The following is a 288358-nucleotide window of genomic DNA, read 5'->3' on the forward strand; positions in this document are numbered from 1 at the left end:
GGATTGTATGGTTGGGGAGGGTATAGGATTGTGTATATGGGATTGTATGGTTGGGGAGGGTATAGGATTGTGTATATGGGATTGTATGGTTGGGGAGGGTATAGGATTGTGTATAGGGGATTGTATGGTTGGGGTGGGTATAGGATTGTGTATATGGGATTGTATGGTTGGGGTGGGTATAGGATTGTGTATATGGGATTGTATGGTTGGGGTGGGTATAGGATTGTGTATATGGGATTGTATGGTTGGGGAGGGTATAGGATTGTGTATATGGGATTGTATGGTTGGGGAGGGTATAGGATTGTGTATATGGGATTGTATGGTTGGGGAGGGTATAGGATTGTGTATATGGGATTGTATGGTTGGGGTGGGTATAGGATTGTGTATATGGGATTGTATGGTTGGGGAGGGTATAGGATTGTGTATATGGGATTGTATGGTTGGGGGAGGGTATAGGATTGTGTATATGGGATTGTATGGTTGGGGAGGGTATAGGATTGTGTATATGGGATTGTATGGTTGGGGTGGGTATAGGATTGTGTATATGGGATTGTATGGTTGGGGTGGGTATAGGATTGTGTATATGGGATTGTATGGTTGGGGTGGGTATAGGATTGTGTATATGGGATTGTATGGTTGGGGTGGGTATAGGATTGTGTATATGGGATTGTATGGTTGGGGAGGGTATAGGATTGTGTATATGGGATTGTATGGTTGGGGTGGGTATAGGATTGTGTATATGGGATTGTATGGTTGGGGAGGGTATAGGATTGTGTATATGGGATTGTATGGTTGGGGTGGGTATAGGAGTGTGTATATGGGATTGTATGGTTGGGGAGGGTATAGGATTGTGTATATGGGATTGTATGGTTGAGGAGGGTATAGGATTGTGTATATGGGATTGTATGGTTGGGGAGGGTATAGGATTGTGTATATGGGATTGTATGATTGGGGTGGGTATAGGATTGTGTATATGGGATTGTATGGTTGGGGTGGGTATAGGATTGTGTATATGGGATTGTATGGTTGGGGTGGGTATAGGATTGTGTATATGGGATTGTATGGTGGGGGAGGGTATAGGATTGTGTATATGGGATTGTATGGTTGGGGTGGGTATAGGATTGTGTATATGGGATTGTATGGTTGGGGAGGGTATAGGATTGTGTATATGGGATTGTATGGTGGGGGAGGGTATAGGATTGTGTATATGGGATTGTATGGTTGGGGAGGGTATAGGATTGTGTATATGGGATTGTATGGTTGGGATGGGTATAGGATTGTGTATATGGGATTGTATGGTGGGGGAGGGTATAGGATTGTGTATAGGGGATTGTATGGTTGGGGAGGGTATAGGATTGTGTATATGGGATTGTATGGTTGGGGAGGGTATAGGATTGTGTATATGGGATTGTATGGTTGGGGAGGGTATAGGATTGTGTATAGGGGATTGTATGGTTGGGGTGGGTATAGGATTGTGTATATGGGATTGTATGGTTGGGGTGTGTATATGGGAGTGTATGGTTGGGGTGGGTATAGGATTGTGTATATGGGATTGTATGGTTGGGGAGGGTATAGGATTGTGTATATGGGATTGTATGGTTGGGGTGGGTATAGGATTGTGTATATGGGATTGTATGGTTGGGGAGGGTATAGGATTGTGTATATGGGATTGTATGGTGGGGGAGGGTATAGGATTGTGTATAGGGGATTGTATGGTTGGGGAGGGTATAGGATTGTGTATATGGGATTGTATGGTTGGGGAGGGTATAGGATTGTGTATAGGGGATTGTATGGTTGGGGTGGGTATAGGATTGTGTATATGGGAGTGTATGGTTGGGGTGGGTATAGGATTGTGTATATGGGATTGTATGGTTGGGGAGGGTATAGGATTGTGTATATGGGATTGTATGGTTGGGGAGGGTATAGGATTGTGTATATGGGATTGTATGGTTGGGGAGGGTATAGGATTGTGTATATGGGATTGTATGGTTGGGGAGGGTATAGGATTGTGTATATGGGATTGTATGGTTGGGGAGGGTATAGGGTTGTGTATATGGGATTGTATGGTTGGGGGGGTATAGGATTGTGTATATGGGATTGTATGGTTGGGGCGTGTAAAGGATTGTGTATATGGGATTGTATTCTTGGGGTGGGTATATAATTGTGTATAGGGGAGTGTATGGTTGGTAAGGGTATAGGATTGTGTATATGGGATTGTATGGTTGGGGAGGGTATAGGATTGTGTATATGGGATTGTATGGTTGGGGAGGGTATAGGGTTGTGTATATGGGATTGTATGGTTGGGGAGGGTATAGGATTGTGTATATGGGATTGTATGGTTGGGGAGGGTATAGGGTTGTGTATATGGGATTGTATGGTTGGGGAGGGTATAGGATTGTGTATATGGGATTGTATGGTTGGGGAGGGTATAGGATTGTGTATATGGGATTGTATGGTTGGGGAGGGTATAGGATTGTGTTTATGGGATTGTATGGTTGGGGTGGGTATAGGATTGTGTATATGGGATTGTATGGTTGGGGTGGGTATAGGATTGTGTATATGGGATTGTATGGTTGGGGTGGGTATAGGATTGTGTATATGGGATTGTATGGTTGGGGGGGTATAGGATTGTGTATATGGGATTGTATGGTTGGGGAGGGTATAGGATTGTGTATATGGGATTGTATGGTTGGGGAGGGTATAGGATTGTGTATATGGGATTGTATGGTTGGGATGGGTATAGGATTGTGTATATGGGATTGTATGGTTTGGGTGGGTATAGGATTGTGTATATGGGATTGTATGGTTGGGATGGGTATAGGATTGTGTATATGGGATTGTATGGTTGGGGTGGGTATAGGATTGTGTATATGGGATTGTATGGTTGGGGAGGGTATAGGATTGTGTATATGGGATTGTATGGTTGGGGTGGGTATAGGATTGTGTATATGGGATTGTATGGTTGGGGAGGGTATAGGATTGTGTATATGGGATTGTATGGTTGGGGAGGGTATAGGATTGTGTATATGGGATTGTATGGTTGGGGAGGGTATAGGATTGTGTATATGGGATTGTATGGTTGGGGTGGGTATAGGATTGTGTATATGGGATTGTATGGTTGGGGTGGGTATAGGATTGTGTATATGGGATTGTATGGTTGGGGTGGGTATAGGATTGTGTATATGGGATTGTATGGTTGGGGTGGGTATAGGATTGTGTATATGGGATTGTATGGTTGGGGAGGGTATAGGATTGTGTATATGGGATTGTATGGTTGGGGAGGGTATAGGATTGTGTATATGGGATTGTATGGTTGGGGAGGGTATAGGATTGTGTATAGGGGATTGTATGGTTGGGGAGGGTATAGGATTGTGTATATGGGATTGTATGGTTGGTAAGGGTATAGGATTGTGTATATGGGATTGTATGGTTGGGGAGGGTATAGGATTGTGTATATGGGATTGTATGGTTGGGGAGGGTATAGGATTGTGTTTATGGGATTGTATGGTTGGGGTGGGTATAGGATTGTGTATATGGGATTGTATGGTTGGGGTGGGTATAGGATTGTGTATATGGGATTGTATGGTTGGGGTGGGTATAGGATTGTGTATATGGGATTGTATGGTTGGGGGGGTATAGGATTGTGTATATGGGATTGTATGGTTGGGGAGGGTATAGGATTGTGTATATGGGATTGTATGGTTGGGGAGGGTATAGGATTGTGTATATGGGATTGTATGGTTGGGATGGGTATAGGATTGTGTATATGGGATTGTATGGTTTGGGTGGGTATAGGATTGTGTATATGGGATTGTATGGTTGGGATGGGTATAGGATTGTGTATATGGGATTGTATGGTTGGGGTGGGTATAGGATTGTGTATATGGGATTGTATGGTTGGGGAGGGTATAGGATTGTGTATATGGGATTGTATGGTTGGGGTGGGTATAGGATTGTGTATATGGGATTGTATGGTTGGGGAGGGTATAGGATTGTGTATATGGGATTGTATGGTTGGGGAGGGTATAGGATTGTGTATATGGGATTGTATGGTTGGGGTGGGTATAGGATTGTGTATATGGGATTGTATGGTTGGGGTGGGTATAGGATTGTGTATATGGGATTGTATGGTTGGGGTGGGTATAGGATTGTGTATATGGGATTGTATGGTTGGGGGGGGTATAGGATTGTGTATATGGGATTGTATGGTTGGGATGGGTATAGGATTGTGTATATGGGATTGTATGGTTTGGGTGGGTATAGGATTGTGTATATGGGATTGTATGGTTGGGATGGGTATAGGATTGTGTATATGGGATTGTATGGTTGGGGAGGGTATAGGATTGTGTATATGGGATTGTATGGTTGGGGTGGGTATAGGATTGTGTATATGGGATTGTATGGTTGGGGTGGGTATAGGATTGTGTATATGGGATTGTATGGTTGGGGTGGGTATAGGATGGTGTAGATGGGATTGTATGGTTGGGGAGGGTATAGGATTGTGTATATGGGATTGTATGGTTGGGGTGGGTATAGGATTGTGTATATGGGATTGTATGGTTGGGGTGGGTATAGGAGTGTGTATATGGGATTGTATGGTTGGGGTGGGTATAGGATTGTGTATATGGGATTGTATGGTTGGGGAGGGTATAGGATTGTGTATATGGGATTGTATGGTTGGGGAGGGTATAGGATTGTGTATATGGGATTGTATGGTTGGGGTGGGTATAGGATTGTGTATATGGGATTGTATGGTTGGGGTGGGTATAGGATTGTGTATATGGGATTGTATGGTTGGGGTGGGTATAGGATTGTGTATATGGGATTGTATGGTTGGGGAGGGTATAGGATTGTGTATATGGGATTGTATGGTTGGGGTGGGTATAGGATTGTGTATATGGGATTGTATGGTTGGGGTGGGTATAGGATTGTGTATATGGGATTGTATGGTTGGGGTGGGTATAGGATTGTGTATATGGGATTGTATGGTTGGGGTGGGTATAGGATTGTGTATATGGGATTGTATGGTTGGGGTGGGTATAGGATTGTGTATATGGGATTGTATGGTTGGGGAGGGTATAGGATTGTGTATATGGGATTGTATGGTTGGGGAGGGTATAGGATTGTGTATATGGGATTGTATGGTTGGGGTGGGTATAGGATTGTGTATATGGGATTGTATGGTTGGGGAGGGTATAGGATTGTGTATATGGGATTGTATGGTTGGGGAGGGTATAGGATGGTGTAGATGGGATTGTATGGTTGGGGAGGGTATAGGATTGTGTAGATGGGATTGTATGGTTGGGGTGGGTATAGGATTGTGTAGATGGGATTGTATGGTTGGGGTGGGTATAGGATTGTGTATATGGGATTGTATGGTTGGGGTGGGTATAGGATTGTGTAGATGGGATTGTATGGTTGGGGTGGGTATAGGATTGTGTATATGGGATTGTATGGTTGGGGAGGGTATAGGATGGTGTAGATGGGATTGTATGGTTGGGGAGGGTATAGGATTGTGTATATGGGATTGTATGGTTGGGGTGGGTATAGGATTGTGTATATGGGATTGTATGGTTGGGGTGGGTATAGGATTGTGTAGATGGGATTTTGGTATGGTTGGGTTTTCTTTACTGTTTTTTTTTTTTTTGTTTTTTATTGGTTGAGCCAGGTGTCTTTTTTTAAACCTGACTAATTAAGTAACTATGAACTATGTTAGCAGTAGAGATGGAGGTCTTGGTGGGAGGAGGAGCAGAGAGATAAAGGCTGGGGGTGGGGATAGTTATAGCTGGAGGTGTCCGGGAGAAGGAGGGGCAGATGGATGAAGATTACAAATGGAGGTCTTGGTGGGAGGCAGAAAAAAAAGATAGACTGGGGGTGAAGATTGTTGGAGATGGATGGGGGGTAAATGAATAAAGAGTTGGGTAAGGTTAGTTGAAGATGGAGGTCTTGGGGGAGGAAGGACAGATAAAGGTTGTGGGGAGGGGATAGCCAGGGATGTGAGTGTTAATGGGAGGGGATAGTCAGGGATGTGAGTGTTCAGGGGAGGGGATAGTCAGGGATGGGAGTGTTCAGGGGAGGGGATAGTCGGGGATGGGAGTGTTCAGGGGAGGGGATAGTCAGGGATGGGAGTGTTCAGGGGAGGGGATAGTCATGTATGTGAGTGTTCAGGGGAGGGGATAGTCAGGGATGTGAGTGTTCAGGGGAGGGGATAGTCAGGGATGTGAGTGTTCAGGGGAGGGGATAGTCAGGGATGTGAGTGTTCAGGGGAGGGGATAGTCAGGGATGTGAGTGTTCAGGGGAGGGCATAGTCAGGGATGTGAGTGTTCAGGGGATGGGAGTGTTCAGGGGAGGGGATAGTCAGGGATGGGAGTGTTCAGGGGATGTGAGTGTTCAGGGGAGGGGATAGTCAGGGATGTGAGTGTTCAGGAGAGGGGATAGTCAGGGATGGGAGTGTTCAGGGGAGGGGATAGTCAGGGATGGGAGTGTTCAGGGGAGGGGATAGTCAGGGATGGGAGTGTTCAGGGGAGGGGATAGTCAGGGATGTGAGTGTTCAGGGGAGGGGATAGTCAGGGATGTGAGTGTTCAGGGGAGGGGATAGTCAGGGATGTGAGTGTTCAGGGGAGGGGATAGTCAGGGATGGGATAGTCAGGGATGTGAGTGTTCAGGGGAGGGGATAGTCAGGGATGTGAGATTTCAGGGGAGGGGATAGTCAGGGATGTGAGTGTTCAGGGGATGGGAGTGTTCAGGGGAGGGGATAGTCAGGGATGGGAGTGTTCAGGGGAGGGGATAGTCAGGGATGGGAGTGTTCAGGGGAGGGGATAGTCAGGGATGGGAGTGTTCAGGGGAGAGGATAGTCAGGGATGGGAGTGTTCAGGGGAGGGGATAGTCAGGGATGGGAGTGTTCAGGGAAGGGGTTACTTCTACTGATTTCTGTCTTGTTTGGTTCTCCAGGTCACATTTCAAGAGAGAATTGTTACAACAACAATATGAGCTGCAAGAAGGGTCTTTGGCTGAACAGCGACATCAGCAGGAAAGGGAGGTGCATGACTCCCTCATGGCCTGGAATCTGGAGGAAAACAAGAAGGCTCTCATCAGAAGGTGAGTGCAGTCAGGAGACCAGTACTCATTTCAGGAAGTGTGGTCAGGTGTCTGGATCACTTTTCAGCAGGGGTGTGGTCTGGAGATCGGATCACTTTTCATCAGGGGTGTGGTCAGGATACCGGATCACTTTTCAGGAGGGATGTGGTCAGGATACCGGATCACATTTCAGGAGGGTTGTGGTCAAGAGCCCGGATCATTTTTCAGGAGGGGTGTGGTCAGGAGACTAGAGATGGGAAGGACTGGGGGTAAAAACTGAAAAAATTGGGGGGGGGGGTGTGGAATATGTTCTTTTACAATGATAAATAGTCTATGACAGGGATTATCAAACTATGGCCCTGCAGTTGTTCAGGAACTACAATTCCCATCATGCCTAGTCATGTATGTGAATGTCAGAGTTTTACAATGCCTTGTGGGATGTGTGGTTCCGCAACAGCTGGAGGGCCGTAGTTCGGGAATCCCCGATCTATGACCTGATATTCACACTATATAACATGAAGACCTTAATGGAGGTTTTCTGAGACTTTATATAAAGTCTTAAATTATTACAAGTTATCTCAGCTGAAGACATCCTGGAATACAATTCAAGTAACACCGTACTTCTCAATGCAGTTCTCAAACAAGAGTAATATGTATTTCTACCACTAGGGGGCAGTGCAGGGGAAAGGCTCCAGTTGTGGGCTCCATCTTGTTGGGTGATTGCTGGGATGTGGCAGATGATGGTTTCTGTCCTCTCTGGCCTTCATTGTCAGGTAAGAGGGTGAATTATGTCTGACAAATGAGTTTCTTTATCACCTGCAAATGATTCCTAGGAATGTTCTCTCCCGTCACAGCACAAGGTTCTGTGGTATCACGGATATTTTTGGGGTTTTATTCAATATGAGATCACACTGATACTTGTGAGAACATTTAATTAATGACAGATAATAGAAAATATAACTAAAATACTTCACCAAAGATGCTGTTTCGGCACGGAGTCACATCTGCTTTCGCTGCGCGGCCAGAGAATCAGAATTGGATGCATAACTGGGACAAAATGACGTCCTTAGGAAGATCGCACATTCCTGAAAGGAGATTGACCGAACCCATCCTGGCATGCCAGAGGGGCCCTAAAGCATGAGAAAACCCATCCCGGCATGCCAGAGGGGCCCTAAAGCATGAGAAAACCCATCCCGGCATGCCAGAGGGGCCCTAAAGGATGACAGAACCCATCCTGGCATGCCAGAGGGGCCCTAAAGGATGACAGAACCCATCCTGGCATGCCAGAGGGGTCCTAAAGACATGAATTATACCTTATGGAATGAAATGATGAGGAATGAAGTAGGAGGAGCTTCTCCCTCCCTCCAGCGTTCTCCTTCCGCACTTTCTGCTTCTGGATGAAGTTTATTTCCTGAATAATCTTCACTCAGAATTCTTTTCTCTAAACCTTTCCATTATAACACAATAATAAAACACATTGATTTCTTTCTCATGGCTTCCAAGTTTTTCATCCTGACATGAGACCAGATCTCTTTTCAGGAGGAGTGCGGTGAGGAGAATGGAGCCCCACCCCCCGGGCGATCCCTCCTCGGTTAGTCCTTCTCAGTATCTAGCCTTCCTGTAATGCTAGTTATGTGATTGGTCATTTCTCTCCCCTCCATGTCTCCTGCAGGTTGGAACGTCTGAAGCTGGAGGAGAAGGCTTCACAACTACAGAGAGAGGAAATAAACCGACTCCACCAGGAGGAGGCGCAGCTGAGCATCCAGGAGAGGGAGGAGGAGGTGGAGAGGCTGCAGGTAACTTCCTGATCCCACCTCTAACTCCACCCACTTCCTTACCTCATGCAGAACATTGATCCCACCTCTCTAACTCCACCTACTTCTCATACAGAACATTGATGCCACCTCTGTAACTCCACCTACTTCTCATACAGAACATTGATCCCACCTCTCTAACTCCACCTACTTCTCATATAGAACATTGATCCCACCTCTCTAACTCCACCCACTTCTCATACAGAACATTGATCCCACCTCTGTAACTCCACCTACTTCTCATACAGAACATTGATCCCACCTCTGTAACTCCACCCACTTCTCATACAGAACATTGATCCCACCTCTGTAACTCCACCCACTTCTTACTTCTACAGAACATTGATCCCACCTCTCTAACTCCACCCACTTCTCATACAGAACATTGATCCCACCTCTGTAACTCCACCTACTTCTCATACAGAACATTGATCCCACCTCTCTAACTCCACCTACTTCTCATACAGAACATTGATCCCACCTCTGTAACTCCACCCACTTCTCATACAGAACATTGATCCCACCTCTGTAACTCCACCCACTTCTTACTTCTACAGAACATTGATCCCACCTCTGTAACTCCACCCACTTCTCATACAGAACATTGATCCCACCTCTGTAACTCCACCCACTTCTCATACAGAACATTGATCCCACCTATGTAACTCCACCCACTTCCTTCTTATAGCTCATGCTCAATGCTCTCACCTCCACCAGATATATATATTATGGCTCAAAGACAAAAAAACAAGCACCATAGCGCTCCCTGTCCATCCACTGACTGGGCCCTGTAGCGCTCCTTGTCCACAGACTGGGCCCCGTAGCGCTCCCAGTCCACAGACGGGGCCCCATAGCGCTCCCTGTCCACAGACGGGGCCCCGTAGCGCTCGCTGTCCACAGACTGGGGCCCCGTAGCGCTCGCTGTCCACAGACTGGGGCCCCGTAGCGCTCGCTGTCCACAGACTGGGGCCCCGTAGCGCTCGCTGTCCACAGACTGGGGCCCCGTAGCGCTCGCTGTCCACAGACTGGGGCCCCGTAGCGCTCGCTGTCCACAGACTGGGGCCCCGTAGCGCTCGCTGTCCACAGACTGGGGCCCCGTAGCGCTCGCTGTCCACAGACTGGGGCCCCGTAGCGCTCGCTGTCCACAGACTGGGGCCCCGTAGCGCTCGCTGTCCACAGACTGGGGCCCCGTAGCGTTCGCTGTCCACAGACTGGGGCCCCGTAGCGCTCGCTGTCCACAGACTGGGGCCCCGTAGCGCTCCCTGTCCACAGACTGGGGCCCCGTAGCGCTCGCTGTCCACAGACGGGGCCCCGTAGCGCTCTCTGTGTGCACATACAATATTAGAACAAGTGATTATAGGCACTGACATGTGATATCCCATCAGTACTTCCACATACAACACCGCCCTCCACATATCCTTATATAATGCTCAGCCAATCCAATGTGTGATAATGACATCACTAGACCCGCCCCATCTGATATCACTAGACCCGCCCCATCTGATATCACTAGACCCGCCCCATCTGACATCACTAGACCCGCCCCATCTGACATCACTAGACCCGCCCCATCTGACATCACTAGGGCCACCCCATCTGACATCACTAGACCCGCCCCATCTGACATCACTAGGGCCACCCCATCTGACATCACTAGGGCCACCCAAAAGCTTCCATCATATAAACAGTCTAGTCTTACATTTTGGGGCAAATATATTCTCTGTTTCAGAGAATCAGACCCAGAAGTCCTGGAACACTTCCTAAGAGCCATGAGTGTCTGGAGGGATTCCCTGGAAGATTCCAGAAGGCAGTTTTCCTGGTTGGTTTTAGGCTCGGATCACATATATGTGATTTGGATGAGTTTTGGAGCCGCATCTGATTCGCATGACTTGTGAACCAAACCGGCTTTCTATGGAGCAAGTTCACATATGTGCGGGCCGCCAGCAGTCCTGTATGTTTTTCAGTCCGGTTCAGGTGCGATTTCGAGTAAAAAATTTGCATCGGACTGCTTTTAAAAAATTGCCATTAGGCCACGGCCGTCCCATATGTGAACCGCGCCTTTGTGTTGGTTGGTGGAACTTCTCTGGAAAGTACAGTAGATTGAGAGGTTGTCCTTTGAGGGGGAATGCTTGCCTGGACTATCCTAGGATGGCTCCATCCAGAAGGTGCCTGCGGGGGAAAGCTCGCCCTCACCCCCTAAAGAAGCATTCCAGAGGCTACAAGCTGCAATTTTGGGTTTATACATTGAAGGGGGGGAGGGGATCTGCAGGAATGAGGCGTTTCCTTTGGGGCCCTGGAAAGATTGCTCTCCTAAAGGGTCATCACACCTGAGCTTGCAGAGGAGAGGTCTCAGCTTCTATTCCAACCTGTTCACCGTTCTCAGGCCAAACCGAGACATCCTGCTAACAAGTTCCTGAAAATCCAAACATTCAGGATGGACTCCACCCAGTTGCCTCACTTCATCAGGCAGCTTCCTGGCATCGGTGGATATGAAGGACACCGCTCTACACATTCTGACCTCACCAACAGATTCTGCGATTCACAGTAAAAGGTCACCATTATCAATTTGTAGGGCTGCTCTTCTGACTATTTACCAAGGATTTAGTCTTTAGTTAGTTCAGGGTTGTTAAGGACTGGGGTATCCCCAGGATCTGGTTGAGTATCTGGACAACTAACTTCTTAAGGAGCAGTGGACTCAGAAGCTGACCTCAAATATCCAACAGATAGTAACGGTCCTAGAGAGGCTCAGCTGGGTACAGAACCTTCAGAAGTCGGCCTTGGTTCCAACTTCATGCCTGCAGTACTTGGGCTCAGTCCTGGGTACAGCTCAGGGAAAAGGACTACTGCTGGAGAAATGCTTTTCTCTTCAGGCTCAGATGGAGTCCCTGAGGTTGCTGTAAAGTCCCTGGATCTGGACATGCATTCAGGTCCTGGGAAAGATGGTGGCCGCCTTCCATGTGGTCCTCTATGCCCATCACTCCAGAGCTTTGCAGCTCAACATCCTGCTGATATGGGAAAAGGTTGGGAGTTCTTGGCTTTGCCTGTGCATCTTATATGGGAGAATGCCGGGAATCCTTGGATCTTCATCCGACTCCCAGGGACCAGAGCAGCTCTGCAATGCTGGAGACAGAACGCCTCTTTCTGATAAATTGGAAGGTTGTAATGACTGATGCCAGCCTGTTAGGAGGGGGAGGTGTTTTGGAGAACCACCCAGTTTAGGGAACGTGGTTGTCAAAGGAACAGAAGTTGCTGATCGACATCCTGGAACTTCGGGTGATGCAACCAGTTCTCCTACACTGGTCTGTCTGTCATAGAGACCAGAAGGAAGGAACGAAAAAAAAACAATGGTGTGCTGACCCTACGGTAAGATCTGATGATGTCTCTTCCCCTTTGGATTTCTGGTTTAAACTCCCGCAGAGCAGGGCCGGATTAAGAGCATCATGGGCTTGGTGCTGAGGATTTTGAAGGGCCTTAAGGGCCGTGCCTTGGCATGCACCCAGAGGAGGAAGGGTGCAGCCATGCATGCCTAATTCAACATGGGATGCTGTCTCTGAAGCCCATAAACACATCCATGCATCGGCAACTGTCCCTCCTTGTCCGGCCTTCGTGCTGTGTGGGGAGGTTCTGAGGGTGCTGCCTGGGGAAGCGAGCATAGAAGCCAGACTTCTGTATTTACAAGTGACAGAAGAGCGGTAACAGTGAATATGGCCAACCCGGGGCCTATATTAAGGTAGGGGCCTGGAGCTGCAGCTCCAATAGCCCCTATGTTAATCTGGCCCTGCCGCAGAGGACATTTAGAGAACACCTCTACTCCGCATTCAACCTAGACTGAGGGTGGGAGAAAGAGGAAGAAAAATGCAGGAGGAGGAGGAGAAACGACATGAACACCTTAAATTTACTGACCTACAATGTAAGAGGAATAAACACGCCAACTAAAAGACATGAGGTACCAGAAGAACTTAGACCAAACTCTGCTAGCATTATATTTTACAAGAGACATCGCACAGGATACAAATGTGAAACTTTATTCAAAATATTATCCAGTCTGGCATTATGGAGACTCCCCATCTAAGAGAGCAAAGGGGGTCGCAATTGGCATGACGAAGGACGTGAGGTTCTCCTTGGAGGAAAGGTTGGTTGACCCAAAAGGACGATGTATTTTTCTGAAGGGACAACTAGAGGAAATGCACTGCACACTGACAAATGTATACCGCCCAAATAAAAATCCCAGAGGATGTTTAAAAAAAAAATACTAATGAAGCTGATGAATTAAAAAAGGTAATTTGATTCTGGCAGGTGACTTTAACTTCTGCATGGATCCAACCTTGGTCAGCACATCGAGTGCACAGTCATCGACTCAGGAGGATGAGGAAAAAGTTTTTCCACTCACAGCTGGTAGACGCATGGAGATTTCCAACATCCTAGGGAGAGGGATTATTCCTTCCACTGCCCTGTGCCCATGATGTACCCAGGATTGGACTATATTGTGATAGAACATAGGTTGATGGAAGAAGTCCTTATTACATCAATAGGAACCATATCTGACCACGCCCCCAATAACCACGAAAATAAAACTTTCAGGACCTCAGAGTGATATAAATACTTAGTAAAAAAGAGCCAAAATAGTGGGACTTTAAATGAGGCATTTTCGATTGAAAAAGGGGGATTTTATTCACAAATCAAAGGAAACATATGTTGACACCATTGAAAATCAATCATATGGATAAAACAAATACAAAAAGACAACATATAGTAAGGTATAAAATTCATATTGAAAAAATAAATATATATTTCAATATAAAATATTGGTTATCAATTCGTAGTCTGTTGGAAATTGAAATAAAACATCTGAGTGATATGTAGGCTTGACGCGTTTCTTGGACCTCCGTCCATTCATCAGGAGCTTTTGGATACAAATAATGTATCTACAAAGAGAAGGGATTTACAAAGTACATTGAAACATTGTTGCATCAGAACATCAAAGGTATGTAAAAAAATATACATTTTCGGAATAGAAAATACCTTGACTGTCTCAAAAGATAACTTGTCAGAGAACAAACCAAAACTGGGAGGGAAAAATTGAGGCACCACGGGCATGGTCTCCCCCCGGGGCTGAGGCACAGATGCTGACCCAGAATAGAGGGGATGATAACAGCCATGGTCAGAACAAGAAGCGGATCTCCAAAATAACAATCCCACAGGTGAGAATAAGGCACATTTGAACCAGAAGGGATCTAAAAATAAATATACATAAGGGGTATTGAATATGGGTCAATCAGAGACTCTGTATATATACATATATACTATATATCCAGGGATGGAGGCAATTGGTTAATACCATGTGTGGCAGACCAGAATTTTGTTTTAATATAAATACTTGGAGGATTAATGAAGAAGTCTGGAAAAAGATAGCAAGAAACATAGAAACATAGAATGTGTCGGCAGATAAGAACCATTTGGCCCATCTAGTCTGCCCAATATATCTGAATCCTATGAATAGTCCCTGGCCCTATCTTATATGAAGGATAGCCTTATGCCTATCCCATGCATGCTTAAACTCCTTCACTGTATTTGCAGCTACCACTTCTGCAGGAAGGTTATTCCATGCATCCACTACTCTCTCAGTAAAGTAATACTTCCTCATATTACTTTTAAACCTTTGCCCCTCTAATTTAAAACTGTGTCCTCTTGTGGTAGTTTTTCTTCTTTTAAATATGCTCTCCTCCTTTACCGAGTTGATTCCCTTTATGTATTTAAAAGTTTCTATCATATCCCCTCTGTCTCTTCTTTCTTCCAAGCTATACATGTTAAGGTCCTTTAACCTTTCCTGGTAAGTTTTTTCCTGCAATCCATGTACTAGTTTAGTAGCTCTTCTCTGAACTCTCTCTAGAGTATCTATATCCTTCTGGAGATATGGCCTCCAGTACTGCGCACAATACTCCAAGTGAGGTCTCACCAGTGTTCTGTACAGCGGCATAAGCACTTCTCTCTTTCTACTGCTTATACCTCTCCCTATACATCCAAGCATTCTGCTGGCATTTCGTGCTGCTCTATTACATTGTCTTCCCACCTTTAAGTCTTCTGAAATAATTACTCCTAAATCCCTTTCCTCAGATACTGAGGTCAGGACTGTGTCAAATATTCTATATTCTGCCCTTGGGTTTTTACCCCCCAGGTGCATTATCTTGCACTTATCCACATTAAATTTCAGTTGCCAGAGTTCTGACCATTCTTCTAGTTTTCCTAAATCCTTTTCCATTTGGCGTTTCCCTCCAGGAACATCAACCCTGTTACATATCTTTGTGTCATCAGCAAAAAGACAAACCTTACCATCGAGGCCTTTTGCAATATCACTTATGAAGATATTAAACAAAATTGGTCCCAGTACAGATCCCTGAGGTACCCCACTGGTAACATGACCTTGTTCTGAATGTTCTCCATTGACTACAACCCTCTGTTGTCTGTCACTCAGCCACTGCCTAATCCACTCAACAATATGGGAGTCCATGCTCAATGACTGCAGTTTATTGATAAGTCTTCTATGTGGGACAGTGTCAAAAGCCTTACTAAAATCTAGATATGCAATGTCTACTGCACCTCCACCGTCTATTATTTTAGTCACCCAGTCAAAAAAGTCTATAAGATTTGTTTGACATGATCTCCCTGAAGTAAACCCATGTTCTTTTTCATCTTGCAATCCATGGGATTTAAGATGTTCCACAATCCTATCCTTTAATAGGGTTTCCATTAATTTGCCTACTATTGATGTCAGACTCACTGTTCTATAGTTGCTCGATTCCTCCCTACTACCTTTCTTGTGAATGGGCACGACATTTGCCAATTTCCAATCTTCCGGGACGACTCCTGTTACTAATGATTGGTTAAATAAATCTGTTAATGGTTTTGCCAGCTCACCACTAAGCTCTTTTAATAATTTTGGGTGTATCTCATCAGGACCCTGTGACTTATTTGTCTTCACTTTAGACAGCAATCTTAGAACGTCTTCCTCTGTAAAGACACATGCATCAAACGATTCATTAGTCATCCTTTCAAGTGGAGGTCCTTTTCCTTCAATACAAAACTCCAGATATTTCCCTCCGAACAAAACCCCGGATATTTCCCTCTGAACAAAACCCCGGATATTTCCCTCTGAACAAAACCCCGGATATTTCCCTCTGAACAAAACCCCGGATATTTCCCTCCGAACAAAACCCCGGATATTTCCCTCCGAACAAAACCCTTGTACAAGTACTACTCTCAATAGGCTCTAGGAAAGGACGATCAATAGAAATAGACTAATAACCGATATACGTGAGCTAGAACAAAAACATAAAAGAGCATGGAGGCCGAGACACAACAAACTCTGCTATCAAAAAAAAGATAAATTAAAAGAACTAATGGAAGAAGATACCAGACGCACCTTTTTACCAAACTGCAAAGGGGGTAATCCCAAAAAAATGGCTAGATCCAGAAAATCCCACTCTTGGAGAGTGCTTCAAAAGAATCGAATACATATACAACATGGAGTACTTAGGCAGCAGAGACGAAGAACAGACAGAGAGCTTCTCAAATAAATGGAGAAAATGGGCAGACTTCAAAAGGACTAAGAAATACATAGAAGTATGGGTAGATTAGGGGTGCGACAGAGGAGGTAGATAATGGAGAAGTAGGAGAAGACACACAATAAATATGGGGAGGGGGGTGAGGGAGGGATCACAGGCTGGGGGGAGGGGGGGAGAGGGGGAAAATGTGTTACTGTAACCGTTGAAATATAGTCTTGTAAGTTGCAATGTGTTAAAAATTAATAAAATTTATATATAAAAAAAAAAAAAACCACGATACAAATGTTATAAATGGAGTTGCAGTTCAGTGAGTAAAATAAGTTTCTCTTACGTCCTCCGACAGTCGCCGCCCACTTCATATTCATCACCAATGGGGTTATGTCCTTTATTCCGTAGGAGTAGCTAGGCAATAGAATATGTTAGTACAAAGACTTTTAACATATCCCACCCCCAGGGGGTGGTCCCCTCAGTACATAACCCTCCACTTCCTGTATCCAACTCAGTTTCATTTGTCTAGCTGTCAGGAGTAGCTGGAAGTTTCTGTGCTGGGGCACCTTGTCTCAGCTCTCTTTCCTTTCTTTGGATTTTATTTGAGTTTTTTCTCTCTTTCTTGTTAGCTGTTATTTTACCAGCGTTAGTTAGTTCTTCTGATGAAGAGGATCATGCGGGCTGCGTCTCGGGCTGACCCCCCTGGTAGCAGGCTGTGGGTCAGTGGTTTCTCAGCCCGCCATCGAGCGTTTAGTCAGGTATCGCTCCTGAGTTATCTGAACGACCCATCCCTGTTCCGTGCAGGGATGCTAGGTGAGGTGGCTACCTCACTGGACGCTGTGCGGTTTCTCAACCCACCTTCTGATGCGTCCTGGATGCGACTCTCCCTGCCTCATGTGCAGCGGTTTGTTCGCCTGTGCGGGTCCCCCACGCCATGTGAGAGGTAAGTGCATTTATGTGGGGACCTGTCAGTCTGGGACTGTGTACCTTGCCCTGTGTTCACACTATTACGTTTTCCCTATCTCTCACATTGCAAGCTGTGGGCTGCAGGAGGGGGGGGCTAGCTGCACTCTGTGTCAGTTTTCTGTTTGTGTGAACGGCTGTGTGCTGTGGGGCTTGAGTTTCTCATGCTTGGGGCACATTACAGCGCCGCTGCGGCGGTTTACCATGTTCCTTTTTTGGGCAGATGGTGTGTTTTACTTCTCCCTCATGGGGTGTGGGAGCGGCGGTTTCTGCGCCAAACGGCGCCATTTTGACTGCGATCGCTCCGGCCGCATGTTTTACATGCATGGCGGCCATTTTCTTGTAGCCTGAGCGCCCGGTATGCCAGCATTTCCTTTCCTTCAGGAGCACCGCAGGCAGCAGCAGCAGCACCGATCTCTCCAGGTTCATTTCTTTTTATTCCCTGTATCCTGCCTTGGTATACTTGTCCCTGTGGGGGTCCCTTGTGTGGGATGCTTAGTGTGAGTGGGCTACGATCGCAGCGCTCTCTTAAAGGGGCGGTCACCCATTATTTTTGCTGCTACAAGGGCATGGATTTTCAGGAATACTAGTTTCCTGCCAATTTAGGGGGAAGCCAGGGGACTGCGGGATTTGGCTGCGATTGTGGCTAGCCTTGCGACTCAGGTGCAAATGCTGGTGGTTGCTCAATCCTCTAAAAGGCCCAGAGTTTTCAATTTCCTCTGTTTCAAGAGGGTGATGGTACTGGGGCTGCTGGGGCAGAGATCTCCTTATCGGGGTCTCGTTCCTCCCGGGACCTTATAGGGTCAGTAATGGAGGCTGAGGTAGAGGGGGTTGATAATTCTCCCCCTGGCTCGTCTGAAGAGCTTGCGCTCATGGATGAATTGGTTGCTTCTATCAAGCAAACTCTGCGTTTGGAGGAGGAAACATGTCCTCCAGCTGCCTTGGCGGCTTATGGGACGCAGAAAAGGCGCATATCATCGCAGATGTTTCCATGCACTGATGATTTTCAGCGCGCTGTGAAAGAACGATGGCGTAATATACGCAAACCTTTTGCTGTACCAAGTAGGTTTAAGCTGCGCTATCCTTTTACGCCCGCTACTGATGTGCGTTGGTGTGTCCCACCTCCGGTGGACCAGGCGTTAGCAGTTTTGAACAAGTCCACTGCGATTCCTGCTGCAGACACCCCGGTGTTCCGGAATGCCACGGACAAGAGGATGGAGTCCTTTGCCCGTCGTACCTATTCTATTATGGGTTCTATGTTGAAAGCTTTATTGCTTCACTTATGGCGGCCCTGGCGGTCGCGAACTGGACGCAGGTGCTTAGGCGTGTCCTGGTGGCTGATTCTGCCCCCCAGGCGACTTTGGATATGGTGGATCAAATCCACCAGGGTGTCATGTATTTGTGTGATGCGGACCTGGATATGGTTCCGTTGGCTGCACGTGTACACAGTGTGGCGGTGTTATCTCGCCGCCTGGTTTGGTTGAAGTGTTGGTCTGTGGATCAATCTTCACGTAAGACCTTGGCCAATCTGCCGTTTGATGGTTCTCGCCTTTTTGGCGAATCCCTGGATGCCCTAATTAAAGGGGTCATGGGGGGTAAGAGCACGCTCTTACCTCAATCCCACTAGACTAAGACGGCTCCTGGAAAACAGAATGCTTTCTTTCGGCCCCCTCAGGGGTCCTTTCGTGCCTTTCGGTCACATTTTGGGACAAGCCGTCCAAGGGTCAAGGCTCCCGCAAGAAGCCGTGGGCAGGTGAGCAAAAGTCCGGCCAATCCGGTTCTGCGGCCCACAACAGTGCGGCCTGAAGGGGCGCCCTCACCCACTTCACAGAAAATCGTTCGATCTGGCCACTAGATCGAGTTTCTCTCTCGGCCGGAGAGCAGATTTTTTCCCTCAAGTCTTCTGTTATCCCCGGAGCGTTTGCGGGACCTGCATCTAGCGGTGCAGGACCTGAGGGCTCAGGGAGTGGTGGTCCCGGTGTCTCATCGGGACAGATTTTGGGGGTTCTGTTCCAATCTGCTCACCGTGCCCAGGAAGGAGGGCGAGGTGCGTCCGATTCTGGACTTGAAGGCGCTGAACCGTCTTGTTCGGGTGCGCAAGTTCCGCATGGAATCCCTGCGGTCGGTGGTGGCTGCCCTGGTTCCGGGGGAGTTCATGGCTTCCATCGACTTGCAAGATGCGTATCTTCACATCCCGATTTTCGAGGGTCACCAGAGGTACCTTCGATTCGCCGTAGCGGAAGATCATTACCGATTTGTGGCGTTGCCTTTCGGTCTCGCCTCGGCTCCAAGGGTGTTCACCAAAGTGCTGGCACCGGTTCTGGCTTTGTTGAGGGCCCAGGGCATTTCGGTTCTGGGGTATCTGGACGATATTCTGGTTCGGTCTGCGACCAGCCAGAGTCTGGAGAAGGATCTGTCCGTCACGTTGCAGACTCTGCAGGAGTTTGGTTGGACGATCAATTTTCCAAAGTCGACATTGTGCCCATCGGTTCGGATTTCTTACCTGGGTATGATTCTGGACTCTGTCCAGGCGTAGGTCTTCCTGCCGGAAGAAAAACTCGCAGCTCTTCAGGAGGCAGTCAGGTCCCTCAGGGACGTTCCATCTTCGTCCATTCGGACGTGCATGCGGTATCTGGGATTGATGGTCTCGGCTTTCGAGGCGATTTCCCTTCGCCCAGTTTCACACACGGGATCTCCAAGCGGAGATATTGTCCAAGTGGGACGGGCGTCCGCAGTCTCTGGATCTCCAGATGTCATTGAGTTCTCAGACCAGAAGGGATCTTCTGTGGTGGCTTCTATCCCCCTCAGTATCGGGGGGCAAGTCTTTTCGTCCCCTTTCGTGGACGGTGATCACCACGGACGCCAGCCTGTCGGGCTGGGGTGGTGTTCTGGGCGTTCTGTCCACCCAGGGTGTTTGGTCGTCGGAGGAATCCTCCCTTCCGATCAACGTTCTGGAACTGCGAGCGATACTCCTCTGTCTTCGTCGTTGGACGGACAATCTTCACGGCTACCCGGTTCGGGTGCAGACGGACAATGCCACGGCGGTGGCTTACATCAATCACCAAGGGGGCACCAGGAGTGCCCGGGCGGCTCGAGAAGTGGCCGCGATTCTGTCTTGGGCCGAGACGCATGTCCCGGCAATATCGGCAGGTCACATTCCGGGGGTGAAATTTTGGCAGGCGGATTATCTGAGCCGTCGAACCCTGGACCAGGGAGAATGGTCCCTTCACCCGGCTGTCTTCCAGATGTTGTGCGCGAGGTGGGGTCTTCCGGAGGTGGACCTGTTCGCGTCTCGTCTGAACTACAAAGTACCACGGTTCGTGGCAAGGACGTGCGATCCTCGGGCAGACGCGTTGGACGCGTTGTTTGCCCCGTGGCATCAGTACCAACTGATGTATGCGTTCCCGCCGATTCAATTGCTGTCCAGGTTCCTTCGCGGAACCGACCACGGTGATTCTTGTGGCACCGGACTGGCCTCGCCGGTCCTGGGACGCAGACCTCGTAAATCTGGCAATCGACGCCCCGTGGCGTCTGCCTCTTCGAGAAGATCTTCTGTCGCAAGGACCGATCTTCCATCCTGCTTTACAGTCGCTGGCCTTGACGGCCTGGCTGTTAAAACCGAGGTCCTGAAGAACAGGGGTCTTTCCCCTGAGTTCATTCACACCTTAATAAATGCGAGGAAGTCTTCCTCGGGGAAGGTTTATTACCGTACTTGGAAGGCGTATTTTGCCTGGTGCGAATCCAGGGGTTTCTCTCCTGACACTTATTCGGTGTCTAGGGTGTTGCCCTTCCTTCAGACGGGTGTTGACCAGCGTCTGGCGCTGGCCACGATCAAGGGTCAGGTGTCTGCTTTGGCCGTTCTTTTTCGACGGCCTGTGGCATCTGATTCTTTGGTTAGCACTTTTGTGCGGGGGGTACGTCATCTGATCCCTCCTAGGAGGGACCCTCTTACCCCTTGGGACTTGAATCTAGTTCTATCAGTATTGCAGCGTGCTCCTTTTGAAAGGTTCAGGGAGATCTCGCTGTCTTTGTTATCCAAGAAGGTCGCCTTTTTGGTGGCTATCACCTCGACTCGTCGAGTGTCGGGGCTGGCAGCCTTGTCCTGCAAGTCTCCGTGTCTGGTTGTGCATTTGGACAAGGTGGTCTTGCGACCTAACCCTTCTTTTCTTCCAAAAAGGGTTTCGGACTTTCATCTCAATGTGGACATTGTCAAACCTTCGCTTTGCGCGAAGCCGAAGCATCCGACGGAGGTGTTGCTTCACTCCTTGGATGTTGTCCGGGCGATTAGAGTCTATTTCACATCGACTGAGTCTTCTCGCAAGTCGGATGCCTTGTTTGTCCTTCCGGGAGGTCCTCGGAAGGGCATGGCGGCGTCGGCTTCTACAATCGCCAAATGGATCAGACGGACCATTGATCAGGCCTATGCTTTGAGGGGGAAAGTTCCCCCTGTACCTGTGAAGGCGCACTCTACCAGATCTCTGAGTACGTCTTGGGCCTGTCGTCATGGGGCCTCTGTGGCCCAGGTGTGTGAGGCGGCGACTTGGTCGACCGTACACACTTTCACGATATTCTACAGAGTAGATGTTCAGGCATCGGCTGATGCTTCCTTTGGCCGCAAGGTTCTTAGTGCGGCAGTTTCCTAGAGCCCTTGTTACGAGTTCTTTGGCTTTTTGGGATTTTTGTTTTTTCCCTGGGTTTTCTTGCTCCTGTTGAGCGAGTATTTTGTTCTTATGCCCAACTGGTTTCCTTCCTTTGGTAAGGTTCCTTTCTCTGATGAGGAGACGGCGTTGCCTTGGGCGCGGCTGTGTTCTTCCCACCCCTCATGTTTACACTGCTTTGGGACATCCCCATTGGTGATGAATATGAAGTAGGCGGCGACTGTCGGAGGACGTAAGAGAAAACGGAATTTTTGTAAAATCTTACCTGTAAAATTCCTTTCTCTGAGTCCTCCGACAGTCGCCGCCCCCGCCCCTCTTTTGGGGTTTTGATGTACTCTCTACTGCTATTCCACTGAAACTGAGTTGGATACAGGAAGTGGAGGGTTATGTACTGAGGGGACCACCCCCTGGGGGTGGGATATGTTAAAAGTCTTTGTACTAACATATTCTATTGCCTAGCTACTCCTACGGAATAAAGGACATAACCCCATTGGTGATGAATATGAAGTGGGCGGCGACTGTCGGAGGACTCAGAGAAAGGAATTTTACAGGTAAGATTTTACAAAAATTCCGTTATTTGATCCCCAACCAACCAACAGTTCTGCCCCCCACAGACTGGATACAGTAGGTGCTCATGTGGTCACAGATTAGTCCTGTCAATGTAAGAAGGTTCTCCTAACGACAACTCGTTATGTGTATAGAGGACACCCGTCCACAGAATCTCTTTCCTCCAATCACAGCTCACCATCATGGGAAGACCAAAGAGCTGTCAGAGGAGGTCAGGGATTGGAGACCGGCACAAGGCTGGAATGGCTACAAGACCATCAGCAAGAAGGTTGGTGAGGAGACAAATGTTCGAGCGATTATTAGCAAATGGAAGAAATACAAAATAACCATCAATGGTCCTCAGTCTGGAGCTCCATGGAAGATTTCTCCTCATGGGGTGAGGATGGTCATGAGAAAAGTGAGGGATCTGCCCAGAACTACATGGGAGGAGCTTGTGAATCATCTCAGGGCAGTTGGGACCGCAGTCACTAAACAAACCATTGTACCCCACCATAGATTGAAATCCTGCAGTGCCTGCAAGGTCCCCCTCCTCAGGAAGGCACATATACAGCCCACCTGAAGTTTGTCAATGAACATCTAAATGATTCAGAGAAGGATTGGGAGAAATGCTGTGATCAGATGAGACCAAAATTTAACTCTTTGGCATTAACTCAACTCATTGTGTTTGAAGGAAGAAAAATGCTGACTATGACACCATCCCCACAGTCACCATCCGGGAGTGTCCATGGTTCCTGGGCTATTCTGTATATAGGCCCCTTCCACCAGGGGTGTCCGTGGTTCCTGGGTTATTCTGGGTCCAGGTCCATTCCGCTCAAAGTGTCTGTGGTTCCTGGGTTATTCTGGGTCCAGGTCCATTCCGCTCGTAGTGTCTGTGGTTCCTGGGTTATTCTGGGTCCAGGTCCATTCCGCTCGTAGTGTCTGTGGTTCCTGGGTTTTCTGGGTCCAGGTCCATTCCGCTCGTAGTGTCTGTGGTTCCTGGGTTTTCTGGGTCCAGGTCCATTCCGCTCGTAGTGTCTGTGGTTCCTGGGTTATTCTGGGTCCAGGTCCATTCCGCTCGTAGTTTCTGTGGTTTCTGGGTCCAGGTCCATTCCGCTCGTAGTGTCTGTGGTTCCTGTGTTTTCTGGGTCCAGGTCCATTCCGCTCGTAGTGTCTCTGGTTTCTGGGTCCAGGCCCATTCCACTTGTAGTGTCTGTGGTTTCTGGGTCCAGGTCCATTCCGCTCGTAGTGTCTGTGGTTCCTGGGTTATTCTGGGTCCAGGTCCATTCCGCTCGTAGTGTCTCTGGTTCCTGGGTTATTCTGGGTCCAGGCCCATTCCACCGTAGTGTCTGTGGTTTCTGGGTCCAGGCCCATTCCGCTCGTAGTGTCTGTGGTTCCTGGGTTATTCTGGGTCCAGGCCCATTCTGCTCGTAGTGTCTGTGGTTTCTGGGTCCAGGCCCATTCCGCTCGTAGTGTCTGTGGTTCCTGGGTTATTCTGGGTCCAGGTCCATTCCGCTCGTAGTGTCTGTGGTTTCTGGGTCCAGGCCCATTCCGCTTGTAGTGTTTGTGGTTCCTGGGTTATTCTGGGTCCAGGTCCATTCCGCTCGTAGTGTCTGTGGTTTCTGGGTCCAGGCCCATTCCACTTGTAGTGTCTGTGGTTCCTGGGTTATTCTGGGTCCAGGTCCATTCCGCTCGTAGTGTCTGTGGTTCCTGGGTTTTCTGGGTCCAGGTCCATTCCGCTCGTAGTGTCTGTGGTTCCTGGGTTTTCTGGGTCCAGGTCCATTCCGCTCGTAGTGTCTGTGGTTCCTGGGTTTTCTGGGTCCAGGTCCATTCCGCTCGTAGTGTCTGTGGTTCCTGGGTTTTCTGGGTCCAGGCCCATTCCGCTCGTAGTGTCTGTGGTTCCTGGGTTTTCTGGGTCCAGGTCCATTCCGCTCGTAGTGTCTGTGGTTCCTGGGTTTTCTGGGTCCAGGTCCATTCCGCTCGTAGTGTCTGTGGTTCCTGTGTTTTCTGGGTCCAGGTCCATTCCGCTCGTAGTGTCTGTGGTTCCTGTGTTTTCTGGGTCCAGGTCCATTCCGCTCGTAGTGTCTGTGGTTTCTGGGTCCAGGCCCATTCCACTTGTAGTGTCTGTGGTTCCTGGGTTATTCTGGGTCCAGGTCCATTCCGCTCGTAGTTTCTGTGGTTTCTGGGTCCAGGTCCATTCCGCTCGTAGTGTCTGTGGTTCCTGGGTTATTCTGGGTCCAGGTCCATTCTGCTCGTAGTGTCTGTGGTTTCTGGGTCCAGGCCCATTCCGCTTGTAGTGTCTGTGGTTCCTGGGTTATTCTGGGTCCAGGTCCATTCCGCTCGTAGTGTCTGTGGTTCCTGGGTTATTCTGGATCCAGGCCCATTCCGCTCGTAGTGTCTGTGGTTTCTGGGTCCAGGCCCATTCCGCTCATAGTGTCTGTGGTTCCTGGGTTATTCTGGGTCCAGGTCCATTCCGCTTGTAGTGTCTGTGGTTCCTGGGTTATTCTGGATCCAGGCCCATTCCGCTCGTAGTGTCTGTGGTTCCTGGGTTATTCTGGATCCAGGCCCATTCCGCTCGTAGTGTCTGTGGTTCCTGGGTTATTCTGGATCCAGGTCCATTCCACTCGTAGTGTCTGTGGTACCTGAGTCATTCTGGGTCCAGGCCCATTCTGCTCGTACTGTCTGTGGTACCTGAGTCATTCTGGATCCAGGCCCATTCCACTCGTAGTGTCTGTGGTTCCTGGGTTATTCTGGATCCAGGTCCATTCCGCTCGTACTGTCTGTGGTACCTGAGTCATTCTGGATCCAGGCCCATTCCACTCGTAGTGTCTGCGGTTCCTGGGTTTTCTGGGTCCAGGTCCATTCCGCTCGTAGTGTCTGTGGTTCCTGGGTTTTCTGGGTCCAGGTCCATTCCGCTCGTAGTGTCTGTGGTTCCTGGGTTTTCTGGGTCCAGGTCCATTCCGCTCGTAGTGTCTGTGGTTCCTGGGTTTTCTGGGTCCAGGCCCATTCCGCTCGTAGTGTCTGTGGTTCCTGGGTTTTCTGGGTCCAGGTCCATTCCGCTCGTAGTGTCTGTGGTTCCTGGGTTTTCTGGGTCCAGGTCCATTCCGCTCGTAGTGTCTGTGGTTCCTGTGTTATTCTGGATCCAGGCCCATTCCGCTCGTAGTGTCTGTGGTTCCTGGGTTATTCTGGATCCAGGTTCATTCCACTCGTAGTGTCTGTGGTACCTGAGTCATTCTGGGTCCAGGCCCATTCTGCTCGTACTGTCTGTGGTACCTGAGTCATTCTGGATCCAGGCCCATTCCACTCGTAGTGTCTGTGGTTCCTGGGTTATTCTGGGTCCAGGTCCATTCCGCTCGTAGTTTCTGTGGTTTCTGGGTCCAGGTCCATTCCGCTCGTAGTGTCTGTGGTTCCTGGGTTTTCTGGGTCCAGGTCCATTCCGCTCGTAGTGTCTGTGGTTCCTGGGTTTTCTGGGTCCAGGTCCATTCCGCTCGTAGTGTCTGTGGTTCCTGGGTTTTCTGGGTCCAGGCCCATTCCGCTCGTAGTGTCTGTGGTTCCTGGGTTTTCTGGGTCCAGGTCCATTCCGCTCGTAGTGTCTGTGGTTCCTGGGTTTTCTGGGTCCAGGTCCATTCCGCTCGTAGTGTCTGTGGTTCCTGTGTTTTCTGGGTCCAGGTCCATTCCGCTCGTAGTGTCTGTGGTTCCTGTGTTTTCTGGGTCCAGGTCCATTCCGCTCGTAGTGTCTGTGGTTTCTGGGTCCAGGCCCATTCCACTTGTAGTGTCTGTGGTTCCTGGTTTATTCTGGGTCCAGGTCCATTCCGCTCGTAGTTTCTGTGGTTTCTGGGTCCAGGTCCATTCCGCTCGTAGTGTCTGTGGTTCCTGGGTTATTCTGGGTCCAGGTCCATTCTGCTCGTAGTGTCTGTGGTTTCTGGGTCCAGGCCCATTCCGCTTGTAGTGTCTGTGGTTCCTGGGTTATTCTGGGTCCAGGTCCATTCCGCTCGTAGTGTCTGTGGTTCCTGGGTTATTCTGGATCCAGGCCCATTCCGCTCGTAGTGTCTGTGGTTTCTGGGTCCAGGCCCATTCCGCTCGTAGTGTCTGTGGTTCCTGGGTCATTCTGGGTCCAGGTCCATTCCGCTCGTAGTGTCTGTGGTTCCTGGGTTATTCTGGATCCAGGTCCATTCCGCTCGTAGTGTCTGTGGTTCCTGGGTTATTCTGGGTCCAGGTCCATTCCGCTTGTAGTGTCTGTGGTTCCTGGGTTATTCTGGATCCAGGCCCATTCCGCTCGTAGTGTCTGTGGTTCCTGGGTTATTCTGGATCCAGGTCCATTCCACTCGTAGTGTCTGTGGTACCTGAGTCATTCTGGGTCCAGGCCCATTCTGCTCGTACTGTCTGTGGTACCTGAGTCATTCTGGATCCAGGCCCATTCCACTCGTAGTGTCTGTGGTTCCTGGGTTATTCTGGATCCAGGTCCATTCCGCTCGTACTGTCTGTGGTACCTGAGTCATTCTGGATCCAGGCCCATTCCACTCGTAGTGTCTGCGGTTCCTGGGTTTTCTGGGTCCAGGTCCATTCCGCTCGTAGTGTCTGTGGTTCCTGGGTTTTCTGGGTCCAGGTCCATTCCGCTCGTAGTGTCTGTGGTTCCTGGGTTTTCTGGGTCCAGGTCCATTCCGCTCGTAGTGTCTGTGGTTCCTGGGTTTTCTGGGTCCAGGCCCATTCCGCTCGTAGTGTCTGTGGTTCCTGGGTTTTCTGGGTCCAGGTCCATTCCGCTCGTAGTGTCTGTGGTTCCTGGGTTTTCTGGGTCCAGGTCCATTCCGCTCGTAGTGTCTGTGGTTCCTGTGTTATTCTGGATCCAGGCCCATTCCGCTCGTAGTGTCTGTGGTTCCTGGGTTATTCTGGATCCAGGTTCATTCCACTCGTAGTGTCTGTGGTACCTGAGTCATTCTGGGTCCAGGCCCATTCTGCTCGTACTGTCTGTGGTACCTGAGTCATTCTGGATCCAGGCCCATTCCACTCGTAGTGTCTGTGGTTCCTGGGTTATTCTGGGTCCAGGTCCATTCCGCTCGTAGTTTCTGTGGTTTCTGGGTCCAGGTCCATTCCGCTCGTAGTGTCTGTGGTTCCTGGGTTATTCTGGGTCCAGGTCCATTCCGCTCATAGTTTCTGTGGTTTCTGGGTCCAGGTCCATTCCGCTCGTAGTGTCTGTGGTTCCTGTGTTTTCTGGGTCCAGGTCCATTCCGCTCGTAGTGTCTCTGGTTTCTGGGTCCAGGCCCATTCCACTTGTAGTGTCTGTGGTTTCTGGGTCCAGGTCCATTCCGCTCGTAGTGTCTGTGGTTCCTGGGTTATTCTGGGTCCAGGTCCATTCCGCTCGTAGTGTCCGTGGTTCCTGGGTTATTCTGGGTCCAGGTCCATTCCGCTCGTAGTGTCTGTGGTTCCTGGGTTTTCTGGGTCCAGGTCCATTCCGCTCGTAGTGTCTGTGGTTCCTGGGTTTTCTGGGTCCAGGTCCATTCCGCTCGTAGTGTCTGTGGTTCCTGGGTTATTCTGGGTCCAGGTCCATTCCGCTCGTAGTTTCTGTGGTTTCTGGGTCCAGGTCCATTCCGCTCGTAGTGTCTGTGGTTCCTGTGTTTTCTGGGTCCAGGTCCATTCCGCTCGTAGTGTCTGTGGTTCCTGTGTTTTCTGGGTCCAGGTCCATTCCGCTCGTAGTGTCTGTGGTTTCTGGGTCCAGGTCCATTCCGCTCGTAGTGTCTGTGGTTCCTGGGTTATTCTGGATCCAGGTCCATTCCGCTCGTAGTGTCTCTGGTTCCTGGGTTATTCTGGGTCCAGGCCCATTCCACTCGTAGTGTCTGTGGTTTCTGGGTCCAGGCCCATTCTGCTCGTAGTGTCTGTGGTTCCTGGGTTATTCTGGGTCCAGGCCCATTCTGCTCGTAGTGTCTGTGGTTTCTGGGTCCAGGCCCATTCCGCTCGTAGTGTCTGTGGTTCCTGGGTTATTCTGGGTCCAGGTCCATTCCGCTCGTAGTGTCTGTGGTTTCTGGGTCCAGGCCCATTCCGCTTGTAGTGTTTGTGGTTCCTGGGTTATTCTGGGTCCAGGTCCATTCCGCTCGTAGTGTCTGTGGTTTCTGGGTCCAGGCCCATTCCACTTGTAGTGTCTGTGGTTCCTGGGTTATTCTGGGTCCAGGTCCATTCCGCTCGTAGTGTCTGTGGTTCCTGGGTTTTCTGGGTCCAGGTCCATTCCGCTCGTAGTGTCTGTGGTTCCTGGGTTTTCTGGGTCCAGGTCCATTCCGCTCGTAGTGTCTGTGGTTCCTGGGTTTTCTGGGTCCAGGTCCATTCCGCTCGTAGTGTCTGTGGTTCCTGGGTTATTCTGGGTCCAGGTCCATTCCGCTCGTAGTGTCTGTGGTTCCTGGGTTATTCTGGGTCCAGGTCCATTCCGCTCGTAGTGTCCGTGGTTCCTGGGTTATTCTGGGTCCAGGTCCATTCCGCTCGTAGTGTCTGTGGTTCCTGGGTTTTCTGGGTCCAGGTCCATTCCGCTCGTAGTGTCTGTGGTTCCTGGGTTTTCTGGGTCCAGGTCCATTCCGCTCGTAGTGTCTGTGGTTCCTGGGTTATTCTGGGTCCAGGTCCATTCCGCTCGTAGTTTCTGTGGTTTCTGGGTCCAGGTCCATTCCGCTCGTAGTGTCTGTGGTTCCTGTGTTTTCTGGGTCCAGGTCCATTCCGCTCGTAGTGTCTCTGGTTTCTGGGTCCAGGCCCATTCCACTTGTAGTGTCTGTGGTTTCTGGGTCCAGGTCCATTCCGCTCGTAGTGTCTGTGGTTCCTGGGTTATTCTGGGTCCAGGTCCATTCCGCTCGTAGTGTCTGTGGTTCCTGGGTTATTCTGGGTCCAGGTCCATTCCGCTCGTAGTGTCCGTGGTTCCTGGGTTATTCTGGGTCCAGGTCCATTCCGCTCGTAGTGTCTGTGGTTCCTGGGTTTTCTGGGTCCAGGTCCATTCCGCTCGTAGTGTCTGTGGTTCCTGGGTTTTCTGGGTCCAGGTCCATTCCGCTCGTAGTGTCTGTGGTTCCTGGGTTATTCTGGGTCCAGGTCCATTCCGCTCGTAGTTTCTGTGGTTTCTGGGTCCAGGTCCATTCCGCTCGTAGTGTCTGTGGTTCCTGTGTTTTCTGGGTCCAGGTCCATTCCGCTCGTAGTGTCTCTGGTTTCTGGGTCCAGGCCCATTCCACTTGTAGTGTCTGTGGTTTCTGGGTCCAGGTCCATTCCGCTCGTAGTGTCTGTGGTTCCTGGGTTATTCTGGGTCCAGGTCCATTCCGCTCGTAGTGTCTCTGGTTCCTGGGTTATTCTGGGTCCAGGCCCATTCCACTCGTAGTGTCTGTGGTTTCTGGGTCCAGGACCATTCCGCTCGTAGTGTCTGTGGTTCCTGGGTTATTCTGGGTCCAGGCCCATTCTGCTCGTAGTGTCTGTGGTTTCTGGGTCCAGGCCCATTCCGCTCGTAGTGTCTGTGGTTCCTGGGTTATTCTGGGTCCAGGTCCATTCCGCTCGTAGTGTCTGTGGTTTCTGGGTCCAGGCCCATTCCGCTTGTAGTGTTTGTGGTTCCTGGGTTATTCTGGGTCCAGGTCCATTCCGCTCGTAGTGTCTGTGGTTTCTGGGTCCAGGCCCATTCCACTTGTAGTGTCTGTGGTTCCTGGGTTATTCTGGGTCCAGGTCCATTCCGCTCGTAGTGTCTGTGGTTCCTGGGTTATTCTGGGTCCAGGTCCATTCCGCTCGTAGTGTCTGTGGTTCCTGGGTTTTCTGGGTCCAGGTCCATTCCGCTCGTAGTGTCTGTGGTTCCTGGGTTTTCTGGGTCCAGGTCCATTCCGCTCGTAGTGTCTGTGGTTCCTGGGTTTTCTGGGTCCAGGTCCATTCCGCTCGTAGTGTCTGTGGTTCCTGGGTTTTCTGGGTCCAGGCCCATTCCGCTCGTAGTGTCTGTGGTTCCTGGGTTTTCTGGGTCCAGGTCCATTCCGCTCGTAGTGTCTGTGGTTCCTGGGTTTTCTGGGTCCAGGCCCATTCCGCTCGTAGTGTCTGTGGTTCCTGGGTTTTCTGGGTCCAGGTCCATTCCGCTCGTAGTTTCTGTGGTTTCTGGGTCCAGGTCCATTCCGCTCGTAGTGTCTGTGGTTTCTGGGTCCAGGCCCATTCCACTTGTAGTGTCTGTGGTTCCTGGGTTATTCTGGGTCCAGGTCCATTCCGCTCGTAGTGTCTGTGGTTCCTGGGTTATTCTGGGTCCAGGTCCATTCCGCTCGTAGTGTCTGTGGTTCCTGGGTTTTCTGGGTCCAGGTCCATTCCGCTCGTAGTGTCTGTGGTTCCTGGGTTTTCTGGGTCCAGGTCCATTCCGCTCGTAGTTTCTGTGGTTTCTGGGTCCAGGTCCATTCCGCTCGTAGTGTCTGTGGTTCCTGTGTTTTCTGGGTCCAGGTCCATTCCGCTCGTAGTGTCTCTGGTTTCTGGGTCCAGGCCCATTCCACTTGTAGTGTCTGTGGTTTCTGGGTCCAGGTCCATTCCGCTCGTAGTGTCTGTGGTTCCTGGGTTATTCTGGGTCCAGGTCCATTCCGCTCGTAGTGTCTCTGGTTCCTGGGTTATTCTGGGTCCAGGCCCATTCCACTCGTAGTGTCTGTGGTTTCTGGGTCCAGGACCATTCCGCTCGTAGTGTCTGTGGTTCCTGGGTTATTCTGGGTCCAGGCCCATTCTGCTCGTAGTGTCTGTGGTTTCTGGGTCCAGGCCCATTCCGCTCGTAGTGTCTGTGGTTCCTGGGTTATTCTGGGTCCAGGTCCATTCCGCTCGTAGTGTCTGTGGTTTCTGGGTCCAGGCCCATTCCGCTTGTAGTGTTTGTGGTTCCTGGGTTATTCTGGGTCCAGGTCCATTCCGCTCGTAGTGTCTGTGGTTTCTGGGTCCAGGCCCATTCCACTCGTAGTGTCTGTGGTTCCTGGGTTATTCTGGGTCCAGGTCCATTCCGCTCGTAGTGTCTGTGGTTCCTGGGTTATTCTGGGTCCAGGTCCATTCCGCTCGTAGTGTCTGTGGTTCCTGGGTTTTCTGGGTCCAGGTCCATTCCGCTCGTAGTGTCTGTGGTTCCTGGGTTTTCTGGGTCCAGGTCCATTCCGCTCGTAGTGTCTGTGGTTCCTGGGTTTTCTGGGTCCAGGTCCATTCCGCTCGTAGTGTCTGTGGTTCCTGGGTTTTCTGGGTCCAGGTCCATTCCGCTCGTAGTGTCTGTGGTTCCTGGGTTTTCTGGGTCCAGGTCCATTCCGCTCGTAGTGTCTGTGGTTCCTGGGTTTTCTGGGTCCAGGCCCATTCCGCTCGTAGTGTCTGTGGTTCCTGGGTTTTCTGGGTCCAGGTCCATTCCGCTCGTAGTTTCTGTGGTTTCTGGGTCCAGGTCCATTCCGCTCGTAGTGTCTGTGGTTCCTGGGTTATTCTGGGTCCAGGTCCATTCTGCTCGTAGTGTCTGTGGTTTCTGGGTCCAGGCCCATTCCGCTTGTAGTGTCTGTGGTTCCTGGGTTATTCTGGGTCCAGGTCCATTCCGCTCGTAGTGTCTGTGGTTCCTGGGTTATTCTGGATCCAGGCCCATTCCGCTCGTAGTGTCTGTGGTTTCTGGGTCCAGGCCCATTCCGCTCGTAGTGTCTGTGGTTCCTGGGTTATTCTGGGTCCAGGTCCATTCCGCTTGTAGTGTCTGTGGTTCCTGGGTTATTCTGGATCCAGGCCCATTCCGCTCGTAGTGTCTGTGGTTCCTGGGTTATTCTGGATCCAGGCCCATTCCGCTCGTAGTGTCTGTGGTTCCTGGGTTATTCTGGATCCAGGTCCATTCCACTCGTACTGTCTGTGGTACCTGAGTCATTCTGGATCCAGGCCCATTCCACTCGTAGTGTCTGTGGTTCCTGGGTTATTCTGGATCCAGGTCCATTCCGCTCATACTGTCTGTGGTACCTGAGTCATTCTGGATCCAGGCCCATTCCACTCGTAGTGTCTGCGGTTCCTGGGTTTTCTGGGTCCAGGTCCATTCCGCTCGTAGTGTCTGTGGTTCCTGGGTTTTCTGGGTCCAGGTCCATTCCGCTCGTAGTGTCTGTGGTTCCTGGGTTTTCTGGGTCCAGGTCCATTCCGCTCGTAGTGTCTGTGGTTCCTGGGTTATTCTGGATCCAGGCCCATTCCGCTCGTAGTGTCTGTGGTTCCTGGGTTATTCTGGATCCAGGTCCATTCCACTCGTAGTGTCTGTGGTACCTGAGTCATTCTGGGTCCAGGCCCATTCTGCTCGTACTGTCTGTGGTACCTGAGTCATTCTGGATCCAGGCCCATTCCACTCGTAGTGTCTGTGGTTCCTGGGTTATTCTGGATCCAGGTCCATTCCGCTCGTACTGTCTGTGGTACCTGAGTCATTCTGGATCCAGGCCCATTCCACTCGTAGTGTCTGCGGTTCCTGGGTTTTCTGGGTCCAGGTCCATTCCGCTCGTAGTGTCTGTGGTTCCTGGGTTTTCTGGGTCCAGGTCCATTCCGCTCGTAGTGTCTGTGGTTCCTGGGTTTTCTGGGTCCAGGTCCATTCCGCTCGTAGTGTCTGTGGTTCCTGGGTTTTCTGGGTCCAGGCCCATTCCGCTCGTAGTGTCTGTGGTTCCTGGGTTTTCTGGGTCCAGGTCCATTCCGCTCGTAGTGTCTGTGGTTCCTGGGTTTTCTGGGTCCAGGTCCATTCCGCTCGTAGTGTCTGTGGTTCCTGTGTTATTCTGGATCCAGGCCCATTCCGCTCGTAGTGTCTGTGGTTCCTGGGTTATTCTGGATCCAGGTTCATTCCACTCGTAGTGTCTGTGGTACCTGAGTCATTCTGGGTCCAGGCCCATTCTGCTCGTACTGTCTGTGGTACCTGAGTCATTCTGGATCCAGGCCCATTCCACTCGTAGTGTCTGTGGTTCCTGGGTTATTCTGGGTCCAGGTCCATTCCGCTCGTAGTTTCTGTGGTTTCTGGGTCCAGGTCCATTCCGCTCGTAGTGTCTGTGGTTCCTGGGTTTTCTGGGTCCAGGTCCATTCCGCTCGTAGTGTCTGTGGTTCCTGGGTTTTCTGGGTCCAGGTCCATTCCGCTCGTAGTGTCTGTGGTTCCTGGGTTTTCTGGGTCCAGGCCCATTCCGCTCGTAGTGTCTGTGGTTCCTGGGTTTTCTGGGTCCAGGTCCATTCCGCTCGTAGTGTCTGTGGTTCCTGGGTTTTCTGGGTCCAGGTCCATTCCGCTCGTAGTGTCTGTGGTTCCTGTGTTTTCTGGGTCCAGGTCCATTCCGCTCGTAGTGTCTGTGGTTCCTGTGTTTTCTGGGTCCAGGTCCATTCCGCTCGTAGTGTCTGTGGTTTCTGGGTCCAGGCCCATTCCACTTGTAGTGTCTGTGGTTCCTGGTTTATTCTGGGTCCAGGTCCATTCCGCTCGTAGTTTCTGTGGTTTCTGGGTCCAGGTCCATTCCGCTCGTAGTGTCTGTGGTTCCTGGGTTATTCTGGGTCCAGGTCCATTCTGCTCGTAGTGTCTGTGGTTTCTGGGTCCAGGCCCATTCCGCTTGTAGTGTCTGTGGTTCCTGGGTTATTCTGGGTCCAGGTCCATTCCGCTCGTAGTGTCTGTGGTTCCTGGGTTATTCTGGATCCAGGCCCATTCCGCTCGTAGTGTCTGTGGTTTCTGGGTCCAGGCCCATTCCGCTCGTAGTGTCTGTGGTTCCTGGGTCATTCTGGGTCCAGGTCCATTCCGCTCGTAGTGTCTGTGGTTCCTGGGTTATTCTGGATCCAGGTCCATTCCGCTCGTAGTGTCTGTGGTTCCTGGGTTATTCTGGGTCCAGGTCCATTCCGCTTGTAGTGTCTGTGGTTCCTGGGTTATTCTGGATCCAGGCCCATTCCGCTCGTAGTGTCTGTGGTTCCTGGGTTATTCTGGATCCAGGTCCATTCCACTCGTAGTGTCTGTGGTACCTGAGTCATTCTGGGTCCAGGCCCATTCTGCTCGTACTGTCTGTGGTACCTGAGTCATTCTGGATCCAGGCCCATTCCACTCGTAGTGTCTGTGGTTCCTGGGTTATTCTGGATCAAGGTCCATTCCGCTCGTACTGTCTGTGGTACCTGAGTCATTCTGGATCCAGGCCCATTCCACTCGTAGTGTCTGCGGTTCCTGGGTTTTCTGGGTCCAGGTCCATTCCGCTCGTAGTGTCTGTGGTTCCTGGGTTTTCTGGGTCCAGGTCCATTCCGCTCGTAGTGTCTGTGGTTCCTGGGTTTTCTGGGTCCAGGTCCATTCCGCTCGTAGTGTCTGTGGTTCCTGGGTTTTCTGGGTCCAGGCCCATTCCGCTCGTAGTGTCTGTGGTTCCTGGGTTTTCTGGGTCCAGGTCCATTCCGCTCGTAGTGTCTGTGGTTCCTGGGTTTTCTGGGTCCAGGTCCATTCCGCTCGTAGTGTCTGTGGTTCCTGTGTTATTCTGGATCCAGGCCCATTCCGCTCGTAGTGTCTGTGGTTCCTGGGTTATTCTGGATCCAGGTTCATTCCACTCGTAGTGTCTGTGGTACCTGAGTCATTCTGGGTCCAGGCCCATTCTGCTCGTACTGTCTGTGGTACCTGAGTCATTCTGGATCCAGGCCCATTCCACTCGTAGTGTCTGTGGTTCCTGGGTTATTCTGGGTCCAGGTCCATTCCGCTCGTAGTTTCTGTGGTTTCTGGGTCCAGGTCCATTCCGCTCGTAGTGTCTGTGGTTCCTGGGTTATTCTGGGTCCAGGTCCATTCCGCTCATAGTTTCTGTGGTTTCTGGGTCCAGGTCCATTCCGCTCGTAGTGTCTGTGGTTCCTGTGTTTTCTGGGTCCAGGTCCATTCCGCTCGTAGTGTCTCTGGTTTCTGGGTCCAGGCCCATTCCACTTGTAGTGTCTGTGGTTTCTGGGTCCAGGTCCATTCCGCTCGTAGTGTCTGTGGTTCCTGGGTTATTCTGGGTCCAGGTCCATTCCGCTCGTAGTGTCCGTGGTTCCTGGGTTATTCTGGGTCCAGGTCCATTCCGCTCGTAGTGTCTGTGGTTCCTGGGTTTTCTGGGTCCAGGTCCATTCCGCTCGTAGTGTCTGTGGTTCCTGGGTTTTCTGGGTCCAGGTCCATTCCGCTCGTAGTGTCTGTGGTTCCTGGGTTATTCTGGGTCCAGGTCCATTCCGCTCGTAGTTTCTGTGGTTTCTGGGTCCAGGTCCATTCCGCTCGTAGTGTCTGTGGTTCCTGTGTTTTCTGGGTCCAGGTCCATTCCGCTCGTAGTGTCTGTGGTTCCTGTGTTTTCTGGGTCCAGGTCCATTCCGCTCGTAGTGTCTGTGGTTTCTGGGTCCAGGTCCATTCCGCTCGTAGTGTCTGTGGTTCCTGGGTTATTCTGGGTCCAGGTCCATTCCGCTCGTAGTGTCTCTGGTTCCTGGGTTATTCTGGGTCCAGGCCCATTCCACTCGTAGTGTCTGTGGTTTCTGGGTCCAGGCCCATTCCGCTCGTAGTGTCTGTGGTTCCTGGGTTATTCTGGGTCCAGGCCCATTCTGCTCGTAGTGTCTGTGGTTTCTGGGTCCAGGCCCATTCCGCTCGTAGTGTCTGTGGTTCCTGGGTTATTCTGGGTCCAGGTCCATTCCGCTCGTAGTGTCTGTGGTTTCTGGGTCCAGGCCCATTCCGCTTGTAGTGTTTGTGGTTCCTGGGTTATTCTGGGTCCAGGTCCATTCCGCTCGTAGTGTCTGTGGTTTCTGGGTCCAGGCCCATTCCACTTGTAGTGTCTGTGGTTCCTGGGTTATTCTGGGTCCAGGTCCATTCCGCTCGTAGTGTCTGTGGTTCCTGGGTTTTCTGGGTCCAGGTCCATTCCGCTCGTAGTGTCTGTGGTTCCTGGGTTTTCTGGGTCCAGGTCCATTCCGCTCGTAGTGTCTGTGGTTCCTGGGTTTTCTGGGTCCAGGTCCATTCCGCTCGTAGTGTCTGTGGTTCCTGGGTTATTCTGGGTCCAGGTCCATTCCGCTCGTAGTGTCTGTGGTTCCTGGGTTATTCTGGGTCCAGGTCCATTCCGCTCGTAGTGTCCGTGGTTCCTGGGTTATTCTGGGTCCAGGTCCATTCCGCTCGTAGTGTCTGTGGTTCCTGGGTTTTCTGGGTCCAGGTCCATTCCGCTCGTAGTGTCTGTGGTTCCTGGGTTTTCTGGGTCCAGGTCCATTCCGCTCGTAGTGTCTGTGGTTCCTGGGTTATTCTGGGTCCAGGTCCATTCCGCTCGTAGTTTCTGTGGTTTCTGGGTCCAGGTCCATTCCGCTCGTAGTGTCTGTGGTTCCTGTGTTTTCTGGGTCCAGGTCCATTCCGCTCGTAGTGTCTCTGGTTTCTGGGTCCAGGCCCATTCCACTTGTAGTGTCTGTGGTTTCTGGGTCCAGGTCCATTCCGCTCGTAGTGTCTGTGGTTCCTGGGTTATTCTGGGTCCAGGTCCATTCCGCTCGTAGTGTCTGTGGTTCCTGGGTTATTCTGGGTCCAGGTCCATTCCGCTCGTAGTGTCCGTGGTTCCTGGGTTATTCTGGGTCCAGGTCCATTCCGCTCGTAGTGTCTGTGGTTCCTGGGTTTTCTGGGTCCAGGTCCATTCCGCTCGTAGTGTCTGTGGTTCCTGGGTTTTCTGGGTCCAGGTCCATTCCGCTCGTAGTGTCTGTGGTTCCTGGGTTATTCTGGGTCCAGGTCCATTCCGCTCGTAGTTTCTGTGGTTTCTGGGTCCAGGTCCATTCCGCTCGTAGTGTCTGTGGTTCCTGTGTTTTCTGGGTCCAGGTCCATTCCGCTCGTAGTGTCTCTGGTTTCTGGGTCCAGGCCCATTCCACTTGTAGTGTCTGTGGTTTCTGGGTCCAGGTCCATTCCGCTCGTAGTGTCTGTGGTTCCTGGGTTATTCTGGGTCCAGGTCCATTCCGCTCGTAGTGTCTCTGGTTCCTGGGTTATTCTGGGTCCAGGCCCATTCCACTCGTAGTGTCTGTGGTTTCTGGGTCCAGGACCATTCCGCTCGTAGTGTCTGTGGTTCCTGGGTTATTCTGGGTCCAGGCCCATTCTGCTCGTAGTGTCTGTGGTTTCTGGGTCCAGGCCCATTCCGCTCGTAGTGTCTGTGGTTCCTGGGTTATTCTGGGTCCAGGTCCATTCCGCTCGTAGTGTCTGTGGTTTCTGGGTCCAGGCCCATTCCGCTTGTAGTGTTTGTGGTTCCTGGGTTATTCTGGGTCCAGGTCCATTCCGCTCGTAGTGTCTGTGGTTTCTGGGTCCAGGCCCATTCCACTTGTAGTGTCTGTGGTTCCTGGGTTATTCTGGGTCCAGGTCCATTCCGCTCGTAGTGTCTGTGGTTCCTGGGTTATTCTGGGTCCAGGTCCATTCCGCTCGTAGTGTCTGTGGTTCCTGGGTTTTCTGGGTCCAGGTCCATTCCGCTCGTAGTGTCTGTGGTTCCTGGGTTTTCTGGGTCCAGGTCCATTCCGCTCGTAGTGTCTGTGGTTCCTGGGTTTTCTGGGTCCAGGTCCATTCCGCTCGTAGTGTCTGTGGTTCCTGGGTTTTCTGGGTCCAGGCCCATTCCGCTCGTAGTGTCTGTGGTTCCTGGGTTTTCTGGGTCCAGGTCCATTCCGCTCGTAGTGTCTGTGGTTCCTGGGTTTTCTGGGTCCAGGCCCATTCCGCTCGTAGTGTCTGTGGTTCCTGGGTTTTCTGGGTCCAGGTCCATTCCGCTCGTAGTTTCTGTGGTTTCTGGGTCCAGGTCCATTCCGCTCGTAGTGTCTGTGGTTTCTGGGTCCAGGCCCATTCCACTTGTAGTGTCTGTGGTTCCTGGGTTATTCTGGGTCCAGGTCCATTCCGCTCGTAGTGTCTGTGGTTCCTGGGTTATTCTGGGTCCAGGTCCATTCCGCTCGTAGTGTCTGTGGTTCCTGGGTTTTCTGGGTCCAGGTCCATTCCGCTCGTAGTGTCTGTGGTTCCTGGGTTTTCTGGGTCCAGGTCCATTCCGCTCGTAGTTTCTGTGGTTTCTGGGTCCAGGTCCATTCCGCTCGTAGTGTCTGTGGTTCCTGTGTTTTCTGGGTCCAGGTCCATTCCGCTCGTAGTGTCTCTGGTTTCTGGGTCCAGGCCCATTCCACTTGTAGTGTCTGTGGTTTCTGGGTCCAGGTCCATTCCGCTCGTAGTGTCTGTGGTTCCTGGGTTATTCTGGGTCCAGGTCCATTCCGCTCGTAGTGTCTCTGGTTCCTGGGTTATTCTGGGTCCAGGCCCATTCCACTCGTAGTGTCTGTGGTTTCTGGGTCCAGGACCATTCCGCTCGTAGTGTCTGTGGTTCCTGGGTTATTCTGGGTCCAGGCCCATTCTGCTCGTAGTGTCTGTGGTTTCTGGGTCCAGGCCCATTCCGCTCGTAGTGTCTGTGGTTCCTGGGTTATTCTGGGTCCAGGTCCATTCCGCTCGTAGTGTCTGTGGTTTCTGGGTCCAGGCCCATTCCGCTTGTAGTGTTTGTGGTTCCTGGGTTATTCTGGGTCCAGGTCCATTCCGCTCGTAGTGTCTGTGGTTTCTGGGTCCAGGCCCATTCCACTCGTAGTGTCTGTGGTTCCTGGGTTATTCTGGGTCCAGGTCCATTCCGCTCGTAGTGTCTGTGGTTCCTGGGTTATTCTGGGTCCAGGTCCATTCCGCTCGTAGTGTCTGTGGTTCCTGGGTTTTCTGGGTCCAGGTCCATTCCGCTCGTAGTGTCTGTGGTTCCTGGGTTTTCTGGGTCCAGGTCCATTCCGCTCGTAGTGTCTGTGGTTCCTGGGTTTTCTGGGTCCAGGTCCATTCCGCTCGTAGTGTCTGTGGTTCCTGGGTTTTCTGGGTCCAGGTCCATTCCGCTCGTAGTGTCTGTGGTTCCTGGGTTTTCTGGGTCCAGGCCCATTCCGCTCGTAGTGTCTGTGGTTCCTGGGTTTTCTGGGTCCAGGTCCATTCCGCTCGTAGTTTCTGTGGTTTCTGGGTCCAGGTCCATTCCGCTCGTAGTGTCTGTGGTTCCTGGGTTATTCTGGGTCCAGGTCCATTCTGCTCGTAGTGTCTGTGGTTTCTGGGTCCAGGCCCATTCCGCTTGTAGTGTCTGTGGTTCCTGGGTTATTCTGGGTCCAGGTCCATTCCGCTCGTAGTGTCTGTGGTTCCTGGGTTATTCTGGATCCAGGCCCATTCCGCTCGTAGTGTCTGTGGTTTCTGGGTCCAGGCCCATTCCGCTCGTAGTGTCTGTGGTTCCTGGGTTATTCTGGGTCCAGGTCCATTCCGCTTGTAGTGTCTGTGGTTCCTGGGTTATTCTGGATCCAGGCCCATTCCGCTCGTAGTGTCTGTGGTTCCTGGGTTATTCTGGATCCAGGCCCATTCCGCTCGTAGTGTCTGTGGTTCCTGGGTTATTCTGGATCCAGGTCCATTCCACTCGTACTGTCTGTGGTACCTGAGTCATTCTGGATCCAGGCCCATTCCACTCGTAGTGTCTGTGGTTCCTGGGTTATTCTGGATCCAGGTCCATTCCGCTCATACTGTCTGTGGTACCTGAGTCATTCTGGATCCAGGCCCATTCCACTCGTAGTGTCTGCGGTTCCTGGGTTTTCTGGGTCCAGGTCCATTCCGCTCGTAGTGTCTGTGGTTCCTGGGTTTTCTGGGTCCAGGTCCATTCCGCTCGTAGTGTCTGTGGTTCCTGGGTTTTCTGGGTCCAGGTCCATTCCGCTCGTAGTGTCTGTGGTTCCTGGGTTTTCTGGGTCCAGGCCCATTCCGCTCGTAGTGTCTGTGGTTCCTGGGTTTTCTGGGTCCAGGTCCATTCCGCTCGTAGTGTCTGTGGTTCCTGGGTTTTCTGGGTCCAGGTCCATTCCGCTCGTAGTGTCTGTGGTTCCTGTGTTATTCTGGATCCAGGCCCATTCCGCTCGTAGTGTCTGTGGTTCCTGGGTTATTCTGGATCCAGGTTCATTCCACTCGTAGTGTCTGTGGTACCTGAGTCATTCTGGGTCCAGGCCCATTCCACTCGTAGTGTCTGTGGTTCCTGGGTTATTCTGGGTCCAGGTCCATTCCGCTCGTAGTTTCTGTGGTTTCTGGGTCCAGGTCCATTCCGCTCGTAGTGTCTGTGGTTCCTGTGTTTTCTGGGTCCAGGTCCATTCCGCTCGTAGTGTCTGTGGTTCCTGTGTTTTCTGGGTCCAGGTCCATTCCGCTCGTAGTGTCTGTGGTTTCTGGGTCCAGGTCCATTCCGCTCGTAGTGTCTGTGGTTCCTGGGTTATTCTGGGTCCAGGTCCATTCCGCTCGTAGTGTCTCTGGTTCCTGGGTTATTCTGGGTCCAGGCCCATTCCACTCGTAGTGTCTGTGGTTTCTGGGTCCAGGCCCATTCCGCTCGTAGTGTCTGTGGTTCCTGGGTTATTCTGGGTCCAGGCCCATTCTGCTCGTAGTGTCTGTGGTTTCTGGGTCCAGGCCCATTCCGCTCGTAGTGTCTGTGGTTCCTGGGTTATTCTGGGTCCAGGTCCATTCCGCTCGTAGTGTCTGTGGTTTCTGGGTCCAGGCCCATTCCGCTTGTAGTGTTTGTGGTTCCTGGGTTATTCTGGGTCTAGGTCCATTCCGCTCGTAGTGTCTGTGGTTTCTGGGTCCAGGCCCATTCCACTTGTAGTGTCTGTGGTTCCTGGGTTATTCTGGGTCCAGGTCCATTCCGCTCGTAGTGTCTGTGGTTCCTGGGTTTTCTGGGTCCAGGTCCATTCCGCTCGTAGTGTCTGTGGTTCCTGGGTTTTCTGGGTCCAGGTCCATTCCGCTCGTAGTGTCTGTGGTTCCTGGGTTTTCTGGGTCCAGGTCCATTCCGCTCGTAGTGTCTGTGGTTCCTGGGTTTTCTGGGTCCAGGCCCATTCCGCTCGTAGTGTCTGTGGTTCCTGGGTTTTCTGGGTCCAGGTCCATTCCGCTCGTAGTGTCTGTGGTTCCTGTGTTTTCTGGGTCCAGGTCCATTCCGCTCGTAGTGTCTGTGGTTTCTGGGTCCAGGCCCATTCCACTTGTAGTGTCTGTGGTTCCTGGGTTATTCTGGGTCCAGGTCCATTCCGCTCGTAGTTTCTGTGGTTTCTGGGTCCAGGTCCATTCCGCTCGTAGTGTCTGTGGTTCCTGGGTTATTCTGGGTCCAGGTCCATTCTGCTCGTAGTGTCTGTGGTTTCTGGGTCCAGGCCCATTCCGCTTGTAGTGTCTGTGGTTCCTGGGTTATTCTGGGTCCAGGTCCATTCCGCTCGTAGTGTCTGTGGTTCCTGGGTTATTCTGGATCCAGGCCCATTCCGCTCGTAGTGTCTGTGGTTTCTGGGTCCAGGCCCATTCCGCTCGTAGTGTCTGTGGTTCCTGGGTCATTCTGGGTCCAGGTCCATTCCGCTCGTAGTGTCTGTGGTTCCTGGGTTATTCTGGATCCAGGTCCATTCCGCTCGTAGTGTCTGTGGTTCCTGGGTTATTCTGGGTCCAGGTCCATTCCGCTTGTAGTGTCTGTGGTTCCTGGGTTATTCTGGATCCAGGCCCATTCCGCTCGTAGTGTCTGTGGTTCCTGGGTTATTCTGGATCCAGGCCCATTCCGCTCGTAGTGTCTGTGGTTCCTGGGTTATTCTGGATCCAGGTCCATTCCACTCGTAGTGTCTGTGGTTCCTGGGTTATTCTGGATCCAGGTCCATTCCGCTCGTACTGTCTGTGGTACCTGAGTCATTCTGGATCCAGGCCCATTCCACTCGTAGTGTCTGTGGTTCCTGGGTCATTCTGGATCCAGGCCCATTCCGCTCGTAGTGTCTGTGGTTCCTGGGTCATTCTGGATCCAGGCCCATTCCGCTCGTAGTGTCTGTGGTTCCTGGGTTATTCTGGATCCAGGCCCATTCCGCTCGTAGTGTCTGTGGTTCCTGGGTTATTCTGGGTCCAGGCCCATTCCGCTCGTAGTGTCTGTGGTTCCTGGGTTATTCTGGATCCAGGCCCATTCCACTCGTAGTGTCTGTGGTTCCTGGGTCATTCTGGATCCAGGTCCATTCCGCTCGTAGTGTCTGTGGTTCCTGGGTCATTCTGGATCCAGGCCCATTCCGCTCGTAGTGTCTGTGGTTCCTGGGTTATTCTGGATCCAGGCCCATTCCGCTCGTAGTGTCTGTGGTTCCTGGGTTTTCTGGGTCCAGGCCCATTCCGCTCGTAGTGTCTGTGGTTCCTGTGTTTTCTGGGTCCAGGTCCATTCCGCTCGTAGTGTCTGTGGTTTCTGGGTCCAGGCCCATTCCACTTGTAGTGTCTGTGGTTCCTGGGTTATTCTGGGTCCAGGTCCATTCCGCTCGTAGTTTCTGTGGTTTCTGGGTCCAGGCCCATTCCGCTCGTAGTGTCTGTGGTTCCTGGGTTATTCTGGGTCCAGGTCCATTCTGCTCGTAGTGTCTGTGGTTTCTGGGTCCAGGCCCATTCCGCTTGTAGTGTCTGTGGTTCCTGGGTTATTCTGGGTCCAGGTCCATTCCGCTCGTAGTGTCTGTGGTTCCTGGGTTATTCTGGATCCAGGCCCATTCCGCTCGTAGTGTCTGTGGTTCCTGGGTTATTCTGGGTCCAGGTCCATTCCGCTCGTAGTGTCTGTGGTTCCTGGGTTATTCTGGATCCAGGCCCATTCCGCTCGTAGTGTCTGTGGTTTCTGGGTCCAGGTCCATTCCGCTCGTAGTGTCTGTGGTTCCTGGGTCATTCTGGATCCAGGCCCATTCCGCTCGTAGTGTCTGTGGTTCCTGGGTTATTCTGGATCCAGGCCCATTCCGCTCGTAGTGTCTGTGGCTTCTGGGTCCAGGCCCATTCCACTCGTAGTGTCTGTGGTTCCTGGGTTATTCTGGGTCCAGGCCCATTCCGCTCGTAGTGTCTGTGGTTCCTGGGTTATTCTGGGTCCAGGCCCATTCCGCTCGTAGTGTCTGTGGTTCCTGGGTCATTCTGGATCCAGGTCCATTCCGCTCGTAGTGTCTGTGGTTTCTGGGTCATTCTGGATCCAGGCCCATTCCGCTCGTAGTGTCTGTGGTTTCTGGGTCATTCTGGATCAGGCTTCTGCTCCCAGGACTGCTCTTCACACCTCTAGCAAGGTAAATGTACTCACCTCAGTGGACACTAGTTTTTAGTGGAACGTTTTGCAAGCAATTTTGTAGTGGGTCCCCCACTTCTGTTTTGGGGTGCTGGGCGTGTTGTGGAGTTGCCCACCCCTGGGGTGCTTTTGGACATTCTAAATAATTATGAATATGAAGCCCTCGGTGTCCTTTATTGTAAAGTTCTGAAATTTAGGATTTTAGGTAAACCTGTAAAAATCTTTTCTTGGAGTTCCATTACATTACAGAGACCCCCCCCCCCCCAATTTAAACACGCCTACCTCCTCAGTGCCCCCCTCTCCAATCACACGCCAACCTCCTCAGTGCCCCCCTCTCCAATCACACGCCAACCTCTTCAGTGCCCCCCCTCCAATCACACACGCCAACCTCCTCAGTGCCCCCCTCTCCAATCACACACGCCAACCTCCTCAGTGCCCCCCCTCCAATCACACACGCCAACCTCTTCAGTGCCCCCCTCTCCAATCACACACGCCTACCTCCTCAGTGCCCCCCTCTCCAATCACACGCCAACCTCTTCAGTGCCCCCCCCCCAATTTAAACACGCCTACCTCCTCAGTGCCCCCCTCTCCAATCACACGCCAACCTCCTCAGTGCCCCCCTCTCCAATCACACGCCAACCTCTTCAGTGCCCCCCCTCCAATCACACACGCCAACCTCCTCAGTGCCCCCCTCTCCAATCACACACGCCAACCTCCTCAGTGCCCCCCCTCCAATCACACACGCCAACCTCTTCAGTGCCCCCCTCTCCAATCACACACGCCTACCTCCTCAGTGCCCCCCTCTCCAATCACACGCCAACCTCTTCAGTGCCCCCCCTCCAATCACACACGCCAACCTCTTCAGTGCCCCCCTCTCCAATCACACACGCCAACCTCCTCAGTGCCCCCCTCTCCAATCACACACGCCAACCTCCTCAGTGCCCCCCCCTCCAATCACACACGCCTACCTCCTCAGTGCCCTCCTCCTCCAATCACACACGCCTACCTCTTCAGTGCCCCCCTCTCCAATCACACACGCCTACCTCCTCAGTGCCCCCCTCTCCAATCACACACGCCTACCTCTTCAGTGCCCCCCTCTCCAATCACACACGCCAACCTCCTCAGTGCCCCCCTCTCCAATCACACACGCCAACCTCCTCAGTGCCCCCCCTCCAATCACACACGCCTACCTCTTCAGTGCCCCCCCTCCAATCACACACGCCAACCTCCTCAGTGCCCCCCTCTCCAATCACACACGCCTACCTCTTCAGTGCCCCCCTCTCCAATCACACACGCCAACCTCCTCAGTGCCCCCCTCTCCAATCACACACACCTACCTCCTCAGTGCTCCCCTCTCCAATCACACACGCCAACCTCCTCAGTGCCCCCCCTCCAATCACACACGCCTACATCTTCAGTGCCCCCCCCCCCTCCAATCACATACGCCTACCTCCTCAGTGCCCCCCTCTCCAATCACACACGCCAACCTCCTCAGTGCCCCCCTCTCCAATCACACACGCCTACCTCCTCAGTGCCCCCCTCTCCAATCACACACGCCAACCTCCTCAGTGCCCCCCTCTCCAATCACACACGCCAACCTCCTCAGTGCTCCCCTCTCCAATCACACACGCCAACCTCCTCAGTGCCCCCCCTCCAATCACACACGCCTACATCTTCAGTGCCCCCCCCCCCTCCAATCACATACGCCTACCTCCTCGGTGCCCCCCCTCCAATCACACACGCCAACCTCCTCAGTGCCCCCCTCTCCAATCACACACGCCAACCTCCTCAGTGCCCCCCCTCCAATCACACACGCCAACCTCCTCAGTGCCCCCCCTCCAATCACACACGCCTACCTCCTCAGTGCCCCCCTCTCCAATCACACGCCAACCTCTTCAGTGCCCCCCCTCCAATCACACACGCCAACCTCTTCAGTGCCCCCCTCTCCAATCACACACGCCAACCTCCTCAGTGCTCCCCTCTCCAATCACACACGCCAACCTCCTCAGTGCCCCCCCTCCAATCACACACGCCTACCTCCTCAGTGCCCCCCTCTCCAATCACACGCCAACCTCTTCAGTGCCCCCCCTCCAATCACACACGCCAACCTCCTCAGTGCTCCCCTCTCCAATCACACACGCCAACCTCCTCAGTGCCCCCCTCTCCAATCACACACGCCAACCTCTTCAGTGCCCCCCTCTCCAATCACACACGCCAACCTCTTCAGTGCCCCCCCTCCAATCACACATGCCTACATCTTCAGTGCCCCCCCCCCTCCAATCACACACGCCTACCTCCTCAGTGCCCCCCTCTCCAATCACACACGCCAACCTCTTCAGTGCCCCCCCTCCAATCACACACGCCAACCTCTTCAGTGCCCCCCCCCTCCAATCACACACGCCAACCTCCTCAGTGCCCCCCTCTCCAATCACACACGCCTACCTCTTCAGTGCCCCCTCCAATCACACACGCCAACCTCCTCAGTGCCCCCCTCTCCAATCACACACGCCAACCTCCTCAGTGCCCCCCCTCCAATCACACACGCCAACCTCCTCAGTGCCCCCCCTCCAATCACACACGCCTACCTCCTCAGTGCCCCCCCTCCAATCACACATGCCTACCTCCTCAGTGCCCCCCTCTCCAATCACACACACCTACCTCCTCAGTGCCCCCCCTCCAATCACACACGCCAACCTCCTCAGTGCTCCCCTCTCCAATCACACACGCCTACCTCCTCAGTGCCCCCCCTCCAATCACACACGCCTACCTCCTCAGTGCCCCCCTCTCCAATCACACGCCAACCTCTTCAGTGCCCCCCCTCCAATCACACACGCCAACCTCTTCAGTGCCCCCCTCTCCAATCACACACGCCAACCTCCTCAGTGCTCCCCTCTCCAATCACACACGCCAACCTCCTCAGTGCCCCCCCTCCAATCACACACGCCAACCTCTTCAGTGCCCCCCCCTCCAATCACACACGCCAACCTCCTCAGTGCTCCCCTCTCCAATCACACACGCCAACCTCCTCAGTGCCCCCCCTCCAATCACACACGCCTACCTCCTCAGTGCCCCCCTCTCCAATCACACGCCAACCTCTTCAGTGCCCCCCCTCCAATCACACACGCCAACCTCTTCAGTGCCCCCCTCTCCAATCACACACGCCAACCTCCTCAGTGCTCCCCTCTCCAATCACACACACCTACCTCCTCAGTGCCCCCCCTCCAATCACACACGCCAACCTCCTCAGTGCTCCCCTCTCCAATCACACACGCCAACCTCTTCAGTGCCCCCCCTCCAATCACACATGCCTACATCTTCAGTGCCCCCCCCCCCTCCAATCACACACGCCTACCTCCTCAGTGCCCCCCTCTCCAATCACACACGCCAACCTCCTCAGTGCCCCCCCTCCAATCACACACGCCTACCTCCTCAGTGCCCCCCCCCCTCCAATCACACACGCCAACCTCTTCAGTGCCCCCCCCTCTCCAATCACACACGCCAACCTCTTCAGTGCCCCCCCTCCAATTACACACGCCAACCTCTTCAGTGCCCCCCCCCTCCAATCACACACGCCAACCTCTTCAGTGCCCCCTCCAATCACACACACCTACCTCTTCAGTGCCCCCTCCAATCACACACGCCAACCTCTTCAGTGCCCCCCCTTCAATCACACACGCCTACCTCCTCAGTGCCCCCCTCTCCAATCACACACGCCAACCTCCTCAGTGCCCCCCTCTCCAATCACACACGCCAACCTCCTCAGTGCCCCCCCTCCAATCACACACGCCAACCTCCTCAGTGCCCCCCCTCCAATCACACACGCCTACCTCTTCAGTGCCCCCCCTCCAATCACACACGCCAACCTCTTCAGTGCCCCCCTCTCCAATCACACACGCCAACCTCCTCAGTGCTCCCCTCTCCAATCACACACACCTACCTCCTCAGTGCCCCCCCTCCAATCACACACGCCAACCTCTTCAGTGCCCCCCCCTCCAATCACACACGCCAACCTCTTCAGTGCCCCCCCCTCCAATCACACACGCCAACCTCCTCAGTGCCCCCCCTCCAATCACACACGCCAACCTCCTCAGTGCCCCCCTCCAATCACACACGCCTACCTCCTCAGTGCCCCCCCTCCAATCACACACGCCTACCTCCTCAGTGCCCCCCTCTCCAATCACACACGCCAACCTCCTCAGTGCTCCCCTCTCCAATCACACACGCCAACCTCTTCAGTGCCCCCCCTCCAATCACACACGCCAACCTCCTCAGTGCCCCCCTCTCCAATCACACACGCCAACCTCTTCAGTGCCCCCCCTCCAATCACACATGCCTACATCTTCAGTGCCCCCCCCCTCCAATCACACACGCCTACCTCCTCAGTGCCCCCCTCTCCAATCACACACGCCAACCTCCTCAGTGCCCCCCTCTCCAATCACACACGCCAACCTCCTCAGTGCCCCCCCTCCAATCACACACGCCTACCTCCTCAGTGCCCCCCTCTCCAATCACACGCCAACCTCTTCAGTGCCCCCCCTCCAATCACACACGCCAACCTCTTCAGTGCCCCCTCCAATCACACACACCTACCTCTTCAGTGCCCCCTCCAATCACACACGCCAACCTCTTCAGTGCCCCCCCTCCAATCACACACGCCTACCTCCTCAGTGCCCCCCTCTCCAATCACACACGCCAACCTCCTCAGTGCCCCCCTCTCCAATCACACACGCCAACCTCTTCAGTGCCCCCCCTCCAATCACACACGCCTACCTCCTCAGTGCCCCCCTCTCCAATCACACACGCCAACCTCCTCAGTGCTCCCCTCTCCAATCACACACGCCAACCTCCTCAGTGCTCCCCCTCCAATCACACACGCCAACCTCCTCAGTGCCCCCCTCTCCAATCACACACGCCAACCTCTTCAGTGCCCCCCCTCCAATCACACACGCCAACCTCTTCAGTGCCCCCTCCAATCACACACGCCAACCTCTTCAGTGCCCCCCCTCCAATCACACACACCTACCTCCTCAGTGCCCCCCTCTCCAATCACACACGCCAACCTCTTCAGTGCCCCCTCCAATCACACACCCCAACCTCTTCAGTGCCCCCCCTCCAATCACACACACCTACCTCCTCAGTGCCCCCCTCTCCAATCACACACGCCTACCTCCTCAGTGCCCCCCTCTCCAATCACACACGCCAACCTCTTCAGTGCCCCCTCCAATCACACACGCCAACTTCTTCAGTGCCCCCTCCAATCACACACGCCAACCTCTTCAGTGCCCCCCCCTCCAATCACACACGCCAACCTCCTCAGTGCTCCCCTCTCCAATCACACACCCCAACCTCTTCAGTGCCCCCCCTCCAATCACACACACCTACCTCCTCAGTGCCCCCCTCTCCAATCACACACGCCTACCTCCTCAGTGCCCCCCTCTCCAATCACACACGCCAACCTCTTCAGTGCCCCCTCCAATCACACACGCCAACTTCTTCAGTGCCCCCTCCAATCACACACGCCAACCTCTTCAGTGCCCCCCCCTCCAATCACACACGCCAACCTCCTCAGTGCTCCCCTCTCCAATCACACACACCTACCTCCTCAGTGCCCTCCTCCTCCAATCACACACGCCAACCTCTTCAGTGCCCCCTCCAATCACACACGCCAACCTCTTCAGTGCCCCCTCCAATCACACACGCCTACCTCTTCAGTGCCCTCCTCCTCCAATCACACACGCCTACCTCCTCAGTGCCCCCCTCTCCAATCACACACGCCAACCTCCTCAGTGCCCCCCTCTCCAATCACACACGCCAACCTCCTCAGTGCCCCCCTCTCCAATCACACACGCCAACCTCTTCAGTGCCCCCCTCTCCAATCACACGCCAACCTCTTCAGTGCCCCCCCTCTCCAATCACACACGCCAACCTCTTCAGTGCCCCCTCCAATCACACACGCCAACCTCTTCAGTGCCCCCCCTCCAATCACACACACCTACCTCCTCAGTGCCCCCCTCTCCAATCACACACGCCTACCTCCTCAGTGCCCCCCCTCCAATCACACACGCCAACCTCTTCAGTGCCCCCTCCAATCACACACGCCAACTTCTTCAGTGCCCCCTCCAATCACACACGCCAACCTCTTCAGTGCCCCCTCCAATCACACATGCCAACCTCTTCAGTGCCCCCCCTCCAATCACACACGCCAACCTCTTCAGTGCCCCCCCTCCAATCAGACATGCCAACCTCTTCAGTGCCCCCCCTCCAATCACACACGCCTACCTCCTCAGTGCCCCCCTCTCCAATCACACACGCCAACCTCTTCAGTGCCCCCTCCAATCACACACGCCAACTTCTTCAGTGCCCCCTCCAATCACACACGCCAACCTCTTCAGTGCCCCCCTCCAATCAGACATGCCAACCTCTTCAGTGCCCCCCCTCCAATCACACACACCTACCTCCTCAGTGCCCCCCTCTCCAATCACACACGCCTACCTCCTCAGTGGCCCCCTCTCCAATCACACACGCCAACCTCCTCAGTGCCCCCCCCCCTCCAATCACACACGCCAACCTCTTCAGTGCCCCCCCTCCAATCACACACGCCAACCTCCTCAGTGCCCCCCTCTCCAATCACACACGCCAAACTCTTCAGTGCCCCCCAATCACACACCTACCTGCTCAGCGCCCCCCCCCCCTCAGAGTCCCCCTCACCCCCATAAACTCCTCTCTGCTCTTTTCTACCACAGGAACTTTCCAAGACTTTCATCACCCTGGAGAATATGGAGGAGAGGATTGAAGCCGCTATGGATAACCCCAAATCCTACAACTTCTGTGTGGACCGCGAAGGAGAATTCTGCCTCCGAGTTCAGCCAGCCAATCCTGATGTCATCGTTCCCATCATCGTGATGTCATCGTTCCGGTCATCGTCATGTCATCATGTTGTCATCGTCCGGTCATTGTGATGTCATCGTTCCCATCATCGTGATGTCATCGTTCCGGCCATCGTGATGTCACCGTTCCGGTCATCATCATGTCATCATGTTGTCATTGTTCCGGCCATTGTGATGTCATTGTTCCGGTCATTGTGATGTCATTTCTCAGTTCAGCCAAATTATGATTCAAATAAATGATAGAAAATCTTTTCTAAGTCTCCATCCAGTAATGTGTCTGCAGTGTGCGCCCCAGAGAGCGAATTGTACCCCAAAGGTGACCCCTCCCCCTCTTCCTCTGTACACCAGTGGTGACTCCCCCCCCCCCCCACTACCTCTGTATAATGTAATCTCCTGTATACAGACTGGGGGGGAGGGGCACAGCCTGCCCCTCCTCCCAGCTCTTCCCCTCCTCTGTTGCTGTCACTACTCCTGTAGTCAGTTCCCACCTGATAATTTCAAGCAGGGAGGGGGAATATTGTGTCGGGCACAATGGGGGAGGGATAGCAGACATTTGTGCTTGGAAGAAACGGTTTTGTGCTAAATGGGGGGGGGTGATTGTGTTGGGAGGAATCATGGTGGGCGGGGTTATTGTGCTAACCTGAGGGATAGGGCGGTTGGACTAGATGACTTTGTCCCAGCTAGATTGTGCTAGGAGGGGGTGGTTGTACTAGACTGGGGGGGGGGATATTGTGCTAGGAGGGGGTGGATGTACTAGACTGGGGGGGGGGGATATTGTGCTAGGAGGGGGTGGTTGTACTAGACTGGGGGGGGGGATATTGTGCTAGGAGGGGTGGTTGTACTAGACTGGGGGGGGGGGGGATATTGTGCTAGGAGGGGGTGGTTGTACTAGACTGGGGGGGGGGATATTGTGCTAGGAGGGGGTGGTTGTACTAGACTGGGGGGGGGGGGGGGGATATTGTGCTAGGAGGGGGAAATGGGGGATTTTTTGCTAGGAGAGGGGTGATGGGGTAAACTGCTGGAATTGGGGGGTTTTGTGCTAGGAGGGGGAATGGGGAAGAATTGTGCTTGGGGGGGGGGGTTGTTGTGCTAAACTGGGGATTGGGGGGGGGATTGAATTGTACTAGATTACCTTGTCCCAGCTAGATAGTGCTAGGAGGGGGTTGTTGTACTAGACTAGGGGATGGGGAGGGGAAATTGTGGTACTGGTGTAGTGATATTGGTGATCCAGGCAGGCAGGAGGACTTCAGTACCGGGTGTGATGAGATTTGGATATAGGAGTTCTGGGGGTATGGGTGTAGAGGTACTGGTAGTATTGGTGTAGGAGTTCTGGGGGTATTGGTGTAGGAGTTCTGGTGGTATTGGTGTAGGAGTTCTGGTGGTATTGGTGTAGGGGTTCTGATGGTATTGGTGTAGGGGTTCTGATGGTATTGGTGTAGGAGTTCTGGTGGTATTGGTGTAGGGGTTCTGGTGGTATTGGTGTAGGAGTTCTGGTGGTATTGGTGTAGGGGTTCTGATGGTATTGGTGTAGGGGTTCTGGTGGTATTGGTGTAGGAGTTCTGGTGGTATTGGTGTAGGGGTTCTGATGGTATTGGTGTAGGAGTTCTGGTGGTATTGGTGTAGGAGTTCTGGTGGTATTGGTGTAGGGGTTCTGGTGGTATTGGTGTAGGAGTTCTGGTGGTATTGGTGTAGGGGTTCTGATGGTATTGGTGTAGGGGTTCTGATGGTATTGGTGTAGGAGTTCTGGTGGTATTGGTGTAGGGGTTCTGGTGGTATTGGTGTAGGAGTTCTGGTGGTATTGGTGTAGGGGTTCTGGTGGTATTGGTGTAGGGGTTCTGGGGGTATTGGTGTTGGGGTTCTGGTGGTATTGGTGTAGGGGTTCTGGTGGTATTGGTGTAGGGGTTCTGGGGGTATTGGTGTAGGGGTTCTGGTGGTATTGGTGTAGGGGTTCTGGGGGTATTGGTGTTGGGGTTCTGGTGGTATTGGTGTAGGGGTTCTGGTAGTATTTGTGTAGGAGTTCTGGTGGTATTGGTGTACGAGTTCTGATGGTATTGGTGTAGGGGGTTCTGATGGTATTGGTGTAGGGGTTCTGTTGGTATTGGTGTAGGGGTACTGGTGGTATTGGTGTAGGGGTTCTGGTGGTATTGGTGTAGGGGTTCTGGTGGTATTGGTGTAGGGGTACTGGTGGTATTGGTGTAGGGGTTCTGGTGGTATTGGTGTAGGGGTTCTGGTGGTATTGGTGTAGGGGTTCTGGTAGTATTTGTGTAGGAGTTCTGGTGGTATTGGTGTACGAGTTCTGATGGTATTGGTGTAGGGGGTTCTGATGGTATTGGTGTAGGGGTTCTGATGGTATTGGTGTAGGGGTTCTGGTAGTATTTGTGTAGGAGTTCTGGTGGTATTGGTGTACGAGTTCTGATGGTATTGGTGTAGGGGGTTCTGATGGTATTGGTGTAGGGGTTCTGGTAGTATTTGTGTAAGAGTTATGGTGGTATTGGTGTAGGGGTTCTGATGGTATTGGTGTAGGGGTACTGGTGGTATTGGTGTAGGAGTTCTGGTGATATTGGTTTAGAAGTTCTGGTGGTATTGGTGTAGGAGTTCTGGGGGTATGGGTGTAGGGGTTCTGGTGGTCTGGGTGTAGGGGTTCTGGCATAAAGGTACTGGTGTTAGACCATTGGTGATCCAGTCAGATGTTGATGTGACGAGTCCAGGCGGGGAGAAGAACTTCAGTTCTCGGTGTAATTGATATTGGTGTAGGGGTTCTGGTGGTATTGGTGAAGGGGTTCTGGGGGTATTGGTGTAGGGGTTCTGGTGGTATTGGTGTAGGGGTTCTGGGGGTATTGGTGTAGGAGTTCTGGTGGTATTGGTGTAGGAGTTATGGGGGTATTGGTGTAGGGGTTCTGGTGGTATTGGTGTAGGAGTTCTGGTGGTATTGGTGTAGGAGTTATGGGGGTATTGGTGTAGGGGTTCTGGTGGTATTGGTGTAGGAGTTCTGGTGGTATTGGTGTAGGAGTTATGGGGGTATTTGTGTAGGGGTTCTGGTGGTATTGGTGTAGGGGATCTGGTGGTATTGGTGTAGGAGTTCTGGTGGTATTGGTGTAGGAGTTCTGGTAGTATTTGTGTAGGGGTTCTGGTGGTATTGGTGTAGGAGTTCTGGTGGTATTGGTGTAGGAGTTCTGGTGGTATTGGTGTAGGGGTTCTGGTGGTATTGGTGTAGGGGATCTGGTGGTATTGGTGTAGGAGTTCTGGTGGTATTGGTGTAGGAGTTCTGGTGGTATTGGTGTAGGAGTTCTGGTAGTATTTGTGTAGGGGTTCTGGTGGTATTGGTGTAGGGGTTCTGGTGGTATTGGTGTAGGAGTTCTGGTGGTATTGGTGTAGGAGTTCTGGTAGTATTTGTGTAGGGGTTCTGGTGGTATTGGTGTAGGAGTTCTGGTGGTATTGGTGTAGGAGTTCTGGTGGTATTGGTGTAGGGGTTCTGGTGGTATTGGTGTAGGAGTTCTGGTGGTATTGGTGTAGGAGTTCTGGTAGTATTTGTGTAGGGGTTCTGGTGGTATTGGTGTAGGAGTTCTGGTGGTATTGGTGTAGGAGTTCTGGTGGTATTGGTGTAGGAGTTCTGGTGGTATTGGTGTAGGAGTTCTGGTAGTATTTGTGTAGGGGTTCTGGTGGTATTGGTGTAGGAGTTCTGGTGGTATTGGTGTAGGAGTTCTGGTGGTATTGGTGTAGGGGTTCTGGTGGTATTGGTGTAGGAGTTCTGGTGGTATTGGTGTAGGAGTTCTGGTAGTATTTGTGTAGGGGTTCTGGTGGTATTGGTGTAGGGGTTCTGGTGGTATTGGTGTAGGGGTTCTGGTGGTATTGGTGTAGGGGTTCTGGTGGTATTGGTGTAGGGGTTCTGGTGGTATTGGTGTAGTAGTTCTGGTGGTATTGGTGTAGGAGTTCTGGTGGTATTGGTGAAGAGGTTCTGGGGGTATTGGTGTAGGAGTTATGGTGGTATTGGTGTAGGGGTATTGGTGTAGGAGTTCTGGTGGTATTGGTGTAGGAGTTCTGGTGATATTGGTGTAGGGGTTCTGGTGGTATTGGTGTAGGGGTTCTGGGGGTATTGGTGTAGGAGTTCTGGGGGTAGGGGTTCTGGTGGTATTGGTGTAGGAGTTCTGGTGGTATTGGTGTAGGGGTTCTGGGGGTATTGGTGAAGGGGTTCTGGGGGTATTGGTGTAGGGGTTCTGGTGGTATTGGTATAGGGTGCTGGTATTACTGGTGTAAGGTATTGGTGATCCAGTCAGATGTTGATGTGACGAGTCCAGGCGGGGAGAAGAACTTCAGTTCTTGGTGTAATTGATATTGGTGTAGGGGTTCTGGTGGTATTGGTGTAGGGGGCTCTTGTGGTATTGGTGTAGGAGTTCTGGTGGTATTAGTGAAGGGGTTCTGGTGGTATTGGTGTAGGAGTTATGGGGGTATTGGTGTAGGGGGCTCTGGGGGTATTGGTGTAGGAGTTCTGGTGGTATTGGTGTAGGAGTTCTGGTGGTATTGGGGTAGGGGTTCTGGGTGTAGGGGTTCTGGGGGTATGGGTGTAGGGGTTCTGGTGGTCTGGGTGTAGGGGTTCTGGCATAAAGGTACTGGTGTTAGACCATTGGTGATCCAGTCAGATGTTGATGTGACGAGTCCAGGCGGGGAGAAGAACTTCAGTTCTCGGTGTAATTGATATTGGTGTAGGGGTTCTGGTGGTATTGGTGTAGGGGTTCTGGTGGTATTGGTGTAGGGGTTATGGTGGTATTGGTGTAGGAGTTCTGGTGGTATTGGTGTAGGGGGTTCTGGTGGTATTGGGGTAGGGGTTCTGGTGGTATTGGTGTAGGAGTTCTGGTGGTATTGGTGTAGGGGGCTCTGGTGGTATTGGTGTAGGGGTTCTGGTGGTATTGGTGTAGGAGTTCTGGTGGTATTGGTGTAGGAGTTCTGGTGGTATTGGTGTAGGGGGCTCTGGTGATATTGGTGTAGGAGTTCTGGTGGTATTGGTGTAGGGGGCTCTGGTGGTATTGGTGTAGGAGTTCTGGTGGTATTGGTGTAGGGGTTCTGGTGGTATTGGTGTAGGGGGTTCTGGTAGTATTGGTCTAGGGGTTCTGGGGGTATTGGTGTAGGGGTTCTGGGGGTATTGGTGTAGGAGGTCTGGTGGTATTGGTGTAGGAGTTCTGGTGGTATTGGTGAAGGGGTTCTGGTGGTATTGGTGTAGGGGCTCTGGTGGTATTGGTGTAGGGGCTCTGGTGGTATTGGTGTAGGGGGCTCTGGTGGTATTGGTGTAGGAGTTCTGGTGGTATTGGTGTAGTAGTTCTGGTGGTATTGGTGTAGGAGTTCTGGTGGTATTGGTGTAGGGGCTCTGGTGGTATTGGTGTAGGGGGCTCTGGTGGTATTGGTGTAGGAGTTCTGGTGGTATTGGTGTAGTAGTTCTGGTGGTATTGGTGTAGGGGGCTCTGGTGGTATTGGTGTAGGAGTTCTGGTGGTATTGGTGTAGGGGTTCTGGTGGTATTGGTGTAGGGGGTTCTGGTAGTATTGGTCTAGGGGTTCTGGGGGTATTGGTGTAGGGGTTCTGGGGGTATTGGTGTAGGAGTTATGGTGGTATTTGTGTAGGGGTTCTGGTGGTATTGGTGTAGGAGTTCTGGTAGTATTGGTGTAGGGGTTCTGGTGGTATTGGTGTAGGGGTTCTGGTGGTATTGGTGTAGGGGTTCTGGTGGTATTGGTGTAGGGGTTCTGGTGGTATTGGTGTAGTAGTTCTGGTGGTATTGGTGTAGGAGTTCTGGTGGTATTGGTGTAGGAGTTATGGTGGTATTTGTGTAGGGGTTCTGGTGGTATTGGTGTAGGAGTTATGGGGGTATTGGTGAAGAGGTTCTGGTGGTATTGGTGAAGGGGTTCTGGTGGTATTGGTGTAGGAGTTATGGGGGTATTGGTGTAGGGGGCTCTGGGGGTATTGGTGTAGGGGGCTCTGGTGGTATTGGTGTAGGAGTTATGGTGGTATTGGTGTAGGGGGTTCTGGTGGTATTGGTGTAGGAGTTCTGGTGGTATTGGTGAAGAGGTTCTGGTGGTATTGGTGAAGGGGTTCTGGTGGTATTGGTGTAGGAGTTATGGGGGTATTGGTGTAGGGGGCTCTGGGGGTATTGGTGTAGGGGGCTCTGGTGGTATTGGTGTAGGAGTTCTGGTGGTATTGGTGAAGAGGTTCTGGGGGTATTGGTGTAGGAGTTATGGTGGTATTTGTGTAGGGGTTCTGGTGGTATTGGTGTAGGGGATCTGGTGGTATTGGTGTAGGGGTTCTGGTGGTATTGGTGTAGGAGTTCTGGGGGTATTGGTGTAGGAGTTATGGTGGTATTTGTGTAGGGGTTCTGGTGGTATTGGTGTAGGGGTTCTGGTGGTATTGGTGTAGGAGTTCTGGTGGTATTGGTGTAGGAGTTCTGGTGGTATTGGTGTAGGAGTTCTGGTGGTATTGGTGTAGGAGTTCTGGTGGTATTGGTGTAGGGGTTCTGGTGGTATTGGTGTAGGGGTTCTGATGGTATTGGTGTAGGAGTTCTGGTGGTATTGGTGTAGGGGTTCTGGTGGTATTGGTGTAGGGGGTTCTGGTGGTATTGGTGTAGGGGTTCTGGTGGTATTGGTGTAGGAGTTCTGGTGGTATTGGTGTAGGGGTTCTGGTGGTATTGGTGTAGGGGTTCTGGTGGTATTGGTGTAGGGGTTATGGTGGTATTGGTGTAGGAGTTCTGGTGGTATTGGTGTAGGGGGTTCTGGTGGTATTGGGGTAGGGGTTCTGGTGGTATTGGTGTAGGGGGCTCTGGTGATATTGGTGTAGGGGTTCTGGTGGTATTGGTGTAGGGGTTATGGTGGTATTGGTGTAGGAGTTCTGGTGGTATTGGTGTAGGGGGTTCTGGTGGTATTGGGGTAGGGGTTCTGGGGGTATTGGTGTAGGGGGCTCTGGTGGTATTGGTGTAGGAGTTCTGGTGGTATTGGTGTAGGGGTTCTGGTGGTATTGGTGTAGGGGGTTCTGGTAGTATTGGTCTAGGGGTTCTGGGGGTATTGGTGTAGGGGTTCTGGGGGTATTGGTGTAGGAGGTCTGGGGGTATTGGTGTAGGAGGTCTGGTGGTATTGGTGTAGGAGGTCTGGTGGTATTGGTGTAGGAGTTCTGGTGGTATTGGTGAAGGGGTTCTGGTGGTATTGGTGTAGGGGCTCTGGTGGTATTGGTGTAGGGGGCTCTGGTGGTATTGGTGTAGGAGTTCTGGTGGTATTGGTGTAGGAGTTCTGGTGGTATTGGTGTAGGGGTTCTGGTGGTATTGGTGTAGGGGGTTCTGGTAGTATTGGTCTAGGGGTTCTGGGGGTATTGGTGTAGGGGTTCTGGGGGTATTGGTGTAGGAGTTATGGTGGTATTTGTGTAGGGGTTCTGGTGGTATTGGTGTAGGAGTTCTGGTAGTATTGGTGTAGGGGTTCTGGTGGTATTGGTGTAGGGGTGCTGGTGGTATTGGTGTAGGGGTTCTGGTGGTATTGGTGTAGGGGTTCTGGTGGTATTGGTGTAGTAGTTCTGGTGGTATTGGTGTAGGAGTTCTGGTGGTATTGGTGTAGGAGTTATGGTGGTATTTGTGTAGGGGTTCTGGTGGTATTGGTGTAGGAGTTATGGGGGTATTGGTGAAGAGGTTCTGGTGGTATTGGTGAAGGGGTTCTGGTGGTATTGGTGTAGGAGTTATGGGGGTATTGGTGTAGGGGGCTCTGGGGGTATTGGTGTAGGGGGCTCTGGTGGTATTGGTGTAGGAGTTATGGTGGTATTGGTGTAGGGGGTTCTGGTGGTATTGGTGTAGGAGTTCTGGTGGTATTGGTGAAGAGGTTCTGGTGGTATTGGTGAAGGGGTTCTGGTGGTATTGGTGTAGGAGTTATGGGGGTATTGGTGTAGGGGGCTCTGGGGGTATTGGTGTAGGGGGCTCTGGTGGTATTGGTGTAGGAGTTCTGGTGGTATTGGTGAAGAGGTTCTGGGGGTATTGGTGTAGGAGTTATGGTGGTATTTGTGTAGGGGTTCTGGTGGTATTGGTGTAGGGGATCTGGTGGTATTGGTGTAGGAGTTCTGGTGGTATTGGTGTAGGAGTTCTGGTGGTATTGGTGTAGGAGTTCTGGTGGTATTGGTGTAGGAGTTCTGGTGGTATTGGTGGAGGGGTTCTGGTGGTATTGGTGTAGGAGTTCTGGTGGTATTGGTGTAGGGGTTCTGGTGGTATTGGTGTAGGGGTTCTGGTGGTATTGGTGTAGGGGTTATGGTGGTATTGGTGTAGGAGTTCTGGTGGTATTGGTGTAGGGGGTTCTGGTGGTATTGGGGTAGGGGTTCTGGTGGTATTGGTGTAGGAGTTCTGGTGGTATTGGTGTAGGGGGCTCTGGTGGTATTGGTGTAGGGGTTCTGGTGGTATTGGTGTAGGAGTTCTGGTGGTATTGGTGTAGGAGTTCTGGTGGTATTGGTGTAGGGGGCTCTGGTGATATTGGTGTAGGAGTTCTGGTGGTATTGGTGTAGGGGTTCTGGTGGTATTGGTGTAGGGGGTTCTGGTAGTATTGGTCTAGGGGTTCTGGGGGTATTGGTGTAGGGGTTCTGGGGGTATTGGTGTAGGAGGTCTGGGGGTATTGGTGTAGGAGGTCTGGTGGTATTGGTGTAGGGGCTCTGGTGGTATTGGTGTAGGGGGCTCTGGTGGTATTGGTGTAGGAGTTCTGGTGGTATTGGTGAAGAGGTTCTGGGGGTATTGGTGTAGGAGTTATGGTGGTATTTGTGTAGGGGTTCTGGTGGTATTGGTGTAGGAGTTCTGGTAGTATTGGTGTAGGGGTTCTGGTGGTATTGGTGTAGGGGTTCTGGTGGTATTGGTGTAGGAGTTATGGGGGTATTGGTGTAGGAGTTATGGTGGTATTGGTGTAGAGGTACTGGTAGTATTGGTGTAGGGGGTTCTGGTGGTATTGGTGTAGGAGTTCTGGTGGTATTGGTGAAGAGGTTCTGGTGGTATTGGTGAAGGGGTTCTGGTGGTATTGGTGTAGGAGTTATGGGGGTATTGGTGTAGGGGGCTCTGGGGGTATTGGTGTAGGGGGCTCTGGTGGTATTGGTGTAGGAGTTCTGGTGGTATTGGTGTAGGAGTTCTGGTGGTATTGGGGTAGGGGTTCTGGGTGTAGGGGTTCTGGTGGTATGGGTGTAGGGGTTCTGGTGGTCTGGGTGTAGGGGTTCTGGCATAAAGGTACTGGTGTTAGAAAATTGGTGATCCAGTCAGATGTTGATGTGACGAGTCCAGGCGGGGAGAAGAACTTCAGTTCTCGGTGTAATTGATATTGGTGTAGGGGTTCTGGGGGTATTGGTGTAGGAGTTCTGGTGGTATTGGTGTAGGAGTTATGGGGGTATTGGTGTAGGAGTTATGGGGGTATTGGTGTAGGGGTTCTGGTGGTATTGGTGTAGGGGTTCTGGTGGTATTGGTGTAGGAGTTCTGGTGGTATTGGTGTAGGAGTTATGGTGGTATTGGTGTAGGGGTTCTGGTGGTATTGGTGTAGGGGGCTCTGGTGGTATTGGTGTAGGAGTTCTGGTGGTATTGGTGTAGGGGGTTCTGGTGGTATTGGTGTAGGAGTTCTGGTGGTATTGGTGAAGGGGTTCTGGTGGTATTGGTGTAGGAGTTATGGGGGTATTGGTGTAGGGGGCTCTGGGGGTATTGGTGTAGGGGGCTCTGGTGGTATTGGTGTAGGAGTTCTGGTGGTATTGGGGTAGGAGTTCTGGTGGTATTGGTGTAGGAGTTATGGTGGTATTGGTGTAGGGGTTCTGGTGGTATTGGTGTAGGGGGCTCTGGTGGTATTGGTGTAGGAGTTCTGGTGGTATTGGTGTAGGGGGCTCTGGTGGTATTGGTGTAGGGGTTCTGGTGGTATTGGTGTAGGAGTTCTGGTGGTATTGGTGTAGGAGTTCTGGTGGTATTGGTGTAGGGGGCTCTGGTGATATTGGTGTAGGAGTTCTGGTGGTATTGGTGTAGGGGGTTCTGGGGGTATTGGTGTAGGGGTTCTGGTGGTATTGGTGTAGGGGCTCTGGTGGTATTGGTGTAGGAGTTCTGGTGGTATTGGTGTAGGGGTTCTGGTGGTATTGGTGTAGGGGGTTCTGGTAGTATTGGTCTAGGGGTTCTGAGGGTATTGGTGTAGGGGTTCTGGGGGTATTGGTGTAGGAGGTCTGGGGGTATTGGTGTAGGAGGTCTGGTGGTATTGGTGTAGGAGTTCTGGGGGTATTGGTGTAGGGGTTCTGGTGGTATTGGTGTAGGAGTTCTGGTGGTATTGGTGTAGGAGTTCTGGTGGTATTTGTGTAGGGGTTCTGGGTGTAGGGGCTCTGGTGGTATTGGTGTAGGAGTTATGGTGGTATTTGTGTAGGGGTTCTGGTGGTATTGGTGTAGGGGGCTCTGGTGGTATTGGTGTAGGAGTTATGGTGGTATTTGTGTAGGGGTTCTGGTGGTATTGGTGTAGGAGTTCTGGTAGTATTGGTGTAGGGGTTCTGGTGGTATTGGTGTAGGGGTTCTGGTGGTATTGGTGTAGGGGTTCTGGTGGTATTGGTGTAGGGGTTCTGGTGGTATTGGTGTAGGGGTTCTGGTGGTATTGGTGTAGTAGTTCTGGTGGTATTGGTGTAGGAGTTATGGTGGTATTTGTGTAGGGGTTCTGGTGGTATTGGTGTAGGGGTTCTGGTGGTATTGGTGTAGGAGTTATGGGGGTATTGGTGTAGGAGTTATGGGGGTATTGGTGTAGGGGGTTCTGGTGGTATTGGTGTAGGAGTTCTGGTGGTATTGGTGTAGGAGTTCTGGTGGTATTGGTGTAGGGGTTCTGGTGGTATTGGTGTAGGGGTTCTGGGGGTATTGGTGTAGGAGTTCTGGGGTTATGGGTGTAGGGGTTCTGGTGGTATTGGTGTAGGAGTTCTGGGGGTATGGGTGTAGGGGTTCTGGTGGTATTGGTGAAGGGGTTCTGGTGGTATTGGTGTAGGAGTTCTGGTGGTATTGGTGTAGGAGTTCTGGTGGTATTGGTGTAGGGGTTCTGGTGGTATTGGTGTAGGGGTTCTGGGGGTATTGGTGTAGGGGTTCTGGTGGTATTGGTATAGGGTGCTGGTATTACTGGTGTAAGGTATTGGTGATCCAGTCAGATGTTGATGTGTCGAGTCCAGGCGGGGAGAAGAACTTCAGTTCTCGGTGTAATTGATATTGGTGTAGGGGTTCTGGTGGTATTGGTGTAGGGGGTTCTGGTGGTATTGGTGAAGGGGTTCTGGTGGTATTGGTGTAGCGGGTTCTGGTGGTATTGGTGTAGGGGTTCTGGTGGTATTGGTGAAGGGGTTCTGGTGGTATTGGTGAAGGGGTTCTGGTGGTATTGGTGTAGCGGGTTCTGGTGGTATTGGTGTAGGGGTTCTGGTGGTATTGGTGAAGGGGTTCTGGTGGTATTGGTGTAGGGGTTCTGGTGGTATTGGTGTAGGGGTTCTGGTGGTATTGGTGTAGGGGTTCTGGTGGTATTGGTGTAGGGGTTCTGGTGGTATTGGTGTAGGGGGTTCTGGTGGTATTGGTGTAGGGGCTCTGGTGGTATTGGTGTAGGGGTTCTGGGTGTAGGGGCTCTGGTGGTATTGGTGTAGGGGGTTCTGGGGGTATTGGTGTAGGGGTTCTGGTGGTATTGGTGAAGGGGTTCTGGTGGTATTGGTGTAGGGGTTCTGGTGGTATTGGTGTAGGGGTTCTGGGGGTATTGGTGTAGGGGTTCTGGTGGTATTGGTGTAGGGGTTCTGGTGGTATTGGTGAAGGGGTTCTGGTGGTATTGGTGTAGGGGTTCTGGTGGTATTGGTGTAGGGGTTCTGGTGGTATTGGTGAAGGGGTTCTGGTGGTATTGGTGTAGGGGTTCTGGTGGTATTGGTGTAGGGGTTCTGGTGGTATTGGTGTAGGGGTTCTGGGGGTATTGGTGAAGGGGTTCTGGGGGTATTGGTGTAGGGGTTCTGGGGGTATTGGTGAAGGGGTTCTGGTGGTATTGGTGTAGAGGTTCTGGGGGTATTGGTGTAGGGGTTCTGGTGGTATTGGTGTAGGGGTTCTGGGGGTATTGGTGTAGGGGTTCTGGTGGTATTGGTGTAGGGGTTCTGGTGGTATTGGTGTAGGAGTTCTGGTGGTATTGGTGAAGGGGTTCTGGGGGTATTGGTGTAGGGGTTCTGGTGGTATTGGTGTAGGGGTTCTGGTGGTATTGGTGTAGGGGTTCTGGGGGTATTGGTGTAGGGGCTCTGGTGGTATTGGTGTAGGGGGTTCTGGGGGTATTGGTGTAGGGGTTCTGGTGGTATTGGTGAAGGGGTTCTGGTGGTATTGGTGTAGGGGTTCTGGTGGTATTGGTGTAGGGGTTCTGGGGGTATTGGTGTAGGGGTTCTGGTGGTATTGGTGTAGGGGTTCTGGTGGTATTGGTGAAGGGGTTCTGGTGGTATTGGTGTAGGGGTTCTGGTGGTATTGGTGTAGGGGTTCTGGTGGTATTGGTGAAGGGGTTCTGGTGGTATTGGTGTAGGGGTTCTGGTGGTATTGGTGTAGGGGTTCTGGTGGTATTGGTGTAGGGGTTCTGGGGGTATTGGTGAAGGGGTTCTGGGGGTATTGGTGTAGGGGTTCTGGGGGTATTGGTGAAGGGGTTCTGGTGGTATTGGTGTAGGGGTTCTGGGGGTATTGGTGTAGGGGTTCTGGTGGTATTGGTGTAGGGGTTCTGGTGGTATTGGTGTAGGAGTTCTGGTGGTATTGGTGAAGGGGTTCTGGGGGTATTGGTGTAGGGGTTCTGGTGGTATTGGTGTAGGGGTTCTGGTGGTATTGGTGTAGGGGTTCTGGGGGTATTGGTGAAGGGGTTCTGGTGGTATTGGTGTAGGGGTTCTGGTGGTATTGGTGTAGGGGTTCTGGTGGTATTGGTGTAGGGGTTCTGGGGGTATTGGTGAAGGGGTTCTGGGGGTATTGGTGTAGGGGTTCTGGGGGTATTGGTGAAGGGGTTCTGGTGGTATTGGTGTAGAGGTTCTGGGGGTATTGGTGTAGGGGTTCTGGTGGTATTGGTGTAGGGGTTCTGGGGGTATTGGTGTAGGGGTTCTGGTGGTATTGGTGTAGGGGTTCTGGTGGTATTGGTGTAGGAGTTCTGGTGGTATTGGTGAAGGGGTTCTGGGGGTATTGGTGTAGGGGTTCTGGTGGTATTGGTGTAGGGGTTCTGGTGGTATTGGTGTAGGGGTTCTGGGGGTATTGGTGTAGGGGTTCTGGTGGTATTGGTGTAGGGGTTCTGGGGGTATTGGTGTAGGGGTTCTGGTGGTATTGGTGTAGGGGTTCTGGGGGTATTGGTGTAGGGGTTCTGGTGGTATTGGTGTAGGGGTTCTGGGGGTATTGGTGTAGGGGTTCTGGTGGTATTGGTGTAGGGGTTCTGGGGGTATTGGTGTAGGGGTTCTGGTGGTATTGGTGTAGGGGTTCTGGTGGTATTGGTGTAGGGGTTCTGGTGGTATTGGTGTAGGGGTTCTGGGGGTATTGGTGTAGGGGTTCTGGTGGTATTGGTGTAGGGGTTCTGGTGGTATTGGTGAAGGGGTTCTGGGGGTATTGGTGTAGGGGTTCTGGTGGTATTGGTGTAGGGGTTCTGGGGGTATTGGTGTAGGGGTTCTGGGGGTATTGGTGTAGGGATTCTGGTGGTATTGGTGTAGGGGTTCTGGTGGTATTGGTGTAGGGGTTCTGGTGGTATTGGTGTAGGAGTTCTGGTGGTATTGGTGTAGGAGTTCTGGTGGTATTGGTGTAGGGGTTCTGGGGGTATTGGTGAAGGGGTTCTGGTGGTATTGGTGTAGGGGTTCTGGGGGTATTGGTGAAGGGGTTCTGGTGGTATTGGTGTAGGGGTTCTGGGGGTATTGGTGAAGGGGTTCTGGTGGTATTGGTGTAGGGGCTCTGGTGGTATTGGTGTAGGGGTTCTGGTGGTATTGGTGTAGGGGTTCTGGGGGTATTGGTGTAGGAGTTCTGGTGGTATTGGTGAAGGGGTTCTGGGGGTATTGGTGTAGGGGTTCTGGTGGTATTGGTGTAGGGGTTCTGGGGGTATTGGTGAAGGGGTTCTGGTGGTATTGGTGTAGGGGTTCTGGGGGTATTGGTGTAGGGGTTCTGGTGGTATTGGTGTAGGGGTTCTGGTGGTATTGGTGTAGGAGTTCTGGTGGTATTGGGGTAGGGGTTCTGGGTGTAGGGGTTCTGGTGGTATTGGTGTAGGGGTTCTGGTGGTATTGGTGTAGGGGTTCTGGGGGTATTGGTGTAGGGGTTCTGGGGGTATTGGTGTAGGGGTTCTGGGGGTATTGGTGAAGGGGTTCTGGTGGTATTGGTGTAGGGGGTTCTGGTGGTATTGGTGTAGGGGTTCTGGTGGTATTGGTGTAGGAGTTCTGGTGGTATTGGGGTAGGGGTTCTGGTGGTATTGGTGTAGGGGTTCTGGTGGTATTGGTGTAGGGGTTCTGGGGGTATTGGTGAAGGGGTTCTGGTGGTATTGTGTGGGGGTTCTGGTGGTATTGGTGTAGGAGTTCTGGTGGTATTGGTGTAGGGGTTCTGGTGGTATTGGTGTAGGGGTTCTGGGGGTATTGGTGAAGGGGTTCTGGTGGTATTGGTGTAGGAGTTCTGGTGGTATTGTGTGGGGGTTCTGGTGGTATTGGTGTAGGGGTTCTGGTGGTATTGGTGTAGGGGTTCTGGTGGTATTGGTGTAGGGGTTCTGGGGGTATTGGTGTAGGGGTTCTGGTGGTATTGTGTGGGGGTTCTGGTGGTATTGGTGTAGGAGTTCTGGTGGTATTGGTGTAGGGGTTCTGGTGGTATTGGTGTAGGGGTTCTGGGGGTATTGGTGAAGGGGTTCTGGTGGTATTGGTGTAGGAGTTCTGGTGGTATTGTGTGGGGGTTCTGGTGGTATTGGTGTAGGGGTTCTGGTGGTATTGGTGTAGGGGTTCTGGTGGTATTGGTGTAGGGGTTCTGGGGGTATTGGTGTAGGGGTTCTGGTGGTATTGGTGTAGGGGTTCTGGGGGTATTGGTGAAGGGGTTCTGGTGGTATTGGTGTAGGGTATTGGTGATCCAGGTAGATGTCGATGTGTCGAGTCCAGGCGGGGAGAAGATCTTTAGTTCGCGGTGTAATTGATTTTGATATACGGTACTGGTGTAAGGTATTGGTGATCCAGAATAACAACCTGAGAACCGGTGAAAGACGATCATTAAACAATTGAGTGAAGATCTCTCCATATTTATCAAGCATTCTGATGAAGGCGGAGTGGTTTTGTCATTCAGGATGTGGAGGTTTATAAACGCGAGGCTTTGAGACGACTCTCCGATCCGCCTCTCTATATGAGACGATGGAAAGATTTAGCTACGGAATGTAGATCCTCCCTACACTTGATCAGAAGGGTGTTATTTTAGGTATATTGTTTAAACGGAAGGGGGAGTTCATTCCTGATGCACCGCGGGTCCCTGTTTTTTACCATCTACGCAAGGGGCGGTGTCCCCTTATGGGCAGGCCCATAGTGGGGGGCTTCGGGTCTTTGAAGGAAAGACTGGGACAGTGGATTGATTTCCGGCCTTTGGAAGTTGAGCTCCCCAGTTACCTATGGGACACAAACCATTTACTGGGCCTCTGTCAGGACTTCTAGTGGATGGGGGCCACGGATTGATCACATGTGATGTGTCCAGTGTCCTGTATTCCTCCATCCCACACTCTGGATCTTTTTGGATCGATCTGGGATGTACTCCGGTGTCCAGAGAGAGAGTTTATTTTGGAGTGTCCGGAATACCTCCTCGCTCACAATTTTCTTTTTCGTTTGATGGAGACTTATCTCTGAAGGTGTGGGGCGGCCATGGGAGCCAGGTGTCCCCCCCCCTCTCTCTATATATGGCTTGGTGGGGGAGGGGTGGGATTTTTGGTACTGGCAACCCGTTCCGCCCACACATCGAGTTTTCCAGATGCTACATAGACGATTTGATATTCGTTTCGGTGAGTTTGGGGAGATTTGAGGATTCTTTTGTTGTGTGAATCTCCATTTTACTGACAGAGGAATCAACCTTCTTCTGATTGGATGTTGCCTTGGAGGGCGGGGTGGAGGAGTAATTGCCGATTTGTCAGGAAATAACCTTTTAGGAGCAGATTGTGGCCATGAGAGGCGTTCCCATCGGCCAGTTCCTTCGTAGAATAATGTTGTATGGATGACGATTTTGAAGGAGAAAGCTCACCTGAATGAGAGATCGATTTTTACTATGGGGGAATCCTAGGGATGTGATTGGACGAGCAGTGAGTATAGCGAGGAATTGGGAAGGTCAGGAAGTGTTTTAGGGGAGGAGACAGTTTCCGGCTGCTGTGCAAGCGCGACATTTTTAGATTTTTTTTTTTTTATGTACTCAGATCCCAATTGGTGGGACCGATGCGTGGGGTCACAATTCCTTTATATGATTGATATACTTACACAGCGCCTGTAAATTGTGGTTCTCTGTGGTATTTATACTGGTGTAGGGGTATTGGTGATACTGGTGTAGGAGTACAGGTGTAGGGGTATTGGTGATACTGGTGTAGGGGTATTGGTGATACTGGTGTAGGAGTACAGGTGTAGGGGTATTGGTGATACTGGTGTAGGGGTATTGGTGATACTGGTGTAGGAGTACAGGTGTAGGGGTATTGGTGATACTGGTGTAGGGGTATTGGTGATACTGGTGTAGGAGTACAGGTGTAGGGGTACTGGTAGTACTGGTGTAGGGGTATTGGTGATACTGGTGTAGGAGTACAGGTGTAGGGGTACTGGTAGTACTGGTGTAGGGGTATTGGTGATACTGGTGTAGGAGTAGAGGTGTAGGGGTACTGGTAGTACTGGTGTGGGGGTATTGGTGATACTGGTGTAGGAGTACAGGTGTAGGGGTACTGGTAGTACTGGTGTAGGGGTATTGGTGATACTGGTGTAGGAGTACAGGTGTAGGGGTACTGGTAGTACTGGTGTGGGGGTATTGGTGATACTGGTGTAAGGGTATTGGTGATACTGGTGTAGGAGTACAGGTGTAGGGGTATTGGTGATACTGGTGTAGGGGTATTGGTGATACTGGTGTAGGAGTACAGGTGTAGGGGTACTGGTAGTACTGGTGTGGGGGTATTGGTGATACTGGTGTAGGAGTACAGGTGTAGGGGTATTGGCGATACTGGTGTAGGGGTATTGGTGATACTGGTGTAGGAGTACAGGTGTAGGGGTATTGGTGATACTGGTGTAGGGGTATTGGTGATACTGGTGTAGGAGTACAGGTGTAGGGGTACTGGTAGTACTGGTGTGGGGGTATTGGTGGTACTGGTGTAGGAGTACAGGTGTGGGGGTATTGGTGATACTGGTGTAGGAGTACAGGTGTAGGGGTACTGGTAGTACTGGTGTAGGGGTATTGGTGATACTGGTGTAGGAGTACAGGTGTAGGGGTACTGGTAGTACTGGTGTGGGGGTATTGGTGATCCAGGCAAATGTTGATGTGACTATTTCAGGCAGGGAGGAGGACTCAGGTTCTCGGTGTGATGTGATGCTGGAGTTCCTAAAGTAGGCTGTTCTGGTGGTCCTGGTGTAGGTGGTACTGGTGATACGGGTGTATAGATATTGGTAATCCAGGCAGATGTTGATGTGACGAGTCCAGGCAGGGAGGGGGGAGGAGGACTCTGGGTCTTGGTGTGATGCGATGCTGGTGGTACTGGTAGTACTGGTTTAGCGGTACTGGTGGTACGGGTGTATAGATATTGGTATATAAAAAATCAGGTGTGACCAGCACTATGGTATATGTAATGTTAGCCACAGGTGTAAGCTGCCACCAACCTACCCTTGGAAATTCAAGGGTACAAGGAATGATAAAGGGAAAAAAAGGTTGGTAAATGGCGCTACCTGTTAAAGGGAATTTTGAAGTGGAAAAACCACCTAGTGTATAGTGCAAACCTTAAACATCTCCAACATAATACAAATAAATTCAAATCAAAGTATTTCCTCAATATTGTTATCAAACATGCAATAAAGTTTGGTGAAAAAATTATATTGTTTAATTTATTAATTAGGTGCAGGTGCCAGGGGAATTGCTGATTGGGCATATGCCGATGCCCATACAAAGTGCTCAGTGCCAAGTGTAATTCAAGGCTATAAATAAATGGAAAATAAGTGCCCAATACTTGGTAAAAAGAATTTATTGACTTATAAGGTGCTTCTAGTGTCCTCCTCCATGGAGGGAGTACCGGTGTTGGAAGTTCTATTTATTGCTGCCTTCAATGAATGTATGGAGTGGCAGCGCTCTTCTAAAAATAAACCGTATATCAAAAAAACACAAAACTTCTATAAATAAAATAAGTAGGGACTTCCCTCCCACTGATGTATAACAGATTAGTGCAAGTGAATAAGTCCAGTGTTAACTTTTTAAACAATAGTGGTGTTGGTGATTTCGGTGGCTATACCCGCGGCCCCCCACCAGGTATGGCACTCACCCCTTTTCAAACCCTTGAAGCAGAGTTATTAGTTCTGGTGTTGGTAGCTCCAAAAAAAGGATCCTGGGTGTCCTTAGTGTCTGAGGTTGAGTGGGCTGGAATGTGCCTCCAAGATGTCCTTCAGGGTCTGTTGATAGCGGTCACCACAAGAGTTGGTGGAGTTCAGTACCCAGAAGCCAGTTCACGAGAGACGGGCGAACCACAGATTTCCATAGACAGGCATCTGATAATTCTTGTAGACTGCATTTCCTTGTTGCCTCGTCTTTCTAATGAATGGCTACTCAATAAACAATTAGACCCTACAGCTGATTTCCTTCGCCAGCAAGAATCAACAGACGCTGAAGGACATCTTGGAGGCACATTCCAGCCCACTCAACCTCAGACACTAAGGACACCCAGGATCCTTTTTTTGGAGCTACCAACACCAGAACTAATAACTCTGCTTCAAGGGTTTGAAAAGGGGTGAGTGCCATACCTGGTGGGGGGCCGCGGGTATAGCCACCGAAATCACCAACACCACTATTGTTTAAAAAGTTAACACTGGACTTATTCACTTGCACTAATCTGTTATACATCAGTGGGAGGGAAATCCCTACTTATTTTATTTATAGAAGTTTTGTGTTTTTTTGATATACGGTTTATTTTTAGAAGAGCGCTGCCACTCCATACATTCATTGAAGGCAGCAATAAATAGAACTTCCAACACCGGTACTCCCTCCATGGAGGAGGACACTAGAAGCATCTTAGAAGTCAATAAATTCTTTTTACCCCGTATTGGGCACTTATTTTCCATTTATTTATAGCCTTGAATTACACTTGGCACTGAGCACTTTGTATGGGCATCGGCATATGCCCAATCAGCAATTCACCTGGCACCTGCACCTAATTAATAAATTAAACAATATTATTTTTTCACCAAACTTTATTGCATGTTTGATAACAATATTGAGGAAATACTTTGATTTGAATTTATTTGTATTATGTTGGAGATGTTTAAGGTTTGCACTATACACTAGGTGGTTTTTCCACTTCAAAATTCCCTTTAACAGGTAGCGCCATTTACCAAGCTTGTATAGATATTGGTGATCCAGGCAGATATTGATGCGAGGAGTCCAGGCAGGGAGGGGGGAGGAGGACTCTGGGTCTTGGTGTGATGCGATGCTGGTGGTACTGGTAGTACTGGTTTATGATTACTGGTGATACGGGTGTATAGATATTGGTGATCCAGGCAGATGTTGATGTGACGAGTCCAGGCAGGGAGGGGGGAGGACTCAGGAGGGAGGGGGGAGGACTCAGGAGGGAGGGGGGAGGACTCTGGTTCTCGGTGTAATACAGGAAGCAGAGTGAGGAGGAAGTTATAGAAAAGCAGAAACTGGAGGAGTGAGGGAGGGGGAGGGGAGGGAGACTGAGTGCAGCAAAGTTTGATAAACTTCAGATTTGAGAGGCGGAAAGTTGGAGGATTGGGGGGGCAGAAATGTCCCCGGAGGCCCCCTGATCCTGGGACAGTAGGGACACCCCGAGGGGGGGGGGGGCGATCGGTCAGGATGGCAGCCACAGACAAAGTGCTGAAGGAAGGACAACTCCACATCAAACAGAACAAATTCGGGAAGGTGAGTCCCTTCTCATTCACACCTCCAGCAAGATCAATACTCATTCATACTCCCCCAATACTCATCAATATTCGTACTCCTCATTACTCCCCCAATGCTCAATACTCACTCATTACTTACCCAATACTCATCAATACTCCCCAATACACATACTCCCCCCAATACTCATCAATACTCATATTACTCATAACTTCCCCAATACTCATCAATACCCCCCCAATACTCATACTCCCCCTAATACTCATTAATACACCCCAATACTAATACTCCCCCAATACTCATCAATGTTCATACTCATTACTTTCCCAATACTCCCCAATACACATACTCCCCCAATACTCATCAATACTCCCCAATACACATCAATACTCATACTCATTACTTTCCCAATACTCATCAATACTCCCCAATACACATACTCCCCCCAATACTCATCAATACTCATATTACTCATAACTTCCCCAATACTCATTAATACACCCCAATACTCATCAATACTCATACTCCTCATTACTTCCCCAATACTCATCAATACCCCCCCCCCAATACTCATACTCCCCCTAATACTCATTAATACACCCCAATACTAATACTCCCCCAATACTCATCAATACTCATACTCCTCATTACTTCCCCAATACTCATCAATACCCCCCCCAATACTCATACTCCCCCTAATACTCATTAATACCCCCAATACTCATACTCCTCAATACTTCCCCAATACCCCCAATACTCAACTCTCCCCCATTACTCATCAATATTCCCTCAATATCTTTCAAATACTCATTCATACTCCCCCAATGCTTCTCAATACCCCCAAATACTCACCCCCCCCCCATACTCCTCAATACTCCCCCAATACTCATCAATACCCCCAATACTAATACTCATCAATACTCCCTCATTACTCATCAATACTCATACTCCCACAATACATTACACATTAATACTACATCAATACCACCCAATACTCATCAATACTCCCTCATTACTCAGGAGGAGGGGGAGTGTGACATCATCACCGCCAGAATTCACCCAACCTCATATTACCCTCATCTATTATATTACCTAACATGCCCCTCCCCCTCTACTATATATTGTAACCCCCGCACACCCTACACATGAGTGACCCCCAACCCCCGCACACCCTACACATGAGCGACCCCCCCAACCCCCACACACCCTACACATGAGCGACCCCCAACCCCCGCACACCCTACACATGAGAGACCCCCCCAACCCCCGCACACCCTACACATGAGCGACCCCCAACCCCCGCACACCCTACACATGAGCGACCCCCAACCCCCGCACACCCTACACATGAGCGACCCCCCCAACCCCCGCACACCCTACACATGAGCGACCCCCGCACACCCTACACATGAGCGACCCCCAACCCCCGCACACCCTACACATGAGCGACCCCCGCACACCCTACACATGAGCGACCCCCCCAACCCCCACACACCCTACACATGAGCGACCCCCAACTAGGGTTGCCACCTCATCCCTTTAATCCAGGACACATATTAATTACACAGGTTCTGAGGCTAATATAATGCACATAAGGCACCAAGTGAGTTTAATTACCACCTTAATCAGCCACAGAACCTGTGTAATTAATATGTGTCCTGGATTAAAGGGATGATGTGGCAACCCTAATTATATGGGGTGTATTATATGGGGTGTATAGTGGGGTGTATTATATGGGGGGTGTATAGTGGGGTGTATTATGGGGTGTATTATATGGGGTGTATTATATGGGGTGTATAGTGGGGTGTATTATATGGGGGGTGTAGTGGGGTGTATTATGGGGTGTATTATATGGGGTGTATTATATGGGGTGTATAGTGGGGTGTATTATATGGGGTGTATAGTGGGGTGTATTATGGGGTGTATTATATGGGGTGTATTATATGGGGTGTATAGTGGGGTGTATTATATGGGGTGTATAGTGGGGTGTATTATGGGGTGTATTATATGGGGTGTATTATATGGGGTGTATAGTGGGGTGTATTATATGGGGTGTATAGTGTGGTGTGTAGTGGGGTGTATAGTGTGGTGTGTAGTGGGGTGTATAGTGTGGTGTATTATATGGGGTGTATAGTGGGGTGTATTATATGGGGTGTATAGTGTGGTGTATTATATGGGGTGTATAGTGGGGTGTATTAAATAGGGGGTGTATAGTGGGGTGTATTATATGGGGTGTATTATATGGGGTGTATAGTGTGGTGTATTATATGGGGTGTATTATATGGGGTGTATTATATGGGGTGTATTATATGGGGTGTATAGAGGGGGGTGTATTATATGGGGTGTATTATATGGGGTGTATAGTGTGGTGTATTATATGGGGTGTATTATATGGGGTGTATAGTGTGGTGTATTATATGGGGTGTATTATATGGGGTGTATTATATGGGGTGTATTAGAGGGGGGTGTATAGAGGGGGGTGTATAGTGGGGTGTATTATATGGGGTGTATTATATGGGGTGTATTATATGGGGTGTATAGTGGGGTGTATTATATGGGGTGTATAGTGGGGTGTATTATATGGGGTGTATAGTGTGGTGTATTATATGGGGTGTATAGTGGGGTGTATTAAATAGGGGGTGTATAGTGGGGTGTATTATATGGGGTGTATAGTGTGGTGTATTATATGGGGTGTATTATATGGGGTGTATTATATGGGGTGTATAGAGGGGGGTGTATTATATGGGGTGTATAGTGGGGTGTATTATATGGGGTGTATAGTGGGGTGTATTATATGGGGTGTATAGTGGGGTGTATTATATGGGGTGTATAGAGGGGGGTGTATAGTGGGGTGTATTATATGGGGTGTATAGAGGGGGGTGTATAGTGGGGTGTATTATATGGGGTGTATAGTGGGGTGTATTAAATAGGGGGTGTATAGTGGGGTGTATTATATGGGGTGTATAGTGGGGTGTATTATATGGGGGGTGTATAGTGGGGTGTATAGTGTGGTGTATTGTGTGGGGTGTATTATATGGGGTGTATTATATATGGGGTGTATTATATATGGGGTCTCTTATATATGGGGTGTATTATATATGGGGTGTATTATATATGGGGTGTATAGTGTGGTGTATTATATATGGGGTGTATAGTGGGGTGTATTATATGGGGTGTATAATGGGGTGTATTATATGGGGTGTATTATATGGGGTGTATTATATGGGGTGTATTATATATGGGGTGTCTTATATATGGGGTGTATTATATATGGGGTGTATAGTGTGGTGTATTATATGGGGTGTATAGTGGGGTGTATTATATGGGGTGTATAGTGTGGTGTATTATATGGGGTGTATAATGGGGTGTATTATATGGGGTGTATTATATGGGGTGTATTATATGGGGTGTATTATATATGGGGTGTCTTATATATGGGGTGTATTATATATGGGGTGTATAGTGTGGTGTATTATATGGGGTGTATAGTGGGGTGTATTATATGGGGTGTATAGTGTGGTGTATTATATGGGGTGTATTATATGGGGTGTATTATATGGGGTGTCTTATATATGGGGTGTATAGTGTGGTGTATTATATGGGGTGTATTATATGGGGTGTATTATATGGGGTGTATTATATGGGGTGTATAGTGTGGTGTGTAGTGGGGTGTGTAGTGGGGTGTATAGTGTGGTGTATTATATGGGGTGTATAGTGGGGTGTATTATATGGGGTGTATAGTGTGGTGTATTATATGGGGTGTATAGTGGGGTGTATTAAATAGGGGGTGTATAGTGGGGTGTATTATATGGGGTGTATTATATGGGGTGTATAGTGTGGTGTATTATATGGGGTGTATAATATGGGGTGTATTATATGGGGTGTATTATATGGGGTGTATAGAGGGGGGTGTATTATATGGGGTGTATTATATGGGGTGTATAGTGTGGTGTATTATATGGGGTGTATTATATGGGGTGTATTATATGGGGTGTATAGTGTGGTGTATTATATGGGGTGTATTATATGGGGTGTATTAGAGGGGGGTGTATAGAGGGGGGTGTATAGTGGGGTGTATTATATGGGGTGTATTATATGGGGTGTATTATATGGGGTGTATAGTGGGGTGTATTATATGGGGTGTATAGTGGGGTGTATTATATGGGGTGTATAGTGTGGTGTATTATATGGGGTGTATAGTGGGGTGTATTAAATAGGGGGTGTATAGTGGGGTGTATTATATGGGGTGTATAGTGTGGTGTATTATATGGGGTGTATTATATGGGGTGTATTATATGGGGTGTATTATATGGGGTGTATAGAGGGGGGTGTATTATATGGGGTGTATAGTGGGGTGTATTATATGGGGTGTATAGTGGGGTGTATTATATGGGGTGTATAGTGGGGTGTATTATATGGGGTGTATAGAGGGGGGTGTATAGTGGGGTGTATTATATGGGGTGTATAGAGGGGGGTGTATAGTGGGGTGTATTATATGGGGTGTATAGTGGGGTGTATTAAATAGGGGGTGTATAGTGGGGTGTATTATATGGGGTGTATAGTGGGGTGTATTATATGGGGGGTGTATAGTGGGGTGTATAGTGTGGTGTATTGTGTGGGGTGTATTATATGGGGTGTATTATATATGGGGTGTATTATATATGGGGTCTCTTATATATGGGGTGTATTATATATGGGGTGTATTATATATGGGGTGTATAGTGTGGTGTATTATATATGGGGTGTATAGTGGGGTGTATTATATGGGGTGTATAATGGGGTGTATTATATGGGGTGTATTATATGGGGTGTATTATATGGGGTGTATTATATGGGGTGTATTATATATGGGGTGTCTTATATATGGGGTGTATTATATATGGGGTGTATAGTGTGGTGTATTATATGGGGTGTATAGTGGGGTGTATTATATGGGGTGTATAGTGTGGTGTATTATATGGGGTGTATAATGGGGTGTATTATATGGGGTGTATTATATGGGGTGTATTATATGGGGTGTATTATATATGGGGTGTCTTATATATGGGGTGTATTATATATGGGGTGTATAGTGTGGTGTATTATATGGGGTGTATAGTGGGGTGTATTATATGGGGTGTATAGTGTGGTGTATTATATGGGGTGTATTATATGGGGTGTATTATATGGGGTGTCTTATATATGGGGTGTATAGTGTGGTGTATTATATGGGGTGTATAGTGGGGTGTATTATATGGGGTGTATTATATGGGGTGTATTATATGGGGTGTCTTATATATGGGGTGTATAGTGTGGTGTATTATATGGGGTGTATAGTGGGGTGTATTATATGGGGTGTATAGTGTGGTGTATTATATGGGGTGTATTATATGGGGTGTATTATATATGGGGTGTCTTATATATGGGGTGTATTATATATGGGGTGTATTATATATGGGGTGTCTTATATATGGGGTGTATTATATATGGGGTGTATAGTGGGGTGTATTATATGGGGTGTATAGTGTGGTGTATTATATGGGGTGTATAGTGGGGTGTATTATATGGGGTGTATAGTGGGGTGTATTATATGGGGTGTATAGTGGGGTGTATTATATGGGGTGTATAGTGTGGTGTATTATATGGGGTGTATTATATATGGGGTGTATTATATATGGGGTGTCTTATATATGGGGTGTATTATATATGGGGTGTCTTATATATGGGGTGTATAGTGTGGTGTATTATATGGGGTGTATAGTGGGGTGTATTATATGGGGTGTATAGTGTGGTGTATTATATGGGGTGTATAATGGGGTGTATTATATGGGGTGTATTATATATGGGGTGTATTATATGGGGTGTATTATATATGGGGTGTATTATATATGGGGTGTATTATATGGGGTGTATTATATGGGGTGTATTATATGGGGTGTATTATATGGGGTGTATTATATATGGGGTGTATTATATGGGGTGTATTATATATGGGGTGTATAGTGTGGTGTATTATATGGGGTGTATAGTGGGGTGTATTATATGGGGTGTATAGTGTGGTGTATTATATGGGGTGTATAGTGGGGTGTATTATATGGGGTGTATAGTGTGGTGTATTATATGGGGTGTATTATATGGGGTGTATTATATATGGGGTGTATTATATATGGGGTGTATAGTGTGGTGTATTATATGGGGTGTATAGTGTGGTGTATTATATGGGGTGTATAATGGGGTGTATTATATGGGGTGTATAGTGTGGTGTATTATATGGGGTGTATAATGGGGTGTATTATATGGGGTGTATTATATATGGGGTGTATTATATATGGGGTGTATTATATGGGGTGTATTATATATGGGGTGTCTTATATATGGGGTGTATAGTGTGGTGTATTATATGGGGTGTATAGTGGGGTGTATTATATGGGGTGTATAGTGGGGTGTATTATATGGGGTGTATAGTGTGGTGTATTATATGGGGTGTATTATATGGGGTGTATTATATATGGGGTGTCTTATATATGGGGTGTATTATATATGGGGTGTATAGTGTGGTGTATTATATGGGGTGTATAGTGGGGTGTATTATATGGGGTGTATAGTGTGGTGTATTATATGGGGTGTATAATGGGGTGTATTATATGGGGTGTATTATATGGGGTGTATTATATATGGGGTGTATTATATGGGGTGTATTATATATGGGGTGTATTATATGGGGTGTATTATATGGGGTGTATTATATATGGGGTGTATTATATGGGGTGTATTATATGGGGTGTATTATATATGGGGTGTATAGTGTGGTGTATTATATGGGGTGTATAGTGGGGTGTATTATATGGGGTGTATTATATATGGGGTGTCTTATATATGGGGTGTATTATATATGGGGTGTATAGTGTGGTGTATTATATGGGGTGTATTATATGGGGTGTATAGTGGGGTGTATTATATGGGGTGTATTATATGGGGTGTATAGTGGGGTGTATTATATGGGGTGTATTATATGGGGTGTATTATATGGGGTGTATTATATATGGGGTGTATTATATATGGGGTGTATTATATGGGGTGTATTATATGGGGTGTATTATATGGGGTGTATTATATATGGGGTGTATTATATGGGGTGTATTATATGGGGTGTATTATATATGGGGTGTATAATATGTGGTGTATTATATATGGGGTGTATAGTGTGGTGTATTATATGGGGTGTATAGTGGGGTGTATTATATGGGGTGTATTATATGTGGTGTATTATATATGGGGTGTATAGTGTGGTGTATTATATGGGGTGTATAGTGGGGTGTATTATATGGGGTGTATTATATGGGGTGTATTATATGGGGTGTATTATATGGGGTGTATTATATATGGGGTGTATAGTGTGGTGTATTATATGGGGTGTATAGTGGGGTGTATTATATGGGGTGTATAGTGTGGTGTATTATATGGGGTGTATTATATGGGGTGTATTATATATGGGGTGTATTATATATGGGGTGTATTATATATGGGGTGTATAGTGGGGTGTATTATATGGGGTGTATAGTGTGGTGTATTATATGGGGTGTATAATGGGGTGTATTATATGGGGTGTATTATATATGGGGTGTATTATATATGGGGTGTATTATATGGGGTGTATTATATATGGGGTGTATTATATGGGGTGTATTATATGGGGTGTATTATATATGGGGTGTATTATATGGGGTGTATTATATGGGGTGTATAATATGGGGTGTATAGTGTGGTGTATTATATGGGGTGTGTAGTGGGGTGTATTATATGGGGTGTATTATATGGGGTGTATTATATGGGGTGTATTATATGGGGTGTATTATATATGGGGTGTATTATATGGGGTGTATTATATATGGGGTGTATAGTGTGGTGTATTATATGGGGTGTATAGTGGGGTGTATTATATGGGGTGTATTATATGGGGTGTATAGTGTGGTGTATTATATGGGGGGTGTATAGTGGGGTGTATTATATGGGGGGTGTATAGTGGGGTGTATTATATGGGGTGTATAGTGGGGTGTATTATATATGGGGTGTATTATATATGGGGTGTATTATATATGGGGTGTATAGTGTGGTGTATTATATGGGGTGTATAGTGGGGTGTATTATATGGGGTGTATTATATGGGGTGTATAGTGTGGTGTATTATATGGGGGGTGTATAGTGGGGTGTATTATATGGGGGGTGTATAGTGGGGTGTATTATATGGGGTGTATAGTGGGGTGTATTATATGGGGGGTGTACAGTGTGTTGTATTATATATGGGGTGTATTATATATGGGGTGTATTATATATGGGGTGTATTATATATGGGGTGTATTATATATGGGGTGTATTATATATGGGGTGTATTATATGGGGTGTATTATATGGGGTGTATAGTGGGGTGTATTATATGGGGTGTATTATATATGGGGTGTATTACATGGGGTGTACAGTGTGGTGTATTATATGGGGTGTATAGTGGGGTGTATAGTGGGGTGTATTATATGGGGTGTATTATATGGGGTGTGTAGTGGGGTGTATTATATGGGGTGTATAGTGGGGTGTATAGTGGGGTGTATTATATGGGGTGTATTATATGGGGTGTATAGTGGGGTGTATTATATGGGGTGTATAGTGGGGTGTATAGTGGGGTGTATTATATGGGGTGTATTATATGGGGTGTGTAGTGGGGTGTATTATATATGGGGTGTATAGTGTGGTGTATTATATGGGGTGTATTATATGGGGTGTATTATATGGGGTGTATTATATGGGGTGTATAGTGGGGTGTATTATATATGGGGTGTATTATATGGGGTGTATTATATGGGGTGTATTATATGGGGTGTATAATATGGGGTGTATAGTGTGGTGTATTATATGGGGTGTATTATATGGGGTGTATTATATGGGGTGTATTATATGGGGTGTATAGTGGGGTGTATTATATATGGGGTGTATTATATGGGGTGTATTATATGGGGTGTATTATATGGGGTGTATAATATGGGGTGTATAGTGTGGTGTATTATATGGGGTGTATTATATGGGGTGTATTATATGGGGTGTATTATATGGGGTGTATTATATGGGGTGTATTATATGGGGTGTATTATATGGGGTGTATAGTGGGGTGTATTATATATGGGGTGTATTATATGGGGTGTATTATATGGGGTGTATTATATGGGGTGTATAATATGGGGTGTATAGTGTGGTGTATTATATGGGGTGTATAGTGTGGTGTATTATATGGGGTGTATAGTGGGGTGTATTATATGGGGTGTATAGTGGGGTGTATTATATGGGGTGTATTATATGGGGTGTATTATATGGGGTGTATTATATGGGGTGTATTATATGGGGTGTATAGTGTGGTGTATTATATGGGGTGTATTATATGGGGTGTATTATATGGGGTGTATTATATGGGGTGTATTATATGGGGTGTATTATATGGGGTGTATAGTGTGGTGTATTATATGGGGTGTATAGTGGGGTGTATTATATGGGGTGTATTATATGGGGTGTATTATATGGGGTGTATTATATGGGGTGTATAGTGTTGTATTTTCTGGCTCTCTCGGCACGCCTGTGTTTGGTGTGAAGTGGATATTTCGGGTTGTGGTTTTTGCTGTTCCGTATTGTCGCTCCTCTTCAGGTCTCGCCCCCGATGTTGGTCAGTGTCAGATGTTCGGGAGATCGAAGCTCAGAATCTCAATGTAGCTTTTCTTGTCACATATTTATTTTTGAGCTTCCTGTTATTCGTTGTGTAACAAACCGACCCCACGTGTGGTCGATGTTTTTGGTTTGTAAAGAGTTCGGCCCACACAGTCCCATCACCCAGATATCACATAGTTACATAGTTACATAGTTACATAGTTACATAGTTACATAGTTACATAGTTACATAGTTACATAGTTACATAGTTGGTGAGGTTGAATAAAGACAATAGTCCATCCAGTTCCCCCTGTGTAGGTGTGTGTGGGCGGAGTTCCCCCTGTGTAGGTGTGTGTGGGCGGAGTCCCCTGTGTAGGTGTGTGTGGGCGGAGTCCCCTGTGTAGGTGTGTGTGGGCGGAGTCCCCTGTGTAGGTGTGTGTGGGCGGAGTTCCCCCTGTGTAGGTGTGTGTGGGCGGAGTTCCCCCTGTGTAGGTGTGTGTGGCTGTAATCATCTCTCATACCCCTGAATGTTCTGATCCTTGAGATGTAAGTCTAAGAGTCTTTTGAAAGCCACCATACTTCCCGCAGAAACCACCTCTTGTGGTAGAGAATTCCACAATCTTGTAGCTCTAACAGTAAAGAACCCCCTGCGTTGCCTGAGGTTAAAACGCTTCTCCTCTAATCGCATTGTATGTCCTCGAGTCCTCTTGCAATCCATTCGACTGAATAGCTTTTTTTTCTATGCTGAGATCCCCATTGAGATATTTATAAATTGCTATCATGTCCCCTCTAAGGCGTCTCTTCTCCAGGGAGAATAAATCGAGCGATTGCAGCCGCTCTTCATAATTAAGGTCCTCCAATCCCCTAATCAGTTTAGTTGCCCTTCTCTGGACTCTCTCCAGCTCCAACACATCCCTCCTGAGGACTGGCGACCAGAACTGGACAGAATACTCCAGATGCGGTCGGACCAGAGTTTTATAAAGTGGAAGGATTATAGTCTTATCTCTGGAATACATCCCTTTCTTTATGCATGCTAATATTCTGCTGGCTTTGGCAGCTGCCGCTTGACATTGCATGCTGTTGCCTAATCTATCATCAACCAAGACTCCCAGATCTTTCTCCATTTTTGATTCCCCCAAAGGTTCCCCCCCTAACGTGTATTGTGCTTTTATGTTTCTAATCCTCAAGTGCAAAACCTTACACTTCTCTACGTTAAACCTCTTTGCCATGTCGTTGCCCACTCTGTTATTTTGTCCAGGTCATTCTGTAGGATATCTGCTTCATGTTGTGCAGTTATTGCCCTGCCCAATTTTGTGTCATCTGCAAAAACTGATATCGAACTCCTGATCCCGTCCTCAATGCTGTTTATGAATAAATTGAACAAGGTTGGTCCCAGGACTGAGCCCTGGGGCACCCCGCTTACCACCCTAGACCAGTCTGAGTATGCGCTGTTTATTACCACCCTTTGGACACGCCCCTTTTAGCCAGTTCCGTATCCAAGAGCAAACCCTGCTGTCGATACCTGCAGACCTTATTTTATAAATTAAGTGCTTATGGGGAACTGTATCAAATGCCTTAGCGAAATCCATGTACACCACATCCACTGGTCTCCCCCTATCTAGGTACTCCACATCCACTGGTCTGCCCCTATCCAGATACCCCACATCCACTGGTCTCCCCCTATCCAGGTACCCCACATCCACTGGTCTGCCCCTATCAAGCTCACAGCTCACCTCCTCGTAGAATGCTAAGAGATTGGTTTGACAAGATCGCCCATTTGTAAACCCGTGCTGATTACTGCTGATGATGTTGTTGTCTTTAGCAAACTCTACGATATAGTCCCTTATCATCCCCTCCAGAAGTTTACATACTATCGATGTCAGACTGACAGGCCTATAATTTCCCGGGATATGCCTCTGCCCCTTTTTGAATACCGGTATCACGTTAGCTTTCTTCCAATCCCCTGGTACATCTCCTGTCCTAATACTGTCAGCAAAGATCAGGAACAGTGGTCTGGATATAACCTTACTGAGTTCCTTGAGTACTCTCGGATGTACGCCATCCGGGCCTGGTGATTTGTTTGTGTTAAGTTTATCCAGCCTTTCCCTAATTTCACCCTCTGTTAGCCATAGTGGCAAGTCCTGTGTATTACTACTAACCATACAGTCATGGTCAGTGTACTCCATACAGTCATGGTCAGTGTACCCCATACAGTCATGGTCAGTGTACCCCATACAGTCCTGGTCAGTGTACCCCATACAGTCCTGGTCAGTGTACTCCATACAGTCATGGTCAGTGTACTCCATACAGTCATGGTCAGTGTACCCCATACAGTCATGGTCAGTGTACTACATACAGTCATGGTCAGTGTACTCCATACAGTCATGGTCAGTGTACCCCATACAGTTATGGTCAGTGTACCCCATACAGCCATGGTCAGTGTACTCCATACAGTCCTGGTCAGTGTACCCCATACAGTCCTGGTCAGTGTACCCCATACAGTCCTGGTCAGTGTACTCCATACAGTCATGGTCAGTGTACTCCATACAGTCATGGTCAGTGTACTCCATACAGTCATGGTCAGTGTACCCCATACAGTCATGGTCAGTGTACTCCATACAGTCATGGTCAGTGTACTCCATACAGTCATGGTCAGTGTACCCCATACAGTCATGGTCAGTGTACTCCATACAGTCATGGTCAGTGTACCCCATACAGTCCTGGTCAGTGTACCCCATACAGTCCTGGTCAGTGTACTCCATACAGTCATGGTCAGTGTACTCCATACAGTCATGGTCAGTGTACTCCATACAGTCATGGTCAGTGTACCCCATACAGTCATGGTCAGTGTACTCCATACAGTCATGGTCAGTGTACCCCATACAGTCATGGTCAGTGTACTCCATACAGTCATGGTCAGTGTACTCCATACAGTCATGGTCAGTGTACCCCATACAGTCATGGTCAGTGTACTCCATACAGTCCTGGTCAGTGTACCCCATACAGTCCTGGTCAGTGTACTCCATACAGTCCTGGTCAGTGTACCCCATACAGTCATGGTCAGTGTACCCCTCCTTTTCCTGTGTAAAGACTGAGGAGAAAAAAGCATTCAGCACGGTTGCTTTTTCAGTGTCCTCTGTAACCATCCTCCCATCATCGCTAATTATGTGTGCAATATGCTCTGCCCTAGTTTTTTTGCTGTTGATATATTTAAAGAATTTCTTTGGGTTCTTTTTACTATCCTCCGCTATTTGTCTCTCAAAGTTGATTTTAGCCATCTTGATTTCGTGTTTACTCTTATTATTTGCCTCCTTGTATTGGTGGAAAGCCGATACTGTGCCCTCTGATTTATACTTCTTGAAGGCCAATTTTTTTCCCCTAATAAGTTTTTTAACGCTCCGGTTTAGCCAGCCAGGTTTGGCTTCGTCTCTTCTAAATTTATTCCCCATAGGAATGCACTGCAAGATGCCTTTGCCTAATATGTTCCTAAAGCATTCCCATTTTTCCTCAGTGGTCAGGGATCCCAGGGTTTGGTCCCAGTTTACCCTTTCCATCATTGAGTACAATTTTGGAAAGTCTGCCCTTCTGAAGTTTAGGGTTCTTATGTTCCCCACTTGCCTTTTTATATTGTTATTTACACTAAATGTGATCATCCTGTGATCGCTAGAGCCCAGGTTGTCCTGGACTCCTACCTCCGAGATTATGTCTGGGTCATTAGTGATCAATAGATCCAGGACTGCGTTTTCTCTAGTCGGAGAATCCACCAACTGTGACATGTAATTATCCTGTAAGGTTTCCGTGAATAGACGGGCCTTCTGTGAGTGTGCAGTCCCCTCTTCCCAGTCAATGTCGGGATAATTGAAGTCCCCCAATATGATGACTGATCCCAGCTTTCCCACTTTACCCAACAGTGATATAAATTCCAGCTCTACCTCCTCCCCTTGGTTAGGTGGCCTATAGCAAACCCCCACAATTACTTTCCCCTTTTCTCCTTCCCTATGGAGTTCAACCCACACAGATTCTAAATCCATGCTCATCCCTTCCGTAATGTCACTCCTTTCTATCACCTTTATATTGTTCTTGACATAGAGACATACCCCTCCCCCTCTTTTTCCTACCCTGTCTTTCCGGTACACCGAATACCCTTGGATATTGGCCAGCCAGTCATGTGAGGGGTCGAACCAAGTTTCTGTTATTCCCACAAGGTCTATGTCCTCCTCATGTACTAATATTTCCAACTCCTCCATTTTATTAGCTAGGCTCCTGGCATTTGCATATACCCCTCTTAGTTTTACGGAAGTTAAGCGCAATTGGCGGTTATGTTTATTCCTGTTTGGTCTGAGGTTCTCCCGCACAGACCCGCCAATTGACATTGTGGACCTACTGTCGCTGCTGACCCTACAACTGCCTTCAGTCCTCTGCTCCCTCCTGACTGACTCTACTTCTGAGCCCTCCCCCCCGTCTCCTAGTTTAAAAGCCCCTCCAACTTGGTGGCCATCACGAGGGGCCAATTCTGGTCAGACGGTGCTGGAAAGTTCTATCATGAGAACAACTGACCGACCTCAGGACCCAACACTGACCCAACATGGATCAGTGTTGGGTCGGTTCTGGGTCCATGCCGGGTCAGTGCTGGGTCATTGTCAGGTCAGTGTTCAGTCAGTGCTGGGTCCCGTCTATGTTGGGTCAATGTCGGGTCAGTCCTGGGTCATTGTCAGGTCAGTGTTCGGTCAGAACTGGGTTGGTTTTTGGTCCATGTCAGGTTAGTGCTGAGTCCTGTCTTTGTTGGGTCAGTTCTGGATCCATGTCCAGTCAGTGCTGGGTCAATGTTGGGTCAGTGGTGGGTTGGTTCTGGGTCCAACACTGATTTGATATGGACCCAGAGTTGACCCAGCACTGACCCAAAATAGACCCAGAACCAATCCAGCACTGACGTGACATGGACCCAGAACTGACCCAACATTATGTCAGCATTAGCCTGGCACTAACCCCATATAGACTCATCACTAACCGCTCACGGACCCGGCACTAACCCCATATAGAGCCAGCACTGCCAAGACACGGACCCGGCACTAACCCCATATAGAGCCAGCACTGCCAAGACACGGACCCGGCACTAACCCCATATAGAGCCAGCACTGCCAAGACACGGACCCGGCACTAACCCCATATAGAGCCAGCACTGCCAAGACACGGACCCGGCACTAACCCCATATAGAGCCAGCACTGAGCGGACACGGACCCGGCACTAACCCCATATAGAGCCAGCACTGAGCGGACACGGACCCGGCACTAACCCCATATAGAGCCAGCACTGAGCGGACACGGACCCGGCACTAACCCCATATTGAGCAAGCACTGAGCGGACATGGACCCGGCACTAACCCCATATAGAGCCAGCACTGCCCGGAAACTGACCCGGCACTAACCCCATATAGAGCCAGCACTGCCCAGACACGGACCCGGCACTAACCCCATATAGAGCCAGCACTGAGCGGACACAGACCCAGCACTAACCCCATATAGAGCCAGCACTGCCCGGAAACAGACTCGGCACTAACCCCATATAGAGCCAGCGCTGCCCGGACACGGACCCGGCACTAACCCCATATAGAGCCAGCACTGCCAAGACACGGACCCGGCACTAACCCCATATAGAGCCAGCACTGCCAAGACACGGACCCGGCACTAACCCCATATAGAGCCAGCACTGTCAAGACACGGACCCGGCACTAACCCCATATAGAGCCAGCACTGAGCGGACACGGACCCGGCACTAACCCCATATAGAGCCAGCACTGAGTGGACACGGACCCGGCACTAACCCCATATTGAGCCAGCACTGAGCGGACATGGACCCGGCACTAACCCCATATAGAGCCAGCACTGCCCGGAAACTGACCCGGCACTAACCCCATATAGAGCCAGCACTGCCCAGACACTGACCCGGCACTAACCCCATATAGAGCCAGCACTGAGCGGACACAGACCCAGCACTAACCCCATATAGAGCCAGCACTGCCCGGAAACAGACTCGGCACTAACCCCATATAGAGCCAGCACTGCCCGGACACCGACCCGGCACTAACCCCATATAGAGCCAGCACTGCCCGGAAACAGACTCGGCACTAACCCCATATAGAGCCAGCACTGCCCGGACACCGACCCGGCACTAACCCCATATAGAGCCAGCACTGCCCGGACACAGGCCCGGCACTAACCCCATATACAGCCAGCACTGAGCGGACATGGACCCAGTACTAACCCCATATAGAGCCAGCACTGCCCGGACACGGACCTGGCACTAACCCCATATAGAGCCAGCACTGCCCGGACACAGACCCCGCACTGCCCGGACACGGACCCGGCACTAACCCCATGTAGAGCCAGCACTGAGCAGACACGGACCCAGCACTAACCCCATATAGAGCCAGCACTGCCCGGACACAGACCCAGCACTAACCCCATATAGAGCCAGCACTGCCCAGACACGGACCCAGCACTAAAACCATATAGAGCTAGCACTGAGCGGACACTGACCCAGCACTAACCCCATATAGAGCCAGCACTGCCCGGACACGGGCCCGGCACTAACCCCCATATAGAGCCAGCACTGCCCGGACACGGACACGGTACTAACCCCATATAGAGCCAGCACTGCCCGGACACGGGCCCGGCACTAACCCCATATAGAGCCAGCACTGCCCGGACACGGACCCAGCACTAACCCCATATAGAGCCAGCACTGCCCGGACACGGACCCAGCACTAACCCCATATAGAGCCAGCACTGCCCGGACACGGACCCAGCACTAACCCCATATAGAGCCAGCACTGCCTGGACACGGACCCAGCACTAACCCCACATAGAGCCAGCACTGCCCGGACACGGACCCAGCACTAACCCCATATAGAGCCAGCACTAACCCCATATAGAGCCAGCACTGCCCGGACACGGACCCATCACTAACCCCATATAGAGCCAGCACTGTCCGGACACGGACCCAGCACTAACCCCATATAGAGCCAGCACTGCCCGGACACGGACCCAGCACTAACCCCATATAGAGCCAGCACTGCCCGGACACGGACCCGGCACTAACCCCATATAGAGCCAGCACTGCCCGGACACGGACCCAGCACTAACCCCATATAGAGCCAGCACTGCCCGGACACGGACCCAGCACTAACCCCACATAGAGCCAGCACTGCCCGGACACGGACCCAGCACTAACCCCATATAGAGCCAGCACTGCCCGGACACGGACCCAGCACTAACCCCATATAGAGCCAGCACTGCCCGGACACTGACCCGGCACTAACCCCATATAGAACCAGCACTGGCTGGACACGGACCCAGCACTAACCCCATATAGAGCCAGCACTGCCCGGACACGGACCCGGCACTAAAACCATATAGAGCTAGCACTGAGCGGACACTGACCCAGCACTAACCCCGTATCGAGCCAGCACTGCCCGGACACGGACCCGGCACTAACCCCATATAGACCCAGCACTAACCCCATATAGAGCCAGCACTGCCCGGACACGGGCCCGGCACTAACCCCATATAGAGCCAGCACTGCCCGGACACGGACCCGGCACTAACCCCATATAGACCCAGCACTGCCCGGACACGGACCTGGCACTAACCCCATATAGAGCCAGCACTGCCCGGACACGGACCCGGCACTAACCCCATATAGACCCAGCACTAACCCCATATAGAGCCAGCACTGCCCGGACACGGGCCCGGCACTAACCCCATATAGAGCCAGCAATGCCCGGACACGGACCCGGCACTAACCCCATATAGACCCAGCACTAACCCCATATAGAGCCAGCACTGCCTGGACACGGGCCCGGCACTAACCCCATATAGAGCCAGCACTGCCCGGACACGGACCCGGCACTAACCCCATATAGACCCAGCACTGCCTGGACACGGACCTGGCACTAACCCCATATAGAGCCAGCGCTGCCCGGACACGGACCCAGCACTAACCCCATATAGAGCCAGCACTGCCCGGACACGGACCCAGCACTAACCCCATATAGAGCCAGCACTGCCCGGACACGGACCCAGCACTAACCCCATATAGAGCCAGCACTGCCCATACACGGACCCAGCACTAACCCCATATAGAGCCAACACTGCCTGGACACGGACCCAGCACTAACCCCATATATACCCAGCACTGCCCGGACACGGACCCAGCACTAACCCCATATAGAGCCAGCACTGCCCATACACGGACCCAGCACTAACCCCATATAGAGCCAGCACTGCCCGGACACGGACCCAGCACTAACCCCATATAGAGCCAGCACTGCCCGGACACGGACCCAGCACTAACCCCATATAGAGCCAGCACTGCCCATACACGGACCCAGCACTAACCCCATATAGTGCCAGCACTGCCCGGACACGAACCCAGCACTAACCCCATATAGAGCCAGCACTGCCCGGACACGGACCCAGCACTAACCCCATATAGAGCCAGCACTGCCCGGACACGGACCCAGCACTAACCCCATATAGAGCCAGCACTGCCTGGACACGGACCCAGCACTAACCCCATATAGAGCCAGCACTGCCCAGACACGGACCCAGCACTAACCCCATATAGAGCCAGCACTGCCCGGACACGGACCCGGCACTAACCCCATATAGAGCCAGCACTGCCCGGACACGGACCCAGCACTAACCCCATATAGAGCCAGCACTGCCCATACACGGACCCAGCACTAACCCCATATAGAGCCAGCACTGCCCGGACACGGACCCAGCACTAACCCCATATAGAGCCAGCACTGCCTGGACACGGACCCAGCACTAACCCCATATAGAGCCAGCACTGCCCGGACACGGACCCAGCACTAACCCCATATAGAGCCAGCACTGCCCAGACACGGACCCAGCACTAACCCCATATAGAGCCAGCACTGCCCGGACACGGACCTGGCACTAACCCCATATAGACCTAGCACTAACCCCATATAGAGCCAGCACTGCCCGGACACGGACCCGGCACTAACCCCATATAGAGCCAGCACTAACCCCATATAGAGCCAGCACTGCCTGGACACGGGCCCGGCACTAACCCCATATAGAGCCAGCACTGCCCAGACACGGACCCAGCACTAACCCCATATAGAGCCAGCACTGCCCGGACACGGACCCAGCACTAACCCCATATAGAGCCAGCACTGCCCATACACGGACCCAGCACTAACCCCATATAGAGCCAGCACTGCCCGGACACGGACCCAGCACTAACCTCATATAGAGCCAGCACTGCCTGGACACGGACCCAGCACTAACCCCATATAGAGCCAGCACTGCCCGGACACGGACCCAGCACTAACCCCATATGGAGCCAGCACTGCCCAGACACGGACCCAGCACTAACCCCATATAGAGCCAGCACTGCCCGGACACGGACCTGGCACTTACCCCATATAGACCCAGCACTAACCCTATATAGAGCCAGCACTGCCCGGACACGGACCCGGCACTAACCCCATATAGACCCAGCACTAACCCCATATAGAGCCAGCACTGCCCGGACACGGACCCGGCACTAACCCCATATAGACCCAGCACTGCCTGGACACGGACCTGGCACTAACCCCATATAGAGCCAGCGCTGCCCGGACACGGACCCAGCACTAACCCCATATAGAGCCAGCACTGCCCGGACACGGACCCAGCACTAACCCCATATAGAGCCAGCACTGCCCGGACACGGACCCAGCACTAACCCCATATAGAGCCAGCACTGCCCAGACACGGACCCAGCACTAACCCCATATAGAGCCAGCACTGCCCGGACACGGACCCAGCACTAACCCCATATAGAGCCAGCACTGCCCAGACACGGACCCAGCACTAACCCCATATAGAGCCAGCACTGCCTGGACACGGACCTGGCACTAACCCCATATAGAGCCAGCGCTGCCCGGACACGGACCCAGCACTAACCCCATATAGAGCCAGCACTGAGCGGACATGGACCTGGCACACTCTTGGAAGCACACAGTAGACATGTGACGGTGATTTGGAGTTTCCAGGAATTAGAGACTCATCCTGTAAATTGGATGTTAATGAGATGAGAAGATTGATACTTTGTGTCAGAAATAGAAACATAATTACTATTCACTTCACCGGAGAGTGACTAATTATATGTCACCCATGTCACGGCTCCGCCCACTCAGGACTCACTACCTGCTGATTATATATGTCACTGATGTGTATATTTATTTTCAGAATTAGGAGAAAGACTTGGCAACCATCACCTAGGGGAGGGGCAGAGACACAAACTACTACAGGAAATCTCCCCATTGTGGGAGGGGCAGAGACACAAACTACTGCAGGAAATCTCCCCATTGTGGGAGGGGCAGAGACACAAACTACTGTGGGAAATCTCCCCTTTGTGGGAGGGGCAGAGATACAAACTGCTGTAAGGAAATCTCCCCATTGTGGGAGGGGCAGAGACACAAACTACTGTGGGAAATCTCCTCTCTGTGGGAGGGGCAGAGATACAAACTGCTGGGGGTAAATCTCCCCTTTGTGGGAGGGGCAGAGATACAAACTACTGTAAGGGAATCTCCCCATTGTGGGAGGGGCAAAGACTCAAACTACTGCTGGGAAATCTTCCCTTTGTGGGAGGGGCAGAGACACAAATGACTGTGGGGAAATCTCCACTTAATGGGAGGGGAAGAGAAGGAAAACTGCTGCAGTAAATCTCTCCTTTGTGGGAGGGGAGGAGACACCAACTCCTAAAAGAAATCTCCCCTTAATGGGAGGGACAGAGACACAAAATACTGGGGAGAATTATCCCCATTGTGGGAGGGACAGAGACACAAACCACTGCGGGAAATCTCCCATTTGTGGGAGGGGCAGAGACACAAAATACTGGGGGGAGTTATCCCCATTGTGGGAGGGGCAGAGACACAAACTACTGTGGGAAATCTCCCTTTTGTGGGAGGGGCAGAGACACAAACTATTGCGGGACATCTCACGATTGTGGGAGGGGCAGAGACACAAAATACTGCAAGGAAATCCCTCCATTGTGGGCGGGGCAGAGAGACAAACAACAGTGGGAAATCTCCCCATTGTGGGAGGAGCAGAGACACAAACTACTGCAGGAAATCTCCCCATTGTGGGAGGAGCAGAGACACAAATGACTGTGGGGAAATCTCCACTTAATGGGAGGGGAAGAGAAGGAAAACTGCTGCAGTAAATCTCTCCTTTGTGGGAGGGGAGGAGACACCAACTCCTAAAAGAAATCTCCCCATTGTGGGAGGGGCAGTGACACAAACCACAGGGGGGGGAATCTCCCCTGGGGGGATCTCCCCTTTGTGGGAAGGGCAGAGACACAAACTACTGAAAGAAATCTCCCCATTGTGGGAGGGGCATAGACGCAAACCAGTGCGGGACATCTCATTATTGTGGGAGGGGCAGTGACACAAACTACTGCGGGACATCTCGCCATTGTGGGAGGGGCAGAGATAAAAACTACTGGGAGGAATCCCCCCATTGTGGGAGGGGCAGAGACACAAACTACTGGAGGGAATCCCCCCCATTGTGGGAGGGGCAGAGACACAAACTACTGGAGGGAATCCCCCTATTGTGGGAGGGGCAGAGACCCAAACTGCTGGAGAGAATCCCGCTATTGTGGGAGGGGCGGAGACACAAACTACTGGAGGGAATTCCCCCATTCTGGGAGGGGCAGAGACACAAACTACTGGGAGGAATCCCCCCATTGTGGGAGGGGCAGAGACACAAACTACTGGGAGGAATCCCCCCATTGTGGGAGGGGCAGAGACACAAACTAATGGATGGAATCTCCCCATTGTGGGAGTGGCAGAGACACAAACTACTGGAGGGAATCCCCCCATTGTGGGAGGGGCAGAGACACAAACTACTGGAGGGAATCCCCCCATTGTGGGAGGGGCAGAGACACAAACTACTGTGGGAAATCTCCCTATTGTGAAGGTCAGAGGGAGAAGTTTGTAATTGGATAGTTTGCAGACTGATGAATAAAATGTTCTTTTACTTACTAGAAATGACTCCGCCCAGTAGTTGGTCTGAAACTGGGGCGGAGTCTTGAAGAAGATGGATTCTTTTTTAGAGGGAACTGTGGAATATTTTCCCACCATGGAGGTCCATGGGACGCAGCGAGAAGGTTCGGTCTCCGCAGGGGACGTTCTATTATTGGAGGTGATATTTCCATTCGTTCCCCCTGATCTTCCCAATGGAACCCTCCTAGGTAGAATCTCCCATCTCAGTATGTACAGTACAGAAGCAGGTAAGAATCTGCAATGTTCTGAGGAGGGATCGTTGGGTGAATTCTCATTATAATTGGAAGATTTCCTCGTCTTCATGTCACACGTGTAGATCTACTACCACCAGATCTCAGGGGTCTCCAGCACAGCAGCATGCAGGAATTGGGCTGTGTTGTCCCCAGGGACAGACTCTGAACTCTGAACTTATTGACTACAATTTATTTCTGTATACTTCCTCTTTCTGGCACTTCGGGTGACATGTGTGGTATCTGCTGATGACAGACGTTATCTTACATGTCATAAAGCTGATATCTCTACCAAGGTCTGTCCTTGGCTTCGCTGTATTTGGTGGATCCAACTTCCTCCCCGGGATCTCCACATCTCCTGGAATTTCCAGCTTATCTGCCCGGCTTCTAATTATGGCCTCAAAATTTGGAAAGTTGGGACTGTCATGGGGGACATGAGCCAATGTCAAAACCAGGTAATGCCCTGGGGGTCAGGTGCAAATACCAAACCTAGGGATGAACCAGTGCCAAAGCCAGGGAATGCCATGGGGGATCATGTACCAATGTCAATGCTGGGGGGTTACCAAGGGGGAGATGTACCAATGCCAAAGCCGGGGGTTAAGAAGAGGGACGTGTAAAAATGCAAAACCTGGGAACTACCAAGGGGGACATGTACTAATGCCATAGCTGGGAACTACCAAGGGGAACATGTGCCAATGCCAAAGCCGGGGGTTACCAAGTGAACATGTGCCAATGCCAAACCTGGGAACTACCAAGGGGGACATGTACCAATGCTAAAGCTGGGGACTACCAAGAGGGACATGTACCAATGCCATAGCTGGGAACTACCAAGAGGGACATGTACCAATGCCATAGCTGGGGACTACCAAGGGGGACATGTACCAATGCCATAGCTGGGAACTACCAAGGGGAACATGTGCCAATGCCAAAGCCGGGGGTTACCAAGTGAACATGTGCCAATGCCAAACCTGGGAACTACCAAGGGGGACATGTACCAATGCTAAAGCTGGGGACTACCAAGAGGGACATGTACCAATGCCATAGCTGGGAACTACCAAGAGGGACATGTACCAATGCCATAGCTGGGGACTACAAAGGGGAACATGTGCCAATGCTAAAGCTGGGGGCTGCCATGGGGAATATGTGACAATGCCAAAGCTGGGAGCTACCAAGAGGGACATGTACCAGTGCCATAGCTGGGGACTACCAAGGGGGACATGTACCAGTGCCATAGCTGGGGACTACCAAGGGGGACATGTACCAGTGCCATAGCTGGGGACTACCAAGGGGGACATGTACCAGTGCCATAGCTGGGGACTACAAAGGGGAACATGTGCCAATGCTAAAGCTGGGGGCTGCCATGGGGAATATGTGCCAATGCCAAAGCTGGGAGCTACCAAGACGGACATGTAACAATGCCAATGTTGGAGTGGGGAGAGGGTTCTTTCATGCAGCGTCCAGGGTGACAATGAAAACACACAGATCATTTAAATGACCTGTTGGGGGGAGGGGTACGCAGTGTTACGGAGAAGTATGATTTTGACAGGCAGTCTCAGCGAAGGCCCAACCTGGCAGCACACAAATCACCGGGAATTTTAGTCTGACCGGCTTAAGTAGTGTGACCGGAGAAGTAGTGTGACCCCCCCAAGGAAGTGGTGTGACGGGAGGAAGTAGTGTGACGGGAGGAAGTGGTGTGACCAGAGGAAGTAGTGTGACCGGAGGAAGTAGTGTGACCGGAGGAAGTGGTGTGACCGGAGGAAATATTGTGACCAGAGGAAGTAGTGTGACCGGAGGAAGTGGTGTGACCGGAGGAAGTGGTGTGACCCGAGAAAGTAGTGTGACCGGAGGAAGTGGTGTGACCCGAGGAAGTGGTGTGACCCGAGGAAGTGGTGTGACCCGAGGAAGTGGTGTGACCCGAGGAAGTGGTGTGACCCGAGGAAGTAGTGTGACCGGAGGAAGTGGTGTGACCCGAGGAAGTGGTGTGACCCGAGGAAGTGGTGTGACCCGAGGAAGTGGTGTGACCCGAGGAAGTGGAAGCAGTGTGACCGGAGAAAGCAGTGTGACCGGAGGAAGTGGTGTGACCGGAGGAAGGGGTGTGACCGGAGGAAGTGGTGTGACCGGAGGAAGTGGTGTGACCGGAGGAAATATTGTGACTGGAGGAAGTAGTGTGACCGGAGGAAGTGGTATGACCTGAGAAAGTGGTGTGACCTGAGAAAGTGGTGTGACTGGAGGAAGTGGTGTGATCAGAGGAAGTAGTGTGACCGGAGAAAGTGGTGTGACTGGAGAAAGTGATGTGACTGGAGAAAGTGATGTGACTGGAGAAAGTGGTGTGACTGGAGAAAGTGGTGTGACCGGAGGAAGTGGTGTGACCGGAGAAAGTGGTGTGACCGGAGGAAATATTGTGACTGGAGGAAGTGGTGTGACCGGAGAAAGTGGTGTGACCAGAGGAAGTGGTGTAACCTGAGGAAGTAGTGTGACCTGAGGAAGTGGTGTGATCAGAGGAAGTAGTGTGACCGGAGAAAGTGGTGTGACCGGTGGAAGTGGTGTGACCGGTGGAAGTGGTGTGACCGGTGGAAGTAGTGTGACCGGTGGAAGTGGTGTGACCTGAGGAAGTGGTGTGACCTGAGGAAGTGGTGTGACCGGTGGAAGTGGTGTGACCTGAGGAAGTGGTGTGACCTGAGGAAGTGGTGTGATCAGAGGAAGTAGTGTGACCGGAGGAAATATTGTAACCGGAGAAAGTGGTGTGACCGGAGAAAGTGGTGTGACCGGAGAAAGTGGTGTGACTGGAGAAAGTGGTGTGACCGGAGAAAGTGGTGTGACCGGAGAAAGTGGTGTGACTGGAGAAAGTGGTGTGACCGGAGAAAGTGGTGTGACCGGAGAAAGTGGTGTGACTGGAGAAAGTGGTGTGACTGGAGAAAGTGGTGTGACTGGAGAAAGTGGTGTGACTGGAGAAAGTGGTGTGACCGGAGAAAGTGGTGTGACCGGAGAAAGTGGTGTGACTGGAGAAAGTGGTGTGACCGGAGAAAGTGGTGTGACCGGAGAAAGTGGTGTGACCGGAGAAAGTGGTGTGACTGGAGAAAGTGGTGTGACTGGAGAAAGTGGTGTGACTGGAGAAAGTGGTGTGACTGGAGAAAGTGGTGTGACTGGAGAAAGTGGTGTGACCGGAGAAAGTGGTGTGACTGGAGAAAGTGGTGTGACTGGAGAAAGTGGTGTGACTGGAGAAAGTGGTGTGACCGGAGAAAGTGGTGTGACCGGAGAAAGTGGTGTGACTGGAGAAAGTGGTGTGACCGGAGAAAGTGGTATGACTGGAGAAAGTGGTGTGACCGGAGAAAGTGGTGTGACCGGAGAAAGTGGTGTGACCGGAGAAAGTGGTATGACTGGAGAAAGTGGTGTGACCGGAGAAAGTGGTGTGACTGGAGAAAGTGGTGTGACCAGGAGAAGTAGTGGCCATAAGAGATCCCTGACAACCATAGGAAGGAGTCTATGACAGTGATGGAGTCTTCTTTATCTCAGCTCTGCACTGCGTCATCCTGAAGGGTTTTAAAAATATCCACCAGAATGCACAAACCCCAATCCATCCTCTGACCCAACCCCCCGATCCAAACCATGATGCAACACCCGAACCAACCCACAACCATACCCCCGATTAATCCACTTATACCCCTACTTGAGGGTAGCATACCTGCCTTGCAGCACTGGGGTCTTTGCATTGATTCCCAGTTAGGACACTATCTGCATGGAGTGTGCATGTTCTCCCTGTGCTTGTAGTGGTTATTTGGTAGCTGTCCCTCTCAGCCCTATTTTGTGATATTGGGACCTTAGAAGGAATTTGAGCTCCATTACGGTGGGGTGTAATGTGAATGCACCCCGTATGCAGCGTGCTATATAAATACCCGTGAACATCCACAGTTCTTTAACCTGTAGAGTTATAGTCCTGAGGCACGGTCCAGTAGGAACTGGACAGAGACAGGACAGGAAATGGAAGAGGCCAGTTAGATATTGATTGAGGAGTCACCAAATTTTTATAGAAGAACAGAATGAGAGGAACTTGAAGATTCGTCAAGATTCCGAGACACAAGGTGGGAATTTTCCTGCAATAAAAACATGGCTACCAAACAAAAATTTCCTATTAACAGGACAGAATTCTTCCAGCTTTTGTAGGCCTCACATTCCGAGACACAAGGGGAGCGTTTTCTTGTTGAAGAAGAAGGGGGAGTGCCAGGAGGAAGTCATTCCAGCAGCAATCCTAACCTTCTAACCCAGGTCCACTCAGACATTGTGCAGCGGGCAGCCCAGAATTCCTGGTGCATATGGGGCTAGCAGCAGCCAATGTTCTGGCATGGACACTCAGTAGTACATGGGCTCCTCTTTACACTTCCAGTCAGCAGCCATAAGGTTCAGGTGCTGCCTGTGATTGGTGCCAGTAGCCAGGTCTGTCCATCCTGAGGTGGCTGCTCTTGATGATCAGTGGAGAAATCACTTCCCCATTGGGAAATGCATCAAAGAAACCCCTTTAAAACTCTTCCACAAAGTGGTGAACCTCTGGGAGGGTGGCAGAAAGTCGGCCATTTTTGCCTTACCATGAAACCAATATGGTGCCCATCCAATAGGGTTCCTTTTCTTTATGACCCAAGTACCTGGATCCCAATATAGATATTGGAGCATGAAGGACCCCATATTCCACAATTGGCCCATGCCTGAGGACTTGTGGAAATGTCCTCCAACTACTGACTCTTCCACATAATGTCTGGGGTTTGGAAGAAGTAAAAATTCCCCCATGAAGCCTATCTGCCTTCCACCTCCTCCTCCTTCTCTGACTCCTCCTCACCCTCCTGTAATAGAAGTACAAAGGTTCCTGGTGGCCCTGAAAGAGTGCAGAGTCTTCCCTGTGCTGTGCGGGGTCTGTTCTAGGAGCTGCACTAGGGGGTATTTGTCGCTGATCCCCACCTAAACGCTACTCATCATTTTAGTCAGCTTCTCAAAGTGCGCCAAAATCCGGCATCCATAATGGGAAAAAAAATCTCCGTAGTCCCCAGAACCTGTCCTTGTTCCCCAATCTGAGATACTGGGTGAGCGTTCGCTGCAGCTGCTGGTCACACTCAACTTCTTTTGTTCTGTAATGTTAAACAAATCAGGATTAGTGCTATACTGTATAGAGGGGTATAGTACTGTATAGAGGAGTATAATACTGTATAGAGGAGTATAGTACTGTATAGAGGAGTATAGTACTGTATAGAGGAGTATAATACTGTATAGAGGAGTATAGTACTGTATAGAGGAGTATAGTACTGTATAGAGGAGTTGTGATAGAGCCATCCAGCACCCAGCTTGGGTGCTTTCATAAGTATAGAGCTTCTTCCAGTCTGGACATAGGAACCAGATAATATAACCGACCACACAAGACTAGCTGACAAATGGCTTGTATGAGAAGTGGAACTCTTTATTACACCAGGTCAGATTAGGCTGATTCCATTATATGTAAAGGAAATTGTATACAGGAATATAATTACCATAACTAAGGAACAACCAACATAAACTATGCTAATCCACCTCTAGTGACTAATAACTGACAGTGTTATAATTAACATGAGCTAATTAACTAGTCACTTAAACCAGCCTAGGTGGAGGGGACAATACTAGCAGACAGAGAAACAATAGATGACCTAATTAACAATGGGGGAGACACGTCATCAGAAGACACATGATGTCTCAGCAGTCTCATCCAGTGGAATTAATTTATCTTCAAAGATCTTCTGAGGATTATGGTTGATAACTATATTTCTGTCCCAAGTAAAGGAGCCTCTGGAACCAGGTCTGCAGGAGGGCCACCATATTCCCTCTCCAACCCAGTCTGCAGGAGGGCCACCATATTCCCTCTCCAACCCAGTCTGCAGGAGGGCCACCATATTCCCTCTGACCATTGCCCTGTACAAGGTTAATATTACATCTTTCCATCCACTCCAGAAGGGAAGATTTATTGTCCTTATTCAGAGAAGTAATCCAAACCTCGCTCTCAGCGTTCATTAAGTGGTGATCCATTATTAGAGAATGATCTGCTCTCTCAATGGGCCATATTCAGTGAGTAGGGGGCTTGCCCCTAGTTCTCTGCAAAAAACACTGTGCTGGTTGGGTCTGTCACAGGACTTTAACACCGAATAGAGGAGTAAAGTACCATATAAAGGGCTATAACACTGTATAGAGGAGTAAAAGACAGTATAGAGAAGTATAGTACGGTATACTTATATCCTCCACCCATAATTGTCCCCGTGTTATATCCTCTGCCTGGGTTGTTGGTTGTCACTCTCTATGGATGTCTTGTTCAGGTAGGTTCCTGTTGGGGAGGTTGGTGGAAGAAGTGTGATTGGTAGAAGTAGTCTGTCGTGCTCAGGAAGGTTTCTGTCGCAGAGGTTGGTGGAAGTAGTGTGTTTTCCTCAGGTAGGTTCCCGTCGGGGAGGTTGGTGGAAGTAGTATGTCTTCCTCAGGTAGGTTCCTGTGGGGGAGGATGGTGGAAGTAGTGTAATCAGAAGGAAGTAGTGTGTCTTGCTCAGGTAGGTTCCCGTCGAGGAGGTTGGTGGAAGTAGTGTAATCAGAGGAAGTAGTGTGTCTTGCTCAGGTAGGTTCCCATCGGGGAGGTTGGTGGAAGTAGTGTGTCTTCCTCAGGTAGGTTCCCGTCGGGGATATTGGTGGAAGTAGTGTGATTGGTAGAAGCAGTGTAATCAGAGGAAGTAGTGTGTCTTGCTTAGGTAGGTTCTTGTCGGGGAGGTTGGTGGAAGTAGTGTGATTGGTAGAAGTAGTGTAATCAGAGGAAGTAGTGTGTCTTGCTCAGGTAGGTTCCCATCGGGGAGGTTGGTGGAAGTAGTGTGTCTTCCTCGGGTAGGTTCCCGTCGGGGATATTGGTGGAAGTAGTGTGATTGGTGGAAGTAGTGTGATTGGTAGAAGTAGTGTAATCAGAGGAAGTAGTGTGTCTTGCTAAGGTAGGTTCCCATCGGGGAGGTTGGTGGAAGTAGTGTGTCTTGCTAAGGTAGGTTCCCATCGGGGAGGTTGGTGGAAGTAGTGTAATTGGTGGAAGCAGTGTGTCTTGCTAAGGTAGGTTCCTGTCAGGTAGGTTGGTAGAAGTGTGATTGGTGGAAGTAGTGTGTCTTGCTCAGGTAGGTTTCTGTCGGGAATTTGGTGAAAGTAGTGTAATCAGAGGAAGTAGTGTGTCTTGCTCAGGTAGGTTCCTGTGGGGGAGGTTGGTGGAAGTAGTGTGTCTTCCTCAGGTAGGTTCCTTTGGGGGAGGTAGGTGGAAGTAGTGTGTCTTCCTCAGGTAGGTTCCTGTGGGGGAGGTAGGTGGAGGTAGTGTGTCTTCCTCAGGTAGGTTCCTGTGGGGGAGGTAGGGGGAAGTAGTGTGACTTCCTCAGGTAGGTTCCTGTGGGGGAGGTAGGGGGAAGTAGTGTGACTTCCTCAGGTAGGTTCCTGTGGGGGAGGTAGGGGGAAGTAGTGTGACTTCCTCAGGTAGGTTCCTGTGGGGGAGGTAGGGGGAAGTAGTGTGACTTCCTCAGGTAGGTTCCTGTGGGGGAGGTAGGGGGAAGTAGTGTGACTTCCTCGGGTAGGTGGAGGTAGTGTGTCTTCCTCAGGTAGGTTCCTTTGGGGGAGGTAGGTGGAAGTAGTGTGTCTTCCTCAGGTAGGTTCCTGTGGGGGAGGTAGGTCGAAGTAGTGTGATTGGTGGAAGCAGTGTGTCTTGCTAAGGTAGGTTCCTGTAGGGGAGGTTGGTAGAAGTGTGATTGGTGGAAGTAGTGTGTCTTGCTCAGGTAGGTTTCTGTCGGGAATTTGGTGAAAGTAGTGTAATCAGAGGAAGTAGTGTGTCTTGCTCAGGTAGGTTCCTGTGGGGGAGGTTGGTGGAAGTAGTGTGTCTTCCTCAGGTAGGTTCCTTTGGGGGAGGTAGGTGGAAGTAGTGTGTCTTCCTCAGGTAGGTTCCTGTGGGGGAGGTAGGTGGAAGTAGTGTGTCTTCCTCAGGTAGGTTCCTTTGGGGGAGGTAGGTGGAAGTGGTGTGTCTTCCTCAGGTAGGTTCCTGTGGGGGAGGAGGGTGGAAGTAGTGTAATCAGAGGAAGTAGTGTGTCTTGCTCAGGTAGGTTCCCATCGGGGAGGTTGGTGGAAGTAGTGTGTCTTCCTCAGGTAGGTTCCCGTCGGGGATATTGGTGGAAGTAGTGTGATTGGTAGAAGCAGTGTGTCTTGCTTAGGTAGGTTCTTGTCGGGGAGGTTGGTGGAAGTAGTGTGATTGGTAGAAGTAGTTTAATCAGAGGAAGTAGTGTGTCTTGCTTAGGTAGGTTCTTGTCGGGGAGGTTGGTGGAAGTAGTGTGATTGGTAGAAGTAGTGTAATCAGAGGAAGTAGTGTGTCTTGCTCAGGTAGGTTCCCATCGGGGAGGTTGGTGGAAGTAGTGTGTCTTCCTCGGGTAGGTTCCCGTCGGGGATTTTGGTGGAAGTAGTGTGATTGGTGGAAGTAGTGTGATTGGTAGAAGTAGTGTAATCAGAGGAAGTAGTGTGTCTTGCTAAGGTAGGTTCCCATAGGGGAGGTTGGTGGAAGTAGTGTGTCTTGCTAAGGTAGGTTCCCATCGGGGAGGTTGGTGGAAGTAGTGTAATTTGTGGAAGCAGTGTGTCTTGCTAAGGTAGGTTCCTGTCAGGTAGGTTGGTAGAAGTGTGATTGGTGGAAGTAGTGTGTCTTGCTCAGGTAGGTTTCTGTCGGGAATTTGGTGAAAGTAGTGTAATCAGAGGAAGTAGTGTGTCTTGCTCAGGTAGGTTCCTGTGGGGGAGGTTGGTGGAAGTAGTGTGTCTTCCTCAGGTAGGTTCCTTTGGGGGAGGTAGGTGGAAGTAGTGTGTCTTCCTCAGGTAGGTTCCTGTGGGGGAGGTAGGTGGAAGTAGTGTGTCTTCCTCAGGTAGGTTCCTGTGGGGGAGGTAGGGGGAAGTAGTGTGACTTCCTCAGGTAGGTTCCTGTGGGGGAGGTAGGGGGAAGTAGTGTGACTTACTCAGGTAGGTTCCTGTGGGGGAGGTAGGGGGAAGTAGTGTGACTTCCTCAGGTAGGTTCCTGTGGGGGAGGTAGGGGGAAGTAGTGTGACTTCCTCAGGTAGGTTCCTGTGGGGGAGGTAGGGGGAAGTAGTGTGACTTCCTCAGGTAGGTGGAGGTAGTGTGTCTTCCTCAGGTAGGTTCCTGTGGGGGAGGTAAAGGGAAGTAGTGTGACTTCCTCAGGTAGGTGGAGGTAGTGTGTCTTCCTCAGGTAGGTTCCTGTGGGGGAGGTAGGGGGAAGTAGTGTGACTTCCTCAGGTAGGTTCCTGTGGGGGAGGTAGGGGGAAGTAGTGTGACTTCCTCAGGTAGGTTCCTGTGGGGGAGGTAGGGGGAAGTAGTGTGACTTCCTCGGGTAGGTGGAGGTAGTGTGTCTTCCTCAGGTAGGTTCCTTTGGGGGAGGTAGGTGGAAGTAGTGTGTCTTCCTCAGGTAGGTTCCTGTGGGGGAGGTAGGTTGAAGTAGTGTGACTTCCTCAGGTAGGTGGAGGTAGTGTGTCTTCCTCAGGTAGGTTCCTGTGGGGGAGGTAGGTGGAATTAGTGTGTCTTCCTCAGGTAGGTTCCTGTGGGGGAGGTAAGGGGAAGTAGTGTGAATTCCTCAGGTAGGTGGAGGTAGTGTGTCTTCCTCAGGTAGGTTCCTGTGGGGGAGGTAGGGGGAAGTAGTGTGTCTTCCTCAGGTAGGTTCCTGTGGGGGAGGTAGGTGGAAGTAGTGTGTCTTCCTCAGGTAGGTTCCTGTGGGGGAGGTAAGGGGAAGTAGTGTGACTTCCTCAGGTAGGTGGAGGTAGTGTGTCTTCCTCAGGTAGGTTCCTTTGGGGGAGGTTGGTGGAAGTAGTGTGTCTTCCTCAGGTAGGTGGAAGTAGTGTGACTTCCTCAGGTAGGTTCCTGTGGGGGAGGTAGGTGGAAGTAGTGTGTCTTCCTCAGGTAGGTTCCTGTAGGGGAGGTTGGTAGAAGTGTGATTGGTGGAAGTAGTGTGTCTTGCTCAGGTAGGTTTCTGTCGGGAATTTGGTGAAAGTAGTGTAATCAGAGGAAGTAGTGTGTCTTGCTCAGGTAGGTTCCTGTGGGGGAGGTTGGTGGAAGTAGTGTGTCTTCCTCAGGTAGGTTCCTTTGGGGGAGGTAGGTGGAAGTAGTGTGTCTTCCTCAGGTAGGTTCCTGTGGGGGAGGTAGGTGGAAGTAGTGTGTCTTCCTCAGGTAGGTTCCTGTGGGGGAGGTAGGTGGAAGTGGTGTGTCTTCCTCAGGTAGGTTCCTGTGGGGGAGGAGGGTGGAAGTAGTGTAATCAGAAGGAAGTAGTGTGTCTTGCTCAGGTAGGTTCCCGTCGAGGAGGTTGGTGGAAGTAGTGTGATTGGTGGAAGTAGTGTAATCAGAGGAAGTAGTGTGTCTTGCTCAGGTAGGTTCCCATCGGGGAGGTTGGTGGAAGTAGTGTGTCTTCCTCAGGTAGGTTCCCGTCGGGGATATTGGTGGAAGTAGTGTGATTGGTAGAAGCAGTGTGTCTTGCTTAGGTAGGTTCTTGTCGGGGAGGTTGGTGGAAGTAGTGTGATTGGTAGAAGTAGTGTAATCAGAGGAAGTAGTGTGTCTTGCTCAGGTAGGTTCCCATCGGGGAGGTTGGTGGAAGTAGTGTGTCTTCCTCGGGTAGGTTCCCGTCGGGGATATTGGTGGAAGTAGTGTGATTGGTGGAAGTAGTGTGATTGGTAGAAGTAGTGTAATCAGAGGAAGTAGTGTGTCTTGCTAAGGTAGGTTCCCATCGGGGAGGTTGGTGGAAGTAGTGTGTCTTGCTAAGGTAGGTTCCCATCGGGGAGGTTGGTGGAAGTAGTGTAATTGGTGGAAGCAGTGTGTCTTGCTAAGGTAGGTTTCTGTCAGGTAGGTTGGTAGAAGTGTGATTGGTGGAAGTAGTGTGTCTTGCTCAGGTAGGTTTCTGTCGGGAATTTGGTGAAAGTAGTGTAATCAGAGGAAGTAGTGTGTCTTGCTCAGGTAGGTTCCTGTGGGGGAGGTTGGTGGAAGTAGTGTGTCTTCCTCAGGTAGGTTCCTTTGGGGGAGGTAGGTGGAAGTAGTGTGTCTTCCTCAGGTAGGTTCCTGTGGGGGAGGTAGGTGGAAGTAGTGTGTCTTCCTCAGGTAGGTTCCTGTGGGGGAGGTAGGGGGAAGTAGTGTGACTTCCTCAGGTAGGTTCCTGTGGGGGAGGTAGGGGGAAGTAGTGTGACTTCCTCAGGTAGGTTCCTGTGGGGGAGGTAGGGGGAAGTAGTGTGACTTCCTCAGGTAGGTTCCTGTGGGGGAGGTAGGGGGAAGTAGTGTGACTTCCTCAGGTAGGTTCCTGTGGGGGAGGTAGGGGGAAGTAGTGTGACTTCCTCGGGTAGGTGGAGGTAGTGTGTCTTCCTCAGGTAGGTTCCTTTGGGGGAGGTAGGTGGAAGTAGTGTGTCTTCCTCAGGTAGGTTCCTGTGGGGGAGGTAGGTCGAAGTAGTGTGACTTCCTCAGGTAGGTGGAGGTAGTGTGTCTTCCTCAGGTAGGTTCCTGTGGGGGAGGTAAAGGGAAGTAGTGTGACTTCCTCAGGTAGGTGGAGGTAGTGTGTCTTCCTCAGGTAGGTTCCTGTGGGGGAGGTAGGGGGAAGTAGTGTGACTTCCTCAGGTAGGTTCCTGTGGGGGAGGTAGGGGGAAGTAGTGTGACTTCCTCAGGTAGGTTCCTGTGGGGGAGGTAGGGGGAAGTAGTGTGACTTCCTCGGGTAGGTGGAGGTAGTGTGTCTTCCTCAGGTAGGTTCCTTTGGGGGAGGTAGGTGGAAGTAGTGTGTCTTCCTCAGGTAGGTTCCTGTGGGGGAGGTAGGTCGAAGTAGTGTGACTTCCTCAGGTAGGTGGAGGTAGTGTGTCTTCCTCAGGTAGGTTCCTGTGGGGGAGGTAGGTGGAATTAGTGTGTCTTCCTCAGGTAGGTTCCTGTGGGGGAGGTAAGGGGAAGTAGTGTGACTTCCTCAGGTAGATGGAGGTAGTGTGTCTTCCTCAGGTAGGTTCCTGTGGGGGAGGTAGGGGGAAGTAGTGTGTCTTCTTCAGGTAGGTTCCTGTGGGTGAGGTAGGTGAAAGTAGTGTGTCTTCCTCAGGTAGGTTCCTGTGGGGGAGGTAAGGGGAAGTAGTGTGACTTCCTCAGGTAGGTGGAGGTAGTGTGTCTTCCTCAGGTAGGTTCCTTTGGGGGAGGTAGGTGGAAGTAGTGTGTCTTCCTCAGGTAGGTTCCTGTGGGGGAGGTAGGTCGAAGTAGTGTGACTTCCTCAGGTAGGTGGAGGTAGTGTGTCTTCCTCAGGTAGGTTCCTGTGGGGGAGGTAGGTGGAATTAGTGTGTCTTCCTCAGGTAGGTTCCTGTGGGGGAGGTAAGGGGAAGTAGTGTGAATTCCTCAGGTAGGTGGAGGTAGTGTGTCTTCCTCAGGTAGGTTCCTGTGGGGGAGGTAGGGGGAAGTAGTGTGTCTTTCTTCAGGTAGGTTCCTGTGGGGGAGGTAGGTGGAAGTAGTGTGTCTTCCTCAGGTAGGTTCCTGTGGGGGAGGTAAGGGGAAGTAGTGTGACTTCCTCAGGTAGGTGGAGGTAGTGTGTCTTCCTCAGGTAGGTTCCTTTGGGGGAGGTTGGTGGAAGTAGTGTGTCTTCCTCAGGTAGGTGGAAGTAGTGTGACTTCCTCAGGCAGGTTCCTGTGGGGGAGGTAGGTGGAAGTAGTGTGTCTTCCTCAGGTAGGTTCCTGTGGGGAAAGTAGCTGGAAGTAGTGTATCTTCCTCAGGTAGGTTCCTGTGGGGGAGGTAGCTGGAAGTAGTGTGTCTTCCTCAGGTAGGTTCCTGTGGGGGAGGTAGGGGGAAGTAGTGTGTCTTCCTCAGGTAGTTTCCTGTGGGGGACGTAGGTGGAAGTAGTGTGTCTTCCTCAGGTAGGTTCCTGTGGGGGAGGTAGGTGGAAGTAGTGTGTCTTCCTCAGGTAGGTTCCTGTGGGGGAAGTAGCTGGAAGTAGTGTATCTTCCTCAGGTAGGTTCCTGTGGGGGAGGTAGCTGGAAGTAGTGTGTCTTCCTCAGGTAGGTTCCTGTGGGGGAGGTAGGGGGAAGTAGTGTGTCTTCCTCAGGTAGGTTCCTGTGGGGGATGTAGGTGGAAGTAGTGTGTCTTCCTCAGGTAAGTTCCTGTGGGGGAGGTAGGTGGAAGTAGTGTGTCTTCCTCAGGTAGGTTCCTGTGGGAGAGGTAGGTGGAAGTAGTGTGACTTCCTCAGGTAGGTTCCTGTGGGGAAGGTAGGTGGAGGTAGTGTGTCTTCCTCAGGTAGGTGGAAGTAGTGTGACTTCCTCAGGTAGGTTGAAGTAGTGTGTCTTCCTCAGGTAGGTGGAAGTAGTGTGTCTTCCTCAGGTAGGTGGAAGTAGTGTGTCTTCCTCAGGTAGGTTCCTGTGGGGGAGGTAGGTGAAAGTAGTGTGTCTTCCTCAGGTAGGTTCCTGTGGGGGAGGTAGGTGGAAGTAGTGTGACTTCCTCAGGTAGGTTCCTGTGGGGAAGGTAGGTGGAGGTAGTGTGACTTCCTCAGGTAGGTGGAAGTAGTGTGTCTTCCTCAGGTAGGTGGAAGTAGTGTGTCTTCCTCAGGTAGGTGGAAGTAGTGTGTCTTCCTCAGGTAGGTGGAAGTAGTGTGTCTTCCTCAGGTAGGTTCCTGTGGGGGAGGTAGGTGAAAGTAGTGTGTCTTCCTCAGGTAGGTTCCTGTGGGGGAGGTAGGTGGAAGTAGTGTGACTTCCTCAGGTAGGTTCCTGTGGGGAAGGTAGGTGGAGGTAGTGTGACTTCCTCAGGTAGGTGGAGGTAGTGTGACTTCCTCAGGTAGGTGGAGGTAGTGTGACTTCCTCAGGTAGGGGGAAGTAGTGTGACTTCCTCAGGTAGGTGGAGGTAGTGTGTCTTCCTCAGGTAGGTGGAGGTAGTGTGACTTCCTCAGGTAGGTGGAGGTAGTGTGTCTTCCTCAGGTAGGTGGAGGTAGTGTGTCTTCCTCAGGTAGGTGGAGGTAGTGTGTCTTCCTCAGGTAGGTTCCTGTGGGGGAGGTTGGTGGAAGTAGTGTGACTTCCTCAGGTAGGTGGAGGTAGTGTGACTTCCTCAGGTAGGTGGAGGTAGTGTGACTTCCTCAGGTAGGTGGAGGTAGTGTGACTTCCTCAGGTAGGTGGAGGTAGTGTGTCTTCCTCAGGTAGGTTCCTGTTGGGGAGGTTGGTGGAGGTAGTGTGACTTCCTCAGGTAGGTGGAGGTAGTGTGACTTCCTCAGGTAGGTGGAGGTAGTGTGACTTCCTCAGGTAGGTGGAAGTAGTGTGTCTTCCTCAGGTAGGTGGAGGTAGTGTGTCTTCCTCAGGTAGGTTCCTGTGGGGGAGGTTGGTGGAAGTAGTGTGACTTCCTCAGGTAGGTGGAGGTAGTGTGACTTCCTCGGGTAGGTGGAGGTAGTGTGACTTCCTCAGGTAGGTGAAGGTAGGTGTTCACCTTCTGAGTCTTCCTTTCTTCTCTGTAGAAGTGGAAGCGTTGCTATGTCCTCCTGTACCCGGACTCGCCCTTCGGTGTGGCGCGATTGGAGATCTATGACTGGAAGGACGGTACAATGGCTGGTGAGAAATTTCACACCCGGAAAGCGGCGGATCGGAAAGTCATACGATTGGCGGAATGCATTCGCGTATCTCCAGCGCCAGCAGAGAGCGGCTATAAGGACAACATGGCGGCCTTCATCATAGAGACCAGCGACAAGACCATGCTGCTGTCTGCGGAGCCCCCCATGTGTGAGGAGTGGGTGCAGACACTGAGTGAGGCCGCATTTCCGGTGAGTGGAGGAGGGGAAAGGGGGGAGTGGGTGCAGACACTGAGTGAGGCCACATTTCCGGTGAGTGGAGGAGGCGAGAGGGGTGCAGACAATAAGTGAGGCCACATTCCCGGTGAGTGGAGGAGGCGAGAGGGGTGCAGACAATAAGTGAGGCCACATTCCCGGTGAGTGGAGGAGGGGAGAGGGGGTGCAGACACTGAGCGAGGCCACATTCCCGGTGAGTGGAGGAGGGGAGAGGGGGTGCAGACAATGAGTGAGGCCACATTCCCGGTGAGTGGAGGAGGGGAGAGGGGGTGCAGACACTGAGCGAGGCCACATTCCCGGTGAGTGGAGGAGGGGAGAGGGGATGCAGACAATAAGTGAGGCCACATTCCCGGTGAGTGGAGGAGGGGAGAGGGGGTGCAGACACTGAGCGAGGCCACATTCCCGGTGAGTGGAGGAGGGGAGAGGGGGTGCAGACAATGAGTGAGGCCACATTCCCGGTGAGTGGAGGAGGGTAGAGGGGGGGCAGAGACTGAGCAAGGCCACAATCCCGATGAGTGGAGGAGGGGAGAGGGGGTGCAGAGACTGAGCGAGGCTGTATTCCCAGTGAGTGGAGGAGGGGAGGGTACATCCAGTGTCCTCCCTGTACTGTATATGGACTGCCAGGTGGAAGCGGAGTTGGTGAGCGGCCATCTTTCTTTGTCTCTCAGGGAAATGGAACAAAGCCGGGGAAGGAGAGTCCAGACAGCGTGGCGCTAGAGATGGCGGTAAATACCATCTACATCTCCCGAGAGCAAGGTGAGTCCATCCCCCGCCACTGCGCCTCATTCCTTGGTGCCATCTGCTCTGTATATCTACAACTCACTCCTCCTCCTCTCCATAGTGCCCCCTGTCCTCTCCTCGTGTATATCCCACCTTCTCCTCTCCATAGTGCCCCGTGTCCTCTCCTCGTGTATATCCCACCTTCTCCTCTCCATAGTGCCCCGTGTCCTCTCCTCGTGTATATCCCACCTTCTCCTCTCCATAGTGCCCCGTGTCCTCTCCTCGTGTATATCCCACCTTCTCCTCTCCATAGTGCCCCGTGTCCTCTCCTCGTGTATATCCCACCTTCTCCTCTCCATAGTGCCCCGTGTCCTCTCCTCGTGTATATCCCACCTTCTCCTCTCCATAGTGCCCCGTGTCCTCTCCTCGTGTATATCCCACCTTCTCCTCTCCATTGTACTCCATGTCCTCTCCTCGTGTATATCCCACCTTCTCCTCTCCATAGTGCCCCGTGTCCTCTCCTCGTGTATATCCCACCTTCTCCTCTCCATAGTGCCCCGTGTCCTCTCCTCGTGTATATCCCACCTTCTCCTCTCCATAGTGCCCCGTGTCCTCTCCTCGTGTATATCCCACCTTCTCCTCTCCATAGTGCCCCGTGTCCTCTCCTCGTGTATATCCCACCTTCTCCTCTCCATAGTGCCCCGTGTCCTCTCCTCGTGTATATCCCACCTTCTCCTCTCCATAGTGCCCCGTGTCCTCTCCTCGTGTATATCCCACCTTCTCCTCTCCATTGTACTCCATGTCCTCTCCTCGTGTATATCCCACCTTCTCCTCTCCATAGTGCCCCGTGTCCTCTCCTCGTGTATATCCCACCTTCTCCTCTCCATAGTGCCCCGTGTCCTCTCCTCGTGTATATCCCACCTTCTCCTCTCCATAGTGCCCCGTGTCCTCTCCTCGTGTATATCCCACCTTCTCCTCTCCATAGTGCCCCGTGTCCTCTCCTCGTGTATATCCCACCTTCTCCTCTCCATAGTGCCCCGTGTCCTCTCCTCGTTTATATCCCACCTTCTCCTCTCCATAGTGCCCCGTGTCCTCTCCTCGTGTATATCCCACCTTCTCCTCTCCATTGTACTCCATGTCCTCTCCTCGTGTATATCCCACCTTCTCCTCTCCATAGTGCCCCGTGTCCTCTCCTCGTGTATATCCCACCTTCTCCTCTCCATAGTGCCCGTGTCCTCTCCTCGTGTATATCCCACCTTCTCCTCTCCATAGTGCCCCGTGTCCTCTCCTCGTGTATATCCCACCTTCTCCTCTCCATAGTGCCCCGTGTCCTCTCCTCGTGTATATCCCACCTTCTTCTCTCCATAGTGCCCCGTGTCCTCTCCTCGTGTATATCCCACCTTCTCCTCTCCATAGTGCCCCGTGTCCTCTCCTCGTGTATATCCCACCTTCTCCTCTCCATAGTTCACCGTGTCCTCTCCTTGTGTATATCCCACCTTCTCCTCTCCATAGTGCCCCGTGTCCTCTCCTCGTGTATATCCCACCTTCTCCTCTCCATAGTGCCCCGTGTCCTCTCCTCGTGTATATCCCACCTTCTCCTCTCCATAGTGCCCCCTGTCCTCTCCTCGTGTAGATCTCACCTTCTCCTCTCCATGGTGCCCCGTGTCCTCTCCTCGTGTATATCCCACATTCTTCTCTCCATAGTGCCCCGTGTCCTCTCATCGTGTATATCCCACCTTCTCCTCTCCATAGTGCCCCGTGTCCTCTCATCGTGTATATCCCACCTTCTCCTCTCCATAGTGCCCCATGTCCTCTCCTCGTGTATATCCCACCTTCTCCTCTCCATAGTGCCCCGTGTCCTCTCCTCGTGTATATCCCACCTTCTTCTCTCCATAGTGCCCCGTGTCCTCTCCTCGTGTATATCCCACCTTCTCCTCTCCATATTTCTCCGTGTCCTCTCCTCGTGTATATCCCACCTTCTCCTCTCCATTGTACCCCGTGTCCTCTCCTCGTGTATATCCCACCTTCTCCTCTCCATGGTGCCCTGTGTCCTCTCCTCGTGTATATCCCACCTTCTTCTCTTCATATTGCCCTGTGTCCTCTCCTCGTGTATATCCCACCTTCTCCTCTCCATAGTGCTCGTGTCCTCTCCTCGTGTATATCCCACCTTCTCCTCTCCATGGTGCCCCGTGTCCTCTCCTCGTGTATATCCCACCTTCTCCTCTCCATGATGCTCCGTGTCCTCTCCACGTGTATATCCCACCTTCTCCTCTCCATGGTGCCCCGTGTCCTCTCCTCGTGTATATCCCACCTTCTCCTCTCCATTGTGCCCGTGTCCTCTCCTCGTGTATATCCCACCTTCTCCTCTCCATAGTGCCCCGTGTCCTCCCTTCGTGTATATCCCACCTTCTCCTCTCCATAGTGCCCGTGTCCTATCCTCGTGTATATCCCACCTTCTCCTCTCCATAGTGCCCCGTGTCCTCCCCTCGTGTATATCCCACCTTCTCCTCTCCATAGTGCCCCATGTCCTCCCCTCGTGTATATTCCACCTTCTCCTCTCCATGATGCTCCGTGTCCTCTCCTCGTGTATATTCCACCTTCTCCTCTCCATAGTGCCCCGTGTCCTCTCCTCGTGTATATCCCACCTTCTCCTCTCCATAGTGCCCCATGTCCTCCCCTCGTGTATATTCCACCTTCTCCTCTCCATGATGCTCCGTGTCCTCTCCTCGTGTATATTCCACCTTCTCCTCTCCATAGTGCCCCATGTCCTCTCCTCGTGTATATCCCACCTTCTCCTCTCCATAGTGCCCCGTGTCCTCTCCTCGTGTATATCCCACCTTCTCCTCTCCATAGTGCCCCATGTCCTCCCCTCGTGTATATTCCACCTTCTCCTCTCCATAGTGCCCCGTGTCCTCTCCTCGTGTATATCCCACCTTCTCCTCTCCATAGTGCCCATGTCCTATCCTCGTGTATATCCCACCTTCTCCTCTCCATAGTGCATGTGTCCTCCCCTCGTGTATATCCCACCTTCTCCTCTCCATAGTGCCCCATGTCCTCTCCTCGTGTATATTCCACCTTCTCCTCTACATAGTGCCCCGTGTCCTCTCCTCGTGTATATCCCACCTTCTTCTCTCCATAGATCGCCGTGTCCTCTTCTCGTGTATATTCCACCTTCTCCTCTCCATGATGCTCCATGTCCTCTCCTCGTGTATATCCCACCTTCTCCTCTCCATGATGCTCCATGTCCTCTCCTCGTGTATATCCCACCTCCTCCTCTCCATAGTGCCCCATGTCCTCTCCTCGTGCATATCCCACCTTCTCCTCTCCATGATGCTCCATGTCCTTCCCTCGTGTATATCCTACCTTCTCCTCTCCATAGTGCCCCGTGTCCTCTCCTCTTGTATATCCCACCTTCTCCTCTCCATAGTTCTCCTCTCCTTAGTGCCCCGCGTCCTCTCCTCGTGTATATCGCACCTTCTCCTCTCCATAGTGCCCCGTGTCCTCTCCTCGTGTATATCCCACCTTCTCCTCTCCATAGTACCCCGTGTCCTCTCCTCGTGTATATCCTACCTTCTCCTCTCCATAGTGCCGCGTGTCCTCTCCTCTTGTATATCCCACCTTCTCCTCTCCATAGTGCCCCGTGTCCTCTCCTCGTGTAGATCCCACCTTCTCCTCTCCATAGTGCCCCGTGTCCTCTCCTCGTGCATATCCCACCTTCTCCTCTCCATAGTGCCCCGTGTCCTCTCCTCGTGTATATCCCACCTTCTCCTCTCCATAGTACTCCGTGTCCTCTCCTCGTGTAGATCCCACCTTCTCCTCTCCATAGTGCCCCGTGTCCTCTCCTCGTGTATATTCCACCTTCTCCTCTCCATAGTGCCCCATGTCCTCTCCTCGTGTATATCCCACCTTCTCCTTTCCATAGTGCTCCGTGTCCTCTCCTCGTGTAGATCCCACCTTCTCCTCTCCATAGTGCCCCGTGTCCTCTCCTCGTGTATATCCCACCTTCTCCTCTCCATAGTGCCCCGTGTCCTCCCTTCGTGTATATCCCACCTTCTCCTCTCCATAGTGCATGTGTCCTCTCCTCGTGTATATCCCACCTTCTTCTCTCCATAGTGCGCCGTGTCCTCTCCTTGTGTATATCCCACCTTCTCCTCTCCATATTTCTCTGTGTCCTCTCCTCGTGTATATCCCACCTTCTTCTCTCCATAGTGCCACGTGTCCTCTCCTCGTGTATATCCCACCTTCTCCTCTCCATAGTGCCCCCTGTCCTCTCCTCGTGTATATCCCACCTTCTCCTCTCCATAGTGCCCCGTGTCCTCTCCTAGTGTATATCCCACCTTCTCCTCTCCATTGTGCCCCGTGTCCTCTCCTCGTGTATATCCCACCTTCTCCTCTCCATAGTGCCCCGTGTCCTCTCCTCGTGTATATCCCACCTTCTCCTCTCCATAGTGCCCCGTGTCCTCTCCTCGTGTATATCCCACATTCTTCTCTCCATAGTGCCCCGTGTCCTCTCATCGTGTATATCCCACCTTCTCCTCTCCATATTTCTCTGTGTCCTCTCCTCGTGTATATCCCACCTTCTCCTCTCCATAGTGCCCTGTGTCCTCTCCTCATGTGTATCCCACCTTCTCCTCTCCATAGTGCCCCGTGTCCTCTCCTCGTGTATATCCCACCTTCTCCTCTCCATAGTGCCCCGTGTCCTCTCCTCGTGTATATCCCACCTTCTCCTCTCCATAGTGCCCCGTGTCCTCTCCTCGTGTATATCCCACATTCTTCTCTCCATAGTGCCCCGTGTCCTCTCATCGTGTATATCCCACCTTCTCCTCTCCATATTTCTCTGTGTCCTCTCCTCGTGTATATCCCACATTCTTCTCTCCATAGTGCCCCGTGTCCTCTCCTCGTGTATATCCCACCTTCTCCTCTCCATAGTGCCCCGTGTCCTCTCATCGTGTATATCCCACCTTCTCCTCTCCATAGTGCCCCGTGTCCTCTCCTCGTGTATATCCCACCTTCTCCTCTCCATATTTCTCTGTGTCCTCTCCTCGTGTATATCCCACATTCTTCTCTCCATAGTGCCCCGTGTCCTCTCATCGTGTATATCCCACCTTCTCCTCTCCATATTTCTCTGTGTCCTCTCCTCGTGTATATCCCACATTCTTCTCTCCATAGTGCCCCGTGTCCTCTCATCGTGTATATCCCACCTTCTCCTCTCCATATTTCTCTGTGTCCTCTCCTCGTGTATTTCCCACATTCTTCTCTCCATAGTGCCCCGTGTCCTCTCATCGTGTATATCCCACCTTCTCCTCTCCATATTTCTCTGTGTCCTCTCCTCGTGTATATCCCACATTCTTCTCTCCATAGTGCCCCGTGTCCTCTCATCGTGTATATCCCACCTTCTCCTCTCCATATTTCTCTGTGTCCTCTCCTCGTGTATATCCCACATTCTTCTCTCCATAGTGCCCCGTGTCCTCTCCTCGTGTATATCCCACATTCTTCTCTCCATAGTGCCCCGTGTCCTCTCATCGTGTATATCCCACCTTCTCCTCTCCATAGTGCCCCGTGTCCTCTCCTCGTGTATATCCCACCTTCTCCTCTCCATATTTCTCTGTGTCCTCTCCTCGTGTATATCCCACATTCTTCTCTCCATAGTGCCCCGTGTCCTCTCATCGTGTATATCCCACCTTCTCCTCTCCATATTTCTCTGTGTCCTCTCCTCGTGTATATCCCACATTCTTCTCTCCATAGTGCCCCGTGTCCTCTCATCGTGTATATCCCACCTTCTCCTCTCCATATTTCTCTGTGTCCTCTCCTCGTGTATTTCCCACATTCTTCTCTCCATAGTGCCCCATGTCCTCTCCTCGTGTATATCCCACCTTCTCCTCTCCATAGTACTCCGTGTCCTCTCCTCGTGTAGATCCCACCTTCTCCTCTCCATAGTGCCCCGTGTCCTCTCCTCGTGTATATCCCACCTTCTCCTCTCCATAGTGCCCCGTGTCCTCTCCTCATGTGTATCCCACCTTCTCCTCTCCATAGTGCCCCGTGTCCTCTCCTCGTGTATATCCCACCTTCTTCTCTCCATAGTGCCCCATGTCCTCTCCTTGTGTATATCCCACCTTCTCCTCTCCATATTTCTCCGTGTCCTCTCCTCGTGTATATCCCACCTTCTCCTCTCCATAGTGCCCCGTGTCCTCTCCTCGTGTATATCCCACCTTCTCCTCTCCATGGTGCCCTGTGTCCTCTCCTCGTGTATATCCCACCTTCTCCTCTCCATAGTGCCCCGTGTCCTCTCCTCGTGTATATCCTACCTTCTCCTCTCCATAGTGCCCCGTGTCCTCTCCTCGTGTATATCCCACCTTCTTCTCTTCATATTGCCCTGTGTCCTCTCCTCGTGTATATCCCACCTTCTCCTCTCCATAGTGCCCCGTGTCCTCTTCTCGTCTATATATCCCACCTTCTCCTCTCCATAGTGCCCCGTGTCCTCTCCTCGTGTATATCCCACCTTCTCCTCTCCATAGTGCCCGTGTCCTCTCCTCGTGTATATCCCACCTTCTCCTCTCCATGGTGCCCCGTGTCCTCTCCTTGTGTATATCCCACCTTCTCCTCTCCATGATGCTCCGTGTCCTCTCCACGTGTATATCCCACCTTCTCCTCTCCATAGTACCCGTGTCCTCTCCTTGTGTATATCCCACCTTGTCCTCTCCATAGTGCCCCGTGTCCTCCCTTCGTGTTTATCCCACCTTCTCCTCTCCATTGTGCCCGTGTCCTCTCCTCGTGTATATCCCACCTTCTCCTCTCCATAGTGCCCCGTGTCCTCCCTTCGTGTATATCCCACCTTCTCCTCTCCATAGTGCCCGTGTCCTATCCTCGTGTATATCCCACCTTCTCCTCTCCATAGTGCATGTGTCCTCCCCTCGTGTATATCCCACCTTCTCCTCTCCATAGTGCCCCATGTCCTCCCCTCGTGTATATTCCACCTTCTCCTCTCCATGATGCTCCGTGTCCTCTCCTCGTGTATATCCCACCTTCTCCTCTCCATAGTGCATGTGTCCTCCCCTCGTGTATATCCCACCTTCTCCTCTCCATAGTGCCCCGTGTCCTCTCCTCGTGTATATCCCACCTTCTCCTCTCCATAGTGCCCCGTGTCCTCTCCTCGTGTATATCCCACCTTCTCCTCTCCATAGTGCCCCGTGTCCTCTCCTCGTGTATATCCCACCTTCTCCTCTCCATAGTGCCCCGTGTCCTCCCTTCGTGTATATCCCACCTTCTCCTCTCCATAGTGCCCGTGTCCTATCCTCGTGTATATCCCACCTTCTCCTCTCCATAGTGCATGTGTCCTCCCCTCGTGTATATCCCACCTTCTCCTCTCCATAGTGCCCCATGTCCTCTCCTCGTGTATATTCCACCTTCTCCTCTACATAGTGCACCGTGTCCTCTCCTCGTGTATATCCCACCTTCTCCTCTCCATAGTGCCCGTGTCCTCTCCTCGTGTATATCGCACCTTCTCCTCTCCATAGTGCCCCGTGTCCTCCCTTCGTGTATATCCCACCTTCTTCTCTCCATAGTACCCCGTGTCCTCTCCTCGTGTATATCCCACCTTCTCCACTCCATAGTGCCCCGTGTCCTCTCCTCGTGTATATCCCACCTTCTCCTCTCCATGATGCTCCGTGTCCTCTCCACGTGTATATCCCACCTTCTCCTCTCCATAGTGCCCGTGTCCTCTCCTCGTGTATATCCCACCTTCTCCTCTCCATAGTGCCCCGTGTCCTCCCTTCGTGTATATCCCACCTTCTCCTCTCCATAGTACCCCGTGTCCTCTCCTCGTGTATATCCCACCTTCTCCTCTCCATAGTGCCCCATGTCCTCTCCTCGTGTATATCCCACCTTCTCCTCTCCATAGTGCCCGTGTCCTCTCCTCTTGTATATCCCACCTTCTCCTCTCCATAGTGCCCCATGTCCTCCCCTCGTGTATATTCCACCTTCTCCTCTCCATGATGCTCCGTGTCCTCTCCTCGTGTATATTCCACCTTCTCCTCTCCATAGTGCCCCGTGTCCTCTCCTCGTGTATATCCCACCTTCTCCTCTCCATAGTGCATGTGTCCTCCCCTCGTGTATATCCCACCTTCTCCTCTCCATAGTGCCCCGTGTCCTCTCCTCGTGTATATCCCACCTTCTCCTCTCCATAGTGCATGTGTCCTCCCCTCGTGTATATCCCACCTTCTCCTCTCCATAGTGCCCCATGTCCTCTCCTCGTGTATATCCCACCTTCTCCTCTCCATAGTGCCCCGTGTCCTCCCTTCGTGTATATCCCACCTTCTCCTCTCCATAGTGCCCGTGTCCTATCCTCGTGTATATCCCACCTTCTCCTCTCCATAGTGCATGTGTCCTCCCCTCGTGTATATCCCACCTTCTCCTCTCCATAGTGCCCCATGTCCTCCCCTCGTGTATATTCCACCTTCTCCTCTCCATGATGCTCCGTGTCCTCTCCTCGTGTATATCCCACCTTCTCCTCTCCATAGTGCCCCATGTCCTCTCCTCGTGTATATTCCACCTTCTCCTCTACATAGTGCCCCGTGTCCTCTCCTCGTGTATATCCCACCTTCTTCTCTCCATAGTACGCCGTGTCCTCTTCTCGTGTATATTCCACCTTCTCCTCTCCATAGTGCCCTGTGTCCTCTCCTCGTGTATATCCCACCTCCTCCTCTCCATAGTGCCCCATGTCCTCTCCTCGTGTATATCCCACCTTCTCCTCTCCATAGTACTCCGTGTCCTCTCCTCGTGTAGATCCCACCTTCTCCTCTCCATAGTGCCCCGTGTCCTCTCCTCGTGTATATTCCACCTTCTCCTCTCCATAGTGCCCCATGTCCTCTCCTCGTGTATATCCCACCTTCTCCTCTCCATAGTGCTCCGTGTCCTCTCCTCGTGTAGATCCCACCTTCTCCTCTCCATAGTGTCCCGTGTCCTCTCCTCGTGTATATCCCAGCTTCTCCTCTCCATAGTGCCCCGTGTCCTCTCCTCGTGTATATCCCACCTTCTCCTCTCCATAGTGCCCCGTGTCCTCTCCTCGTGTATATCCCACCTCCTCCTCTCCATAGTGCCCTTGTCCTCTCCTCGTGTATATCCCACCTTCTCCTCTCCATTGTACCCCGTGTCCTCTCCTCGTGTATATCCCACCTTCTCCTCTCCATATTTCTCCGTGTCCTCTCCTCGTGTATATCCCACCTTCTTCTCTCCATAGTGCCACGTGTCCTCTCCTCGTGTATATCCCACCTTCTCCTCTCCATAGTGCCCCCTGTCCTCTCCTCGTGTATATCCCACCTTCTCCTCTCCAAAGTGCCCCGTGTCCTCTCCTCGTGTATATCCCACCTTCTCCTCTCCATTGTGCCCCGTGTCCTCTCCTCGTGTATATCCCACCTTCTCCTCTCCATAGTGCCCCGTGTCCTCTCCTCGTGTATATCCCACCTTCTCCTCTCCATAGTGCCCCGTGTCCTCTCCTCGTGTATATCCCACATTCTTCTCTCCATAGTGCCCCGTGTCCTCTCATCGTGTATATCCCACCTTCTCCTCTCCATATTTCTCTGTGTCCTCTCCTCGTGTATATCCCACCTTCTCCTCTCCATAGTGCCCCGTGTCCTCTCCTCGTGTATATCCCACCTTCTTCTCTCCATAGTGCCCCATGTCCTCTCCTCGTGTATATCCCACCTTCTCCTCTCCATATTTCTCCGTGTCCTCTCCTCGTGTATATCCCACCTTCTCCTCTCCATTGTACCCCGTGTCCTCTCCTCGTGTATATCCCACCTTCTCCTCTCCATGGTGCCCTGTGTCCTCTCCTCGTGTATATCCCACCTTCTTCTCTTCATATTGCCCTGTGTCCTCTCCTTGTGTATATCCCACCTTCTCCTCTCCATAGTGCCCGTGTATTATCCTCGTGTATATCCCACCTTCTCCTCTCCATAGTGCATGTGTCCTCCCCTCGTGTATATCCCACCTTCTCCTCTCCATAGTGCCCCGTGTCCTCTCCTCGTGTATATTCCACCTTCTCCTCTCCATAGTGCCCCGTGTCCTCTCCTCGTGTATATCCCACCTTCTCCTCTCCATAGTGCCCCGTGTCCTCTCCTCGTGTATATCCCACCTTCTCCTCTCCATAGTGCCCCGTGTCCTCTCCTCGTGTATATCCCACCTTCTCCTCTCCATTGTACCCTGTGTCCTCTCCTCGTGTATATCCCACCTTCTCCTCTCCATATTTCTCCGTGTCCTCTCCTCGTGTATATCCCACCTTCTCCTCTCCATAGTGCCCCGTGTCCTCTCCTCGTGTATATCCCACCTTCTTCTCTCCATAGTGCCCCGTGTCCTCTCCTCGTGTATATCCCACCTTCTCCTCTCCATAGTGCCCCGTGTCCTCTCCTCGTGTATATCCCACCTTCTCCTCTCCATAGTGCCCCGTGTCCTCTCCTCGTGTATATCCCACCTTCTCCTCTCCATAGTGCCCCGTGTCCTCCCTTCGTGTATATCCCACCTTCTCCTCTCCATAGTGCCCGTGTCCTATCCTCGTGTATATCCCACCTTCTCCTCTCCATAGTGCATGTGTCCTCCCCTCGTGTATATCCCACCTTCTCCTCTCCATAGTGCCCCATGTCCTCCCCTCGTGTATATCCCACCTTCTCCTCTCCATGATGCTCCGTGTCCTCTCCTCGTGTATATCCCACCTTCTCCTCTCCATAGTGCCCCATGTCCTCTCCTCGTGTATATTCCACCTTCTCCTCTACATAGTGCCCCGTGTCCTCTCCTCGTGTATATCCCACCTTCTTCTCTCCATAGTACGCCGTGTCCTCTTCTCGTGTATATTCCACCTTCTCCTCTCCATAGTGCCCTGTGTCCTCTCCTCGTGTATATCCCACCTCCTCCTCTCCATAGTGCCCCGTGTCCTCTCCTCGTGCATATCCTACCTTCTCCTCTCCATGATGCTCCGTGTCCTCTCCTCGTGTATATCCCACCTTCTCCTCTCCATAGTGCCCCGTGTCCTCTCCTCGTGTGTATTCCACCTTCTCCTCTCCATAGTTCTCCTCTCCTTAGTGCCCCGCGTCCTCTCCTCGTGTATATCGCACCTTCTCCTCTCCATAGTGCCCCATGTCCTCTCCTCGTGTATACCCCACCTTCTCCTCTCCATAGTACCCCGTGTCCTCTCCTCGTGTATATCCTACCTTCTCCTCTCCATAGTGCCGCGTGTCCTCTCCTCGTGTATATCCCACCTTCTCCTCTCTATGGTGCCCGTGTCCTCTCCTCGTGCATATCCCACCTTCTCCTCTCCATAGTACTCCGTGTCCTCTCCTCGTGTATATCCCACCTTCTTCTCTCCATAGTGCCGCGTGTCCTCTCCTCGTGTATATCCCACCTTCTCCTCTCCATAGTGCCCCATGTCCTCTCCTCGTGTATATCCCACCTTCTCCTCTCCATAGTACTCCGTGTCCTCTCCTCGTGTAGATCCCACCTTCTCCTCTCCATAGTGCCCCGTGTCCTCTCCTCGTGTATATTCCACCTTCTCCTCTCCATAGTGCCCCATGTCCTCTCCTCGTGTATATCCCACCTTCTCCTCTCCATAGTGCTCCGTGTCCTCTCCTCGTGTAGATCCCTCCTTCTCCTCTCCATAGTGTCCCGTGTCCTCTCCTCGTGTATATCCCAGCTTCTCCTCTCCATAGTGCCCCGTGTCCTCTCCTCGTGTATATCCCACCTTCTCCTCTCCATAGTGCCCCGTGTCCTCTCCTCGTGTATATCCCACCTCCTCCTCTCCATAGTGCCCTTGTCCTCTCCTCGTGTATATCCCACCTTCTTCTCTCCATAGTGCCCCGTGTCCTCTCCTTGTGTATATCCCACCTTCTCCTCTCCATATTTCTCCGTGTCCTCTCCTCGTGTATATCCCACCTTCTTCTCTCCATAGTGCCACGTGTCCTCTCCTCGTGTATATCCCACCTTCTCCTCTCCATAGTGCCCCCTGTCCTCTCCTCGTGTATATCCCACCTTCTCCTCTCCAAAGTGCCCCGTGTCCTCTCCTCGTGTATATCCCACCTTCTCCTCTCCATTGTGCCCCGTGTCCTCTCCTCGTGTATATCCCACCTTCTCCTCTCCATAGTGCCCCGTGTCCTCTCCTCGTGTATATCCCACCTTCTCCTCTCCATAGTGCCCCGTGTCCTCTCCTCGTGTATATCCAACCTTCTCCTCTCCATTGTGCCCCGTGTCCTCTCCTCGTGTATATCCCACCTTCTCCTCTCCATAGTGCCCCGTGTCCTCTCCTCGTGTATATCCCACATTCTTCTCTCCATAGTGCCCCGTGTCCTCTCATCGTGTATATCCCACCTTCTCCTATCCATAGTGCCCCATGTCCTCTCCTCGTGTATATCCCACCTTCTCCTCTCCATAGTGCCCCGTGTCCTCTCCTCGTGTATATCCCACCTTCTCCTCTCCATAGTGCCCCGTGTCCTCTCCTCGTGTATATCCCACCTTCTTCTCTCCATAGTGCCCCGTGTCCTCTCCTCGTGTATATCCCACCTTCTCCTCTCCATATTTCTCCGTGTCCTCTCCTCGTGTATATCCCACCTTCTCCTCTCCATTGTACCCCGTGTCCTCTCCTCGTGTATATCCCACCTTCTCCTCTCCATGGTGCCCCGTGTCCTCTCCTCGTGTATATCCCACCTTCTTTTCTTCATATTGCCCTGTGTCCTCTCCTCGTGTATATCCCACCTTCTCCTCTCCATAGTGCCCCGTGTCCTCTCCTCGTGTATATCCCACCTTCTCCTCTCCATAGTGCCCGTGTCCTCTCCTCGTGTATATCCCACCTTCTCCTCTCCATGGTGCCCCGTGTCCTCTCCTCGTGTATATCCCACCTTCTCCTCTCCATGATGCTCCGTGTCCTCTCCACGTGTATATCCCACCTTCTCCTCTCCATAGTGCCCGTGTCCTCTCCTCGTGTATATCCCACCTTCTCCTCTCCATGGTGCCCCGTGTCCTCCCTTCGTGTATATCCCACCTTCTCCTCTCCATAGTGCCCCGTGTCCTCTCCTCGTGTATATCCCACCTTCTCCTCTCTATAGTGCCCCGTGCCCTCTCCTCGTGTATATCCCACCTTCTCCTCTCCATAGTGCCCCGTGTCCTCCCTTCGTGTATATCCCACCTTCTCCTCTCCATAGTGCCCCGTGTCCTATCCTCGTGTATATCCCACATTCTTCTCTCCATAGTGCCCCGTGTCCTCTCCTCGTGTATATCCCACATTCTTCTCTCCATAGTGCCCCGTGTCCTCTCATCGTGTATATCCCACCTTCTCCTCTCCATATTTCTCTGTGTCCTCTCCTCGTGTATATCCCACCTTCTCCTCTCCATAGTGCCCCGTGTCCTCTCCTCGTGTATATCCCACCTTCTTCTCTCCATAGTGCCCCGTGTCCTCTCCTCGTGTATATCCCACCTTCTCCTCTCCATATTTCTCCGTGTCCTCTCCTCGTGTATATCCCACCTTCTCCTCTCCATATTTCTCCGTGTCCTCTCCTCGTGTATATCCCACCTTCTCCTCTCCATATTTCTCCGTGTCCTCTCCTCGTGTATATCCCACCTTCTCCTCTCCATTGTACCCCGTGTCCTCTCCTCGTGTATATCCCACCTTCTCCTCTCCATGGTGCCCTGTGTCCTCTCCTCGTGTATATCCCACCTTCTTCTCTTCATATTGCCCTGTGTCCTCTCCTCGTGTATATCCCACCTTCTCCTCTCCATAGTGCCCGTGTATTATCCTCGTGTATATCCCACCTTCTCCTCTCCATAGTGCCCCGTGTCCTCTCCTCGTGTATATTCCACCTTCTCCTCTCCATAGTGCCCCGTGTCCTCTCCTCGTGTATATCCCACCTTCTCCTCTCCATAGTGCCCCGTGTCCTCTCCTCGTGTATATTCCACCTTCTCCTCTCCATATTTCTCTGTGTCCTCTCCTCGTGTATATCCCACCTTCTCCTCTCCATAGTGCCCCGTGTCCTCTCCTCATGTGTATCCCACCTTCTCCTCTCCATAGTGCCTCGTGTCCTCTCCTCGTGTATATCCCACCTTCTTCTCTCCATAGTGCCCCGTGTCCTCTCCTCGTGTATATCCCACCTTCTCCTCTCCATATTTCTCCGTGTCCTCTCCTCGTGTATATCCCACCTTCTCCTCTCCATTGTACCCTGTGTCCTCTCCTCGTGTATATCCCACCTTCTCCTCTCCATAGTGCCCCGTGTCCTCTCCTCGTGTATATCCCACCTTCTCCTCTCCATGGTGCCCTGTGTCCTCTCCTCGTGTATATCCCACCTTCTCCTCTCCATAGTGCCCCCTGTCCTCTCCTCGTGTATATCCCACCTTCTTCTCTTCATAGTGCCCTGTGTCCTCTCCTCGTGTATATCCCACCTTCTCCTCTCCATGGTGCCCTGTGTCCTCTCCTCGTGTATATCCCACCTTCTCCTCTCCATAGTGCCCCCTGTCCTCTCCTCGTGTATATCCCACCTTCTTCTCTTCATAGTGCCCTGTGTCCTCTCCTCGTGTATATCCCACCTTCTCCTCTCCATAGTGCCCCATGTCCTCCTCTCGTGTATATTCCACCTTCTCCTCTCCATGATGCTCCGTGTCCTCTCCTCGTGTATATCCCACCTTCTCCTCTCCATAGTGCATGTGTCCTCCCCTCGTGTTTATCCCACCTTCTCCTCTCCATAGTGCCCCATGTCCTCCTCTCGTGTATATTCCACCTTCTCCTCTCCATGATGCTCCGTGTCCTCCCCTCGTGTATATCCCACCTTCTCCTCTCCATAGTGCATGTGTCCTCCCCTCGTGTATATCCCACCTTCTCCTCTCCATAGTGCCCCATGTCCTCCCCTCGTGTATATCCCACCTTCTCCTCTCCATAGTGCCCGTGTCCTCTCCTCGTGTATATCCCACCTTCTCCTCGCCATAGTGCATGTGTCCTCCCCTCGTGTATATCCCACCTTCTCCTCTCCATAGTGCCCCGTGTCCTCCCTTCGTGTATATCCCACCTTCTCCTCTCCATAGTGCCCGTGTCCTCTCCTCGTGTATATCCCACCTTCTCCTCTCCATAGTGCCCCGTGTCCTCTCCTCGTGTATATCCCACCTTCTCCTCTCCATAGTGCCCCGTGTCCTCTCCTCGTGTATATCCCACCTTCTCCTCTCCATAGTGCCCGTGTCCTCTCCTCGTGTATATCCCACCTTCTCCTCTCCATAGTGCCCCGTGTCCTCCCTTCGTGTATATCCCACCTTCTCCTCTCCATAGTGCCCGTGTCCTCTCCTCGTGTATATCCCACCTTCTCCTCTCCATAGTGCCCGTGTCCTCTCCTCGTGTATATCCCACCTTCTTCTCTCCATAGTGCCCCGTGTCCTCTCCTCGTGTATATCCCACCTTCTCCTCTCCATAGTGCCCGTGTCCTCTCCTCGTGTATATCCCACCTTCTCCTCTCCATAGTCCCCCGTGTCCTCTACTCGTGTATATCCCACCTTCTCCTCTCCATAGTGCCCCGTGTCCTCCCTTCGTGTTTATCCCACCTTCTCCTCTCCATTGTGCCCGTGTCCTCTCCTCGTGTATATCCCACCTTCTCCTCTCCATAGTGCCCCGTGTCCTCCCTTCGTGTATATCCCACCTTCTCCTCTCCATAGTGCATGTGTTCTCCCCTCGTGTATATCCCACCTTCTCCTCTCCATAGTCCCCCGTGTCCTCTACTCGTGTATATCCCACCTTCTCCTCTCCATAGTGCCCCGTGTCCTCCCTTCGTGTTTATCCCACCTTCTCCTCTCCATTGTGCCCGTGTCCTCTCCTCGTGTATATCCCACCTTCTCCTCTCCATAGTGCTCCGTGTCCTCTCCTCGTGTATATCCCACCTTCTCCTCTCCATAGTGCCCCGTGTCCTCCCTTCGTGTATATCCCACCTTCTCCTCTCCATAGTGCCCGTGTCCTCTCCTCGTGTATATCCCACCTTCTCCTCTCCATAGTGCATGTGTCCTCCCCTCGTGTATATTCCACCTTCTCCTCTCCATAGTGCCCCGTGTCCTCTCCTCGTGTATATCCCACCTCCTCCTCTCCATAGTGCCCCATGTCCTCCCTTCGTGTATATCCCACCTTCTCCTCTCCATAGTGCCCCATGTCCTCCCCTCGTGTATATTCCACCTTCTCCTCTCCATGATGCTCCGTGTCCTCTCCTCGTGTATATCCCACCTTCTCCTCTCCATAGTGCCCCGTGTCCTCTCCTCGTGTATATCCCACCTTCTCCTCTCCATAGTGCCCCGTGTCCTCTCCTCGTGTATATCCCACCTTCTCCTCTCCATAGTGCCCCGTGTCCTCCCTTCGTGTATATCCCACCTTCTCCTCTCCATAGTGCCCCGTGTCCTCTCCTCGTGTATATCCCACCTTCTCCTCTCCATAGTGCCCCGTGTCCTCTCCTCGTGTATATCCCACCTTCTCCTCTCCATAGTGCCCCGTGTCCTCCCTTCGTGTATATCCCACCTTCTCCTCTCCATAGTGCCCCGTGTCCTCTCCTCGTGTATATCCCACCTTCTCCTCTCCATAGTGCCCCGTGTCCTCCCTTCGTGTATATCCCACCTTCTCCTCTCCATAGTGCCCGTGTCCTATCCTCGTGTATATCCCACCTTCTCCTCTCCATAGTGCATGTGTCCTCTCCTCGTGTATATTCCACCTTCTCCTCTCCATAGTGCCCCATGTCCTCTCCTCGTGTATATCCCACCTTCTTCTCTCCATAGTACCCCGTGTCCTCTTCTCGTGTATATCCCACCTTCTCCTCTCCATAGTGCATGTGTCCTCTCCTCGTGTATATTCCACCTTCTCCTCTACATAGTGCCCCGTGTCCTCTCTTCGTGTATATCCCACCTTCTTCTCTCCATAGTACCCCGTGTCCTCTTCTCGTGTATATTCCACCTTCTCCTCTCCATAGTGCCCTGTGTCCTCTCATCGTGTATATCCCACCTCCTCCTCTCCCTAGTGCCCCATGTCCTCCCCTCGTGTATATCCCACCTTCTCCTCTCCATGATGCTCCGTGTCCTCCCCTCGTGTATATCCTACCTTCTCCTCTCCATAGTGCCCCGTGTCCTCTCCTCGTGTATATCCCACCTTCTCCTCTCCATAGTGCCCTGTGTCCTCTCCTCGTGTATATCCCACCTCCTCCTCTCCATAGTGCCCCGTGTCCTCTCCTCGTGTATATCCCACCTTCTCCTCTCCATAGTGCCCTGTGTCCTCTCCTCGTGTATATCCCACCTCCTCCTCTCCATAGTGCCCCATGTCCTCCCCTCGTGTATATTCCACCTTCTCCTCTCCATGATGCTCCGTGTCCTCCCCTCGTGTATATCCTACCTTCTCCTCTCCATAGTGCCCCGTGTCCTTTCCTCGTGTATATCCTACCTTCTCCTCTCCATAGTGCCGCGTGTCCTCTCCTCGTGTGTATTCCACCTTCTCCTCTCCATAGTGCCCCGCGTCCTCTCCTCGTGTATATCGCACCTTCTCCTCTCCATAGTGCCCCGTGTCCTCTCCTCGTGTATATCCTACCTTCTCCTCTCCATAGTGCCGCGTGTCCTCTCCTCGTGTGTATTCCACCTTCTCCTCTCCATAGTTCTCCTCTCTATAGTGCCCCGCGTCCTCTCCTCGTGTATATCCCACCTTCTCCTCTCCATAGTGCATGTGTCCTCTCCTCGTGTATATTCCACCTTCTCCTCTCCATAGTGCCCCATGTCCTCTCCTCGTGTATATCCCACCTTCTTCTCTCCATAGTACCCCGTGTCCTCTTCTCGTGTATATCCCACCTTCTCCTCTCCATAGTGCATGTGTCCTCTCCTCGTGTATATTCCACCTTCTCCTCTACATAGTGCCCCGTGTCCTCTCTTCGTGTATATCCCACCTTCTTCTCTCCATAGTACCCCGTGTCCTCTTCTCGTGTATATTCCACCTTCTCCTCTCCATAGTGCCCTGTGTCCTCTCCTCGTGTATATCCCACCTCCTCCTCTCCATAGTGCCCCATGTCCTCCCCTCGTGTATATTCCACCTTCTCCTCTCCATGATGCTCCGTGTCCTCCCCTCGTGTATATCCTACCTTCTCCTCTCCATAGTGCCCCGTGTCCTTTCCTCGTGTATATCCCACCTTCTCCTCTCCATAGTGCCGCGTGTCCTCTCCTCGTGTGTATTCCACCTTCTCCTCTCCATAGTTCTCCTCTCCATAGTGCCCCGCGTCCTCTCCTCGTGTATATCGCACCTTCTCCTCTCCATAGTGCCCCGTGTCCTCTCCTCGTGTATATCCTACCTTCTCCTCTCCATAGTGCCGCGTGTCCTCTCCTCGTGTATATTCCACCTTCTCCTCTCCATAGTTCTCCTCTCCATAGTGCCCCGCGTCCTCTCCTCGTGTATATCCTACCTTCTCCTCTCCATAGTGCCGCGTGTCCTCTCCTCGTGTGTATTCCACCTTCTCCTCTCCATAGTTCTCCTCTCCATAGTGCCCCGTGTCCTCTCCACGTGTATATCCCACCTTCTCCTCTCCATAGTGCCCCGTGTTCTCTCCTTGTGTATATCCCACCTTCTCCTCTCCATAGTGCCCGTGTCCTCTCCTTGTGTATATCCCACCTTCTCCTCTCCATAGTGCCCCGTGTTCTCTCCTTGTGTATATCCCACCTTCTCCTCTCCATAGTGCCCCGTGTCCTCTCCTCGTGTATATCCCACCTTCTCCTCTCCATAGTGCCCCGTGTCCTCTCCTCGTGTATATCCCACCTTCTCCTCTCCATAGTGCCTCGTGTCCTCTCCTCGTGTATATCCCACCTTCTCCTCTCCATAGTGCCGCGTGTCCTCTCCTCGTGTGTATTCCACCTTCTCCTCTCCATAGTTCTCCTCTCCATAGTGCCCCGTGTCCTCTCCACGTGTATATCCCACCTTCTCCTCTCCATAGTGCCCCGTGTTCTCTCCTTGTGTATATCCCACCTTCTCCTCTCCATAGTGCCCGTGTCCTCTCCTTGTGTATATCCCACCTTCTCCTCTCCATAGTGCCCCGTGTTCTCTCCTTGTGTATATCCCACCTTCTCCTCTCCATAGTGCCCCGTGTCCTCTCCTCGTGTATATCCCACCTTCTCCTCTCCATAGTGCCCCGTGTCCTCTCCTCGTGTATATCCCACCTTCTCCTCTCCATAGTGCCTCGTGTCCTCTCCTCGTGTATATCCCACCTTCTTCTCTCCATAGTGCCCCGTGTCCTCTCCTCGTGTATATCCCACCTTCTCCTCTCCATAGTGCCCCGTGTCCTCTCCTCATGTGTATCCCACCTTCTCCTCTCCATAGTGCCCCGTGTCCTCTCCTCGTGTATATCCCACCTTCTTCTCTCCATAGTGCCCCGTGTCCTCTCCTCGTGTATATCCCACCTTCTCCTCTCCATTGTACCCTGTGTCCTCTCCTCGTGTATATCCCACCTTCTCCTCTCCATATTTCTCCGTGTCCTCTCCTCGTGTATATCCCACCTTCTCCTCTCCATAGTGCCCCGTGTCCTCTCCTCGTGTATATCCCACCTTCTTCTCTCCATAGTGCCCCGTGTCCTCTCCTCGTGTATATCCCACCTTCTCCTCTCCATAGTGCCCCGTGTCCTCTCCTCGTGTATATCCCACCTTCTTCTCTCCATAGTGCCCCGTGTCCTCTCCTCGTGTATATCCCACCTTCTCCTCTCCATATTTCTCCGTGTCCTCTCCTCGTGTATATCCCACCTTCTTCTCTCCATAGTGCCCCGTGTCCTCTCCTCGTGTATATCCCACCTTCTCCTCTCCATATTTCTCCGTGTCCTCTCCTCGTGTATATCCCACCTTCTCCTCTCCATTGTACCCTGTGTCCTCTCCTCGTGTATATCCCACCTTCTCCTCTCCATGGTGCCCTGTGTCCTCTCCTCGTGTATATCCCACCTTCTCCTCTCCATAGTGCCCCCTGTCCTCTCCTCGTGTATATCCCACCTTCTTCTCTTCATAGTGCCCTGTGTCCTCTCCTCGTGTATATCCCACCTTCTCCTCTCCATAGTGCCCCATGTCCTCCTCTCGTGTATATTCCACCTTCTCCTCTCCATGATGCTCCATGTCCTCTCCTCGTGTATATCCCACCTTCTCCTCTCCATTGTACCCCGTGTCCTCTCCTCGTGTATATCCCACCTTCTCCTCTCCATAGTGCCCCCTGTCCTCTCCTCGTGTATATCCCACCTTCTTCTCTTCATAGTGCCCTGTGTCCTCTCCTCGTGTATATCCCACCTTCTCCTCTCCATAGTGCCCCATGTCCTCCTCTCGTGTATATTCCACCTTCTCCTCTCCATGATGCTCCATGTCCTCTCCTCGTGTATATCCCACCTTCTCCTCTCCATAGTGCCCCGTGTCCTCTCCTCGTGTATATCCCACCTTCTCCTCTCCATAGTGCCCCGTGTCCTCTCCTCGTGTATATCCCACCTTCTCCTCTCCATAGTGCCCCGTGTCCTCCCTTCGTGTATATCCCACCTTCTCCTCTCCATAGTGCCCCGTGTCCTCTCCTCGTGTATATCCCACCTTCTCCTCTCCATAGTGCCCCGTGTCCTCCCTTCGTGTATATCCCACCTTCTCCTCTCCATAGTGCCCGTGTCCTATCCTCGTGTATATCCCACCTTCTCCTCTCCATAGTGCATGTGTCCTCTCCTCGTGTATATCCCACCTTCTCCTCTCCATAGTGCCCCGTGTCCTCTCCTCGTGTATATCCCACCTTCTCCTCTCCATAGTGCCCCATGTCCTCTCCTCGTGTATATCCCACCTTCTCCTCTCCATAGTGCCCCGTGTCCTCCCTTCGTGTATATCCCACCTTCTCCTCTCCATAGTGCCCCGTGTCCTCCCTTCGTGTATATCCCACCTTCTCCTCTCCATAGTGCCCCGTGTCCTCTCCTCGTGTATATCCCACCTTCTCCTCTCCATAGTGCCCCATGTCCTCTCCTCGTGTATATCCCACCTTCTTCTCTCCATAGTACCCCGTGTCCTCTTCTCGTGTAAATCCCACCTTCTCCTCTCCATAGTGCATGTGTCCTCTCCTCGTGTATATTCCACCTTCTCCTCTCCATAGTGCCCCATGTCCTCTCTTCGTGTATATCCCACCTTCTTCTCTCCATAGTACCCCGTGTCCTCTTCTCGTGTATATTCCACCTTCTCCTCTCCATAGTGCCCTGTGTCCTCTCATCGTGTATATCCCACCTCCTCCTCTCCATAGTGCCCCATGTCCTCCCCTCGTGTATATTCCACCTTCTCCTCTCCATGATGCTCCGTGTCCTCCCCTCGTGTATATCCTACCTTCTCCTCTCCATAGTGCCCCGTGTCCTCTCCTCGTGTATATCCCACCTTCTCCTCTCCATAGTGCCCTGTGTCCTCTCCTCGTGTATATCCCACCTCCTCCTCTCCATAGTGCCCCATGTCCTCCCCTCGTGTATATTCCACCTTCTCCTCTCCATGATGCTCCGTGTCCTCCCCTCGTGTATATCCTACCTTCTCCTCTCCATAGTGCCGCGTGTCCTCTCCTCGTGTGTATTCCACCTTCTCCTCTCCATAGTGCCCCGCGTCCTCTCCTCGTGTATATCGCACCTTCTCCTCTCCATAGTGCCCCGTGTCCTCTCCTCGTGTATATCCTACCTTCTCCTCTCCATAGTGCCGCGTGTCCTCTCCTCGTGTGTATTCCACCTTCTCCTCTCCATAGTTCTCCTCTCCATAGTGCCCCGCGTCCTCTCCTCGTGTATATCCCACCTTCTCCTCTCCATAGTACCCCGTGTCCTCTCCTCGTGTATATCCCACCTTCTCCTCTCCATAGTGCCCCGTGTCCTCTCCTCGTGTATATCCCACCTTCTCCTCTCCATAGTGCATGTGTCCTCTCCTCGTGTATATTCCACCTTCTCCTCTCCATAGTGCTCCATGTCCTCTCCTCGTGTATATCCCACCTTCTTCTCTCCATAGTACCCCGTGTCCTCTTCTCGTGTATATTCCACCTTCTCCTCTCCATAGTGCCCTGTGTCCTCTCCTCGTGTATATCCCACCTCCTCCTCTCCATAGTGCCCCATGTCCTCCCCTCGTGTATATTCCACCTTCTCCTCTCCATGATGCTCCGTGTCCTCCCCTCGTGTATATCCTACCTTCTCCTCTCCATAGTGCCCCGTGTTCTCTCCTCGTGTATATCCCACCTTCTCCTCTCCATAGTGCCCTGTGTCCTCTCCTCGTGTATATCCCACCTCCTCCTCTCCATAGTGCCCCATGTCCTCCCCTCGTGTATATTCCACCTTCTCCTCTCCATGATGCTCCGTGTCCTCCCCTCGTGTATATCCTACCTTCTCCTCTCCATAGTGCCCCGTGTCCTTTCCTCGTGTATATCCCACCTTCTCCTCTCCATAGTGCCGCGTGTCCTCTCCTCGTGTGTATTCCACCTTCTCCTCTCCATAGTTCTCCTCTCCATAGTGCCCCGCGTCCTCTCCTCGTGTATATCCCACCTTCTCCTCTCCATAGTACCCTGTGTCCTCTCCTCGTGTATATCCTACCTTCTCCTCTCCATAGTGCCGCGTGTCCTCTCCTCGTGTGTATTCCACCTTCTCCTCTCCATAGTTCTCCTCTCCATAGTGCCCCGTGTCCTCTCATCGTGTATATCCCACCTTCTCCTCTCCATAGTGCCACGTGTCCTCTCCACGTGTATATCCCACCTTCTCCTCTCCATAGTGCCCCGTGTTCTCTCCTTGTGTATATCCCACCTTCTCCTCTCCATAGTGCCCCGTGTTCTCTCCTCGTGTATATCCCACCTTCTCCTCTCCATAGTGCCCCGTGTCCTCTCCACGTGTATATCCCACCTTCTCCTCTCCATAGTGCCCCGTGTTCTCTCCTTGTGTATATCCCACCTTCTCCTCTCCATAGTGCCCCGTGTCCTCTCCTCGTGTATATCCCACCTTCTCCTCTCCATAGTGCCCCGTGTCCTCTCCTCGTGTATATCCCACCTTCTCCTCTCCATAGTGCCCCGTGTCCTCTCCACGTGTATATCCCACCTTCTCCTCTCCATAGTGCCCCGTGTTCTCTCCTTGTGTATATCCCACCTTCTCCTCTCCATAGTGCCCCGTGTCCTCTCCTCGTGTATATCCCACCTTCTCCTCTCCATAGTGCCCCGTGTCCTCTCCTCGTGTATATCCCACCTTCTCCTCTCCATAGTTCCCCGTGTCCTCTCCACGTGTATATCCCACCTTCTCCTCTCCATAGTACGCAATGTCATCTTCCCGGTGTATCTCCTCGTGTATATCCTACATTGTCCTCCTCTTAGGGTCCTCTCCTCACCACATCCTGTCTCAGGTATTCCCCCCACTGACGGCGTTCTTTTTTTGTTTCCAGTTGCGGAGTTCTGGGTGACGGCGCAGAGGACGGAAGCTGCTGAGCGTTGCGGTCTGAGAGGCTCCTACATTCTCAGAGCAGAAAGTGATTGTCTGATACTGAAGTCTCCGGAGACGAAGGAAAGCCTCTATTCCTGGCCATACAAACTGCTCCGCCGATACGGAAGGGACAAGGTAGGAACCTTCACATGTCAGATGTGGCGGGGCTCCGCCTAAAAACGAGATGGTGCACTACTCCCAGCATCCGGCTGGGAAATTAACTTCCATGCAACTATTCATTGTTATGGTCCAAACTGTAAAACGATGGGCGCACCTGACTGGCTCTTCTAGGTCACACAGACACTAATGTTACTCCTGGTTTTATACGGCACACCATATGTCTGCATGTCGGGGTTCTGAGAGGCATTGAGTAGGGAGTTGGTAAGAGGATTCTGGACATATTGAAGGAAGAATACGAGTCATTTCATGAAGGGATGGGGAGGGTGCTGAGGGTCGGGGATATCCGGGATCATGTATATGATATTTAGAGGATCACAAGCTAAACATCTAGATGATCACACCCCCATCCCCCACTGATTACAGAGGGACTGGGAAGATGAATTTGCTCTGGTGCAGGTATTCGCACTACAGTATTTGACCTCCCTTCCAAATTATAGGATTCAAGAGTCTCCACTGAAGGGTCCTTGTAATCCTCCATCAAACAAAGACATTGTAGAAATTTGTGCTCTTCCAGCCCTGTGGTTACAGTTTGGTGAAGAACCTTTTCTGTCCCCCCATACCAACATCCCCCGAGAGGGAGAGGACGTCGACCAACATCCCCCGAGAGGGAGAGGACCTCGACCAACATCCCCCGAGAAAGAGAGGACCTCGACCAACATCCCCCGAGATGGAGAGGACCTCGACCAACATCCCTAGAGAGGGAGAGGACGTCAACCAACATCCCCCGAGAGGGAGAGGACCTCGACCAACATCCCCCGAGAGGGAGAGGACCTCGACCAACATCCCCCGAGAGGGAGAGGACCTCGACCAACATCCCCCGAGAGCGAGAGGACCTCGACCAACATCCCCCGAGAGGGAGAGGACCTCGACCAACATCCCTAGAGAGGGAGAGGACCTCGACCAACATCCCCCAAGAGGGAGAGGACGTCAACCAACATCCCCCGAGAGGGAGAGGACCTCGACCAACATCCCCCGAGAGGGAGAGGACCTCGACCAACATCCCCCGAGAGGGAGAGGACGTCGGGCAACATCCCCCGAGAGGGAGAGGACCTCTACCAACATCCCCCGAGAGGGAGAGGGTGTCGACCAACATCCCCCGAGAAAGAGAGGACCTCGACCAACATCCCCCAAGAGGGAAAGGACCTCGACCAACATCCCTAGAGAGGGAGAGGACGTCGACCAACATCCCCCAAGAGGGAGAGGACCTCGACCAACATCCCCCGAGAAAGAGAGGACCTCGACCAACATCCCCCGAGAGGGAGAGGACCTCGACCAACATCCCCCGAGAGGGAGAGGACTTCTACCAACATCCATCGAGAGGGAGAGGACCTCGACCAACATCCCCCGAGAGGGAGAGGACTTCTACCAACATCCATCGAGAGGGAGAGGACCTCGACCAACATCCCCCGAGAGGGAGAGGACGTCGACCAACATCCTCCGAGAGGGAGAGAACCTCTACCAACATCCACTAAGAGGGAGAGGACCTCGACCAACATCCCCCGAGAGGGAGAGGACCTCGACCAACATCCCTAGAGAGGAAGAGGACCTCGACCAACATCCCCCGAGAAAGAGAGGACCTCGACCAACATCCCTCGAGAGGGAGAGGACGTCGACCAACATCTCCCGAGAGGGAGAGGACTTCTACCAACATCCATTGAGAGGGAGAGGACCTCGACCAACATCCTCCGAGAGGGAGAGGACCTCGACCAACATCCTCCGAGAGGGAGAGAACCTCTACCAACATCCACTAAGAGGGAGAGGACCTCTACCAACATCCACCAAGAGGGAGAGGACCTCTGCCAACATCCACTAAGAGGGAGAGGACCTCTGCCAACATCCACTAAGAGGGAGAGGACCTCTGCCAACATCCCCCGAGAGGACCTTAACCCTTTGTCTTACCTTTTATGGAAGAAGAGATCCTCAGGCTTCACCTATGAGGGGGAGCATCCATGGATCACTGTAGGTTACATCTCCCCTGGCTGCAGGCTAGCTCTTCTCGTAGCCTCTACAAGTCAGGTTCCAGGTTCATATGACTCCTGCAATATTAATGAATTGCAGTGCGAATGCCCAGTAAGGTCCCCCCTTACCGTATATTTTTGTATTGCCTGTGCACAGCCCAATGAAAAATATGAAGTGGATATCAAGGGTCTTGTGGCTGTATGTGAGGGCTGGGACTTACCTTACAGAGCTATACAAGACTCCAGAGGGGAAGACCCTATATTAATAGTAGTCCCCGGATCTTTGTTGCAGGTGTTGGTCCTTTCTTGGAGAGGAGAGAAAATCGCTGCTGTTGGTAATTTGGAAGCATGGGCTGCATTCCCCTGCTGCAGCAGAACTGACCGCTGTGCAACTATATGACAAAATAGTGAACCACAAAAAAACTAGGCCCAAAGTGAGGCAATGACTGGCATACACACAAACCCAACAAATGTGGGTGAGAGAAGCAGGTGGCTGGAGGTGACCAGGTGACAACAGGCAGGTAGTGGAACCAGAATGGAGCCTGAAGTCTTTGTAGTTCTGACAATGTGGAAGCCTGTACAGGAAGGTGCTTCTCCCAGGCTTAGAACGTTCGCAGAGCCCAGCTAATGGGGAGTTTCCTCAGCCTTAACCATCACCACACCAAAGAGAAGGGGGCAGGAAAATAAAAAGGGGGCACAACTGCTTGAAGCGTGAAGTCATTTGCAGTACTACATCTGGTGCACTTATGAAGTGAATTGTTAGAAACTAGGCATGGCGGATGTTGTGCCGCTCTCTGCATCTAGAAAGAAGTCTTTTAACCCATCATGGATGAGCCAAGGATCTAAAGATGCATTCCAAGCAAGAGCCCCAATGGCAGAAGCATGGGGGGGTTATGTAAAAAACATGGTGCAAGTCAGATGGTTTACATTCAATATACTGTATATATGTATATAGACCCCGGGTGTAGGGTATGAGCGCTCTGTAACTGAATAACAAAGAACACCAAGAGGTGACCAGTGCTGTGATCAATGGAAGGTCACAGACCACAACAACCACAGAACACAGTACAGGGGAGTGCAGGAAGGGAATCCAAAGTTACACCAAGGAGGAGCCCATATGTTTTAGCCTGTAGGGCTGTTACACATTGAGAGGTAGTCAGAGACCGGGTCACACTAGGGCTCCAGGCACTGGCTTGGACTTGGAGGCTATTCTGTTAGTTTACTCATAAAGTGAGTTTTCAGAGATGGGGGTCATACCAGGGGTCCAGGCACTGGTCTGAGGTTGGAGGCTATGCTCTCAGTTTACACATAAAGTGAGTTTTCAGAGATGGGGTCACACACGGGGTCCAGGCACTGGTCTGAGGTTGGAGGCTATGCTCTCAGTTTACACATAAAGTGAGTTTTCAGAGATGGGGTCACACACGGGGTCCAGGCACTGGTCTGAGGTTGGAGGCTATGCTTTCAGTTTACACATAAAGTGAGTTTTCAGAGATGGGGTCACACACGGGGTCCAGGCACTGGTCTGAGGTTGGAGGCTATGCTTTCAGTTTACACATAAAGTGAGTTTTCAGAGATGGGGTCACACACGGGGTCCAGGCACTGGTCTGAGGTTGGAAGCTATGCTTTCAGTTTACTCACAAAAGGAGTTTTCAGAGATGGGGTCACACACGGGGTCCAGGCACTGGTCTGAGGTTGGAGGCTATGCTCTCAGTTTACTCACAAAGTGAGTTTTCAGAGACCGGGTCACACCAGGGGTCCAGGCACTGGTCTGAGGTTGGAGGTCAAAGATGGGGTAACAGCTGAGGCAGTTTTATGGCTCAGGACCTAGGGAGTGCTTTGCAGCTAATAAAGTACACTCAGGTCGGAGGTTGGATGATTGAGGGTTGGAGGCGGGGTTATGGTGCATAGTAGGGAGCCCATAACCCCACCTCCCAAGTAGGGAGCAGGGCACATTACATGTTGGTGAGCAGGGCACATTACATGGGGGAGAGCCCAGCACATTACATGTGGGGGAGCAGGGTAGATTACATGGGGTGAGCAGGGCACATTACATGGGAGGGAGCAGGGCATATTACATGTGGGGGGAGCAGGGCACATTACATGGGAGGGAGCAGGGCACATTACATGAGGGGTAGCAGGGCACATTACATGGAGGGAGCAGGGTACATTACATGGATGAGCAGGGCACATTACATGAGGGGTAGCAGGGCACATAACATGAGTAGAGGTGTACCGAACTGTTCGCCGGCGGACAGTTCCCGGCGAACTTAGCATGTTCGCGTTCGCCGCTGCGGGCGAACATATGCGATGTTCGGTCCGCCCCCTATAATACATCATTGAGGCAAACTTTGACCCTGAACTTCACAGTCAGCAGGCACATTTCCAGCCAATCAGCATACCTCCCTCCCACACCCTCCCACCTCCTATAAATAAGCAAGGGCAGCATCCATCTTAGATCATTCTGAAGCAGTGTGTTAGTGAGAGCAGGGAGAGTGTTGCTGCTGCTGTTAATAGCTAGGGACAGTTGTTAGTCAGTGTTCCTGGTCCACTACTGCTGTAAAGACAGCATCCTGACAGCACCCCAAAAAGCCCTTCTAAGGGCTGGTATTTGTGTAATTTTTTATATATATATATATATATATATATAGTGTCCCCAAAAGCCCTTTTAAGGGCTGGTAATTGAGTTTTTTCTTTTTTTATATATATACAGTGGGTACGGAAAGTATTCAGACCCCCTTAAATTTTTCACTCTTTGTTATATTGCAGCCATTTGCTAAAATCATTTAAGTTCATTCTTCTTCCTCATGAATGTACACATAGCACCCCATACTGATAGAAAAACACAGAATTGTTGACATTGTTGCAGATTTATTAAAAAAGAAAAACTGAAATATCACATGGTCCTAAGTATTCAGACCCTTTGCTCAGTATTTAGTAGAAGCCCCCTTTTGATCTAATACAGCCAGGAGTCTTTTTGGGAAAGATGCAACAAGTCTTTCACACCTGGATTTGGGGATCCTCTGCCATTCCTCCTTGCAGATCCTCTCCAGTTCTGTCAGGTTGGATGGTAAACGTTGGTGGACAGCCATTTTTAGGTCTCTCCAGAGATGCTCAATTGGGTTTAAGTCAGGGCTCTGGCTGGGCCATTCAAAAACAGTCACAAAGTTGTTGTGAAGCCACTCCTTTGTTATTTTAGCTGTGTGCTTAGGGTCATTGTCTTGTTGGAAGGTAAACCTTCGGCCTAGTCTGAGGTCCAGAGCACTCTGGAGAAGGTTTTTGTCCAGGATATCCCTGTACTTGGCCGCATTCATCTTTCCCTCGATTGCAACCAGTCGTCCTGTCCCTGCAGCTGAAAAACACCCCCACAGCATGATGCTGCCACCACCATGCTTCACTGTTGGGACTGTATTGGACAGGTGATGAGCAGTGCCTGGTTTTCTCCACCCATACCGCTTAGAATTAAGGCCAAAAAGTTCTATTTTGGTCTCATCAGACCAGAGAATCTTATTTCTCACCATCTTGGAGTCCTTCAGGTGTTTTTTAGCAAACTCCATGCGGGCTTTCATGTGTCTTACACTGAGGAGAGGCTTCCGTCGGGCCACTCTGCCATAAAGCCCCGACTGGTGGAGGGCTGCAGTGATGGTTGACTTTCTACAACTTTCTCCCATCTCCTGACTGCATCTCTGGAGCTCAGCCACAGTGATCTTTGGGTTCTTCTTTACCTCTCTCACCAAGGCTCTTCTCCCCCGATAGCTCAGTTTGGCTGGACGGCCAGCTCTAGGAAGGGTTCTGGTCGTCCCAAACGTCTTCCATTTGAGGATTATGGAGGCCACTGTGCTCTTAGGAACCTTAAGTGCAGTAGAAATCTTTTTGTAACCTTGGCCAGATCTCTGCCTTGCCACAATTCTGTCTCTGAGCTCTTCAGGCAGTTCCTTTGACCTCATGATTCTCATTTGCTCTGACATGCATTGTGATCTAGAAGGTCTTATATAGACAGGTGTGTGGCTTTCCTAATCAAGTCCAATCAGTATAATCAAACACAGCTGGACTCAAATGAAGGTGTAGAACCATCTCAAGGATGATCAGAAGAAATGGAAAGCACCTGAGTTAAATATATGAGTGTCACAGCAAAGGGTCTGAATACTTAGGACCATGTGATATTTCAGTTTTTCTTTTTTAATAAATCTGCAACAATGTCAACAATTCTGTGTTTTTCTGTCAGTATGGGGTGCTATGTGTACATTCATGAGGAAGAAGAATGAACTTAAATGATTTTAGCAAATGGCTGCAATATAACAAAGAGTGAAAAATATAAGGGGGTCTGAATACTTTCCGTACCCACTGTATATATATATATATATATATATATCTATTGTACACTGCAGTTGCCTGCCCACTGTGTGTGAGAGGCCACAGACTGTACTGTGTGCACACCACACTCATTTCGGGTGGCACAGGCACAGTACCTTGCATTTTAAAAACATTTTTTTTTTTCCTCTGTCATAATTGCAGTGAGTGCTGTGTCAGGTCCACAGAGTGTACTGTGCCCACTGCAGTGCCACTGCCCACCCACCACTGATATATACGGTGGCAGGCATGACTTTTTTTGGATTAGTGTCTGGGGGGGTCTAAAAAGCGTACCTGTGAAGTTTCAGCTTGTCCAGAACCAGAAACAAAAGATCATATAGGTGTAAAAGGGGTTCCCACCATCCCTGCTCTACTGGAAAATGATCTTTTTTTCTGGTTCTGGACATGCTACAGAGCTGAAACTTCACAGGTACACTTTTTAGACCCACCAGACACTAAATCACACAAAAAAAGTTCTTAAAAATTGTTATTTTTGATAGAGAGACAATTATTGGAAAACTTAAAAAAAAAAAAAAAAAATTCTTTGGATTTATTGTCTGGGGGGTCTAAAAAGTGTACCTGTGAAGTTTCAGCTCTGTAGCATGTCCAGAACCAGAAAAAAATTAGAATTAGGGTTAGGGCTAGGGTTAGGGTTAGAGTTAGGGTTAGGGTCAGGGCTAAGGTTAGGGTTATTTTTAGTGCTTAGGGTTAGAGGGTTAGAGTTAGAGGGGTAGGGCTACTAACTCTAACCCTAAGTATCTCACCGTAACCCTAACCCTAGCCCCTAACACTAAACCTAACCCTAACCCTCTAACCATAACCCTAACCCTTAAAGCCCAGTTCCTGTCCCATTTTGGTCGGTTCTGATCTGTTTGCGGTTGTTTGCGGTGCGTTAAACAGGGAGTTTGGTCTGTCACTGTGAAGCGGGCGTAACCCTTACACTACCTGATCGATAAAACATCATACCTGATCGTATACACACACTGGATGTTTTAAAGCACGTTATTCCAAACAATTTAGGAATGTTAGGTGATTTATGCCCTTTATGGAATAAAACCCGACTCTGCGTCAACTACGTAATTTTCCATGGGAGTTTTGCCATGGATCCCTCTCCGGCATGCGACAGTCCAGGTGTTTGTCCCCTTGAAACAACTTTTCCATCACTATTGTGGCCAGAAAGAGTCCCTGTGGGTTTTAAAATTCGCCTGCCTATTAAAGTCTATGGTGGTTCGCAATGTTCGCCGGTTCGCGAACGGCTAATTATATGTTTGCGACATCACTAAACATGAGGGGAAACTGGGCACATTACATGGGAGGGAGCAGGGCACATAACACGAGGGGAAGCTGGGCAAATTACATCTGGGGGAGCATGGCAGATTACATGGGAGGGAGCAGGGCACATTACATGAGGGGTAGCAGGGCACATTACATGTGGGGGAGCAGGGCACATTACATGTGGGGGAGCAGGGCACATTACATGAGGGGTAGCAGGGCACATTACATGTGGGGGAGCAGGGCACATTACATCTGGGGGAGCATGGCACATTACATGGGAGGGAGCAGGGCACATTACATGAGGGGTAGCAGGGCACATTACATGAGGGGTAGCAGGGCACATTACATGTGGGGGAGCAGGGCACATAACATGAGGGGAAGCTGGGCAAATTACATCTGGGGGAGCATGGCAGATTACATGGGAGGGAGCAGGGCACATTACATGAGGGGTAGCAGGGCACATTACATGTGGGGGAGCAGGGCACATTACATGTGGGGGAGCAGGGCACATTACATGAGGGGTAGCAGGGCACATTACATGTGGGGGAGCAGGGCACATTACATGTGGGGGAGCAGGGCAGATTACATGAAAGGGGGCAGGGCAGATTACATGAAAGGGGGCAGGGCAGATTACATGAGAGGTGGCAGGGCAGATTACATGGGAGAGCAGGACACACTACATAGGCGGGGGGAGCAGGGCACATTACAGTAGTGGTTTCCTTCTCATGCAGAGCATCGCAGGGAAGCGGCTCTTAGTTCTGGTTGTGGCGCACTGTTCTCCACCTGCCCTCCTCACTCCTCCATCCCATGTGACCTCACACACAAGAACCTTGGATGGACAGCAGGGGACCGGGGGGAGCAGCACAGACACTGGTTGCCTCCCTGCACCGTTCTGTATGCGGAGGAAGTTATAGGAGAGTATCGGAAATGGGGCAACTGACAGGTATATTGCAACAGAACCCCTGGGGACCTGTCATGGAACCCCGGCTGAGAATCTCTGCTATAGGGCATGTGTGGATGGTTGTATGAAATCTCCATAAAAATTGGTCAAAGCTGTAAGTTGCATATGACATAGTAGAGGCTGAAATCAGTCAGTCAGTGAAAATCAGGTGGAGCAGATCTAATGTGAACAGAGATCTCAGAATTCAGCTGATCTGCAAGCGTTTAATCTGCAGCTAGCCTTTAGAGCTCACACTCTATTCTTTATTAACATGTACACTGTATTTTCTGGTTCCAGGTTATGTTCTCCTTTGAAGCTGGCAGACGATGTGCCTCCGGGGCTGGAAATTTTACATTTGAGACATCCCAAGGACATGAGATCTTCCAGAAGGTGGAGTCTTCCATCCGCGCTCAGCAAGGTTCAGAGAACCGGCTAAGTGGCCCCACTTTGGAGACAGACGCCCCCGCAGACAACATGTATCATTGCTCCGATTCTGGCCAGGTGGACATACCAGGCCTAGCCACCAGGAAAGAGGCAGAGGAAAAAGTGCTAAAAGGAAGAGTTCTTCCCCATCTTCCTGCAGTTAAGGTGGCGCAACCTCAACACCTACTGGAGCCCTCAGTGCCTGGGAAGGCCAGCACTCCTCCTCGCTCTCCAGTTTCCCATCATTCAGCAGACAGCGAGCATTTGGCCGTCTACTCTGAGCCTAAAGATTCTGTCAAGGGGGTAAAAGTTAATTTTGATCCTCTGTATTCAGATCCTGTGGACAGTGTATGCAACAAAGATGTCCGATCAAATAAGGAGAAGGTTGCCTCCCCACTATATTCAGACCTGTATGAGCAGGTGGGATACGAGATAGTGGGGGGAGGGGTTTCCTCAAAAACCCTTGGCATCTCGACTGTTCCTCCTGGAAGTGAGGAGCATATCTATGACGAGCCAGAGGGTATAGTGCGTACCTCTGACCTTCCCCAGCTCTACTCTGAAGTACGAATGGAGGCTGCTGCATGGAAGAAGCAGGCCAATGATGAAAAGCTTGGTTACGAATATCCGTATAATCCGAACACTGATGATTACTCCGTACCAAACTTCCAGGGACAACGTAGTCAACCCCGTACCAAGACGGGCCCCAAGCCAATTCTGGCACCAAAGCCCCAAGGAATAGTTCTACCAAAAGTCCTCGGAAAAGACAGAGATTTGGAAAAGATGCCATCTCCTGTCATACAGTCAAACAGTAATAACAACAATGGGAACATTGAGGCGTTGTATAGTCAGGTGATAAAACCAGGGAACAACAAGAGCGCCAAACCACAGTCTGCACCACCTCTGCCAGAAACCAGCCCAGTGCAGTCTGCCCCACCCATCTCTCTGATCCACCAATCACAGTCTGCACCACCTCTACCGCCCATGAACAAGCTACAATCTGCACCACCAATGCCATTCATGAACAAGCCACCATCTACACCACCAATTCCACCCATGAACAAACCACAACCTACACCACTAATCCCACCCACGAACAAACCACCATCTGCACCACCAGTCCCACCCATGAACAAGCCACCATCTGCACATCCACCACCCCCACCAGCCAAGCCACCATCTGCATTGACAGAACCAATATCGGTGAAAACCTTGCCATTAACTGTACCAGAGATGAACAAAGTTCTTCCATCCCTGCCATCATCTGGCACTGGCCAGACTATAAACATTCAACCTTTGCCTGAGCCTCATAACAACAATGTAACTGATCCACAGTCCGTTCCAAAGAAGAACATTTCTGTCATTTATGAAGATATGGGATTTTTGTGAATGTGAGACAGATCCACATGGTTGGTCCCTCTCATCCATGAACATAGTTTGTAGAATATAAAATAAAATCTTGGCTTTCCTTGCTCCAATGACCAGGAACACACTTACTGCTGTTCCTCGAGGCTGCAAGGGCCATCTGTAGGGAGAACACCGATCCTGCTGCTGGGAAATCAGAGATAATATCCATGTTCAGAGCCATGGACCACTGAATCGTGTTTCTGCCACTGTGCCTCTCAGCACCGCCTCACTTTTCCTCAATAGGCTTCCTGTAGAGGATGCGTGAAATTACTAACCTTTCTGGCAGGCCACGTAGTGAGAACTGGCTGCATTACCGCTCCCCAGTGGCTCAAGTATTCTCCATGCCCAGGTGTGTAGAAGACTTCCTTCCTTGTTGGCCGCTGTAGTTCCTCCCGCTGGCTTGCATGTCATTATATAATATATGAGCCGATGGGAGAATCAACAGTGGTCAGTGGGGGAGGTGGAAGACAAATCTTTGACTTGTCCTGCAGCTGTATATTTGCAACAGTTGGGGAGCAGATTTACAGAGGCATCATCATTAAATTTCTCTTACAGCTGATCTTCTGGGTATAAGTGACCCTGTGGTTTCAAGTTCATCCTGCCTTCTTCTTCCTATATGGTCATTTATATCTATGCCTCGGAATTCAGTACCTTTGTTCTTCCTGGTCAGTTATGTCTTCCTCTCTGAATGTTAGTTCTCTGTTTGGCAGGGCTGGTCCGGTCCTACATGGCTGGTCCTTTCTGTATCTCTGAATCCGGTTCCTCCATCCTACGTGGCTGGTCCTATCTGTATCTCCAATTCGGTTCCTCTGTCCTACATAGCTGGTCCTATCTGTATCTGCAATCTGGTTCTTCTGTTCTACATGGCTGGTCCTATCTGTATCTCCAATCTGGTTCTTCTGTTCTACATGGCTGGTCCTATCTGTATCTCCAATCTGGTTCTTCTGTTCTACATGGCTGGTCCTATTTGTATCGGCAAACTGGTTCCTCTGTCCATTGTGGCTGGTCCTATCTGTATTTTCAATCTGGTTCCTCTGTCCTACGTGGCTGGTCCTATCTGTATCTCCAATCTGGTTCCTCTGTCCTACGTGGCTGGTCTTATTTTTATCTCCAATTCGGTTCTTCTGTCCTACATAGCTGGTCCTATGTGTATCTTCAATCTGGTTCCTCTGTCCTATGTGGCAGGTCCTATCTGTATCTTCTATCTGGTTCCTCTGTCCTATGTGGCTGGTCCTATCTGTATCTTAAATCTGATTCCCCTGTCCTATGTGGTAGGTTTTGTCTGTATCTCCGAATCTGGTTTCTCTGTCCTACATGGCTGGTCCTATCTGTATCTCTGAATCGGGTTCCTCTGTCCAATAACACTGGTTCTCTATTTCATTTTAAGTCAGGTTCTTTTCACTGGCTCACTTTATTTTTTTTTCTTAGCCCAGTTCTTCTGTCTCACAAGGCTGGTTCTGTCTTTATCCCTAAACCCAAATCCTCTGTCCTGTGTGGCTGGTCCTGCCATCATCTCTTAATCTACAGTAGTTTCTTTGTCCTGTGACCAATTCCATCTTCATCTTTGAATCTCCTACCTTCATCCTTCGTGGTCGGTTCTGTCTTTATCTCTGAATTTCCTACCTTCATCCTTCTTGGTCGGTTCTGTCTTCATCTCTGAATCTCCTACCTTCATCCTTCTTGGTCGGTTCTGTCTTCATCTCTGAATCTCCTACCTTCATCCTTCTTGGTCGATTCTGTCTTTATCTCTAAATCTTCTACCATCGTCCTTCGTAGTTGGTTCTGTCTTTATCTCTGCATCTCCTACCTTCATCCCTTGTGATCGGTTCTGTCTTCATCTCTGAATCTCCTATCTTCATCCCTCTTTGTTGGTTCTGTCTTTATCTCTGAATCTTCTACCATCGTCCTTCGTGGTCGGTTCTGTCTTCATCTCTGCATCTCCTACCTTCAACCCTTGTGATCGGTTCTGTCTTCATCTCTGAATCTTCTTCTTTCAACCTTAGTGCTTGGTTTTGTCTTCATCTCTGACTATTGTACCTCTTTCCTATGACTTGTTTTTTCTCCCTTTACACATGAATGGTTGTGGTCTTATCCCAACTTTACTGTCCTACATGGTTGGTTTTGTCTTCACCACTTAATCTAGCTCCTCCATCTCATTCTGCTGGTTCTAGTTGAGTTCCTCTGTCCTACATGGATGTTTTTATATATTTTTTTTTAATCCTTCACCCTCCATGATGGGTTTTTCTGTCCAACATGACTTGTGTTTTTTCTCCTTTATGCATGACAGGTTGTTGTCTTAACTTGGCTCATCCATCCCACTCCACTGATTCTCTCTTCGTCTTGGTTAGTTTTCTCTCATATTTCTGACCCCCATTGCACTCTGCAGTCTGCCACCCTCCTGCCTCATCTTTCCACATTTAGGTTGGCCTTCTAGGTCTAGGGGTAACTCTAATCCTTCTGTAAGAGAGTTTCCCTTCAGTCAGATTCATAGTTCCCTCTCTTTGGTGTTAATATTGTCATTATTAGTGAGGTTAGCCAGAGTCTTCCAGATTTCCTAGTTTTCTCCCTATTTGTCTGTATTTTTACACCCTGATGCAGATCCTGTGCAGTCTCTTACTGTAGTAAATTCATTCTACATTGCTGTACTGTCATAGATAATAAATTCCTGTATTCTTGTATGAGGTTTTGTATTGTTGCATGGTGTTATCAGTCTCTGCAGAACAACTGAACTTTTCTTCATGCTGCTAGAAGAACGATAATGAGGAGAAGCTGGAGCGGTAGGAGCTCCATTCACACCCTACAAAGGGCAGAGCTCAGCGTAGTCCCGGTGTGGAGCAGTTTTCCAGGCTGTTCTTTTCATACCAGCTTTTCATTGACCTGTCTCAGAGAGATGCCTTACCTTACAGCTAAGTACAGTATATTAGCCTTATGGCATGCTGTGATGAGGTCTCTGTATATTGGTTCCACTCATGCAGCTTTCCCTTTGGAGTTTTCTGGATTTTTTCCCCCCTCGTTGAGGATTCAACCATTTATACTTTAGAAGTGTAACCTTCACCTCCCTAATATAACGACTGGTTGTGCCATCATAGGCTCCATGTCTATACATTTTGGAGTTATTTTCTGAACATATTACACACCTGTACATTATACATATGGTGGCATTTCTGGATATCCTGTGTCCTTTTGCCCTACATGCACCATTTTTCCTTTATCACATTATCATCTGCAGAGGGCAGAGAATCATCCTGCAACATTCTGTACTGTGCTTCTTCTAGGATCTGATGAAGGTAAGTGTAATGGAACCTCAGACCCACACTGTACTTGTGGTCTTCCGTCAGTATACGGCTTCCTCGCAGTCATGGACATAGATATCAAATCCCAGCCGTCGTCATACAAAACTAGCCTTACAGTTTGTATACTGGAAACAACTAACTCCTTTATTAAAACAAACAGACTTTTATACACTTTAGAAGTAGGTCGGTCACTACATGAATATTTACCCAAAACATCACATAATGAACAGCTAACGAGGTACAGCTGACTCATGGTTAATCCCACCTAGACAAGGTTATCATTCACATGCTAATTAGCTCAGCGTACTTAAGTCAGCCTGGAAGCCCAGACTGCAGGCACCAAAGGTAAAACAAGATATAATATACATTATTATAGTGTAAATACTGAGAACCCACAGTAAACAATAGGTGAGCAAATCAGCATAATTTACAATCCATGGAAGACAGGTGTTTGAGCTGATGACATGCATCTGTTACAAGTCTGACCAACTGAAGCAGTCCAAACCATCAATTTATCTGTCACATAGTTTTTTCACTGTCAGTGACGGTGCGAACCGTCACAGTAAGTAACCCCCACCCACCTTGAATGCAGACTTCTCTTTATTTTATAGATGACGTGAGACAGATCAGCACTACGGACTTTGAACGTTCATTTTACTTAGGAGGCAAAGAGAGGCCAGTCCAGTCCAAACCTGATTCAGTATAGAAAATGGTACATGTATACATCTATGTAATATGTGACATGGGTGTAGCATTGACCTTTTGGTCTAAGGACTGATTGGCCTTCATCAGGAACCACCTTTGGTTGTGTGGCATTCCCCAGGGAATTCTCTTCAGTTCGCTCCAGCAGTAATAGGTGATGCGGCAGACAACAGTCTAAAGCTAGAAGGCCATAGAAAGAGCAATGAGTAGGACAAGCAGGGAGGTTCAGAGCTGGAGGTCTCCAGGAAGTCAGGACTGGCAGTAGGTATACAGATGGGATCTAGAGGGCTGTTTGGGGTCAGATAAATTGACATTGTTATACAAAGATCAGTGCTGGACCTCTCCTTGGAGGCAAGAATGACCAGGATGATCCTTCTCACTCAAAAGGCCCAAGGAGACCCTCTAGAGGACCAGGATGATCCTTCTCACTCAAAAGGCCCAAGGAGACCCTCCAGAGAACCAGGAAGATCCTTCTCACTCAAAAGGCCCAAGGAGACCCTCCAGAGGACCAGGAAGATCCTTCTCACTCAAAAGGCCCAAGGAGACCCTCCAGAGAACCAGGAAGATCCTTCTCACTCAAAAGGCCCAAGGAGACCCTCCAGAGAACCAGGAAGATCCTTCTCACTCAAAAGGCCCAAGGAGACCCTCCAGAGGACCAGTATGAACCTCCAGAGAACCAGGAAGATCCTTCTCATGCAGAAAGACCAGGGAGAACCTTGAGAAAACCAGGAAAATCCTTCTTGCACAGAAGGGCCAGGGAGAGCCTGGGAGAATCAGGAAGATCCTTCCCACTCAGGAGGACCAGGGAGACCCTTCAGAGGACCAGGATGATCCTTCTCACTTAGGCACTGGCCCATCACACTGACAGATATGGTAATGGCTGTTTCCTTCTGTGTTCTTTTGCCTTTGTTTCACCATTAAGTACACCGAGCCACGTGGTCAGCTGAGAAATGAAGATTCCTGAGAGAGCCGGAGACGGTTGAGTGGAATTTACTAGGCTAACACAATACTGCTGCCGGTTTCATATCATCTACAAGAAATGTCATCGGCTCTCCAGCTTTTTTTTTTTTTTACAGTCCTCACCTATTTATTCCATTGTTCTGCTAGAAAGCAAAATGAGCAGCAAATCAGATCCTAGTATGTAAGGGAAGCTGGCAATTCTTCCAGGTTAAGAAACACATCGGCACACTTGCTAAACTTTGATTGTAGACTTTTATTAATCTTCTGTATCATACAGCAAGACTAAGCACTGCACTCCTCACCCCACCCCACATTCCTTGCCTCACACTCCACACCCCCCCGCCCACCTCACACTCCTCTCCTCAGCCTACACTCCCCACCTCACAGCACTCTCCTCACCCCACACTCCCCAACCCACCTCACACCCCTCCCCTCACCCCACACTCCTCAACCCACACTCCTCACCTCACCCTACACGCTTCACCCCAATGTCAAAATATGTGAGTGGGCTCCAAACTCATCATTACCAAATACTAGAACTTGCGAGGAGGACTGTTCCCCCCCCAACTCATCGTTACTGAATACTAGAACTTGTAAGTGGGACTGACCCCCCCCCCCAACTTATCATTACTGAACACTAGAACGTGTGAGAAGGACTGATCCCCCAATTTATCGTTACTTAATACTAGAACTTGTGAGTAGGAATGGCCCCCCCTGCTCCCGACTCATCCTTACTGAACACTAGAACCTTTAGGCAGGACTGACCCCCCCCCCCCAAACTTATCATTACTGAACACTAGAACGTGTGAGAAGGACTGACCCCCCAACTGTTTTGGGATCGATCTCAAACACCTAATGATAAAAAACCTGCAGAACATGCTTCGGATTATGAGCGGAGTCTTTGTAATATTATTATGGGCGGAGTCATTGGAATATAATTAGGGGCGGAGTCATTGTAATATCATTAGGGGCCGAGTCATTGGAATATCATTAGGGGCCGAGTCGTTGGAATATCATTAGGGGCGGAGTTGTTGGAATATCATTAGAGGCCGAGTCGTTGGAATATCATTAGGGGCCGAGTCATTGGAATATCATTAGGGGCGGAGTCATTGGAATATCATTAGGGGCAGAGTCATTGTAATATCATTAGGGGCGGAGTCATTGGAATATCATTAGGGGCCGAGTCATTGGAATATCATTAGGGGTCGAGTCATTGGAATATCATTAGGGGTCGAGTCATTGGAATATCATTAGGGGCCGAGTCATTGGAATATCATTAGGGGCCGAGTCATTGGAATATCATTAGGGGCAGAGTCATTGTAATATCATTAGGGGCCGAGTCATTGTAATATCATTAGGGGCCGAGTCATTGGAATATCATTAGGGGCCGAGTCATTGGAATATCATTAGGGGCCGAGTCATTGGAATATCATTAGGGGCCGAGTCATTGGAATATCATTAGGGGTGGAGTCATTGGAATATCATTAGGGGCGGAGTCATTGAAATATCTAAAGAATATGAAACAAGAAGTCAGGTCTGAAGACTTAGTTTTCATCATCGTGCAGAAATCGGATCTTCGGTGAGTTCTCCTCTCTGTGTTTCCCGCGTTTACGAGGAAGTGGGGATACGAAAGGTAAGGGGGCAATCGCGGCTCTTGCTTTTCCACCACTGGAAGACCCCTAAGAAGAAAAATTCACATACAGCATTCATTAGCTTGTGCCGTTGGATGGCAGTATGAAAGATGTTTCCCTCCATCTGCAACATGTCAGAAAAAGGGGTGTGGTTTCAATTGCTGCTGATTTCATTGTACCATTACTCACAGAAATTATACACAGACCAGTAATAATAATAACACCAATGGAAAGGCTGTTCAAAAATCAGTAACCTAAGACAGAAGATGTAGATAGGATGCGGTGGCAAGCCACGGGCAGGATGGGGTGTGCAATAAGCCACGGGCAGGATGGGGTGTGGAATAAGCCACGGGCAGGATGTGGTGTGCAATAAGCCACGGGCAGGATGGGGTGTGCAATAAGCCACGGGCAGGATGGGGTGTGCAATAAGCCACGGGCAGGATGGGGTGTGCAATAAGCCACGGGCAGGATGGGGTGTGCAATAAGCCACGGGCAGGATGGGGTGTGCAATAAGCCACGGGCAGGATGGGGTGTGGAATAAGCCACGGGCAGGATGGGGTGTGGAATAAGCCACGGGCAGGATGGGGTGTGGAATAAGCCATGGGCAGGATGGGGTGTGGAATAAGCCATGGGCAGGATGGGGTGGAATAAGCCATGGGTAGGATATGGTGGTAAGCCATGGGGGGAACGATGGGGTGGTAGGCCATCGGGGGGGCACGATGGGGTGGAAAAGGAGGTGGTTCTCCATAAACATACATGGCATAATCTATAAACACCCCAAGGCTGACTGGTTTAGAAGGAAGAAATTATTATTATGGGATTTTGTTGCTGAGAGACCATCCTTATACTGGGGATGAGTTCTGCTCGGTGCACCAATCCAAATGCCCATGAGCTCCTATATAACAAATCTATGTTAGGATGGTCCTTGGGTGATCAGATCTTCCAAACGCTCTTCAATGTCTATGGCTGCCCAGACTCGGCATACATGACAAACGATTACATGTTCAAAGATTAGGTCTGGCATAGATGTGATATGATGGCTGTAAATAAATCATCCCTATAGATGGGGGGGGGGGGGGGGGCAGAGGATCTATCCAGTGTACAGTACATACAGTGAATATAATCTTCACCCACAGACAATATTCAGAGCTGGACGAGGGCCACATAATATCTGCTACTTACCGTAAAATCCTTTTCTTGGAGGGACACAGGAAATCAGATACAGTCGGTTATACTGCCACCTATAGGAGGACTGGACACTGACATAAAATCGTAAGTCAGCCCCTAGATAACCCTCCTCTACCCAGCATTCCTAAGTTTTAGGGCAAAGCAGTACCAGGAGCATGAAGAGCGTTGGGGGGAGGGGGGGGCCTAATAGACTCAGAGAAATGGATTTTACGGTCTCATCCATTGAGGGACGCAGGAATCCACAATTAATCAGAATATCGAAAAGCTGCCCAACAGCGAAGCCACCATTCTATTGGCTGAACTAGAAGGATGTTTGTCTGCCACTGACAGGCCTGACGATGAGGATTAGGGACCTCCTGGACCAGGACCAACGGCTGACACTGATGAGGTGGAGCCCCCTTCCAGACGAGGGTACTACACAACCAAGGGGAGAACACAGAGGATCACCCAACCAAACAAGGATAAATAAAGACACCACCAGAGGGGAACACCCAACCTGAACCAGGGAGAAGCTGAGCAACCAGAACCCACCAAAACAGGTGGAACAGGAACACGTCCCCAAACAATGCACAAGGACCCCACACCCTGATGTGGTCAACTGAAAAAAAAAAACACTGGGGGCAACCCTGAAAGGAACAGGTCCCAAGAGGGAACTTAGAACAAAGATACAAGTCCACATTGGAAAGCCTGAAGCCTAAGCCTTTAGGACGAAGAGACACCTGGCTGTATATCTCATTACGGAAGGTGTACCGAAACATTGACAGGATCAGCAAAGCACAACAGACCACAAGGGGAGTGAAATGACTCCTCAGATGGTCAAGGAGGGAAGGAGTGGTTTGTATAAGAGGCACCCTGGGGTGTTCCATCTGTGGACCATTCATGGAGGGACAAGGCACTTTGGGGCGTCCTCTCTAAGAGCAGAGCCTACCAGCCAAGGAGAGCAAGCTTCCAATGCATTGTCATTGGGGGGGGGGGGGGAGACAGTGCTAGCAAGGATAATACTCAGAACTCCAGAGCTGGGACCATTATACTTCTGTCACAGGGAGGACCCCCACCCCCTTCCCAGGAGTGAAGACACTACCACACCCAGGTGCTGCCCAGTGGAGTCTGAGCCAGCTCAAGGCATGATCCCCCAACATGAAGAAAGCTATTTGATTCGAGGAACCAGGCGGTAACCCCAGAGATGGAAGTACTCCACAAGCCATATCCCCCAGATACAGGGAGAAGGAACTACCCCACTCACCTGAAGAGGATCGCACTAGAGAGTATCTAGTGCACAGAGACAGGGCCATTCAGAACCCAAGCCTAGGACCATAGAGAGGGAGCTGAAATGGGCCAGGAAAAAACACAAGAGAGGGAGAGACTACCGTGAGGGGGACTTCCCCGCCAATCCTACCCCCCGGCAATGGAGTAGTGATGACAATGGATCTTACAGTACACATTCATTAAAGCTGAACAGCCTCCACCACCAGTGATAAGTAACTGCCAACACCAGAACCCAGCAAAGCCTGAGCCGGGCCAATCTAGATAACGTTAGGCTCTTCAAGAAAGGCTAAATACAAAGATCAATCAATCAGAATACAATGATCCATACAAGGATCTGAGGACGCCTACTGCTGAAGGAAATTAATTAATGGGATTCAGCTGACGCTCCCCCCTACACCTTCTAAATGGGATTCACCTGACCTCTGCCTAGAAATCCTACATGGGAATCAGCTGACCTCCGCCTAGACCTCCTACATGGGATTCCACTGACCTCCGCCTAGACATTCTACATGGGAATCAGCTGACCTCCACCTAGACCTTCTACATGGGAATCAGCTGACCTCCAACTAGACCTTCTACATGGGAATCAGCTGACCTCCACCTAGACCTTCTACATGGGAATCAGCTGACCTCCACCTAGACCTCCTACATGGGAATCAGCTGACCTCCACCTAGACCTTCTACATGGGAATCAGCTGACCTCCACCTAGACCTTCTACATGGGATTCCGCTGACCTCCGCCTAGACCTTCTACATGGGAATCAGCTGACCTCCACCTAGACCTTCTACATGGGAATCAGCTGACCTCCACCTAGACCTTCTACTGAAAATACAAAGCAAAAGAAGGGCGCACCAGCCTAGCGCATTATCCTCAGCAAGTTTATTTGGATAAAATTGTTTAAAATCAAATACTCACAAACAAACATGAAGTTCAGGCACATCAATTCCATACACCTGCCTCCTACCAGAGGATAAACGTCTTTACTGGAAGCAGGGGGCTGACGCGTTTCGAGGCCGTGCCTCTTCCTCAGAGGCTCTGAGGAAGAGGCACGGCCTCGAAACGCGTCAGACCCCTGCTTCCAGTAAAGACGTTGATCCTCTGGTAGGAGGCAGGTGTATGGAATTGATGTGCCTGAACTTCATGTTTGTTTGTGAGTATTTGATTTTAAACAATTTTATCCAAATAAACTTGCTGAGGATAATGCGCTAGGCTGGTGCGCCCTTCTTTTGCTTTGTATTTTCAGTGTCTGGTCGACCACCCTGGTCGTAAGGGGCAGCAAAGCCTAGCCATCATGGATGCCTATTATCAGCACGAGTTCCGGGATTGAGACAGCCTGAGGACCAGGTTCCGAGCGCAGGAAAGGGGGTGCTGTTCAGCACTTATCTTTTTTGGAACCTAGACCTTCTACATGGGAATCAGCTGACCTCCACCTAGACCTTCTACATGGGAATCAGCTGACCTCCGCCTAGACCTCCTACATGGGAATCAGCTGACCTCCACCTAGACCTTCTACATGGGATTCCGCTGACCTCCACCTAGACCTTCTACATGGGATTCCGCTGACCTCCGCCTAGACCTTCTACATGGGATTCCGCTGACCTCCGCCTAGACCTCCTTCATGGGATTATACACCTCCACCTAGACCTCCTTCATGGGATTCAGCTGACCTCCACCTAGACCTCCTACATGGGATTCAGCTGACCTCCACCTAGACATCCTACATGGGATTCCGCTGACCTCCACCTAGACATCCTACATGGGATTCCGCTGACCTCCGCCTAGACATCCTACATGGGATTCCGCTGACCTCCGCCTAGACCTCCTTCATGGGATTATACTTACCTCCACCTAGACCTCCTTCATGGGATTCAGCTGACCTCCACCTAGACCTCCTACATGGGATTCAGCTGACCTCCACCTAGACATCCCACATGGGATTCCGCTGACCTCCGCCTAGACATCCTACATGGGATTCCGCTGACCTCCGCCTAGACCTCCTACATGGGATTCCGCTGACCTCCACTCTCTTTTGAGGGACTCTGAGACTCTAGCTGCCGGTCAGTAGAATCCTTAGAGGATGCGGTCCTGTGGTTGTCCTTCTAAGGTAGGTCACTGATAGTTAGTCTGTACCCTGCTGTGGTTCTAACAAATTTCCTCTCATAGGGGAAGAGTTCCAACCCCCTCCCAGGTGGGCTTAGTGCGCACAGAGGAGGACCTCAGACAGGTACTCATTCCTCCTCTGTCCAGTGCAGCAGGGCCCAGGTACGGCACCCTGAGGTCAGGCCCGGGTACAGCCCCTCTGGACAGCCATCATGTAGTGAGGAATCCCGACTGACCTCAATGGAAGAGGAAGTTTAAAATGAAGAATAAATGGCTGAAATGGGCAAATCAGAGCTGAGAAAAAGTCTGTCCTCCGAGAACACTACCAAAGTGGCATGCTGGGTGGTGGGAGGAGTTATACTAGGGCTATATGTTTGCCAGTGTCCCATCCTCCTGTAGGTGGCAGTATAACCTGAATGAGTTACTTCACCCCTCAATTAATGAAGATGAGAAAAGCTGGAAATGTAACAAGAGGAGGAAATAATCAGCCAGGCATTTCCTGTGTCTGCCTCACCTGGCGGCTCTGACTCCTCCCACCTCGGAAGACTGGAGTGATGGGACGCGGGGGAGGTGCAGGCTGGGAAAGTGTCACCTGTAGTTGTTTGTAGAGATTGCTGCTGATCTGTAGAGGGTTGTACAGCGTGTCCTCCTCCAACCCCCCCAGAGCTTCCTGAGAAAGGAGAGAGAGTTGTGTTAAATACAGAGCCGGGGGACTTCTACAGGAGTGCACCCAATTTACCAATCTGTACAGCATTCCCCCCCCCAAGTATGAGGGTACAGTGTAGTAGGACGCACCCCCCCCCCAGTATGAGGGTACAGTGTAGTAGGACGCACCCCCCCCCCCCCAAGTATGAGGGTACATTGTAGTAGGACGCACCCCCCCCAAGTATGAGGGTACAGTGTAGTAGGACGCACCCCCCCCAAGTATGAGGGTACAGTGTAGTAGGACGCGACCCCCCCCAGTATCCCAGTATGAGGGTACAGTGTAGTAGGATGCCCCCCTCCCCCAGTGTATGAGGGTACAGTGTAGTAGGACGCACCCCCCCCCCAAGTATGAGGGTACATTGTAGTAGGATGCCCCCTCCCCCCAGTATGAGGGTACAGTGTAGTAGGATGCACCCCCCCCCCCAAGTATGAGGGTACATTGTAGTAGGATGCCCCCTTCCCCCAGTATGAGGGTACAGTGTAGTAGGATGCCCCCCTCCCCCAGTATGAGGGTACATTGTAGTAGGACGCCCCCTTCCCCCAGTATGAGGGTACATTGTAGTAGGACGCACCCCCCCAGTATGAGGGTACAGTGTAGTAGGACGCGACCCCCCCCAGTATCCCAGTATGAGGGTACAGTGTAGTAGGATGCCCCCCTCCCCCAGTGTATGAGGGTACAGTGTAGTAGGACGCACCCCTCCCCCCCAGTATGAGGGTACAGTGTAGTAAGACGCCCCCCCTCCCCAAGTGTATGAGGGTACATTGTAGTAGGACGCCCCCTTCCCCCAGTTTGAGGGTACATTGTAGTAGGACGCACCCCCCCAGTATGAGGGTACAGTGTAGTAGGACGCACCCCCCCCCCCCCAGTATCCCAGTATGAGGGTACAGTGTAGTAGGATGCCCCCCTCCCCCAGTGTATGAGGGTACAGTGTAGCAGGATGCACCCCTTCCCCCCCAGTATGAGGGTACAGTGTAGTAGGATGCCCCCCTCCCCCAGTGTATGAGGGTACAGGGTAGCAGGATGCACCCCTTCCCCCCCAGTATGAGGGTACAGTGTAGTAGGATGCCCCCCTCCCCCAGTGTATGAGGGTACAGTGTAGCAGGATGCACCCCTTCCCCCCCAGTATGAGGGTACAGTGTAGTAGGATGCCCCCCTCCCCAAGTGTATGAGGGTACAGGGTAGCAGGACGCACCCCTCCCCCCCAGTATGAGGGTACATTGTAGTAGGACGCACCCCCCCCAGTATGAGGGTACAGTGTAGTAGGACGCACCCCCCCCCCCCAGTATCCCAGTATGAGGGTACAGTGTAGTAGGATGCCCCCCTCCCCCAGTGTATGAGGGTACAGGGTAGCAGGACGCACCCCTCCCCCCCAGTATGAGGGTACATTGAGTAGAATGCCAACTTCCCCCGGTATGAGGATACAGTGTAGAAAAAACTGAAGAAAAAGGGGGACTAAAAAAGGTGTGTGGAAACCAGCCGGCCCCTAGCTTGATATACTCACCCACCAGTCTGCTAACAAACCAAATAAACCGGTCTAACAATGTAGGGTAATAACAGGGGTTTGGTTAACACACATTTGCTAACGCATGTGTAAGCTGCAAGGCCTCTACAAGGCACCCTGTGTATCCTGCAGTCCTAACACTTCCTAACACTACTCAACCCGAGTGTCTCCACAATGGAAGCACATGAATGCTGATGGATGGTTGGGAAACAGGTGAGCATGGAGATGGCCCAATCCTCCCCCAACCTCCTCCCATCCATGACTGGTATTGAACAAACGAATGGCTGTGTAATATCCATGGGGTGCAAACTAAAAAATGACCAGCTGGGAAGCACACACCTCCATTCCTTTAGTACCAAACAGGATACAGTGTAGTAGGACGTACCCCCCCCCTTAGTATGAAGATACAGTGTAGTAGAACCCCCCCCAGTATGAAGGTACAGTGTAGTAGGACGTACCCCCCCCCCTTAGTATGAAGATACAGTGTAGTAGAACCCCCCCCAGTATGAAGGTACAGTGTAGTAGAACCCCCCCCAGTATGAAGGTACAGTGTAGTAGAACCCCCCCCCCCAGTATGAGGGTATAGTGTAGTAGAACCCCCCCCCCAGTATGAGGGTATAGTGTAGTAGAACCCCCCCCCCCCCAGTATGAGGGTATAGTGTAGTAGAACCCCCCCCCCCCAGTATGAGGGTATAGTGTAGTAGAACCCCCCCCCCCCAGTATGAAGGTACAGTGTAGTAGGAGGCCCCCCTCCCCTGGTATAAGTGTACAGTATAGTAGAACCCCTCCTTCCCCGGTATGAGGGTACAGTGTAATAGGACGCACCCCCCCCCCCCAGTATGAGGGTACAGTGTAGTAGAACCCCCCCCCCCCCGTATGAGGGTACAGTGTAGCAGTACCCCCCCAGTATGAAGGTATAGTGTAGTAGAACCCCCCCCCCCAAATATGAAGGTACAGTGAAGTAGGACGCCCCCCCAGTATGAGGGTACAGTGTAGTAGGATGCCCCCCTTCCCTGGTATAAGGGTACAGTGTAGTAGAACCCCCTCAGTATGAAGGTACAGTGAAGTAGGACGCCCCCCTCCCCTGGTAAGGAGGTACAGTGTAGTAGGACGCCCCCCTCCCCTGGTAAGAAGGAACAGTGTAGTAGAACCCCCCCAGTATGAAGGTACAGTGAAGTAGGACGCCCCCCTCCCCTGGTATGAAGGTACAGTGTAGTAGGACGCCTCCCTCCCCTGGTATGAAGGTACAGTGAAGTAGAACCCCCCCCAGTATGAAGGTACAGTGTAGTAGAACCCCCCCAGTATGAAGGTACAGTGTAGTAGGACGCCCCCTTCCCCTGGTAAGAAGGTACAGTGTAGTAGAACCCCCCCCCCCCCCCAGTATGAAGGTACAGTGAAGTAGGACGCCCCCCTCCCCTGGTAAGAAGGTACAGTGTAGTAGGACGCCCCCAGTATGAGGGTACAGTGTAGTAGGACGCCCCCCTCCCCTGGTATGAAGGTACAGTGAAGTAGAACCCCCCCAGTATGAAGATACAGTGTAGTAGAAACCCCCCAGTATGAAGGTACAGTGTAGTAGGACGCCCCCTTCCCCTGGTAAGAAGGTACAGTGTAGTAGAACCCCCCCCCCCCCCAGTATGAAGGTACAGTGAAGTAGGACGCCCCCCTCCCCTGGTAAGAAGGTACAGTGTAGTAGGACGCCCCCAGTATGAGGGTACAGTGTAGCAGTACCCCCCCAGTATGAGGGTACAGTGCAGCAGTACCCCCCCCAGTATGAAGGTACAGTGTAGTAGGACGCCCCCCTCCCCTGGTAAGAAGGTACAGTGTAGTAGAACCCCCCCAGTATGAAGGTACAGTGTAGTAGGACGCCCCCCTCCCCTGGTAAGAAGGTACAGTGTAGTAGAACCCCCCCAGTATGACGGTACAGTGAAGTAGGACGCCCCCCTCATACCTGGACTCGCTGGAGAGCGCCCTCTGTGATGGGTCCGGGAAGTGTTGGCGGTTTGATGAGAAGTAGAAGCTCCCGGGGAGCCAGCGGACGTAGCAGTAACGCCATTGAGTCCGATGCTGAGATAATGAAATGTGACAAAACTGGGGGGGCCCACGTCACCGATCGCTGACTACTGCACCCCAAGAGGGACAGCGCTCCGCTCTGCAAGATAGAGAAGAGAATAACCGGGGGAGGGGAGGAGGGGGGTGAGAGGAAAGGGGGGATAGAAGAGGAGGGGGTGAGAGGAAAGGGGGATAAAGAAGGAGGGGGGTGAGAGGAAAGGGGGGATAGAAGAGGAGGGGGGTGAGAGGAAAGAGGGGTTACAGGAGGAGGGGGTGAGGAAAAGGGGGATAGAAGAGGAGGGGGTGAGGGGAAAGGGGGATAGAAGAGGAGGGGGGGAGAGGAAAGGAGGGTATAGAGGAGGGGGTGAGAGGAAAGGGGGGATATAAAAGGAGGGGGGAGAAAGGAAATGGGGATAGAGGAGGGGGGATGGAGAGAGAGGAAGTCATATAGAGGGTGGTGACAAAGGGTTGCCAGAAGAGGCGGCCTCCTTGGGCTCTAACAGAATGGGGAGCAAAAAATGCCTGGACCTCCAACCTATCCTGCTGTAGTAGTTCCCAGCTCATGGTGGGGGAGGGGCACACTTTGGCCTTTATCCCATTTCCCAGCAGTGAATCTTCATCATCAGGAGAAAGCTGTACTACCTAAACTTACCAATAGGAGTCTGGCCTCAAATCTTCCACAGTGTCCTCACCCCATCCCTTCTCTATGGCAGTGAAACTTGGAGCCCTCTCACCTACCTACCAATCCAAATGGGGCTCCAGCCCAAAAGGAATATTCCATCTGGAAGTCCTCTGGAAGGCACCTCCAACATTGCATGTCAGGCTGAGCTAGGAGGACCCATAGGGGGGCATCATCCTCCTTGTACTACCTACAGTAGGGCGCTATCCGACTGGGACCACCTACAGGAGGGTGCCAACATACCGGGACCACATACAGGAGGGTGCCATCCTCCCGGGACCACCTAATGGAGGGCACTATTATACTGGGACCACCTACCCGGAGGAGCTATCATAATGGGTCTACCTACTGGGAGGAGCTATCATACTGGGACATCCTACAGGAGGGCTCTATTATACTGGGACAATCTACAGGAGGGCGTTATCATACTGGGACCACCTACAGGGAGGAGCTATCATACTGATACCACCTACGGGAGAATCTATCATACTGGGACCACCTGCAGGAGGGGGCTATCATACTGGGACCACCTGCAGGAGGGGGCAATCATACTGACACCACCTACGGGAGAATCTATCATACTGGGACCACCTGCAGGAGGGGGGCTATCATACTGACACCACCTACGGGAGAATCTATCATATTGGGACCACCTGCAGGAGGGGGCTATCATACTGGGACCACCTACGGGAGAATCTATCATACTGGGACTACCTGCAGGAGGGGGCAATCATACTGGGACCACCTGCAGGAGGGGGCTATCATACTGGGACCACCTACAGGAGGGGGCCATCATACTGGGACCACCTACAGGAGGGGACTATCATACTGGGACCACCTACGGGAGAATCTATCATACTGGGACCACCTGCAGGAGGGGGCAATCATACTGGGACCACCTACAGGAGGGGGCTATCATACTGGGACCACCTACAGGAGGGGGCCATCATACTGGGACCACCTACAGGAGGGGGCCATCATACTGGGACCACCTACAGGAGGGAGCTATCATACTGGGACCACCTATGGGGAGAAGCTATCATACTGGGACCACCTAAGGGGAGGAGCTATCATACTGGGACCACCTACGGGGAGGAGCTATCATACTGGGACCACCTACAGGGGGACGTTATCATACCGGGACCACCTACAGGGAGGAGCTATCCTATTGGGTCTACCTACAGGGAGGAGCTATCCTCTTGGGTCTACCTACAGGGAGGAGCTATCGTACTGGGACCACCTACAGGAGGGCACTATTATACTGTGTAGCACCCTCCTAGTCAGATGCTAGATAGTAGGTATAGGGAAGCAATAGGTAAAGCATTTGATTTCTCTGCTTATCAGGGAACTGGATCTACTAGTTAGGCCTGTTCCATGTGTTCCATGGGCTGAGGGAGTGTCCCCACTGTATCCAATAGAGAGGTACATATGAAAGTGGAGGAAACCCAGCCAATGACACACAGGCGTTGATAAGGTCCCATGGGTTTGGCACAGAGAGTGGTGCATCATGGAATGGGGTATAAAAGCCAGGAGCACATGAGGCAGGGGGTCTTTGGGCGGGAAGCCAGGTCCCGAAAAGGAGGGTGATGGCTGTCTCCTCTTCTGTAGCTGTGGATGGTGGTCACAGGCAGTCCGCCTGGTGAACCAAAGTGTGGGGCTGAATCCAGAGGTCCAGGAAAGCTGACTGGTGGAGTTGGAGGCAACAGTGACTCTGGAAAAACAGTATCTGGGAGTACAGTGGAACTTGCCCAGGGGTCTGCCCAGGAAGGGGACCACTTCAGAGGATAGAGTCAGTGGACGGGTGTCAGCACACAGAGAGAGAGAAAGGGGGTGCCAAGTTTAGAGCCCTGAAGAGAATTGCAAGCAGGAACACCTAAAATATCTTCACTTCAGTGGCAAAGTGAAGCAGCGGCCTTGCCGCATCCTAAAGTCAGTTGTCCTCAAGACTGTGAATAGTTATTAGTTGGAGATCTAATCTCAGATGTAGGAGTCTGCGACAACCTGGATTCTACCGATCACAATTAGCGTAAATCACAACATAACAAGGCACGAGGGGAAGATAAGAACCCTAAACTTCAGAAGGGCAAATTGTGTTCAATGATAGAGGAAATAAACTGGGACCAAACCCTGGGATCACTGACCATGGAGGAAAAATGGGAATGCTTTAGGAACATATTAAGCAAAGGCATCTTGCAGTGCATTCCTATGGGAAATACATTTAGAAGAGACAAAGCCAAACCTGGCTGGCTAAACTGCAATGTAAATAAACTTATTAGAGAAAAAAAATGGCCTTCAGGAAATATAAATCAGAGGGCACAGTATCGGCTTTCCAGCTATAAAAGGAATCAAATAATAAATGTAAATCCGAAATCAAAGTAGCTAAAATCAACTTTGAGAGACAAATAGCGGAGGATAGTAAAGAGAACCCAAAGAAATTCTTTAAATATATCAACAGCAAAAAAGCTAGGGCAGAGCATATTGCACACATAATTAACAATGATGGGAGGATGGTTACAGAGGACACTGAAAAAGCAACCGTGCTGAACGCTTTTTTCTCCTCAGTCTTTACACAGGAAACGGAGGGGTACACTGACCATGACTGTATGGGGTACACTGACCATGACTGTATGGGGTACACTGACCATGGCTGTATGGGGTACACTGACCATGGCTGTATGGGGTACACTGACCATGACTGTATGGGGTACACTGATCATGACTGTATGGGGTACACTGACCATGACTGTATGGGGTACACTGACCATGACTGTATGGGGGTACACTGACCATGACTGTATGGGGTACACTGACCATGGCTGTATGGGGTACACTGACCATGACTGTATGGGGTACACTGACCATGGCTGTATGGGGTACACTGACCATGGCTGTATGGGGTACACTGACCATGACTGTATGGAGTACACTGACCATGACTGTATGGGGTACACTGACCATGACTGTATGGGGAACACTGACCAGGACTGTATGGGGTACACTGACCATGGCTGTATGGGGTACACTGACCATGACTGTATGGAGTACACTGACCATGACTGTATGGGGTACACTGACCATGACTGTATGGGGTACACTGACCATGACTGTATGGAGTACACTGACCATGGCTGTATGGGGTACACTGACCATGACTGTATGGAGTACACTGACCATGACTGTATGGGGTACACTGACCATGACTGTATGGGGTACACTGACCATGGCTGTATGGGGTACACTGACCATGACTGTATGGGGGTACACTGACCATGACTGTATGGGGTACACTGACCATGACTGTATGGGGTACACTGACCATGACTGTATGGAGTACACTGACCATGACTGTATGGTTAGTAGTAATACACAGGACTTGCCACTATGGCTAACAGAGGGTGAAATCAGGGAAAGGCTGGATAAAAATAACACAAACAAATCACCAGGCCCGGATGGCGTACATCCGAGAGTACTCAAAGAACTCAGTAAGGTTATATCTAGACCACTGTTCCTGATCTTTGCTGACAGTATTAGGACAGGAGATGTACCAGGGGATTGGAGGAAAGCTAACGTGATACCGGTATTCAAAAAAGGGGCAGAGGCATATCCCGGGAAATTATAGGCCTGTCAGTCTGACATCGATAGTATGTAAACTTCTGGAGGGGATGATAAGGGACTATATCGTAGAGTTTGCTAAAGAAAACAATATCATCAGCAGTAATCAGCATGGGTTTACAAAGGGGCATTCGTGTCAAACCAATCTGTTAACATTCTACGAGGAGGTGAGCTGTGAGCTAGATAGGGGGAGACCAGTGGATGTGGTGTACCTGGATTTTGCTAAGGCGTTTGATACAGTTCCCCACAAACGCTTGATTTATAAATTCAACCACAAGGTTTGCTCTTGGATAAGGAACTGGGTAAAGGGGCGTGTCCAAAGAGTGGTAATAAACAACGCATACTTCGACTGGTCTGGTGGTGGTAAGTGGGGTCCCCCAAGGCTCAGTTCTGGGACCAATTTTTTCAATTTATTCATAAACAGCACTGAGGACGGGGTCAGTAGCTCGATCTCAGGTTTTGCAGATGACACAAAATTAAGCAGGGCAATAACTTCACATCGTGAGGCAGAAATCTTACAGAATGACCTAAACAAAACAACAGAGTGGGCAACGACATGGCAAATGAGGTTTAATGTGGAGAAGTGCAAGGTATTGCACTTAGGGACCAATAATATAAAAGCAATATACAAGCTAGGGGGGGAACCTCTGGGGGTATCAAAATGGAGAAAGATCTGGGAGTCTTAGTGGAAGATAGATTTAGCAACAGCATGCAATGTCAAGCTGCAGCTGCCAAAGCCAGCAGAATATTAGCATGCATAAAGAAAGGGATGTATTCCAGAGATAAGACTATAATCCTTCCACTTTATAAAACTCTGGTCCGACCGCATCTGGAGTATTCTGTCCAGTTCTGGTCGTCAGTGCTCAGAAGGGATGTATTGGAGCTTGAGACAGTACAAAGACGGGCAACAAAACTTATTAGGGGATTGGAGGACCTTAATTATAAAGAGCGTTTAGAGGCACTAGATTCATTCTCCCTGGAGAAGAGACGCCTGAGAGGGGACATGATAGCGATTTACAAATACCTCATCGGTGATCAGAGCACAGAAAAAAAAAACTGTTCAGTCGCAAGGAATGCATGAGGACTCTAGGACATACAATGCGATTAGAGGAGAAGAGATTTAACCTCAGGCTATGCGGGGGGTTCTTTACTGTTAGAGCTACAAGACTGTGGAATTCCCTGCCACAAATGGTAGTAACTGCGGGGAGTATGGCTACTTTTAAAAGACTATTGGACATACATCTCAAGAAAAAAAACATTCAGGGGTATGAGAAATGAATAGGTCCACACACACCTACACAGGGGGAACTGGATGGACTATTGTCTTTATTCAACCTCACCTACTATGTAACTATGGAGTATCCCACGCATCCCTTCTCCTATCCCAGTTCTAAATAAAACTACAAAACAAAATCCCCTGGACTGATCATGACTGAGCCAAGGACTTAAAGTGATAAGTTTCTGCAACCAGTTGTTACGAGTAACCCAAGGGAATCCAGAAAGTGTTATATCCAGCAGTCCTCTAGGGGGCAGTGCTACTACTGGGAACACCAACAGGGAGGAACTATCATACAGGGACCACCTACAGGAAGGAGCCAACATTCCGGAACCAACTACAGGAGGGTGCCATCATTCCGGGACCACCTACAGGAGGGCGTTATCATACTAGAACCACCTACAGGAGGGGGCCATCATACTGGGACCACCTACAGGGAGGAGCTATCATACTGGGACCACCTACAGGGAGGAGCTATCATACCGGGACCACCTACAGGGAGGAGTTATCATACCAGGACCACCTACAGGGAGGAGCTATCATACTGGGACCACCCAACTCATCCCATCTCATTAGCTGCACCTGCAGACAGTGACACAAGGCCTGGAAATTCTCCTGGTTGAATTCCAGCTGATCCCAGTCCAGTTCCCAGCATGCAGTGGGGTTGAGAATGGATGAAAGTCCATACAGCATGGAGCCACACACTCCCTGAGAGGACAGAGCTCTGGAAGGAGAGAAGATCGCAGTCACCACTTAAATACAGAGCAGAGGCCGGCCATGGGGGGGGGGGGGAATCAGACTCTTACCGAAGGATCCGGATGGTCTGTGGGACTCCGGGGGTGCGCTCCTGTTCACCATCATGAGGGAGACCTCCGAGGAGGAGACTGGGAGGGAGGAGAGGGCGGTGCACATCGCAGATGATCTGTACTGTAGATGGAGAGGAATGGGGGGTTCATGTCATGGGGAAGTTCAAAAAAGATCATTGCAACCCCCCCCCCCCACCCCCGAGTGTGAATGACCCCCCTATAAAATGATGGCATACTAGGTAAGGTGATTATTATAGAGGCTACACCCCCAGAGTGTGAATGACCCCCCCTCTATATAATGATAATATCCTATACACTCAGTATAACCTTTATATCCAGTATATAAAACAAGATGCCCCACCCCCCCCCCCCCATATAATGCTAATATACTTGTAGTGCCCTCCTAGATAGGTGTACATCATTTTTGGTTTCTCTGCTTAACAGAGAGCTGTGATTGTTTAGTGAGGTCTGCTCAGTGTGCTCTGGTGCTGCTCATGCTGTCTGGATGTTTCACACCAATCCAATAGCTAAGGAGTATATTGGACAGTGGGTGGAAACAAAGCAGATTGTACAGCATCTGTACAGCCCTGGCCAATTAGAAGAGGATGTACCCCAAAGCATGCTGGGTACCTGTATTTATATCTGAAGGTCACATGGGCTGGTAGTCCAGTCTACCTCTAGGTCCAGGTGGGGAGGGGGCTGCTGCCTCCCCCAGCACAGGCTGCTATGTGGCCTTAGGTAGTTGACCTGAAACATTGAAGTTGCAACCCATGGTCCTGACTGAGGGAGGCTGTCCATGGATTCTGTCTGGTACCACTAAAGAGGGCTGCTGTGTGTGCTTCAGGAACCTTGCGAGTACAGACCCCCCCACAGGGGATCCCTGGGGAAGTGTGGTGTTAGATCCCCCTCTGGGTGCAAGAAGTCAGATATTGGGTGCAAGCTAAAGGAGACACTGGCTAGTGTCTTGAAGAGCCAAGGATCACTGAGTTCCTTCAGCTACTGTCAAGACCTGGACCTGAACCTGGGACCTCTGCTGTGTCTGGCAATGACTCTGCTTGCTGAGCTACCTGGAATGCTTGACAGCTCTCTGCTACCTGGAATGCTTGACAGCTCTCTAGACAATTCCTTGAATGATCCTGCCTTGAATCTTGTTTGCCTTGAACCTTGAACTCTTTGCTCCTCCCATGAACTTCCTGATATTAGCAATGTCTCTGCACTTCCTGGTTGCCAGAATATTGTGCCTTCACCAGCCAATATCTTGCTCTTGTTTCTCCTACTGCCGACCGTGTCTTTGCTACCATTTGTTACCGACATTTGGCTTGTTCCTCAACTACGCTTCTGCTTGATCCCTACCTGCTATATCTGCTACTGGACCATGGCTTGCTCACCTCCTGGTTGGGCTATCCTGAGGACTGCAACCTGGTACCAACAAGCAGCAAAGCCCATCTCCACCACCCGGAGCTCTGGTGAATACCGTTTAGTACTTAGACCCCGCACCTCAGGTGAACCCGTATCGTCAGCCAGGGTGACCTGCGTGAATATCTATTCAACCTGTCAGTGGGTGCTACTCCACTGCCATAGCTACTGGCCTCCGAAACTGACTCCAGATAGTGACAGCTACCAAGGGACTTGTTCATCCTATACCAAGGCTGTATGGTCCAGCAGATGATCTGTTATTCAGTTCAAGCCAAGTGAGGCTAAGTGAGAGTTGTCCTCATCTGTGCTGTTCTATTGAGAGAGTTGTCCTCACCTATGAATAGTTAATTTGGAGTATCCTTCTACTATCCAAGTTCTCCAAATAAAATAAAAAACAAATCCCCTAGACTAATCTTTGAAGATAACGAGCATAAGAGTGTGTGCACCTGGCTATATGAAAATACCCTGTATCTGGCTGTAGAGTAATCAGTGGGAGACCTGGCCAATCCAATATCCAGGCGACTCCTGCAGAGGTAGCGCTATATTCTGTACACTCACACTTATTATCTCCTTTGGGAAAGATAAGGCGGACCTCTTCCCTCTCAGATTCAAACAGCCAGGCTTTGAAGAAACTCTCCAGACTGAGAACATCCCCGGCACTCACCCGGAGTTCAATGTCATAGATGTGAGACCCTACAAGAGACATAGAACTTTACATCACCAGAAATCCCTAGAACATGGAACTAAATATCATATAAGGAATGCTGAGGGCCACAGAATGGACTGAGAACATCACCAGAAATATCAAGGCCTCACTGTCCTGCCTGATATGGAGGAGAGCAAGGACATAACTAGGCATGACCTGGAATGACACATCATGTATGTAGAAGATGGAGGAGTATGGAGGAGATGGAGAACATAACCAGGAATGACATGTCATGTATGTAGAAGATGGAGGGGTATGGAGGAGATGGAGAACATAACCAGGAATGACATGTCATGTATGTAAAAGATGGAGGGGTATGGAGGAGATGGAGAACATAAACAGAAATGACAAGTCATGTATGTAGAAGAGGGAGGGGTATGGAGTAGATGGAGAAAATAACCAGGAATGACACGTCATGTATGTAGAAGACAGAGGGGTGTGGAGGAGATGGAGAACATAACCAGGAATGAAACATCATGTATGTAGAAGATGGAGGGGTATGGAGGAGATGGAGAACATAACCAGGAATGACATGTCATGTATGTAGAAGGTGGAGGAGATGGAGAACATAACCAGGAATGACATGTCATGTATGTAGAAGAGGGAGGGGTATGGAGGAGATAGAGAACATAACCAGGAATGACATGTCATGTATGTAGAAGGTGGAGGAGATGGAGAACATAACCAGGAATGACATGTCATGTATGTAGAAGATGGAGGAGATGGAGAACATAACCAGGAATGACATGTCATGTATGTAGAAGATGGAGGAGATGGAGAACATAACCAGGAATGACATGTCATGTATGTAGAAGATGGAGGGGTATGGAGGAGATGGAGAACATAACCAGGAATGACATGTCATGTATGTAGAAGATGGAGGGGTATGGAGGAGATGGAGAACATAGCCAGGAATGACATGTCATGTATGTAGAAGATGGAGGGGTATGGAGGAGATGGAGAACATAGCCAGGAATGACACGTCATGTATGTAGAAGAGGGAGGGGTATGGAGGAGATAGAGAACATAACCAGGAATGACACGTCATGTATGTAGAAGATGGAGGAGATGGAGAACATAACCAGGAATGACATGTCATGTATGTAGAAGATGGAGGAGATGGAGAACATAACCAGGAATGACATGTCATGTATGTAGAAGAGGGAGGGGTATGGAGGAGATGGAGAACATAACCAGGAATGACATGTCATGTATGTAGAAGATGGAGGAGATGGAGAACATAACCAGGAATGACACGTCATGTATGTAGAAGATGGAGGAGATGGAGAACATAACCAGGAATGACACGTCATGTATGTAGAAGAGGGAGGGGTATGGAGGAGATGGAGAACATAACCAGGAATGACACGTCATGTATGTAGAAGATGGAGTGAAGGGACCACACTCCTAGAAACATGTTCATACTACATACTGTGATCCGGATCTCTGGTGGGGTCAGGAGAGGCCTCGTTGCTCACGCCGTCCTCCACATCACATGACAACTGGACAACCAGCAGTCTACGCAATGAACTCAGATCAGATTCCTTCAACCCTTCATTCAGCTCAGAGGCCACTTCTTGTCCCGGGCGGGTGGACAGCACCAACACCTGTGAATGAAACAAGACCGACAATCTGAGCATTGTCTACACCAATCACACCACCGCCAGTGTGCTCTGCTCAGTCCGTGTATGGAATGATTGGAGGGGTTTTACCTCTACAAAGGAGTTGTGTGTTCCGGCTCCATAAGCGCTGTGCTGGGCCAGCTGTCTGTTCTGCTGCAGAGCGTCAAGGATGGCCAGAGACAGTGCGCGGGTCCGGAGGGCCTGAGACCCCTCCCCACAGATGGAGTAAAGCTCTGATAGGCAACTGTGAAGGCGAATGAAGTTTCCTCTCAGGGGCTAAAAAACAAGTCAAGGATGGAGAGACCTGAGATACTTCATAAACCTGCATATCACACGGGGGATGGGGGGCCAAGGGGAGACAGAACAGGCAGCTGCCTTGGGAGCTTCAATTAAATAGAACACAAAAGTGTTGGGTGGAACTGGCAACCTACTCGCCTGAAGAAGTCATTGTGACGGTGTTCACCGTCACTGGAATTTAAGGACAGATGGATGATGGTTTGGATTGCTTTATATTTGTCAGCAAGGTCTCCATGTAGAAATATTGAGATTTGTTCCCATTTGCCATGAGGTCTTTGACCAGGAAGTACAACTCCTAATATGGTAATTCCAGGAAGTTCAATGAGGTGACTGACTGTCTAACAATGTTGCTTTTGTCTGAGGTGGCTTTCCATTCACCTATTGTCAGGTGTGCTAATGAACTCACCTGTTGTCTGCTAAGGGATGTATTGACACTCAGAGTAATGTGTATTGGGGGCTCATTAGGGAACCATTGTTCTGTATCTGGCTATTGTGTACATTGATTGTCCCCTGGGGGCTTCTGTCTCCTTACACATAACAGTTCTTCTAAGCAAGCTAACGGGCCAATCCCTGCTGACTCATTTTCAAGTCCTCATTTGCATGGCTAAGGAGGACCTGAAGGAGAACGGCATCTACTGTGCAATTGACCAATGGGAAAGCGGTTTTTGGGGGCAGGATGTTCCAAATTCTGTATAAAAGTGTGTTGTGTTCTTCCAATAAATCGTCTTCCTGTTTGAACTTACATACAGCCTGCTTGGTGTTTGTTCTAATGGATTCTGAACGGCACATAGCTGTAGTTCAGATCCCGGATCCTTGGTTGACCGAACATTCAGACGTTGCGATCTGCAAGCTGACTCACTAGAAGCAGAGGAGTGTCGGGAGAGCGGAAGCGAGCGAGCCAGGGTCTCGTTACAGTCATCTTTAATGGGTGGCTGCAATTGGATCATTTTCCTTTGGCTTACTCACACCTATAGTGGTCCCCTGTACCTTCCTCCCACCTATACCGGTCCCCTGTACCTTCCTCACACCTTTACCGCTCCCCTGTACCTTCCTTACACCGATACCGCTCCCCTGTACCTTCCTCACATCTATACTGGTCCCCTGTACCTTCCTCACACCTATACCGGTTCCCTGTACCTTCTTCACACCTATACCGGTCCCCTGTACCTTCCTTACACCTATACCAGTTCCCTGTACCTTCCTCACACCTATACCGGTCCCCTGTACCTTCCTCACACCTACACCGGTCCCCTGTACCTTCCTCACACCTACACCGGTCCCCTGTACCTTTCTCACACCTATACCGATCCCCTGTACCTTCCTCACACCGATACCGCTCCCCTGTACCTTCCTCACACCTATACCGGTCCCCTGTACCTTCCTCACACCGATACCGGTCGCCTCTACCTTCCTCACACCTACACCGGTCCCCTGTACCTCTCTCACACCTACAACGGTCCCCTGTACCTTCCTCACACCTACACCGGTCCCCTGTACCTCCCTCACACCTACAACGGTCCCCTGTACCTTCCTCACACCTATAACGGTCCCCTGTGCCTTCCTTACACCTATACCGGTCCCCTGTACCTTCCTAACACCTATACCGATCCCCTGTACCTTCCTCACACCGATACCGGTCCCCTGTACATTCCTCACACCTATACCGGTCCCCTGTACCTTCCTCACACCGATACCGGTCGCCTCTACCTTCCTCACACCTATACCGGTCCCCTGTACCTCTCTCACACCTACAACGGTCCCCTGTACCTTCCTCACACCTACACCGGTCCCCTGTACCTCCCTCACACCTACAACGGTCCCCTGTACCTTCTTCACACCTATAACGGTCCCCTGTACCTTCCTTACACCTATACCGGTCCCCTGTACCTTCCTAACACCTATACCGATCCCCTGTACCTTCCTCACACCTATACCAGTCCCCTGTACCTTCCTCACACCTATACCGGTCCCCTGTACCTTCCTCACACCGATACTGCTCCCCTGTACCTTCCTCACACCTATACCGGTCCTCTGTACCTTCCTCACACCTATACCGATCCCCTGTACCTTCCTCACACCGATACCGGTCGCCTCTACCTTCCTCACACCTATACCGGTCCTCTGTACCTTCCTCACACCTATACCGATCCCCTGTACCTTCCTCACACCTATACCGGTCGCCTCTACCTTCCTCACACCTATACCGGTCCCCTGTACCTTCCTCACACCTATACCAGTCCCCTGTACCTTCCTCACACCTACACCGGTCCCCTGTACCTTCCTCACACCTACACCGGTCCCCTGTACCTCCCTCACACCTACAACGGTCCCCTGTACCTTCCTCACACCTACACCGGTCCCCTGTACCTCCCTCACACCTACAACGGTCCCCTGTACCTTCCTCACACCTACACCGGTCCCCTGTACCTCCCTCACACCTACAACGGTCCCCTGTACCTTCCTCACACCTATACTGGTCCCCTGTACCTTCCTAACACCTATACCGATCCCCTGTACCTTCCTCACATCTATACCGGTCCCCTGTACCCTCCTCACACCTATACCGGTCCATTGTACCTTCCTCACACCTATACCGGTCCCCTGTACCTTCCTCACACCTATACCGGTCCCCTGTACCTTCCTCACACCTACACCGATCCCCTGTACCTTCCTCACACCTACACCGGTCCCCTGTACCTTCCTTACACCTATACCGGTCCCCTGTACCTTCCTCACACCTATACAGGTCCCCTATACCTTCCTCACACCTACACCGGTCCCCTGTACCTTCCTTACACCTATAAATCTCACCTGTACCTTCCTCACAGCTACACCGGTCCCCTGTACCTTCCTCACACCTATAAAGCTCACCTGTACCTTCCTCACACCTACACCGGTCCCCTGTACCTTCCTCACACCTACACCGGTTGTAACGGAACCGCGACCCCCACTGTACTTGTGGACTTCCTTCAGTATACAGCTTCCTCCCAGTCGTGAACATAGATATCAACTTTTCCAGCTGCCCCTGTGATGGGAGTCACTTTGGTTGGGACCAACCTAAGGTAACCCAGCTTACCTTAGAGAAGTTGGGAAATCCCTGTCTCAGGTCCCCGCCCCTCCTATGTGTAAGTCACCCTGTGTCTATTAGGGACACAGAGTGACCGAGAAAATTATGGACTTAATGGACACACAATATGGTTTGGATTACTTTAAAATGGGACAGTAATAATTATCAAGAAATATGCAGATTTAATCCCACTTTACACTGTGAGACCTATAGACTGTTGTAGCCTGTTGTCATGAAGTCTGGGACTCCTAAATAATCAAAGCAATGCTTAGATGTGTATTCCATGTACTTCGATGTAGGAGACGGACAGTCTGTCACTGGTGGTCTCTTCCTATTGTCTGTATCATGGGGTGTTCTGTGTTTATACTTAGGATAATGTGAAATTTTGTATTAACTTTGTTGCCGGGCAGGCTGGTTTAAGTGCGCTAAATTAAAGTGGAGTTCCACCCTGAACATTTTTTTTTACCTAAAAATACCCCTGGGACAGTCAGGGCTAGTGCATTTAGCCTCTGAACTGTCCCGTTTCACTTACCTTTTAGAAGAAATACTTACCTTGAAAATGTCTTGTCCAGCGCTGACATCTCAGGTGTGGGCAGCTGAAGCCGGAGCGTCCTCTTTGGTGACGTCAGAGTCCCAGAATGTCCTACAACGGCCCAGCTCGTCACTTCCGGTGCAGTCATCCCTGCACAGCTCCTGAACCGGAAGTGACGGCGCGGGCCGCGGCCACAGAGGGAGGAAGAGGAAGGAAGGTAAGTATATTTTCATTAAGAACAAGGTACGTGAAAAAAAAAAAATTGAATTATCCAAATCTTTTTCAGGATATTTTCTTCTATTAGAAACTGCAACGTACTGGGTGAGAGGATGGCCATAAAGTTAGAGGGGCTCTTAAACTAGGTGATGGGGGGGGGGAGGGTACAGATGTATAATTAGCCAGTGCGGAGCAAGATTCAGAGGACACAAATGGGGACATTAGCAGTAGGGTGTTCAGAGCTCCTAAACCCAGGGGGGGTATGGGGAAAAAATCACAAGAGCAGCCTAAAAACAACATCAAATGAGGATATAGGCAACCGGACAAAATTACGAGGTTTACCAATGCAAGAAGCCTGGCCAACAAGATGGAAGAGCTGGAGCTGCAGATGATTGAGGAGGACTTAGATTTTGTGGGGATAACAGAGACTTGGTTCGAAAGCTCTCATGATTGGATGGCGACCATTCAGGGGTATTCCCTTTATCGCAGGGATAGAGAAGGTACAAAAGGGGGAGGGGTATGTCTGTATATTAAGAACAGTATACAGGTAAATATGAGGGATGATATTAATAATGGAGCTATGGACGAGGCAGAATCCCTATGGGTAGAGCTTCAAAGGGAAGGCACGGTGGGGAAAGTAATAGTGGGCGTATGCTATAGGCCCCCCCACCAGAGGGAGGAGGGGGAGGCAGACCTCATTTTACAGATAGGATTGGTCAGATGGTGAACGCACTGACAAGAAATGCGGTACTTGACCTACTGATTACCAACAATACAGACCTGCTCATGGATATAGAAATACGGGGCAACTTAGGAAACAGTGACCATAGGTCAATAAGTTTCAGTATTAATTACAGTAATAGGAAACACAAGGGTAATTTAAGGACACTGAAATTCAAAAGAGCCAATTTCCCATAACTGCTCTTTCTGCTAGAAAATATCAAATGGGATAGAACCCTGGGAACAAAGAACACGGAGGAAAAATGGGAGTGCTTCAAGAGCATACTAAACAAAGGGATTGGCCAGTGCATTCCAAAGGGAAAAAAATGTAAAAGAGCAAAACTAAACCCTGGGTGGCTAAACTCCAACATAAAATGCATATTAATACTAAAGAAAAGGCCTTCAAAAAATACAAGACTGAGGGGTCATTGGCAGCATTCAAGCATTACAAAGAGTGTAATAAGAAATGTAAGGGCGAAATCAGGGCGGCTAAAATAGAACACGAGAGACATATAGTGGAAGAGAGTAAAAAGAACCCCAAGAAGTTCTTTAAGTATATAAACAGTAAGAAAGCGAGGTCAGGACACATTGGCCCCATAAAAGATGATGAAGGAAATTTGGCCACAGAGGACAGAGAAAAGGCAGAAGTGTTAAATAATTTCTTCTCTTCAGTCTTCACAAAAGAATCGGGGGGCTACACGAACCCAGCTTGTAAGGCCGAACTAAACAACACACCTCAGGAAGTGCCGCCATTGCGAACAGAAGATAGACTTAGAACTAAACTAGAGAAACTTAACATGAATAAATCACCGGGACCGGATGGCTTGCACCCGAGGGTTCTTAACCGGTTGCCGACCGCCGCACGACTATATACTGCGGCGGTCAGCCCCGGCCAGGCAGAGTGACGTATCGGTACGTCACTCGCCTGTCACTGACTTGCGAGCCTATCGCGGGCGGGCGCGCGCCCGCCGAGGCGCGCGCCCGCCGCGGCTCGTTCACAGGCAAGTCAGTGCGTGTGACCGGCGGACTCGATGTCCGCCAGTCACACTGCGATCGCTCCTGTGAAGGGAGAAAGACAGAGCAGCTTGTGTAAACAAGCTGCCTGTCAGTTCTCCCTGTGTAAAAGTAAAGATCTGACCGTTCTACTATGTAGAACGGTTGATCTTTGCTTTTACACCAATAGCAATGTCCCTACACAGTAGAAAGCACGCCCCTAGGACACACTTAACCCCTCCCTGTCCAATAAAGTTAACCCCTTCCCTGCCAGTGTCATTTTTGCAGTAACAGTGCATATGTATAGCACTGATTACTGCAGTAATGTCACTGGTAACCCCAAAAGTGTCAAAAATGTCAGTCAAGGGTCCGATCTGTCCGCCGCAATGTCGCAGTACCGAAAAAAAAAAATCGCAGATCGCCGCCATTACGCGTTAAAAAAAAAAACACCAAAAATGACAAAAATCTTTCCCTTTGTTAGTAAACGCGATAACTTTTGCGCAAACCAATCAAAATACGCTTTTTGCGATTTTTTTTTACCAAACATAGGTAGCATAAAACAAATTGGCCGAAAAATGTTAAAAAATTTTGATTTTTACTTTTTTTTTTGGGGAATTTCATATAAAAAAATGTGAAAAATATTGTTATTTTTGCAAAATTTACGCTCTTTTTTTGTTTATAGCGCGTGATCAAAAAATCGCACAGGTGATCAAATACCACCAAAAGAAAGCTCTGTTTGTGGGAAAAAAAGGACGTCAAATTCGTTTAGGTACAGCGTCGCACGACCGTGCAATTGTCCGTTAAATCACGCAGTAAAAAAATCGCAAAAAAACCCCTGGTCCTTTAGCAGCCAAATCCTCCGGGGCTTAAGTGGTTAAAGAGCTCAGCCAGGTGATTGGCAGACCATTATTCTTGATCTTTAAGGATAGTTTACAGACGGGTATGGTGCCAGCTGATTGGAAAAAAGCCAACGTGGTACCAATATTTAAAAAGGGGCCGAGATATATCCCGGGTAACTATAGGCCGGTCAGCCTAACATCAATAGTCTGCAAGATTTTGGAGGGGATGTTAAGGGACCACATACAAGACTTTAGTAATGAAAACTGTATTATTAGTAGTAATCAGCATGGATTCATGAAAAATCGTTCTTGACAAACCAATCTATTAACCTTCTACGATGAAGTGAGCTGCCACCTAGATAAAGGAAAGCCTGTGGATGTTACATAGTTACATAGTAGTTGAGGTTGAATAAAGACAATAGTCCATTCAGTTCAACCTGTGTAGGTGTGTGTGGCTGTAATCATCTCTCATACCCCTGAATGTTCTGATCCTTGAGATGTAAGTCTAAGAGTCTTTTGAAAGCCACCATACTTCCCGCAGAAACCACCTCTTGTGGTAGAGAATTCCACAATCTTGTAGCTCTAACAGTAAAGAACCCCCTGCGTTGCCTGAGGTTAAAACGCTTCTCCTCTAATCGCATTGTATGTCCTCGAGTCCTCTTGCAATCCTTTCGACTGAATAGCTTTTTTTTCTATGCTGAGATCCCCATTGAGATATTTATAAATTGCTATCATGTCCCCTCTAAGGCGTCTCTTCTCCAGGGAGAATAAATCGAGCGATTGCAGACGCTCTTCATAATTAAGGTCCTCCAATCCCCTAATCAGTTTAGTTGCCCTTCTCCGGACTCTCTCCAGCTCCAACACATCCCTCCCGAGGACTGGCGACCAGAACTGGACAGAATACTCCAGATGCGGTCGGACCAGAGTTTTATAAAGTGGAAGGATTATAGTCTTATCTCTGGAATACATCCCTTTCTTTATGCATGCTAATATTCTGTTGGCTTTGGCAGCTGCCGCTTGACATTGCATGCTGTTGCCTAATCTATCATCAACCAAGACTCCCAGATCTTTCTCCATTTTTGATTCCCCCAAAGGTTCCCCCCCTAACGTGTATTGTGCTTTTATGTTTCTAATCCTCAAGTGCAAAACCTTACACTTCTCTACGTTAAACCTCTTTGCCATGTCGTTGCCCACTCTGTTATTTTGTCCAGGTCATTCTGTAGGATATCTGCTTCATGCTGTGCAGTTATTGCCCTGCCCAATTTTGTGTCATCTGCAAAAACTGATATCGAACTCCTGATCCCGTCCTCAATGCTGTTTATGAATAAATTGAACAAGGTTGGTCCCAGGACTGAGCCCTGGGGGACCCCGCTTACAACCCCAGACCAGTCTGAGTATGCGCTGTTTATTACTACCCTTTGGACACGGCCTTTTAGCCAATTCCGTATCCAAGAGCAAACCCTGCTATCGATACCTGCAGACCTTATTTTATAAATTAAGCGTTTGTGGGGGACTGTATCAAACGCCTTAGCGAAATCCATGTACACCACATCCACTGGTCTCCCCCTATCTAGGTACACCACATCCACTGGTCTGCCCCTATCCAGATACCCCACATCCACTGGTCTGCCCCTATCTAACTCACAGCTCACCTCCTCGTAGAATGTTAAGAGATTGGTTTGACAAGAACGCCCATTTGTAAACCCGTGCTGATTACTGCTGATGATGTTGTTGTCTTTAGCAAACTCTAAGGCTCCATTCACACCTGAGCATTTTTGAGCGTTTTTCAGCTCCAAAAACGCTCAAAAAAACAGCACTTGCTGCATCCACCATAAGACCTCCGCATCTAGGACTGTGGGTGGAGGTGAGCAAAGCCACTATTACTGTGCCACATTGTCCATTCTTCAGTCAGGATTTCTGGACTGTCAGCTGCTACTTCTGGATATTCCCAGGTAAGGGGAGCCCAGGCCCGATGCTGAGCAGAGTCTAGCAGCCGTCTGTAGGCGATCTCCAGCTCCCATTCCTGATTGGCAGAAAATTCCAAATCTTCCAGTGCCCAGAACACTTCCGAGATGTTCAGGATCTTTTCTCTGTAATCCTCAATTTCCTCCAACCGCCACTCCAAATCGCCGCCATAGTAAAAGCCTTCTGTAGGGCTGTCCTTCGCTGTCCATGGGCACACTTGGGTTACATACCAGCAGGGGGCTCTGTAGCTCTCATCCAATTACATCTCCACCTGGACCAGCCTTCCTAACTCCGCTTTCCATTCCTTGTGCGGTTGTCTCCCCAAAAACACCATTCACACTTCATACTGGGACCAGTACCATTCACACTTCATACTGGGACCAGTACCATTCACACTTCATACTGGGACCAGTACCATTCACACTTCATACTGGGACCAGTACCTTTCCTGGAAGGAGGGGAGGAGTTTTCCCTGGTGTCACTGCTCACAGGCTAGCGCTTCCTCCCAGAGTTCCCAGTGGATTACATCATACCATCCTAGCAGGACCTTCTCTGACACCGGTCCCCTGTGCTGAGGATCTTCTCTGACACCGGTCCCCTGTGCTGAGGACCTTCTCTGACACCGGTCCCCTGTGCTGAGGACCTTCTCTGACACCGGTCCCCTGTGCTGAGGATCTTCTCTGACACCGGTCCCCTGTGCTGAGGACCTTCTCTGACACCGGTCCCCTGTGCTGAGGACCTTCTCTGACACCGGTCCCCTGTGCTGAGGACCTTCTCTGACACCGGTCCCCTGTGCTGAGAACCTTCTCTGACACCGGTCCCCTGTGCTGAGGACCTTCTCTGACACCGGTCCCCCGTGCTGAGGACCTTCTCTGACACCGGTCCCCTGTGCTGAGGATCTTCTCTGACACCGGTCCCCTGTGCTGAGAACCTTCTCTGACACCGGTCCCCTGTGCTGAGGACCTTCTCTGACACCGGTCCCCTGTGCTGAGGACCTTCTCTGACACCGGTCCCCTGTGCCGAGAACCTTCTCTGACACCGCTCCCCTGTGCTGAGGATCTTCTCTGATACCGGTCCCCTGTGCTGAGGACCTTCTCTGACACCGATCTCCTGTGCTGAGGATCTTCTCTGACACCGGTCCCCTGTGCTGAGGACCTTCTCTGACACCGATCCCCTGTGCTGAGGATCTTCTCTGACACCGATCCCCTGTGCTGTATCCGCATCTCTCACAACCTCCTTCAAAATTCCTCTTCCATGGCGGCTGATATCTGTACCTCTCCTCTTCTGCTATCCGGACCTTGGATCCCAGGGGAGGTTTGGATGTCCCAGACTGCAGGAAGCATCCCACCGCTTGCCACCAATGTAACGGAACCTCAGACCCACACTGTACTTGTGGTCTTCCGTCAGTATACGGCTTCCTCCCAGTCATGAACATAGATATCAAATCCTAGCACTCCCCATACAAAGCTAGCCGACAACTTATCTTGTACTGGAATCTTCTCCTTTATTGAACAGTTTCACTCTCAATTAATACACACATGAGCACATCCCCCTCCTGATCAGATTACCCAATCAGGTCAGGGTTACCTGATTACATTATCATATGCAGATAAAATTGTATATAGAAATAGATTTAACCTGAACTAATTATCTAGCCATCTGGACACAAACAATATGTGAGGTCATTAACATTTAACAATGGGACAGACAGGCTTAACAGAATCCACATCACACCTTGTCGTGGAAAATAAAAGGGCTTGTACTGAAAAGTACAAATGGCCCGCTCTTTTGCATAACGATTTACCAAGCACTCGGCGATAAAGAAAGGAACAAACACGCTGGGTCATTTCGATGCCATCTGCCAGGTCTCTCTCCATTGGATATGTATGTGTGTGCATTTGTGTAGTAATAGCAAGTGTTTGTGTGTGTGTGAGTTTATGTGTCTCTTAAATGGCTATGTGAGCTTGTGTCTGTGTGTGTGTGTGTGTGTGTGTCAGTGTGTGTGTGCCTCCTTCTGAGTTCTGATCTGTTCTGTGTGAGGGCAGGGCAGAGCAGGTTTATTTACATCAAGTGGACAAAAGGAAGTTACAGGGAGTGGCTTCACAACCACCAATCACAAAGTACAATGGGCAGGGCTTATGTACAAACACAGCCATGTGCAGAGATGAGTAGAAATGGCTGCCATCTTATTACTAACAAGTCTTTCAATGACAGTTAAAGCAATAATCACTGTAAATATCGATTATCAGTAAAACTTGACACTGGGAGACATTATGACTATTTAAACTAAAGAAAATGTCCACAATCAAAATTTCCACAACACACCTCAATACACAGAAAATAGGAAGAGCCTGTCTCTGACATTGAAGGACAATACACATTATCATAAGTGTAAACACAGAACCCATTAAAAGCAACCCAAACCATTAAGTATCTATCTTTCACTCCCAGTGACGGTGAGCACTGTCACACCGGTCCCATGTACCTTCCTCACACCTATACCAGTCCCCTATACCTTCCTCACACCTACACCGGTCCCCTGTACCTTCCTCACACCTATACCAGTCCCCTATACCTTCCTCACACCTATACCGGTCCCCTGTACCTTCCTCACACCTATACCGGTACCCTGTACCTTCCTCACACCTATACCGATCCCCTGTACCTTCCTCACACCTATACCGGCCTCCTGTACCTTCCTCACACCTATACCGGTCCCCTGTACCTTCCTCACACCTACACCGGTCCCCTGTACCTTCCTCACATCTATACCGGTCCCCTGTACCTTCCTCACATCTATACCGGTCCCCTGTACCTTCCTCACACCTATACCGGTCCCCTGTACCTTCCTCACACCTATAACGGTCCCCTGTACCTCCCTCACACCTACACCGGTCCCCTGTACCTCCCTCACACCTAAACCGGTCCCCTGTACCTTCCTCACACCTATACCGGTCCCCTGTACCTTCCTCACACCTATACCGGTCCCCTTTACCATCCTCACACCTACACCAGTCCCCTGTACCTTCTCACACCTATACCGGTCGCCTGTACCTTCCTCACACCTATACCGGTCCCCTGTACCTTCCTCACACCTATACCGGTCCCCTGTACCTTCCTCACCCCTATACCGGTCCCCTGTACCTTCCTCACCCCTATACCGGTCCCCTGTACCTTCCTCACATCTATACCGGCCTCCTGTACCTTCCTCACACCTATACAGGTCCCCTGTACCTTCCTCACACCTACACCGGTCCCCTGTACCTTCCTCACACCTACACCGGTCCCCTGTACCTTCCTCACACCTATACCGGTCCTCTGTACCTTCCTCACATGTATACCGGTCCCCTGTACCTCCCTCACACCTATACCGGTCCCCTGCACCTTCCTCACACCTATACCGGTCCCCTGTACCTTCCTCACACCTATACCAGTCCCCTGTACCTTCCTCACACCTATACCGGTCGCCTGTACCTTCCTCACACCTATACCGGTCGCCTGTACCATCCTCACACCTATACCGGTCTCCTGTACCTTCCTCACCCCTATACCGGTCCCCTGTACCTTCCTCACCCCTATACCGGTCCCCTGTACCTCCCTCACACCTATACCGGTCCCCTGTACCTTCCTCACACCTATACCGGTCCCCTGTACCTTCCTCACACCTATACCGGTCCCCTGTACCTTCCTCACACCTATACCGGTCCCCTGTACCTTCCTCACCCCTATACCGGTCCCCTGTACCTTCCTAACACCGATACCGGTCCCCTGTACCTCCCTCACACCTATACCGGTCCCCTTTACCATCCTCACACCTACACCAGTCCCCTGTACCTTCTCACACCTATACCGGTCGCCTGTACCTTCCTCACACCTATACCGGTCCCCTGTACCTTCCTCACACCTATACCGGTCCCCTGTACCTTCCTCACCCCTATACCGGTCCCCTGTACCTTCCTCACCCCTATACCGGTCCCCTGTACCTTCCTCACATCTATACCGGCCTCCTGTACCTTCCTCACACCTATACAGGTCCCCTGTACCTTCCTCACACCTACACCGGTCCCCTGTACCTTCCTCACACCTACACCGGTCCCCTGTACCTTCCTCACACCTATACCGGTCCTCTGTACCTTCCTCACATCTATACCGGTCCCCTGTACCTCCCTCACACCTATACCGGTCCCCTGCACCTTCCTCACACCTATACCGGTCCCCTGTACCTTCCTCACACCTATACCAGTCCCCTGTACCTTCCTCACACCTATACCGGTCGCCTGTACCTTCCTCACACCTATACCGGTCGCCTGTACCATCCTCACACCTATACCGGTCTCCTGTACCTTCCTCACCCCTATACCGGTCCCCTGTACCTTCCTCACCCCTATACCGGTCCCCTGTACCTCCCTCACACCTATACCGGTCCCCTGTACCTTCCTCACACCTATACCGGTCCCCTGTACCTTCCTCACACCTATACCGGTCCCCTGTACCTTCCTCACACCTATACCGGTCCCCTGTACCTTCCTCACCCCTATACCGGTCCCCTGTACCTTCCTAACACCGATACCGGTCCCCTGTACCTTCCTCACACCTATACCGGTCCCCTGTACCTTCCTCACACCTATACCGGTTCCCTGTACCTTCTTCACACCTATACCGGTCCCCTGTACCTTCCTCACACCTATACCGGTCCCCTGTACCTTCCTCACCCCTATACCGGTCCCCTGTACCTTCCTAACACCTATACCGGTCCCCTGTACCTTCCTCACACCTACACCGGTCCCCTGTACCTTCCTCACATCAATACCGGTCCCCTGTACCTTCCTCACACCTATACCGGTCCCCTGTACCTTCCTCACACCTATACCGGTCCCCTGTACCTTCCTCACACCCATACCAGTCCCCTGTACCTTCCTCACACCTATACCGGTCCCCTGTACCTTCCTCACACCTATACTGGTCCCCTGTACCTTCCTCACACCTACACCGGTCCCCTGTACCTTCCTCACACCTATACCGGTCCCCTGTACCCCCCTCACACCTACACCGGTCCCCTGTACCTTCCTCACACCTATACCGATCCCCTGTACCCTCCTCACCCCTATACCGATCCCCTGTACCCTCCTCACACCTATACCGGTCCCCTGTACCTCCCTCACACCTATACCGATCCCCTGTACCCTCCTCACCCCTATACTGATCCCCTGTACCTTCCTCACACCTATACCGGTCCCCTGTACCTTCCTCACACCTATACCGGTCCCCTGTACCTCCCTCACACCTATACCGGTCCCCTGTACCTTCCTCACACCTATACCGGTCCCCTGTACCTTCCTCACCCCTATACCGGTCCCCTGTACCTTCCTCACATCTATACCGGCCTCCTGTACCTTCCTCACACCTATACCGGTCCCCTGTACCTTCCTCACACCTATACCGGTCCCCTGTACCTTCCTAACACCTACACCGGTCCCCTGTACCTTCCTCACACCTACACCGGTCCCCTGTACCTTCCTCACACCTATACCGGTCCCCTGTACCTTCCTCACACCTATACCGGTCCCCTGTACCTTCCTAACACCTACACCGGTCCCCTGTACCTTCCTCACACCTACACCGGTCCCCTGTACCTTCCTCACACCTATACCGGTCCCCTGTACCTCCCTCACACCTATACCGGTCCCCTGTACCTTCCTAACACCTACACTGTTCCCCTGTACCTTCCTCACACCTATACCGGTCCCCTGTACCCTCCTCACACCTATATCGGTCCCCTGTACCTTCCTCACACCTATACCGGTCCGCTGTACCTTCCTAACACCTATACCGGTCCCCTGTACCTTCCTCACACCTACACCGGTCCCCTGTACCTTCCTCACCCCTATACCGGTCCCCTGTACCTTCCTAACACCTATACCGGTCCCCTGTACCTTCCTCACACCTACATCGGTCCCCTGTACCTTCCTCACACCCATACCGGTCCCCTGTACCTCCCTCACACCTATACCGGTCCCCTGTACCTCCCTCACACCTATACCGGTCCCCTGTACCTTCCTAACACCTACACCGTTCCCCTGTACCTTCCTCACACCTATACCGGTCCCCTGTACCCTCCTCACACCTATATCGGTCCCCTGTACCTTCCTCACACCTATACCGGTCCCCTGTACCTTCCTCACACCTACACCGGTCCCCTGTACCTTCCTCACCCCTATACCGGTCCCCTGTACCTTCCTAACACCTATACCGGTCCCCTGTACCTTCCTCACACCTACATCGGTCCCCTGTACCTTCCTCACACCTATACCGGTCCCCTGTACCTTCCTCACACCTATACCGGTCCCCTGTACCTCCCTCACACCTATACCGGTCCCCTGTACCTTCCTCACACCTACACCGGTCCCCTGTACCTTCCTCACACCCATACCAGTCCCCTGTACCTTCCTCACACCTATACCGGTCCACTGTACCTTCCTCACACCTATACCGGTCCCCTGTACCTCCCTCACACCTATACCGGTCCCCTGTACCTTCCTCACACCTACACCGGTCCCCTGTACCTTCCTCACACCCATACCAGTCCCCTGTACCTTCCTCACACCTACACCGGTCCCCTGTACCTTCCTCACACCTATACCGGTCCCCTGTACCTTCCTCACACCTATACCGGTCCACTGTACCTTCCTCACACCTATACCGGTCCCCTGTACCTCCCTCACACCTATACCGATCCCCTGTACCCTCCTCACCCCTATACTGATCCCCTGTACCTTCCTCACACCTATACCGGTCCCCTGTACCTTCCTCACACCTATACCGGTCCCCTGTACCTCCCTCACACCTATACCGGTCCCCTGTACCTTCCTCACACCTATACCAATCCCCTGTACCCTCCTCACACCTATACCGGTCCCCTGTACCTTCCTCACACCTATACCGGTCCCCTGTACCTTCCTAACACCTATACCGGTCCCCTGTACCTTCCTCACACCTACACCGGTCCCCTGTACCTTCCTCACCCCTATACCGGTCCCCTGTACCTTCCTAACACCTATACCGGTCCCCTGTACCTTCCTCACACCTACATCGGTCCCCTGTACCTTCCTCACACCTATACCGGTCCCCTGTACCTCCCTCACACCTATACCGGTCCCCTGTACCTTCCTCACACCTACACCGGTCCCCTGTACCTTTCTCACACCTATACCGGTCCCCTGTACCTTTCTCACACCTATACCGGTCCCCTGTACCTTTCTCACACCTATACCGGTCCCCTGTACCTTCCTCACACCTACACCGGTCCCCTGTACCTTCCTCACACCTACACCGGTCCCCTGTACCTTTCTCACACCTATACCGGTCCCCTGTACCTTCCTCACACCTATACCGGTCCCCTGTACCTTCCTCACATCTATACCGGCCTCCTGTACCTTCCTCACACCTATACCGGTCCCCTGTACCTTCCTCACACCTACACCGGTCCCCTGTACCTTCCTCACACCTACACCAGTCCCCTGTACCTTCCTCACACCTATACCGGTCGCCTGTACCTTCCTCACACCTACACCGGTCCCCTGTACCTTCCTCACACCTACACCAGTCCCCTGTACCTTCCTCACCCCTATACCGGTCCCCTGTACCTTCCTCACCCCTATACCGGTCCCCTGTACCTTCCTCACACCTATACCGGTCCCCTGTACCTTCCTCACACCTATACCGATCCCCTGTACCTTCATCACACCTATACCGGTCCCCTGTACCTTCCTCACACCTATACCGGTCCCCTGTACCTTCCTCACCCCTATACCGGTCCCCTGTACCTTCCTCACACCTATACCGGTCCCCTGTACCTTCCTCACACCTATACCGGTCCCCTGTACCTTCCTCACCCCTATACCGGTCCCCTGTACCTTCCTCACCCCTATACCGCTCCCCTGTACCTTCCTCACACCTATACCGGTCCCCTGTACCTTCCTCACCCCTATACCGGTCCCCTGTACCTCCCTCACACCTACACCGGTCCCCTGTACCTTCCTCACACCTATACCGGTCCCCTGTACCTTCCTCACACCGATACCGGTCCCCTGTACCTTCCTCACACCTATACCGGTCCCCTGTACCTTCCTCACACCTATACCGGTCCCCTGTACCTTCCTCACCCCTATACCGGTCCCCTGTACCTTCCTCACCCCTATACCGCTCCCCTGTACCTTCCTCACACCTATACCGGTCCCCTGTACCTTCCTCACCCCTATACCGGTCCCCTGTACCTCCCTCACACCTACACCGGTCCCCTGTACCTTCCTCACACCTATACCGGTCCCCTGTACCTTCCTCACACCGATACCGGTCCCCTGTACCTTCCTCACACCTATACCGGTCCCCTGTACCTTCCTCACACCTATACCGGTCCCCTGTACCTTCCTCACACCTACACCGGTCCCCTGTACCTCCCTCACCCCTATATCGGTGTACACGTCCAGTATTACCTGAAGGGGAAGGAGGCAGAGGGGCGTGTCCTGAATGGTGTACACACCCAGTATTACCTGTAGGGGGAGGAGGCAGAGGGGCGTGTCCCGAGCAGTGAACACACCCTGTATTACCTGTAGGGGGAGGAGGCAGAGGGGCGTGTCCTGAATGGTGTACACACCCAGTATTACCTGTAGGGGGAGGAGGCAGAGGGGCGTGTCCCGAGCAGTGAACACACCCTGTATTACCTGTAGGGGGAGGAGGCAGAGGGGCGTGTCCTGAATGGTGTACACACCCAGTATTACCTGTAGGGGGAGGAGGCAGAGGGGCGTGTCCCGAGCAGTGAACACACCCTGTATTACCTGTAGGGGGAGGAGGCAGAGGGGCGTGTCCTGAATGGTGTACACACCCAGTATTACCTGTAGGGGGAGGAGGCAGAGGGGCGTGTCCCGGGCAGTGAACACACCCAGTATTACCTGTAGGGGGAGGAGGCAGAGGGGTGTGTCCCGTGCAGTGAACACACCCTGTATTACCTGTAGGGGGAGGAGGCAGAGGGGTGTGTCCCGTGCAGTGAACACACCCTGTATTACCTGTAGGGGGAGGAGGCAGAGGGGCGTGTCCCGGGCAGTGAACACACCCAGTATTTCTCCTTTCGGTGATATTGCTGCCGCCAGACTCAGAGAATTCATCAACGCCTCACATAGCTCCGCCCTCACCATTGCCCAACCAGGAGGATTTACATCCAATAAGAGGACCCGAGGAGAGACACAGCGCCGCCCACTGGGCGTTCCCATACTCATCTTCACCCTATAATGAGAGGAGAAATATGAGACATCATTCCCCAATACTGACTGTATAATATATTATATATAGAGACACAGCGCCCTCTACTGGGAGTGTGATATCACTACACTGAGAGGAGAAATATGAGACATCATTCCTCAATACTGACTGTATAATATATTATATATAGAGACACAGCGCCCTCTACTGGGAGTGTGATATCACTACACTGAGAGAGGAGAAATATGAGACATCATTCCTCAATACTGACTGTATAATATATTATATATAGAGACACAGCGCCCTCTACTGGGAGTGTGATATCACTACACTGAGAGAGGAGAAATATGAGACATCATTCCTCAATACTGACTGTATAATATATTATATATAGAGACACAGCGCCCTCTACTGGGAGTGTGATATCACTACACTGAGAGAGGAAATATGAGACATCATTCCTCAATACTGACTGTATAATATATTATATATAGAGACACAGCGCCCTCTACTGGGAGTGTGATATCACTACACTGAGAGAGGAAATATGAGACATCATTCCCCAATACTGACTGTATAATATATTATATATAGAGACACAGCGCCCTCTACTGGGAGTGTGATATCACTACACTGAGAGAGGAGAAATATGAGACATCATTCCCCAATACTGACTGTATAATATATTATATATAGAGACACAGCGCCCTCTACTGGGAGTGTGATATCACTACACTGAGAGGAGAAATATGAGACATCATTCCCCAATACTGACTGTATAATATATTATATATAGAGACACAGCGCCCCCTACTGGGAGTGTGATATCACTACACTGAGAGAGGAAATATGAGACATCATTCCCCAATACTGACTGTATAATATATTATATATAGAGACACAGCGCCCTCTACTGGGAGTGTGATATCACTACACTGAGAGAGAGGAAATATGAGACATCATTCCCCAATACTGACTGTATAATATATTATATATAGAGACACAGCGCCCTCTACTGGGAGTGTGATATCACTACACTGAGAGGAGAAATATGAGACATCATTCCTCAATACTGACTGTATAATATATTATATATAGAGACACAGCGCCCCCTACTGGGAGTGTGATATCACTACACTGAGAGAGGAAATATGAGACATCATTCCCCAATACTGACTGTATAATATATTATATATAGAGACACAGCGCCCTCTACTGGGAGTGTGATATCACTACACTGAGAGAGGAAATATGAGACATCATTCCTCAATACTGACTGTATAATATATTATATATAGAGACACAGCGCCCTCTACTGGGAGTGTGATATCACTACACTGAGAGAGGAGAAATATGAGACATCATTCCTCAATACTGACTGTATAATATATTATATATAGAGACACAGCGCCCTCTACTGGGAGTGTGATATCACTACACTGAGAGGAAATATGAGACATCATTCCCCAATACTGACTGTATAATATATTATATATAGAGACACAGCGCCCTCTACTGGGAGTGTGATATCACTACACTGAGAGAGAGGAAATATGAGACATCATTCCCCAATACTGACTGTATAATATATTATATATAGAGACACAGCGCCCTCTACTGGGAGTGTGATATCACTACACTGAGAGGAGAAATATGAGACATCATTCCCCAATACTGACTGTATAATATATTATATATAGAGACACAGCGCCCCCTACTGGGAGTGTGATATCACTACACTGAGAGAGGAGAAATATGAGACATCATTCCTCAATACTGACTGTATAATATATTATATATAGAGACACAGCGCCCCCTACTGGGAGTGTGATATCACTACACTGAGAGAGGAGAAATATGAGACATCATTCCTCAATACTGACTGTATAATATATTATATATAGAGACACAGCGCCCTCTACTGGGAGTGTGATATCACTACACTGAGAGAGGAAATATGAGACATCATTCCTCAATACTGACTGTATAATATATTATATATAGAGACACAGCGCCCTCTACTGGGAGTGTGATATCACTACACTGAGAGAGAGGAAATATGAGACATCATTCCCAATACTGACTGTATAATATATTATATATAGAGACACAGCGCCCTCTACTGGGAGTGTGATATCACTACACTGAGAGAGGAAATATGAGACATCATTCCTCAATACTGACTGTATAATATATTATATATAGAGACACAGCGCCCCCTACTGGGAGTGTGATATCACTACACTGAGAGAGAGGAAATATGAGACATCATTCCCCAATACTGACTGTATAATATATTATATATAGAGACACAGCGCCCTCTACTGGGAGTGTGATATCACTACACTGAGAGGAGAAATATGAGACATCATTCCCCAATACTGACTGTATAATATATTATATATAGAGACACAGCGCCCCCTACTGGGAGTGTGATATCACTACACTGAGAGAGGAGAAATATGAGACATCATTCCTCAATACTGACTGTATAATATATTATATATAGAGACACAGCGCCCCCTACTGGGAGTGTGATATCACTACACTGAGAGAGGAGAAATATGAGACATCATTCCTCAATACTGACTGTATAATATATTATATATAGAGACACAGCGCCCTCTACTGGGAGTGTGATATCACTACACTGAGAGAGGAAATATGAGACATCATTCCTCAATACTGACTGTATAATATATTATATATAGAGACACAGCGCCCTCTACTGGGAGTGTGATATCACTACACTGAGAGAGGAAATATGAGACATCATTCCCCAATACTGACTGTATAATATATTATATATAGAGACACAGCGCCCTCTACTGGGAGTGTGATATCACTACACTGAGAGGAAATATGAGACATCTGGGGGGGGGACATCATTCACAATGACTTGTAAATTTATAGGGACACAGGCCCTCTGCTATCGAGTGAACAACTACCTGAGAGAGGAGAAATATGAGACATCATTCCTCAATACTGACTGTATAATATATTATATATAGAGACACAGCGCCCTCTACTGGGAGTGTGATATCACTACACTGAGAGAGGAAATATGAGACATCATTCCTCAATACTGACTGTATAATATATTATATATAGAGACACAGCGCCCTCTACTGGGAGTGTGATATCACTACACTGAGAGAGAGGAAATATGAGACATCATTCCCCAATACTGACTGTATAATATATTATATATAGAGACACAGCGCCCTCTACTGGGAGTGTGATATCACTACACTGAGAGAGAGGAAATATGAGACATCATTCCCCAATACTGACTGTATAATATATTATATATAGAGACACAGCGCCCTCTACTGGGAGTGTGATATCACTACACTGAGAGAGAGGAAATATGAGACATCATTCCTCAATACTGACTGTATAATATATTATATATAGAGACACAGCGCCCTCTACTGGGAGTGTGATATCACTACACTGAGAGAGGAGAAATATGAGACATCATTCCTCAATACTGACTGTATAATATATTATATATAGAGACACAGCGCCCTCTACTGGGAGTGTGATATCACTACACTGAGAGAGGAAATATGAGACATCATTCCTCAATACTGACTGTATAATATATTATATATAGAGACACAGCGCCCTCTACTGGGAGTGTGATATCACTACACTGAGAGAGAGGAAATATGAGACATCATTCCCCAATACTGACTGTATAATATATTATATATAGAGACACAGCGCCCTCTACTGGGAGTGTGATATCACTACACTGAGAGAGAGGAAATATGAGACATCATTCCCAATACTGACTGTATAATATATTATATATAGAGACACAGCATGGGGGATGGGAGATTTCCTGTCCTATGATTGGTGGATGGAGGGGGAGGAGTTCTGTGATTGGATAATTCTAGAATCAGACAGGAAATGTCTCAATAAAAGGTGGGCGTGTCTCCCTCTTCCATGGGCTGTGATTGGATGAGGGAAGATGAAGGCAGTAAATGATTGGTTGGGATTTCCTCTCAGAGTCTCTCTGTGAGCAGTGAGGGGGGCGGGGCTCTGTGATATTCCGCACTGTGATTGGTGGATGCGCTGTGAGGTGAGGAAGAGAATTTTGGAGGGAAGATGAAAAGAGCCGAGCGGAGGAGACCCGGAGATCATCCCTCCCCTCCCCCCACATATCTCCTCCCACCCCAACCAATCACCTTCCACTTACCTCACACCGGACTCTGCAACTCCTCCTCCTCCACACACACCTCAAATACATCAAACCCCGCCCTAACCCCTCCCTCCTACACCTCATACACGCCTACTAGCCCCGCCCTCAACCCCGCCCATTCTACAGACTTCAAGTACACCTACAAACTCCGCCTCCTACCCCGCCCCCTCCACACACACCTCTTATACACCTACTAACCCCGCCCACCTCACCTCATATACACCTACTAACCCCGCCCCCAACCCCACCCACCTCTACACACCTCATATACACCTACTAACCCCGCCCCCAACCCCACCCACCTCTACACACACCTCATATACACCTACTAACCCCGCCCCCAACCCCACCCACCTCTACACACACCTCATATACACCTACTAACCCCGCCTCCAACCCCACCCCCTCTACACACACCTCATATACACCTACTAACCCCGCCCCCAACCCCACCCACCTCTACACACCTCATATACACCTACTAACCCCACCCCCAACCCCACCCACCTCTACACACCTCATATACACCTACTAACCCCGCCCCCAACCCCACCCACCTCTACACACCTCATATACACCTACTAACCCCGCCCCCAACCCCACCCACCTCTACACACCTCATATACACCTACTAACCCCGCCCCCCAACTCCACCCCCTCTACACACACCTCATATACACCTACTAACCCCTCCCCCAACCCCACCCACCTCTACACACCTCATATACACCTACTAACCCCTCCTCCAACCCCACCCACCTCTACACACCTCATATACACCTACTAACCCCGCCTCCAACCCCACCCACCTCTACACACCTCATATACACCTACTTACCCCACCCCCAACCCCACCCACCTTTACACACACCTCATATACACCTACTAACCCCGCCCCCAACCCCACCCACCTCTACACACCTCATATACACCTACTAACCCCGCCCCCAACCCCACCCACCTCTACACACCTCATATACACCTACTAACCCCACCCCCAACTCCACCCACCTCTACACACACCTCATATACACCTACTAACCCCGCCCCCAACCCCACCCACCTCTACACACCTCATATACACCTACTAACCCCGCCCCCAACCCCACCCACCTCTACACACCTCATATACACCTACTAACCCCGCCCCCAACTCCACCCACCTCTACACACCTCATATACACCTACTAACCCCGCCCCCAACCCCACCCACCTCTACACACCTCATATACACCTACTAACCCCACCCCCAACCCCACCCACCTCTACACACCTCATATACACCTACTAACCCCGCCTCCAACCCCACCCCCTCTACACACCTCATATACACCTACTAACCCCGCCCCCAACCCCGCCCCCTCTACACACACCTCATATACTCCTACTAACCCCACCCCCAACCCCACCCACCTCTACACACCTCATATACACCTACTAACCCCTCCCCCAACCCCACCCACCTCTACACACCTCATATACACCTACTAACCCCTCCCCCAACCCCACCCACCTCTACACACCTCATATACACCTACTAACCCCACCCCCAACCCCACCCACCTCTACACACCTCATATACACCTACTAACCCCGCCCCCAACCCCACCCCCTCTACACACCTCATATACACCTACTAACCCCGCCCCCAACCCCACCCCCTCTACACACCTCATATACACCTACTAACCCCTCCCCCAACCCCACCCACCTCTACACACCTCATATACACCTACTAACCCCTCCCCCAACCCCGCCCACCTCTACACACACCTCATATACACCTACTAACCCCTCCCCCAACCCCACCCACCTCTACACACCTCATATACACCTACTAACCCCGCCCCCAACCCCACCCACCTCTACACACCTCATATACACCTACTAACCCCGCCCCCATCCCCACCCACCTCTACACACCTCATATACACCTACTAACCCCACCCCCAACCCCACCCCCTCTACACATCTCATATACACCTACTAACCCCGCCCCCAACCCCACCCACCTCTACACACCTCATATACACCTACTAACCCCACCCCCAACCCCACCCACCTCTACACACCTCATATACACCTACTAACCCCTCCCCCAACCCCACCCACCTCTACACACCTCATATACACCTACTAACCCCACCCCCAACCCCACCCCCTCTACACACACCTCATATACACCTACTAACCCCTCCCCCAACTCCACCCACCTCTACACACCTCATATACACCTACTAACCCCACCCCCAACCCCACCCACCTCTACACACCTCATATACACCTACTAACCCCTCCCCCAACCCCACCCACCTCTACACACCTCATATACACCTACTAACCCCGCCCCCAACCCCGCCCCCTCTACACACACCTCATATACACCTACTAACCCCACCCCCAACCCCGCCCACCTCTACACACACCTCATATACACCTACTAACCCCTCCCCCAACCCCACCCACCTCTACACACCTCATATACACCTACTAACCCCGCCCCCAACCCCGCCCCCTCTACACACACCTCATATACTCCTACTAACCCCACCCCCAACCCCACCCCCTCTACACACACCTCATATACACCTACTAACCCCACCTCCAACCCCACCCACCTCTACACACCTCATATACACCTACTAACCCCTCCCCCAACCCCACCCACCTCTACACACCTCATATACACCTACTAACCCCACCCCCAACCCCACCCACCTCTACACACCTCATATACACCTACTAACCCCACCCCCAACCCCACCCACCTCTACACACACCTCATATACACCTACTAACCCCGCCCCCAACCCCACCCACCTCTACACACCTCATATACACCTACTAACCCCTCCCCCAACCCCACCCACCTCTACACACCTCATATACACCTACTAACCCCACCCCCAACCCCACCCACCTCTACACACCTCATATACACCTACTAACCCCGCCCCCAACCCCACCCACCTCTACACACCTCATATACACCTACTAACCCCACCCCCAACCCCACCCCCTCTACACACCTCATATACACCTACTAACCCCACCCCCAACCCCACCCACCTCTACACACCTCATATACACCTACTAACCCCGCCTCCAACCCCTCCCCCCTCTACACACCTCATATACACCTACTAACCCCGCCCCCAACCCCACCCACCTCTACACACCTCATATACTCCTACTAACCCCTCCCCCAACCCCACCCACCTCTACACACCTCATATACACCTACTAACCCCGCCTCCAACCCCTCCCCCCTCTACACACCTCATATACACCTACTAACCCCGCCCCCAACCCCACCCACCTCTACACACCTCATATACACCTACTAACCCCGCCCCCAACCCCACCCACCTCTACACACCTCATATACACCTACTAACCCCAACCCCGCCCACCTCTACACACCTCATATACACCTACTAACCCCGCCCCCATCCCCACCCACCTCTACACACCTCATATACACCTACTAACCCCGCCCCCAACCCCACCCACCTCTACACACCTCATATACACCTACTAACCCCACCCCCAACCCCACCCACCTCTACACACCTCATATACACCTACTAACCCCGCCCCCAACCCCACCCCCTCTACACACCTCATATACACCTACTAACCCCGCCCCCAACCCCACCCACCTCTACACACCTCATATACACCTACTAACCCCTCCCCCAACCCCACCCACCTCTACACACCTCATATACACCTACTAACCCCGCCCCCAACCCCGCCCCCCTCTACACACCTCATATACACCTACTAACCCCACCCCCAACCCCACCCACCTCTACACACCTCATATACACCTACTAACCCCGCCTCCAACCCCACCCCCTCTACACACCTCATATACACCTACTAACCCCACCCCCAACCCCACCCACCTCTACACACCTCATATACACCTACTAACCCCTCCCCCAACCCCGCCCACCTCTACACACCTCATATACACCTACTAACCCCTCCCCCAACCCCGCCCCCCTCTACACACCTCATATACACCTACTAACCCCACCCCCAACCCCACCCACCTCTACACACCTCAAATACACCTACTAACCCCGCCCCCAACCCCACCCACCTCTACACACCTCATATACACCTACTAACCCCACCCCCAACCCCACCCCCTCCACACACCTCATATACTCCTACTAACCCCGCCCCCAACCCCACCCACCTCTACACACCTCATATACACCTACTAACCCCTCCCCCAACCCCGCCCACCTCTACACACCTCATATACACCTACTAACCCCTCCCCCAACCCCGCCCCCCTCTACACACCTCATATACACCTACTAACCCCACCCCCAACCCCACCCACCTCTACACACCTCATATACACCTACTAACCCCTCCCCCCTCTACACACACCTCTACACACCTCATATACACCTACTAACCCCACCCCCAACCCCACCCACCTCTACACACCTCATATACACCTACTAACCCCGCCCCCAACCCCGCCCCCTCTACACACACCTCATATACACCTACTAACCCCACCCCCAACCCCACCCACCTCTACACACCTCATATACACCTACTAACCCCACCCCCAACCCCACCCCCTCTACACACACCTCATATACACCTACTAACCCCACCCCCAACCCCACCCACCTCTACACACCTCATATACACCTACTAACCCCACCCCCAACCCCACCCACCTCTACACACCTCATATACACCTACTAACCCCGCCTCCAACCCCACCCCCTCTACACACCTCATATACACCTACTAACCCCGCCCCCAACCCCGCCCCCTCTACACACACCTCATATACACCTACTAACCCCGCCCCCAACCCCACCCACCTCTACACACCTCATATACACCTACTAACCCCGCCCCCAACCCCACCCACCTCTACACACACCTCATATACACCTACTAACCCCACCCCCAACCCCACCCACCTCTACACACCTCATATACACCTACTAACCCCACCCCCAACCCCACCCACCTCTACACACACCTCATATACACCTACTAACCCCTCCCCCAACCCCACCCACCTCTACACACCTCATATACACCTACTAACCCCTCCCCCAACCCCACCCACCTCTACACACCTCATATACACCTACTAACCCCGCCTCCAACCCCTCCCCCCTCTACACACCTCATATACACCTACTAACCCCACCCCCAACCCCACCCCCTCTACACATCTCATATACACCTACTAACCCCGCCCCCAACCCCACCCACCTCTACACACCTCATATACACCTACTAACCCCACCCCCAACCCCACCCACCTCTACACACCTCATATACACCTACTAACCCCTCCCCCAACCCCACCCACCTCTACACACCTCATATACACCTACTAACCCCACCCCCAACCCCACCCACCTCTACACACCTCATATACACCTACTAACCCCTCCCCCAACCCCACCCACCTCTACACACCTCATATACACCTACTAACCCCGCCCCCAACCCCACCCACCTCTACACACCTCATATACACCTACTAACCCCACCCCCAACCCCACCCACCTCTACACACACCTCATATACACCTACTAACCCCGCCCCCAACCCCACCCACCTCTACACACCTCATATACACCTACTAACCCCGCCTCCATCCCCTCCCCCCTCTACACACCTCATATACACCTACTAACCCCGCCCCCAACCCCACCCACCTCTACACACCTCATATACACCTACTAACCCCACCCCCAACCCCACCCACCTCTACACACCTCATATACACCTACTAACCCCACCCCCAACCCCACCCCCTCCACACACCTCATATACTCCTACTAACCCCGCCCCCAACCCCACCCACCTCTACACACCTCATATACACCTACTAACCCCGCCCCAACCCCACCCACCTCTACACACACCTCATATACACCTACTAACCCCTCCCCCAACCCCGCCCACCTCTACACACCTCATATACACCTACTAACCCCTCCCCCAACCCCGCCCCCCTCTACACACACCTCATATACACATACTAACCCCTCCCCCAACCCCGCCCACCTCTACACACCTCATATACACCTACTAACCCCTCCCCCAACCCCGCCCCCCTCTACACACACCTCATATACACCTACTAACCCCACCCCCAACCCCACCCACCTCTACACACCTCATATACACCTACTAACCCCGCCCCCAACCCCGCCCCCTCTACACACACCTCATATACACCTACTAACCCCACCCCCAACCCCACCCACCTCTACACACCTCATATACACCTACTAACCCCACCCCCAACCCCACCCCCTCTACACACACCTCATATACACCTACTAACCCCACCCCCAACCCCACCCACCTCTACACACCTCATATACACCTACTAACCCCACCCCCAACCCCACCCACCTCTACACACCTCATATACACCTACTAACCCCACCCCCAACCCCACCCACCTCTACACACCTCATATACACCTACTAACCCCACCCCCAACCCCACCCACCTCTACACACCTCATATACACCTACTAACCCCACCCCCAACCCCACCCACCTCTACACACCTCATATACACCTACTAACCCCGCCTCCAACCCCACCCCCTCTACACACCTCATATACACCTACTAACCCCGCCCCCAACCCCGCCCCCTCTACACACACCTCATATACACCTACTAACCCCACCCCCAACCCCACCCACCTCTACACACCTCATATACACCTACTAACCCCACCCCCAACCCCACCCACCTCTACACACCTCATATACACCTACTAACCCCGCCTCCAACCCCTCCCCCCTCTACACACCTCATATACACCTACTAACCCCACCCCCAACCCCACCCCCTCTACACATCTCATATACACCTACTAACCCCGCCCCCAACCCCACCCACCTCTACACACCTCATATACACCTACTAACCCCACCCCCAACCCCACCCACCTCTACACACCTCATATACACCTACTAACCCCACCCCCAACCCCACCCACCTCTACACACACCTCATATACACCTACTAACCCCACCCCCAACCCCACCCACCTCTACACACCTCATATACACCTACTAACCCCACCCCCAACCCCACCCACCTCTACACACCTCATATACACCTACTAACCCTGCCCCCAACTCCACCCACCTCTACACACCTCATATACACCTACTAACCCCGCCCCCAACCCCACCCACCTCTACACACCTCATATACACCTACTAACCCCACCCCCAACCCCACCCACCTCTACACACACCTCATATACACCTACTAACCCCGCCCCCAACCCCACCCACCTCTACACACCTCATATACACCTACTAACCCCGCCTCCAACCCCTCCCCCCTCTACACACCTCATATACACCTACTAACCCCGCCCCCAACCCCACCCACCTCTACACACCTCATATACACCTACTAACCCCGCCTCCAACCCCTCCCCCCTCTACACACCTCATATACACCTACTAACCCCGCCCCCAACCCCACCCACCTCTACACACCTCATATACTCCTACTAACCCCTCCCCCAACCCCACCCACCTCTACACACCTCATATACACCTACTAACCCCGCCTCCAACCCCTCCCCCCTCTACACACCTCATATACACCTACTAACCCCGCCCCCAACCCCACCCACCTCTACACACCTCATATACACCTACTAACCCCGCCCCCAACCCCACCCACCTCTACACACCTCATATACACCTACTAACCCCACCCCCAACCCCGCCCACCTCTACACACCTCATATACACCTACTAACCCCGCCCCCATCCCCACCCACCTCTACACACCTCATATACACCTACTAACCCCGCCCCCAACCCCACCCACCTCTACACACCTCATATACACCTACTAACCCCACCCCCAACCCCACCCACCTCTACACACCTCATATACACCTACTAACCCCGCCCCCAACCCCACCCCCTCTACACACCTCATATACACCTACTAACCCCGCCCCCAACCCCACCCACCTCTACACACCTCATATACACCTACTAACCCCACCCCCAACCCCGCCCACCTCTACACACACCTCATATACACCTACTAACCCCACCCCCAACCCCGCCCACCTCTACACACACCTCATATACACCTACTAACCCCGCCTCCAACCCCACCCACCTCTACACACCTCATATACACCTACTAACCCCTCCCCCAACCCCACCCACCTCTACACACCTCATATACACCTACTAACCCCGCCCCCAACCCCGCCCCCCTCTACACACCTCATATACACCTACTAACCCCACCCCCAACCCCACCCACCTCTACACACCTCATATACACCTACTAACCCCGCCTCCAACCCCACCCCCTCTACACACCTCATATACACCTACTAACCCCACCCCCAACCCCACCCACCTCTACACACCTCATATACACCTACTAACCCCACCCCCAACCCCACCCACCTCTACACACCTCATATACACCTACTAACCCCACCCCCAACCCCACCCCCCTCTACACACATCTCATATACACCTACTAACCCCGCCCCCAACCCCACCCACCTCTACACACCTCATATACACCTACTAACCCCGCCCCCAACCCCACCCACCTCTACACACACCTCATATACACCTACTAACCCCGCCCCCAACCCCACCCACCTCTACACACCTCATATACACCTACTAACCCCGCCCCCAACCCCACCCACCTCTACACACACCTCATATACACCTACGAACCCCGCCCCCAACCCCACCCACCTCTACACACACCTCATATACACCTACTAACCCCGCCCCCAACCCCACCCCCCTCTACACACACCTCATATACACCTACTAACCCCGCCCCCAACCCCACCCACCTCTACACACCTCATATACACCTACTAACCCCGCCCCCAACCCCACCCACCTCTACACACCTCATATACACCTACTAACCCCGCCCCCAACCCCACCCACCTCTACACACCTCCTAACCCCGCCCCCAACCCCACCCACCTCTACACACCTCATATACACCTACTAACCCCGCCCCCAACCCCACCCACCTCTACACACCTCATATACACCTACTAACCCCGCCCCCAACCCCACCCACCTCTACACACCTCATATACACCTACTAACCCCGCCCCCAACCCCACCCACCTCTACACACACCTCATATACACCTACTAACCCCGCCCCCAACCCCACCCACCTCTACACACCTCATATACACCTACTAACCCCTCCCCCAACCCCACCCACCTCTACACACCTCATATACACCTACTAACCCCGCCCCCAACCCCACCCACCTCTACACACCTCATATACACCTACTAACCCCACCCCCAACTCCACCCACCTCTACACACACCTCATATACACCTACTAACCCCGCCCCCAACCCCACCCCCCTCTACACACCTCATATACACCTACTAACCCCACCCCCAACCCCACCCACCTCTACACACCTCATATACACCTACTAACCCCGCCCCCAACTCCACCCACCTCTACACACCTCATATACACCTTCTAACCCCACCCCCAACCCCACCCACCTCTACACACCTCATATACACCTACTAACCCCACCCCCAACCCCACCCACCTCTACACACCTCATATACACCTACTAACCCCACCCCCAACCCCACCCACCTCTACACACACCTCATATACACCTACTAACCCCGCCCCCAACCCCACCCACCTCTACACACCTCATATACACCTACTAACCCCGCCCCCAACCCCACCCACCTCTACACACCTCATATACACCTACTAACCCCGCCCCCAACTCCACCCACCTCTACACACCTCATATACACCTACTAACCCCTCCCCCAACCCCGCCCACCTCTACACACCTCATATACTCCTACTAACCCCGCCCCCAACCCCACCCACCTCTACACACCTCATATACACCTACTAACCCCTCCCCCAACCCCACCCACCTCTACACACACCTCATATACACCTACTAACCCCACCTCCAACCCCGCCCACCTCTACACACCTCATATACACCTACTAACCCCGCCCCCAACCCCACCCACCTCTACACACCTCATATACACCTACTAACCCCTCCCCCAACCCCGCCCACCTCTACACACCTCATATACTCCTACTAACCCCGCCCCTGACCCCACCCACCTCTACACACACCTCATATACACCTACTAACCCCTCCCCCAACCCCACCCACCTCTACAGACACCTCATATACACCTACTAACCCCGCCCCCAACCCCGCCCACCTCTACACACCTCATATACTCCTACTAACCCCGCCCCCAACCCCACCCACCTCTACACACACCTCATATACACCTACTAACCCCTCCCCCAACCCCACCCACCTCTACACACCTCATATACACCTACTAACCCCACCTCCAACCCCGCCCACCTCTACACACCTCATATACACCTACTAACCCCGCCCCCAACCCCGCCCACCTCTACACACCTCATATACTCCTACTAACCCCGCCCCTGACCCCACCCACCTCTACACACACCTCATATACACCTACTAACCCCTCCCCCAACCCCACCCACCTCTACACACACCTCATATACACCTACTAACCCCTCCCCCAACCCCACCCACCTCTACACACACCTCATATACACCTACTAACCCCTCCCCCAACCCCACCCACCTCTACACACACCTCATATACACCTACTAACCCCACCTCCAACCCCGCCCACCTCTACACACCTCATATACACCTACTAACCCCGCCCCCAACCCCGCCCACCTCTACACACCTCATATACTCCTACTAACCCCGCCCCTGACCCCACCCACCTCTACATACACCTCATATACACCTACTAACCCCACCCCCAACCCCGCCCACCTCTACACACCTCATATACACCTACTAACCCCACCCCCAACTCCACCCCCTCTACACACCTCATATACACCTACTAACCCCGCCCCCAACCCCGCCCCCCTCTACACACCTCATATACACCTACTAACCCCGCCCCAACCCCACCCCCTTTACACACCTCATATACACCTACTAACCCCACCCCCAACCCCACCCACCTCTACACATCTCATATACACCTACTAACCCCGCCCCAACCCCGCCCACCTCTACACACCTCATATACACCTACTAACCCCACCCCCAACCCCGCCCACCTCTACACACCTCATATACACCTACTAACCCCTCCCCCAACCCCACCCACCTCTACAGACACCTCATATACACCTACTAACCCCGCCCCCAACCCCGCCCACCTCTACACACCTCATATACTCCTACTAACCCCGCCCCCAACCCCACCCACCTCTACACACACCTCATATACACCTACTAACCCCTCCCCCAACCCCACCCACCTCTACACACCTCATATACACCTACTAACCCCACCTCCAACCCCGCCCACCTCTACACACCTCATATACACCTACTAACCCCGCCCCCAACCCCGCCCACCTCTACACACCTCATATACTCCTACTAACCCCGCCCCTGACCCCACCCACCTCTACACACACCTCATATACACCTACTAACCCCTCCCCCAACCCCACCCACCTCTACACACACCTCATATACACCTACTAACCCCACCTCCAACCCCGCCCACCTCTACACACCTCATATACACCTACTAACCCCGCCCCCAACCCCACCCACCTCTACACACCTCATATACACCTACTAACCCCTCCCCCAACCCCGCCCACCTCTACACACCTCATATACTCCTACTAACCCCGCCCCCAACCCCACCCACCTCTACACACCTCATATACACCTACTAACCCCTCCCCCAACCCCACCCACCTCTACACACACCTCATATACACCTACTAACCCCACCTCCAACCCCGCCCACCTCTACACACCTCATATACACCTACTAACCCCGCCCCCAACCCCACCCACCTCTACACACCTCATATACACCTACTAACCCCTCCCCCAACCCCGCCCACCTCTACACACCTCATATACTCCTACTAACCCCGCCCCTGACCCCACCCACCTCTACACACACCTCATATACACCTACTAACCCCTCCCCCAACCCCACCCACCTCTACAGACACCTCATATACACCTACTAACCCCGCCCCCAACCCCGCCCACCTCTACACACCTCATATACTCCTACTAACCCCGCCCCCAACCCCACCCACCTCTACACACACCTCATATACACCTACTAACCCCTCCCCCAACCCCACCCACCTCTACACACCTCATATACACCTACTAACCCCACCTCCAACCCCGCCCACCTCTACACACCTCATATACACCTACTAACCCCGCCCCCAACCCCGCCCACCTCTACACACCTCATATACTCCTACTAACCCCGCCCCTGACCCCACCCACCTCTACACACACCTCATATACACCTACTAACCCCTCCCCCAACCCCACCCACCTCTACACACACCTCATATACACCTACTAACCCCTCCCCCAACCCCACCCACCTCTACACACACCTCATATACACCTACTAACCCCTCCCCCAACCCCACCCACCTCTACACACACCTCATATACACCTACTAACCCCACCTCCAACCCCGCCCACCTCTACACACCTCATATACTCCTACTAACCCCGCCCCTGACCCCACCCACCTCTACATACACCTCATATACACCTACTATTCTATGGTAGGTAGGGGCTCGGCCGGTCAGTTTAGGTGGACGGCCATGTCTTGGTAGGGGCCTGGCCGGTCAGTTTAGGGGGACGGCCATGTCTTGGTAGGGGCCTGGCCGGTCAGTTTAGGTGGACGGCCATGTCTTGGTAGGGGCCCGGCCGGTCAGTTTAGGTGGACGGCCATGTCTTGGTAGGGGCCCAGCTGGTCAGTTTAGGTGGACGGCCATGTCTTGGTAGGGGCCCGGCCGGTCAGTTTAGGTGGACGGCCATGTCTTGGTAGGGGCTCGGCCGGTCAGTTTAGGGGGACGGCCATGTCTTGGTAGGGGCTCGGCCGGTCAGTTTAGGGGGACGGCCATGTCTTGGTAGGGGCTCGGCCGGTCAGTTTAGGTGGACGGCCATGTCTTGGTAGGGGCTCGGCCGGTCAGTTTAGGGGGACGGCCATGTCTTGGTAGGGGTCCGGCCGGTCAGTTTAGGTGGACGGCCATGTCTTGGTAGGGGCCCGGCTGGTCAGTTTAGGTGCACGGCCATGTCTTGGTAGGGGCCCGGCTGGTCAGTTTAGGGGGACGGCCATGTCTTAGTAGGGGCCTCGGCCGTTCAGTTTAGGGGGACGGCCATGTCTTGGTAGGGGCCCGGCCGGTCAGTTTAGGTGGATGGCCATGTCATGGTAGGGGCTCGGCCGGTCAGTTTAGGGGGACGGCCATGTCTTGGTAGGGGCCCGGCCGGTCAGTTTAGGTGGATGGCCATGTCTTGGTAGGGGCCCGGCCGGTCAGTTTAGGTGGATGGCCATGTCATGGTAGGGGCTCGGCCGGTCAGTTTAGGTGGGCGGCCATGTCTTGGTAGGGGCCCGGCCGGTCAGTTTAGGGGGACGGCCATGTCTTGGTAGGGGCCCGGCCGGTCAGTTTAGGTGGATGGCCATGTCTTGGTAGGGGCCCGGCCGGTCAGTTTAGGTGGATGGCCATGTCATGGTAGGGGCTCGGCCGGTCAGTTTAGGTGGACGGCCATGTCTTGGTAGGGGCTCGGCCGGTCAGTTTAGGGGGACGGCCATGTCTTGGTAGGGGCCCAGCTGGTCAGTTTAGGTGGACGGCCATGTCTTGGTAGGGGCCCGGCTGGTCAGTTTAGGTGCACGGCCATGTCTTGGTAGGGGCCCGGCCGGTCAGTTTAGGTGCACGGCCATGTCTTGGTAGGGGCCCAGCTGGTCAGTTTAGGGGGACGGCCATGTCTTGGTAGGGGCCCGGCCGGTCTGTTTAGGTGGGCGGCCATGTCTTGGTAGGGGCCCAGCTGGTCAGTTTAGGGGGACGGCCATGTCTTGGTAGGGGCCCAGCCGGTCAGTTTAGGTGGGCGGCCATGTCTTGGTAGGGGCCCAGCCGGTCAGTTTAGGTGGACGGCCATGTCTTGGTAGGGGCCCGGCCGGTCAGTTTAGGTGGACGGCCATGTCTTGGTAGGGGCCCAGCTGGTCAGTTTAGGGGGACGGCCATGTCTTGGTAGGGGCCCAGCTGGTCAGTTTAGGTGGACAGCCATGTCTTGGTAGGGGCCCGGCTGGTCAGTTTAGGGGGACGGCCATGTCTTAGTAGGGGCCCGGCCGGTCAGTTTAGGTGGATGGCCATGTCTTGGTAGGGGCCCGGCCGGTCAGTTTAGGTGGACGGCCATGTCTTGGTAGGGGCCCGGCTGGTCAGTTTAGGGGGACGGCCATGTCTTGGTAGGGGTCCGGCCGGTCAGTTTAGGTGGACGGCCATGTCTTGGTAGGGGCCCGGCTGGTCAGTTTAGGTGCACGGCCATGTCTTGGTAGGGGCCCAGCTGGTCAGTTTAGGGGGACGGCCATGTCTTGGTAGGGGCCCGGCCGGTCTGTTTAGGTGGACGGCCATGTCTTGGTAGGGGCCCGGCCGGTCAGTTTAGGTGGATGGCCATGTCTTGGTAGGGGCCCGGCCGGTCAGTTTAGGTGGATGGCCATGTCTTGGTAGGGGCCCGGCCGGTCAGTTTAGGTGGGCGGCCATGTCTTGGTAGGGGCCCAGCCGGTCAGTTTAGGTGGGCGGCCATGTCTTGGTAGGGGCCCAGCCGGTCAGTTTAGGTGGACGGCCATGTCTTGGTAGGGGCCCGGCCGGTCAGTTTAGGTGGACGGCCATGTCTTGGTAGGGGCCCAGCTGGTCAGTTTAGGGGGACGGCCATGTCTTGGTAGGGGTCCGGCCGGTCAGTTTAGGTGGACGGCCATGTCTTGGTAGGGGCCGGTCAGTTTAGGTGGACGGCCATGTCTTGGTAGGGGCCTGGCCGGTCAGTTTAGGTGGACGGCCATGTCTTGGTAGGGGCTCGGCCGGTCAGTTTAGGTGGACAGCCATGTCTTGGTAGGGGCCGGTCAGTTTAGGTGGACGGCCATGTCTTGGTAGGGGCCCGGCCGGTCAGTTTAGGTGGACGGCCATGTCTTGGTAGGGGCCGGTCAGTTTAGGTGGACGGCCATGTCTTGGTAGGGGCCCGGCCGGTCAGTTTAGGTGGATGGCCATGTCTTGGTAGGGGCCCGGCCGGTCAGTTTAGGTGGGCGGCCATGTCTTGGTAGGGGCCCAGCCGGTCAGTTTAGGTGGGCGGCCATGTCTTGGTAGGGGCCCAGCCGGTCAGTTTAGGTGGACGGCCATGTCTTGGTAGGGGCCCGGCCGGTCAGTTTAGGTGGACGGCCATGTCTTGGTAGGGGCCCAGCTGGTCAGTTTAGGGGGACGGCCATGTCTTGGTAGGGGTCCGGCCGGTCAGTTTAGGTGGACGGCCATGTCTTGGTAGGGGCCGGTCAGTTTAGGTGGACGGCCATGTCTTGGTAGGGGCCTGGCCGGTCAGTTTAGGTGGACGGCCATGTCTTGGTAGGGGCCCAGCTGGTCAGTTTAGGTGGACGGCCATGTCTTGGTAGGGGCCCGGCCGGTCAGTTTAGGTGGACGGCCATGTCTTGGTAGGGGCCCGGCCGGTCAGTTTAGGTGGACAGCCATATCTTGGTAGGGGCCTGGCCGGTCAGTTTAGGTGGACGGCCATGTCTTGGTAGGGGCTCGGCCGGTCAGTTTAGGTGGACAGCCATGTCTTGGTAGGGGCCCAGCTGGTCAGTTTAGGTGGACGGCCATGTCTTGGTAGGGGCCCGGCCGGTCAGTTTAGGTGGACGGCCATGTCTTGGTAGGGGCCCGGCCGGTCAGTTTAGGTGGACGGCCATGTCTTGGTAGGGTTGCAGTCGTGCCATACTCTTTCCATTTTCCCATGATGGATTGATCAGCGCTCCGTGAGATGGTCAAAGCTTGGGAGATTTTATTATAACCTAACCCTGCTTTACACTTCTCCACAACTTTATCCCTGACCTGTCTGGGGGTGTTCATTTTCCTTCATGATGCTGTTTGTTCACTAAGATTCTCTAACAAACCTCTGAGGGCTTCACAGAACAGCTGTATTTATACTGAGATTACATTACACACAGGTGGTCTCTATTTACTAATTAGGTGACTTCTAAAGGCAATTGGTTCCTCTAGATTTAGGTTAGGGGTATCAGAGTAAAGGGGGTGAATACAAATGCAGCCACACTTTTCACAGATTTATTTGTATCATTTTCCTTCCACTTCACAATTATGGCCACTTTGTGTCGTCTATCACATAAAATCCCAATAAAATACATTTACATTTCTGGGTGTAACATGAGAAAATGGGGGAGATTTCAGGGGTGTGAATACTTTTCCAAGGCTCTGTATATGGATGGCCCCTTATAGGTGATGGACATTATATTCAGTTATACAGACACTGACTCTATAGGTGGAGGTGATATATGGACAGTGACTCTATAGGTGGAGGTGATATAGGTGACAGAGGTTATATACAGGTGGTTCCTCTGTACGGGACAGAGGTGATATATGAATATACGGATAATCCCTCTATGGGTGGAGGTTTTTATATATATATATATGGATGTTCCCTCTATATGTGAAGGTTACAGTATATATAGATATACAGATGGTCCCTCTATAGGTGGAGGTGATATATGGACAGTGACTCCTATAGGTGGAGGTTACACACCGATTTCCCTCTATAGGTGGAGGTTATATATGGATGGTCCTTCTATAGGGGGAGGTTATATACAGATTTCCCTCTATAGGGGGAGGTTATATACAGATTTCCCTCTATAGGGGGAGGTTCTACAGTCAGGTCCATAAATATTGGGACATTGACACAATTCTAATCTTCTCTTCCCGTCCTCCAGGAGGTAGGTGTATGTGTGTCACCTTCACAACAGTTGATAAAGGAATTGGCAGCACTCCGGGTTGAGTCAAAATCCACATTTATTGACTGGACATCCAAATAATGACAATCGTGACAAGGTAGACGCGTTTCACACACTGACTGTGTGCTTAATCAATTGCAATTCACAACAGTTGGCCAGATCAAGATCACTCTCCAGGAGGTAGGTGTATGTGTGTCAGATGAAGAACACTCTCCAGGAGGTAGGTGTATGTGTGTCAGATGAAGAACACTCTCCAGGAGGTAGGTGTATGTGTCAGATGAAGAACACTCTCCAGGAGGTAGGTGTATGTGTGTCAGATGAAGAACACTCTCCAGGAGGTAGGTGTATGTGTGTCAGATGAAGAACACTCTCCAGGAGGTAGGTGTATGTGTGTCAGATGAAGAACACTCTCCAGGAGGTAGGTGTATGTGTGTCAGATCAGGAACACTCTCCAGGAGGTAGGTGTATGTGTGTCAAAGTCAACAATCAAGAGAAGACTTCACCAGAGTGAATACAGAGGGTTCACCACAAGATGTAAACCATTGGTGAGCCTCAAAAACAGGAAGGCCAGATTAGAATTTGCCAAACAACATCTAAAAAAGCCTTCACAGTTCTGGAACATCCTATGGACAGAGGAGACCAAGATCAACTTGTAGCAGAGTGATGGGAAGAGAAGAGTATGGAGAAGGAAAGGAACTGCTCATGATCCAAAGCATACCACCTCATCTGTGAAGCATGGTGGTGGTAGTGTCATGGTGTGGGCATGTATGGCTGCCAATGGAACTGGTTCTCTTGTATTTATTGATGATGTGATGAATTCTGAAGTGTTTCGGGGAATATTATCGGCTCATATTCAGCCAAATGCTTCAGAACTCATTGGACGGCGCTTCACAGTGCAGATGGACAATGACCCGAAGCATACTGCGAAAGCAACCAAAGAGATTTTTAAGGGAAAGAAGTGGAATGTTATGCAATGGCCAAGTCAATCACCTGACCTGAATCCGATTGAGCATGCATTTCACTTGCTGAAGACAAAACTGAGGGGAAAATGCCCCAAGAACAAGCAGGAACTGAAGACGGTTGCAGTAGAGGCCTGGCAGAGCATCACCAGGGATGAAACCCAGCGTCTGGTGATGTCTATGCATTCCAGACTTCAGGCTGTAATTGACTGCAAAGGATTTGCAACCAAGTACAGTATTAAAAAGTGAAAGTTTGATTTAGGATTGTTAATCTGTCCCATTACTTTTGGTCCCTTAAAAAGTGTGAGGCACAAATACAAACTGTTGTAATTCCTCCACCGTTCACCTGATTTGGATGTAAATTCCCTCACATTAAAGCTGAAAGTCTGCAGTTAAAGCACATCTTGTTTGTTTCATTTCAAATCCATTGTGGTGGTGTATAGAGCCAAAAAGATTAGAATTGTGTCCATGTCCCAATATTTATGGACCTGAATGTATACAGATGGTCCCTCTATAGTTGGAGGTCACATATGGCAATTTGGATGGTCCCTCTATAGCTGGAGGTTACAGTGCCTTGCGAAAGTATTCGGCCCCCTTGAACTTTGCGACCTTTTGCCACATTTCAGGCTTCAAACATAAAGATATAAAACTGTAATTTTTTGTGAAGAATCAACAACAAGTGGGACACAATCATGAAGTGGAATGAAATTTATTGGATATTTCAAACTTTTTTAACAAATAAAAAACTGAAAAATTGGGCGTGCAAAATTATTCAGCCCCCTTAAGTTAATACTTTGTAGCGCCACCTTTTGCTGCGATTACAGCTGTAAGTCGCTTGGGGTATGTCTCTATCAGTTTTGCACATCGAGAGACTGAAATTTTTTCCCATTCCTCCTTGCAAAACAGCTCGAGCTCAGTGAGGTTGGATGGAGAGCGTTTGTAAACAGCAGTTTTCAGTTCTTTCCACAGATTCTCGATTGGATTCAGGTCTGGACTTTGACTTGGCCATTCTAACACCTGGATATGTTTATTTGTGAACCATTCCATTGTAGATTTTGCTTTATGTTTTGGATCATTGTCTTGTTGGAAGACAAATCTCCGTCCCAGTCTCAGGTCTTTTGCAGACTCCATCAGGTTTTCTTCCAGAATGGTCCTGTATTTGGCTCCATCCATCTTCCCATCAATTTTAACCATCTTCCCTGTCCCTGCTGAAGAAAAGCAGGCCCAAACCATGATGCTGCCACCGCCATGTTTCACAGTGGGGATGGTGTGTTCAGGGTGATGAGCTGTGTTGCTTTTACGCCAAACATAACGTTTTACATTGTTGCCAAAAAGTTTGATTTTGGTTTCATCTGAGCAGAGCCCCTTCTTCCACATGTTTGGTGTCTCCCAGGTGGCTTGTGGGAAACTTTAAATGACACTTTTTATGGATATCTTTAAGAAATGGCTTTCTTCTTGCCACTCTTCCATAAAGGGCAGATTTGTGCAGTATACGACTGATTGTTGTCCTATGGACAGAGTCTCCCACCTCAGCTGTAGATCTCTGCAGTTCATCCAGAGTGATCATGGGCCTCTTGGCTGCATCTCTGATCAGTCTTCTCCTTGTATGAGCTGAAAGTTTAGAGGGACGGCCAGGTCTTCGTAGATTTGCAGTGGTCTGATACTCCTTCCATTTCAATATTATCGCTTGCACAGTGCTCCTTGGGATGTTTAAAGCTTGGGAAATCTTTTTGTATCCAAATCCGGCTTTAAACTTCTCCACAACAGTATCTCGGACCTGCCTGGTGTGTTCCTTGTTCTTCATGATGCTCTCTGCGCTTTAAACGGACCTCTGAGACTATCACAGTGCAGGTGCATTTATATGGAGACTTGATTACACACAGGTGGATTCTATTTATCATCATTAGTCATTTAGGTCAACATTGGATCATTCAGAGATCCTCACTGAACTTCTGGAGAGAGTTTGCTGCACTGAAAGTAAAGGGGCTGAATAATTTTGCACGCCCAATTTTTCAGTTTTTTATTTGTTAAAAAAGTTTCAAATATCCAATAAATTTCATTCCACTTCATGATTGTGTCCCACTTGTTGATTCTTCACAAAAAATTACAGTTTTATATCTTTATGTTTGAAGCCTGAAATGTGGCAAAAGGTCACAAAGTTCAAGGGGGGCGAATACTTTCACAATGCACTGTATATACGGATGTTCCCTCTATACTTGAAGGTTATATACGGATGGTCCCTCTATAGGGGGAGGTTATATACAGATGTTCCCTCTATAGGGGGAGGTTATATACAGAAGTTCCCTCTATAGGGGGAGGTTATATACGGATAAACAGATGTTCCTTCTAAAGGTGACGGAGATCACGTAGACTTTTGGGAAAGTTTTCCGAGTGTTGGGATTTGACCCTCTCTGGAATGAATTAAGTGAGTGTGTCCCCCTCCTCCAATCAATGAGTGGTGACACATGTGTCGGGGGTAGGTGTACGCTGTGTTTGGTTAGGTGTGTGTATGTGGCAGTCCCCCTCCTCCGCTCACTGCTTGTTTGCTTAATATTCTGAGAGAGACTGAGGGGGGAAAGACAGAGGAGAGTGAGAGACCAGAGGAGAGTGAGAGACCAGAGGAGAGTGAGAAGAAGGAAGAAAGAGGGAAAAGAGGAGAGAGAGAGACCAGAGACAGAGGAGAGAGAGAGACAGAGGAGAGAAGAGAGAGACCAGAGACAGAGGAGAGAAAAGAGAGAGCAGAGATAGGAGAGAGACAGAGGAGAGAAGAGAGAGACAGAGGAGAGTGAGAAGAAGGAAGAAAGAGGGAAAAGAGGAGAGAGAGACCAGAGACAGAGGAGAGAAGAGAGAGAGCAGAGACAGGAGGGAGAGAGCAGAGACAGGAGAGAGAGAGACCAGAGGAGAGTGAGAAGCAGGAAGAAAGAGGAGAGAGAGAGACCAGAGACAGAGGAGAGGGAGACCAGAGACAGAGGAGAGAGAGACAGAGGAGAGAAGAGAGACAGAGGAGAGAAGAGAGACAGAGGAGAGAAGAGAGAGACCAGAGACAGAGGAGAGAAGAGAGAGAGCAGAGATAGGAGAGAGACAGAGGAGAGAAGAGAGAGACAGAGGAGAGAGAGACCAGAAACAGAGGAGAGACCAGAGACAGAGGAGAGAGAGACCAGAAACAGAGGAGAGACCAGAGACAGAGGAGAGAGAGACAGAGGAGAGAAGGGAGAGAGCAGAGACAGGAGAGAGAGAGCAGAGACAGAGGAGAGAAGAGAGAGACAGAGGAGAGAGAGAAGAAGGAAGAAAGAGGGAAAAGAGGAGAGAGAGAGACCAGAGACAGAGGAGAGAGAGCAGAGACAGAGGAGAGAGAGACAAAGGAGAGAAGAGAGAGACCAGAGACAGAGGAGAGCGAGAAGAAGGAAGAAAGAGAGAAAAGGAGAGACAAGGGAGATAAGAGATAGAAAAGAGACTGAGTGAGGAGAAAAGAAAGAGAGAGAGCAGAGGAAAGAAAGTGAGAGAGGGGAGAGGAAAGAGAGAGACCGAAAAGAAAGAGAAATAAGAGAGAAGTGAGAGAGAGAAGTGAAGAAGGAGAGAAAGAAAAGAAACACAGAGAGTAGAAAAGACTGAGACAGAGGAGAGGAAGAGACAGAAGAGAGGACAGGAGGAGGGGGAGAGACAGGAGGAGGAGAGTGAGAGAGATCAGAGGAGGGGAAGAGACAGAAGAGAGGAGAGGAGAGTGAGAGAGAAGGAGAGAGACACAAAGAGAAGATCCAGCAGAGGAGAGATAAGAAGTCAGGAAGAGAAGTTGGAAGACGGAAGGAGGAGAGGAAGGAAAGAAGAGACTGCACTGATATTAAAGGTAAGACCAAGATAGATGGAGACATACTTTGTATAGATACAATTTAAGAGATGGTGGGTGTATATGGGGGGTGTATATGGGGGGTGTATATGGAGGGTGTATATGGAGGTGATATATGGGGGGGGTGATATATGGGGGGTGATATATGGAGGGTGTATATGGGGGGGTGATATATGGGGGTGTATATGGGGGGGTGATATATGGGGGTGTATATGGGGGGGTGATATATGGAGGGTGTATATGGGGGGGTGATATATGGGGGTGATATATGGGGGTGATATATGGGGGGGTGATATATGGAGGGTGTATATGGGGGGGTGATATATGGGGGTGTATATGGGGGTGATATATGGGGGGTGATATATGGGGGTGTATATGGGGGGGTGATATATGGGGGGTGATATATGGTGGGTGTATATGGGGGTGATATATGGGGGGGTGATATATGGTGGGTGTATATGGGGGGGTGATATATGGGGGTGATATATGGAGGGTGTATATGGGGGGTGATATATGGGGGGTGTATATGGGGGGTGTTATATGGAGGGTGTATATGGGGGTGATATATGGGGGGGTGATATATGGGGGTGTATATGGGGGGTGATATATGGAGGGTGTATATGGGGGGTGATATATGGGGGTGTATATGGGGGGGGTGTATATGGTGGGTGATATATGAGGTGATATATGGAGGGTGTATATGGGGGTGATATATGGGGGGTGTATATGGGGGGTGTATATGGTGGGTGTATATGGGGGTGATATATGGGGGGGTGATATATGGTGGGTGTATATGGGGGGGTGATATATGGGGGTGATATATGGAGGGTGTATATGGGGGGTGATATATGGAGGGTGTATATGGGGGGTGTATATGGGGGGTGTTATATGGAGGGTGTATATGGGGGTGATATATGGGGGGTGATATATGGGGAGGTGATATATGGGGGTGTATATGGGGGGTGATATATGGAGGGTGTATATGGGGGGTGATATATGGAGGGTGTATATGGGGGGTGATATATGGAGGGTGTATATGGGGGGTGATATATGGGGAGGTGATATATGGGGGTGTATATGGGGGGTGATATATGGAGGGTGTATATGGGGGGTGTATATGGTGGGTGATATATGAGGTGATATATGGAGGGTGTATATGGGGGTGATATATGGGGGGTGTATATGGGGGGTGTATATGGGGGGGTGATATATGGGGGTGATATATGGAGGGTGTATATGGGGGGGTGTATATGGTGGGTGATATATGAGGTGATATATGGAGGGTGTATATGGGGGTGATATATGGGGGGTGTATATGGGGGGTGTATATGGTGGGTGATATATGGGGGGTGTATATGGGGGGGTGATATATGGGGGTGATATATGGAGGGTGTATATGGGGGGTGATATATGGAGGGTGTATATGGGGGGTGTATATGGGGGGTGTTATATGGAGGGTGTATATGGGGGTGATATATGGGGGGTGATATATGGGGGGGTGATATATGGGGGTGTATATGGGGGGTGATATATGGAGGGTGTATATGGGGGGTGATATATGGAGGGTGTATATGGGGGTGATATATGGGGGGTGATATATGGAGGGTGTATATGGTGGGTGATATATGGAGGGTGTATATGGGGGGTGATATATGGAGGGTGATATATGGGGGGTGTATATGGTGGGTGTATATGGGGGTGATATATGGGGGGTGATATATGGAGGGTGTATATGGTGGGTGTATATGGGGGGTGTATATGGGGGTGATATATGGTGGGTGATATATGGAGGGTGTATATGGAGGTGATATATGGGGGTGATATATTGGGGGGTGTATATGGGGGGGTGATATATGGGGGTGTATATGGGGGGGGTGATATATGGGGGGTGTATATGGTGGGTGTATATGGGGGGTGATATATGGAGGGTGTATATGGGGGTGATATATGGGGGTGATATATGGGGGGGTGATATATGGTGGGTGTATATGGGGGGGTGATATATGGAGGGTGTATATGGGGGGTGATATATGGGGGGTGTATATGGGGGGTGTTATATGGAGGGTGTATATGGGGGTGATATATGGGGGGTGATATATGGGGGGGTGATATATGGGGGGGTGATATATGGGGGTGTATATGGGGGGTGATATATGGAGGGTGTATATGGGGGGTGATATATGGAGGGTGTATATGGGGGTGATATATGGGGGGTGATATATGGAGGGTGTATATGGTGGGTGATATATGGAGGGTGTATATGGGGGGTGATATATGGAGGGTGATATATGGGGGGTGTATATGGGGGGTGATATATGGAGGGTGTATATGGGGGTGATATATGGGGGGTGATATATGGAGGGTGTATATGGGGGGTGATATATGGGGGGGTGTATATGGTGGGTGATATATGGGGGGTGTATATGGGGGTGATATATGGGGGGTGTTATATGGAGGGTGTATATGCTGGGTGATATATGGGGGGTGTATATGGGGGGTGATATATGGTGGGTGTATATGGGGGGTGATATATGGGGGTGATATATGAGGTGATATATGGGGGTGATATATGGAGGGTGTATATGGGGGTGATATATGGGGTGTATATGGGGGGTGGTGTATATGGGGGTGATATATGGGGGGTGATATATGGGGGTGTATATGGTGGGTGGTATATGGAGGGTGATATATGGGGGGGTGTATATGGTGGGTGATATATGGGGGTGTATATGGGGGTGATATATGGGGGGTGATATATGGGGGTGATATATGGGGGTGATATATGGTGGGTGATATATGGGGTGTATATGGGGGGTGGTATATGGAGGGTGATATATGGGGGGTGGTATATGGAGGGTGTATATGGGGGTGATATATGGAGGGTGTATATGGTGGGTGATATATGGGGTGTATATGGGGGGTGGTATATGGAGGGTGATATATGGGGGGTGATATATGGGGGGTGATATATGGAGGGTGTATATGGGGGTGATATATGGAGGGTGATATATGGTGGGTGATATATGGAGGGTGTATATGGTGGGTGATATATGGAGGGTGTATATGGGGGGTGATATATGGTGGGTGATATATGGGGGGTGGTATATGGAGGGTGATATATGGGGGGTGGTATATGGAGGGTGTATATGGGGGTGATATATGGAGGGTGTATATGGTGGGTGATATATGGGGTGTATATGGGGGGTGGTATATGGAGGGTGTATATGGGGGTGATATATGGAGGGTGTATATGGTGGGTGATATATGGAGGGTGTATATGGGGGGTGATATATGGTGGGTGATATATGGGGGGTGGTATATGGAGGGTGATATATGGGGGGTGGTATATGGAGGGTGTATATGGGGGTGATATATGGAGGGTGTATATGGTGGGTGATATATGGGGTGTATATGGGGGGTGGTATATGGAGGGTGATATATGGGGGGTGGTATATGGAGGGTGTATATGGGGGTGATATATGGAGGGTGTATATGGTGGGTGATATATGGGGTGTATATGGGGGGTGGTATATGGAGGGTGATATATGGGGGGGTGTATATGGTGGGTGATATATGGGGTGTATATGGTGGGTGATATATGGGGGTGATATATGGGGGGGTGTATATGGTGGGTGTATATGGGGGGTGATATATGGGGGGTGTATATGGTGGGTGATATATGAGGTGATATATGGAGGGTGTATATGGGGGTAATATATGGGGGTGTATATGGTGGGTGATATATGGGGGTGATATATGGAGGGTGATATATGGGGGGTGTATATGGGGGGTGATATATCGGGGGTGTATATGGGGGGTGATATATGGAGGGTGTATATGGTGGGTGTATATGGGGGGTGTATATGGTGGGTGATATATGAGGTGATATATGGAGGGTGTATATGGGGGTGATATATGGGGGGTGATATATGGGGGGGGGTGTATATGGTGGGTGATATATGAGGTGATATATGGGGGGTGTATATGGTGGGTGATATATGGGGGGTGATATATGGGGGGTGTATATGGTGGGTGATATATGGGGGGTGTATATGGTGGGTGATATATGGGGGTGATATATGGGGTGTATATGGGGGGTGATATATGGGGGTGTATATGGTGGGTGGTATATGGAGGGTGATATATGGGGGGGTGTATATGGTGGGTGATATATGGGGGGTGATATATGGGGGGTGATATATGGGGGTGATATATGGTGGGTGGTATATGGAGGGTGATATATGGGGGGGTGTATATGGTGTGTGATATATGGGGTGTATATGGGGGGTGATATATGGGGGGTGATATATGGGGGTGTATATGGAGGGTGTATATGGAGGGTGATATATAGGGGGGTGTATGGGGGGTGATATATGGGGGTGTATATGGTGGGTGGTATATGGGGGGTGTATATGGAGGGTGATATATGGGGGTTATATATGGGGGGTGATATATGGAGGGTGTATATGGGGGTGATATATGGAGGGTGTATATGGGGGGTGTATATGGTGGGTGATATATGGGGGGTGTATATGGTGGGTGATATATGGGGGTTATATATGGGGGGTGATATATGGAGGGTGATATATGGGGGTGATATATGGTGGGTGATATATGGGGGGTGTATATGGTGGGTGATATATGGGGGGTGTATATAGGGGATGATATATGGGGGGTGTATGTTGGTGGGTAATATATGGGGGTGATATATGGGGGGTGTATGTTGGTGGGTGATATATGGGGGTGATATATGGGGGGTGTATATGGGGGGTGTATATGGTGGGTGTATATGGGGGGTGATATATGGGGGGTGTATATGGTGGGTGATATATGAGGTGATATATGGAGGGTGTATATGGGGGTAATATATGGGGGTGTATATGGTGGGTGATATATGGGGGTGATATATGGAGGGTGATATATGGGGGGTGTATATGGGGGGTGATATATCGGGGGTGTATATGGGGGGTGATATATGGAGGGTGTATATGGTGGGTGTATATGGGGGGTGTATATGGTGGGTGATATATGAGGTGATATATGGGGGTGATATATGAGGTGATATATGGGGGGTGTATATGGTGGGTGATATATGGGGGGTGATATATGGGGGTGATATATGGAGGGTGATATATGGGGGGTGTATATGGTGGGTGATATATGGGGGGTGTATATGGTGGGTGATATATGGGGGTGATATATGGGGGGGTGTATATGGTGGGTGATATATGGGGTGTATATGGGGGGTGATATATGGGGGTGTATATGGTGGGTGGTATATGGAGGGTGATATATGGGGGGGTGTATATGGTGGGTGATATATGGGGGGTGATATATGGGGGTGATATATGGTGGGTGGTATATGGAGGGTGATATATGGGGGGGTGTATATGGTGTGTGATATATGGGGTGTATATGGGGGGTGATATATGGGGGGTGATATATGGGGGTGTATATGGAGGGTGTATATGGAGGGTGATATATAGGGGGGTGTATGGGGGGTGATATATGGGGGGTGTATATGGTGGGTGGTATATGGGGGGTGTATATGGAGGGTGATATATGGGGGGTGTATATAGGGGATGATATATGGGGGGTGTATGTTGGTGGGTAATATATGGGGGTGATATATGGGGGGTGTATATAGGGGATGATATATGGGGGGTGTATGTTGGTGGGTGATATATGGGGGTGATATATGGGGGGTGTATATGGGGGTGATATATGGGGGGTGATATATGGGGGTGTATATGGGGGTGATATATGGAGGGTGTATATGGTGGGTGATATATGGGGGGTGTATATGGTGGGTGATATATGGGGGGTGTATATAGGGGATGATATATGGGGGGTGTATGTTGGTGGGTAATATATGGGGGTGATATATGGGGGGTGTATATAGGGGATGATATATGGGGGGTGTATGTTGGTGGGTGATATATGGGGGTGATATATGGGGGGTGTATATGGGGGTGATATATGGGGGGTGTATGTTGGTGGGTGATATATGGGGGTGATATATGGGGGGTGTATATGGGGGTGATATATGGGGGGTGTATGTTGGTGGGTGATATATGGGGGTTTATATGGAGGGTGGTACATGGGGGGTGTATATGGGGGTGATATATGGGGGGTGTATATAGGAAATGGGACCCCTCTAGTGATATAAAGATCTATATAGAGGAATCAGGACCTTCCATCCTCCTGCTGGGGACCCCTCTAGTGTTTCCAGACCCTATCGAGCATCTGTAGGGGATCCTCAAACAGAAGGTGGAGGAGGGGAAGGTCTCTAACATCCACCAGCTCTGTGATGTCATCATGGAGGAGGGGAAGAGGTCTCCAGTGACAACCTGTGAAGCTCTGGTGAACTCCATGCCCAAGAGGGTTAAGGCAGTGCTGGAAAATAATGGCGGCCACACAAAATATTAACACTTTGGGCCCAATTTGGAGATTGTCACTTAGGGGTGTACTGACTTTTGTTGCCAGCGGTTTAGACATTAATGGCTGTGTGTTGAGTTATTTTGAGGGGACAGTAAATTTACACTGTTATACAAGCTGTACACTCACTACTTTACATTGTAGCAAAGTCTCATTTCTTCAGTGTTGTCACATGGGAGGGGTGTACTTACTTTTGTGAGATACTGTATCAATGGTGAGCATGGTAGGAGGATGGTGTGGAGAAGGGGGTGCCAGATAGACTGGGGGGGCTTCAAAATGCACTTTCACCTAAGTAGATAAAAATCCTTGCACCGCACATTCTTACCGAGCAGCGGAACATCCGACAAACTATGATTCCCCCATCCGCAGATCCTCCGAGTCTGCTGACACCATGAGCGGCCACTTCAGTGCGGACACGACTGAGTCTTTGGTCTGGAGATACTTTAGCCTGCGATTGGGGGAATGAATGTGCTGGCCAATGGCAACAGAACTTTGATTGCCTGCTTGGACAATTCTGGGTATTCTTTGCGTAAATCACCCCAAAAAGCAATAAGAGAAACTTCTTTAAATGTTTGGCTTAGTTGACTGTCAGGAGTTCTATCGATCGGATTCTCAAAATCTACATCAGAAAAATTGGCTGGCTTGTCTATTATGAATGGATTTGGAACCCGGTCATTATTGTTTTCAGCACCAAATGGGAAACGCTTTACTAGAATCCTAATCCCGGCGAGTCTGGAATGCCCCATACACCCACTCTGCATAACTCATATGGGGAGGAAGGGTACACTCAGAGCCCTCCCCACCCTCTTGTACACCTGAAGCAGAAAATGGTCCATGGACTCCACCACTCCTCCACACTCTACTCTCGGGCAGCCCTGATCACTCATAGAAAGAAACCCTAAGTCACACGCCTTTTGACAAGGTTTATTCTGTTCTGCATGGGACTCCACCTCCCGACACACGGGAATCCACCTCCCCATACACAGGACCCCACCTCCCCACACACGGGACCACACCTCTCCACACATGAGACCCCCCTTCCCACACGGGACCCCACCTCCACACACACGGGGCCCCACCTCCCCACACACGGGACCCCACCTTCCCACACACGGGACTCCATCTTCCCACACACAGGACCCCACCTTCCCACACACGGGACCCCACCTTCCCACATATGGGACGATACCTCCCCACACACGGGACCCCACCTTCCCACATACGGGACTCCACCTCCCCACACACTGGACCTCACCTCCCCACACACAGGAATTCACCTCCCCACACAAAGGAACCCAACTCCCCACACACGGGACGCCACCTCCCCACACACGGGACTCCACCTTCCCACACATGGAACTCTACCTCCCAAAATATGGGACTCCACTTTCTCACACATGGGACTCCACCTCCCCACACATGGGACCCCACCTCCCCACACACGGGGCTCTACCTCCCCACATATGAGACTCCACCTCCCCACACACAAGACTCCACCTTCCCACACACGGGAGTCCACCTCCCCACACACGGGAATCCACCTTCCCACACACGGGACTCCACCTCCCCACACACGGGACTCCACCTCCCCACACGCCAGAATCCACCTCCCCACACGCCAGAATCCACCTCCCCACACGCCAGAATCCACCTCCCACACACAGCATGCTGCACATTGTTCCATTTTGCTGCTGCAGAGGGAGGGAGACAGAGGCCTCCACCATTGGAGGCTCAGCAGATGTTTGAGGTGTTGAAGAGCTGGGCTCATCCTCCGGGCTCACTTTCTCACTCTCTGCTGACTGTCGGTACCTGCATCTCCTCACTGACTGGGTCACTCTCCATGCTGGAAACGGCTCCTCTCCTCATACAGCTGAAACGTTCCTCATTCCTGTATTTCTCCTTAAATGCTCCGCTGCTTTCCTTCAGAGAGCTCACCAACTCTTTCTGCTTCCTCAAAGTTTGCTCTAAGTCCTTCAACTCAGGCCTCAGAGCCGGTCTCTTCTTACTGTACAGTTTGGCACAAAACAACTTTTTCTTTTTAAATTCAGCCTTCAAATCTGCCAATTTCTCCTCCTCTTTATCAATCCACGTTAGCTTGTCGACAATCCACCGTCCAAAAGCAGACAGGGATTCATCTCTCCTTGGGCCAGGCCCAGTGTCTTCCACAGATTGAGGCCTAGTCTCAGGCCTATCTAGGGGACCCCTGCCGGGGTCCTCCCCAGGATCCAGCATCCCTTTAGGGCAGAGAAGCAACTCTAGCCCCCGGCTTCTGGAAGCACACGAGCTAAGGAACCAACAACCTCTTAAAATTATTTGAATTATCCGTGGTCATGACCTAACAATCAAGAGGGACTCAATAAACCTTTCTTTTGATTTAAAAAAAAAAAGGAACCAACAACCTCACTGTCAAGGAGTGCCTAGTTCCCTGGTTTGTTCACCCTCTGTGCCCATTACTAGGGGTTCTCACCATTCCCGGTCTGTTCACTCGCTGTGCCCATTATGATGGGGTTCCCACCATCCCTGTGCTGGGTTCCCGGGTCTGTACACATGCTGTCCATCCTCCCCACACACGGGAATCCACCTTCCCACACACGGGACTCCACCTCCCCACACACGGGACTCCACCTCCCCACACACGGGAATCCACCTCCCCACACACGGGAATCCACCTTCCCACACACGGGAATCCACCTCCCCACACACAGGAATCCACCTCCCCACACACGGGACTCCACCTCCCCACACACGGGACTCCACCTCCCCACACACGGGAATCCACCTCCCCACACACGGGAATCCACCTCCCCACACACAGGAATCCACCTTCCCACATACGGGACTCCACCTCCCCACACACAGGAATCCACCTTCCCACACACAGGAATCCACCTCCCCACACACAGGAATCCACCTCCCCACACACAGGAATCCACCTTCCCACCTCCCCACACACAGGAATCCACCTCCCCACACACAGGAATCCATCTCCCCACACACGGAAATCCACCTCCCCACACACGGAAATCCACCTCCCCACACACGGAAATCCACCTCCCCACACACAGGAATCCACCTCCCCACACACGGTAATCCACCTCCCCACACACGGGAATCCACCTCCCCACACACGGGACTCCACCTCCCCACACACGGGACTCCACCTCCCCCCTGTGCCCATTACTAGGGGTTCCCACCATCCCAGGTCTGTTCACTCGCTGTGCCCATTATGAGGGGTTCCCACCATCCCTGTGCTGAGTTCCCGGGTCTGTACACCTGTTGTGCCCATTATGAGGGGTTCCCATCATCCCTGTGCTGAGTTCCCGGGTCTGTACACCCCCTGTGCCCATTATGAGGGGTTCCACCATCCCTGTGCTGAGTTCCCGGGTCTGTACACCCCCTGTGCCCATTATGAGGGGTTCCCTCCATCCCTGTGCTGAGTTCCGGGGTCTGTACACCCACTGTGCCCATTATGAGGGGTTAATTTTGTTTATTGGAAATTCTTACAAACAATCAACTTATATACAATAAAACCATAATAAATAACATATTTACAAAATAATTGAATATAACGATACAAAACAAGAACATAATAAATAAACCAAATTGCACACAGCATAAACCCTACGAGAGAGCCGGACTAAGAAACTTCACCATGCATGGAACCTTTAATCAAAAATTATATTTTAGGACTGATTTTCAGCTGATAACATTATTGGTTGCCACTTTTAACAGATAATTGAGGCAGCCGTTTCTTAGGCTGACTACTCTCTCCCCCTGGAGAAGCAGTGCGCTTCAATGCACCCTGCGACTCATCATCCATGGAAGATTCTGTACTCAACAAGTCCCATTCATCATCATCATCTGACAGGACCCCAAACTTATTTGTCAAAGGCAAAACCTCAGGACTGTGGGTAACTGAACACTTTTTTTTCCTTCTTTTGCCCTTCTTTCTTTTCTCCTCCAACCATTCCACATCCCCCTTGGACAAATTGGAAGTAACAGTTTCCCCACTCTCACCCTCCCCTTCACCCCCACTCTCCCTTACCTGATCTACCACCAGGCCAGCCTCTTCACCATTCTCCCCACTCCTCTGCACCCCATGGTCCCTAATAGAAGCCCTGCAATGTCTAGGGGAGGGGACTGGCACTGTACTTGATGCCCCTGCCTCAGCACCTCTTGCCGCCTCTGCAATTTTGGAAGACATAGACACAGAAAGATTGGACACATTTTTAGTAACCGATACCTTACATACAGACTGGGAAGACACTGACACACTGGGAATCGGCACAGACTGGGGCACCACAGACTGAGAAGACACTGACACACTGGGCATTGGCACAGACTGGGGCATCACAGACTGGGAAGAGACAGGCACACTGGGTATTGGTACAGTCTCGGAGGGAATCGCAGGCACGCTAGCTGCTGAGCTCTGAGCATCCTCCATGTCCAGACGGAAGAACTCTCTCATGAGCTCAGGCTGGTTGTGTACTGCCTCAGGACACTGACTATAAGAATGCCCCACCGCATCGCACAAGTTGCACCTTATAATATTGCAATCTTTTGCCAAATGCCCTAAATCCTGACACAGAGAGCATTTCATTACTGGACAGGAGGATGCAAAGTGCCCTTTATCCCCACACTTATTGCACAGCTTTGGCTGGCCTGGATAGAATATGGTCAGTCTGTCCCTCCCCAGGAAAGCTGAGGATGGCAGATGCTGGATGACATTATCCATGACTCTTAGTTTTAGCTGCACAGACCATCCCCCCGTCCATATTCCTCGATCATCCATAATTTTGTGTAAGGGGCTCAGGATGTCTCCATATCTCCTCAGCCATACAGATAAATCCCCTTGTGGAATGGACTCATTGCGCACAAGAATCGTCACCATTTTAATAAGTGGCTGACGTGACACAACTTTGGGGATGAGCCCTTTCCAGTCCGGCAGGCTCCTACACACATGTTCATATTTCTCCCAAAATATGTCCAAAGACTCCGGACGGACAAAGGACAAATCATACTCATAGGAGCCGGTCGGACTGATCAGGGCAAAGATATCTGCAGGTTTAAAGCCCATCTGCAGAATCTTATCAACCACAGCTCTCCTATATGGGGGAATACCTTCACCCTCCCATCGTAACTGTACCACATTCCTCCTTTTAAATAATGAGGAAGATAAAACATTTCCATGCTCCTTCCCTGCTTGTACCCCCCTCCCAAACCCTTCAGCAGCACCAGCATAGGTTTTCCTCCCAGAAACATCAGCAATTACAGCATTGTCTTTAGACACAGCCACACCTGATGAGAAGGAGCCTGAATCAACCCTTGCAGTCTTTGGAGCAGCAGAGACAAGACCCACCCCCTCCCCCTTCTCTGAGCACTCAGCTGCTTTCCTGGGTTCAATCACAGCCTTGTCTACTGCAGACTCCAAAAAAGTTATAGTACTACTGCTCCCAGCATCTCCTCCACCATGCTCAGGAACAGCCACTGTATTTGGTCCAGGCAAAGCCTCTGCAATGTCCGTGGTGCTCCTCTCTGCAGACTCTTCAACCAGAAGCTCACAGTTTTTTCCAATTTTCTCACCACTTGCATTTAAAAGTGGAATTTTTTCAGCAGGTGTATCAGGTTGCACTGCATGCTGCACATTGTCTATGGGTGTGGGCTGACAGCCCATAGCACTACAACCCTCAGCAAGCACATTGTCATTAAAGTTCACATCACCACCTTGCACACACACTGTACCTGCTTGCTGTGTTACCTCTGCTGTGTCATGGCTGATGGTGGGATCAAACTTCCTCCTGGTTGTTGCAGGCTTAATGGTGAATGTTCCTCTCTCCACAGGTCTCTCTTTCATAGGGCGAGGAACGGTATCCATCTCCTTATCTGAGGAATCTGCAGAAAAATTGAACTTTCTTCCATCCAGAGGGGATTCCAGCTCAGCGATGAACTCCAACATCCCAGTACCCCCCTCAACCTCCTGCTCAGATGTTCCACATTGCTGCTGCAGAGGGAGGGAGACAGAGGCCTCCGCCATTGGGGGCTCAGCAGATGTCTGAGGTGTCGAAAAGCTGGGCCCATCCTCCGGGCCCACTTTCTCACTCTCTGCTGACTCTGTCGCTACCTGCATCTCTTCACTGGCTGGGTCACTCTCCATGCTGGAAACGGCTCCTCTCCTCATACGGCTGAAACGCTCCTCATTCCTGTATTTCTCCTGAAGTGCTTCACAGCTTTCCTTCAGAGAGCTCACCAACTCTTTCTGCTTCCTCAAAGCTTGCTCCAAGTCCTTCAATTCAGGCCTCAGAGCCGGTCTCTTCTTACTCTACAGTTTGGCACAATACAACTTTTTCTTTTTAAATTCTACTTTCAAAGTTGCCAATTTCTCCTCCTCTTTCTCAATCCGCCTCAGCTTTTCAACAGTCCTCCGTCTAAAGGTAGGCAGGGATTCACCCCTCCTTGGGCCGAGCTCCATGTCTTCCATAGACTGAGGCCTAGTCTCAGGCCTATCCAGGGGGCCCCCGCCGGGGTCCTCCCCAGGATCCAGCATCCCTCCTGGGGCAGAGAAGCAACTCTAGCCCCTGGCTTCTGGAAGCACACGAGCTAAGGAACCAGCAACCTCACACCTCGCTGTCAGGGAGTGGAATGGCAGTTTCCCACCATCCCTGTGCTGAGTTCCCGGGTCTGTACACCCCCTGTGCCCATTATGAGGGGTTCCCTCCATCCCTGTGCTGAGTTCCTGGGTCTGTACACCCACTGTGCCCATTAGGAGGGGTTAATTTTGTTTATTGGAAATTCTTACAAACAATCAACTTATATACAATAAAACCATAATAAATAAATTATAAATAACATATTTAGAAAATAATTGAATATAACTATACAAAACAAGAACATAATAAATAAACCAAATTGCACACAGCATAAACCCTACGAGAGAGCCAGACTAAGAAACTTCACCATGCATGGAACCTTTAATCAAAAATTATATTTTATGACTGATTTTCAGCTGATAACATTATTGGTTGCCACTTTTAACAGATAATTGAGGCAGCCGTTTCTTAGCCTGACTACTCTCTCCCCCTGGAGAACCAGTGCGCTTCAATGCACCCTGGGACTCATCATCCATGGAAGATTCTGTACTCAACAAGTCCCATTCATCCTCATCATCTGACAGGACCCCAAACTTATTTGTCAAAGGCAAAACCTCAGGACTGTGGGTAGCTGAACACTTTTTTTTCCTTCTTTTGCCCTTCCTCCTTTTCTCCTCCAACCATTCCACATCCCCCTTGGACAATTTGGAAATAACAGTTTCCCCACTCTCACCCTCCCCTTCACCCCCACTCTCCCTTACCTTATCTACCACCAGGCCAGCCTCTTCACCATTCTCCCCACTCCTCTGCACCCCATGGTCCCTAATAGAAGCCCTGCAATGTCTAGGGGAGGGGACTGGCACTGTACTTGATGCCCCTGCCTCAGCACCTCTTGCCGCCTCTGCAATTTTGGAAGACATAGACACAGAAAGATTGGACACATTCTTAGTAACCGATACCTTACATACAGACTGGGAAGACACTGACACACTGGGAATCGGCACAGACTGGGGCACCACAGACTGAGAAGACACTGACACACTGGGCATTGGCACAGACTGGGGCACCACAGACTGGGAAGACACTGACACACTGGGTATTGGTACAGTCTCGGAGGGAATCGCAGGCACCCTAGCTGCTGAGCTCTGAGCATCCTCCATGTCCAGACGGAAAAACTCTCTCATGAGCTCAGGCTGGTTGTGCATTGCCTCAGGACACTGGCTATAAGGATGCCCAACTGCATTGCACAAGTTGCACCTTATAATATTGCAATATTTTGCCAAATGCCCTAAATCCTGACACAGAGAGCATTTCATTACTGGACAGGAGGATGCAAAGTGCCCTTTATCCCCACACTTATTGCACAGCTTTGGCTGGCCTGGATAGAATATGGTCAGTCTGTCCCTCCCCAGGAAAGCTGAGGATGGCAGATGCTGGATGACATTGTCAATGACTCTTAGTTTTAGCTGCACAGACCATCCCCCCGTCCATATTCCTCGATCATCCATAATTTTGTGTAAGGGGCTCAGGATGTCTCCATATCTCCTCAGCCATACAGATAAATCCCCTTGCGGTATGGACTCATTGCGCACAAGAATCGTCACCATTTTAATAAGTGGCTGACGTGACACAACTTTGGGGATGAGCCCTTTCCAGTCCGGCAGGCTCCTACACACATGTTCATATTTCTCCCAAAATATGTCCAAAGACTCCGGAAGGACAAAGGACAAATCATACTCATAGGAGCCAGTCGGACTGATCAGGGCAAAGATATCTGCAGGTTTAAAACCCATCTGCAGAATCTTATCAACCACAGCTCTCCAATATGGGGGAATACCTTCGCCTTCCCATCTGAGCTGTACCACATTCCTCCTTTTAAATAATGAGGAAGATAAAACATTTCCATGCTCCTTCCCTGCTTGCACCCCCCTCCCAAATCCTTCAGCAGCACCAGCATATGTTTTCCTCCCAGAAACACCAGCAATTACAGCATTGTCTTTAGACACAACCACACCTGATGACAAGGAGCCTGAATCAACCCTTGCAGTCTTTGGAGCAGCAGAGACAAGACCCACCCCCTCCCCCTGCTCTGACCACTCAGCTGCTTTCCTGGGTTCAATCACAGCCTTGTCTACTGCAGACTCCAAAAAAGTTATAGCACTACTGCTCCCAGCATCTCCTCCACCATGCTCAGGAACAGCCACTGTATTTGGTCCAGGCAAAGCCTCTGCAATGTCCGTGGTGCTCCTCTCTGCAGACTCTTCAACCAGAAACACACAGTTTTTTCCAATTTTCTCACCACTTGCATTTAAAAGTGGAATTTTTTCAGCAGGTGCATCAGGTTGCACTGCATGCTGCACATTGTCTATGGGTGTGGGCTGACAGCCCATAGCACTACAACCCTCAGCAAGCACATTGTCATTAAAGTTCACATCACCACCTTGCACACACACTGTACCTGCTTGCTGTGTTACCTCTGCAGTGTCATGGCTGATGGTGGGATCAAACTTCCTCCTGGTTGTTGCAGGCTTAATGGTGAATTTTCCTCTCTCCACAGGTCTCTCTTTCATAGGGCGAGGAACGGTATCCATCTCCTCATCTGGGGAATCTGCAGAAAAATGGAACTTTCTTCCATCCAGAGGGGATTCCAGCTCAGCGACGAACTCCAACATGCCAGTACCCCCCTCAACCTCCTGCTCAGATGTTCCACATTGCTGCTGCAGAGGGAGGGAGACAGAGGCCTCCGCCATTGGGGGCTCAGCAGATGTGTGAGGTGTCGAAGAGCTGGGCTCATCCTCCAGGCCCACTTTCTCACTCTCTGCTGACTCTGTCGGTACCTGAATCTCCTCACTGACTGGGTCACTCTCCATGCTGGAAACGGCTCCTCTCCTCATACAGCTGAAACGTTCCTCATTCCTGTATTTCTCCTGAAGTGCTTCACAGCTTTCCTTCAGAGAGCTCACCAGCTCTTTCTGCTTCCTCAAAGCTTGCTCCAAGTCCTTCAATTCAGGCCTCAGAGCCGGTCTCTTCTTACTGTACAGTTTAGCACAATACAACTTTTTCTTTTTAAATTCTACTTTCAAAGTTGCCAATTTCTCCTCCTCTTTCTCAATCCGCCTCAGCTTTTCAACAGTCCTCCGTCTAAAGGTAGGCAGGGATTCACCCCTCCTTGGGCCGAGCTCCATGTCTTCCATAGTCTCAGGCCTATCCAGGGGGCCCCCGCCAGGGTCCTCCCCAGGATCCAGCATCCTTCCTGGGGCAGAGAAGCAACTCTAGCCCCTGGCTTCTGGAAGCACACGAGCTAAGGAACCAGCAACCTCACACCTCGCTGTCAGGGAGTGGAATGGCAGTTTCCCACCATCCCTGTGCTGAGTTCCCGGGTCTGTACACCCACTGTGCCCATTATGAGGGATTCCCACCATCCCATGTGCTGAGTTCCCGGGTCTGTACACCCACTGTGCCCATTATGAGGGGTTAATTTTGTTTATTGGAAATTCTTACAAACAATCAACTTATATACAATAAAACCATAATAAATAACATATTTACAAAATAATTGAATATAACTATACAAAACAAGAACATAATAAATAAACCAAATTGCACACAGCATAAACCCTAGGAGAGAGCCGGACTAAGGAACATCACCGTCACCATGCATGGAGCCTTTTATCAAAAATTATATTTTATGACTGATTTTATGCTGATAACATTATTGGGTGCCACTTTTAACGGAGGATAATTGAGGCAGCCGTTTCTTAGGCTGACTACTCTCTCCCTGGAGAACCAGTGCGCTTCACTGCACCCTGGGACTCATCATCCATGGAAGATTCTGTACTCAACAAGTCCCATTCATCCTCATCATCTGACAGGACCCCAAACTTATTTGTCAAAGGCAAAACCTCAGGACTGTGGGTAGCTGAACACTTTTTTTTCCTTCTTTTGCCCTTCTTTCTTTTCTCCTCCAACCATTCCGTATCATCCTTGGACAAACTGGAAGTAACAGTTTCCCCACTCTTACCCTCCCCCCCACTCTCCCTTACCTTATCTGCCATCAGGTCAGCCTCTTTACCATTCTCCCCATTCCTCTGCACCCCATGGTCCCTAATAGAAGCCCTGCAATGTCTAGAGGGGGGGACTGGCACTGCACTTGATGCCCCTGCCTCAGCACCTCTTGCCGCCTCTGAAATTTTGGAAGACATAGACACAGAAGGATTGGACACATTCTCAGTAACCGATACCTTAGATACAGACTGGGAAGACACTGACACACTAGGCAAATGCACAGACTGGGGCGCCACAGACTTGGAAGACACTGACACACTGGGAATTGGCACAGACTGGGGCATCACAGACTGGGAAGAGACAGGCACACTGGGTATTGGTACAGACTCGGAGGGAATCGCAGGCACCCTAGCTGCTGAACTCTGAGCATCCTCCATGTCCAGGCGGAAGAACTCCCTCATGAGCTCAGGCTGGTTGTGCATTGCCTCAGGACACTGACTATAAGGATGCCCAACCGCATTGCACAAGTTGCACCTTATAATATTGCAATCTTTTGCCAAATGCCCTAAATCCTGACACAGAGAGCATTTCATTACTGGACAGGTGAATGCAAAGTGCCCTTTATCCCCACACTTATTGCACAGCTTTGGCTGGCCTGGATAGAATATGGTCAGCCTGTCCCTCCCCAGGAAAGCTGAGGATGGTAGATGCTGGATGACATTGTCAATGACTCTTAGCTTTAGCTGCACAGACTATCCCCCCGTCCATATTCCTCGATCATCCATAATTTTGTGTAAGGGGCTCAGGATGTCTCCATATCTCCTCAGCCATACAGATAAATCCCTTGTGGTATGGATTCATTGCGCACAAGAATTGTCGCCATTTTAATGAGTGGCTGACGTGACACAACTTTGGGGATGAGCCCTTTCCAGTCCGGCAGGCTCCTACACACATGCTCATATTTCTCCCAAAATATGTCCAAAGACTCCGGACGGACAAAGGACAAATCGTACTCATAGGAGCCGGTCGGACTGATCAGGGCAAAGATATCTGCAGGTTTAAAACCCATCTGTAGAATCTTATCCACCACAGCTCTCCTATATGGGGGAATACCTTCACCCTCCCATCGTAACTGTACCACATTCCTCCTTTTAAATAGTGAGGAAGATGAAACATTTCCATGCTCCTTCCCTGCTTGCTCCCCCTCCCAAACCCTTCAGCAGCACCAGCATAGGTTTTCCTCCCAGAAACATCAGCAATTACAGCATTGTCTTTAGACACAACCACACCTGATGAGAACGAGCCTGAATCAACCCTTGCAGTCTTTGGAGCAGCAGAGACAAGACCCACCCCCTCCTCCTTCTCTGAGCACTCAGCTGCTTTCCTGGGTTCAATCACAGTCTTGTCTACTGCAGACTCCAAAACAGTTATAGTACTACTGCTCCCAGCATCTCCTCCACCATGCTCAGGAACAGCCACTGTATTTGGTCCAGGAAAAGCCTCTGCAATGTCCGTGGTGCTCCTCTCTGCAGACTCTTCAACCAGAAGCTTAATTTTATTTTCAGTTTTCTCACCACTTGCATTTAAAAGTGGAGTTTTTTCAGCAGGTGCATCAGGTTGCACTGCATTCTGCACATTGTCTATGGGTGTAGGCTGACAGCCCATAGCACTACAACCCTCAGCAAGCACATTGTCATTAATAAAGGTCATATCACCACTTTGCACACACACTGTACCTGCTTGCTGTGTTACCTCTGCTGTGTGATGGCTGATGGTGGGATCAAACTCCTTCCTGGTTGTTGCAGATTTTATGGTAAATCTTCCTCTCTCCACAGGTCTCTCTTTCATAGGGCGAGGAACGGTATCCATCTCCTCATCTGAGGAATCCGCAGAAAAATTTAACTTTCTTCCATCCAGAGGGGATTCCAGCTCAGCGACGAACTGTAACATGCCAGTACCCCCCTCAACCTCCTGCTCAGGTGTTCCATATTGCTGCTGCAGAGGGAGGAAGACAGAGGCCTCCGCCATTGGGGGCTCAGCAGATGTTTGAGGTGTTGAAGAGCTGGGCTCATCCTCCGGGCCCACTTTCTCACTCTCTGCTGACTCTGTCGGTACCTGAATCTCCTCACTGGCTGGGTCACTCTCCATGCTGGAAACGGCTCCTCTCCTCATACGGCTGAAACGTTCCTCATTCCTGTATTTCTCCTTAAATGCTTCACTGCTTTCCTTCAGAGAGCTCACCAGCTCTTTCTGCTTCTTCAAAGCTTGCTCCAAGTCCTTTAATTCAGGCCTCAGAGCCGGTCTCTTCTTGCTGTACAGTTTGGCACAATACAACTTTTTCTTTTTAAATTCTACTTTCAAAGTTGCCAATTTCTCCTCCTCTTTCTCAATCCGCCTCAGCTTTTCAATAGTCCTCCGTCTAAAGGTAGACAGGGATTCATCTCTCCTTGGGCCGAGCTCCATGTCTTCCATAGTCTCAGGCCTATCCAGGGGGCCCCCGCCAGGGTCCTCCCCAGGATCCAGCATCCTTCCTGGGGCAGAGAAGCAACTCTAGCCCCTGGTTTCTGGAAGCACACGAGCTAAGGAACCAGCAACCTCACACCTCGCTGTCAGGGAGTGGAATGGCAGTTTCCCACCATCCCTGTGCTGAGTTCCCAGGTCTGTACACCCACTGTGCCCATTATGAGGGGTTCCACCATCCCTGTGCTGAGTTCCCAGGTCTGTACACCCACTGTGCCCATTATGAGGGGTTCCCACCATCCCTGTGCTGAGTTCCCAGGTCTGTACACCCACTGTGCCCATTATGAGGGGTTCCCACCATCCCTGTGCTGAGTTACTGGGCCTGTACCCCCGCTGTGCCCATTATGAGGGGTTAATTTTGTTTATTGGAAATTCTTACAAACAAACAATCAACTTATATACAATAAAACCATAATAAATAAATTATAAATAACATATTTACAAAATAATTGAATATAACGATACAAAACAAGAACATAATAAATAAACCAAATTGCGCACAGCATAAACCCTACGAGAGAGCCAGACTAAGGAACATCACCGTCACCATGCATGGAGCCTTTTATCAAAAATTATATTTTATGACTGATTTTAAGCTGACAACATTATTGGTTGCCACTTTTAACGGAGGATAATTGAGGCAGCCGTTTCTTAGCCTGACTACTCTCTCCCCCTGGAGAACCAGTGCGCTTCACTGCACCCTGCGACTCATCATCCATAGAAGACGCTATACTCAACGAGTCCCATTCATCGTCATCATCTGACAGGACCCCAAACTTATTTGTCAAAGGCAAAACCTCAGGACTGTGGGTAGCTGAACACTTTTTTTTCCTTCTTTTGCCCTTCCTCCTTTTCTCCTCCAACCATTCCACATCCCCCTTGGACAAATTGGAAATAACAGTTTCCCCACTCTCACCCTCCCCTTCACCCCCACTCTCCCTTACCTTATCTACCACCAGGCCAGCCTCTTCACCATTCTCCCCACTCCTCTGCACCCCATGGTCCCTAATAGAAGCCCTGCAATGTCTAGGGGAGGGGACTGGCACTGTACTTGATGCCTCTGCCTCAGCACCTCTTGCCGCCTCTGCAATTTTGGAAGACATAGACACAGAAGGATTGGACACATTCTTAGTAACCGATACCTTACATACAGACTGAGAAGACACTGACACACTGGGAATTGGCACACACTGGGGCACCACAGACTGAGAAGACACTGACACACTAGGCATTGGCACAGACTGGGGCACCACAGACTGGGAAGACACTGACACACTGGGTATTGGTACAGACTCGGAGGGAATCGCAGGCACCCTAGCTGCTGAGCTCTGAGCATCCTCCATGTCCAGACGGAAAAACTCTCTCATGAGCTCAGGCTGGTTGTGCACTGCCTCAGGACACTGGCTATAAGGATGCCCAACTGCATTGCACAAGTTGCACCTCATAATATTGCAATCTTTTGCCAAATGCCCTAAATCCTGACACAGAGAGCATTTCATTACTGGACAGGAGGATGCAAAGTGCCCTTTATCCCCACACTTATTGCACAGCTTTGGCTGGCCTGGATAGAATATGGTCAGTCTGTCCCTCCCCAGGAAAGCTGAGGATGGCAGATGCTGGATGACATTATCAATGACTCTTAGTTTTAGCTGCACAGACCATCCCCCCGTCCATATTCCTCGATCATCCATAATTTTGTGTAAGGGGCTCAGGATGTCTCCATATCTCCTCAGCCATACAGATAAATCCCCTTGCGGTATGGACTCATTGCGCACAAGAATCGTCACCATTTTAATAAGTGGCTGACGTGACACAACTTTGGGGATGAGCCCTTTCCAGTCCGGCAGGCTCCTACACACATGTTCATATTTCTCCCAAAATATGTCCAAAGACTCCGGACGGACAAAGGACAAATCATACTCATAGGAGCCGGTCGGACTGATCAGGGCAAAGATATCTGCAGGTTTAAAGCCCATCTGCAGAATCTTATCAACCACAGCTCTCCTATATGGCGGAATACCTTCGCCTTCCCATCTGAGCTGAACCACATTCCTCCTTTTAAATAATGAGGAAGATAAAACATTTCCATGCTCCTTCCCTGCTTGCACCCCCCTCCCAAACCCTTCAGCAGCACCAGCATAGGTTTTCCTCCCAGAAACACCAGCAATTACAGCATTGTCTTTAGACACAACCACACCTGATGACAAGGAGCCTGAATCAACCCTTGCAGTCTTTGGAGCAGCAGAGACAAGACCCACCCCCTCCCCCTTCTCTGAGCACTCAGCTGCTCTCCTGGGTTCAATCACAGCCTTGTCTACTGCAGACTCCAAAAAAGTTATAGTACTACTGCTCCCAGCATCTCCTCCACCATGCTCAGGAACAGCCACTGTATTTGGTCCAGGCAAAGCCTCTGCAATGTCCGTGGTGCTCCTCTCTGCAGACTCTTCAACCAGAAACACACAGTTTTTTCCAATTTTCTCACCACTTGCATTTAAAAGTGGAATTTTTTCAGCAGGTGCATCAGGTTGCACTGCATGCTGCACATTGTCTATGGGTGTGGGCTGACAGCCCATAGCACTACAACCCTCAGCAAGCACATTGTCATTAAAGTTCACATCACCACCTTGCACACACACTGTACCTGCTTGCTGTGTTACCTCTGCAGTGTCATGGCTGATGGTGGGATCAAACTCCCTCCTGGTTGTTGCAGGCTTAATGGTAAATTTTCCTTTCTCCACAGGTCTCTCTTTCACAGGGCGAGGAACGGTATCCATCTCCTCATCTGGGGAATCTGCAGAAAAATGGAACTTTCCTTCATCCAGAGGGGATTCCAGCTCAGCGACGAACTCCAGCATCCCTCAACCTCCTGCTCAGATGTTCCACATTGCTGCTGCAGAGGGAGGGAGAAAGAGGCCTCCGCCATTGGGGGCTCAGCAGATGTGTGAGGTGTCGAAGAGCTGGGCTCATCCTCCAGGCCCACTTTCTCACTCTCTGCTGACTCTGTCGGTACCTGCATCTCTTCACTGGCTGGGTCACTCTCCATGCTGGAAACGGCTCCTCTCCTCATACGGCTGAAACGTTCCTCATTCCTGTATTTCTCCTGAAGTGCTTCACAGCTTTCCTTCAGAGAGCTCACCAACTCTTTCTGCTTCCTCAAAGCTTGCTCCAAGTCCTTCAATTCAGGCCTCAGAGCCGGTCTCTTCTTACTGTACAGTTTGGCACAATACAACTTTTTCTTTTTAAATTCTACTTTCAAAGTTGCCAATTTCTCCTCCTCTTTCTCAATCCGCCTCAGCTTTTCAACAGTCCTCCGTCTAAAGGTAGGCAGGGATTCACCCCTCCTTCGGCCGAGCTCCATGTCTTCCATAGTCTGAGGCCTATCCAGGGGGCCCCCGCCAGGGTCCTCCCCAGGATCCAGCATCCTTCCTGGGGCAGAGAAGCAACTCTAGCCCCTGGCTTCTGGAAGCACACGAGCTAAGGAACCAGCAACCTCACACCTCGCTGTCAGGGAGTGGAATGGCAGTTTCCCACCATCCCTGTGCTGAGTTCCCGGGTCTGTACACCAGCTGTGCCCATTATGAGGGGTTCCCACCATCCCTGTGCTGAGTTCCCGGGTCTGTACACCAGCTGTGCCCATTATGAGGGGTTAATTTTGTTTATTGGAAATTCTTACAAACAATCAACTTATATACAATAAAACCATAATAAATAAATTATAAATAACATATTTACAAAATAATTGAATATAACTATACAAAACAAGAACATAATAAATAAACCAAATTGCACACAGCATAAACCCTACGAGAGCCAGACTAAGGAACATCACCATGCATGGAGCCTTTAATCAAAAATTATATTTTATGACTGATTTTCAGCTGATAACATTATTGGTTGCCACTTTTAACGGATAATTGAGGCAGCCGTTTCTTAGCCTGACTACTCTCTCCCCCTGGAGAACCAGTGCGCTTCAGTGCACCCTGCGACTCATCATCCATAGAAGATTCTGTACTCAACAAGTCCCATTCATCATCATCATCTGACAGGACCCCAAACTTATTTGTCAAAGGCAAAACCTCAGGACTGTGGGTAGCTGAACACTTTTTTTTCCTTCTTTTGCCCTTCTTTCTTTTCTCCTCCAACCATTCCACATCCCCCTTGGACAAATTGGAAATAACAGTTTCCCCACTCTCACCCTCCCCTTCACCCCCACTCTCCCTTACCTGATCTACCACCAGGCCAGCCTCTTCACCATTCTCCCCACTCCTCTGCACCCCATGGTCCCTAATAGAAGCCCTGCAATGTCTAGGGGAGGGGACTGGCACTGTACTTGATGCCCCTGCCTCAGCACCTCTTGCCGCCTCTGCAATTTTGGAAGACATAGACACAGAAAGATTGGACACATTCTTAGTAACCAATACCTTACATACAGACTGGGAAGACACTGACACACTGGGAATCGGCACAGACTGGGGCACCACAGACTGGGAAGACACTGACACACTGGGCATTGGCACAGACTGGGGCACTACAGACTGGGAAGACACTGACACACTGGGTATTGGTACAGTCTCGGAGGGAATCGCAGGCACCCTAGCTGCTGAGCTCTGAGCATCCTCCATGTCCAGACGGAAGAACTCTCTCATGAGCTCAGGCTGGTTGTGCATTGCCTCAGGACACTGGCTATAAGGATGCCCAACTGCATTGCACAAGTTGCACCTTATAATATTGCAATCTTTTGCCAAATGCCCTAAATCCTGACACAGAGAGCATTTCATTACTGGACAGGAGGATGCAAAGTGCCCTTTATCCCCACACTTATTGCACAGCTTTGGCTGGCCTGGATAGAAGATGGTCAGTCTGTCCCTCCCCAGGAAAGCTGAGGATGGCAGATGCTGGATGACATTATCAATGACTCTTAGTTTTAGCTGCACAGACCATCCCCCCGTCCATATTCCTCGATCATCCATAATTTTGTGTAAGGGGCTCAGGATGTCTCCATATCTCCTCAGCCATACAGATAAATCCCCTTGCGGTATGGACTCATTGCGCACAAGAATCGTCACCATTTTAATAAGTGGCTGACGTGACACAACTTTGGGGATGAGCCCTTTCCAGTCCGGCAGGCTCCTACACACATGTTCATATTTCTCCCAAAATATGTCCAAAGACTCCGGACGGACAAAGGACAAATCGTACTCATAAGAGCCGGTCGGACTGATCAGGGCAAAGATATCTGCAGGTTTAAAACCCATTTGTAGAATCTTATCAACCACAGCTCTCCTATATGGGGGAATACCTTCGCCTTCCCATCTGAGCTGTACCACATTCCTCCTTTTAAATAATGAGGAAGATAAAACATTTCCATGCTCCTTCCCTGCTTGCACCCCCCTCCCAAACCCTTCAGCAGCACCAGCATAGGTTTTCCTCCCAGAAACATCAGCAATTACAGGATTGTCTTTAGACACAACCACACCTGATGACAAGGAGCCTGAATCAACCCTTGCAGTCTTTGGAGCAGCAGAGACAATACCCACCCCCTCCCCCTTCTCTGAGCACTCAGCTGCTTTCCTGGGTTCAATCACAGCCTTGTCTACTGCAGACTCCAAAAAAGTTATAGTACTACTGCTCCCAGCATCTCCTCCACCATGCTCAGGAACAGCCACTGTATTTGGTCCAGGCAAAGCCTCTGCAATGTCTGTGGTGCTCCTCTCTGCAGACTCTTCAACCAGAAACACACAGTTTTTTCCAATTTTCTCACCACTTGCATTTAAAAGTGGAATTTTTTCAGCAGGTGTATCAGGTTGCACTGCATGCTGCACATTGTCTATGGGTGTGGGCTGACAGCCCATAGCACTACAACCCTCAGCAAGCACATTGTCATTAAAGTTCACATCACCACCTTGCACACACACTGTACCTGCTTGCTGTGTTACCTCTGCAGTGTCATGGTTAATGGCGGGATCAAACTCCCTCCTGGATGTTGCAGGCTTAATGGTGAATTTTCCTCTCTCCACAGGTCTCTCTCTCATAGGGCGAGGAACGGTATCCATCTCCTCATCTGGGGAATCTGCAGAAAAATGGAACTTTCTTCCATCCAGAGGGGATTCCAGCTCAGCGACGAACTCCAACATGCCAGTACCCCCCTCAACCTCCTGCTCAGATGTTCCACATTGCTGCTGCAGAGGGAGGGAGACAGAGGCCTCCGCCATTGGGGGCTCAGCAGATCTCTGAGGTGTTGAAGAGCTGGGCTCATCCTCCGGGCCCACTTTCTCACTCTCTGCTGACTCTGTCGGTACCTGAATCTCCTCACTGACTGGGTCACTCTCCATGCTGGAAACGGCTCCTCTCCTCATACGGCTGAAACGCTCCTCATTCCTGTATTTCTCCTGAAGTGCTTCACAGCTTTCCTTCAGAGAGCTCACCAACTCTTTCTGCTTCCTCAAAGCTTGCTCCAAGTCCTTCAATTCAGGCCTCAGAGCCGGTCTCTTCTTACTGTACAGTTTGGCACAATACAACTTTTTCTTTTTAAATTCTACTTTCAAAGTTGCCAATTTCTCCTCCTCTTTCTCAATCCGCCTCAGCTTTTCAACAGTCCTCCGTCTAAAGGTAGGCAGGGATTCACCCCTCCTTCGGCCGAGCTCCATGTCTTCCATAGTCTCAGGCCTATCCAGGGGGCCCCCGCCAGGGTCCTCCCCAGGATCCAGCATCCTTCCTGGGGCAGAGAAGCAACTCTAGCCCCTGGCTTCTGGAAGCACACGAGCTAAGGAACCAGCAACCTCACACCTCGCTGTCAGGGAGTGGAATGGCAGTTTCCCACCATCCCTGTGCTGGGTTCCCGGGTCTGTACACCCGCTGTGCCCATTATGAGGGGTTCCCTCCATCCCTGTGCTGAGTTCCCGGGTCTGTACACCCGCTGTGCCCATTATGAGGGGTTCCCTCCATCCCTGTGCTGAGTTCCCGGGTCTGTACACATGCTGTCCATCTATTGAAGGGCTCCCAATTCTTTATTAATGTTATTTTCATTGAATTAATATTTTCCAGGGTGGTGAACAGTGTGAATGTCATTCTATGTGGAGCATTAGAACAACCCTGTAGATCATCCTACCTCCTGCAGTGTTATCAGTGAGTCCAGCTTCCTATTGGGGTCATTTATGTACATTGTATTCTATTGGGGTCATTTATGTACATTGTATTTTCTTATGGCCGTATAATATCCACCCATCGACATATGCTAATAACTGGTCTGTAATGGGGACTTGCTTATACAAGCTCTTCTCATCCTCCATCTGATGTTGGTGATATTGGCTTCTTTTTGGCCATATTTGTTATGACGGGTGCTCTGATCTGGGTTGGATGCAGGTTGGGTCTTTGTGCCCAACTTTCTCATTCTTCCACCACTATCTGAGCAAACTGTCCGGGATGCTGTAGTGTGGCAGAATAGCCATGGCCCCTATGGTCTTCTCTACCACCCGTCCTACTGCCAGGCCTAGTCAGAGGGGAAACTCCCCAACATGAGAGGAACACCCCAAATAACGATGAACCCTTAAAGTAGGACCCCCCACACCCAATGAGAGGAACTTTTCTAAAAGAGTGGAAACCCCCCTAATAGAGAGAGAATTTTGCCCCCCCACCCCACCCCTATCCCTGAAGAGGAGGTGAAGCCACCCCCAAAGATGAGACGAAACCTCTTTAACATGAAATGAAACCACCCCAAAATAACCAGAAACCCCCTAAAATGGCGAGACCCCATTTAAAATTAGAGGAAATCCAGCCAAAATGTGAGAGAACCCCCAAAATGAGAGAAATCAGCCCAGAATTAGATGTGCACCCCCAAAATGAAAGGAATGCTAACTCAAAATAATAGGAAACGTCCCCAACATGAGATAAAGTTTGCACCTTTCACCCATTTTGGATCACATTCTGTGGTAGTGACAATGGAGGGGGTAATAATAGAGGGGGTGATAATACAGGGGGTAATAATGGAGGGGGTAATAATAGAGGGGGTGATAATAGAGGGGGTGACAATAGAGGGGGTAATAATGGAGGGGGTGATAATGGAGGGGGTGATAATAGAGGGGGTAATAATGGAGGGGGTGATAATGGAGGGGGTGATAATGGAGGGGGTGATAATAGAGGGGGTGATAATGGAGGGGGTGATAATAGAGGGAGTGACAATAGAGGGGGTGATAATAGAGGGGGTGATAATGGAGGGGGTGATAATAGAGGGGGTGATAATGGAGGGGGTGATAATAGAGGGAGTGACAATAGAGGGGGTGATAATGGAGGGGGTGATAATGGAGGGGGTGATAATAAAGGGGGTGATAATGGAGGGGGTGATAATGGAGGGGGTGATAATAAAGGGGGTGATAATGGAGGGGGTGATAATGGAGGGGGTAATAATAGAGGGGGTGATAATAGAGGGGGTAATAATGGAGGGGGTGATAATGGAGGGGGTGATAATAGAGGGGGTGATAAAAGAGGGGGTGATAATGGAGGGGGTGATAATAGAGGGGGTGATAATGGAGGGGGTAATAATGGAGGGGGTGATAATAGAGGGGGTGATAATAGAGATGGTGATAATGGAGAGGGTGATAATAGAGGGAGTGACAATAGAGGGGGTGATAATAGAGGGGGTGATAATGGAGGGGGTGATAATGGAGGGGGTGATAATAGAGGGGGTGATAATAGAGGGAGTGACAATAGAGGGGGTAATAATAGAGGGGGTGATAATAGAGGGGGTGATAATGGAGGGGGTGATAATAGAGGGGGTGATAATAGAGGGGGTAATAATAGAGGGGGTGATAATAGAGGGGGTGATAATGGAGGGGGTGATAATAGAGGGGGTGATAATAGAGGGGGTGATAATGGAGGGGGTGATAATGGAGGGGGTGATAATAGAGGGGGTGATAATAGAGGGGGTGATAATGGAGGGGGTGATAATAGAGGGGGTGATAATAGAGGGGGTGATAATAGAGGGGGTGATAATAGAGGGGGTGATAATGGAGGGGGTGATAATGGAGGGGGTGATAATAGAGGGGGTCATAATAGAGGGGGTGATAATGGAGGGGGTGATAATAGAGGGGGTGATAATAGAGGGGGTGAATCTCCCTAAAAGGGTCCCAAACAGCCGGAGTTTTACTTTAATTTGTGCGGGTTGTTTTTTCGGGATGGGTCTTGGCTCAGGTTGAGTCCTCTAGAAGGTGATTGATGGTCAGAATTGGTCATTAGAACTTCTTCCAGGACTATGTGTGTGCACAGCATTAAATCTCTGACCGATGGGAGCTCCGGGTCAGGCCGTTGGCTGCTGTAAATAGACCTGATTTAGTGGTCTGTACACACATATGTGACACGGCAGAGACGAGATGTGATTTAGTGGTCTGTACACATATGTGACACGGCAGAGACGACATGTGATTTAGTGGTCTGTACACACATGTGACACGGCAGAGACTGAAGGTAATTACAAGGATTGAATTTAGACTTTGTCCCTGACTAGAAGATTTCACGGCTCAGACACTTTATATTGTACATGAGTGGAGGCCTGTCTGTCTTTTGGGGGTTCAAATGGGGGATTTGCAGATTAATCATTTGGTCACCACTAGACTGAATCTCCCTGTGATTCTATCTGTTACTCTGAATCTCCCTGTGATACTATCTGTTACTCTGAATCTTCCTGTGATACTATCCGTTACTCTGAATCTCCCTGTGATACTATCTGTTACTCTGAATCTCCCTGTGATACTATCTGTTACTCTGAATCTCCCTGTGATACTATCTGTTACTCTGAATCTCCCTGTGATACTATCTGTTACTCTGAATCTCCCTGTGATACTATCTGTTACTCTGAATCTCAGGCACTCCAACACAGAGAGGAGGTCTTGGTGTCTGACTCTCAGGGGGAATACCGGCCTCCATGAACCAGGTCTCCGGGACGGACACTGGCATCCATGGACTACACTGTCTTCTGATCTCCAGTGTCTGGTTAGGGGTCTCTTCTGTTCTCCTCATCCCACACTATGGACCGCACTGTCCTCTGATCTCCATTCTCTGGTCAGAGGTCTCCTTCTTTTTTCTCATCTCACACAATGTACTACACTGTCTTCTGATCTCTATTCTCCAGTCAGAGATCTCCTCTCTTCTCCTCATCCCACACCATGGACCACACTTTCTTCTGATCTCCATAGTCTGGCTAGGGGTCTCCTCAATTCTCCTCATCCCACACCATGGATCACACTGGCTTCTGACCTCCTGTGTCTGGTCAGAGGCCTCCTCCCTTTTCCTCATCCCAAACCATGAACTTCGCTGTCTTATGATTTCCGGTGTCTAATCAGAGGTCTCCTCCCTTCTCATCCCACACCATGGACCACACTGTCTTCTGGTCTGCCCTGAAGGGTAATAGGATGGGATTGTGAATGTGTTTTCTCTACTATCTTCTATAAAGGGTCTGAGGATGGGACTATGGAGATGTTTTCTCTATTATCTCCTATGAATAGTAGGAGGATGGAACTGTGGAGTTTTCTCTGCTCTGGAGGGGTATGAAGCACAGATCTACAGAATGGATGTAGCAGAAGCAGGGAGATTCTTGTACTGCAGGTTCTCCTGTGTGGCTTCCTCTCCAGCATGGAAAACAGCGAGCAGCACAGCAGTGGCATCATCAAGTCTTCCCCCATTTCTTACATGACCTCACTCCACTTATGAGGCTACGAAAAGCTGCACTGATGTTAGGAGTGCCAATGTATAGAAATAGGCTGCTAGTTTTCAGCAGGATTTTTAGATATAAGCTAGGTGGTTTTATTTTTTTTAAATGACCAGCTCCATATCTTTGGTATAAGGTAGCAAATCCTGATTTTTTTTTGTTAAGGTCCACTTCAAGTCTTTTGAACTCTTGAGTGAAGTTATATCAAAGATAGACATTTGAGGCTAGCTTCTGATTGGCTTGCAATGGGGGTCATCTTCAGCTCCCGAGCTCCTCTACCTCTCAGTGCCGGCGGTTTCTCCAGACGTTTTCTGACATTCGTCTATAGAAGGTGTTTCATAGGAGCTTCTGTGTTCTGATGTTGGGTCTGCCATGCTCTTACCTGGCCTTGTATGGCCTTGTATGGCCTTGCGCGGCCCGGCTCAGGGAATGGACAGTCTGGGCAGAGGTAATATATTGATGGATGAGTTGAGAACACACACAGAATGGGAATCTTCTACGTGACTCATTATCTCACATCTGTGGAACAGAAACTTGATGTTGTCGTGCCGAATGCCAGAGCCCACAATGCTAACTCCGATCAGATGTGGGTAGAGGAGATTGGATCCATAGAGTGAATGGGGAGAGACATTTTATGTGCATATAGAAGTCCTGATCTCATCATTCTGTACATGTGTTCCTCTCAATGATTCCGGAGATTTCAGATGTCTGTTGCCTGATTTATACATTGGAGGTGTGGGGGGCTCCGTGACTCCCCTCCGATCCACACAATTTCATGGAGTGTTCCTCATCTGTGCACAGCTGGGAGAGCGGAAAACCTTCTTCCATCGCATGCAATCAGCTCCACAAAATGTTAATAATCTTCCATGTCATGATGTTGGGACTCTGCCTGGTTCCTCATGGAATTTAGGTCATGGAATGTGAACAGCGAGCATTTACCACACTTGAATAAACAGTGGAGGCTGTATACAGACCGATTATCCTATGAATGGCTCATCTATACCGCCTGGAAAAACCAATGTTCCTCCACTGTTGTCTCTGGCTGGGCTACTTCCGCTGTCTCATTACAGGATCACCTTACCTGTCTATCCCTGAAAACTCCCGACATTCCTGCCTCATACTGACCCTAAGCAACCTGATCTTTGTAAAAAACCGACAAATATTTCCCATCCTGTGCTGTCCAACCGTAGTCCTCTAATCCTTGTCCCTGTCCTGTACTGTCCAACCCAACCCCTCTAATCCTTGTCCCTGTCCTGTACTGTCCAACCCAACCCCTCTAATCCTTGTCCCTGTCCTGTGCTGTCCAACCCAACCCTTCTAATCCTTGTCCCCGTCCTGTGCTGTCCAACCGTAGTCCTCTAATCCTTTTCCCTGTCCTGTACTGTCCAACCCTACTCCTCTAATCCTTGTCCCCGTCCTGTACTGTCCAACCCTACCCCTCTAATCCTTGTCCCTGTCCTGTACTGTCCAACCCTACTCCTCTAATCCTTGTCCCCATCCTGTGCTGTCCAACCCTACTCCTCTAATCCTTGTCCTTGTCCTGTACTGTCCAACCCAACCCCTCTAATCCTTGTCCCTGTCCTGTACTGTCCAACCCAACCCCTCTAATCCTTTTCCCTGTCCTGTACTGTCCAACCCTACTCCTCTAATCCTTGTCCCCGTCCTGTACTGTCTAACCCAACCCCTCTAATCCTTGTCCCTGTCCTGTACTGTCCAACCCAACCCCTCTAATCCTTGTCCCTGTCCTGTACTGTCCAACCCTACTCCTCTAATCCTTGTCCCTGTCCTGTACTGTCCAACCCAAACCCTCTAATCCTTGTCCCCGTCCTGTACTGTCCAACCCAACCCCTCTAATCCTTGTCCCTGTCCTGTACTGTCCAACCCAAACCCTCTAATCCTTGTCCCTGTCCTGTACTGTCCAACCCAACCCCTCTAATCCTTGTCCCTGTCCTGTACTGTCCAACCCTACCCCTCTAATCCTTGTCCCCGTCCTGTACTGTCCAACCCAACCCCTCTAATCCTTGTCCCCGTCCTGTACTGTCCAACCCAACCCCTCTAATCCTTGTCCCCGTCCTGTACTGTCCAACCCAACCCCTCTAATCCTTGTCCCTGTCCTGTACTGTCCAACCCTACTCCTCTAATCCTTGTCCCTGTCCTGTACTGTCCAACCCAACCCCTCTAATCCTTGTCCCCGTCCTGTACTGTCCAACCCAATGTAACGCTCCTGCGTTTTACGTATGATGTGGATTTTCAGCTGCAGAAATATTCCACTTCAGTAGTCATGTAGAGAAATGCTGAGACACCAATCCCAACTCTCAATGACTCATCATGTGTGGATGATCTCAATTCAGCAAGTAAATACACACACTCAATAAGATGTTTCCTAGAGTGACTTATGTATATAGTAACACAGTGATGATAGGCTGAAGAGACAGGTTGGGTAGAGATGGTAGATGACAGACACTTGAAAGGAAATGTTCTTGAAAGTAAGATAGTAGCAGATGGGATGCAGATAGGTTTAGCAATCATGTATGGTAGCTGATGACAGAGTAGCAGGTGGACATATAAGAGAGATCAACCCAGTGCAAGAACAGGTGGTAGTAGGCTCAAGAGCTAGCAATCTTAGATAATGCAGATGTAGTAATAGTCCTTAGTATGCAGAGCTAGATAGTGTAACCTTTAGTATAAAGGTTATAGAGGTTTCCCCTGTGGGGTACTTATCACTAATAGCAATGTAGCAGAGGAGAGGTTCGGCAAGAGCGGATGATCCGGTAGCGGGATACAGGGATCAGCGCAGCGTGGTTCCGACAGCGAGGTATGCTTGCAAGCATGAGAGCTTCAAGACAGGTTAGCATCAAGGCACAAAGCAGTTTGAACGAACACATGTGAGTGAGAGCCGGCGATCTAAACAGCCATCCAGTCCGGCGCTCAGTGATGACAGCATCAGTCTTAAAGGTGTATGCGCACCTTACCAAAAGAGAATGGTGGAGTGCATACACTTATGAAAGAGTAATTAGGGTACCCAAAGGTACCAGAACATTACAGTACCCCCCCCTTAAGGCCGGCTCCTGAAGGCCTCTGGAGCTGGTTTGTCTGGGTACTTCGCATGAAAATTGCGGATTAATCTAGGGGCATGTATTTCAGAGGTGTTTAGCCAGGTGTCGTCTTGGGGCCCATAGTTCTTCCATCGAACCAAGTACTGAAGTCTTCCTCTGTGGATACGAGAATCCAGAATCTCTTTTATCTCATATTCTTCTCCACCTTCAACTTGTACAGGAGGAGGAGGTGGGATAGTAGGCCTTATTCCTTGGTCAGGAACATGGGGCTTCAGTAGCGACACATGGAAAATGGGATGTATTTTGAGGTCTATTGGCAATGTTAGCTGTACTGCAGCTTTTCCAATAAGTTTCTTGATTGGGAAAGGTCCCAAGAACAGAGGTCCAAGCTTTTTGCTAGGGATTTTCAGTCTTAAATTTTTTGTTGAGAGCCAAACGAGGTCCCCAATAGCGTACTGAGGAGAAGGTCTTCTGCGAAGATCATAGTACTTCTTTTGTTGACTATGAGCGTGTGCAATGGTAGTATTAAGCAAACCCAGAGAGTCCTTTATTTGGGTAAGATAGTCTGAAGCTACTGGGTTGTTTGAAGGAAGGATGCGTGGTGGAAGAATAGAGGGATGAAACCCATAGTTCAAGTAGAACGGACTCTGCTTGGTCGTACTGTGGGTTGCGTTTTTGTAGGCAAATTCTGCCAAAGGGAGAAGATCCACCCAATCATCCTGTTGGTAAGAAGTGTAACAACGTAAATATTGCTCGATGCATTGGTTGACTCTTTCAGTCTGTCCGTTGGTCTGCGGATGGTAAGGAGAAGTGAGCTTCCGCTCGATCCGTAGTATGTGACATAGTTCTTGCCAGAACTTGGAAATAAATTGTGATCCACGGTCAGACAGAAGAGTTTTTGGGATACCATGTAACTTAAAGACATGTTTCATCAGGAGTCCTGCCGTTTGTTTGGATGAAGGTAGTCTGCGAATAGCAATGAAATGTGCCATTTTTGTCAGATGGTCCACTGACACTAAGATGGTCCAAGGACACAACTTCCCATGGAGTTTGGGGTATTGGTAGACTGCATAGTAGACCGGATGGTCTCGTAGTGTCAATTTTGGACCTGGCACAGACATTGCATGAAGAGACGAATTTTTGTATAGATGTTTTCATGTCAGGCCACCAGAATTGCCTGGTAATCAGATTAAGAGTCTTTGTCATACCCATATGTCCTGCCATAGGCACATCATGCGATAATTCCAAGATCTTGGTGCGTATGGTAGGTGGTATGTAAAGTTTGTCGTTGTAGTAGAGGAAGCCTTCTGCATCAGTATTTAGTTGTGGTGGGGGTGAATCCAAACTTATACCATGCAGAACCTCTTCCTTCAAGGAACGGACAACTCCAATAATGCGTTTGTGAGGTATTATAGGAACGGAAGGGATTTCAAAGTAGTTTTCTTCAGTTAGTCGTGATAGTGCATCCGCTTTTTTGTTCTTATCTGCAGGTGTGTAGGTCACTAGGAAGTTAAACCTTAGAAAGAATAGTGACCATCGTACCTGTCAGTGCGAGAGAGTTTTGTTAGTCTGAAGATATTGGAGATTTTTATGGTCCGTGTATATAAGTATTGGTAATTGGGTGCCTTCGAGTAAATGTCGCCAATTCTCCAGAGCCAATTTTATAGCAAGCAGTTCCTTTTCACCCACGGGGTAATTTATCTCGGGACTGCTTAGGGATTTAGAAAAAAAGGCGACTGGATGAAGTGGTGAAGTGTGAGTTGGTCGTTGGGAGAGTATTGCTCCTACTGCCATGTTTGACGCATCTACCTCCAGAATGTATTGGAGGGATGGGTCTGGATGGCGTAATATGGGAGCGGAAGTAAACCTTGTCTTTAACAAGTGAAAAGCTTTATTTGCTTCATCTGACCATTTAAATGGTATTTTAATGCTAGTGAGCTGTGTGAGGGGTCTCACAATGGCAGAGAAGTTTCTAATGAACTTCCTGTAGAAATTCGAAAATCCAAGGAATCGCTGTAGCGCCTTGCGTGTGGTTGGTGTAGGCCAATCCTGAATGCAGGATATCTTACTCATGTCCATCTCGATTCCTGTTTTGGATATGATGTAGCCTAGAAACAGTACCTCTTCTTTATGAAACAAGCATTTTTTCAGTTTCACATAAAGGTTGTGTGCAAGCAATCTCGATAATACAAGTCTTACATGTCTTATGTGTTCAGACAGGGTCCGTGAATATATAAGTATATCGTCCAGATATACCACAACACAGACATCTAGTAAGTCTCTGAAAATATCGTTTATAAATCGTTGAAAAACTGCAGGGGGGTTGCATAGCCCGAATGGCATTACAAGATATTCGAACAATCCGTATCTGGTTCTGAATGCAGTCTTCCACTCGTGTCCATCACGGATTCGAATGAGATTGTATGCTCCTTTCAGGTCCAATTTTGAAAAATAGGTAGCTCCACGCACCTGCTCAATGAGCTCAGGGATAAGCGGTAGAGGATAGCGATCTTTTATTGTAATAGCATTCAATTGCCTATAGTCGATGATAGGCCTGAGACTTGAGTCCTTATTGCGGACAAAAAAGAGTCCTGCTGCTGTGGAAGAAGTGGAAGGTCTAATAAAACCTTTTTCCAAGTTCTCATCCAAATAGTCTTTGAGATGGGAAAGTTCATCCTGTGAAAGAGGATAAACATGACCGAACGGCAATTTGCTATTTGGGAGTAGATCAATGCTACAATCATAGTCTCGATGGGGAGGTAGTGCTTGAGCATTTTTCTCAAGAAAAACCTCAGAGAGATCCTGATAACATAGTGGTGCAATCTCATCTGTCACCACAGACAGGATCTTCCCGAAAGACGGGAGGTTACACGTACCCTCGCAATAGCAAGAGAGGAAGGTCAGGGTCCGTTCCTTCCAATCTATGGTTGGTTGATGTGTGTGCAACCAGGGAAGTCCCAAAACAATGGGAAAGTGGGGTGAAGGTATTAGATCGAAGGTAGTGGTTTCCATATGAGACCCGTTAGTAGTGACTAGGAGTGCCTGTGTCTGATCAGTGATTGGACCAGAGGATAAAGGAACACCGTTAATAAGACTTACTGAGACAGGTTTAAGTTTAGAAATAATAGGAACTTTATTTAAAGCAGCAAAACGTATGTCAATATAATTTCCACAAGATCCTGTGTCAATCATGGCCTTAGTAGTAATCCTGTTCTGGTCCCACTGTAATGTTAAGCAAACAGAAAGGTAAGGGTTAGTGAATGAAGTTGTCAATCCCCCTAGGGAGACATGTGAACACTCACCCTTCTTTTTGTAGACTAGGGGACAGACGTTTATCTTGTGATCCGGGGATGCACAGTACAAGCAGAGATTACCAGATCGTCTTTTGGCTCTTTCCATAGTTGATAGAGGTGGGCGTATGGTTCCTACCTCCATAGGAACGGGGTCAACGGCCGAGATCCGAGAAGAACTGGATAATGGCATTCCCATTTTCTCAGCCTTTCTTTCTCGTAGTCTTCTATCTATGGTGATACTGAGTTGTATCAATGCATCCAGGGTTTTTGGCAGATCCGCTCGGGCGAGCTCGTCTTTAACGGCCTCTGATAGGCCAAGCCTAAATTGGGATTTCAGAGATGCATCATTCCATTCTGAATCAAGGGTCCATCTCTTGAATTCTGCGACAAAGTCTTCTACAGGTCTCCCACCTTGTTTCAAGGATCTTAATTGAAGATCGGCAGTACTCTGCCTATTGGGATCATCATATAGGCTAGTGAGTTCTGCTAGGAACAAGGCATAGGAGTTGAGAAGCTGGTCGCTTTTCTCAAAAAGAGAGTCTGCCCAGGCCCGAGGATCGCCTGTTAGGTAAGAAATAATAGTACAAACCTTAATGTGATCAGTAAGGTAGGTACGGGGTTTTAGCAAGAAAAGTAACTCACATGCGTTTTTAAATTCGCGAAATTTTTTGCGATCGCCTGTAAATACCAAAGGAGGATTTATTTTGGGTTCAGGGGACTGGGCAGTGGTAAGTTGTGTCAGTCTAATTACCTGCTGCGACAGAGCCTGATTGTCTTCTTTTAATTCAGCAAGTGTATTAACGCAGTTACTTGCTGTTTTAATTGTGTCATCTGAGTGGTTATTTCTGCTGAATCCATTTGTGTGTTCGTTCAATCTGTAACGCTCCTGCGTTTTACGTATGATGTGGATTTTCAGCTGCAGAAATATTCCACTTCAGTAGTCATGTGTGGATGATCTCAATTCAGCAAGTAAATACACACACTCAATAAGACTTATGTATATAGTAACACATTGATGATAGGCTGAAGAGACAGGTTGGGTAGAGATGGTAGATGACAGACACTTGAAAGGAAATGTTCTTGAAAGTAAGATATTAGCAGATGGGTTGCAGATAGGTTTAGCAATCATGTATGGTAGCAGATGACAGAGTAGCAGGTGGACATACAAGAGAGATCAACCCAGTGCAAGAACAGGTGGTAGTAGGCTCAAGAGCTAGCAATCTTAGATAATGCAGATGTAGTAATAGTCCTTAGTATGCAGAGCTAGATAGTGTAAGCTTTAGTATAAAGGTTATAGAGGTTTCCCCTGTGGGGTACTTATCACTAATAGCAATGTAGCAGAGGAGAGGTTCGGCAAGAGCGGATGATCCGGTAGCGGGATACAGGGATCAGCGCAGCGTGGTTCCGACAGCGAGGTATGCTTGCAAGCATGAGAGCTTCAAGACAGGTTAGCATCAAGGCACAAAGCAGTTTGAACGAACACATGTGAGTGAGAGCCGGCGATCTAAATAGCCATCCAGTCCGGCGCTCAGTGATGACAGCATCAGTCTTAAAGGTGTATGCGCACCTTACCAAAAGAGAATGGTGGGGCGCATACACTTATGAAAGAGTAATTAGGGTACCCAAAGGTACCAGAACATTACACCCAACCCCTCTAATCCTTGTCCCCGTCCTGTACTGTCCAACCCAACCCCTCTAATCCTTTTCCCTGTCCTGTACTGTCCAACCCAACCCCTCTAATCCTTGTCCCCGTCCTGTATTGTCCAACCCAACCCCTCTAATCCTTTTCCCTGTCCTGTACTGTCCAACCCTACTCCTCTAATCCTTGTCCCTGTCCTGTACTGTCCAACCCAACCCCTCTAATCCTTGTCCTCATCCTGTACTGTCCAACCCAACCCCTCTAATCCTTGTCCCCGTCCTGTACTGTCCAACCCAACCCCTCTAATCCTTGTCCCTGTCCTGTACTGTCCAACCCAACCCCTCTAATCCTTGTCCCTGTCCTGTACTGTCCAACCCAACCCCTCTAATCCTTGTCCCCATCCTGTACTGTCCAACCCAACCCCTCTAATCCTTGTCCCTGTCCTGTACTGTCCAACCCAACCCCTCTAATCCTTGTCCCCATCCTGTACTGTCCAACCCAACCCCTCTAATCCTTGTCCCCGTCCTGTGCTGTCCAACCGTAGTCCTCTAATCCTTGTCCCTGTCCTGTACTGTCCAACCCAACCCCTCTAATCCTTGTCCCTGTCCTGTACTGTCCAACCCAACCCCTCTAATCCTTGTCCCCGTCCTGTGCTGTCCAACCGTAGTCCTCTAATCCTTGTCCCTGTCCTGTACTGTCCAACCCAACCCCTCTAATCCTTGTCCTTGTCCTGTACTGTCCAACCCAACCCCTCTAATCCTTGTCCTGTACTGTCCAACCCTACTCCTCTAATCCTTGTCCCCGTCCTGTACTGTCCAACCCAACCCCTCTAATCCTTGTCCCCGTCCTGTACTGTCCAACCCAACCCCTCTAATCCTTGTCCCCATCCTGTGCTGTCCAACCGTAGTCCTCTAATCCTTTTCCCTGTCCTGTACTGTCCAACCCTACCCCTCTAATCCTTGTCCTTGTCCTGTACTGTCCAACCCTACCCCTCTAATCCTTTTCCCTGTCCTGTACTGTCCAACCCAACCCCTCTAATCCTTTTCCCTGTCCTGTACTGTCCAACCCTACTCCTCTAATCCTTGTCCCCGTCCTGTACTGTCCAACCCAACCCCTCTAATCCTTGTCCCCGTCCTGTGCTGTCCAACCGTAGTCCTCTAATCCATGTCCTTGTCCTGTACTGTCCAACCCAACCCCTCTAATCCTTGTCCCTGTCCTGTACTGTCCAACCCAACCCCTCTAATCCTTGTCCCCGTCCTGTGCTGTCCAACCGTAGTCCTCTAATCCATGTCCTTGTCCTGTACTGTCCAACCCAACCCCTCTAATCCTTGTCCCCGTCCTGTACTGTCCAACCCAACCCCTCTAATCCTTGTCCCCGTCCTGTACTGTCCAACCCAACCCCTCTAATCCTTGTCCCTGTCCTGTACTGTCCAACCCTACTCCTCTAATCCTTGTCCCCGTCCTGTACTGTCCAACCCAACCCCTCTAATCCTTGTCCCCGTCCTGTGCTGTCCAACCCAACCCCTCTAATCCTTGTCCTTGTCCTGTACTGTCCAACCCAACCCCTCTAATCCTTGTCCCCATCCTGTGCTGTCCAACCCAACCCCTCTAATCCTTGTCCTTGTCCTGTACTGTCCAACCCAACCCCTCTAATCCTTGTCCTTGTCCTGTACTGTCCAACCCTACCCCTCTAATCCTTGTCCTTGTCCTGTGCTGTCCAACCCAACCCCTCTAATCCTTTTCCCTGTCCTGTACTGTCCAACCCTACTCCTCTAATCCTTGTCCCCGTCCTGTACTGTCCAACCCAACCCCTCTAATCCTTGTCCTTGTCCTGTACTGTCCAACCCAACCCCTCTAATCCTTTTCCCTGTCCTGTACTGTCCAACCCTACTCCTCTAATCCTTGTCCCCGTCCTGTACTGTCCAACCCAACCCCTCTAATCCTTGTCCTTGTCCTGTACTGTCCAACCCAACCCCTCTAATCCTTGTCCCTGTCCTGTACTGTCCAACCCCACTCCTCTAATCCTTGTCCCCATCCTGTGCTGTCCAACCCTACTCCTCTAATCCTTGTCCTTGTCCTGTACTGTCCAACCCAACCCCTCTAATCCTTGTCCCTGTCCTGTACTGTCCAACCCAACCCCTCTAATCCTTTTCCCTGTCCTGTACTGTCCAACCCAACCCCTCTAATCCTTGTCCCCTTCCTGTGCTGTCCAACCCAACCCCTCTAATCCTTGTCCTTGTCCTGTACTGTCCAACCCAACCCCTCTAATCCTTGTCCCCATCCTCTGCTGTCCATCCCAACCCCTCTAATCCTTGTCCCCATCCTGTACTGTCCAACCCCACCCCTCTAATCCTTGTCCTTGTCCTGTACTGTCCAACCCAACCCCTCTAATCCTTGTCCCTGTCCTGTACTGTCCAACCCAACCCCTCTAATCCTTGTCCCCGTCCTGTGCTGTCCAACCGTAGTCCTCTAATCCTTTTCCCTGTCCTGTACTGTCCAACCCTACCCCTCTAATCCTTGTCCCTGTCCTGTACTGTCCAACCCAACCCCTCTAATCCTTGTCCCTGTCCTGTACTGTCCAACCCAACCCCTCTAATCCTTGTCCCCATCCTGTACTGTCCAACCCCACCCCTCTAATCCTTGTCCTTGTCCTGTACTGTCCAACCCAACCCCTCTAATCCTTGTCCCTGTCCTGTACTGTCCAACCCAACCCCTCTAATCCTTGTCCCCGTCCTGTGCTGTCCAACCGTAGTCCTCTAATCCTTTTCCCTGTCCTGTACTGTCCAACCCTACCCCTCTAATCCTTGTCCCTGTCCTGTACTGTCCAACCCAACCCCTCTAATCCTTGTCCTTGTCCTGTACTGTCCAACCCAACCCCTCTAATCCTTGTCCCCATCCTGTGCTGTCCAACCCAACCCCTCTAATCCTTGTCCCCGTCCTGTACTGTCCAACCCAACCCCTCTAATCCTTGTCCTTGTCCTGTACTGTCCAACCCAACCCCTCTAATCCTTGTCCCCGTCCTGTGCTGTCCAACCCAACCCCTCTAATCCTTGTCCCCGTCCTGTACTGTCCAACCCAACCCCTCTAATCCTTGTCCTTGTCCTGTACTGTCCAACCCAACCCCTCTAATCCTTGTCCCCGTCCTGTGCTGTCCAACCCAACCCCTCTAATCCTTGTCCCTGTCCTGTGCTGTCCAACCCAACCCCTCTAATCCTTGTCCTTGTCCTGTACTGTCCAACCCAACCCCTCTAATCCTTGTCCCCATCCTGTGCTGTCCAACCCAACCCCTCTAATCCTTGTCCCCGTCCTGTTCTGTCCAACCCAACCCCCCTAATCCTTGTCCTTGTCCTGTACTGTCCAACCCAACCCCTCTAATCCTTGTCCTTGTCCTGTACTGTCCAACCCTACTCCTCTAATCCTTGTCCCTGTCCTGTACTGTCCAACCCAACCCCTCTAATCCTTGTCCTTGTCCTGTACTGTCCAACCCTACCCCTCTAATCCTTGTCCCTGTCCTGTACTGTCCAACCCTACCCCTCTAATCCTTGTCCCTGTCCTGTACTGTCCAACCCAACCCCTCTAATCCTTGTCCTTGTCCTGTACTGTCCAACCCAACCCCTCTAAACCTTGTCCCCGTCCTGTACTGTCCAACCCTACTCCTCTAATCCTTGTCCTTGTCCTGTACTGTCCAACCCTACCCCTCTAATCCTTGTCCCTGTCCTGTACTGTCTAACCCAACCCCTCTAATCCTTTTCCCTGTCCTGTGCTGTCCAACCCAACCCCTCTAATCCTTGTCCTTGTCCTGTACTGTCCAACCCTACCCCTCTAATCCTTGTCCCCGTCCTGTACTGTCCAACCTTACCCCTCTAATCCTTGTCCTTGTCCTGTACTGTCCAACCCAACCCCTCTAATCCTTGTCCTTGTCCTGTACTGTCCAACCCAACCCCTCTAATCCTTGTCCCTGTCCTGTACTGTCCAACCCAACCCCTCTAATCCTTGTCCCTGTCCTGTACTGTCCAACCCAACCCCTCTAATCCTTGTCCCCGTCCTGTACTGTCCAACCCAACCCCTCTAATCCTTGTCCCTGTCCTGTACTGTCCAACCCAACCCCTCTAATCCTTGTCCCCGTCCTGTACTGTCCAACCTTACCCCTCTAATCCTTGTCCTTGTCCTGTACTGTCCAACCCAACCCCTCTAATCCTTGTCCTTGTCCTGTACTGTCCAACCCAACCCCTCTAAACCTTGTCCCCATCCTGTGCTGTCCAACCCAACCCCTCTAATCCTTGTCCTTGTCCTGTACTGTCCAACCCAACCCCTCTAATCCTTGTCCCCATCCTGTGCTGTCCAACCCTACCCCTCTAAACCTTGTCCTTGTCCTGTACTGTCCAACCCTACCCCTCTAATCCTTGTCCTTGTCCTGTACTGTCCAACCCAACCCCTCTAATCCTTGTCCTTGTCCTGTACTGTCCAACCCAACCCCTCTAATCCTTGTCTCCATCCTGTGCTGTCCAACCCTACCCCTCTAAACCTTGTCCTTGTCCTGTACTGTCCAACCCTACCCCTCTAATCCTTGTCCCTGTCCTGTACTGTCCAACCCTACCCCTCTAATCCTTGTCCTTGTCCTGTACTGTCCAACCCTACTCCTCTAATCCTTGTCCCTGTCCTGTACTGTCCAACCCAACCCCTCTAATCCTTGTCCTTGTCCTGTACTGTCCAACCCTACCCCTCTAATCCTTGTCCCTGTCCTGTACTGTCCAACCCTACCCCTCTAATCCTTGTCCTTGTCCTGTACTGTCCAACCCTACTCCTCTAATCCTTGTCCCTGTCCTGTGCTGTCCAACCCAACCCCTCTAATCCTTGTCCCCGTCCTGTACTGCCCAACCCAACCCCTCTAATCCTTGTCCATGTCCTGTACTGTCCAACCCTACCCCTCTAATCCTTGTCCCTGTCCTGTACTGTCCAACCCTACCCCTCTAATCCTTGTCCCTGTCCTGTACTGTCCAACCCTACCCCTCTAATCCTTGTCCTTGTCCTGTACTGTCCAACCCAACCCCTCTAATCCTTGTCCCTGTCCTGTACTGTCTAACCCAACCCCTCTAATCCTTGTCCCTGTCCTGTACAGTCCAACCCTACCCCTCTAATCCTTGTCCCTGTCCTGTACTGTCTAACCCAACCCCTCTAATCCTTGTCCTTGTCCTGTGCTGTCCAACCCAACCCCTCTAATCCTTGTCCTTGTCATGTACTGTCCAACCCAACCCCTCTAATCCTTGTCCCTGTCCTGTACTGTCCAACCCAACCCCTCTAATCCTTGTCCATGTCCTGTACTGTCCAACCCAACCCCTCTAATCCTTGTCCTTGTCCTGTACTGTCCAACCCAACCCCTCTAATCCTTGTCCCCGTCCTGTACTGTCCAACCTTACCCCTCTAATCCTTGTCCTTGTCCTGTACTGTCCAACCCAACCCCTCTAATCCTTGTCCTTGTCATGTACTGTCCAACCCAACCCCTCTAATCCTTGTCCCCGTCCTGTACTGTCCAACCCAACCCCTCTAATCCTTGTCCCTGTCCTGTACTGTCCAACCCAACCCCTCTAATCCTTGTCCCCATCCTGTACTGTCCAACCCAACCCCTCTAATCCTTGTCCCCGTCCTGTACTGTCCAACCCAACCCCTCTAATCCTTGTCCTTGTCCTGTACTGTCCAACCCTACCCCTCTAATCCTTGTCCCCATCCTGTGCTGTCCAACCCTACCCCTCTAAACCTTGTCCCTGTCCTGTGCTGTCCAACCCAACCCCTCTAATCCTTGTCCTTGTCCTGTACTGTCCAACCCAACCCCTCTAATCCTTGTCCTTGTCCTGTACTGTCCAACCCAACCCCTCTAATCCTTGTCCCCGTCCTGTACTGTCCAACCCTACTCCTCTAATCCTTGTCCTTGTCCTGTACTGTCCAACCCAACCCCTCTAATCCTTGTCCCTGTTCTGTACTGTCCAACCCTACCTGTCAGGAAGGGCATTCCCATAGACAGAATGGCTCTTCTAGACAGCTTGCTGTGCATAGGCTACGCCCATTGCATAAGTGCGTGCACCTGTTGCTTGTATGGTCATCAAGGGATCTATTTAAACTGAGCCTGTGCTGTGCTTCAGTGCTGTCTTGTCTACAGCGTTTCTGTGTAAACCTGCATCTGATTACTGTTATCGACCTGGCTTGTCTTGACTTCTCCTGAACTCTGCCTGCATTGACCCCAGCTTGTCTTTTACCACGCTTCTGCCTGTACATCTGCACCTGATCCGTCTGCCAGTGTATGACCCGGTTTGCCTGACCCTGTTCCTGCCTACTATCCTGCTGGACTGCCTGCTGCTAGTTTCTGCCTACTTTTCACTGGTGTCCATCCGGCATTCCTGCTCCGCTGCAACCCGCTGACGGACTTGGCCTTCTCCTGTCTCCTGCTCGGTGGTGTCCATCCGGCATTCCTGCTCTGCTGCAACCTAGTGACAGACCCAGCCTGCTCCTGTCTCCTGTTCAGTGGTGTCCATACGGCACTCCTGCTCCGCTGCGGTCTACCGACAGTCTTCCCCTGTTTGATCCTGACAGTTCGTCCGGCTAAGCTACTATCAAGACCAATAGGCACTCGTGCCACTCTGCACTCCTGTGCTACCTGTCTGCTCTATCAGGGGCCCCGAGTCAGAGGTGTAAGAGAGGCTCTCCTCACCGTATCAGGCTCTTCTACCAGGTATGTGACACTACCCCTCTAATCCTTGTCCCTGTCCTGTACTGTCCAACCCAACCCCTCTAATCCTTGTCCCTGTCCTGTACAGTCCAACCCTACCCCTCTAATCCTTGTCCTTGTCCTGTACTGTCCAACCCAACCCCTCTAATCCTTGTCCCCATCCTGTACTGTCCAACCCAACCCCTCTAATCCTTGTCCCTGTCCTGTACAGTCCAACCCTACCCCTCTAATCCTTGTCCTTGTCCTGTACTGTCCAACCCTACCCCTCTAATCCTTGTCCCTGTCCTGTACTGTCCAACCCAACCCCTCTAATCCTTGTCCTTGTCCTGTACTGTCCAACCCAACCCCTCTAATCCTTGTCCCCATCCTGTACTGTCCAACCCAACCCCTCTAATCCTTGTCCTTGTCCTGTACTGTCCAACCCTACTCCTCTAATCCTTGTCCTTGTCCTGTACTGTCCAACCCAACCCCTCTAATCCTTTTCCCTGTCCTGTACTGTCCAACCCTACTCCTCTAATCCTTGTCCTTGTCCTGTACTGTCCAACCCAACCCCTCTAATCCTTTTCCCTGTCCTGTACTGTCCAACCCAACCCCTCTAATCCTTGTCCCTGTCCTGTACTGTCCAACCCTACTCCTCTAATCCTTGTCCCTGTCCTGTACTGTCCAACCCAACCCCTCTAATCCTTGTCCCCATCCTGTGCTGTCCAACCCAACCCCTCTAATCCTTGTCCCTGTCCTGTACTGTCCAACCCTACTCCTCTAATCCTTGTCCCTGTCCTGTGCTGTCCAACCCAACCCCTCTAATCCTTGTCCCTGTCCTGTGCTGTCCAACCCAACCCCTCTAATCCTTGTCCCTGTCCTGTGCTGTCCAACCCAACCCCTCTAATCCTTGTCCCTGTCCTGTGCTGTCCAACCCAACCCCTCTAATCCTTGTCCTTGTCCTGTACTGTCCAACCCTACCCCTCTAATCCTTGTCCCTGTCCTGTACTGTCCAACCCTACCCCTCTAATCCTTGTCCTTGTCCTGTACTGTCCAACCCTACCCCTCTAATCCTTGTCCTGTGTCTGGTCCTTTGTTTGGTCCTGTAAGTTGTCCTGTGCCCTGTCCTATATCTGGTTCTGCATGTTGTCCTGTGTCTGGGTAATGATTTGTGGAGGCTGTAGGGCAGAGCAGTGTGATTCTGGCTTCTGTATGTGACCTCTGAATCCTCTCAGTGTTTTGTGGAGAAATTTTTGGTTGGAGTGATGAATATTCTGGAATTCCTGGAATTCTTTCCTTGCTGAGCCCTGTGGGAACATTGAGTTCTGTCTGACTGGCTGGAACATGAACACCGTGTAGTCCGGCCATGTATAATACACAGAGCAGAGATGACAGGGAGAGAACTGGGCTCACGTGTGCGTCCAAGAGGTGGCCTACATACCTCCATCGGGAATCCCCCCCCCCCTACATACCTGCATCGGGAATCCCCCCCTACATACCTGCATCGGGAATCCCCCCCTACATACCTCCATCGGGAATCCCCCCCAACATACGAGAGCCGCCATTCTCCACTCCCAGATATATCTGTAGATATCATAGTTCATGTAAATTCAGTATGTCTGGGGTGTGGTGTCACTGAGCTGGGAGTGGAGGTGTCATACAATTTGTTGGAAGGAAATTATTCTTCCAGCTGGACAGCCGGTCCAGTGTGGAGTCCAGGAAACAATGACACCATTGCTGTACCGGCATGTGGATGTGCTGGGTGACATCATTCTGCTCCTGCTGCCGATCTTCCATCTCTCATATATACCTATTGTGACAGGAAGTCAGGTAAATCTGTGGATGTAGTCACAGACAGGAGATATATTTCCACCTGGTTTAGAAAATTCACCAATTACTATAGGGTGTCGGCTGCAAAGGTAGCCAGAACTGTCTAAGGACGTTGAACAGACTTCAGCTGTTCAGAATGAGGAAATTAAGGCCTCTATATAATTGGTCCAGAGGAAGTCGATTGATTGCTGCCTCCTGACGCCGTGTGGGCTGGGGAGAGGAGGACAGTCAGATGTGTGCCTTCCGACGCTGTGAGAGCATGGGAGAAGGATTGCTGCCTCCTGACGCCGTGTGAGCATAGGAGGGGAAGACCTCCTGGAGCGATGTGCACTGAGGAGGGTAAAAAGTGTGAAGACTTCTCAAGGATCGTTTCTATGTGAAAAGAAACCAATGGACATTTCCTGTGTGAAGACTACTCAAGGTGAGGTCTGGGACTATTTCTATATGGAAAGAAATAAATGCACTGTTTGCTATGTGAAGAGACAAACAAAGGAATGTCCTCTATGTGAAGAGAAAAGGGACATGTTCAATGGACATTTGTTGTGTGAAGAGAAAATAAATGGACTATTGAGTGTCTGCTGTAGAATCAGCAAAGTTTGCCCAACAGTAGGAGACAGACTCCATAGGTAGGTTCCTGTATGTGAGAAGGTAGCCGCCCACAGTGGCAAGGATTTATTTTGTGTTTTATTTTTATTTTGATATTTTTGACGCTTGCGGTCTGGGTAAGAAAACTGCATGAATAAACCAAACTGTTTGCAACTACTTCTCGGCTATCTCCCTGTGTAAACGCACCCCCCAAAGGGGTCATCCATACCCGCCACCGAGCTAATCCCTCACACTATATACAGTTTATATATATATTGTACTCATCTAATACCTTTCTAGAAATGTTAGGTGACCTGGAGTAAACACAGCAATAATTTAAATGTCTAACCCCAGAAGATCTGGAGAAAGAACGGGGGTTGGAATGTCTCTCATTATCCTTCTCCACCTTCATTCTGTATCTCCACCTTCCATCTTCCTTCTCCACCATGTATCTTCCATGTATTCTTCTCTGCCTTCATTCTGTATCTCCACCTTCCACCTTCCTTCTCCACCATGTATCTTCCATGTATCCTTCTCCGCCTTCATTCTGTATCTCCACCTTCCATCTTCCTTCTCCACCATGTATCTTCCATGTATCCTTCTCCACCCTCATTCTGTATCTCCACCTTCTACCTTCCTTCTCCACCATGTATCTTCCATGCATCCTTCTCCACCTTCATTCTGTATCTCCACCTTCCTTCTCCACCATGTATCTTCCATGTATCCTTCTCCACCCTCATTCTGTATCTCCACCTTCCACCTTCCTTCTCCACCATGTATCTTCCATGTATCCTTCTCTGCCTTCATTCTGTATCTCCACCTTCCACCTTCCTTCTCCACCATGTATCTTCCATGTATTCTTCTCTGCCTTCATTCTGTATCTCCACCTTCCACCTTCCTTCTCCACCATGTATCTTCCATGCATCCTTCTCCGCCTTCATTCTGTATCTCCACCTTCCATCTTCCTTCTCCACCATGTATCTTCCATGTATCCTTCTCCACCCTCATTCTGTATCTCCACCTTCCATCTTCCTTCTCCACCATGTATCTTCCATGTATCCTTCTCCACCCTCATTCTGTATCTCCACCTTCCACCTTCCTTCTCCACCATGTATCTTCCATGCATCCTTCTCCACCTTCATTCTGTATCTCCACCTTCCACCTTCCTTCTCCACCATGTATCTTCCATGTATTCTTCTCCACCTTCATTCTGTATCTCCACCTTCCACCTTCCTTCTCCACCATGTATCTTCCATGTATTCTTCTCTGCCTTCATTCTGTATCTCCACCTTCCACCTTCCTTCTCCACCATGTATCTTCCATGTATCCTTCTCCGCCTTCATTCTGTATCTCCACCTTCCATCTTCCTTCTCCACCATGTATCTTCCATGTATCCTTCTCCACCTTCATTCTGTATCTCCACCTTCCATCTTCCTTCTCCACCATGTATCTTCCATGTATTCTTCTCTGCCTTCATTCTGTATCTCCACCTTCCACCTTCCTTCTCCACCATGTATCTTCCATGTATTCTTCTCTGCCTTCATTCTGTATCTCCACCTTCCACCTTCCTTCTCCACCATGTATCTTCCATGTATCCTTCTCCACCCTCATTCTGTATCTCCACCTTCCATCTTCCTTCTCCACCATGTATCTTCCATGTATTCTTCTCTGCCTTCATTCTGTATCTCCACCTTCCACCTTCCTTCTCCACCATGTATCTTCCATGTATTCTTCTCTGCCTTCATTCTGTATCTCCACCTTCCATCTTCCTTCTCCACCATGTATCTTCCATGCATCCTTCTCCGCCTTCATTCTGTATCTCCACCTTCCACCTTCCTTCTCCACCATGTATCTTCCATGTATCCTTCTCCACCCTCATTCTGTATCTCCACCTTCCATCTTCCTTCTCCACCATGTATCTTCCATGTATCCTTCTCCACCATCATTCTGTATCTCCACCTTCCATCTTCATTCTCCACCATGTATCTTCCATGCATCCTTCTCTGCCTTCATGTATGTCTACTTTATATCTTGCTTTCCTTGTCTCTACCTGCTCGCTCTCCATCATCTCTCCCTATCCTCCTCTCATATCTGTCCATCCTCCTTCCCTCGTCGCTGCCTGTCCTCCTTTCCTCATCGCCATTTGTCCTCCTTCCCTCATCGCCATCTGTCCTCCTTTCCTTGTTGCTGCCTATCCTTATCACTACCTATCCACCTTCCCTCATTGCCACCTGTCCTCCCCTCGTTGTTCCCTGTCCTTCCTTTGTCGCCGCCTGTCCTCCTTACCTCTTGTGGCGCCATGTCTTTTTAGAGAAATAGAGGTTATGTTTTTCTATGAGATCTGCATCTGGTGTGAAGACCACAATCCTCCTCCTGATGGAGATGTAGTAAACGTTCTCATATTTGGGAGGTAATGTCTTCTGATAAAATGTGGATTTACATTGTCTGGTAATAAGTGGAGGGCGGTCTTTACTCAGATCCTATCACATTACAGCTATATGAGGTCTAAGATGGACGCTCCTCACCACCGGCACAGACACCATAGGAATGAATGTAGGAGGAGTGTGGAGCTCCTCACCACCGGCACAGACACCATAGGAATGAATGTAGGAGGAGTGTGGAGCTCCTCGTCTCGTCTCTCCTAAGGCTGATAAGATAGATTCAGGTCACTAACATGTCCCTCTTGTGTCCGCAGTTCCGGTGTTGGCAGTTCTGGTCTCATGTCTGATCTATTAGCCCATCTATGGGTGCTCTGCACATTATCAGCAATAGTTCCAGGATGGACACAACAGACAACGCCACCCACCAGCCACCCAAATCCAAACAGTGCCCTGAAATTCCGCCTGGCTGGATTTCCTCGCAAACACAATGAAGGTCGGATAGAAGTCTTCTATAACCAGGAATGGGGTACAATATGTGATGATGACTTCACCATGGAGAACGCCCATATCCTCTGCCGCCATCTTGGATTTACAGAAGCTACGGGATGGACGCACAGTGCCAAATATGGCAAAGGAATAGGTAAGATCTCCTCTAATAATAATAATAATAATAATAATAATAATAATAATAATATGATCCCCATATAGGAAAGAGCTTCACCCGGCCAAAAAAGGTTTGGTATTTTTTTGGTCATCAGAGTAGGATAATACCCCTTCCACGTGTGTGAGGACCAATTCAGGGAAATAGCCCCTCGCTACAAAAGAAAATGGGCTAACATGTTTCAGGCCATACCCGATCCTTCTCTTCTACATATCACATGACAAGGGACAGACTTCTCTTCTACATATCACATGACAAGGGACAGCCTTCTCTTCTACATATCGCATGACAGGGGACAGCCTTCTCTTCTACATATCACATGACAAGGGACGACCTTCTCTTCTACATATCACATGACAGGGGACAGCCTTCTCTTCTACATATCACATGACAAGGGACGGCCTTCTCTTCTACATATCACATGACAAGGGACGACTTTCTCTTCTACATATCACATGACAAGGGACGACCTTCTCTTCTACATATCACATGACAAGGGACGACCTTCTCTTCTACATATCACATGACAAGGGACGACTTTCTCTTCTACATATCACATGACAAGGGACGACCTTCTCTTCTACATATCACATGACAGGGGACAGCCTTCTCTTCTACATATCACATGACAAGGGACGACTTTCTCTTCTACATATCACATGACAAGGGACGACTTTCTCTTCTACATATCACATGACAGGGGATGACCTTCTCTTCTACATATCACATGACAGGGGATGACCTTCTCTTCTACATATCACATGACAAGGGACGGTGTTCCGTGAGAAAACCATACCCTCGTCACTTCCGGTTCCGCTACGGAGGGTATGGATTTCTCACGGTAGTTAAACTTGCGGCGGGTACATTAAAACACTTCGGGTGCAACATAAATCATGTCCTCTCCTATCGCTGTAACTTCCCTCATCTCCGGTAATAAATATAAAAGCGGATCACGGAGCCGCGATCGCCGTCACATTTACGTCTCATACACCCGCCGCCGCTTTTATATTTATTGCCGGAGATGAGGGAAGTTACAGCGATAGCAGAGGAGATGATTTATGTTGCACCCGAAGTGTTTTAATGTACCCGCCGCAAGTATAACATTTCACAGAGTGCCGTGAGTTTTTCCTAACCTCTGAGCATGCGCACTTGTCAAATTCTTTGATTGTCAATTAGGTATCTGGGGCTCTGAGCATGCGCACTGCTGCGCTGCTCAGCTGTTTCCCACAGGAAGTGACGAGGGTATGGTTTCTTCACGGGGTATGGAATTCTAACGTTACAACGGCCTTCTCTTCTACATATCACATGACAAGGGACAGCCTTCTCTTCTACATATCACATGACAAGGGACAGCCTTCTCTTCTACATATCACATGACAGGGGACGGCCTTCTCTTCTACAAATCACATGACAGGGGACAGCCTTCTCTTCTACATATCACATGACAGGGGACAGCCTTCTCTTCTACATATCACATGACAAGGGACAGCCTTCTCTTCTACATATCACATGACAGGGGACAGCCTTCTCTTCTACATATCACATGACAGGGGACGGTGTAACGTTAAAAAACCATACCCCGTGAAGAAACCATACCGTCGTCACTTCCGGTCTGAAACAGCTGAGCAGCGCAGCAGTGCGCATGCTCAGAGCCCCGGATACGTGATTGAAGAAGAAAGAATTAGAGAAGTGCGCATGCTCGGTGAGCATGAAATTATCACGGCACTGTCTCTAATGTTATACTTGCGGCGCTGTAACTTCCCTCATCTCCGGTAATAAATATAAAAGCGGCGGCGGGTGTATGAGACGTAAATGTGACGGCGATCGCGGCTCCGTGATCCGCTTTTATATTTATTACCGGAGATGAGGGAAGTTACAGCGATAGGAGAGGACATGATTTATGTTGCACCCGAAGTGTTTTAATGTAAGCGCCGCAAGTTTAACTACCGTGAGAAATCCATACCCTCCGTAGCGGAACCGGAAGTGACGAGGGTATGGTTTTCTCATGGAACAGACGGCCTTCTCTTCTACATATCACATGACAAGGGGCAACCTTCTCTTCTATACATTACATGACAACTACCATGATGTCATGGCTCTCCAGCAGTCGTCTGACATTGGTACTTCTCATTCATACTGTAGTATCTGTGTAATACAATGTAAAATGTGGACCTCAGGGGAGGACCTGATGGAGGTATCTGGTGGGTTGTGTAGGGTGTATGAATCTCCTGTATGGTAATAACGCTCTTTTATGGAGGTCTCTGGGGGGTTGTGTATGGGGTATGAATCTCCTGTATGGTAATAATGCTCCTTTATGGAGGTCTCTGGTGGGTTGTGTAGGGTGTATGAATCTCCTGTATGGTAATAATGCTCCTCTATGGAGGTCTCTGGGGGGTTGTGTAGGGTGTATGAATCTCCTGTATGGTAATAACGCTCTTTTATGGAGGTCTCTGGTGGGGGGTTGTGTAGGGTGTATGAACCTACTGTATGGTAATAATGCTCCTTTATGGAGGTCTCTGGGGGTTGTGTAGGGTGTATGAATCTCCTGTATGGTAATAACGCTCCTTTATGGAGGTCTCTGGTGGGGGGTTGTGTAGGGTGTATGAATCTCCTGTATGGTAATAATGCTCCTTTATGGAGGTCTCTGGTGGGTTGTGTACGGGGTATGAATCTCCTGTATGGTAATAAAGCTCCTTTATGGAGGTCTCTGGTGGGGGGTTGTGTAGGGTGGATGAATCTCCTGTATGGTAGTAACACTCTTTTATGGAGGTCTCTGGGGGGTTGTGTAGGGTGTATGAATCTCCTGTATGGTAATAACGCTCCTTTATGGAGGTCTCTGGGGGGTTGTGTATGGGGTATGAATCTCCTGTATGGTAATAATGCTCCTCTATGGAGGTCTCTGGGGGGTTGTGTAGGGTGTATGAATCTCCTGTATGGTAATAACGCTCCTTTATGGAGGTCTCTGGGGGGTTGTGTAGGGTGTATGAATCTCCTGTATGGTAATAACGTTCTTTTATGGAGGTCTCTGGTGGGGGGTTGTGTACGGTGTATGAATCTCCTGTATGGTAATAACGTTCTTTTATGGAGGTCTCTGGGGGGTTGTGTAGGGTGTATGAATCTCCTGTATGGTAATAATGCTCCTCTATGGAGGTCTCTGGGGGGTTGTGTACGGTGTATGAATCTCCTGTATGGTAATAACGCTCTTTTATGGAGGTCTCTGGGGGGTTGTGTAGGGTGTATGAATCTCCTGTATGGTAATAACGCTCCTTTGTGGAGGTCTCTGGTGGGGGGTTGTGTAGGGGGTATGAATCTCTTGTATGGTAATAACGCTCCTTTGTGGAGGTCTCTGGTGGGGGGTTGTGTAGGGGGTATGAATCTCCTGTATGGTAATAACGCTCCTTTGTGGAGGTCTCTGGTGGGGGGTTGTGTAGGGTGTATGAATCTCCTGTATGGTAATAATGCTCCTCTATGGAGGTCTCTGGTGGGGGGTTGTGTACGGGGTATGAATCTCCTGTATGGTAATAACGCTCCTTTGTGGAGGTCTCTGGGGGGTTGTGTAGGGTGTATGAATCTCCTGAATGGTAATAACATTTTCTGTTTTCTGGAAGGGCGAATCTGGCTGGATAACGTCATCTGCTCTGGAAGTGAAAAGAGTATTGCAGACTGTAAGTCCCGGGGGTGGGGGAGCACTGATTGCACCCATGAGGAAGATGCCGGAGTCATCTGCAAGGATGAAAGGATTCCAGGATACGTCGAGCCCAATACTATTGAGGTAAGAAACAGAGACCATTCCATTTACCCTCACCTGGGGTGTCAGTATGGTAACAGACATAGGGCAGCTCCACTATCTGAAGGGTGACACAGACATTGGGTAACTATGAGACCTGACAAAAGCTCCTCCCATTGAGGGATGAGACATACAGAGTGCAGCCATTAGATTTGACATCTGCCCCTCCCATTGATGGGAGAGACAGAGGGTAGCTATGAGCCATGAATAGAGTGTCTCCCATTGAAGGGTGTCAGAGAGTAGCTAATAAACATCTAATATGCCCCTCCCATAGTAGGGTGACAGATATAGAAGACCTGGCATATCTTGTAGGGTGAGGCCCATATGGGGTGACATGTAGAATATAAATGGATAACATTGGCTGGTGACCCCGTGTCATTGCAGACAGAGCAGAGACAGGTGGAAGAGGTGCGTCTGAGGCCGGTGATCACAAGTGCCAAGAACCGACTTCCCATCCACGAGGGGATCCTGGAAATCAAATACAGGAAGACCTGGGAACAAGTCTGTGATGTGGGCTGGACTCCGGCTAACAGTCTCGTGGTCTGCGGAATGCTGGGCTTCCCATCTGAGAAGAAATTCAACAAAAACTTTTACAAGTAAGATCTACAAGAGTGATGGAGGCTTTGTAGAGAGAGGAAAAGAGAGGACCAAGATCAGATGTTTAGTCCTAGTGTGGGTGGAGGTGCCTTATATCAATGTATGTACCATAGTCCCCATCCTAGTATAGTAGAAGAAGAGGGGATGATGGGGATTGTGGTCCTAGACATCTTCATTTTCTATGGTGTAGAGTGATAGACAATAGGGTTAGATGAGCGAGGTCCATAGGGAGGTCACAGAGATGGGGAATCTGGATAGACAGAGATGGGGAGGTCATAGAGATGGGGAATCTGGATAGACCGAGATGGGGAGGTCACAGAGATGGGGAATCTGGATAGACAGAGATGGGGAGGTCACAGAGATGGGGAGGTCACAGAGATGGGGAATCTGGAGAGACAGAGATGGGGAGGTCACAGAGATGGGGAATCTGGATAGACAGAGATGGGGAGGTCACAGAGATGGGGAATCTGGAGAGACAGAGATGGGGAGGTCACAGAGATGGGGAATCTGGATAGGCAGAGATAGGGAGGTCACAGAGATGGGGAATCTGGATAGGCAGAGATGGGGAGGTCACAGAGATGGGGAATCTGGAGAGACAGAGATGGGGAGGTCACAGAGATGGGGAATCTGGATAGGCAGAGATGGGGAGGTCACAGAGATGGGGAATCTGGATAGGCAGAGATGGGGAGGTCACAGAGATGGGGAATCTGGAGAGACAGAGATGGGGAGGTCACAGAGATGGGGAATCTGGATAGGCAGAGATGGGGAGGTCACAGAGATGGGGAATCTGGAGAGACAGAGATGGGGAGGTCACAGAGTTTGAGGATCTGCAGAGATGGAGATGGGAAGGTCATAGATAAGGGGATGTAGATAGATGGAGATGGGGGAGGCCACACAGATGAAGTGTTGGATAGAGATGGGGAGGTCACAGAGATATTGGATCTGAAGAGATGAGGATTAGGGAGGTCACCAAGATGGGGGATGAGAAGAGAATTGGAGGTTGGGGGGTTAACAAAGATAAATGAAGTGGAGAGGCAGAGGTGATGACGTTTTGTGATTTGCTTTGTGGAGAAGATAGAGTTCACTCGGATTTTGTGTTCAGAGAGGTGGAACCCCGGTAGAAGTGAAGATGCTGAATAAGCCTGGTAACATGAATACGAGTCCAGCATTCTTCTCCAAGTCTATGAAATGTAGGCGGGGCTCTTCTGGGTGTAATTCTCAGGTTGTTGCACATTTGCAGGATTCAGGTTGATAACAGATTGTAGCTATTTGTTGTGTTACTCCTATAGATCATCCAGAGCTGTACTGTCTGATTCCATCCTCCTATGGTCTTCCGGGTCCGATTATAGAGACATTGCATTGTGTGTGACCCTTCCGGGTCCGATTATAGAGACATTGCATTGTGTGTGACCCTTCTGGGTCTGATTATAGAGACATTGCATTGTGTGTGACCCTTCTGGGTCTGATTATAGAGACATTGCATTGTGTGTGACCCTTCTGGGTCTGATTTGTGGTGTTTTTGGTTTGACTCTGTTGAAGTTGTAGGTCCTATGTATGTCAAGGCAAGAAGAAAGTATCTAGGGTTTATCTCTGGAACGCACGGATATTTTATCCCTTCAAACATGATACAAGAACAGAAATAGCTGTCGATGTGCCGGAACTATAGGGAGTTCCTAACCTCCTAAGCTCTGTATTCCTAAACACATGGTGTAAGCCCTGCCTTCTTCATTTCTGATGCATTACAAAGAATACAGAACCCCCCAGCCTGGCAGGATCATCAGGTTTTTTTGTACCTTTTGAACAAATAATAAAACCCATTCGATGGAACGTATACAGTAGCAGATACGAGAAGTTCATTGTTGGAGCTCCCAGCTCAGTGAACTGCAGATATTATGTGGTTTTCTAGCATAGCTCGTCTGTCTTTCCGCTTTCCTTCTGGTTACCCCGGATTTGTTGGTTCTGGAGGCCATCCCTGGGTGCCTCTCCAAAGAGTTTTCTGGACTGAGTTGCTTTGTTTTCTCCTTCAGTACTTTCTACCATGAAGTAGTTGGGAAAATAGTGGAGCTCAAGCTCCAGACCTCCTCTTATCTGGAGTAGACAGGGGAGGGGGTTCTTTGAGGATTTAGTGGACACTTACCACAAGCTCCAGACCCTCATCCAAGTCTTGTCAGAAGTAGACGGAGAGGGGGTTCTTTGAGGAACTGGCGGACACCTTGCACAAGCTCCAAGCCTCATCCAAGTCTTATCTGGAGCAGACAGGGAGGGGGTTCTTTGAAGGACTATTGGGTGCTTAGGACAAGCTCCAGAACATGTCTTATCTCGAGTAGATGGGGAAGGGGGTTCTTTGAGGAACTAGTGGACACCTAACACAAGTTCCAGGCCTCACCTGAGTCTTATCTGGAGTGGATAGGAGAGGGGGTTCTTCGAGGGACTGGTGGACACCTACCACAAGCTTCAGACACCATCTGAGTCTTATCTGGAGTAGACGGGGGGGGGGGGGGGGGTTCTTTGAAGGACTGGTGGACACCTAGCACAAGCTCCAGGCTTCATCTAAGTCTTATCTGGAGTAGACAGGAAGGGGTTTCTTTGAAAAACTAGCAGACACCTATGACAAGCTCCAGGCCTCATCTAAATATTATCTGGAGTAGACAGGGAGGGGGTTCTTTGAAGGACTAGTGGACACCTATGACAAGCTTAAGGCCAATGTGTCTTCCAGTGTCTTTCATGTTTTCCATTATCCAATTTTTTCAGAGAAGTAAAAACATCGGCAAACACAAAACGTTCCACCAAGGTGAAGAGTGCGGCCCGCAGGTAATGGCGCAGTTTATTTAGGTACAGAGACTAAATAAACTCCCAGTATTCTGGACTAACAGTCCTAATATCTCCTAACATCTCAATTCACCCCAAAACTGGTAATCTTGTGTCCCCAACGCTTCTCTAACATGGAAATTCTATCACATCCTACACACTAATCCCACTGTATGGATTCTATAGGTGAGATCCATAGAACCGCATCTGCCAGCCCCACATTCCAGGGGTGCTCCCGCTATGGAGGAATCTGTCCCTGAAATGAGGGTGGCTTTTATAGGGGTGGTGTCAGGCAGAGGTCAGGGTGACGAGTCCAGTGCCAGGCAGAGGTCAGGGTGACGAGTCCAGTGCCAGGCAGAGGTCAGGGTGACGAGTGCAGTGCCAGCAGTGATTGGGGAGTAGACAGTCTGTGGCCTCCTGTGGGCTCTTCTGTCTGTCTTAGCTTCTGTACCCCGAGAAATACTCACCAACACCCCCCCATAGTGTCCATCATGGGGGCCAATTTATCAATATGATTGTTTTTTGGATTGGGCGGAGGTTGGGAGGAGATGCCTCCTGTCTGGATTTTGGCGACTCCCATTTCCTCTTGTTTTACATTATAATATCAACATCAGGTTACCCGAGGCTAGAGAATCTCTCCTCACATTCTATTGGTTGGCCTCTCACAGTGATTGGCTCCTAGCACTTAGCTGTAGCCCCCCCCCCCCCTTCCCATATTACTCCCATAGCTTCTATCACATTGCTGTTTTATTGCTAGTGGTGGATTGGTCAGGAAATGAGCCCAGTGATTGGCAGGGAAGACTAGGAAGATGTGGATTTTACAGACACTGCTGAGTAAAACACAGCCTGCTCTTCTCATAGAAGCTGGAAGAAAATGGGTTTTGAATGAAATTTTTAACACTGGAGTATATCTAGAGTAGACAGGGAAGGTATTCTCCGCAGGTCTAGTGGGCACAGAGCACAAGCTCCAGAACCTCATCTGAGTCTTTTCTGGAGTACAATAAAAGGGGTTCTCCAAAGACTGGTGGACATCTAGCGCAAGCTCTATTCCATTATCTTGGTCCTATCTGGAATAGACAGGGAGGAGGTTCTGTAAAGAACTAGTGGACACCTAGCACAAGTTCTAGAGCCTCATCTGTGTCTGATTTATCATAGATTGGAATGGGGGGTCTCTGAAGGAATAGTGGACACCTAGCACAAGCTCCAGGCCTCATCTGTATTTGATTTAGCATAGAGTGGAATGGGGGGTCTCTGAAGGACTGGTGGACACCTAGCACAAGCTCCAGGCCTCATCTGAGTCTTATCTGGAGTAGAAAGGGAAGGGGTTCTCTGAAAGACTAGTGGACATGGAGCACAAGATCCAGACCTCATCTGAGTATTTAACTGGATTTGAATGAAGGGGGTTCTTAGAAGGACCAGTGGACAGCCAACACATTCTCCAGACCCTCATGTAACTAATCTAGGGTCAACAAGAAAGATCGTGTGGATTCCGTGCACAAAGTCTGGGCCCTTATCTGAGACTTATCAGGAGTTAGACATGAGGGGATTCTCTGCAGGACTTCTAGCACAAACTACAAACCCTCATTTGTGTCTTGTTTGGAGTAGACGGGGTTCTCTGAAGGACTAGTGGGCACCTAGCACATTCTCCAGACCCTCATCTGAGTTTAATCTGGAGTAAACTGGGAGGGGTTCTCTAAAAGACTAATAAATATGTAGCACAAGCTCCAGGCCTTATCTGAGTCTTATCTGGAATACATGGGAGGGGGATCTCTTAAGGAATAGTGGTCACCTAGGACAAGCTCCAGGCCTCATCTGAGTCTTATCAGGAGTAAACTGGGAGGGGAATCTTTGAAGGTCTAGTGGACACCTGACACAATCTGCAGGCCTCATCTAAGTCTTATCTGAAATAGATGGGCAGGGGATTTTTTAGAATGGACGCCTAGCATAAGCTTCAGGTCTCATCTAAGTATTTTCTGGACTAAGAGGGGGAAGGGGTTCTTTGAAACATACGTAGACTTTTAGCACAGGCTCCAGGCCTCATCTGAGTCTTATCTGTTGTAGACAGGAAAGAGATTCTTTGAATGACTAGTGGCCACCTAGCACAAGCTCCAGGCCTTATCTGGAGTAGACAGGTAGGGGATTTTTTGAGGTACTTGTGGACACCAAACAGAAGCTCCAAACCCTTATGTGAACCTCACCTGAGTCTTATCTGGGGTAGACAGGGAGGACGTTTTCTGAAATACTAGTGGACACCTTGCACAAGCTCCGGGACTCATCTGAGTCTTATCTGGAGTAGACGGGGGAAGAGGCTCTTTAAAGGACTAGTGGACACCTAGCACAAGCTCCAGGTCTTATCTGGAGTAGACGGGAGGAGATTTATTGAGGTATCAGTGGACACCAAACGGAAGCTCCAGACCCTTATGTGAACATCATCGGAGTCTTATCTGGGGTGGCTGGGGAGGGAGTTTTCTAAAATACTAGTGGACACCTTGCACAAGCTCCGGGACTCATCTGAGTCTTATCTGGAGTAGACAGGGAGGGGGTTCTTTAAAGGACTAGTGGACACCTATGACAAGCTTAAGGCCAATGTGTCTTCCAGTGTCTTTCATGTTTTCCATTATCCCATTTTTTCAGAGAAGTAAAAACATCGGCAAACACAAAACGTTCCACCAAGGTGAAGAGTGCGGCCCGCAGGTAATGGCGCAGTTTATTTAGGTACAGAGACTAAATAAACTCCCAGTATTCTGGACTAACAGTCCTAATATCTAGGACTGTTAATAAATAACAGTCCTAGCTAATAAATAGCATTTATAGGGGTTGTGTCAGGCAGAGGTTTTATGGTCAATGAGTCCAGTGCCAGCTGTGATTGGGGAGTAGACGGCCATCTGTAGCTACCTTGACCTCCTGTCGGCTCTTCTGTCCATCTCAGCATCTCTACCCCGAGAAATACTCACTAATACCCCCCATAGTGTCCATCATGGTGCCAATTTATTAGTACAATTGTCTTTTGGATTGGGTGGAGGTTGGGCACCCCCATAGCTTCTGCCACATTGTATTATTAGTGGCAGAAAATGAGCCCAGCGATTGACAGGGAGGACCAATAAAACATGAATTGTATAGACACTGCTGAGTATCCAACACACAACTGGACTTCTCATAGAAATACTTCATAAACTTTACCTGCACAACCCCAATACCTGGCTGCCAGTGAGGTCCGGTGTCTAAAAGGCTTCGACCTCTGGATATTATATGAAGATCTCTGTACATTATATGAAGATCTCTGTACATTATATGAAGATCTCTGTACATTATACGATGGTCTCTGTATGGTGATCTCTGTACCTTATATGAGGATCTCTGTACATTATATGAGGATCTCTGTACATTATATGATGGTCTCTGGTACTTTGTACCTCCCGGCTGTTCCTGAGTTCCTATGGAGAGTTTGTTTTGCAGATGTGAGCAGATTGAGGCACGCTCACATGTTCTGTATTATTCCATGCTGGGAGGGATGCTATCAGCTAATATTTCATGAACAAGGAATGAAATGTATTTATTACATTATGATGAGCAGAGATCACTCAGTGCATTCAGTCTGTCAGTTTACTGTTACATTGTGGCCGGAGAGTGACCCCCCACGTGTGACATTGTGTGTCCAGAGAGTGACCCCCCACGTGTGACATTGTGTGTCCAGAGAGTGACCCCCCACGTGTGACATTGTGTGTCCAGAGAGTGACCAGTCATGCTCGGGAGCTACCTACCAACTAAAGAGTAATTTTGAATTGTGCTCTAGAGGGGGAAATGCAGTTATTAGGATACATAACAAGACTGAACACGATATAGAAGAGTTTTTTTATTGGCAAAAATCCCGGAATGTGAATGGAAAATCTGCAACATCCGGAGCAAATCACCATCCAGCCAAAATCCTCCTCATAGGGAAATGATTCTCCTTCACAATGGACGATCCTTTCTGTCTGAACCTGGGGCCTCCTTGGTGGCTTTCTCACCTATCATCCAGATTGTCTGATACCGGTCCGATTCCCACCAGTAACACCATTACAGCTCACCCATCATCCGCATCTTTTGATACCGGTCCCATTCACACCACTAATACTGTAATCCGGTGTTCAAACTGCAGCTAAAGCCTGGTATCCTAGTGATACTCATCTACTCTTTCCATGGTGGCCTCCTCTACGTTACCGGGAACCACGATGGGAGATGTTTGTGTCTGTATCTGTAATTCATGGGAAATGCTCTTTCTCCTCCTATTCAGCCGTTCGGTGGAGTAACCAAAGTCAATTCTCATATCATCTTATTTTATTCCATTCTACTGCTCCAGTCACGAATTCCTTCGCTCCCGCCAGCATGGAAAATTACAGTAGTTTCATAATGTGTTCATAATAAAATGAGATAAATGTGTGGAGAAGAACTTTTAAACTGTAGACAATTCTTGGAAGATGAAATGTGAAACTTTCTTTGACATCCTCATGGGGCTGAACTCCAATTTTATAAAGTATTCCTGGCTGTGTATGCTGGAAGATGTCTCCATTGGCACCAACATTTCTCCAGATAGTTAGAGAAAAAACCTAAATTCCACCCAGTTCAACCCACAGAGAAAATAGAATACTCGGCTTCCAGAGAATACAACCTCCAAATCTTCTAACTTTGTGCCGGGTGGATGGTGGCTTTCTGACTGCAATGTCTGCCTTTATACTATATGGGTAAAAATATGTGAGCCCCCCCAAGTGACTAAGCTCCAGTGAAAGGTACGGATACAGCATACAGACATTGTAGACAATTGTTGTGGTTACGGTTTGGTGAAGTCCCTTTCTGTTCCAGCATGACTGACCTTATTCCTACTGAATAACTTGTTGGATGAGAAGACCTGGCTTACCATCTGTGTTCCAATTCATTCCAATCAGTGCTGTCCTTGCAGACTCATAGCAAAAAACTCTGCCATTGATGGTGTTAGCTCATTTACGTCAGGAGGCAGTTGCAAGATGATTTACGACCCTTCAGTCCTAACTCCCCCTGTGTAATGAATATTCCCTCTCTGGCCAGGTGATGCAAAGACACATAGCAACTTAAGCTTAATGCAGATACATCTAAGTTATTTCATGTTCGGCTCCCATATTTACGGGACATTTGAGCGGCAAAAAAACAGTTTAAACTAGTGTACAATTCATGGGTCAGTGTAACAATAGAATATATCTCTACTAAACAATACATGAAAAGGCTTTTGTTTTCCCTATACATTTCTGTAAATGTGGGGTGTCTCGTGTCTGAAATTGCGTTCGTGGAAAAGCCGCTCCGTCTCTGTTCAGCTGTCTGATGTTACTATGTAAACAATTATCAATGTGTTCAGGTTGTGTCTGTAATCCATATGCAAAAGTTAAGTGTCCAGGATGAATGAATGAAGGGTATTTAATATGTGAACACTTATTAATGTGTCTGTAATCTGTATGCGGAGCCTAACTGTTAAGTGTCTAGGATGAATGAGACTTGTTTAATATGTAATTGCAAGGGACCACATTCCATTGGAAAGTGGGCACTAGCTAAAATGAATTTTCTCTGGTATCTATCATGAAATTTAATATTTGATTAAGGCACATTGATACACTATTTCAACCCAATCTTTGATCCCAACCTTATTCATAAGGGTGGGGTCACCTAGAGTCTGTGAATAGCACTGTGTGCCCCCCCCCCCCGGGTATGTTTGCTGTGTTCTTGCTGTAAGTATACATGTCCTACACATAGATATGATATTAGGGATGCACTGAGCACAACAGCATAACATAATGATAACCACAATCACCCCCACTAAGGTCATTAGTATCCGTTTGGATAAATGGAGTTCCAGGCAACCACCCAAAAAACCAGTCCCACCAATTGCTACTGATATCTTCCTTAATTTCCTTTGCTAATTCACTTAATGTTTTGATATGACTTTGTATGGATTTTGAATGGTCATTCAAATTGAAACAACACATACCCTCGAAAGAATCACATCCCATGTTGTGCTTCAGCAACAGATAATCAATGGTCAGCCTATTTTGTAATATTGCCTGTCTAGTGCCCTGGATCCATTAATAATTCAGCCAGAGCACTAGATGTGTGGTTGAGCCCTTTTGCAAGGGTACAGGCGACCTTACTCAGTTGTCTGTGATTTTCTGTAGCAAGGCCTGGGACTCCAACTAGGGATATGGCCAAAGAAATATATTCCGCTTCAGAGAGCAAATGTACTGCTGAGTCACAGTTGCTTGGGAGAGTGTATCCCAAAGATCTAGGGGACCGTGAGTTGGCAATTGATGTTTTTTGGGGTAGGATTACTGAGAGCCGTGAAAGAGTGCATGGACCCCCTGTTATATTTCCTGGGATATATGTCCAACTATGAGTCCCACATGATAGTAATCATCCCTTAGGGAGCTGGACATTCTTGACATAACTGGGTTGCATTATTGTATGAGTGCACGTCTTATTATTGGCAACAGACGAGATTCTAAACAGGTGACATTATATTCTAAGGTGTATGTAGGCTGGCGACTTGGTTGTGTGCACATAGGGATATAGCTTCTATTGCAGGTCATGTTGTAACATACCTCAGCGGAGGTTACATATCCTGTATCTACCTCTACCATTGTTTCTGTGAGTGAATATGAGGATCTGTCACTACGATAAGCATATAGATTTGCATGAGTGTATACATCAGTGTCTTCCATACTTGAGTCGGCCCACATCCCACTATAATAGACTTTTAAAACATTAACTGGGGTAGGAACAGCTAGCAGGCAGGTAGAGAGCAAATCATTGGAATTGTAGTGATCAGAAAGGCAAAAGTCAGAAGAGTTCAGTATGTTGGCAGCAATAAACATCCATATGTTGTCCTTTGTGTCCAATAGGCTTGACTTCAACTGTAAAGTGGAGACATGAATGTCTCGTGTCTCTCTCCTTTCCTGGGGTGAGGAAGGGCATAATGAGGTGGGTGGTGAGCACATGTTGCAAGTAACCAGACAGTGGCTTCTAGTGTTGAGCTTGCTACAAAGAGTACCACTGCTGCACGAATGGGAAGTCTTCCCGGAGTAGGGGTGTCCGTTGGCATTGTACCAATGCGTCTGTCTGGATCCAACTGGAATTCATCTGGTGCTCATCACAATCTCCGGTCCGCAGTTGTGGGGTCCAGAGGTGGGGCTTCCTCAGTCGCGATGCGTGGATCCCAACCGGGGAGTCGTCTGTCAATACCGCTGTTCTGGTCACTGCTTGAACTGTCGCAGGAGGTCCGTAGGGTGGGTCTAGTGACTTCAGCTTATGGAGGGGGCCTTCACCAGGACTCTGTCTCCAGGCTTGAATGGGTGGGGCGGTGCACCTGTTGGCAAAGGAAACGAGAGCGAAATATCACCATATTCATGGGGTTGGGAAAGGGTCTCCCTATCAAAATTTCAGAGGGAGATAGAGTACAGAGACAAGAACTTGGATAGCACAGAATACAAGATTTACAAGAATGGCAGGAGTATAGTGCGGCACTGGGCTTCTGGTCTTACAGGCAGGCAGAAAAAGAAATGCTAGTAAGAACCACTTGCAGCACTAGGGTTCAGGGCTTACAGGAAGGCTGGTAATTTTAAGATAGGAAGGATACCTAATGGCACTATCTTGGGAGAACACAGCATGTCCACACAGACCCCCAGGAAGACGTCAATTGTGACGAAACGCGTAGGGAAGGCGTGCTGACATCACCACGACGAACCAGGAAGCTGGGCGGCAGCGGTATACCACATTGTTAGACAAGCGCTTTTGAATCTACTTGAATGTAAGTGTTTTTACCCTTTACGAATAAACTATCCATACATACTACACCATTGTTGCTCCCCTTTCCTTTACATTTGGTCCGTGGATCGGTGAGAGGTCGGTAGGATCTGTATGGTGTGTTTGCACATGATCTCCAGCGGTATCGGTACAGAGTGCTCTTTCCTGCTGCGCTAAGGAGATTACTTGGGATCAGCTGAGAAGAGGTGCCAGTCTCTCGAGTGGATCTATTATAGTGATATGCCTACATTTTAATGAGCTCTGGTAAGCCTGGTGTGAGCCCTTTGCATGTGGCACGGAATGTGGGTTTAGACACATAGATGTGGTGAAGGATTCCTTTTCTACATTGGACACTCTCTGCTTGCCCATCCATGCTCTGCTGGGACTCTTTTGTTTGATGGACTTACTTGTTTTGACTTACATGATTTATATCTGGCTCATTATTGTCTGATGAACTTTTATGATTGCTATATATTGAACGAGCTAACATTGGTTCACAGTCTTACACTTACTTGACTTCTTATCAAGCCATATCATTTAGCGCAGCTCTTTTTATATATGTCCACACATGCAACAATGGTGAGGGCCCTTGGAAGGGTTGAGGTGCAAAGTCTAATGAACTGCCTTGTCTTCTCCAAAGGTGGAGATGGGTTAACTTGCAGTCCTCTTACTCACCCAAGCAGGCAGCTACTTAGAACTAAAGGCCAATAGACAACTGAGAATCCCTTGCATGGCTAAGATGCTGTGCTCACTAAACAATAGGGAGTAAAATTCAAGCTGTCTTGTGTACATGGACACACAGAGACACACAAAACAACTAGAAGTGAGTACCCATGCAAACATAAATTTATAAGGGATGGTAAAGTTGCCCAGTGACACCAAACAGGAAATTGAAACCAAACAGGTTTGAAATAGCCTTGGAGACACAAGGCTTGACTTCAAGGAACATTAATATGCAAAGCCTGGGGAAATGAGTCACCTTAGAATGAAAAGAGATGGCTTGGCTGGCCATGCGGCTAATTGAATTAACAACAGGAGGTTACCTTGTCTTAATGTTTAAATCTTAGCAATACCAAAGTAATTCTAACACTTTGTAGTAACACTGACATATATTCGTTATAATTCTTAGCACACTATAGGTGTAATAATAGAGCTACAATTTATCCAATTCCATCCTATTCTTCCATCTCACAATATAATACAAAACTTTATAAGACAGGAGATGCTTAATTATCTAAGGCAAAGAAACTCATTAATGCCACAGCTCATATATGTCAAATTAGAACACATCAAATATCTGACACCCAATAAATAAGAACTTTCTAACACCCATAAAAACAGTCTAATAAACCAGAAAAAAACATTTGGAAACAATACTCCCATTGGTGAGTTGTCTTTGAAGTCTGTGATTGTCCTTCGTTCTGAAAGTCTTAAATCAATAAAACCAGGGTATAGAATTTATCTGAGAAATGAGCATCAAGAAAAAATTTAGTAACAAAACATTATACTTTCCTCCTAAAAATAAACCAACGGTTAGAGGAATTTAGCATACAGTAAGCATGTCAAACATTTTCCTTCCTAACAGTGCACTTCTCTAATACCAAAATTTGTTGACGTCAAATTAATTATTACCACGTGGATTTCTATTTTTTTTTTGTTATGGTATACCATAAATTTAAAGAAAAAATTATTATTGTTCACCATGGTTAAAAAATGAGCAGCTCAAAAATAAACATTAGTAATTTCCCATTTGGCTACAAGAAATTATATGTCACCATTTTTCACCCATTTGGAACATTCTTCAAAAACAGTTTTTTCTACAAAAGCAAAAACTGATAGTTAATACACATCTGCATATACAATTAACAGATTCTTTTGTACTTTCCTCTTAAAATTTACTCGGCTCAGTCAATTGGCATGACAATACAGCTGTTTACACTCCCAAGCCTTGCAATTACCTGTGTCAAAGCAGGAAGGGGGGCCAATGGTGGTCTGAAAAAGCACCAAATTTTTTGTTTCCAAAAGTAAATAGTTACCTCAATGATAAAGTTCAAATTGCTCACGATTTTAAGAATAGGAATACAATTTTAGTCCTTTAGGTCACACTTTACACACCAAATATATTTTCTTGCTTCTAAAAGCTGCCATGACCAGCATAGCACGGATTTGTTACCTTTTGTTGTACTTGTGGCAAAGTCACATCACTTTAAAACATAAGTAATAAACACAAAACAAATCATTATGCAACCAGTATTCATTCAGTGTTATCAAATGTTTTGCTGATACAGCACTTTTAGGAACATTATTAAAACTAACACAACATAATAATCCATGGATCTTACACACGACTAAGGTTGCCCATACACGATACAATTTTCATACAATTTTCTTATAACCTGACTTTCAGTTCTAACCTTAAATTTAATTTTTCCCTTGGGTTTCTCCATACCTTGAGAATTGCCCATTATTCTAAGCTCAGAATATGAAGTGAGATTAGCTGAGTTTGAAGGTTTATCTAGGGATGTTGATGTCAGTTTTTTAGACTTTACTGGCAAACCTAGTTTTCCAGCTTATGTGGTTTCCTGCGTCTTTCTAATCGGATTTATATACACCCAATTTATGGTTTGTTTTTTTTAACTATCCTCAGTGGGCAAGTTTATACCTTCAAGCTCAGCTTAATATCACATACAATCTCCATATACATCTATACAATGGCATGCAATCATATATAACGACTAAAAATACACTTAAGTGTCTATACAGTAATATACAATGTTTAGAGGGAAAATTCACTATCACACACAGTACTGCTTTGTAACTGGGCATCAGACCCTGGGGCATCAGACCCCTTATTTTCTTTAGGAATATCAGATTCCTGGGAGGCGCTACAATAGCGCTAACCGGGTACCGTTAATCCGCTCTGACAGTATAAGGTGGCAATAGTAATAATAAAAAATAGAATTACTCACCCAATACTGTGTGTGGCAGATCCAGACTTCTGACACCAAACTGTTAGCTCATTTACGTCAGGAGGCAGTTGCAAGATGATTTACGACCCTTCAGTCCTAACTCCCCCTGTGTAGTGAATGTTCCCTCTCTGGCCAGGAGATGCAAAGACACATAGCAACTTAAGCTTAATGCAGATACATCTAATTTATTTCATGTTCGGCTCCCATATTTATGGGACATTTGAGCGGCAAAAACCAGTTTAAACTAGTGTACAATTCATGGGTCAGTTTAACAATAGAATATATCTCTACTAAACAATACATGAAAAGGCTTTTGTTTTCCCTATACATTTCTGTAAATGTGGGGTGTCTCGTGTCTGAAATTGTGTTCGTGGAAAAGCCGCTCCGTCTCTGTTCAGCTGTCTGATGTGTTACTATGTAAACAATTGTCAATGTGTTCAGGTTGTGTCTGTAATCCATATGCAAAAGCTAAGTGTCCAGGATGAATGAATGAAAGGTGTTTAATATGTAAACACTTATCAATGTGTCTGTAATCTGTATGCGGAGCCTAACTGTTAAGTGTCTAGGATGAATGAGATGTGTTTAATATGTAATTGCAAGGGACCACATTCCATTGGAAAGTGGGTACTAGCTAAAATGAATTTTCTCTGGTATCATAAAATGTAATATTTGATTAAGGCACATTGATACACTCTTTCAGATGGTAACTGAGCATGTAAAGCGTGCTTCAAAAAAATCCAAGAAAGGGTCATTCCTATCCAAACTGATACACCATATGATATACCATCATACAAAGACATTGTAGACAACTGTGCTCTTCCAACCTTGTGGTAGCAGTTTGGTGAAGACCCTTTTCTTCTGTTCCACCATGACTGCGACACCCCCCCCCCCCCCCCCCCGTGTACAAAGCCAGCTCCATATAGACATGGTGGTGTGACCAGTTAGGTGTGGAGGAACTTGAGTGTGCCCTGACCTCATCACTACTGATCACCTTTGGGATAAATTGGAATGCCGATTGTCAGCCATGTTGTCACAGAAGTCCAACATGTGATCCGGGTCTTCTTAACCAGCATCAGTACCTAGCTTCACAAATGGGACAAATCCCCACAGACACCCTCCAAAATCTTGTGGAAAGCCTTCCCAGAAGAGTGGAGGATGTTATAGCCACAAAGGGAGACAACTCCTTATTAGTGGTTATGGTGGGGCGGGGGGGGGGGGGCCTCCATATTAATAGCCATGTGGCCAGGGTGAAAACTCCATAATGTCCATGGTGTTGTAATGGGATGTCCATCCAGCTCATAGAGGTGTCCATCCAGCCCATAGAGGTGTCCATCCAGCCCATAGAGGTGTCCATCCAGCCCATAGAGGTGTCCATCCAGCCCATAGGGGTGTCCACTGATTTCTTACATAGTGACATAGTTACATAGTTACATAGTAGGTGAGGTTGAATAAAGACAATAGTCCATCCAGTTCCCCCTGTGTAGGTGTGTGTGGCTGTAATCATCTCACATAGCCCTGAATGTCCTGATCCTTGAGATGTACATCTAAGAGTCTTTTGAAAGTCACCATACTTCCCGCAGAAACCACCTCTTGTGGTAGAGAATTCCACAATCTTGTAGCCCTATCAGTAAAGAACCCCCCTCGTTGCCTGAGGTTAAAACGCTTCTCCTCTAATCGCATTGTATGTCCTCGAGTCCTCATGCAATCCCTCCGAATGAACAGCTTTTTTTCTAAGCGGAGATCCCCATTAAGATATTTATAAATTGCTATCATGTCCCCCCTCAGACGTCTCTTCTCCAGGGAGAATAAATTGAGCGATTGCAGCCGCTCTTCTCAGGTTACAAATCCCAGCATTGGTGAGGTAAAACCGCCATCTACTAATTATCAAACACCTCCACCACTGAAACTCTATGGGAAGCTGTGGACCTCCCAGTCCCAGGAGAACCTTCTCCTCCTTCATCCCTCTGGGAAATGGAAGTGCAGAATCCCACAGCACATTGTTCTAGGCTCCCACAACACACGATTCTATGCTTCCACAGCACACAGTTCTAGGCTCCCACAACACATGGTTCTAAGCTTCTACAGCACACAGTTCTAGGCTTCCACAGCACACATTTCTAAGCTTCCACAGCACACGTTTCTAGGCTCCCACAGCACACGTTTCTAGGCTCCCACAGCACATGTTTCTAGGCTCCCACAGCACATGTTTCTAGGCTCCCACAGCACACAGTTCTAGGCTCCCACAGCACACAGTTCTAGGCTCCCACAGCACACAGTTCTAGACTTCCACAGCACACATTTCTAAGCTCCCACAGCACACGGTTCTAGGCTCCCACAGCACACGTTTCTAGGCTCCCACAGCACATGTTTCTAGGCTCCCACAGCACACAGTTCTAGGCTCCCACAGCACACAGTTCTAGGCTCCCACAGCACACGGTTCTAGGCTCACACAGCACACGGTTCTAGGCTCCAACAGCACACGGTTCTAGGCTCCCACAGTACATGGTTCTAGGCTCCCACAGTACACGGTTCTAGGCTCACACAGCGCTAGGCTCACACAGCACACAGCGCTAGGCTCCTGCAGCACACAGTTCTAGACTCACACAGCAGCATTCACAGAAGGATTGAGGCTATTCTGGAGGTCCCATCCGTTAGGTATATGGATAGAGATTTGGGGTATTTTCTACCCCTGTGAATAGAAGGAACACATATGGAGTCCATATCTCAAGGCAGAATATTCCAATCCTGACCAATTCATGTAAAACCTTTCCCTCTCAGTCAGTGATGATCTCAGTGCCCTCCTCTGTGTTTTCCGGTGTCCTTCTCTCTAATCTCAACCTTATTCTTTTGCAGACGCGTGAAGAAACAAACCGGTTCTAGAAGGGTCTCCAAGGTGGTGGCTTCCAACCCCAGGTATCTGGGAGAGTTTATTCCCAGGACTTCCTCCCCCCCCTGGAGGAACAGAGAATAAACTTCTTATTCTACCCATTTATTTCCTGATTCATTCTATCATTAATGGCTATGCTGGCTTTGTGCAACCTTCAGTCACTTACTATTCATCTCTGCTGTCTGTCTGTCTGTCTGTCTGTGTCCTCACCTGCTCTATGGTGTGCCTTTGTATCTCTATCATCAGGCTGGTCTCCTTATTTCTGCTCATTCAATATACATGGAGGTGTCCTTCTATATCTCCTACCCAATGGTGACTGTCTTATTAGACCAACACGCCTCTCCTCATTTACCCATTGGTGACTATCCTATGGACATTAGACCTACAGGCCTCTCCTCATTTCCCATTGGTGGGTTATCATAAATAGATAACCCACAGACCTGTCCTCATTTGCTCATTGGGTATCTTATAAACACTAGACCTGCAGACATGTCCTCCTTTGCCCATTGGTTGTCTATCTTATGAACACTAGACTGTCTTTGTTGTCTATTTTTTGGCTTTCTTATGGATGTAAGGCTTAAGGGCTTTCCATATTTGTTTACTGGTTGGCTATTCTCTAAATACACCACCCACAGACCTCGCCTCATTTACCCATTGGTTGACTATCTTATGAATATTGGATCTACACTTTACCAGGGGGCCGTCCTTATTTGCCAATTAGTTGATATTTTAATGAACACTAGACCTGCATGCCTGACATTTGCTCATTGGTTGACTATCTTACGAACTCTAGATTTGCAGACTTGTCCTCATTTGCCCATTAGTTAACAATCTTTTGAAAACTAGACCTACAGTCCTGTCCTCAGTTGCTGATTGGTTGACTATCTTATGAGCACTAGACCCATAGGCCTGTCTCTATTGGCCTCTTGGGTAATGAACACTTCACTGGTAACTATGTGGTCTTGATATGATTTTATAGTCCAGAACTTCAGACACTCCACTAACCTCTCTGTTCTCTCCATCAACCTCTCCGCTCTCTCCACCAACCTCTCCGCTCTCTCCGCCAACCTCTCCGCTCTCTCCGCCAACCTCTCCGCTCTCTCCGCCAACCTCTCCGCTCTCTCTGCCAACCTCTCCGCTCTCTCCGCCAACCTCTCCGCTCTCTCTGCCAACCTCTCCGCTCTCTCTGCCAACCTCTCCGCTCTCTCTGCCAACCTCTCCGCTCTCTCTGCCAACCTCTCCGCTCTCTCTGCCAACCTCTCCGCTCTCTCCGCCAACCTCTCCGCTCTCTCCGCCGACCTCTCCGCTCTCTCCGCCAACCTCTCCGCTCTCTCCGCCGACCTCTCCGCTCTCTCCGCCGACCTCTCCGCTCTCTCCGCCGACCTCTCCGCTCTCTCCGCCAACCTCTCCGCTCTCTCCGCCAACCTCTCCGCTCTCCACCAACCTCCCCACACTCTCTGCTCTTGCCACCAACCTCTCCGCTCTCTCCACCAACCTCCCCACTCTCTCCACTCTCTCTACCAACCTCCCCACTCTCTCTGCTCTCTCCACCAACCTCCCCACTCTCTCCGCGCTCTCCACCAACCTCCCCACTCTCTCTGCTCTCTCCACCAACCTCCCCACTCTCTCCGCTCTCTCCACCAACCTCCCCACTCTCTCTGCTCTCTCCACCAACCTCCCCACTCTCTCCGCGCTCTCCACCAACCTCCCCACTCTCTCCGCTCTCTCCACCAACCTCCCCACTCTCTCCGCTCTCTCCACCAACCTCCCCACTCTCTCCGCTCTCTCCACCAACCTCTCCGCTCTCTCCACCAACCTCCCTAATCTCTCTGCTCTCTCCACCAACCTCCCCACTCTCTCCGCTGTCGCCACCAACCTCCCCACTCTCTCCGCTCTCTCCACCAACCTCCCCACTCTCTCTGCTCTCTCCACCAACCTCCCCACTCTCTCCGCTCTCTCCACCAACCTCTCCGCTCTCTCCACCAACCTCCCCAATCTCTCCGCTCTCTCCACCAACCTCCCCACTCTCTCTGCTCTCTCCACCAACCTCCCCACTCTCTCCGTTCTCTCCACCAACCTCCCCACTCTCTCCGCTCTCTGCACCAACCTCTCCGCTCTCTCCACCAACCTCCCCAATCTCACCGCTCTCTCCACCAACCTCCCCACTCTCTCTGCTCTCTCCACCAACCTCCCCACTCTCTCCGCCCTCGCCACCAACCTCCCCACTCTCTCCGCTCTCTGCACCAACCTCTCCGCTCTCGCCACCAACCTCCCCAATCTCTCCGCTCTCTCCACCAACCTCCCCACTCTCTCTGCTCTCGCCACCAACCTCCCCACTCTCTCCGCTCTCGCCACCAACCTCCCCACTCTCTCCGCTCTCTCCACCAACCTCCCCACTCTCACACATCTTCTCTGGGCTTTTCTTTGCCACCTTCATATTTCAGCACACAATTCTGTAATTTTTAGAAGAGTCCCTCTAAGCGATAAGCCTGCTTCCCTGAGAACATGTTGTACAGCAGATCTGACTCATTGTAAATTATCGACTAATAAACAGCCTGGGGCTCTGTGAGGTCTTTGGGGCTCTGTGACATTTTTGGGGCTCTGTGACATTTTTGGGGCTCTGTGATGTCTTTGGAGTCTCTGTGACTTCTTTGGGAGCTCTGTGACATTTTCGGGGCTCTGACATTTTCGGGGCTCTGTAAATGGCATGTTGTTGACTTAGTGAACCCCAGCAGGGACAGTACAAGTAATAGGGAATCAGGTGTGAGGTTCTATATAAGGATGAGCAATGAGGAGAACTTCTACAGTCGGGGAATGTGGAACTTGTGTGTACACAAGGCTCAAGCCACAGAATTCAGGTAGAATTTAGGATCGGCTGAGACATTCCCTGAATCTTTATCCTAACTGATCACCATCTTTCAGCAAATAATCCAGCAGCGATCTTGTGTCATATCTTTGGTGGATTGTGATTTGATGCCATTTGTCCAACAGATCCTCTTCTAGTCAAGAACCCAGAAAGAAGGAACTGAAGAACGGCGACAGGTAACGGGCCAGTTCCTCTGTGTCATGGTGGTGGAATGTGGCGGGAGGCTGGCCGGTACCTGGGGTGTCATGTTGTCTTTGTCTACTGTCTTTGTGGTGTTATTGCTGGGGAAATGGGGGGGCTAAGTGGTTCCTGGGGTATTTTGTGGTCTGCTTGCTTTGTGGTGTTGGTGGTGGGGAGTGGCAAGGGTTGGGGTGCTTCCTGGGGTGTCATGTGGTTTGCTTGCTTTGTGGCATGGTGGCGAGGGTGACAGGGTGCTTCCTTGGGTGTCATATGGTGTTCTTGCTTTGTGGTGTTGGGGGTAGAATGTTAGGGGGGCTTTGCAGCTTCTTGGGTGTCATGCCGTCTGCTTGCCTTGTAGTGTCAGAGGTGGGAATGAATGGGGGGGAGGGGGCTTTGCAGTTTATGAGGTCAAATATGGTCTGCTGCCCTTGTAGTGTCTGTAATTGGATGTGGTTGGGGGTGGGGGGAGGTGTTCCTAGGGCGTCATGTAGTCTTTTCGCCATGTTGTGTTGGTGGCAGGAAGCAGCTGGGGCTGGACAGTGCTATGGTTTGCTGATCATGTGTTGTCCGAGGAGGGAGGCTGGGGGGTTCCTCTGGTGTTGTGGTCTACTTGCCTTGTGCTATTGGTGGTGGAATATGGTGGTGGGCTGGCTTTCTCTGTGATGTCATGTTGTCTGTTGGCCTCATGGTGTTGCTGGAGGGATGTGATTGGGAGACCTTTTATTTTCTGGGGTGTCATGTGATCTGCTGGCTATCTGGTGGGTGCTGTGCAGTTTCTCGGGTAACATGTGATCTTGTGCCATTGTGGGTGGGATGTGATTAGGGGGCTCTGCAGTGTCTGGGATGTCATGTGGTCTATTGGCCTTGTGGTGTTGGTGGGTTGTGACTTGGGGGCCTTTTATTTTCCAGGGTGTCTTGTGGTATCCTGGCTTTGTGGTGGGGGCTGTGCAGCTTCTGGGGTGTCATGTGATCTTGTGGATGGGATGTGGTGGGGGTTGGGCAGTTTTTGTGGTGTCATGCTGTCTGTTGGCCTTTTGATGTTGGTGGTGGGATGTGATTGGGGGGCTTTTTTTCTGGGGTATTATGTGATCTGTTGGCCTTGTGGTGTTGGTGAAGGGATGTGATGGGGGGGCTTTTTATTTTCTGGGGTGTCATGTGATCTGTTGGCCTTGTGGTGTTGGTGGAGGAATGTAATGGGGGGGGGGGGTATTTTCTGGGGTGTCATGTGATCTGTTGGCCTTGTGGTGTTGGTGGAGGAATGTAATGGGGGGGGGGGGTATTTTCTGGGGTGTCATGTGATCTGTTGGCCTCGTGGTGTTGGTGGAAGAATGTGATGGGGGGGGTATTTTCTGGGGTGTCATGCTGTCTGTTGGCCTTGTGGTGTTGGTGGAGGAATGTGATGGGGGGGGGGGGGGTATTTTCTGGTGTGTCATGCTGTCTGTTGGCCTTGTGGTGTTGGTGAAGGAATGTGATGGGGGGGGGGGGTATTTTCTGGGGTGTCATGTGATCTGTTGGCCTTGTGGTGTTGGTGAAGGGATGTGATGGGGGGGGGGTATTTTCAGGGGTGTCACGTGCTCTGCTGACCTGTATACTTGTGTGCTCTCTATGTGTCTCCATGTGTGGCTGCCATATTGGTTGCTTGGCCTCTTGCTGCCATTTGGTAAATATGTGACATCTGCTGCCCATGTTGGTGTCCTGTACGTATCTGGTGACCCCTGTCACCCTGTAGGTGGATGGTTAGGTATTCAGATGGTTAATTATCACGGTAGAAATGCCTTCATGCAGGTGCCTGTCCAGCCAATACCATTTTTTTTAAGTTTAGGATGGGGCGGGAAGGATTAGAACCTCTGTCATCTGAGGTTCCATCAGAGGGAACTCACTTCCAGTCCTGATGACACTGATTTCCCAGACGGGGAAGTGAGGGAAACTCTCCAACATCAACACAGACAAAAATACAAATGCTTTTCTATAGGAGGGTTAGAACCCCTGTCAGATTTTTTTGTTTGTCTGTGCTCTAGTTGTAGATTTCCCACACTTCCTGTCTGATGAAAGCGTTGTCACCTAGACAGGAAGTGAGGTCCTAACATAGGACAGGGGTTCCATTCTTCCCAACTCCATCCAAAACCAAAGAATGTAAAGGTTTGGCATGACGTATACCCGGCCTGAGGGTAACATGACAGCTGACATTGGAAACCCTCTTCTGAACAGGCTTGTTACCGGCTGCCATCCTCTGGCTTCCCAGACTCAAAACCAGAACACAAATCAGGACTTTACCCACCTACATACTTGTTCTTGGTGAAGCCAGAGGAGCAGCATGGAGCCAGGCAGTTGGCGTTTCCAGAAGATCTACAATAGCAGCCTCCATCTTTCTCTCATTGCAGGATTAATGTCAATTTTCTGCATTTTCTAAATGAATTTTATTGAAATGAAGTTTTAATCTTTGTTTGCAGCAGCCGGAACTTTCCATGAAAACTCAATGTAGAGTTTCTCTTCCTTGCAACCACGGCAAGAGTAGTGTGAGCAGAGAAGATTGTCCATTGTTCCCGTCTCCTTCTTATTGGCTGATTCCAGTATATGTGAGGCTGACATGGCTTCCTCCTCGTCCTCCAGGACTTGGACTGTCCTCTATGGGGCCTCAATGGACATCTGGGGGTGGATTCATGAATTGTAGCTCTATAATCATCCGTAGATTTAGGACCTAAGCCAGGTACACATGGATTAAATCTCAAGTCATTCAGCAGAAACCGGCCAAACTTCCATCCATCTATGGGCAGACTGGTTGTACACAAGTTGATCTCTCCATTGACTTCTGTATAATCAG

The 288358-nt window shown here is 50.3% G+C and overlaps 4 protein-coding genes and 1 pseudogene across 10 annotated transcripts in view; 3 read left to right on the plus strand and 2 right to left on the minus strand.

Annotated features, from left to right (window-relative positions):
* Positions 1-6951: 6951 nt before the first annotated feature.
* On the plus strand, positions 6952-50512 carry MRPS26 (mitochondrial ribosomal protein S26; the record flags this gene model as incomplete). The annotated part of the gene is made up of 3 exons (XM_082250393.1): positions 6952-7098; positions 8750-8873; positions 50297-50512. Coding segments are annotated over 3 exons (487 nt in total), but the record flags the coding sequence as incomplete, so codon positions are not given.
* Positions 50513-70240: 19728 nt separating this feature from the next.
* DOK1 (docking protein 1) lies at positions 70241-141920 on the plus strand. Its single transcript, XM_082243186.1, has 5 exons — positions 70241-70482; positions 106921-107223; positions 107916-108003; positions 131353-131525; positions 140388-141920. The coding sequence occupies exons 1-5, from the start codon at positions 70417-70419 to the stop codon at positions 141897-141899; spliced, it is 2142 nt and encodes a 713-aa protein (XP_082099312.1). The 5' UTR covers positions 70241-70416; the 3' UTR covers positions 141900-141920.
* Positions 141921-148396: 6476 nt separating this feature from the next.
* M1AP (meiosis 1 associated protein) lies at positions 148397-185335 on the minus strand. Its single transcript, XM_082243504.1, has 9 exons — positions 185123-185335; positions 167522-167707; positions 167242-167416; positions 165662-165796; positions 163688-163808; positions 163464-163605; positions 157214-157414; positions 153573-153728; positions 148397-148551 (listed from the first exon to the last, which is right to left on the minus strand). Exons 1-9 carry the CDS (start codon positions 185330-185332, stop codon positions 148417-148419), a joined length of 1461 nt encoding a protein of 486 aa, XP_082099630.1. The 5' UTR covers positions 185333-185335; the 3' UTR covers positions 148397-148416.
* A 25896-nt stretch (positions 185336-211231) lies between these two features.
* The window catches only part of LOXL3 (lysyl oxidase like 3), a 141017-nt gene continuing 63890 nt past the window's right edge, over positions 211232-288358 (plus strand). For 2 of the 6 annotated variants that reach the window (XM_082268902.1, XM_082268904.1), the window contains exons 1-8: positions 237859-237924; positions 261297-261622; positions 265252-265415; positions 265815-266026; positions 268779-268838; positions 271470-271529; positions 282458-282517; positions 285483-285533. In XM_082268902.1, the coding sequence (XP_082125028.1) occupies positions 261322-261622; positions 265252-265415; positions 265815-266026; positions 268779-268838; positions 271470-271529; positions 282458-282517; positions 285483-285533 (908 nt within the window). In that variant the 5' untranslated portion in view covers positions 237859-237924; positions 261297-261321. Of the gene's footprint in view, positions 211250-237858; positions 237925-261296; positions 261623-265251; positions 265416-265814; positions 266027-268778; positions 268839-271469; positions 271530-282457; positions 282518-285482; positions 285534-288358 lie in introns of those variants that run through there. The other 4 variants (XM_082268903.1, XM_082268905.1, XM_082268906.1 and 1 more) reach the window with 4 other exon arrangements.
* LOC309554606 lies at positions 274426-275934 on the minus strand (annotated as a pseudogene). The gene has a single exon. The product of its transcript is annotated as an uncharacterized misc_RNA (transcript).

This window comes from Pelophylax lessonae (genome assembly GCF_965119305.1).
Source record: "Pelophylax lessonae genome assembly, chromosome: 1".
Lineage (NCBI taxonomy): Eukaryota > Metazoa > Chordata > Amphibia > Anura > Ranidae > Pelophylax > Pelophylax lessonae.

Excerpts from the sequence above, each read along its gene's own strand:
- DOK1 (XM_082243186.1), top strand. The coding sequence starts at position 70,417 with ATGGCAGCCACAGACAAAGTGCTGAAGGAAGGACAACTCCACATCAAA. Across the intron at positions 107,224-107,915 it reads TGAGTGAGGCCGCATTTCCG|GGAAATGGAACAAAGCCGGG; the intron begins GTGAGTGGAGGA and ends TTTGTCTCTCAG. Across the intron at positions 131,526-140,387 it reads GCCGATACGGAAGGGACAAG|GTTATGTTCTCCTTTGAAGC; the intron begins GTAGGAACCTTC and ends TTCTGGTTCCAG.
- M1AP (XM_082243504.1), bottom strand. The coding sequence starts at position 185,332 with ATGAGTATGGGAACGCCCAGTGGGCGGCGCTGTGTCTCTCCTCGGGTC. Across the intron at positions 163,809-165,661 it reads TCCCAAAGGAGATAATAAGT|TACAGATCATCTGCGATGTG; the intron begins GTGAGTGTACAG and ends CTCCATCTACAG. Across the intron at positions 157,415-163,463 it reads CCTTGTGTCACTGTCTGCAG|AGCGGAGCGCTGTCCCTCTT; the intron begins GTGCAGCTAATG and ends TCTATCTTGCAG.